Source organism: Somniosus microcephalus, chromosome 1 (genome assembly GCF_052327205.1).
Source record: "Somniosus microcephalus isolate GS21.2 chromosome 1, FLI_Smic_1.0, whole genome shotgun sequence".
Classification (NCBI taxonomy): domain Eukaryota; kingdom Metazoa; phylum Chordata; class Chondrichthyes; order Squaliformes; family Somniosidae; genus Somniosus; species Somniosus microcephalus.
In genome coordinates this window covers 444,504,923-444,759,355 of record NC_140987.1, presented here as the reverse complement: position 1 = coordinate 444,759,355, position 254,433 = coordinate 444,504,923, and the positions used below count along the sequence as shown (strand labels likewise).

At 45.8% G+C, this 254,433-nt stretch overlaps 2 protein-coding genes and 1 long non-coding RNA gene across 5 annotated transcripts; 2 read left to right on the top strand and 1 right to left on the bottom strand.

Annotated features, from left to right (window-relative positions):
* The first annotated feature begins 5,912 nt into the window (after positions 1-5,912).
* Positions 5,913-42,750, top strand: fam199x (family with sequence similarity 199, X-linked). Of its 3 annotated transcripts, none has more exons than XM_086001857.1 (7): positions 5,913-6,017; positions 19,610-19,795; positions 25,244-25,472; positions 32,829-32,981; positions 35,602-35,763; positions 40,487-40,741; positions 42,505-42,750. In XM_086001857.1, exons 2-7 carry the CDS (start codon positions 19,629-19,631, stop codon positions 42,511-42,513), a joined length of 975 nt encoding a protein of 324 aa, XP_085857983.1. In that variant the 5' UTR covers positions 5,913-6,017; positions 19,610-19,628; the 3' UTR covers positions 42,514-42,750. The 3 variants fall into 3 exon arrangements, with proteins under 3 accessions (XP_085857983.1, XP_085857965.1, XP_085857973.1); XM_086001839.1 differs by having other exon boundaries at positions 42,187-42,750; XM_086001847.1 differs by having other exon boundaries at positions 5,915-5,980; positions 42,187-42,750.
* A 24,187-nt stretch (positions 42,751-66,937) lies between these two features.
* On the top strand, positions 66,938-192,157 carry LOC147125350 (uncharacterized). Its single transcript, XR_015080059.1, has 7 exons — positions 66,938-70,153; positions 113,767-113,998; positions 114,415-114,835; positions 174,743-174,959; positions 183,774-183,844; positions 190,201-190,260; positions 191,639-192,157. It is a non-coding gene; the product is annotated as an uncharacterized LOC147125350 (long non-coding RNA).
* A 4,627-nt stretch (positions 192,158-196,784) lies between these two features.
* Positions 196,785-203,123, bottom strand: LOC147125349 (aristaless-related homeobox protein A-like). The gene is made up of 4 exons (XM_086001818.1): positions 202,624-203,123; positions 201,868-201,913; positions 199,539-199,819; positions 196,785-198,249 (listed from the first exon to the last, which is right to left on the bottom strand). The coding sequence occupies exons 1-4, from the start codon at positions 202,836-202,838 to the stop codon at positions 198,024-198,026; spliced, it is 768 nt and encodes a 255-aa protein (XP_085857944.1). The 5' UTR covers positions 202,839-203,123; the 3' UTR covers positions 196,785-198,023.
* Positions 203,124-254,433: the final 51,310 nt, after the last annotated feature.

The window sequence follows — 254,433 nt, the reverse complement described above, 5'->3', positions numbered from 1 at the left end:
GACCTGTGAATTCTCCTTGAACAGTGGGGCTTGAAGGGACTTAAAGAGTGACAGTGCCAGTGCCAACTGTGGTGAAAGAGGAGTTCCAGCCTGAATTGGTTGGGGATGGAAGAAGAATACCAGCTTGAACCAGGCTTGATTAGGAGAGAGTGCCAGGTTGAGTTGAGGGAAGAGGAGTAGAAGACTATCTCTGTGATGAGGGTGAAGAGTTGGAGTGGGTACAGTGTCTTTCTGAACTGGGTTTGCCTCAGTAAACTAGGACAGAGGAGTTGGACATGGGAGAATTAATGTGGAGGCAGCTTTTGGAGAAGGGCCAGTTTGTTGAAACCCAAATGTCACTTTGTTTTTCTTTTTTAGTGTCAGCTGTGGTTCAGTGGGTAGCACACTCACCTCTGGGTCAGAAGGTTGTGGGTTCAAGTCCCACTCCAGGGACTTGAGCACATAAATCTAGGCTGACACTCCAGTGCAGTGCTGAGGGAGTGCTGCACTGTCGGAGGCGCCGTCTTTTGGATGGGATGTTAAACCGAGGCCCTGTTTGCTTTCTCAGGTGGACGTAAAAGATCCCATGGTGTCCTGGCTAATATTTATCCCTCAATAGACATCACTAAAACAGATTAACTGGTCATTATCACATTGCTGTTTGTGGGAGCTTGCTGTGCACAAATTGGCTGCTGTGTTTCCTACAGTACAACAGTGGCTGTGCTTCAATGGCTGCAAAGCACTTTGGGACATCTGGTGGTGATGAAAGGCGCTACAGAAATGCAAGTCTTTCTTTTTAAAAAAGTATTTCCATTGTGAAATGTGAGATTAATATTAAATTAACCAGAATGTACCATTTGTTACAAAACTTGTAAATGTTCGGAAAGAACTTGGCCATGCACGGCTCCAGAACTCATCCATCAGTTGCTGCAGGCATGGGCATGTGGACGAAATTGGGTTTAAATACCCACTTTGCTATTGGACAGACTTTTTTCAAATGAAAAGAAAACTATTATCTCTCCCTGCGGTAGATTATTTGCTGCAAGAGAGAAAGAAGTTAAACATATAAAGATAAGTAATTCATTCCCAAAGAACCAATAGAGAGTAATTATGATTAAAATTCAGCAAATGTCTAATTTTAAGAGAATTTTTTTTGCAATGCTAGTGTTTATTGTAGATTGTGCATTGGGAAAGTTTTACTGCATTAAAGTTGTATCCAAAATAAAGTATCAAACAAACAGCCCAAGTTATAATGTTCACATAACTACTGTCTTCATGTGTCATGAGTTTATAATCATGAGTTGTCAGTTTTCTTGAAGCGGTTGTTGAGCTTTGCTTGTTTTCCAGGTTGACGCGTTAATGTGGTTTGGACACTGCGTGCAATGCAACTCTTGGTCTCAAACCTGACCCACTGGGCCTCCAGTACTTTACCTGCACCAAGATACTGCCTCTGTTTTGGTCCTCGTCAAGGAACTGCAGTTGCTGTTAGAGTTCGCAATTACTCCCCGTATTTTTAACGTGTGCTCACAGCAGCCAGGCAGCTTCTGGAAGTCGAGTACTGGAAATCGATGTGCCATATTGTGTGCAGTTTTGGTATTGTGTGCAGTTTTGGTATTGTGTGCAGTTTTGGTCACCTTATCTGAGGAAGGGTGTTCTTGCCATGGAGGGAGTGCAGCGAAGATTCACCAGACCGATACCTGGGATGGCAGGAATGACGTATGAGGAGAGGTTGGGTCGATTTGGCTTATACTCGCTGGGGTTTAGAAGAATGAGAGGGAATCTGATTGAAACTTATAAAATTCTGACAGGACTAGACAGACTAGATGCAGGAAATCTGTTCCCGATGGCGGGGGAGTCCAGAACCAGGGGTCACAGTCTGAGGATAAGGGGTAAGCCATTTAGGACAGAGATGAGGAGGAATTTCTTCACCCAGAGAGTGGTGAACCTGTGGAATTCTCTACCACAGAAGGCAGTTGAGGCCAATTCATTAAATATATTCAAGAAGGAGTTGGATATATTTCTTAAGGCTAAAGGGATCAAGGGATATGGGTAGAAAGCAGGGACAGGGTACTGAATTTGGATGATCAGCCATGATCTCATTAAATGGCAGAGCAGGCTCGAGGGGCCGAATGGCCTACTCCTGCTCCTATCTTCTATGTTTCTATGTTTCTATAAGTGAGCTAGCATGTCACAGGGTTAACAATTCCCCCTTGCATTATATTACGTGTCAATGCAAGCCCTCTGTGTCAGCCAGTGGCTCAGTGGGTAGCACCTGTGCCTCTGCATCAGAAAGTTGGTGGGTTCAAGCCCCCATTCCACGAGACTTGAGCACAAAAAGCTAGGTTGACACTCCAGGGCAGCGCTGAGGGAGTGCTGCAGTGTCAGAGGTGCAGTCTTTTGGATGAGACGTTAAACCGAGGCCCCGTCTGCTCTCTCAGGTGGATGTAAAAGATCCCAGGGCACTATTTCAAAGAGCAGGGACATTCTCCCCAGTGTCCTGGAAAATATTTCTCCCTCAACCCACACCACTGAAACAAATGATCTGGTCATTATCACGTTGCTGTTTGTGGGAGCTTGCTGTGCGCAAATTGGCTGCGGCATTTCCTACATTACAACAGTGACTACACTTCAAAAAGTACTTCATTTGCTGTAAAGTGCTTTGGGACATCCGGTGGTCGTGAAAGGCGCTATAGAAATGTCTTTTTTTGAGGATCAATTGATTTCTTCTCAATGGTCAGGCAATTAATATGTTAACCAGTTTAAATAGAACTGGAGCCTTCTGGCCATGGAATAGCCATTTGTTTTTAACACCTGACATTTCAAATCAACTTCATCAGATTGCATGAGATGGCGTTAACACAGACATAGCCTTTATCCATTAAAGTATCAGTGAAAGAAAAATAACCTAAATTATATCGAGTCTTTCACACCCTCAGAACTTCCCAAAGCATATCACCGTCAAAGAATTACTTTTTAAGGTTAGTCACTGTTATTATTTGTTGGATCATGCTGTGCGCACATTAGCTGTCTGTTTCCTTTAGAGCAGTGAGCACACTTAAAAAAGTACTTCATTGCTTGTAAAATACTTTGGGACAACCTGAGGCTGTGTAAGGTGCTATATAGAGAGGAAAGTTATTTTCTTCCTGCCACATTTGCTTACATAACAAGAGTGAATACACTTTAAAAGTAATTTATTGGAGGTAAAATGCTTTGGGATGTCCTGAGGGTGTGATAAAGCACTAACTGTATGCAAGTTCTTTAAATCTATATATTTTATGCAGAGATTGTACATTGTACATCGATGGAAACTGGAACAGTACCCATGGATTGGAGGGTAGCTAATGTTACCCCACTATTCAAAAAAGGTGGTAGAGAGAAAACGAGGAATTATAGACTGGTAAGCCTGACATCGGTAGTGGGGAAAATGCTAGAGTCCATTATAAAAGATGTAATAGCAGAGCACTTGGAAAACAGTGACAGGATCGGTCAAAGTCAACATGGATTTACAAAAGGTAAATTGTGCTTGACTAATCTACTGGAATTTTTTGAGGATGTAACTGGTAAAATAGATAAGGGAGAACCAGTGGATGTGGTGTATTTGGACTTTCAGAAGGCTTTCGATAAGGTCTCGCATAAGAGATTAGCATGTAAAGTTAAGGCACATGGGATTGGCGGCAAGGTATTGACTTGGATAGAGAACTGGTTGGCAGACAGAAAGCAAAGAGTTGGAATAAACGGGTCTTTTTCCGAGTGGCAGGCAGTGACTAGTGGGGTACCGCAGGGATCGGTCCTTGGACCCCAGCTATTCACAATATATATAAATGATCTGGACAAGGGAACTAGATCTAATATCTCCAGGTTTGCAGACGACACAAAGCTGGGTGGGTGTGTGTGCTGTGAGGAGGATGCCGAGAAACTCCAGGATGATTTGGACAGGTTGGGTGATTGGGCAGATGCATGGCAGATGCAATATAACGTGGATAAATGTGAGGTTATCCACTTTGGTGGCAAAAACAGGAAGGCAGATTATTATCTGAACGGCAATAGATTGGGAGAAGGGGAAGTGCAACGAGACCTGGGTATCCTTATGCACCAGTCGCTGAAGGTAAGCATGCAGGTGCAGCAGGCGGTTAAGAAGGCAAATGGTATGTTGGCCTTCGTAGCGAGAGGGTTTGCGTACAGGAACAAGGATGTCTTGCTGCAGTTGTACAGGGCCTCGGTGAGACCACATTTTGAGTATTGTGTGCAGTTTTGTTCGCCTTATCGGAGGAAGGATGTTCTTGCCATGGAAGGAGTTCAGCGAAGATTCACCAGGCTGATACCTGGGATGGCAGTAATGACGTATGAGGAGAGATTGGGTCGATTGGGCTTATACTCGCTGGAGTTTAGAAGAATGAGAGGGGATCTCATTGAAACTTATAAAATTCTGACAGGACTAGACAGACTAGATGCAGGAAGGATGTTCCCGATGGTCAGGGAGTCCAGAACCATGGGTCACAGTCTAAGGATAAGGGGTAAGCCATTTAGGACAGAAATAAGGAGGAATTTCTTCACCCAGAGAGTGGTGAACCTGTGGAAATCTCTACCACAGAAGGCCGTTGAGGCCAATTCATTAAATATATTCAAGAAGGAGTTGTATATATTTCACAGAAATCACAGAAATCACAGAAACCTCACAGTGCAGATAGAGGCCATTTCGGCCCATCGAGCCTGCACCGACACATATCCCACCCGATCCCCGTAACCCCTACACCAACACATAACCCAACGTATTTAATCCCCCTAACACTAAGGGTCAATTTATCATAGCCAATCAACCTAACTCGCACATCTTTGGACTGTGGGAGGAAACCGGAGCACCCGGAGGAAACCCACGCAAACACGGGGAGAATGTGCAAACTCCACACAGACAGTCGCCCGAGGCCGGATTCGAACCCGGGTCCCTGGCGCTGTGAGGCAACAGTGCTAACCACTATGCCACCGTGCTGCCCATCAAGGGGTATGGGAAGAAAGCAAGGACAGGGTACTGAATTTGGATGATCAGCCATGATCACATTGAATGGCGGAGCAGGCTCGAGGAGCCGAATGGCCTATTCCTGCTCCTATCTTCTGTGTTTCTATGTTTAATTACCACAACTTGTAGGAGAATTTTGATTGATGTATTGAATTATTGCATTAATTATTATTCTTGCATTAATGATTTTGTATTAATGATTTTGCCTTAATGATTATTCTTGCATTAATGATTTTGTATTAATGATTATTGTTGCATTAATCATTTTGTATTAATGATTTTGTATTAATGTTTATTCTTGCATTAATGATTTTGTATTAATGATTTTTCATTAATGATTATTCTTGCATTAATTAATCTTGCATTAATAATTTTGCATTATTATTCTTGTATTAATGATTTTGTATTAATGATTTTGCATTCATGATTATTCTTGCATTAATGATTTTGTACTAATTATTCTTGCAATACTGATTTTGTATTAATGGTTTTGTATTAATGATTTGCATTAATGATTATTCTTGCATTAATGATTTTGTATGAATTATTCTTGCATTAATGATTGCATTAATGATTTTGCCTTAATGATTATTCTTGCATTAATGATTTTGTATTAATGATTTTGCACACATGATTCTTGCATTAATGATTATTCTTACATTAATTAATCTTGCATTAATGATTTTGTATGAATTATTCTTGCATTAATGATTTTGCATTAATGATTTTGCCTTAATGATTATTCTTGCATTAATGATTTTGTATTAATGATTATTGTTGCATTAATCATGTTGTATTAATGATTTTGTATTAATGATTATTATTGCATTAATGATTTTTGTATTAATGGTTCTTCTTGCAATAATGATTATCCTTCTTAATTATGATGGAGAGGTGTATTTCCCAATTGCAGTGCCCGAGTGCTCTCTGCTGCCCCCAGCGGCTGGCGAGCGAGCGGAAGTGAAGGAGACAGCGGGCGGAAGTGAGGTTAGGAGTGTGTGGGACGGAGGGAGCAGCGGAGCGGGTGAGTGAGAGAGTGGCGCGGCTCGGCGAGAGGCCGAGGCCCCTGCCCCGGGGAGAGAGAGAGAGAGAGAGAGAGAGAGAGAGAGGGAGGGAGGGGGAGAGGCAGAGGCAGAGAGGCCGGGGCTTGTTGGCCGGTGTAGCTCGGGGCCTGGAGAGGCCGGCCGGGGATCCTGCCCGGCTCTGGGGCTCTGTGGGGCGGTGTCTGGGCCTCGGGGCACTGACGCACCTGGGGTGTGAGTGTGGGCCCTCCAGACCCTGGCACTGGGTCCCGGCACCAGCAGCAGCAGCTCGGGGTGAGGGTGAGGGAATCTTTTCCCGAGCTCCAGCCGCCCCCACACACCACAGTGTGGAGCATCTCTCGCTGCTGCTTGCTGGCGGTGGAGCTGATGGTGTGGGTGGCATCAGCTGCCAGCCTCTGCTCAACGGGCACCGCCCTCCCTCCTGCCTCTGAGTCAACAGGTCGTGGGTTTAAACCCCACTCTTGGGGGCTGGGGTGATAGATTTCTGAATATTAATGGATATGGGGAGCAGGCAGGAAAGTGGAGTTGAGGTTGATGGTCATCCATGATGCAGATGCAGTATAATGTGGATAAATGCGAGGTTATCCACTTTGGTGGCAAAAACAGGAAGACAGATTATTATCTGAATGGCAATAGATTGGGAGAAGGGGAAGTGCAACGAGACCTGGGTGTCCTTGTGCACCAGTCGCTGAAGGTAAGCGTGCAGGTGCAGCAGGCGGTTAAGAAGGCAAATGGTATGTTGGCCTTCGTAGTGAGAGGATTTGAGTACAGGAACAAGGATGTCTTGCTGCAATTGTACAGGGCCTTGGTGAGACCACACCTTCAGGATTGTGTGCAGTTTTGGTCGCCTTATCTGAGGAAGGATGTTCTTGCCATGGAGGGAGTGCAGCGAAGATTCACCAGACTGATACCTGGGATGGCAGGAATGACGTATGAGGAGAGATTGGGTCGATTAGGCTTATACTCGCTGGAGTTTAGAAGAATGAGAGGGGATCTCATTGAAACTTATAAAATTCTGACAGGACTGGACAGACTAGATGCAGGAAGGATGTTCCCGATGGTCGGGGAGTCCAGAACCAGGGGTCACAGTCTAAGGATAAGGGGTAAGCCATTTAGGACAAATGAGGAGGAAATCCTTCACCCAGAGAGTGGTGAACCTGTGGAATTCTCTACCACAGAAGGCAGTTGAGGCCAATTCATTAAATATATTCAAGAAGGAGTTAGTATATTTCTTAAGGCTAAAGGGATCAAGGGATATGGGGAGAAAGCAGGGACAGGGTACTGAGTTTGGATGATCAGCCATGATCTCATTGAATGGCGGAGCAGGCTCGAGGGGCCAGATGGCCTATTCTTGCTCCTAATTCTTATGTTTGGGGCTAATTGGATAGCTCTTCCAAAGAGCCGGCACGGGCACGATGGGCTGAATGGCCTCGTTCTCTGCTGTAGCATTCCATGAACGTGGATATGACTTGAGCACAAAAATCTAAGCTGACAGTCCCAGTGAGGGAGCGCTGCACTGTCGGAGGTGCCGTCTTTCGGATGAGGCGTTAAACCGAGGCCCTGTCTGCGCTCTCGGGTGGACGTAAAAGATCCCGTGACACTATTCGAAGAGGAGATGGGGAGTTCTCCCCGGTGTCCTGGCCCATATTTAGCCGTCAAGCAACAGCTCGAAGATACGATCTAATTTATTTCATTTCCATTTGCGCGAGCTTGCTGGACGCAAAATTGTCTGCCGCGTTTCTGACATTACGGCAGCGACTACATACGCAAGTTTCCTGCAGTTGCACTTGTTCAGAGGCTTTCTTCAAATTATCACCAGATTTTCAAATGTAGCAGGAAATTCACTTCTGATATAAAAACAAAATGCTGGAAATACTCAGCAGGTCAGGCAGCATCTGTGGAGAGAGAAACCGAGTTAACGTTTCAGGTCGATGACCCTTTGTCAGAACTGGAAAAAAACAGGAAATGGAACAGATTTTTAAGCAAGTGTGGGAGCTGGGAAAGGGGGGAGGGGATGAAGAACAAGAGAGAAGTCACTTCTGGTGTTGCAATTTTTTGCGTGTTTTTGTTTGTTTGCTTAAACCTCGCTGAGACTTGCTGTGTTTTTTGGCTCCTTTGAATGGGTTTTTATGGCACGAGTATAAGCCTCATTAGAAATGTAAAAGCTTCCCCCACTGCAGGTTCCTATACTTGCTCTGCCTGATGTGCATGACTTACGGTGAAATGAGTTGAAACTTAAATTTCCATATTTAAGAAAGAAAAATATGTAATGAGTTCGGTGCTTTCCCCGATTGTTTACGCTGATTTACGCCCATTTTATGTTTGGGTGTATTCTAATTGAGATTGACAGGAGATTAGAGGGTAACTTGACCAGCAGAACGGGCACACTGTTGGGCCTAATTTGGGTTGCGTCCAAGGTGGAAATTCCAGGCTGTTCAATCTACCTATTACTAGCAAACTTCCTGTGGTGTTCTTTGTGGTGATTCAGAATAGGCTGAAGTGTGACTGGGAGGAAGTGTGTGCTCTTTGCAAGACTTGTAATGTCTACGAGATGGAGGTCGAACGTTGATCAGGTTGCTCATTAACTTTTTACCAAGCGCTGCTGTTATGGGCAGGTGTCTTGTGTTTTTACCTCTCGCAGTTTGATACGGTTTACAGGTGAGAGGAAAGTGAACCTTGAGTCGCTTTTGTGCGATTCACTGGTCTAGAAGGAGTTCACTGACAAGTTCATTGAGAAATGTTTTGATTTAATAGTGATCAAAATTCTTATGAAATATTGATGATGTTTCATCCTTCTCTGGATGTGGATAAGGAATTGCTGAAGGAAGGGAATCCTAGTCTGGACTTGACTATTTGAATACTCTCTTGGCCGGCATCCCATCTTCCATCCTCCATAAATTGAACTCATCCGAAACTCTGCTGCCCGTATCCTAACTCGCACCAAGTCCCGTTCACCCAACACCCCTGTGCTCGCTGACCTACACTGGTTCCTTGTCCGGCAGCGCTTCAATTTTAAAATTCTCATCCTTGTTTTTAAATCTCTCGTGGCCTCACCCCTTCCTATCTCTCTAACCTCGTACAACCCTCCCAAATCTCTGCGCTCCTCCAATTCTGGCCTCTTGCGCATCCCCTGAGTTTAATCGCTCCACCATTGGCGGCCGTGCCTTCAGCTGCCTGAGCCCTAAACTCTGGAATTGCCTCCCGAAACGTCTCTGCCTCGCCTCCTTTCAGACGCTTCTTAAAACCTACCTCTTTAACCAAGCTTTTGCTCATCTGCCCTAATTTCTCCTTATGTGGCTCGGTGTTTGATTACGCTCCCATGAAGCGCCTTGGGATGTTTTACTATGTTAATGGCGCTATATAAATGCAAGTTGTTGTAGGGGGTTGAAGCTCAAATTGGCGATGGGCCACTACTGGCCCTGATCTACACTAATAGCATGGATTTGGAAACAACAACAACTTGCTTATATATTTATATAGCGCCTTTAATGTAATAAAACGTCTCGAGGCGCTTCTAGGGGTGATTATCAGACAAATGTTTGACAACCAGCCGCATAAGGAAATATTAGGGCAGGTGACCAAAAGCTTGTCAAAGAGGTCGGTTTTAAGAGCGTCTTAAAGGAGGAAAGAGAGGTAGAGAGGCGGAGAGGTTTAGGGAGGGAATTAGGACCTAGGCAGCTGAAGGCACAGCCACCAATGTTGGAGCATTTAAAATCGAGGATGCTCAAAAGGCCAGTATAGGCGAAACGCTGAGGTCGAGGGGGATTGTAGGGCTGGAAGAGATTGCAGAGATAGGGAGGGGCGAGGCCACGGAGGGATTTGAAAAGGATGAGAATTTTAAAATCAAGGCGTTGCTGACATACAATTGCTCCCAGTTAAGTAAGCACAGGAGTGATGGGTGAGCGGAATTGGTGTGTGTTAGCACACGGACGGCAGAGTTTTGGATGATCTCAAGTTTATGGAGGGTAGAACTGGGGAGGCCGGCCGGGCGTGCGTTGGAATAGTCCAATTTGCAGATACTCTACTGAGGAGAAGCAACTAAACTGGAAGAAGCAATTGCGGCAAAGGGAGTTAATATCTACAAATGAATGCTTCAGTGGCAAATGAACTTCATGACCAGTACAAGGGATGGCACATTGAAAGGGAAATTGGGTGTCAAGTGTACGATGGTGGTGGTGATGATGGAGCCAAAGGTGAGGTGGAAAGGGATCTGAAGGTGACACAAGATTTGGTTCTTCACACGGCAAATCATTGTAGAACAGCAGTAAACAAAGGTGCTTACTGTTGCTGGATCAATATTTATAAATCAGAAGATGTTATGCTCAAGCTGTACAGTGCCCTGGTTTAAAAACCCACCTTGAGTACTGTTCATTTTTAGTCACCAAGTCATGGGAAACATTCAAGCCCTGGCGGCACAGTGGGTAGCACTCTCGCCTCTGAGCCAGCAGTATGTGGCTTTGAGTCCCACTCCAGAAACTTGAGCACAAGAATCTAGGCTGACACTCCCGGTGCGGTGCTGAGGGAGTGCGGCACTGTCGGAGGTGCTGTCTTTCGGATGAGATGTTAAGCTCGGGCCCCGTTTGCGCCCTCAGGTGGACGTAAAAGATCCCATGGCACTATTCGAAGAAGAGCAGGGGGAGTTCTCCCCAGTCCTGGCCAATATTTATCCCTCAACACCACTACAACAGATGATCTGGTCATTATCACATTGCTGTTTGTGGGACCTTGTGTGCAAATTGGCTGCTGCGTTTCCTACATTACAACAGTTCAAAACTACTTCGATAGCAAAATACTGCAGATGTTGGAAATCCGAAATAACAACAGAAAATGCTGGAAAAACTCAGCAGGTCAGGCAACATCCGTGGAGAGAAATTTGAGTTGACGTTTCGGGTTTGACCCTTCTTCAAAACTGGAGAGAAAAGGAACTAGATCGAAGGCAGGGCTGCGATCGGACAAAAGAATAAAAGAACCAAAAGAAGTAAAAGAGATTAGAAGCTAGACGAGATGGTAATATGCTGGGATTAGGTGTAAAGTGTACTGGCAGGGCAAAAGATAGCTGCCAGGTGTGAGAGAGAAACAAAAGGAAAGGGGGGGGGGGGGGGGGAGGAAAGGAGTGGAAAAATATAAGTAAAAATGAAATAGGGGCCGAGGTTATGATCTGAAATTGTTGAACTCAATATTGAGACCAGAAGGCTGCAGAGTGCCTAATCGGAAGATGAGGTGCTGTTCCTCGAGTTTACGTTGAGCTTCCGTGGAACAGTACAAGAGGCCAAGGACGGTGAGGTCCGAGTGGGAATGGAGCGGTGAATTGAAATGACAGGCGACCGGAAGCTCGGGGTCACCCTTACGGACTGAACGGAGGTGTTCCGCAAAGCGCAGATTGGGTGACCGCTTTGCGGAACACCTCCGTTCAGTCCGTAAGGGTGACCCTGAGCTTCCGGTCGCCTGTCATTTCAATTCACCGCTCCATTCCCACTCGGACCTCACCGTCCTTGGCCTCTTGTACTGTTCCACGGAAGCTCAACGTAAACTCGAGGAACAGCACCTCATCTTCCGATTAGGCACTCTGCAGCCTTCCAGTCTCAATATCGAGTTCAACAATTTCAGATCATAACCTCGGCCCCCATTTCATTTTTACTTATATTTTTCCACTCCTTTCCTCTCTTCTTCCCCCCCCCCCCCCCCCCCCTTTTTGTTTCTCTCTCACACCTGGCAGCTATCTTTTGCCCTGCCAGTACACTTTACACCTAATCCCAGCATATTACCATCTCGTCTAGCTTCTAATCTCTTTTACTTCTTTTGGTTCTTTTATTCTTTTGTCCGATCGCAGCCCTGCCTTCGATCTAATTCCTTTTCTCTCCAGTTTTGAAGAAGGGTCAAACCCGAAACGTCAACTCAAATTTCTCTCCACGGATGTTGCCTGACCTGCTGAGTTTTTCCAGCATTTTCTGTTGTTAGTTCAAAACTACTTAATTGGCTGTAAAGCGCTCTGTGACATCCTGAGGTCATGAAAGGCGCTATAGAAATGTAAGTCTCTAGACTTTCAAGAAACGAATTGACAGAAATATGCATGAATGATAGCGAAAAGTTAAATCTGGAGCACGACCTCGAACTGAGTCAAGGCACGAGGACAAGGGACCATCGGTTAAAAGCTGCTGAAAGGGCAGTTTAGGACAGGCGGCAGGAGGTACTCCTTCACACAGAGTGATCAACGGTTGGACCGGTTTTGCAGGTCGGGTGGTGCAGATGAAATCCTTTCGATTCAGTCAAGATGCAGTTAGATGGAATTGTTTGGGCAGGAGAAATGTATGCTTATTCCAGCTGGATAAGATGGGCTGAATGGCCTCCCTCATCTGGATGGAGCTTGTGAGCAATGGAACCACCCTCCCTCCCCTTAAAATAGTGGGCCACCGGTTGTATCGCACCCGGAGCTCGACACGCCTGACTGGACACCGTCATCTTGTGCATTTCGTCAACTCCACGGTTAAGACCATTTGCTTATTCTTTCCCCTTTACCGCCAGACTTTGCTCTGAACCCCTATCACTTTACAACTGCTCCTGCCAGCCAAGTTCCCTCTTGTAGCTTTGATCCCCAGTCTTCACTCTGCACCCCCACCCCCATCTGTCGAGACTGCTTCCATTGCTCATCCAAAACCCCACCTGTGGTACCTCTGTTCTCTCCCCGATCGCCAGCGTCCCATTTTCCTCATGTCCCCGTGCACCGCCACTGTCCAGCTCTGCCTACCTCTCTCATCACTCCCTCTTCATAAGAACATAAGAATTAGGAGCTGGAGTAGGCCAGACGGCCCCTTGAGTCTGCTCAGCAATTCACTAAGATCATGGCTGATCTTCGACCTCCACTCCACTTTCCCGCCTGATCTCCATATCCCTCGATTCCCCTAGTGTCCAAAAATCTATCGATCTCTGTCTTGAATATACTCAACGACTGAGCCTCCACAGCCCTCTGGGGCAGAGAATTCCAAAGATTCATAACCCTGTGAAGAAATTCCTCCTCATCTCAGTCCTAAAAGGCCGACCCCTTATCCTGAGACTGTGCCCTGGTCCTAGACTCTCCAGCCAGGGGAAACAGCCTGTCAGCATCTACCCCGTCAAGCCCTCTAAGATTTGTATATGTTTCAATGCGATCACCTCTCATTCTTCTAAACTCCAGAGAGTACAGGCCCATTCTACTCAATCTCTCCTCTGAGCATAGCCCTCTCATCCCATGAATCAATCAGATCCCATCTGAAGTACCGTACAGTTTTGGTCTGCTTACTGAGGAACGATATACTTGCCTTGGAGGCAGTGCAACGATGGTTCACTAGATTGATCCCTGGGATGCGAGGGTTGCCCTACGAGGAGAGATTGAGTAGATTGGGTCTATACTTTCTGGAGTTTCGAAGAATGAGGTGATCTCATTGAAACATATAAGATTCTGAGGGGGATTGACAGGGTAGATGCTGAGAGGCTGTTTCCCCTGGCTGGAGAGTCTAGAACTAGGGGGCACAGTCTCAGGATAAGGGGTCAGCCATTGAAGACTGATAGGAATTTCTTTACTCAGGGTTGTGAATCTTTGGAATTCTCTACCTCAGGGCTGTGGGTGCTGAAATGTTGAGTATATTCAAGGCTGAGATCGATAGATTTTTGGACTCTAGGGGAATCAAGGGATATGGGGATTGGGCGGGAAAGTGGAGTTGATGTCGATGATCAGCCATGATCTTATTGAATGGCGGAGCAGGCTCGAGGGGCCGTATGGCCGACTCCTGCTCCTATTTCTTATGTTAATCTAGTTTCCATCCTCCATAGCACCAAGGCCGCTCTGATTAAAGTCACAAATGACATTCTTTGTGTCTGTGACCATGTTACGCTATCGCTCCTTGATATGTGAAACAATTCCATCCGTGTCTACCGTCCGTCCTTTTTGGCATTGCCTTTGTTTGGCTCCACTCCTGCCTGTCTCGATACAGCCAGTACATCTCCTGTCATTCTTTCTCCCCCTGCTCCCAATGTGCCGAAAGCTCCATCTAAACACCCTGTCTTTTCCTCGTCTACATACTGCCCCTTAACGATACAATTCATGGCCGTGTGTCACCCTTCGCGTGTATGCTGATGACACCCAGTTTTACCTCTCTACCACCACCACCTTAAACCCCTCGACCGCCACTGTGCTTTCCGACAGCTGATCTGATACCAAGCCCCCTCTGCCTTGCTCCCTCCCGCCCCCCCCCCCCCCCCCTCCTCAAAACCTGCCTCTTAGATCTTGCCTTCCGTCACCACCCAAATCCTTCCCGCTGGTGTCTGGCTAGTTTCACCTCCTGTAAAGTACTTTTTGATTTATGAAGTATCATACAGAACAGAAGGAGGCCATTTGGCCCATTGTGCCAGTGCCGGCTCTTTGGTAGAGCTATCCAATGAGTCCCACTTTTTTTTCCCCCCAAACCCTGTAAATTTTTCCCTTCAAGTATTTATCCAGTTCCCTTTTGAAAGTTACTGTTGAATCTGTTTCCACTGCCCTTTCAGGCAGCGCGTTCCAGATCACAACTCCATACATTAAAAAAAAGTCTCCTCATGTCTCCTCTAGTTCTTTTGTCAATCATCTTAAATCTGTGTCCTCTGGTTACCGACCCTCCTGCCACTGGTTATTGCTGAGAAAGGTACCCTGTCAGACAGTCGTACCTCCCCCTCTCCCCAAGGAATTGTTTGCCCATTGGCCGGCTTGATGCCCATTTACCTATCCGAAGTTCTGAAGAGCATTGTGTTCTCAATCGGGCCTTGCCTGACAATCCCTACTCCCAAGATGGGAAACTATCCATTAATCTCCCGTGTGTCAGTGTCAGCCGGTGGCTCAGTGGGCAGCACTCTCGCCTCGTGAGTCAGATGGTGGTGGGTTCAAGTCCCACTCCAGAGACTTGAGCACAAAAATCTAGGCTGACACTCCCAGTGCGGTACAGGGGGAGTGCTGCACTGTCTGTGGTTTATATAGCACCTTTCACGACCACCGCATGTCCCAAAGCACTTTACAGCAAATGAAGTACTTTTTGAAGTGTAGTCACTGTTGTAATGTAGGAAACGCGGCAGCCAATTTGCGCACAGCAAGCTCCCACAAACAGCAATGTGACAATAACCAGATAATCTGTTTTGGTGATGTTGATTGAGGGATAAATATTGGCCAGGACACTGGGGAGAACTCCCCTGCTCCTCCAGAATAGTGCCATGGGATCTTTTATGTCCACCTGAGAGAGCAGACGGGGCCTCGGTTTAATGTCTCATCTGAAAGATGGGAACTCCGACAGTGCAGCGCTCCCCCTGTACTGCACTGGAGTGGCAGCCAAGATTTTTGTGCTCAATCCTCTGAAGTGGAACTTGAACCCACAATCTCCTGACTCAGGCGAGGGTGCTACCCACTGAGCCACGTAGAGTGCAAACTCCTAACCACTTCTGTTGCGATATATTAAATGCTTTACGAACTCTTGGTTTCCTGTCCCATCAGCACAGCTTTCTATCCGTCCTGGTACATGAGGCACACATGCTGTGGGTTGCATCTGATTTCCCTAAAGATGTTCCCACTCATGTAAATACCACTTTTTGATCATTACCAGGTTATTTTTGGAGGCAGTGCCAAGAGATCTTCATGAGATTTCTGTAAACGTCATCTCTTTAATAGATGTGCTTTAACTAGAGTGGCCAGATGTGCAATTTAACAACAACAGCATCAGAAACTGCAGTATGTTACAAGTGGTTCCCAGTTTGATTTGAAACAAATGAAACTTTGATGAAGAAGGGGTCTCGTTCAGTGGAGAAGGAGAGAAATGACAGCATTGTAGCCTCTGATTTAGACGCTGAGCTTTGTTAACTGGATTGATATCGGAGAAGATGCGAAACAGCCTCGCGTAGTTTGATGGAGGTTTGAGTTTTTTTGGATTTGTGTGCATTCACCCTCAGTGACTCACTGTGCCATCTGCCCCACAGCAAGGTACAGGGAAAGTTGTCGAATGAGATGTCCAAGGCCACCCAGTAGATGCTGGTCACTGAACGAGTTTGGCACAGATCGAGGACTGGAAACCGGACGCTTGTTCGCTTGCCCATTCGGCCTTGATCTGTTTGGCACGACCAGAAACCATGAAGAACTTGTAAACAAATAACTTTTATAGTGTCAACCAGTGGCTCAGTGGGTAGCGCACTCTCCTCTGAGTCAGAAGGCTGTGGGTTCAAGTCCCACTCCAGAGACTTGAGCACAAAAATCTAGGCTGACACTCCCAGTGCAGTGCTGAGGGAGTGCTGCACTGTCGGAGGTGCCGTCTTTCGGATAAGATATTAAACCGAGACCCCGTCTGCGCTCTCGGATGGATGTAAAAGATCCGATGGCGCTATTTTGAAGAAGAGCAGGGGAATAATCCCCGGTGTCCTGGCCAATATTTATCCCTCAATCAACATCACAAAAAAACATTATCTGGTCATTATCGCATTGCTGTTTGTGGGAGCTTGCTGTGTGCAAATTGGCTGCTGCGTTTCCCACATTACAACAGTGACTACACTTCAAAAAGTACTTCATTTGGTTGTAAAGCGCTTTGGGACGTCCGGTGGTCGTGAAAGGCGCTATAGAAATGCAAGTCTTTTTTCTCTCCAACCGTGTCCAGTATAGCATTTAAATTCGCAGCACAGCTTATAACCTCTCCAGTCCATGTAGATTGTAAACAGTTTGAGTTAAAGGGAAAGTCTGAGAGGGGCAAATACTTAAAATATTTTTTACAACTTTTTAAAAACTTTTTTTTTTTTGAAAAAGTAAATTCCCTCCCTGCCATTGGTGGATCTCCTTTACTTGGGTGCTGACAATATGGGGAGAAGCTCCCTGGCCCTGGAATATTTGTTTATTTTTAGTGGGCTTTGCAACTTTTGGGCCGGCCTGGGAGCTGATCCCAGAACACCCAACCCTGAAAGACGCACTCTTGCCTTTTCTAAGCATGGTGTTGCTTCGCACACAGGATTGTCCTATGTGATTTAATGTGACTGACTTTCCAGTATAGGCAAAAATGCTTTTCAACTTCTAATGTGGAAGCCTGAGGACCAGTGTGATGTGGCTAACTGGGGCCGGATATTCCAATCCCTACGAGTGGGAAAGCTCTTAACAGATCCTCCGGCTGCCCTGGAGAAGGGCCTCTGCGGGGGGGAGAGTTCCGCTTTCTGCAGAACCTCCGCCCGCTGAAAACCCTTAGAAATCTTACGCCTGGTAAAAGCACGCGTAAGGGCTGCTTTTTCCAGGATAAGAGTTTAAAAAAGTTAAAAAAAATTCCATTGATATATCATTTAAAAAAAAAGGTAAGTTTATCTTTAGCCCCGTAAAAAACTTACTTTCTTTTTTAAAAAAAGTTTAAAGTTTTGTTTGAAATAGTTAATTTATTGTACTTTCAAGTCATTTTAAAAAGTGATGTTTTTTAAAATTTATTTAAAGTTTTACTATGTTTTGGGGGTGATCTCCATTCATATATTTGACAGGTCTTCCTGTCCAATGTATGAAGGGAGATTCCCTACTGTGATTGGCTCCCCATGGCCCACATGATCCCAGGGACGCTGCGAATTACCTGCATCTCTGGAATACGTGGGCCCTGCGCACCGGCAGTTTGGAGAGGCCCAGGAGCGGAACTGTGTGCCTCCCGGGAGCCCTCTGGTATGGGTGCAGATTTTCCCAGATCGCAGTCCTCTGCCCGCGGGAGGCCTGCGATCGGAATACCTGGGCCATTATCTAATAGAGGAAACTTTCGATTAACCGGCCCCTAAATAACCGGCAAAATTCAGGAGTCAGTTCAGGTAACTTTTATAACTTTTATTACTTACACAGCAACAAATGGAGGAAGGCAAGGGTGTGGTTGCAGCTGTTGCTAAGCTACAGAGACGCTTGCAACTTGTGGACGTTGTTCTGAAGCACAGGGTTTGTTGCTTTATACGGAGCTCTAAGGTCCGTATCTATTACTATAGCGTTCGGTTATCCGGAATTGTTGATGAACCGGCACCACGTCGGTCCCGTCCGTGCCGGATACCAGAAAGTTTCCTGTACATCCTTTCTAGCCGACATACTTGTATTTATACAGCGCCTTTCACGAGCTCCGGCTGTTGCCAACGAAGTACTTTTTGAAGTGCAGTCACTGTTGTAATGTAGGAAATACGGCAGCCAATTTACGCACGGCAAGATCCCACAAACAGCAGTGTGATAATGACCACTTAATCTGTCTTTTTTTGTTATGTTGGTTGAGGGATAAGCATTGGCCAGGACACTGGGGAGAACTTCCCTGCTCTTACTCGAAATAGTGCCATGGGATCTTTTACATCCACCCGAGCGGCCAGACGGAGACTCGGTGTAACGTCTCATCCAAAAGACGGCACCTCGGACAGTGCAGCACCTCCCTGAGTACTGCACTGTGGTGTCAGCTTGGATTATGCGCTCAAGTCTCTGGACGACTGAACTCACAACCAGGAAAGGTGCCTGTTTGCTCTCTGGGTCCTCCGAGCTTGACCAGTCCCAACACCGTCAAGTTGCCGGTCAGAAGGCTCTTGTGAAATGAGTACATGGCGTATAATCGTAATAGCGGGAAAGAAACGAGCAGGAAAATGATTGTGGATTATCACAGTTTTTTGTGTTGTAAAGTGGCAAATGGTATTGGAGTTAATGGGGTCGATTTTCAGTGCGCCGTGAGGCGGGCTTTTAGGCGTGCGGGGGGCAAAAATCCCGAATTCAGGGGCCCCGACACCATCCCGCCCAAAACCCGCCTCCATGCAAGTTTCAGGGGAGGCGGGTACCCGCCCCGCACTGGGACCCGCCGACCCGAGGCGGGAAGGGATTAGTGCCAATTAACTGCCTGTTAACAGGTAGTTAACAGGCAGTTTTTAGCCTAATCCCTAATTTGAGGGGTGTCATGTGGGATTCCCGACGGCTCCAAACCACGCCAGGTTAGAGCAGGCGGGCCGTCGGGTTGAAGGACTTGGAGGGGTCGGGATGTCAGTGTTCAGGTGAGTGATGGGTGCATGAGTGCAAAGGTAAGTGTGTTTGGTGTGTCTAAAGTGTGTAAAGAAGTTTAAATTACCTGTACTTACCATAACAGCCTTTCTTCCTCTAGGCTTCGGGAGTCCATCATTCAGCTGGCACTGAAAGCAGAATGGCCGCGAGCTGTCAAAAGTAACAGCCTGCAGCTTTCTGTGCCGGTGAGATTTCTAACTGAGTCTGTGTAGAAGGACTCAGGTTAGAAGTCAGACTGTCAGTGTTTGACAGCTTCAAGCAGCTGTGAAACACTGATATTTCATCTGTCAGGACGTCTTGAAAGATGAAATTTCAGTCTGTGACGTCACCTGTTGCCGGGTGGCCCTTAACTGGCCTGATGAGCCCGCTGGGCGGACTCAACATGGTCAATCAAGGGAAACTCGTGTGGATTGGCCGCATCTCGATGGAGGCGGGACTAAAACCCCGAAAGTTGTAGTCCCGCCTCCTTCCCGACTGCTGAATGAAAATCTAGCCCAAACTGTTGACGTTAACAGTTACAGCATCCACACAATGTATTAAATAATCCCTTTCTTATTTTGGCAGGTTTTATACCCGTGTTAAAATGTCAGATGATTTGTATGGCAAGTTCCTGGCACCAGATGAGCCGTTCCCCTTGTTGCCACAGAGGGGGCACATAAGTGACGTCGCCAGTCTCGACGTCAGTGATTTTGGCTGCCAGCTTTCGTCGTGCCACAGAACTGACCCATTGCGCAGACTCCACACCAACAGGTGGGTAATATCAGTCAAACCGTGGTGTATTACCTTCGCCCGTAAGAGGAGTGGTTTAATTGCTGCACTGATTGTCCATAATGTGAGTTACTGCCGTGGTTTGATGCTCATTTAAACCGTTACCTCATTTGTGCAGTGGATTTTGTTTCCGCCCTGCAGAAGGAGCGACTGGTTTCGATATTTAAAATCCACAGGGAAAGCTGGCTTGTCTGAACTTTCATTCGCATTAAAAATGTTTCGCTAAGGCAGAGTTACTGTATATAAAAAAATCGTGTTGTGTAGATTTTTCTGGCTGTCTTTTCACAAGTTTGTTTTCTCACGTCCTGGAAAAATGGCTGTCCCTTGAATAAATATTCGCTGTAAAATATTTTAATTTGGAAAAGTTTTCCCTTGCCTTTTCCCACCCTCTGCGATAAAGTTGCTTTGACATTTATTTCCCTGCGTGCTGATTGGAAAGGTTTTCACCAACAATTTGAAAGGTGGATTGGCGCCAGCGCGCATCACTTCTTTCTCTCGCTCTTTCTGCCTCTGCTTGTGTGTGGGGAAGAGGGGGGTTCAAAAAATGTTTGTGCAGCTTACTTTTTAAAAGTCTTTATTGAAGTTTTGCAATGTGCAGAAACTCACCGATCAGAAAGCAAAGAAACTGCAATGAAAATTGGCAGCAAGCACAAATCATAAAATTTATCGCTTGCCATTGCTGCTCGCTGCCGTGACTCCAGTGCAGTACATTCCCACCCTCCCGTTCAGAAAAGAAAGCCCCTCCAGAGTAGCCATGATCGCATTGAATGGCGGAGCAGGCTCGAGGGGCCGACTCCTGCTCCTATTTCTTATGCTCTTATGTCCAGAGTAACCAGGGGCCCCCACAATGCAACTTACTTTTTTCTATAAAGTAAAATTAAAAGCTTGTATCCAAGTCTATTTGTTTACAGTGACTGAATAAGTCAATTCCATTTCTGTTGCATGGATTCTTGGATTTTTACTGTTGTTTAGAGGATCACATTCCATGGTTCCGTCTATTCATAATTAGGCCCGTTGCTTTATTGGTGCATGAAAAAGCCAAATCCAGGTTTAAAAAAAAATTTGTTCATGGGATGTGGGCATCGTTGGCAAGGCCAGCATTTATTGCCCTTGAGAAGGTGGTGGTGAGCCGCCGCCTTAAACCGCTGCAGTCCGTGTGGTGAAGGTGCTCCCACAGTGCTGTTAGGGAGGGAGTTCCAGGATTTTGACCCAGCGACGATGAAGGAATGGCGATATACTTCTAAGTCAGGATGGTGTGTGACTTGGAGGGGAACTTGGAGGTGGTGGTGTTCCCATGCGCCTGCTGCCCTTGTCCTTCTAGGTGGAAGAGGTCACGGGTTTGGGAGGTGCTGCCAACAAAGCCTTGGCGAGTTGTTGCAGTGCATCTTGTAGATGGTGCACACTCCCACCACCGGTGTACCGTGGCTGCAGTGAATGTTTAAGGTGGTGGATGGAGTGCCAATCAAGCGGGCTGCTTTGTCTTGGATGGTGTCGAGCTTCTTGAGTGTTGTTGGAGCTGCACTCATCCAGGCAAGTGGAGAGTATTCCATCACACTTCTGACTTATGCCATGTAAATGATGGAAAGACTTTGGGGAGTCAGGAGGTGAGACATTTGCCGCAGAATACCCAGCCTCTGACCTCTTGTTGCCGCAGTATTTATGTGGCTGGTGCAGTTAAGTTTATGGTCAATGGTGACCCCCCCAGGATGTTGATGGTGGGGGATTTGGCGATGGTAATGCCGTTGAATGTCAAGGGGCGGTGATTAGACACTCGCTTGTTGGAGATAGTCATTCCCTGACACTTGTGTGGTGCGAATGTTACCTGCCACTTATCAGCCCAAGCCTAAACGTCATCCTGGTCTTGCTGCATGCGGGCATGGACTGCTTCATTATCTGAGGAGTTGCAAATGGCACTAAACACTGTGCAGTCATCAGCAAATATCCCTACTTCTGACCTTATGTTGGAGGGAAGGTCATTGATGAAGCAGCTGAAGATGGTTGGCCCTAGGACACTGCCCTGAGGAACACCTGCAGTGATGTCCTGGGGCTGTGATGATTTTACATGCGTGCGATTACAAGATTCTCTGGGATTTTTATCGAAAGAAAGACTTGCATTTATATAGCGCCTTTCATGACCACCGGACATCCCAAAGCGCTTTACAGCCAATGAAGTACTTTATGAAGTGTAGTCACTGTTGTAATGTAGGAAACGCAGCAGCCAATTTGCGCACAGCAAGATCCCACAAACAGCAATGTGACAATGACCAGATAATGTATTTTAGTGATGTTGATTGAGGGATAAATATTGGCCAGGACACCGGGGAGAACTCCCCTGCGCTCCTTTTGAAATAGTGCCATGGGATCTTTTACGTCCACCTGAGAGAGCAGGCGGGGCCTCGGTTTAACGTCTCATTGATTTGGGGAAGGGTAAGGTTGTCGGTCACATTTTGCAATTCTATCCATTTTCCAAGAAGGTTGCAAAGCGATGGTCTTGCTTATAAGCTCGATGTTGACGAAGGGTTAACACAGAATGTTTCTGCTTACCCACTTTGGTAACTGTTAACCATGAAATATTTTCCGAAATCCATGGTTCGTGTGCATCCAAAACCTACGAAACCCACACAGTAAAAAAAAAAAAAGTCAGCAATTGTGTTGCTTCTGACCCGCTTGCTGGTTTGGAGCCACAACAGGCTGTCCGGCCCACTTATGGAGTATTGTACGAGCTCATTATATTGTGGAACAGATGGCATATTTTGGAGCTTGCTGATTTTCTGCCAACAGATCGGATGGCTTCTGGTGGTCTGTCTACTTTGAGCCTGGGTCCAGTCTGCACTGGCTTGCCCTAAGTTGTTGGTTCAGAGGGTGATGTGGCGTGAAGTTCTTGGACATGGTGTGGTGTTTCCTGAGTTCTGGAGTAAAGACTTCATCTTTGATGATTCAACAAGTTGTCTTTGCTTTCTGGTTCGGAGCTGGTGCCTGCAGCACGAAGAATGGGCATGTTGGTTGAGGCTGTATTTCGAGGAGATGCCACGTTGGAGCGCTGTGCGCCTCGGATGCCTCTGAAAGCTGTTGGTGGGTTTGGGGAGGTGTATTTGTGGGTGGAGAGGTGCTAACGTCCCAGCTTCGCGTGTTGGGACAGAGCATCGTCGTCCATTATAGATTGGTGGTTGTTCTGTCTTCCAGCTGGGCAGTTTGACCATGGGACCCAATGTGTGCCAGGCGGTAGACGTGTTTGTGGTGCTGGGTCCTAGGGTAGCAGTACAGCGTCAGTCCTTTCTGACTACGGGTGGCAGGAAAACATGACCTCCGGATCTCGGCTGCACAGGTGGAAGCTGTTAGAATTTGGTACTTGGTTACATAGGTCCAGGAGGAGGCCATTCAGCCCCTCGAGCCTGTTCTGCATTCAATTAGATCATGTATCTTGGACTCCATCTGCTAACCTTGGTTCTGTAACCCTTAATACCCTTGCCTAAAAAAAATCTATCAATCTCGGTTTTGAAATTTTCAATTGATCCCCAGGCTCAATAGCTTTTTGGGGGGGAGAGTTTCAGATTTCCACTACACCTTTGTGTGAAGAGTGCTCCGTGACATCCCTGAACGGCCTAGCTTTAATTTAAAGGTTATGCCTCCTTGTTCTGGACTCCACCCCGACGTGTCCCCCCCCCCCCCCCCCCCCAAAGAGGAAATAGGGCACATAGAGAGAAACTATCCAATCCTTTAATCATCTTAAATATCTCACTTGGATCACCCCTTAATCTTCTATACTGTAATAGAAGCCTAGTCTGTCCAACCTGGCCTCGTAATTTAACCCTTTTAGCCCCGGTATTATTCTGATGAATCTGCACTGCTTTCCCTCCAAGGCCAACCTATCCTTCCTGAGGGGCGGGGCCCAGAACTGAAACCGTGCTCTAAGCAGAGCTTTGTATAACTGTAACATCATTCCCACCTCTTTGTATTCCAGCCCTCTTGAGCTAAAGGCCAACACTCCATTAGCCTTTTTAATGAATGATTTTTTGTACCTGTCCACGATCATTGTGATTTCTGTACTTTGACCCCTAAATCTCTCTGCTCTTCTTCAGTTCCTAACTCCTCGCCATTTGGAACATGCTCTGATCTACCTGTGATAGCAAAATGCTGCGGATGCTGATCTAGCTATCTTGTGTCCAAAGTGGATGACCTCACACCTTCCCCACAATTAACTCACTTAATCTATCCGTATCCCTTTGCAACTTTCTGCTGCCATCTACACTATTTACTGTGCCGCTTAACTTCTAGGTAGTTCATAAATACAAGTTGTTGTAGTTTATAGGGTGACTGCAGTGTGACCAGCTGATGGTATCTGAGGAAGGACGTTCTTGCCATGGAGGGAGTGCGGCAAAGATTCACCAGACTGATACCTGGGATGGCAGGAATGACGTATGAGGAGAGATTGGGTCGATTGGGCTTATACTCGCTGGAGTTTAGAAGAATGAGAGGGGATCTCATTGAAACTTATAAAATTCTGACAGGACTGGACAGACTAGATGCAGGAAGGATGTTCCCGATGGTCGGGGAGTCCAGAACCAGGGGTCACAGTCTAAGGATAAGGGGTAAGCCATTTGGGACAGAGATGAGGAGGAATTTCTTCACCCAAAGAGTGGTGAACCTGTGGAATTCTCTACCACAGAAGGCAGTAGAGGTCAATTCATTAAATATATTCAAGAAGGAGTTGGATATATTTCTTAAGGCTAAAGGGATCAAGGGATATGGGGAGAAGGCAGGGACAGGGTACTGAATTTGGATGATCAGCCATGATCTTATTGAATGGCGGAGCAGGCTTGAGGGGCCGAATGGCCTACTCCTGCTCCTATCTTCTATGTTTCTATGGTAAGTGAATATATAGTGTAACTGGTGCCATCTTTTTCTGCTGGAGACACCTCCACCTGGCAACTGTGCTGTTGTCTGCATCAGTAAGTCTCGGCAGACCCGTGCTGCACACACATGCAGCTCAATAGTAGCAAGACGCTGATCTGGCGCTCCAGTGCAGTAGGTTGAGAGCAGCAAAGATTCTTGAGCCGCAAGGCACTCGACCCTTGATTTACTTTTGGAGAGCGGTGTCTTAGTCGTGGTCACTTAATTGTTGGGTACAGGGTCTAGCGAGTAGTGGATTAGGTATTTGTTGTGAATGAGGGAAGAACCATTTTCTTTGAGTAACAGCAAAAAGGAATTCTCACTTTTTGGATCTTAGGGTAACTCTGGCTTGTACTTTTATTCTTGTACCCCCTCGCCGAGGAGAATATTGCACAAGAATGGCCAGCAGAGACCCGAGCTCCTGACTTAAGCAGCAGCAAGTACTTGAGGTGCATTTTCTTTTTTTAACTGAATGACACTGACTGTCTTTTCACTAATACTCCAAGAAATGTTAAAAAAAATCTTTCTGTTCAAACGCAGATGGAACTTGACGTCCTGTGGAACAAGTGTGGCGAGCTCTGAGTGCAGTGAGGAACTCTTTTCATCGGTTTCATGCGGAGATCAGGAGGACTGCTATTCCCTGCTGGACGATCAGGAGTTCACTCAGAATGCGTCCTTTGACCTCTTTCCAGAGGGGAGTGTTTGTAGTGACGTGTCTTCATCAATCAGTACCTACTGGGATTGGTCGGACAGTGAGTTTGAATGGCAGGTGAGCTCAAGCGGTTTCTCTTGACTGCTAACGGAGAATCAAAGATTCGTACAGCACAAAAGGAGGCCATTTGGCCCATCGTGCCTGTGCTCTTTCGAAGTGCTGTCCAACTACAGGAAACTTTTTTTTTTTATCCGGGACCGGCGTGGTGCCGGTTGATCAAAAAGTCCGGATTACCGAGAGGTATACTTACCAAGGTACGAGAGCCCCGTCAGTCAGTGTCATTCAGTTAAAAAAAGAAAATGCACCTCAAGTACTTGCTGTACCAGCACGGTGGCATGGTGGTTAGCACTGTTGCCTCACAGCGTCAGGGGGACCCGGGTTCGAATCCGGCCTCGGGTGACTGTCTGTCTGTGTGGAGTTTGCACATTCTCCCCGTGTTTGCGTGGGTTTCCTCCGGGTGCTCCGGTTTCCTCCCACAGTCCAAAGATGTGCAGGTTAGGTTGATTGGCTATGATAAATTGACCCTTAGTGTTAGGGGGATTAAATACGTGGGGTTACGGGGATAGGGTGGGATATGTGTTGGTGTAGGGGTCACGGGGATCGGGTGGGATATGTGTCGGTGCAGGCTCGATGGGCTGAAATGGCCTCTATCTGCACTGTGGGGTTTCTGTGATACATGGCCACAGATCCAGGAGTCCCTGTTGCACGGCCACAGGTGCAGGAACCCCGGTTACACGGCCACAGATCCAGGAACCCCGGTTACACGGCCACTAATATATAGTAAAACTTACCTGAACCTACTCCTGAATTTTGCCGGTTGAGAGGTTTCCGGATATTTAAGTGCCGGTTAAGAGAGTTTCCTGTAGTTCCACTCGTCACCTGTTTCCCTGTAGCCCTGCAGATTTTTCTATTTCAATTATTTATCCAATTCCCTTTTGAAAGTTGCTATTGAATATATTGAATCTGCTTCCACCACCCTTTCAGGCAGTGCGTTCCAGATCATCATAACTCGCTGTGCAAAAATAATCTCCTCATCTCCCTCCTGGTTCTTTTGCCGATGACCTTAAATCTGTGTCCCCTGGCTACCAACCCTCTTGCCAGTGGAAACAGTTTCTCCTTATTTACTCTATATTTAAAAAAAAAAAAGCCCTCATAGGTTTGAACACAACATTGGTCAAATTTGTTGATAGGCTATTCAGAAAGTTGTGACATGCTGAAAGTTAAGTAATGTAGTAGTTTCCTGGGGACACGTGAATATTGTTGGTCATTTCACGAAAGGTCGTCTACCCCAAAATCTTTTTAAAAACACATATTTTAATTTGTTTTCCAAATTGCTTTTTGTTCCATGTTCAGTGCTCTATTGAACTGGTGCGATTACTAGGTCAGTGTCTTTGGTGATCTCGGCCTCTTAACAGGAGCTCTGTTTAAATGAAACCAGAGCTGAGAATTGTAGAGAGGACAGAGCACCAGGAAAGATAAACAGGCCAGATTCAGATAACTGCTGGGTGGGTGGGGGGGGGGGGGGGGGGAGGGGAAAGGGGCAAATGGTGAAAGTACAAACAAATGGAGACAAAGGTGTGTGTGTGTACACTAGCATCAGAATCCTAGAAATTTACAGCACAGAAGGAGGCCATTCGGCCCATCGTGTCTGTGCTGGCCGAGGAAGAGCTATCCAGCCTAATCCCACTTTCCAGCTCTTGGTCCGTAGCCCTGTAGGTTACGGCACTTCAAGTGCATATCCAAGTACTTTTTAAATGTGATGAGGGTTTCTGCCTCTGCCACCCTTTCAGGCAGTGAGTTCCAGACCCCCACCACCCTCTGGGTGAAAAAAGTTCTCCTCAACTCCCCTCTAATCCTCCGACCAATTACTTTAAATCTCTGCCCCCTGGTTATTGGCCTCTCTGCCAAGGGGAAAAGGCACAGCAGTGGGATGCATGCCCATTAATCACTGCAATAAATCCTTCCAATATGGAATAATTTAGGCTTTATTTGCTGTCACAAGCATGAAAATTTCAGATTTTAATTATAACTATATTCTATTTGTGTTTCTATATTACTTCAATGTGGACTAGACACCAAGCTGTAGTGTTAGTTTTTCCCTAAATTACATTGGGAGTGCAAGAAAGAAAAAGCTTGTTAATTCTGTACCTTATGTTCTCGGAACATTGCAAAGCACTTCACATGCAATTAATGATTTTTGGGGTGGAGATAAACGTAGCGAAAGAAAGACTTGCATTTATATAGCGCCTTTCATGACCACCGGACGTCCCAAAGTAACTTTACAGCCAATGAAGTACTTTTTGAAGTGTAGTCACTGTTGTAATGTAGGAAACTCAGCAGCCAATTTGCGCACAGCAAGCTCCCACAAATAACAATGTGATAATGACCAGGTGATCTGTTTTTGTTATGTTGCTTGAAAGATAAATGTTGGCCAGGACATCGGGGATAACTCCCCTGCTCTTCTTCGAAACAGTGCCATGAGATCTTTTACGGCCACCCGAGAGCAGACTGGGGGGCTTAAGATGGCACCTCCGACAGTGCAGCACTCCCTCGGTACTGCACTGGGAGTTTCAACCCTGGAGTGGGACTTGAACCCACAACCTTCTGTAGCAGTCAGTTTATGCCCAGTAAGAATCCGCAGCTAGAGAATGAGACGAATGACCAGTCAATCTGTTTGTGGTGCTTGTTCAGGGAGGAATGTTGGCCAGGACTTTCAGAGAGTTCCCTGCTCCTCTTGGTAGAGCCATGTGAGCTTCCACATCCTCCTGAACAGGTAGACAAGGCCTTGGTTTAACATTGCATCCGACAACGTCGCACTCGGATTTACTGCACCGACGTGTCAGCCTGGGTTCTGTGCTCGAGACCTGGAGTGGGACTCAGGCCCACAACTTTCTCATCAGCTATCATGAGCCAAGCTGAGTGCAGGTAGAAGAGGCTACTTTATATTTTTTTTAAAAAGCAAATGGGGAAACTGGATTTCACATATAGCAGCATTAATTACAAAAGCGCAACGATGCTGTTGAGATTGTACAAGGTGGTGGTTAGGCAATAGTTGGGCTATTGCTTACTGTTGTAGGCACAGCAATATCCGAAGATATTACAGGTAGAGGTAATAGCAAGGACCTATTTCCCTTAGCAGAGAGGTCACTAACCAGAGGGCATAGGTTTAAAGTAATTGGTAGAAGGATTAGATGGGAGTTGAGAACTTTTTTCACCCAGAGGGTGGTGGGGGTCTGGAACTCACTGCCTGAAAGGGTGGTAGAGGCAGAAACCCTCATCACATTTAAAAAGTACTTGGATATGCACTTGAAGAGCCTTAACCCACAGGGCTACGGACCAAAAGCTGGAAAGTGGGATTAGGCTGGAGAGCTCTTTTTCGGCCGGCACAGACATGATGGGCCGAATGGCCTCCTTCTGTGCCGTAAATTTCTGTGATTCTATGGAAAAAGTTTTGCTAGAATGATACCAGGAATGAAAAGTTAGAGCTATGAAGAAAGGCTTGAAAAAATTGACACTTTTTTTCATCAAGGCTTAAGAGAGGTTCTAATAGAAGTTTTTGGTTTTGAGGGAGCAGGTAGTGAAAGAATGGTTCCAATTGTTGGCAAATCTGTAGCTAAGAGATTAACTAAAAATCTGAATGATCTAGGGGGAATCAGTAGAAATGTTTTCACATGGTTATTCGAACATGGAAGGCTTTCAGTGCAGTAACTGAGGGCGTGCTGCACTGTTGGAGCTGCTGTCTTTCAGGTGAGCCGTTCTATAAATGCCCTATCTCCCCTCTCTGGATGCAAAAGATCACATGGCACTATTCGAAGAGAAGCAGGAGCGTTCTCCCGGTGTCCTGGCCAAGCTCCGTCACTCGACCAACACCACCAAAACCACATTGTCTGGTCATTATCTCATTGCTGTTTGAGAAATCTTGCTATGCTCCAGTTGGCTGCTGTGTTTGTGTACATTACAAGCTACCTGTGAAAGATTCTATATAAAAGCAAGCTTGATCATGCTTTGCGGTAGAGTCTATAGCATCCTTTAAAAGGGAATAGGCTGAGTATTTGAAAAGGAAGAATGTAAAATAATAGAGAAAAGTTTTGGAAGTGAGCGTGTTGAAGGGATAATAGCACACACAATGTACTGTGGCCTATTTTTTATATATGGACCATGTACAGCAGGCACCTCAAAGCACTGGAGATGTACTACCAACGCTGCTTCCGCAAGATCCTGCAAATCCATTGCCAGGATAGGCGCACCAACGTCAGTGTTCTTGCTCAGGCCAACATCCCCAGCATCGAAGCTTTGACCACGCTCGATCAGCTCCAATGGACGGACCACATTGTCCGCATGCCCGATACGAGACTCCCAAAACAAGCGCTCTACTCGGAGCTCTGGCACGGCAAGAGAGCCCCAGGTGGGCAAAGGAAACGCTTCAAGGACACCCTCAAAGTCTCCTTGGAAAAAGTGTAACATCCCCACCGACACCTGGGAATCCCTGGCCCAAGACCGCACAAAGTGGAGGAGAAGCATCCGGGAAGGCGCCGAACACCTCGAGTCTCTTCGCCGGGAGCAAGCGGAAGCCAAGCGCAAGGAGCGCACGTCAACCCAAGCACCCCACCCACCCGCCCCTTCAACCACTGTCTGCCCCACCTGTGACAGAGACTGTAGGTCCCGCATTGGACTCATCAGTCACCTGCGAACTCATTTTTAATGTGGAAGCAAGTCATCCTCGGTTCCGAGGGACTGCCTAAGAAGGCCTATTTTTGTACTGTAATTTCTTTCATTCTATAATAACATCAGTATATTTCAATAAGATTATGATGGAGATGTAACTATGGAGGGTTGGTTTAATGTTTTCAAAGTTAAAATTGTGTTCCTGTGGGCTTTAAAAGAGTAAGTTTCTGACTGAGTTAATGCTACATAAAAACAAGGCACGACATTCTAAAGTACTTGTTGCTTATTCTTGTTATATAGAATTCGTTGGGGGTAATATACTAGTATGGAGTGAGAATTGGTTAACAGACAGAAAAAGAGTAGGGATAAACGGGTCTTTTTCAGGATGGCAGGCTGTGACTAGTGTTGTACCGCAAGGATCGGTGCTTGGGCCCCAGCTATTCACAATCTATATCAATGATTTGGATGAGGGGACTAAATGTAACATTTCCAAATTTGCTGATGATACAAAGCTAGGTGGCAGTGTCAGTTGTGAAGAGGATGTGAAGAGGCTTCAAGGGGATCTCGACAGGCTCAGTGAGTGGGTGAGAACATGGCAGATGGAATATAATATGGATAAATGTGAAGTTATCCACTTTGGTAGAAAAAAGAGAAAGGCAGAGTATTTCCTAAATGGTGAAAGATTGGGGAATGCAGATGCTCAAAGGGACCTGGGTGTCCTTGTACATGAGTCACTGAAAGTGAATGTGCAGGTGCAGCAAGCCATTAAGGCAAATGGTATGCTGGCCTTCATTACAAGAGGATTTGAGTACAGGAGTAAAGAAGTCTTACTCCAATTGTATAGGGCCTTGGTGAGACCACACCTGGAGTACTGTGTACAATTTTGGTTTCCTTACCTATGGAAGGATATACTTGCCATAGAGGGAGTGCAGCGAAGGTTCACGAGATTGATTCCTGGGATGGCAGGACTCGTATGAGAAGAGATTGAGTAAACTAGACCTGTATTCTCTTGAATTCAGAAGAATGAGAGGGGATCTCATTGAAGCATACAAAATTATTACAGGGCTTGATAGGGTGGATGCTGGGAGAATGTTTCCCTTGGCTGGGGAGTCTAGAACCAGGGGCCACAGCCTTAGGATAAAGGGTAGGCCATTCAGGACTGAGATGAGAAGACATTTCTTCACACACACGGTGGTGAATCTTTGGAATTCTCTACCCCAGAGGGCTGTGGAGGCTCAGTCATTGGGTATATTCAAAACAGAAGTTGATAGATTTCTGACTAGTAAAGGCATCAAGAGATATGGCGATAGGGCTGGTGAATGGAGCTGAGGCAGAAGATCAGCCATGATCTCATTGAATGACGGAGCAGGCTCGAAGGGCCGAATGGCCAACTCCTGCTCCTATTTCTTATGTTCGTGATGCAGGTTTGACCAAAAAAAAAACTTTCTGTTTGAAGTGCAAAATGTTTTCCCTCCCTCCTAACAAAAAGTCGTGTTTTTAATGCTCACTGTCCAGAATATAGTTCGTCACTATCAATTTTTGCCAAGCAGCATAGTTTAGAAATGTGTGTTGGATGCATTTCTTTTGGTGAAAGAACTAAACAAATGAGAATGTGGTCCATCAAATCTTCAACCAACCTCCCCTGCTTGCTCGGCAAGTTTTATCCAGTGAATAACTGGACCGATGCCGATCAATAAGGTCCCGGATACAATCCTAGTCTGTTCGGAGTTAAGATTATTGCATTGAGAGTGTGTTGGCAGACATCTGGTGCTCTTGCTGTCGAGCTCAATCTCGTACAAGAAGCCAGCCATCATTTTTGTGAGTGTATCAAACTGCCATTTTCTCTCTCCGCTTAAAATGAAGCCTCCTATCGAGTGGGTTCCTGCCTGTGGCAATCGCAGGCCTCCAATGGTCCTGTTTTGGGGGGGAAAAAAAGAATGTGCATTTATATAGCACCTTTCACGACCGCCAGATGTCCCAAAGCGCTTTACAGCCAATGAAGTACTTTTTGAAGTGTAGTCACTGTTGTAATGTATAGAACATCATAATTTTCACAGTACTTGTAGCTGATCTCACTCACTGGCTGCCTGGACACCCCAGGGTTCGTGAGCGAAAATCGGCCAGGTTTCCAGCTACTGGTTGCTGTTCAGGGTCCCTGCTGGAAGGTGTACGTGTGCAGACGTCGAGCGAGGACAAGACCGGGCTCCGCTGCGAAGCTGCCATGGTGGAATAGCCCACTGACTTCCATTGTCGAGGCTTGCACTTGGCAACTGTAATCCATTGAGGAATCAACAGCTTCAAAAGATGGATAGGTGGGGTGGGGAAGGGGGGGAGATTTCAACCATGCCGCCTTTTGCAAAATAAATGCGCGTTACTCTGGATATGGCAAATTGTCAGTGTCCTGTGGTTAGACTTTGGGCATCATTTATTGAACATGTTCCTGTAAATTGCCCCAAGATTTTTTTCACCTTAACCTTGGCCTTCTTGCTGTTCTGAAAAGCTGAAATGCTCCTAGAAAATGCTGTATTGACCCTGTGCACAATCCATCTGATATGAATTATTCAATCATAATTGTGCCATTAATTGACTTCGCAATTGCTCCGAGATGAAGCGCATTAAATGTAAATGCTGGCGCTGTTCTTAATCATAACCATGAGGTTCTGACTCCAGATTTTTGCACGTCAGTGCTTTGTAGCTGTCTCCTCTTATTGATCTGTTCTTAAGGTTTTCTATTTTCTTCTTTCAAAGCTGCCTGGCAGTGATTTTGCAAGTGGAAGTGATGTCTTGTCTGATGTGGTTCCCAGTATTCCAAGTTCTCCTTGCCCTGCTCTAAAGAGAAGAAGCAAACAGCACAGAAGTTTGGACGAGCTTCCGTGGAGTGCAATGTCCAATGATGAGCAGGTATTTGGGGATTGGTTTTAATTGTGAAGTTTACTGTGTAGCGCAGGAATGACTAGGTTATATGCGAGATTGAATGAGCTGTGCATCAATTTACTAAACAGCTTGTACCACTTTATACCCTTTATATATTTTTGAAAGCATACTTCTATATAGTATGACTGTAGAAGATTTTATAATGCTACAGGTAATTTGATTTTCTTTTGGAAATATTTAAGATTTCTCCAAACAGACACTTTTTTCGATTATGCTTTTGTACATTGTTGCACTTCTATTTAAAATTGATTTATGTATGTGAGGGTGTAATGAGACATTGCTGCTGTCAATTCTGTCAACTAAAGAAACGAACCTCTGGGTGCACGTGGGAGCGTTGGGTCTTTTGGGGAACCATTATTTCTAAATTCATGCTTAATTAATTCTTGTGCTTGGCTTCATAACTCAAATCTCACGTGATCACTTTATCGTATTCAAATATTACTACAAATGGTCACTGGCATCAGTTTACCCGTGGATTTGATTGTATTCGTTTATGGGATGTGGGCGTCGCTGGCAAATCTAGCATTTATTGCCCATCCCTAATTGCCCTCGAAGGTGGTGGTGAGCCGCCTTCTTGAACCGCTGCAGTCCGTGCGGTGAAGGTACTCCCACAGTGCTGTTAGGGAGGGAGTTCCAGGATTTTGACCCAGCGACGATGAAGCAACGGCCGATATACTTCCAAGTCAGGAAGATGTGTAACTTGGAGGTGGTGGTGTTCCCATGGGCCTGCTGCCCTTGTCCTTCTAGGTGGAAGAGGTCGCGGGTTTGGGAGGTGCTGCTGAAGAAGCTTTGGCGAGTTGCTGCAGTGCATCTTGTAGATGGTACACACTGCAGACACGGTGCGCCGGTGGTGAAGGGAGTGAATGTTTAAGGTGGTGAATGAGGTGCCAATCAAGTGGGCTGCTTTGTCCTGGATGGTGTCGAGCTTCTTGAGTGTTGTTGGAGCTGCACTCATCTACCTGGTCAATCGCCCTCAGAATCTTTTATGTTTCACTGGGATAACCTTAGACTGCTGACTTGCAGCATTTGGGCTAGCTAGATTCCTCAGTAGCTGAATGTATTTCTAACTGCAGTACCTCGGATTTTATAGAAAAAAATGATCAATTCTCACTATGTCTTGAAGATTACAATTCAACTTGTTTAAATTTGTATACGTAGGATGACTATCCCAACAACTATAATTGTATTTGTAAAGGTTGTTGCTCATGGGGAAACAATGGTGTTCCTGGCAAGAAATAAGCATTATAGTGGAAATTTTGTTACACTCTTTTCATAAGATTCAGATGCGGCTTGAAACCGATGCTGGTACGATTAGCATTTGCAATGGTGAAAATGCCAGTTGCTCTACTGCCTAAAATTAGTATCAATGGAATTTAAAATACTGTACTTAAGCAAATATTGTCCTTTTTTATACAATTACTTGTATGGTTTCCTAGAGTGTAAGGAATTGTGCTTTTTCAGAATCAAAACCCTTAATGAAGTGGGCTTTAGTTGCACTGAAAAAATCCTCAATTATTAAGTCTGAAAGTTGCATGACTTTCAAGAGCAGGAAAGTTCTCCCAGTGTCCCGGCCAACATTTTTTCCCTCAACCAACATCACTTTATAAAAAAAAAAATTTAAAAAAATGATCTGGTGGTCATCACATTGCTGTTTGCAAATTGGCTGCCGCGTTTCCTGCATTACAACAGTGACTACACTTCAAAAGTACTTCATTGGCTGTAAAGTGCTTTGGGATGCTCTGAGGTCATAAAAGGCCCTAGATTAAAAAAAATGTCTGTCTTTATGGGGAAGCCCAGCAGGTGTCCACAGCTCGCCGATCTTGTGTAAATGAGGCCCAAGGCCCAATATTGGGTGTGCCTCTGGCCTACCCGTTACGGAGCAGGTAGCACTCGCAGGCCAGTGCGCACCAATTTCTAGGCCGACACATCCCAATTATTTCATTTCTCTCCCTCCCACACCCCACTGCCGCCCCACCCCTATATAATAGAACAAGCTGTGCATAATGGAATATTGCACTGGTAACACTCTTTTATCATCTTTTTTAAATGTCACTGTTTGTAGAAATTTGTGTTGTATTTTGACCCCTCAATCTGAACCTTTTGATGGGGGAGACTTTAGTTACTGCTCGCTGTAGCTCCAGGTCAAATTTCAACGATATTGTGCTTATAAAATGTGTGAAATTTGCCATTCTAATGACCAGTGCAGCATTCCCTAGCATGTCTTGATCGCTTTTAATTGGAATGTTACACAAGTTATATGTTGCACTAAATCTACCGCTAAACACAGATTTGGGAGATATTTGCTCGTTCGGGACTTCAAGACCTGAATAAAGTCCCCGACCACTTTTAATCTGGGGTACTGTTAATATTATAAAAACTAACTAATGATGTGTTCATCTATTAGCCGCTCTCTGGAACTGAGTTAAAGTTCACGAGCTTGATGAGTACGGAGTAAAGCATAATCAAATTTGTCGCGACATAACTAGATGTACATGGAACATAATAGGGTCACTATATATTCAACTGTTGTATATTAATTGCGACTGGTTGTAAATGTCTACCTGCTTATCATTTCTACTTGTTTCAGGTTGAATATATTGAATACCTGAGCCGTAAAGTCAGTACAGAAATGGGCCTACGCGAGCAGCTGGACATTATTAAAATTATTGATCCGAATGCTCAGATTTCCCCTACGGACAGTGAATTTATAATTGAACTGAACTGTCTGACAGATGAAAAGCTGAAGCAGGTAAATCTCGAGACCAAATTTTATTGTACGTGATGAAAGCCATAAGTTTATCTCCTTGTAAGTGAGAATTGATGTGATTGTATAAATACTTTGTTTTTACTTTAGTATAAAGGTGGAAACTTATTTGCATTTCATGAATGCATAGTTTTTGTTTTCTTCAAGTTTTCTGCAGCAATTTTGTAATAGAAATTTAAGTTTCATGCTGTCATTGTGGTTGATTTTCTACTTGTGTTTGCTATTCAAATGTGAATGCTCTCTTAGCAAGTGAATGCAAATGGTAAATTTCAGTATGCAATTGCAACCAATTATTTTAGCAAACCTAATTTTTAAAAAAAAGCAGTAACACTTTAGGAAGGACCCGACGGCTTTGGAGAGGGTACAGAAGAGATTTACTGGAATGGTTCCAGGGATGAGGGAATACAGTAACGTCGATGGACTAGAGAAGGCTAAGAGGAAATTTGATAGAGGTGTTCAAAACCATGAAGGGTTTAGATCGAGTAAATAATCCGTTTTCAGTGGCTGAAGGGTCGATAACCAGAGGGCACAGATTTAAAGTGATTGGCCAAAAGACCAGATGCCCCATGAGGAAAAACATTGTTTTCCTTAGAGCAGAGAAGACTGAGGGGGGACCTGATTGAGGTGTACAAAATTATGAGGGGCATAGACAGGGCACAGGAAACTCGTTTAAACGGCACCTAAATATCCGGAATTCTCTATTAACCGGCAAAATTCTCACTCCGAAAACAACACCTCAATAACCGGAAATGTTGCCGAGTCCGAGTCTCCCACGGTGGCCGAGTTAGTCAGTGGGGGTAGTTCTCCAAACTGCCACTACTTGGCTTCTTGGCGCTGTCGGAAGTAATTAAAGAGTTATGGATTACCCTCAACTGGCAGTACTGTACTTAATCAAGCATCTTCCACCATCCATTTAACACAACATTCTGTAGGTGAGTACCCAATTACTGTATACTGCACATTTCTTGATTTTTAAAAAATTTTTGTTTGTTAAAAATAGCCTCGGTAGATAACCCTCTCCGTCATCCGGAATTTTTAATCAACCGGCAACACGCTGGTCTCGTCGGTGCTGGATACCAAAGAGTTTCCTGTAGATAGAAAGGAACTTTGCCCCTTAGTAGAGGGGTCAATAACCAGGGGGCATAGTTTCAAGATAAGGGGCAGGAGGTTTAGAGGGGATTTGAGGAAATACTTTTTCACCCAGAGGGTGGTTGGAATCTGGAACTCACTGTCTGAAAGGGTAGTAGAGGCAGGAACCCTCACAACATTCAAGAAGCATTTAGATGAGCACTTGGTCCGTAGCCTTGTATGCTATGGCGTTCCAAGTGCTGGAAAATGGGATTAGAATAGACGGGGCTTGATGGCTGGTGTGGACGTGATGGGCCGAAGGGCCTCTTTCTGTGCTGTACAACTCTGACTCTAACCCTCTCTGTTACCTCATCAAAAAAACTCGATCGTTAGTTAAACACAATTTGTCTTTAACAACTCTGTGCTGGCTTTCCTTAATTAATCCACACTTGTCCAAGTGACTGTCCCGGATTATCGTTTCTAAAAGCTTTCCCACTACCGAGGTTAAACTGACTGGCCTGTAGTTGCTGGGTTTATCCTTGCACCTTTTTTGAACAAGGGTGTAACATTGGCAATTCTCCACGCTTCTGGCACCAGCCCTGTATCCAAGGAGGATTGGAAGATCATGGCCAGTACCCCTGTGATTTCCTCCTTTAACTTCCCTCAGCATCCTAGGATACATCCCACCCAGTCCTGGTGACTTATCTATTTTAAGTACAGCCAGCCTTTCTAGTACCTCCTCTTTCATCCAGTATCTCCACTACCTCCTCTTTCATTGACTTTGGCAGCATCTTCTTCCTTGGTGAAGACAGATGCAAAGTACTCAATTAGTACCTCTGCCTCCATGCGCAGGTCTCCTTTTTGGTCCCTAATCGGCCGCACCCCTCCTCTTACTACCCTTTTACTATTTATATGCCTATAGAAGACTTTTGAATCCCCTTTTATGTTGGCTGCCAATATATTCTCATACTCTCTCTTTGCCCCTCTTATTTTATTTTTCACTTCCCCTCTACTTTCTATATTCAGCCTGATTCTCACTTGTATTCTCAACCTGACCTCTGTCATACGTGCTCTTTTTCTGCTTCATCTTGCTCTCTATATCTCTTTTGTCATCCAGAGAGCTCTGGCTTTTGTTGCCCTACCTTTCCCCCTCGTGGGAATGTACCTTGACTGTACCCGAACCATCTCTGCTTTAAAGGCAGCCCATTGTTCGATTACAGTTTTGCCTGCCAATCTTTGGTTCCAATTTAGCTGGGCCAGATCCGTTCTCAACCCCTTCCTCCAGTTTAAGTATTTTGACTCTCTAGATTGCTCCCTGTCCTTTTCCATAGCTAATCTAAACCTTATGATACTATGATCACTTCCCTAAATGTTCCCCTACTGACACTTGTTCCACGTGACCCACCTCATTCCCCAGATCCAGCAATGCCTCCTTCCTCGTTGGGCTGGAAACGTACTGATCAAGAAAGTTCTCCTGAACACACTTCAGAAATTCTTCCCCTCTCTGCCCTTTACACTATTACTATCCCAGTCTATATTAGGATAATTGAAGTCCCCCATTATCACTACTCTATAGTTCTTGCACCTCTGTAATTTCCCTGCAAATTTGCTCCTTTACATCCTTCCCACTAGTTGGTGGCCTATAGAATACACCTAGTAGTGTAATGGCACCTCTATTGTGTCTTAACTCTAACCAAATAGATTCTGTCTATGACCCCTCCAGGACATCCTCTCTCTCCAGCACTGTAACATTCTCCTTAACCAATACTGCCACCCCACCTCCTTTCCTGAACACCCTATATCCAGGAATATTTAATACCCAATCCTGCCCTTTTTTGAGCCAGGTCTCCGTTATTGCCACGACATCATATTCCCTAGTGGCTATTTGCGCCTGCAGCTCGCCAACCTTATTTACTACGCTTCGTGCGTTCGCACACATGCATTGTAAACCTACCTTAGACCTTTTACATTAATTTTTGAAGGATCATTTGAAATGTTGCGGTTAATCCTATGCTACAGTATTGTCAGCGTACACTGATCTTACTGCACCACCTTTCACCTGAAGTTAAAATAAAGACAATGTTTATGGAACAGTCTTAATAAGATGGTACACAATCTAGAACAGTCATCTAGCCTGGAGTTGCTATAGCCATTGTTACATAGGAACATGGCAACATGGGAATTGCTGGACTAAATAAGACCAAGATCCATCTTGTTCGCCTCTACCATCCTGGTGGTCACATGATGCAATGATAATGGAGTCATTCTGGGGCATCACTTCATTGACCATTTAAACATACTAAAAATTCCTGTTAAACTACAGTTCAGCAGCACATGCACATACAAGCAGATTGGAATGGTGTTGGAAGGACCTCCTTGCATGCTCCTACCCTCGAATTAAGTTATCTGTTCTTGAGTTGCAATCTGCTGCGCACGAGTTGTGTAGCTTTGGCTGTTTAATTGTATGGTGCTTTCAGGAGAGTGCATTGGTGTGTTGGGTTTTTGCTACGGTTGTGCATACACTGGGGTTTGTGCTTGTTTAAGGATTGAAGCAGTTTGTTCGTTCCTTCCCTAGAGGGTTTAGTTGGGATGGGTGGGAGATGACTTACTCTACCCATGTGGCCTGATGGTTTAGAACCCTATCTTTATTGAAGTTGTAAGAGCATGACTTGTATTCCCTCGGTGATGGGTACGGTTGGGGACGCGGGGTGGGTGGGTGGGTGCAGGTTGTGCGGACTTGCATGAAGGGGCCTCAAACTATCTGGTCCTTGGTTCCAAATAGAAGCTGAACATCATCCATTCTAATTGGTAGCTGTCCTAATAGGTGTTGCACCCAAATATTTTTTTGCTGTTTTTTTTTTAAATTTTGAAGAGATTAAAAAAAAAAAAAAAAATAGTACTTCCCCCTTCTGGTACCAAAAAAAATCTACAAATGTGCCGTTGGTGACATGTTTGAAGTGGCGCCTGTACTGTTTTGTCTGTACACACTTTTTAGCGTGTGAAACTAAAAACACAGAATCAATGCCATTCAATTGACTTTTTGCTGGGCTGAGGGGGTTGTCCTATGAGGTTAGTTTGAGTAGATTGGGCCTATATTCTCAAGTTTAGAAGCATGAGAGGTGATCTCATTGAAACGTATAAGGTTCTGAGGGGGATTGACAGGGTGGATGCTGAGAGGTTGTTTCCCCTGGCTGGGGAATCTAGAACTAGGGGGTCACAGTCTCGGGATAAGGAGTCGGCCATTTAAGACCGAGATGAGGAGAAATTTCTTCACTGAGGGTGGTGAATCGTTGGAATTCTCTACCCCAGTGGGCTGTGGATGCTGAATTGTCAAGTATATTTGAGGTTGAGATAGATAGATTTTTTGGATTAAGGGATATGGAGATTGGGCGGGAAAGTGGAGTTGAGGTGAAAGATCAGCCAAGATCTTATTGAATGGCGGAGCCGGCTCGAGGGGCCGTATGGCCTGCTCCTAATTCTTGTGTTCTTCTAGCAGAAAACTGGAAACCCTACTTGTAAAGTGAAGCTATTGACTTTTTAGAAGCCGCAGCAGGTTGTTGGTGGAAAGGTAAATTCTGTGCATCGTTTTGGTGCAGAGTGTTGGTGAGCAGGTCCAATTAACGCATCATATCCCATTTAGGTGAGAAATTACATTAAAGAGCATGGCGCTCGCCAGCGATCTGTGCGGGAAAGCTGGCGGAGAGGCAGTTACACTGGCTGCGGGGTCAGCGGTGTGAGCGGGGCCAGCAGCAGCAGTGCCAGCATGGTGAGCTCGGCCAGCAGTAGTGGATCCAGTGGCTGTAACTCCACATCTGCTTCGAGTGCCAATATGAGCCGGGCGCACAGCGACAGCAACCTGTCCACAAGTGCAGCCGAGAGAATAAGAGACTCGAAGGTAAGAGCTTCGTTAATTGAAAATGATTGATTTGTCTTTGCAAGTTTAGATGTTGCTCGTGAGCATTGCGTGCTTCTGATTTTCACTGGTCCTGGGTGTAACGTACAATTTGCCTTTTTGAAGTCGGGCTGATTAGTGCAGCGTACAGAACGCTGCAGTTTCTGACATTCAAGTCTGACCGAAATTATTTAATGTTTCACTGCCTTCTGCAGTGGGGAAAATTGCTAGGGACCCCGACTCTCTCTCAAACAAGATTTTAGTTGGATTGCAATATCGCTAAATCAGAGACAATTGTTTTAAACACTGGAGGCTTGTCTCGGAGATAAAAGGATGAGCGTGATCCAGCCAGAGGAAGCGGGTACAGTCACCCCATAGGTTCTTCCTCGCTCTGTTTCCACACTTAATGCAATGAAGAAGCATCAGGAAAGATGTGACTGAATTTGATACCTTAGTCTGAATCTGAATCAGCATTTGCTCCTTTTGACATCAAGAAGAAAAAGACTTGCATTTATATAGCGTCTTTCACGACCACCGGACATCCAAAAGCGCTTAACAGCCAATTAAATACTTTCTGAAGTGTAGCCACTGTTTTAGTTTAGGAAACGCAGCAGCCAATTTGCACACAGCAAGCTCCCACAAACAGCAATGTGATGATGATCAGATAATCTGTTTTTGTTAGGTTGATTGAGGGATAAATATTGGCCAGGACACCGGGGATAGCTCCCCTGCTCTTCTTCGAAATAGCGCCATCTCCACCTGAGAACAGACCTTGGTTTAACGTCTCGCCCGAAAGACGGCCCTTCCGACAGTGCAGCGCTCACTCAGTACTGCACTGGAGCGTCAGCCTAGATTTTTGTGCTCAAGTCTCTGGAGTGGGACTTTAACCCACAACCTTCTGACTCAGAGGTGAGAGAGAGTGCTGCCAACTGAGAGGACACTAAATGCAAACAAGTCAACATGCCAGTGCTACGAGGAGCAATATCCCTGCACTCCTAGGTAGCAGTAGCACTTCCTGGTCTTCTTTGGAAGAAGCGAAGCCGACCTGTTTATCAGTTTTTTAAAGAAAATTATCTGAAGGACTGGTGTGTTGTATGGTGCAACATGGAAGTCTTTCAAAACCGCATGTTGCCCCAGCATTGTCCAGCTCATTGGATTGTCCAGTTTACCTGCAGTGCAGAGGCTAACCAAATTTGATCAACGAGAGGTGCTCTGCCTTTTATTATTGCCTTAAATTGATTGTAAAATAAAAGGCACGTGTACAATCTCTAATCCTTGTGCTACAATATACTCAGTCCATTGAGCACCCTTGGGATGACGTATCTCAAACTCTTAAAAATAAAACGGATGGGTATGGCGTGACAACTCCTAACTCTCTCGCTGCCCTTTCTCTCCCACCTGCCCCTCTTTCTTCCCACCCCACCCCACCAAAACCAACTGTTCGACAGAAACGATCCAAACAGCGTAAACTGCAACAGAAAGCCATGCGGAAGCGTCAGTTGAAAGAGCAGCGGCAAGCGCGGAAAGAGAGACTGAGTGGCTTATTTCTGAACGAGGAGGTGCTCTCGGTGAAGGTAGCGGAGGAAGACCACGAAGGGGACGTGGACATTTTAATGTGACCAAATGTAAAATAGCGATGTATATTGAATTTAAAAGAAAATGAGTTATAACACTAACCAGCAGCTTGAAAGCTGAGATAAAAGTTAAAAGGGGACGATTTCCGTTTACAATTTAACATCGTGTACCTTTTATTTTGTGTTTTTAAGACCACTTGATAATTCAATTGAAGCTGCTGAAACACTGATTTGTACAGAAAACGTTAAGTGTCGTCCATAAGGTATCTAAATGACTTGGCAGCAACAATATGCTTTTGAAAACATATATATTCCTATAGCACTAATGTGAGGTGCTCTACTTTAGTAGAAATATATTTCATTTTTTTTGTGCATCACTGTAGTATTTGAAATATTGCCTGTGGAAAAAAAATATATATATATATGTGTATTAAGATATTTCATGTTTTTGATTCTTTACTTGCACAATAGTTATTGTGCAAATCCTTTGAAACATTGATGATTTGGCAACGTTTAACAATTACCATCACCAGTGCAGTACTTATCTGCCATTACTAAATTGCATGATTAGCTTGATCAGCTTTTTCCATGTTTATAGAAATGATGCTGTGTGTTCTGGCCGATTATTTATCCAAATTGCATATATTGAATCCTGTTGTATGCAAGAGGTCAGGACAAACAAATTATTTAAAGGGCTTATGACTTTTCTCAGAACAGACTTAAAGGCGAAGGAAAGTTGCGCAGGAGTATTTTTGTTGTTGAAAGTACCTCTCCCACCTCCTGTTTACATGGAAAATAATAGTCTGAACAGAATTTTGTTTTAAAAAGTCAAGCTTCTTACTGGCGCAGGGGCCCCAAAGCCAAGTTTCCCAGACTATTCATGTCGTCGCCAGTGGGAAGAACCTGAAGTGGCTCCATAGAAAGCAAAGGCCCAGGCCTTCAGAGCTGTGCTATTGACTCTTCCCACCTGGGAAATCTCCATCTCACCCCCACCCCCAACAGCCTGCTTCCTGGGGTTATTGAGGTTTGGCAGTGACACTCTGGACAGTTGGAGGTCATAACTCCAGTGGAGCCACCACAGCATTTGTGGTGATGTCACTAGACCGGCTGAGAACGGCGACCCAGTTGGTGGGTCTGCGTTCCGAGAGAAAACTTCACGCTTACTTAAATAAAAAATGTAAAAGAAGAAACTCTTTGATTTTTCTGCTAAGACTACTCCTCTTCCCTTCCCTTTCTCCCCCCCCATCTCTCCTTTCTCCCCCCCCCCCCCGGTCTCTCCTCTCCTTTCCCCCCCCCCCCGTCTCTCCTTCCCCCCCCCCCCCCCGTCTCTCCTTCCCCCCCCCCCCCCGTCTCTCCTTCCCCCTCCGTCTCTCCTTCCCCCCCCCCCGTCTCTCCTTCCCCCCCCCCCGTCTCTCCTTCCCCCCCCCCATCTCTCCTTTCTCCCCCTCCCCAGCCCCCAGCTTTCCTTTCCTTTTAAGTAGTTCAGTACAATACTGTGTAGGCTGCAGTGCAAAGGGTTGGGGGTAAGGACTAATATCCTCAGTGTGCGCACAATATTTACTGCAAATTTTACAGTAGCTGGGTATATTTCATGCAGTGCTGTACATGAAAGGATTGTAAACTGGGCCGTTGTGTTCTTTCACGGAGTGGAAAAGGATGGCAAGATAAGTGCGCTGCACCCAATATTATATGTAAGGGAATCGAAAAGAGTTTGTTCTTGCGTACCTTCATGTGCGAAGGAAAAGATATGTAGAGGCATTAGTGGACCACGTCAGATTTCTATTTCACAAAATAATTACTGCACTCAGAAGGGCAAAAATTTGTGGCCTTTTCTTCCACCTTTAGTTTACTCCCAACTGCATTGTTAAAATCTTGTGACTTTTGTTGCAAATAACTGATATCTGTTGGATCTAAACAAAATGACTGGCCAATGGGGTGAAAAATTTAAATTAAAAAAAGACTCTACTGTAATTTCTCAAGTAGCTGGATGTATATGAAATTCATACTTACAGTGGAAGTATTTGCGTGTTTGGATTTAAGACTTGTCTAATTCCAGGTTTTCTTCAAGCAATTCTGAAGGTGAAACTTGGGCCAGGGGTTGTATGTGTGGTGTGAGAGAGCGAGAGAGAAACAATCTGAAAATATAGTAGTTTGCGTGCAAGAGTTGTGCAAGTTATTTGTGTGGGTGTATCACAAGATCTGGCAAATAATGTCGATAGGTGCAACACTTAGGGTGACATTAATCCTCGAGATATATTCACGAGCCTGGTATCTTCAAGGGAGCGTTGCATGTGAATGTCCCCCCCCGCCCAACACAAAAGTAAAGATAAGAGTTACTTAAGTGAAAGCGCAGTAACGGGAATGGTGGATATTCTAACTTATTTGGATTGTGTTTAAAAAGCCAAACCAGTACTACTTGAACAGTGCAGAACCACTATTGCAAAAGTCATGTCTTGCGGTATGAAATAGATTGGCATTTAAGTTCCATCTTGCAGGGCTGTACATAAAACCGCCTCTTGATATTTTAACGTAATTTTTGTGGCCCTCTAGGATCTGCGAAAACATGACTGAAAATAGTGACGATGATTTCTGTGGCAATGCTTAGTCTTTCCATCTTACTGTACCTGCTGCTTCTGTCTGTTTGTTCAGATTTGCACAGAGTGATCATATTTAACAACAGCACATCACGGAAGGAATGCAGTTTTTTGGTTTAATTTTTGCATAGCAGAATCTTTTATGAATTCTGCAGGTTACTCTTCTATTGGAGTACATTAAAATGATTTACATGTCAACAAAGGCTGTTGTGTGGCATTTATAATTTCAAGGAACTTTCAGATATTTCACTTTGCAATATTCATAGTCAAGAAAAAAGATGGTCTTAAGCAATTTATTGCTATTTTCTGACTTGAAATTGTCTGGATGGCATCATACTTAAAATCTGAAATTGGTTTAATATGTTACGGCCAATTTGTAAATAAGAATTCAGATCCCTCCATGCCCTCGCCCACACTTATCTCTAACCTCCTCCAGCCCTACAAGCCTTCGAGATCTCTGCGCTCCTCCAATTCTGACATCTTGCGCATCCCCAATTTTAATTACCATTGGTGGCCGTGCTTTCAGCTGCCTAGGCCCTGAGCTCTGGAATTCCCTCCCTAAACCTCTCCGCCTCTACCTTCCTTTTTAAGACGCTCCTTTAAACCTGCCTCTTTGAGCAAGCTTTTTATCACCTATCCTAATATCTCCTTATGTGGCTTGGTGTCAAATTTTGATTGGTAACATTCTTGCGAAGCACCTAGGGACGTTTTGCTGTGTTAAAGGTGCTATAAAAATGCAAGTTGTTGGTGTACTGTTACTTTTAATGGCAATCCAATTTAATTTCCAACTTGGAATATAAACCTGAAAAGCTGCTCCTACATTATCAATAGTCGGGGGTAGAAGCATGAAATGCAGAGGCGTTCTGTATTTTTTTTTTAATAGTTAGCATACTACACACATGGTGCCGTGGATATTTAATATACAGAATCATTTTTATAGTAATTCATTCTGCCAAAAGTTTCAGCTGCGTTAAGCTGCATTTGTTTAATTCTTTACAAATGTAGTTTATTGAAAGTGAATATTCTGTTACAAAAAAATCTAAAATCTTAGTACTTGATCTCTGCGCTAATAATTGATCCAACATTACACACTGATCTCGGCGCTAATAATTGATCCACCATTACACACTGATCTCAGCGCTAATAATTGATCCTACATTACACACTGATCTCAGGGCTAATAATTGATCCACCATTACACACTGATCTCAGTGCTAATAATTGATCCCACATTACACACTGATCTCAGCGCTAATAATTGATCCACCATTACACACTGATCTCGGCGCTAATAATTGATCCACCATTACACACTGATCTCAGCGCTAATAATTGATCCACCATTATGTAACTGAACCGACCAGGGGGCAACCAACCTTGGATCTGGTCCTGTGTAACGAGACAGGATTAATTAAAAATGTCCTAGTAAAGGATCCCCTTGGAATGAGTGACCATAACATGGTTGAATTCCATATTCAATTAGAGGGTGAGAAGGTTGGATCTCAAACAAGCGTGCTAAGCTTGAATAAAGGAGACTATGAAGGTATGAGAGCGGAATCGAGTAGAGTGGATTGTGAAAATAGATTAAAGGGTAAGACGATACATGATCAGTGGTGTACATTTAAGGAGTTATTTTACAACTTCCAAAAAATATATATTCCACTGAGAAGAAAAGGGTGTAAAAGAAAAGACAGCCATCCGTGGCTAAGTAAAGCAATTAAGGATAGTATTCGACTAAAAACAAGGGCATATAAGGTAGCCAAATCTAGTGGGAGGATAGAGGATTGGGAAAACTTTAAAAGACAGCAAAAAATAACAAAGATTGATTAAGAAAGGGAAGATAGATTATGAAAGTAGCAAAAATTATAAAAACTAAGTTTTTATAGTTATATAAAAAGAAAAAGGGTGGCTAAAGTAAATGTTGGTCCATTAGAGGATCAGACTGGGAAATTAATGGTGGGAAATATGGAGATGGCAAAAACACAATGAATATTTTATATCAGTCTTTACAGTAGAAGACACTAAGAATATCCCAACACTGGACAAACAGGGGGCTAAAGGGGGGGAGGAGCTAAACACGATCAAAATCACTAAGGAAGTGGTACTCGGTACAATAATGGGACTCAAGGCGGATAAATCACCTGGACCTGATGGCTTACATCCTAGGGTCTTGAGGGAAGTGGCGGTAGGGATTGTGGATGCATTGGTAATAATTTTCCAAAACTCCCTGGACTCGGCAATGGTCCCGGCAGACTGGAAAACTGCTAATGTAACACCCTTATTTAAAAAGGGCAGTAGACAGAAGGCTGGAAACTATAGACCGGTTAGCCTAACATCTGTGGTAGGTAAAATTTTGGAGTCCATTATTAAGGAGACAGTAACAGGACATTTGGATAATCATAATTTAATAGGACAAAGTCAGCATAGTTTTATGAAGGGGAAGTCATGTTTGACAAATTTGCTGGAGTTCTTTGAGGAAGTAACATATAGGGTGGATAAAGGGGAACCAGTGGACGTAGTGTATTTAGACTTCCAAAAGGCATTTGACAAGGTGCCACACAAGATTATTGCTTAAGATAAAAAAAATCACAGGATTGGGGGTAATATTCTGGCATGGATCGAGGATTGGCTATCTAACAGAAGGCAGAGAGTTGGGATAAATGGTTCATTCTCAGACTGGCAATCAGTAACTAGTGGTGTTCCGCAGGGGTCAGTGCTGGTCCCCAACTCTTTACAATCTATATTAACGATTTGGAGGAGGGGACCGAGTATAACATATCAAAGTTTGCAGATGATACTAAGATGGGGGGGAAAGTAGTGAGTGAGGAGGACATAAAAAACCTTCAAGGGGACATAGACAGGCTAAGTAAGTGGGCAGAGATTTGGCAGATGGAATACAATACTGGAAAGTGAGGTTATGCACTTTGGCAGGAAAAATCGTAGAGCAAGTTATTATCTTAATGGCAAGAAACTGGAAAGTACTGAAGTACAAAGGGATCTGGGGGTCCTGGTGCACGAAACTCAAAAGGTTAGTATGCAGGTGCAGCAAGTGATTAAGAAGGCCAATGGAATGTTGGCTTTCATTGCTAGGGGGATAGAATATAAAAATAGGGAGGTATTGCTTCAGTTGTACAAGGTATTGGTGAGACCGCACCTGGAATACTGCGTACAGTTTTGGTGTCCATACTTAAGAAAGGACATACTTGCTCTCGAGTCAGTACAAAGAAGGTTCACTCGGTTAATCCCGGGGATGAGGGGATGGACATATGAGGAGAGGTTGAGTAGATTGGGGCTCTACTCATTGGAGTTCAGAAGAATGAGAGGCGATCTTATTGAAACATATAAGATTGTGAAGGGGTTGGATCGGGTGGATGCGGGGAAGATGTTCCCGATGATGGGTGAAACTAGAACTAGGGGGCATAGTCTTAGAATAAGGGGCTGCTCTTTCAAAACTGAGATGAGGAGGAACTACTTCACTCAGAGGGTGGTAGGTCCATGGAATATGCTGCCCCAAAAAGCTGTAGAAGCTACATCATTACATAAATTTAAAACAGAAATAGACAATTTCCTAGAAGTAAAGGGAATTAAGGGTTACGGGGAGCGGGCAGGAATTTGGACATGAGTCTAGGTTCGGATCGGTCATGGCCCTGTGGGTAGCGGAGCGGGCCCAGGGGCCGTGTAGCCTGATCCTGCTCCTATTTCGTGTGTCTAATTCTGTTAGATTCAGGAGATGGTTCGGTGATGGTGGATTGGCGGTTAGGATCAGATCAGCCATGATCTTATTGAATGGCGGAGCAGGCTCGAGGGGCCGATTGGCCTACTCCTGCTCCTATTTCTTATGTTCTTATTACACACTGATCTCGGCGCTAATAGTTGATCCACCATTACACACTGATCTCGGCGCTAATAATTGATCCATCATTACACACTGATCTCGGCGCTAACAATTGATCCACCATTACACACTGATCTCAGCGCTAATTGATTTATTGAAAGTGAATGTATTCTGCGTTACAAAACAATCTAAAATCTTAGTACTTGTACGTTCTTTCCCATGTTTCATTTGAGCAGTTGCAAGGAAGATTAGGCTGACCAAAACGCAAACGATTTTCTGAAATTTGTGTATACCATTTACATTTTAAAAATGCAGTAGGTATAAATTTGCAGTATTATTGGTGTCAAATTGTTATGATTAGCAAGTTGTAGTGTGCCTGGAACTCCATACTTATTCATCTCACCTGAAATCTTCATGTAGTATAAATTGTGATCAGTTTTTAGATGAGTTTTAAAATAATCAGTAAACACGCAAGTTAAAAGTTGAAAAATGTATCTACTATGCATGCAGTTACTGTATGTGAGAAACATGATGCATTTAAAGGGAAGCTAGATAAGCACGAGGGAGAAAGGGATGGAAGGTTATGCTAATAGTGTGAGATGAAGAGGGGTGGGAGGAGGCTCGTGTGGAGCACAAACACCGGCACGGACCAGTCGGGCCGAAGGGCCTGTTTCTGTGTTGTACTTTCCATGTAATTCTATGTAAAAACAAGATCATCATAAGATAATTACAGATGAGACAGGCCATCTACTCCACCTCATTTCACCCAATGAGACAGACACTACGGGGGAATTTTAACTTAAAAAAGGGTGGGTTTGGAGTGTGGGTAGTTAAATTGTTAAAAATCTGAATCCCCGCTTCCAACCTGCCCATTTCCAGTTTTAACGGGGACAGGCAGCCAATCCACTGCCAGGAGGCGGGATGTCAATTTAAATATTTTACAATGATGCTGGAAGCCACTTCTTTAACCTACATTTTGTTTTTAAGTGTAGCTGGACGGGTTTCACACGCACCTTGTAAAACCCGGCAGTTAAACCGAGGACTGTTGCATCCAGGAGGCAAGGTCCTTTCCACCTACCTCCTGGATCCAGGGTCCCTGCCTAACCTCCCACCCCCCCGCGATCGGAAAACCCCTCACCAGGCCTCCGATCACCTTCCTGGACTCCCCCAACCGATGAGGCCGACCTCGATCCTCCGGTGGCCCCGATCTTCTCTTCACCACCACCCCCCCCCCCCCCCCCCCCCCATATCCTCCGGAGGTCGGCACCAGCCCCTCACCCAATCCCTCTGTGTGGCCTAGCCACAGGCCGACCCACCCGCAGCTAGTCAGCCTTGAATGCAAATCAAGCTCTTCCGTTAAAGTCAGCAGGGCCTGCGGGAAACCCGGCCTCCCGTGTTTCCTGCTTCCATCGGAGCCCCCTCGCCCCCAAACCTCCTTCCCCATGAAAATCCAGCCCTACAACTCTCCTCTGCATTGTAGCATCTAATGGTTTGTGTTTTCTCCCCTGCAACTCTCCCATTCCTTGTGTTGATCACTCATTGTGTGAATAATTTGATATCGCTCTTAAATTGACTCTCTCGTTTGAACCAATGTCTCCTTACACTCATTTTTAAATTACATTAATAATCCACATTTACCTTTCCCATTCCCTTAACTATCTTGCATACTTGTATAAGGCCAGCTCTCGGACACCTCCCTTTCCCAAGAAGTCCAAGTTTCTGCTGGTTTTTCCTCGTAACTCAAATCTTTTACACTAGAGATCAGCTTCTTGGTACTTCCCTGCACTGTGCTCAAATGTTGTCTTTGTTTCTTGGAGACCAGCACTGACCACAGTATTCAAGGTGCGGTCTGACCAGAGCGCTGCTCCATTTAATTGTCTCCTCCTCTGACACGCGTTCGAGCCCTGTGAGAGTAGAACTTGGCAATCAGTGTTCAATGATTTAAGCTGTTTTTAGTGCTTAATAATTTTGCTAAAGAAAACTTGCATTTATATAGTGCCTTTCACGGCTGAGCTTTTGAAGTGTAGTCAATGTTGCAATGTAGGGAAACATGGCAGCCAATTTGTGCACAGCAATATCTTGTAAACCTGGCGATAAATGAATGACTAGATAATCTGTTTTAATGATGTTGGAGGGATAGATTTTAGCCAGGACACCGGGAGAACGCCCTCTGCTCTTCGAATTGTGCCATGAAATCATTTATGCTAACTGGAGAGGGCAGACGCGGCCAGATACAAATCTGGAACATATTGCATGCAATTACCTCATGACATTTAATGTAGAAAACTGATGCAAGTAAATGAGCCAATTGTTCTGGTGTGGATTTCACTGCGGAGGCCATCTAAATGGTAACCAGTAAGTTCAGGAACGCCCAGGGAATCTGCAGTTCCAAAAGAAAGCATCTTGCGTTAAACCTGTTAGTCAACTGTAGGAAGAAAAAAGATCTAGCCTGATGGGAATTGGAACAGGCCCTATTCAGACTGATCAAGTCCAATCTTAATTCCTTACGTTGGAAGTTGACAATCATTGTCCAGAAGGAAGGCCCGTGGACCTGCCTGCAAAAGTATTTGGGAAATAAAAGTACTTTGCAGTCAGTTCTTTGACCATGCTTGTGCAAGAACGTTGACTAAATGCCACCAGCATCAAAGAGTTTCTGTATCTCCTGTAGATCAAACGGGTTAGGTTACTTCTACAACTTAATCATAGTTGAAGGCTCTCTGAAGCAGAATCCAAACTGGCAGGGTGCGAGTGTCTCTTGTGAGAGTGTCAACTTCAGAAGAGAGAGAAGTAACCTCTAGGGAGCACGTTGCAAGCTCACCATTATCTAGCTTAGACCCAGGAAACTAGGTCGTCTCTGGTGATCCAGAGAAACATTTGAGAGTACTAAATATCTTCATGGGGATGCAAGTACAGTAGACTATCGTGTTGAAAACCAATATCTGAGGCAAATGTTCTGAGGGAAAACTGGGAAGAAACATGGGGAGAAGCCATCGACAGCAGCCTCATCCCTACCAGCACCTAAACAGTCTCGAGAATATGTCTTGTGTAAAGGCTTTGCTACAGACAATGAACTTGTGTTTGCTGGCCGTTAGCTTTAAGGTTGTAGAGTGGGCAAGGATTAAGGCTAAATTCTACTTTGGAGGTGACTGTATTAGAGACACGAAAGCCCAAACTGGAGGGAGCTCAGCATAGTGCTGGGACTAGAGTCCTGGCGGATCATATAACTAGGACTGTAGAGAGGGCTTTAAACTAACTAGCGGGGGGGAGGTTCCTAGAGAGCAAATAATACAAATGACAATAGAGACGGTCATAGACTTAAGTAGCAGTGGGGAAATTAAAAACCAGAGCATGTCAGGAAGGGGCAGAAGGTATGGAGTAAAAGGTAAAGTAATAGAAAGGGCAAAAGCAGGAACTAAGTGTCACAAAACATCTTTGAAAGTTCTCTATCTGAATGCACGTAGCATTCGTAACAAAAAAGATGAGTTAATGGCACAAATAACTACATATGGATATGATCTTGTGGCCATTACAGAAACATGGCTGCAGGGTGACAATGCCTGGGAATTAAACATACCAGGTTATTTAACGATCAGGAAGGACAGGCAGGAAGGAAGGGGAGGTGGGGTGGCTATGTTAATAAAGGAAGGAATCACTGTAATACAGAGAAATGATATTGGGTCAAAAGATCAGGACAATGAAACAGTTTGGGTGGAGGTAAGGAGTAATAAGGGGAAAAAAACACTAGTGGGCGTAGTCTATAGGCCTCCGAACTGTGGCAACTCTGTTGGACGGAGTTTCAATCAGGAAATAGTTGAGGCTTGTAATAAGGGAACATCTATAATTATGGGGGATTTTAACTATCATAATTGGACAAATCAAATTGGGCAGGGCTGCCTTGAGGATGAGTTCATTGAGTGTATTAGGGACGGGTTCCTTGAGCAGTATGTAACTGAACCGACCAGGGGCAAGCAACCTTAGATCTGGTCCTGTGTAACGAGACAGGATTAATTAAAAATGTCCTAGTAAAGGATCCCCTTGGAATGAGTGACCATAACGTGGTTGAATTCCATATTCAATTAGAGGGTGAGAAGGTTGGATCTCAAACAAGCGTGCTAAGCTTGAATAAAGGAGACTATGAAGGTATGAGAGCGGAATTGAGTAGAGTGGATTGGGAAAATAGATTAAAGGGTAAGACGATACATGATCAGTGGTATACATTTAAGGAGTTATTTTACAACTTCCAAAAAATATATATTCCACTGAGAAGAAAAGGGTGTAAAAGAAAAGACAGCTATCCGTGGCTAAGTAAAGCAATTAAGGATAGTATTCGACTAAAAACAAGGGCATATAAGGTAGCCAAATCTAGTGGGAGGATAGAGGATTGGGAAAACTTTAAAAGACAGCAAAAAATAACAAAAAGATTGATTAAGAAAGGGAAGATAGATTATGAAAGTAAATTAGCAAAAAATATAAAAACAGATAGTAAGAGTTTTTATAGTTATATAAAATGAAAAAGGGTGGCTAAAGTAAATGTTGGTCCCTTAGAGGATGAGACCGGGAAATTAATGGTGGGAAATATGGAGATGGCAAAAACACTGAATGAATATTTTATATCAGTCTTTACAGTAGAAGACACTAAGAATATCCCAACACTGGACAAACAGGGGGCTAAAGGGGGGGGAGGAGCTAAACACGATCAAAATCACTAAGGAAGTGGTACTCGGTAAAATAATGGGACTCAAGGCGGATAAATCACCTGGACCTGATGGCTTACATCCTAGGGTCTTGAGGGAAGTGGTGGTAGGGATTGTGGATGCATTGGTAATAATTTTTCAAAACTCCCTGGACTCGGCAAACCTCTGAACCCCTTCTTTCAGGGGAACGGAAGTGCCAGTTTCCCGCGTATGCACAGTGCATGCTGGAAACTGGCACTTCCATTGGGCCTATGGGTGAGTACCCCGTGCGTACTCACCCGTGAAGACCCGAATTTCTGGGCCATGATCTTTCTGAAGCGGGAGACGTGGTGGAGTACGATGAAGTATACCCTAGGGCTGTGAGGCCTCAACAAAGATCAGCAACCTTTGATGATGCATGTAGGAACAGGAGGAGGCCATTCAGCTCCTTGTCCCTGATCCGACATTCAATTAGATCATGGCTGAGCTGTATCTTAACTCCATCTACCCGTCAGTAATCTCACAAAAACCTATCCATCTCGGTTTTTACATTTTCACTTTTGCCTCCAGTCGCAACAGCTTTTTAGGGGGAGAGAGTTCCCGATTTCCACTACCCTTTGTGTGCAGAAATGCTGCCTGACATCACCCTTGAACGGCCTAGCCCCTTGTTCTGGACTTCCTCCCACCAGAGGCAATAGCTTCTCTCTGCCTACCCCCATCAAACCCTTTAATCATCTTAAAACACCTCAATTAGATCGCACCTTACTCTAATATACTCGAGGGAATACAAGCCTAGTCTATGGCAACCTGTCCTCTTAACCCTTTTAGCCCCGGTTTCATGCTGGTGAATCTGTGCTGCTCCCCCAGTCTAAGAATTCCCTCTCATGTCACTAAGGTGCATCGACTTCATATTTCACCAACAAGGTAAATGTTTTGAACAGCCTTCAGATACAGATTGCTGAGAAAATTAATTTTGATAAATAAAAGCTAACTATTTTGCAGCACATTAAGGGTCAAATAAAGTTCCATCCTATAGTTATCCATGTGTTAGTAGTTGTTGAAGCCTAGTGAGAACAAATGTCTGGATATTTAGAATTTTGACAACAACTTGCATTTGTATAACGCCTTTAATACAGTAAAACATCCCAAGGTGCTTCACAGAAGCGTTGTAAACCCAGCCACCTGAGACATTAGGACAGGTGGCCAAAGCGGTAGGTTTTATGGAGTGTCTCAAAGCGCTTTACAGCCAATGAAGTATAGTCACTGTTGTAATGCAGCCAATTTGATAGTGACCAGATAATCTGTTTTTGAGGGATAACTATTGGCCAGGGCACCAGGGATAACTCCCCTGCCCTCCTTCAAAATAGTGCCAGCTATACGTCCAGCTGCGAGAGCAGACAGTGCCTCGGTTTAACGTCTCATTTGAAAGACGACACCTCTGACAGTGCAGCACTCCCTCAGCACTGTACTGTAGTGTCAGCCTAGCTTTTTGTGGTCAAGTCCCTGGCGTGAGACTTGAACCCATGACCTTCGGACTGCCGAGGCGAGTGTGCTACCCACTGAGCCACAGCTGACACGCTGATAAGGTGATAGAGGTGGAGAGGGTTTAGGGAGGGAATTCCAGAGCTTGGGGGCTGGGCAGCTGAAGGCACGGCCGCCAATGGTGGAGCAATTAAAATCAGGATGCACAAGAGGCCAGAATTGGAGGAACGCAGGGATCTCGGAGGATTTTAGGGCTGGTGGAGTTTACAGGGAGAGGGAGGGGTGGGGGCATGGAAGGATTTGAAAACCAGGATGAGAATTTTAAAATCATATTTAACTGAATAACTATTACTCAAATATAGAGTAGACTGAGACTTGCCCTGAATATGGACACAGTTCTGCACACTCAAGTAACCATGGTGCTTTGTAAAGTCTAACAGGATAATGATGATTTGATGAATCACAACATGATAGGGAAAAAAGCAGCGACCACTGATGTGCATAAACTACAGCACTATAGATCTTCAATCTAGTTTGCATGTGTTTAGGATGGTGGAATAATGTGATGTTACCAGTCATCAAATCTATACTGACCTGCTTTGGCACAGCTTTCATCTGCATGAAATACTTAAATTGAGAAGCCAAAGTTCTATTTGCTAAATATGAAAGCAAATTGTGTCCGCTCTGATTTTCAATGAATCCCAATTTTCCTTTAATCATAGAAAATTCTAAAATGCTGCAGCAGCTACTTATGTTAATTTTAAGAAATGATATATGTAAAACCGCGTCTCCCTACCAGACACGGCAAACAAACGCTAAGTGGGAAGTAATTGATCCCAGCCTCCAACTTTCCAACCAAATTAATGTTTGTTTTTTTAAGCTGGAAACCTCTGGCCCTATTATGATTATTTGCGGGAATATATCGCCTCCATTGACGCACTCGCTCATTGCTGAAGGAACTCAGCGTTCGATGCGATTTGTTAATTACTTCTCAGCCTTATCTCAGTTATAACAACACATTAAGCCTACTCTTCTCTGATCTTAATCTGAAATATCGGCTGATAAAGCAGGAATCATTTCAGACGAGATTGCCAAATTGGGCTTTCGTCATCCTCGCAAATGTATTAGTGATGTATTTTTTTTTACCATATCTGCTGATAGGTTCAATATGAAGCATACTTGTCCTTTGAATTGCTGTAATTTGTCTTGAACACATGAATTCATATGTATATTTGCACAGCTCAGTGATAGATGCTAAAAGTGCTTGGATATGGATTGTGATTTTCTTTTGCTTTATTGCACACAGGTTTCCTGTGTACTTTGATGGTTTATGTTTAGATTTGTAGGCTAGAAATGACATTAGCTTGAATAAACCCATTATTCCTTTGAGTCCCGTTAACCTGATTTTTTTGTAATGGAAGCATGGCCTTTATATGTAACTTGGTAACATTGATTCTTGACCAGTCTTTGTGAAATTGGAAGCTGTGACTCACCCACCATTATACAATGACATTTTCTTCCATATTTGTTTAACTTCATTGACCCAATATATTATCTATGTGCATAAGGAGTGCATTATTTCCATTATATATATAAGAAAAAGTAAAAATCTCCCTGATATAGTTAGGGTAATTAATGGGCTGTTTTTAACTTTTTTTTAAATGGTAGATCTTTGCTATAAGAACATAAGAAATAGGAGCAGGAGTAGGCCATTCGGCCCCTCGAGCCCGCTCCGCCATTCAATAAGATCATGGCTGATCTGATTTTGGCCTCAACTCCACTTCCCTGCCCGCTCCCTGTAACCCTTGACTCCCCTGTTTTTCAAAAATCTGTCTATCTCCGCCTTGAATATATTCAATGACTCCGCCTCCACAGCTCTCTGGGGTAGAGAACTCCAAAGATTCACGACCCTCTGAGAGAAGAAATTTCTCCTCATCACCGTTTTAAATGGGTGACCCCTTATTCTGAAACTATGCCCCCTAGTTCTAGATTCCCCCACGAGGGGAAACATCCTCTCTGCATCTACCCTGTCAATCCCCTCAGAATCTTACATGTTTCAATAAGATCACCTCTCATTCTTCTAAACTCCAATGAGTATAGGCCCAACCTGCTCAACCTTTCTTCATAAGACACCCCCTTCATCTCCAGAACCAACCTCGTGAACCTTCTCTGAACTGCCTCCAATGCAAGTATATCCCTCGTTAAGTAAGGAGACCAAAACTGGTACCACCATTTTCTGTGTATACATTTTGGAAGCATCATTATAAAACGCTAAGGAAGGACATGAGCAGACTCCAGATCGCAGCATCACACAACAGAAATATATTTATTTGAGAGGAACAGTATTCCACGAGTAAATGTATTTTTTTCATTACGCGTTTCTGCTTTTTCTTCTATTAAAAACACACTGTGCTTGGCAATTTATACCATATAGGTCATCATACCATTCTTTCCAGGCTGAGAATTTTTGATAAAGGGTATCACTGCAGTACTTACACTTCCAGTACTTTAAGTTCTTGTAAAGCCTGCCCCCACAATGCCATTCTTAGTTAAACGGATGCTCTGTCATAATTGAGGGAAGGGGAGAGGCCAGTTGAATGAAAAGAGTTTATACAGAAATGGTATCATCCATTATATAACATTTCCATAACACTCGCAAGCAAAAGATGTCATGGCAAGTCTGGTGATCAGTAAGTAGCGCCTTTTAGCTGAGATTTTATCGTTTGAAATAGAACTGATACTTACATGGATTAATTAAGGAAAGCCAGTGCGGAATTGTTAAGGGAAAATCATGTTTGACTAACTTGATTGAGTTTTTTGATGAGGTAACAGAGAGGGTGGATGAGGGCGGTGCAGTTGATGTAGTGTATATGGACTTTCAAAAGGCGTTTGATAAGGTGCCACATATTAGGCTTGTTAGCAAAATTGAAGCCTATGGGACAGTAGCGGCATGGATACAACATTGGCTAAGGGATAGAAAACAGAGAGTAGTGGTGAATGGATGTTTTTCGGACTGGAGGGTGGTATACAGTGCTGTTCCCCAAGGTTCAGTACTACGACCACTGCTGTTATTGATAGACATTAATGACTTGGACTTGGGGGTACAGGGCACAGTTTTGAAATTTGCAAATGACACGAAACTTGGAAGTGTAGTAAACAGTGAGGAAGATAGTAATAGACTTCAATAAGACATAGGCTGGTAGAATGGGCGGAAACATGGTAGATGAAATTCAACGCAGAAAAGTGTGAGGTGATACAGTTTGGTAGGAAGAATGAGAAGGGACCATACACACCAAATGATACCATTTTACAGGGGGCGCAAGAACAGAGCGACCTGGGGGTGTTTGTGCACAAATCTCTGAAGGTGGCAGGACAGGTTAATAAAGCACGTGGGATCCTGGGCTTTATAAATAGAGGCATAGAGTACAAAAGCCAGGAAGTTATACTAAACCAGCTGGAGAATTGGGTCCAATTCTGGGCACCACGCTTTTGGAAGGACCTGAAGGCTTTGGAGAGGGTACAGAAGAGATTTACTAGAATGGTTCCAGGGATAAAAACAGGGAAGTCTTGCTGCAGTTATACAGGGTATTGGTGAGGCCACACCGGGAATACTGCGTGCAGTTTTGGTTTCCATATTTAAGAAAAGATATACTTGCTCTCGAGGCGGTTCAGAGAAGGTTCACTCGGTTGATTCCGGAGATGAGGAGGTTGACGTATGAGGAAAGGTTGAGTAGGTTGGGCCTCTACTCATTGGAGTTCAGAAGAATGAGAGGCGATCTTATCGAAACATATAAGATTGTGAGGGGGCTTGATCGGGTGGATGTGGTGAGGATGTTTCCACTGATGGGTGAGACTAGAACTAGGGGGCATAATCTTAGAATAAGGGGCTGCCCTTTCAAAACTGAGATGAGGAGAAACTTCTTCACTCAGAGGGTAGTAAATCTATGGAATTTGCTACCCCAGAGAGCTGTGGAAGCTGCAACATTAAATAAATTTAAAATGGAGATAGACATTTTCCTAGCAGATAAGGGAATTAGGGGTTACGGGGAGAGGGCAGGGAAGTGGACGCGAGTCTAGATTCGGATCAGCCATGATCCTATTGAATGGCGGAGCAGGCCCGAGGGGCCGTATGGCCTACTCCTGCTCCTACTTCTTATGTTCTTATGAGGGAATACAGTTACGTGGATAGAGTGGAGAAGCTGGGGTTGTTCTCCTTAGAGCAGAAAAAGATAAGAGATTTGATAGAGGTGTTTAAAATCATGAAGGGTTTAGATCGAGTAAATAAAGGGAATTGGATAAATACTTGAAGGAAAAAAGATTGCAGGATATGGGGAAAGAGCGGGGGAGTGGGACTAATTGGATTGCTCTTCGAAAGAGCCGGCGCACACTCGATGGGCTGAATGGCCTCCTTCTCTGCTGTACTATTCTATGATTCTATGACGGTTTGCAGCATTGTATGTTGCTTTAATAATTGGGAATGATAATGGTTAAGGGGAGATTTATTAGAGGTGTTCAAAATCATGATAAAGGAGAAAGTATCTCCAGTGGCAGAAGGGTCGGTAACCAGAGGACACAGATTTAAGGTAATTGGCAAAAGAACCAGAGGCGACAGGAGGAGAATTTTTATTCCGCAGTGAGTTGTTATGATCTGGAATGCACTGACTGAAAGGGCGGTGCTGAAGGGGAAACATTTGCAGATCTATGGGGAAAGGGCAGGGGAGTGGGATTAATCGGATCGCTCTTGCAAAGAGCCGGCAGAGGCACGATGGGCTGAATGGCCTCCTTTCTGTGCTGTATCATTCTATGATTCTCTATGTCTCTATGAATGTAGGAGGTATGATCAGTAAGAGTGCAGATGACATGAAAATTGGTGGAGTGGTAAATAGCGAGGAGGGAAGCCTCAGGCTACAGGACAATATAGACGGGTTTGTTAGATGGGCAGAACAGTGGCAAATGGAATTTAACCCTGAAAAGTGTGAGGTGATGCATTTTGGGAGGACTAACGAGGCAAGGGAATACACAATGAATGGTAGGACCCTAGGAAGGACAGAGGATCAGAGGGACCTTGGTGTACATGTACATAGATCCCTGAAGGCAGCAGGACAGGTAGATAAGGTGGTTAAAAAGGCATATGGGATACTTGCCTTCATTAGCCGAGGCATAGAATATAAGAGCAGGAAGGTTATGATGGAGCTGTACAAAATGCTAGTTAGGCCACAGCTGGAGTACTGTGTGCAGTTCTGGTCGCCACACTATAGGAAGGATGTGATTGCATTGGAGAGGGTGCAGAGGAGATTCACCAGGATGTTACCTGGGCTGGAGCGCTTCAGCTATGAAGAGAGACTGGACAGGCTGGGGTTGTTTTCCTTAGAGCAGAGAAGGCTGAGGGGGGACCTGATTGAGGTGTACAAAATTATGAGGGGCATAGATAGGATAGATAGAAAGGAACTTTTCCCCTTAGTAGAGGGGTCAATAACCAGGGGGCATAGTTTCAAGGTAAGGGGCAGGAGGCTTAGAGGAGATTTGAGGAAAAACTTTTTCACCCAGAGGGTGGTTGGAATCTGGAACTCACTGCCTGAAAGGGTGGTAGAGGCAGGAACCCTCCCAACATTCAAGAAGCATTTAGATGAGCACTTGAAACGCCATAGCTTACAAGGCTACGGACCAAGTGCTGGAAAATGGGATTAGAATAGACAGGGCTTGATGGCCGGCGCGGACACGATGGGCCAAAGGGCCTCATTCTATGATGTATAACTCTATGGGGTAGATTTTCCTGAAGCTGTCGGGAAGGAGGCGGGACTACAACTTTTGGGTTTTAGACCCGCCTACATCGACATCCGGCCAATCCGCACAATTTCCCCTTCATTGACTTTGTTGAGCCCGCCCAGCGGACTCGGCAGGCCAATTAAGGGCCACCCAGCAACAGGTGATGTCACAGACTGAAATTTCATCTGTCAAGAGTTCTTGACAGATGAAATATCAGTGTTTCACAGCTGTTTGAAGCTGTCAAACACTGACAGTCTGAGTTCTAACCTGAGTCCTTCTGCACAGACTCAGTTAGAACTCTCAGCAGCACTCAAAGCTGAAGGCTGTCACTTTTGACAGATCGCAGCCATTCAGCTTTAAGTGCCGGCTGAGTGATGGGCTCCCGACGCCTACAGGAAGAAAGGCTGTTAAGGTAAGTACAGGTAATTTAAACTTCTTTACACACTTTAGACACACCAAACACACTTACCTTTGCACTCATGCACCCATCACTCACCTGAACACCGACATCACGACCCCGCCAACTCCTTCAACCCGACGGCCCGCCTGCTCAACATGGCGTGGTTTGGAGCCGTCGGGAATCCCACACGACACCCCTCAAAATAGGGATTAGGGTAAAACTGCCTGTTAACTACCTGTTAACAGGCAGTTAATTGGCACTAATCCCTTCCCGCCTCGGGTTGGCGGGTCCCAGTGCGGGGCGGGTACCCGCCTCCTCTGAAACTTGCATGGAGCGGGGTTTTGGGTGGGATGGTGTCGGGTTCCCCTAATTCGGGATTTCCCCCCCCCCCCACATGCCTGAAACCCCGCCTGATGGCTCCCCGAAAATCTAGCCCTATGACTCTATGGCCTAGAAATTCGGTGGGCTGCGCCACCAGTTAGCTCCTAAAAAGGGCACTCAGTGGCTTTAGCACCACTGGCCGCGCCTCCCGCGATATTTAGCTGGGGCGCTAATGGCGGCGTTAACCTGTTGTGCTGCGCTGCCTCCGATGACATCATCGGTGTGCGCAGCGCCCCGCTACCGCCCTGATCTCGATATTTGGCAGCGACCGCCTCTGTAGCGCCGTTCGCAAATGGCGCCCAGTTCACTGGGCCTTCCTGTGGTGGCAGTGGCACAAATTAAGGTGGAGGTGCGGGGCGGCTGTTTTTTTCGGCGGCCGCCTGCCAGCACCTCCGTCCCCGGCCTCCTGATTGCCGGCTGTTTTCCGAGAGCCCGGCACTTCTCCTCGGTGCCGGGCTCTTTTGCTGGCACGCACGATCTCCGACCGCGCTGGTGCAGGCCCCTCCCCCTTAAGAATGGGAGGAAGGCCTGCAGTACCGCAGCGCGCCGTGCCGCAGCGTGTGGCGCTGCGGCATGTTGCACTGCGATATTCAGTTTCAGTGCCCTAAGAGGGACGCGGAGCGCCTCGAGCCTCGCCCCATGTCCCCCTCGGGGCGCTCAAGCTGAATTTCCGGCGGTCGCTACTGCCCCAAACGCTGCGCTAAATCTGGCGCCCAGGCGAGCTTGGCGCCCCGTTTGCGGCTCCACCCAATTTCTCCCCTGTGACTCTATGTCCATTGCACCATTGCCAAGGTGCTCTCGTGCCATTGCTGAATTGAGCTGGAATAAAATGGTGTTTCACCTACCACGTGAGTGCAGCTCCTTGCTTGCACCCAGATTGCAACAATAAACCTGCTGAAACCCTGTACCCTCTCCTCACTTCTACTGTCCTACATCCTGTGAAGAACCAGCGTTTGGAACTTGTGGGGTTACATATAAGATTGTTGATCTCACAACCCACCCCATTTATTGAGAATCGTTCAGTTCTTCCTGGAGCTGTGATGTTAAAACTTCCAGCGTTTACATCAGTGCTGGTTTCCTTGGCGTTGTTGGTGGGTGTTTTGAACAGTTGTATGCAGGTTATGCCTGGAGTCTTTACAAATAAAGTAATTCCTGACACCCCCAAAATAGTTAAGTCAGACATAGTTTGGCCAAAATAACAGAAAACGCTGGAAAAACTCAGCAGGCCAGGGCAGCACGCGTGGACCCGATGGAAGTGCCGGTTTCTTGCATGCACACCGCATGCGCGGGAAACCGGCATTTCCTCCAAGGGGTTCAGAGGTCCAACACGTGCGCGCAGGACTTCCTTCTTTTTGACTGGTTTGCCCGTGTGTAAGGGCCTCAACTTTTTAGAAATGTGAAAAGGAGATGTAAGGACTTGATTCTTTAAGGTAAGTGGTCTATTATTTAAAATTATAACATTTTTTCCACAGCTTTATTGTTTTTAAGGACTATAGTAAGTGTATTTTTAGACCTGATTTTTAAAAAAATTATTTTTTTCAAAAATTTGATTAATTGTTTAAAATAGTTTTTTAAAGTTATTTATAGTTCATTTAATTAGTGGGATGTTTTTTAAAATTTTATTTAAAGTTTAAGTAGTGTTTTGGGCGCCCGTAGTTTTCATGAGTTTGACAGTTCTTACTATCAAACTCATGAATGAAGTTTTCCCTCCCCTGATTGGCTGCCCAGTGCTCACCTGATCCCAGCCGGCACATCGCACTAACTACGCCGCTGGATCAGGCAAGCACAGCGCGCCGACAGCTGAACCGGGCCAGTGACAGGAATTCCAAGCAGGCCCAGGCTTCAGCTGTCGGCGCGCCGGGTAAGAGCACATCGGGGGCTTGCACGCGCGGCAAGCCCCCGATCCTAATTTCTGGGCCGTTAACTGTTTCTCTCTCCACGGATGTTGCCTGGCCTGCTGAGTTTTTCCAGCGTTTTCTGTTGTTATTTCGGATTTCCAGCATCCGCAGTATTTTGCTCGTAATAGTTTGGCCAAAGTTTGAGATCAATAATGGTTTTCACACTAGCTATAGCACTGTAATGTTATCTTTCATTTCTACACCAGATGCATTTTCCCCTTACTTTCTGATCCAATGATTTGTGTAATAAGGATTTTCCTACATTACAACAGTGACCACACTTCAAAAGCACCTCACTGGCTGTAAAGCACTTCGGCACATCCTGAGGTGGTGAGAGGTGCTCCACCACACAGCCACCTTTTCGAAGTAAGAATTTACTGCATTAGAAAGCATTCCCAGTACCGCCTAAATATTGCAGCAGTGGAAGAAGATAGCGTGGAAATGTTTTAAGGAATAATTGAATAGATATTTGAGGAAGTTGGCAATTGAAATTTTTGGGATGAATCAGATGCACTACAGAGCTATTTTGGTACCTGGACTACCCAATGGGCTGGATTTTGTCAATGGGGAGCTTTAGGAGGCGGGACTCCCACTTGTCGGGTTTTAGTCCCGCCTCCATCGACTTGTGGCCAACCCACGCTATTTTCCCTTGATTGACCTTGTTAAGCCCGCCCAGGGAAAGCCGGTTACAGGTGACGTCAGCGAGTGCCGTTTCATCTGTCAAGAGCTATTGACAGATGAATTGTCATCGTTTGATGGCTCTGTGAAGCTGTCAAACACTGACAATCTGTCTTCTAAGTTGTGTCTTTACTCAAGACTCAATTAGAAAGCCTTCCTGACCAGAAAGCAGAATGCTGCAGCTTTTGACAGTTCAGCGGCCATTCTGCTTTCTGTGCCGGTGAGCTGAGGGACTCCCGAGACCTGAAGGGAAGAAGCCTGCAGGAAGAAGTAAAGGTAAGTAAAACTTATTAAAACACTTTACACACACCTCACACACTTACCTCTGCACACATGCACCCGTTACTCACCTGCACACCGGACATCTCGGCCCCTCCGACCCCCGCAGACCGACGGCCCGCCTTGCTGACCCTGTCGAGGTTCGGAGCCATCGGGAAGCACACACTTCAGGGCTCAAAATAGGGAATAGCCAAAAAACTGCCTGTTAACTACCTGTTAACAGGCAGCTAATTGGCATTAACCCCCTTCCCGCCTCGAGAACGCGGGACCCGGTGCGGGTCAGCTACCCGCCTCCTGGCAAGATGGCATGGGGGCGGGTTGGGCACCCGCCTCCAAATTCTACCCTTTTCCCGGCAGTCCCGCCTCCCCAGGGCTGGAAAAATCCAATCCTATGGGCTGGATTTTCCTTCAGCAGTCGGGAAGGAGGCGGGACTACAACCTTCGGGTTTTAGTCCCGCCTCCATCGACGTCCGGGCAATCCACGCGATCTTCCCTTGATTGACCTTGTTCTCAGCAGGCCAATTAAGGGTCACCCGGCAACAGGTGACGTCACAGACTGAAATTTCATCTGTCAGGACGTCTTGACAGATGAAATATCAGTGTTTCACAGCTGTTTGAAGCTGTCAAACACTGACAGTCTGACTTCTAACCTGAGTCCTTCTACACAGACTCAGTTAGAACTCTCACCGGCACTGAAAGCTGAAGGCTGTCACTTTTGACAGATCGCAGCCATTCTGCTTTCAGTGCCGGCTGAGTGATGGACTCCCGACGCCTACAGGAAGAAAGGCTGTTAAGGTAAGTACAGGTAAGTTAAACTTCTTTACACAATTCAAGCACACCAAACACACTTACCTTTGCACTCATGCACCCATCACTCACCTGAACACCGACATCGCGACCCCTCCAACTCCTTCAACCCGACGGCCCGACTCCTCTAACCTGGCGTGGTTTGGAGCCGTCGGGAATCCCACACGACACCCCTCAAAATAGGGATCAGGCTAAAAACTGCCTGTTAACAGGTAGTTAATTGGCACTAATCCCTTCCCGCCTCGGGTCGGTGGGTCCCAGTGCGGGGCGGGTACCCGCCTCCTTTGAAACTTACGTGGAGGCGGGTTTTGGGCGGGATGGTGTTGGGACCCCCGAATTCGGGATTTTTGCCCCACCGCCCGCCAGAAGCCCGCCTGACGCACACTGAAAATCTAGGCCTATGTGTTTAATTGTCATTTATGAATGATGCTGTTGATTTCTCACTCTTGTAAAGAAAGCATTATGTACAGTTGGCAGGTCTGGACTTCACTGAGTACGGCTGTATTAGTTTGTTTCCACACATTCCCCATCGCTGTGCTACAGTGTTTGTTCAGGGAAAGTGCAGCACGGCAGCCCAAAGACATCTTTATTATTGCTGTCGATGCTGATCCTCGCTCTGCCCACCAGGAGGCATATACGAGCTGAAAAAAAAAATTGGCTACTGTACGTTATTACCCTGCTTCTCACAGACAGTGGCTGACACTGGTAAATCTGGCCTCGAAGGAAATCAGAAGTGCGGATGTCAGAAAAGGCTGGAGTTTGAACTTGGAACCCTACCCCTAGCCTGGTCACTCTTGACCAGTCTCCTCTGGTGTCCTGGCCAATAAAATTTTTTTTTTTTATCCCTCAACCAACATCACTACATAATAAAACCCCAGACTATCTGGTCATTATCACAATTGCTGTTTGTGGGAGCTTGTTGTGCACAAATTGGCTGCTGCGTTTCCTGCATTGCAACAGTGACTACACTTCAAAAGTACTTCATTGGCTGCAAGGCGCTTTGGGACGTCCTGAGGTTGTGAAAAGCGCTATATAAATGCATGTTCTTTCTATCTTTACTCAGGAGTTCAGTCGTAATGTACTTATGAGCTTGTCATTTAGTTATTTGTATAATTGAACATTGCATAGAGTATTAATTGAATATCTGAATACACTAATTAGGGGGAAATATTCGGTTGCTTTGCGCCTCCCGTTAGCGCCCTAAAAGGGCGCAAAGCAACTAGCGCCCGAGCGCGGCGCCGCCAACGCCTCCCGCGAAATTCAATGGGAGGTTAGCGGCGGCAGTAACCCGTAGTGCCCTGCGGCGCTGCGCCGCTGGTGATGACATCATCGGCGTGCACAGCGCCCCGCTCGCGCCCCAGCCGCGATCTCCGGGAGCACCCCCTGACTTACCGCTATACGCTATGTCCGACGGGGTCAGGGGGGCCTACCTGGGGCCGGAGAGGCGCTATTTAATGGCGAGGTGCGGGGTGGCCATTTTTGTTGCTGGCCGCCTGCCAGCACCTGTCTCCGCTCCCGTCCCCGGCCTCCTGAGCACCCCCCCCCCCCCCCCACCCTGCGGAGTGCTGGCTGTGCTCCAAGAACCCGGTACTTCTCTTGAGTGCCAGATTGTTTTGCCGGCACTCCTGATCCCCGGGGACTCAGCTGGGCCCCGGGTTGCGCTGCGCAAGGCCTCTCCCCTTTAAGAAGGGGAGGAAGGCCTGCAGTACAGCGGTGCGACGTGCCACAGCGTGTGGCGCTGTGGCACAAAGCACCGCGATAATCCCTCGCAGCGCCCCAAGAGGGAGGCGGGGCACCTCCAGTAGCGCCCCGCCTCCCTCTTGGGGAGCTACCACTCAATTTCCGTCGCGGGGGCGGTAATTTTTCCGGGGTGCTAAAGAAGTTAGTGCCCCAAAGGCAGCACGACTCAATTTTTAGCCCTAAATGTATAAACACCAAATATACCCAGATGATTATTATCACAGAATATCACAGAAACCCCACAGTGCAGATTCTTTTGCTAAAATTGTTAATGGATTGAATCCATTTCGTTTGGTGGCAAAAACAGGAAGGCAGATTATTATCTGAACGGCAATAGATTGGGAGAAGGGGAAGTGCAACGAGACCTGGGTGTCCTTGTGCACCAGTCGCTGAAGGTAAGCATGCAGGTGCAGCAGGCGGTTAAGAAGGCAAATGGTATGTTGGCCTTCGTAGCGAGAGGGTTCGAGTACAGGAGCAAGGATGTCTTGCTGCAGTTGTGCAGGACCTTGGTGAGACCACACCTTGAGTATTGTGTGCAGTTTTGGTCGCCTTATCTGAAGAAGGATGTTCTTGCCATGGAGGGAGTGCTGCGAAGATTCACCAGGCTGATACCTGGGATGGCAGGAATGACGTATGAGGGGAGATTGGGTCGATTGGGCTTGTACTCGCTGGAGTTTAGAAGAATGAGAGGGGATCTCATTGGAACTTATAAAATTCTAACAGGACTAGACAGACTAGATGCAGGAAGGATGTTCCCGATGGCGGGGGAGTCCAGAACCAGGGGTCACAGTCTAAGGATAAGGGGTAAGCCATTTAGGACAGAGATGAGGAGGAATTTCTTCACCCAGAGAGTGGTGAACCTGTGGAATTCTCTACCACACAAGGCAGTTGAGGCCAATTCATTAAATATATTCAAGAAGGAGTTAGATATATTTCTTAAGGCTAAAGGGATCAAGGGGTATGGGGAGAAGGCAGGGACAGGGTACTGAGTTTGGATGATCAGCCATGATCTCATTGAATGGCGGAGCAGGCTCAAGGGGCCGAATGGCCTACTCCTGCTCCTATCTTCTATGTTTCTATGTTTGCAAAGTTCTGCACAGTTGTGTAATAATGTTACTTAAACACAGGATAAAGGCAACACAAATCTTTGAGGGGGGACCTAATTGAGGTGTATAAAGTTAGGAGGGACCTAGATAGAGTGGATAGGAAGGACCTATTTCCCTTAGCAGAGATGTCAATAACCAGGGGGGCATAGATTTAAAGTAATTAGTCGGAAGTTTAGAGGGAATTCGAGGAGAAATCTTTTCACCCAGAGGGTGGTGGGGGTCTGGAACTCATTGCCTGAAAGGGTGGTAGAGGCAGAAACCCTCATCACATTTAAAAAGTACTTGGACATGCACTTGAAGTGCCGTAACCTACAGGGCTACGGACCAAGAGCTGGAAAGTGGGATTAGGCTGGATAGTTCTTTGTCGGCCGGCACGGACACGATGGGCCGAATGGCCTCCTTCTGTGCTGTAAATGTCTATGATTCTATGAAACCAAAATACAGATCGGCAACTAACAGAAAAAAACAATATTAAGAGTTAACCCTACAACAAACAGCACTTAGCGCTGTTCTGTTCTGAGGCCATCTTCATGACTAGAAGTGGCTGATGAAAGGGTTAACATTGTGCAGGGTAACGAGTGCAGGCAGTACCGAATTAGCTGCAGCTTGTTAATATTCAAGTTTCCACAGGCAGTTTTATATGCATCAGCTGTCAAACTCATAAACAATGATTACATTTACAGTTCAGGTGTGCTGTTATTAAGACCTAACAGCGGGTTTAGAAGAACAAGCCAATGAGATGTGTATGTAATATTGTACGGTGCCTGTACCAGTTACTTGTCAAAACAATGATTTGATTAATTAACCGTATTAGTTTTGTTCACACAAATTTACTGCATACAATTTTCAACATTTCTTATGGTAAGCTAATCATATTTGACTTGATACACACACACCCCATTATAAGGAGCGAGGAAGTAATGCCCATTATTGTAGATGAAGATCGGTTGTAGTTATATAAATGATTTTAACTTGTTCGACTGATCATGACGGCATTTTTTTGACTCATACTCAGGATGTGGGCATCCCTGGCAATCCGGCACTAATTTCCATCCCTAGTTATTCCGAGAAAGCTGAGTGGCTGTCGAGGCCAATTCAAGAATCAACCACTAATACAAAAAGAAAATACTGCAGATGCTGGAAATCTTGAAATAAAAACAGAAAATGCTGGAGATACTCAGCAGGTCAGGCAGCATCTGTGAAGAGAAAAACAGAGTTAACGTTTCAGGTCGATGACTTTTCGTCAGAACTGAAATGTTGGGCTGGATTTTCATTGAGGAGTCAGGCTGGAGGCGGGACTACAACTTTTGGGGATGTAGCCCCGCCTCCATCGAGTTCTAGCCAACCCATGCGATTTTGACTTGATTGACCTTGTTGAGCCCGCCCAGCGGGCTCAGCAGGCCAATTAAGGGCCACCCGGCAACAGGTAATGTCACAGATTGAAATTTCATCTGTCAAGACCTTTTGACAGATGAAATATCAGCGTTTCACAGCTGTCTGAAGCTGTCAAACACTGACAATCTGTACGCCAAGTTAATTCCTTCCTGTCAGGTTGATTTAGAGATCTCCCCGGAACAGAAAGCTGAATGCTGCAATTTTTGACAGCTCGCAGCCATTCTGCTTTCTGTGCCGGTGAGATGAGGGACTCCTGAGACCTGAAGGAAGGAAGGCTGTAAAAGTAAGTAAAGGTAGGTAAAACTTCTTTAAACACTTTACACACACCAAACACACTTACCTCTGCACTCATGCACCCATCACTCACCTGAACACCGGACATCTCGACCCCTCCAAGCCCTTCATCCCGACGGTCCGCCTCCTCTAACTTGGCGTGGTTCAGAGCCATCGGGAATCCCACACTTCAACCTTAAAAATAGGGATTAGGCTAAAAACTGCCTGTTAACAGGCAGTTAATTGGCACTAATCCCCTTCCCGCCTCGGGGAGGCGGGTCCCAGTGCGGGGCGAGTACCCGCCTCCTTTGAAACTGGCATGGAGGCGGGTTGGGGGCGGGATGGTGTCGGGACCCCCAATTTGGTGATTTTATCCCCCCACACGCCTGCAATCCCATGGCCCAATGAAAATCCTGCCCGTTAACTCTGTTTTTCTCTCTTCACAGATGCTGCCTGACCTGCTGAGTAGCTCCAGCATTTTCTGTTTTTATTTCAAGAATCAACCATGTTGGTGTGGGACTGGAGTCAGACCAGGTAAGGACGGCAGGTTTTCTTCCCTAAAGGGACAGGAGTGAACCAGTTGGGTTTTTGCAACAATCCGACAGCTTCATGGTCACTTTTTGCTCACTGACACCAGTTTTTTATTTCCTGATTTTTAAACCGGAATTCAAATTTGCAAACTGGGATTTTAACTCACATTCTCTGAATTACTGGTCCAGTGACATAACCACTCCACCGGTACCCATGTTAAGAGTATACACATAATCTTACATTTGGCAAAGCTATAAATAAAACGTCATTGTAACAAACATTACAACGGTGACTCCACTTCAAAAGTACTTCATTGGCTGTAAAGCGCTTTGAGACGTCCAGTGGTCATGAAAGGCGCTATAGAAATGCAAGTCTTTCTTTCTTTAACAGTATCATGTGTCAGCTGTGGCTCATTGGGTGGCACCCTCGCCTCTGAGTCAGACGGTCTGTGGGTGCAAGTCCCACTCCAGAGACTTGAGCACAGAAATCTAGGCTGACACTCCCAGTGCAGTGCTGAGGGAGGTGCTGCGCTGTCGGAGGGGCCGTCTTTCGGATGAGACGTTAAACGGAGGCTCCGTCTGCTCTCTCAGGTGGACGTAAAAGATCCCACGGCACTATTTTGAAGAAGAGCAGGAGAGTTCTCTCCAATGTCCTGGCCTATATTTATTCCTCAATCAACATCACTAAAACAGATTATCTGGTCATTATCACATTGCTGTTTGTGGGAGCTTGCTGTGCACAAATTGGCTGCCGCGTTTCCTACATTACAGCAGTGACTACACTTCAAAAAAATACTTAATTGGCTGTAAAGTGCTTTGAGACGTCCGGTGGCCGTGAAAGGCGCTATGTAAATAGGAACATAGGAACAGGAGGAGGCCATTCAGCCCCCCCGAGCCTGTTCTGCCATTCAATCAGATCATGGCTGATCTGTGACCTAACTCCATATACCTGCCTTTGGCCCATATCCCTTAATACCTTTGGTTAACAGAAAGCTATCAATCAATTGGTAGAAAAAAGAGAAAGGCAGAGTATTTCTTAAATGGTGAAAGATTGGGGAATGCAGGTGCTCGAAGGGACCTGGGTGTCCTTGTACATGAGTCACTGAAAGTGAATGTGCAGGTGCAGCAAGCCATTAGGAAGGCAAATGGTATGCTGGCCTTCATTACAAGAGGATTTGAGTACAGGAGTAAAGAAGTCTTACTACAATTATATAGGGCATTGGTGAGACCATACCTGGAGCACTATGTACAATTTTGGTCTCCTTACCTGAGGAAGGATATAATTGCCATAGAGGGAGTGCAACGAAGGTTCACGAGATTGATTCCTGGGATGGCGAGACTGTCGTATGAGGAGAGATTGAGTAAACTAGGCCTGTATTCTCTTGAATTCAGAAGAATGAGAGGGGATCTCATTGAAGCATACAAAATTATTACAGGGCTTGATAGGGTGGATGCTGGGAGAATGTTTCCCTTGGCTGGGAAGTCTAGAACCAGGGGCCACAGCCTCAGGATAAAGGGTAGGCCATTCAGGACTGAGATGAGAAGAAATTTCTCCATACAGAGGGTGGTGAATCTTTAGAATTCTCTACCCCAGAGGGCTGTGGAGGCTCAGTCATCTGGTATATTCAAAACAGAAGTTGATAGATTTCTGACTAGTAAGGGCATCAAGGGATATGGCGATAGGGCCGGTGAATGGAGTTGAGGCAGAAGATCAGCCATGATCTCATTGAATGGCGGAGCAGGCTCGAAGGGCCGAATGGCCTACTCCTGCTCCTATTTCTTATGTTCTTAACCTCCGAGTTAACATTTACCACCGATCTCGCATCAATTTCCGTTTGCTGAAGAGAGTTCCAAACTTCTACCACCCTTTGTGTGTAGAAGTGTTTCCTAATTTCACTCCTGAAAGGTCTGGCTCTAATTTTTAGACTACGCCCCCTAGTCCTAGAATCCCCAACCAGCGGAAATAGTTTCTCTCTATCTACCCTATCTGTTCCTCTTAATATCTTGAAAACTTTGATCAGATCACCCCTTAACCTTCTAACTTCTAGGGAATACAAACCCTAAATTGTGTAATCTCTCCTCGTAACTTAACCCTTGAAGTCTGGGTATCATTCTGGTAAACCTACGCTGCACTCCCTCCAAGGCCAATATATCCTTCCTAAGGTGCGGTGCCCAGAACTGCTCACAGTGCTCCAGGTGTGGTCTAACCAGGGTTTTGTACAGCTGCAGCAGAACTTCTACCCCCTTGTATTCTAGTCCTCTAGATATAAAGGCCAGCATCTCGTTAGCCTTTTTGATTATTTTCTGCACCTGTTTGTGACAGTTTAATGATCTATGCACCTGCAAGACTTTCTTTTCAAGTAACATTTGGAAGATAAAAAGTGTCACTTTTTTGGGAGTTATACTAGCAGCTGTGAGTTATTACTTAACCGCGCTGCTTTCAATACGGCGGGTTATTAGTTTGATGGGTTAAGAGCCAAGTATTCCTTGGGGAGAGTTTGTGCTGTAAAGCAGTTAATGAGGTGCTGACTGAAGAAAGAGCTCACAGTGTGGCTGTGATTAACACATAGGCACTCAGGATGTTCGAGTGTTAATCTTCACAAAAATTATGACGACAAGCATCAGACTTCAAACACCAGTGTTGACAAGGCAAGAATCCACTTAGTTAAAGCCTAGCAGAATATAGACACTCCAGCTATGCGAGACTAAATAATTGATTTAAAAACAACTGGTTTCTTGTCAGACTTTTTTATTGTTGCTTTATTTTACGCAATAAAATTATCTAATTATTTCCCTCCTGCATGCTGATGAACCGTGACAAGAAAGTGGGTTGATAGAGCTGGGGGGGTTGAACATAAGCATTGTCGAGATACAGTGTCCTCTGCTCACCAACGCAACATTAAATTGCCCAAAAATTAGTTTGTATTTTTTTATCTACAAAAAAATTGATTTGTCTTCCCAAGTTATGATGTTGTCCCTTTTCTGGAATTGGGTGTCTCTGGATTTTTTTTTTACCATCTGAAGGGAGGTTTGCGCGACCTGTTTCAAGGCCTGGATCAATAGCTCTTTGAAACCCATCATGAGGATCTGCCCAAGAGTTGTTCAAAGATCCTTGATCTGTGAAGAAGCATCTGACATCCTCTAAGTGCCTCCTCCTCCTCCTCCTCCTCCGACCAGTGATTTGGCCAAGATCAGGAACTCAGTGGTTTGGGCAATTGCTGTTGTGAATTGAAGGGGAAAACATTGCAGGGATATGAGGAAAGAGCGAGGGGAGCGAGACTAACTGGATTGCTCTTCGAAAGAGCCGGCGCAGACTCGATGGGCCGAATGGCCTCCTTCGGTGCTGTACCATTCCATGATTTTATGATTCTAGGGCCTCACTACTCCATGGCGCTCAGCAACAGGGTTTTCTAACTTTCTTTCCTCTGAATTTTTTCTAACTACAGTACTCACTTTCCAGCATAAAATGATTCAGCTGATGCCATTTAAAAAAAAACAGAATTTCCTGTCGTGTTAGCTGCGGCAAAAAAAACATCTTTCCTTCAACAATTTGCCTGCTCCAAAATTAATGTCGATTCATATCTCTTGCGACAATATCTACGGCACTGTAATCACAATAGTGTATTTCTCGTAATTTTAAAGGTTATTTTTGTAATTTTCTGTCTCTCAAGCCAATGAATCCCCGGAATCGTACCCAGTCAGAATGGTGAAGTACTACAGCCTTTGGCTAAGCCAACAGTCAATGCTACTTCATGATCAAGGCCGCGATTTCACGGTGATACAATTCAGCTACTTAAATGGCTTGTTAAGTGCTAAATTAGGAGTATTTTGAGGCTTACTTCTAATTTTACCTTCTCCCCCATTGGTTACCCGCTGTTCGGGGAACATGCCAGCTCACCCTGGCGTGCTGTGAGTCTGCTTTGATGTTTGTGAAAAGCTGACAGCTGCAGAAGTGGTGTCAAGGATGCCATGTTGCAGATGGTCAATTTCAGAGCGCAGAAACTGTTGGTTACTGCATTTTTAATACATATGGAGATTTCTTCAGTTTACAAGTTTTTAGATCCAACTGTATGTCCAGTGCCACCTCATTGGGAGAACCTCTCTCACCAGTGACAGATCGCTTCTGTCATCTCACCTGCAGCTGCCATCTATTGCAGCAACATCAGAGCCAATGAAACAATCAGACCTTAGTCCGCTGAATCCTTCCACAATCATCCCCAACACCAACATCACCAACCTCATCACCAACCTTCTTCACCATCACCTGATGCTGCAGTGGACACAAGGCATCAGCCCATAACAAAATTCCTGGCTGGGAGGTCAGCGATGGGATCACCATGGCCAGATTTTCTTCACTTGATGCTGTAAACCCTGGCTGCCACATTGGGGGGGGGTGGGGTGGGGGTGGGGTGGGGTGTGTGGGGTGGGGGGGGTAGATAGAGTTATGAGTGAATAACCACTGGAACTCAGTAAGACACTTATCAAGGTGCGCTCAGATCTGCCCAATAAGGGGCACTTTTTGAAAAAGAGATTTCACTGTATGACAACACATTACCAGAAACTTCACATGGACATTGGCTAAACCTCTCAAGTGCCTACCCTTGTGTGTTGTTGGTTGGTATGCTTGCAGTAGGATGAGGGTGATTGTGAGGAATGGCTAGTGAGACGGGGAAGTGATAAAGTAGATAGAGAGGGTTGGGTGGAGGTACAAGGTAAGTTGGTGTCCTGGGGAGATCTGTTCCGCCCTTGGAAGGGAAGAGAACCTCCCTGCATGCTGTGACTCCCTCCATAAGCATATGGAGGGAGTCATTGGGGAGCCTGGGTGCAAGCGTTCACCTTTGTGCAGTGCTTGTCAGTGTTTGTAGCATCTCAATGCTGTAGAACACTGACAGAACAACTGTCAAATGCCATGTGGACGTGGTCCCTTTAAGGAAACTGGCTGATGACGCAGCATCAAATGACATCATCAGACCCACTTCCTGTTAATTAGCTGGTAGGCCAATCAAGGTAAAATCACGTCTGCAGAGTGGATGCAGCTGGGAGCGGACCCGGAACCCAGGTGTCCCGCCCCCATCCTACCTCCTCAATTAAAATTATGGCCTGGATCTCCATTTTGATCTAGAATTTGATACAGATCTATAAAAGGTCCAGAAAAGAGGTAAAGGAAACTTCAGATGTACTAATTGTGTTACGGCAGTGTTGTACAGTGAAGTAATTTCCCAATGGGCAGGATTTTCATTGGGCCGTGGAGGCAGGATTGGAGGCGTGTGGGGGGTTAAAATCCCAAAATCGGGGGGCACAAATCCATCCCGCCCCCAACTCGCCTCCATGCCCGTTTCCCAGGAGGCGGATACCCGCCCCGCACTGGGACCCGCCTCCCCAAGGCGGGAAGGGAATTAGTGCCAATTAGCTGCCTGTTAACAGGTGGTTAACAGGCAGTTTTTACCCTAATCCCTATTTTCATTGGTGAAATGTGGGATTCCCGACGGCTCCAAACCACGCCAAGTTAGCAAGGCGGGCCGTCGGGATGAAGGGCTTGGAGGGGTCGAGATGTCCGGTGTTCAGGTGAGTGATGGGTGCATGAGTGCAGAGGTTGGTGTGTGTAAAGTGTTTAAAGAAGTTTTACTTACATGTACAGGTAGACTATCCTTTATCCGCACTTCCGAAAACCTCTAAAAACCGAAAGTTTTTTCGTGGAGCGTAAGTCGTGTGCACAACATGACCCAAGTGGCGCCAAACATGACAGGAGTGGTCCGGGAGCTCTGCCTTTCCCTGTGAGCAGGGCAGAAGGTCACAGAGTCCCCTCCTGGGTAGGAGATTGCAGGCTGAGCCGGACAGTGTGAAGGAGGTACCGGGAGAGTGAACCCAACAATACAGTGGCCCGTCCGATAGTCTTTTCTTCCCCACAGCTGGCGGCGGCAGTTGAGCCCCAGACCCCCGCTAAGTCAAGGAATTCAGATACGGAGCAGGGGGAGCCGGAAACCTCGATCTAACGGCAGAAATCAGCAGCCGTTTTGTTAGGTTTTTTTTCTTCCCCTAGCATTTTTTTAAACAGCCAGGCTGTGGAAAGAGTCTCTGTAGCTTAGCAACAGCTTCAGAGATGCTTCCAAGGCAGGGCCTGAGTGTTTACAAGCTGTTGCTAAGCAACAGTGTTTGTTGTCAGATACGGAGATGAAAACCTTCTGAAATCCGAAAAATTCCGAAAACCAAAACACAGCTGGTCCCAAGGTTTTCGGATAAAGGATAGTCTACCTGTAGTTACCTTTACAGCCTTCCTTCCTTTAGGTCTCGGGAGTCCCTCATCTCACCGGCACAGAAAGCAGAATGGCCGCGATCTGTCAAAAGTTGCAGCATTCAGCTTTCTGTTCCGGGGAGATCTCTAAATCATCCTGAGACGAAGGAATTAACTTAGAGTACAGATTGTCAGTGTTTGACAGCTTCAAACAGCTGTCAAACGTTGATATTTCATCTGTCAAAATGTCAATCTGTGATGTCACCTGTTGCCGGGTGGCCCTTAATTGGCCTGCTGAGTCCGCTAGAACTCGATGGAGGCGGGACTACAACCCCGAAAGTTGTAGTCCCGCCTCCTACCCGCCTTCTCAATGAAAATCCAGCCCAATGTTTCTGTGTCTAGTTCTGAATGGTTCCTGTATCTCTGCTTGTACAAGAGCTGACAGTACTCCATCTGCTACACTACGATGAATTGAATAAACAAAAGGTGGACAGCATAGCACAATTAACCCTTTAAAATATTAGAATTTTACTGATTAGTCACTAAATGCTATGAATGAAAAAGAAAGGTGTGTATTTACATAACACCTTTCACCACCCCAGGATGCCCTAAAGCACTTTACAGCCAATGAAGTACTTTTGAAGTGTAATCGCTGTTGTAATGTAGGAATGGGTTGAGGTTCCACGAGCATGTCTTCCATTTTACTTCACAATGTTCAGTATCTTTCAAGATATTGTATCATGTATTGCGCTGCCTGAAAGGGGAATTGGATATATATTTGAAAAGGGAAAAAAAAATAGCAGGGCTACGGGGAAAGAGCAGGGGAGAGTATGACTAATTGGAGAGCTCTTTCAAAGAGCCGGCACAGGCACAATGGGCCGAATGGCCTCCTTCTGTGCTGTATGATTTTATGTAATAAAGTCTATCCTTCAGAAGTTGCAAAGTTCTTGAGTATTCAAGGGTTAAAGAATCTCTCTGGTGACTAAGGCCAGAAGTATGGATGCTTGATCTCCAAGATGAATTATGAGGTTTTGTTGCCGATTCTCCTAATTGTAGGAGGTTGCTATTCTGATTGTTAGTATCATTTTTACATTCTTTTCAGACAAAGCAAATACAGATTGTTTGTTCATTTGTCCAGCAGCCTTTGACTTCAGCTATTTCTGAAATTGATGATACGGTGAAAGAAATAAGTATTTATCTAGCTGTAATTCAGGTCACCATGGTGTTCTACAAATTGCTGCAATTATGTTCACCACATAAGTTGCCGCTGGCAACAGCAAAAACTAATAATATTGGTTTGAACTGAGGGTCAACACATTGAATAGCGATAGTCTCTATTAACCAGAAGATGTGCTGGATGAAATGTTTTTCTGTCATTTGGTGAAAGGCCTGAATTTATATAGAGCACCGCATTTAGTGATTGCTAATGTAGAAAAGGGTTGCAATAATGTCTTATTGCAATGAATCCACTCTATATATTTATAGTTCCTATGTTCTTATATATATAGTTCCTATTTTCTTATAAATATCTATATATATATATAGTGCCTATGTTCCTATTATATATAATACGGAACTTAAGTAAGAAAGATAATAGTTACGACTATTTCAACTTTCATTGTTTATGCCTGTGTATTTTTCATGTGTTTCTTTGTATATCTTAAACATTTAATTTTGTGTTTACAAAGTTGCCTGGACCAATGAGTTACTTGTTAGTTTAAGCGACAAATAAACAACTTCATTTATTTATTACAAGACTATAAACGGATTTCTGAAACACGTTCAAAAACATTATCCGTCATCCAAGATTTGCAATGCCTTGTGCTTTAGTTTTTATTCCTAAGAACACAAACGTGACTTTTTCATCCCCCTTTTCTATTTTTACCCCATTATCAGCCTCACTCTATTCATGGGCGGTTCCCAGAGTGGCATTGGCCCATCTCTTGACCACATCAATGGATGCCCTCAATGCCATTGCTGTCTCAGCAGCTGGCATGCTGAAGCACTCCATAAAGACATCTTTCGCCCGGCAGTTTTTCCCCACCTTCCCAAAGATCAGCAGGAAAAAAAACACATCTTCAGGAATCATGGGGAGGTTTGAGTGCAAAGACATAGTCAAGTTGGAGATTTACGATTTGGTCTGTTTGGTGCTCTATAATTGTAATGGCCGGGAGATTAGCTTTACCATTCATTTTATGGATTAATTTGTTCAGAATGTTATTGTACAGGGCTCAGACTGTTGGAACATCTGCTCTCTAAAAGCAAAGAGACCCTTTAGTCTCTAAAAGGTTGAGAGGATTCTTCTAATTACTCTAAACATTATGGTATAAAATAGACTGTAAGGAGTTAAAACTTGATTCACAGCTCAGACAGGATCAATATGCCAGGGCAAAAAAAAAGTCCAATAAAGTGGAAAACAATGGGATTCAGTCGCACCGAGTTCTTGGGAAAAGTTATTAGGAGAATATTGCATTGCTTGTCTGCTACTGATTGTCTGAACATTGCTAACAGAAAGGTCTGAAGAGACTACAAGAGACTTGAACAAACTCTGGCAACTTTGGGCCTTGTGCATTCTCCATCGCCTAGCAACAAAAGCAAATAATTTCTTATTTACTGAGCTTTTCAACACTTTCTTCACTTATTAAAGTTCTTTCTGAAAGAATTGACCTTTGAAACCAACCCTGAGATCTTTTCCGTAACTCAGTCCCTGTGAACCGAGCGCAAGAACTGTTCAACTTCAGAAACAACCCTGGTCTAAATTTAATAACAATTTGATTTAACTGTCAGCACAGAGTGCTACTTTTACTGGACAAAGCACGGTAAAACCTAAAAGAATGATTTCACTGATGATAAGTAACAGTTTAATAGTTGGCAGCAGTGTGTAGCGCTCCCAAATTAATTTAGACATAGCTAATGTTCTAGCCAGAAGAGTATGCCAATGGAATAAAGATACATCTCGTTAGTCAGAGTGATGTTCCTCCCACTTGTAAAGGAAATGGTGCAATTCTCCATCAGCAGTGAGGTATCCACTATAATAGTCAATTTCACTAAAAACAGGGAAAGTATTACAGAGTCACGATGTAGTCCTTTCTTTAAAGAAGTAATACTCTTCACAAACATCTTAACAAGTAAGGGTAAAACATTTTAGATAAAAAATCACATTTTGAAAAGAGGAGTGTTACAGATTAATTTTTATTTATTGAAATAGATTTTTTTTAAATAAAGCTAATTAGGATATATGCTTTTACAGGAAGATTTAGTGGGGAAAAAAGACTATAAATTGAAGAGACAATTCATATCAATGGCCCGGAATTTGCGGTCCAGATGATGGTGAACATGGCAGCATTCAGTGTAATTCTGCCTTCGAGACTGACCGCAACTTCGGGATTTAGCGCACATGCAGCCTAACGTGGAAATCCTGAAGTTGCTATCTGTCATTCACTGCACCGACACAGGCTGCGCTGTGCCCGCCCCCGCCCGCACCCCCACAGAGCTGGCAATCAGTGAATTCTCTCAAGTCAGGGAAACTGACGAAAACTGACCGCACATTCCGGGGCCAATGTTTCACTGATGTCGAACAGCAGCGTAATGACTGCCTGAGAAAGTCAACGACTTAGTAGGCCAATCGCCTACCATCATGGATTGCTTGTAAAATAGGTTTGACTCTGTCATTTTCTCATTGTGAGGTTTTGATCTCAGATGGCTGTATGAGAAACATAGAAACATAGAAGATAGGAGCAGGAGTAGGCCATTCAGCCCCTCGAGCCTGCTCCGCCATTCAATGCGACCATGGCTGATCATCCAAATTCAGTACCCTGTCCCTGCTTTCTCCCCATATCCCTTGATCCCCTTAGCCTTAAGAAATATATCTAACTCCTTCTTCAATATATTTAATGAATTGGCCTCAACTGCCTTCTGTGGTAGAGAATTCCACAGGTTCACCACTCACTGGGTGAAGAAATTCCTCATCTCTGTCCTAAATGGCTTACCCCTTATCCATAGACTGTGACCCCTGGTTCTGGACTCCCCCGCCATCGGGAACATCCTTCCTGCATCTAGTCTGTCTAGTCCTGCTAGAATTTTATAAGTTTCAATGAGATCCCCTCTCATTCTTCTAAACTCCAGCGAATATAAGCCTAATCGACCCAATCTCTATTCATACGTCATTCTTACCATCCCAGGTATCAGTCTGGTGAATCTTCGTTGCACTCCCTCCATGGCAAGAACATCCTTCCTCAGATAAGGTGACCAATACTATACACAATACTCAAGGTGTGGTCTCACCAAGGCCCTGTACAACTGCAGCAAGACATCCTTGCTCCTGTACTCGAATCCTCTCGCTATGAAGGCCAACATACCATTTGCCTTCTTAACCGCCTGCTGCACCTGCATGCTTACCTTCAGCGACTGGTGCACAAGGACACCCAGGTCTCGTACTTCCCCTTTTCCCAATCTATTGCCGTTCAGAGAGAGTGAAAGGGTGCAGGGAAAATGGGTGGGTAAGTCAATCTATCAGTCTTACACATCTCAAGAGTGGTCATTTGAAGAGGGGGCATTGGTAGAAACTTAGGAGCAGGCCGTTTGTCTGGTACTGTGGTGGAGGAATGGCATTTCACATAAGAAAAGGCCAGCATAAATAACTTAGAAAAGTGAAATGATTATAAAGGGAATATTTAAGATAATTGGCAAAAGGACCAGAGGCGACATGAGGATTTATTTTTTTCACGCAACGAGTTGTTGTGATCTGGAATGCGCTGTCTGAAAGGGCGGTGGAAGCAAATTCAATAGTAACTTTCAAAAGAGAATTGGATAAATACTTGAAGGGAAAAAAATGACAGGGCTATGGGGAAAGAGCAGGTGGAGTGGGACTAATTGGATAGTTCTTTCAAAGAGTCGGCGCAGGCACGATAGGCTGAATGGCCTCCTTCTGTGCTGTATCATTCTATGATTCTATAATAGTTTGTTGGGAATTTAGAACTGCTTCGTGTTTCCATTAATCAGTATTTTTGAGAATGAGCAGCGATTATACTGGAGAAGATTATGGCCCAGAATTCGCGGTTGTAATTATGGTGAAACTGTCAGCACTCACTGTCATTACTGTATGAAACTGACAGCAACTCCTGGCGTCCCCACATGCGCAGTTAAACACGGAAACCCGGAAGTTGCTGTTAGTGATACCCTGTTCCTCCACAAGGTGCGACGTTGCAGTCTTCACAGAATCAGTGATTTGACGTGAACTTTAACTTTTTACGCACTATTCTTGCTGTAAAATCCATTGAAAAAGTTAAGCCTTGTTGAAACTGAGTTTTTAACAGAGTATGAAGTCATAATTACTGCTGAACAACCTCTCTGGCCCTGAAAAACTAATTTTATAAGCGTGGAGGGTCATTCCCTCCATTCCATGATAAAAAATTCCGTAGATTTTTAAAATAATAAAAATTGATTTTTTTTTTTAACGTTTGTTTATGATATTTCAGCATCTACCTTAGTCCTATGTGTGTGTCCCAATCTTTATTTTGCTTTCTGTAGAATGATTAAAAAGTGAATGATAGTCAGTGCTTTTTTCTTCCTGGTTTGCTGCCTGTGAGAATTCTTCAATCGGATTGGCTGCTCAGCCTGCTTGATGACTTAATTGTTGCTGGATGCCACAGATCCCCTATAGATGGCGCCAGATTGAAAGTCACGTTCAAATATGGGAAATCGACGCCAGGAGGTCGCGAGCGCCATCCCTTCGCCGCTGGCCGCAAATTCAGGGCCAATAAGTGAAAGGAATTGAGATAAAAGAACGATTGATCAAATAAAGTAGAAAAGGAAAATACATTTACGGAAAGCAGTTAAGTGTCACAAGTGCTCTACAGAACCTAGAATTAGTACAAATAAGTTGTTAATCCTTAATAATAAATTAGAGAAGGTACAAAACAATCTAAAGTACATCAATGAGGTGAATTTTGCCACAGCTTTGAATAACCCAGGAATGGTAACATAGTGGTTATGTTACTGGGCTAATAATCCAAGAAACTAATGAGCTAGAGATATGAGTTCAAATCCTGCCATGAATTTAAATTTAGTTAATTAAATAAATCTGGAATAAAAAAGCTAGTACCAGTAATGGTGGTAATAGAAACTACTGAATTGTCATAAAAACCCATCTGGTTTACTAATGTCCCTTTAGTGAAAGGAAATCTGCCGTCCTTGTTGAGTCCCACAGCAATGTGGTTGACTCTTAACTGCCCTCTGAAGTGGCCTCAGCTACAAAAAACAGTGGTTCACCACCACCTTCTTCAAAGGGAATTAGGGCTGGGTGATAATTGCTGGTTATGCCCACATCCAATGAATAAATTGATTGCTGTTTGGAATCTGAAGAGCAGGGCATTTGATTAAAGATTACTGCTTTTATTTTGATTTTAGTTTCCTGTTTAAAAAGATGAAGTTGTCGCATGTTCTTCTTTTGGGCAGTTGACCTGCTGAACTACTGAAAGGTACGGGCATGTTTCAGTCGCATTACTTTACCAGAAACCATGCTTTGTATAAATTGGATGGTGGACGTGGCACTTTATAATGGACCGAGTCATATCCAAATACTAAGTCCACCTTTATATCTAACCTTACTTTTCGTTGTGGCCAAAGTGAACAAGCCTACTTCTCATGGATTATTAAGTTAAGTTCAGCATCCACATAGATCAGAAATACATTGCCATAATCCATCATACAAAGTAATGCTTCATTGGCAGCCTTCTGCTACTGTCCCTGTTGCTTGATTATGGTAAACGTGTATAGAACCTTGGTTCGACCGCACTAGGAGCTCTGTGAACAGTTCTGGTCTCCATATTGTAAAAGGATATAGAGGCACTGGAGAAGGTGCAAAAAAGATTTACGAGAATGATACCAGAACTGAGAGGTTATACCCATCAGGAAAGATTGAACAGGCTGAGTTTTTTCTCTCTAAAAAAGTGAAGACTGAGGGGTGACCTGATAGTGGTCTTCAAGATTATGAAAAGGTTCCATAGGGCAGATATAGAGAAGATGTTTCCACTTGTGGTTGAGACCAGAACTAGGGGCCATAATTATAAGACAGTCAGAAAAAAATTCCAAAAGGGAATTCAGGAGAAACTTCTTCGCCCAGAGGGTGGTTAGAATGTGGAAATCGCTACCACAGGGAGTGGTGGAAGCGAATAGCATCGATGTTTTCAAGGGGAAGCTAGATGACAGAGAAAGGAAGAGAAGGATATGTTGATAGGGTGAGATGAAGAGGGGTGGGAGGAGGCTCGTGTGGAGCATAAACACCGGCATTGACCAGTTGGGCTGAATGACCTGTTTCTGCGCTGTAATTACTTTGTAATACCCTTCCATTTGAATTTTCTCCCCCTTTGAATGAGAAGATTTCACTGACAGTCCTGAGAACAATTCCGAAGCACCATGGACAGTGCAAGAGACTTGTAAAATATATCTGTCTGGTTTATGTGGGTAAGGAGCAGTAACCTTTGCGTTTAGTAGACTCAGGCATTAAATAATGTACAGATTCATGAAAATGGGCTCCGATTTCTCCAAAATCTTTAAAATCCCGCCGATTTTATTGGAAGAGTAAGCTTATGATATATGCATTAATAATATTGTTTTGTGTCTCACATGTCCATTATGCTTCAGGGTGCCAAAAATATTTAGAAAAAAGAAAGTAATTTTATACTAATTTCTTCTGCTGTGGAGCCAGAATTTTAAAAGCGCGATCAATCTGCAAATATTCCTCACTAACAATTTACCTCTAATTGACCCCAGGATTTACAGTAATTAAACTTAAAGGAACAAGATAGCTTAAACAGCTTAAAGGTTCGCTAGATTGATCCCTGGGATGAAAGGGCTGTCCTATGGGGAGAGATTGTGTCGAATGGGCCTATACTCTCTGGAGTTTAGAAGAATGAGAGGTGATCTCATTGAAACATTTAAGATTTTGTGAGGGCTTGACAGGGTAGATGCTGAGAGGTTGTTTCCCCCTGGCTGGAGAGTCTAGAACTAGGGGGCATAGTCTCAGGATAAGGGGTCGGCCATTTAAGACTGAAATGAGGAGGAAATTCTTCACTCAGAGGGTTGTGAATCTTTGGAATTCTCTGCCCCAGAGGGCTGTGGATAATGAGTCATTGGGCAGGATTTTCATTGGGCCGTGGAGGCGGGACTGGAGGTGTGCGGGTGGTTAAAATTGCAAAAACTGGCGGGCAGGCCCGACCCCGCCTCCATCCCGCCACCACGCAATTTTCAAAAATTTGTGTCTGATGGTCCCGTCTCCAACAGGCGGGATAGGACGTTAAGGCTCTTAACAAGCACTAAATTGCCTCTATAATGCCATTTTGAATGGCCATTGCAATTTTAACCCTTTTCCCACATGAAACACGCCTGTTCTGAAACACGATGGTGAAACCTGGCGGGAGCACAATTGGATTGCTGACTATCAGCTGCAGGTCAACCATTAAACAGGAGATTTGATCAGCCATCATTTGCAGGTGGCAGGACTTTGTAGTCTCGGGTCTGGGGGAACTTTTAGAAGGCATAACCGCTGTGGAAGTTTGGAACCTGACACCCATTTCCAGTGTGACCTGGGAAATCCCTCTCGCCACTTTCACTGAGCGCTTCCTCAACTGAGGTATCTACCAGAAGCATGGGAGCCATTTATTTCCTTCCCTTCTGGATTTTAGATGAGGCCGAACAACAGCAGCAACAACAACAGTAGCCCCAACAGCAGCAGCAACAACAACAGCAGCCCCAATAGCAGCAGCAACAACAATAGCAGCCCCAACAGCAGCAGCAACAACAGGAGCGCCAAGCTGCTGCTCACCCACCTGAGGCAGCACAGGCCAGAAGGGGCCAGCGCATGGAAGCCCGTCGGCGTAGGAGATACCCCCCAAACAGGGTCTACAGGCACAGGGTCAGCTACCTCAACATGTCTGAGCAGCAGTGCCAAAGGCGGCTCCGACTTTCGGGAGAGGTAGTGAGTGACATCTACGCAGTGCTGCAACAAGACCTGCAGGCCAGAGGACCAGGTGGACAACCCTTACCAGTGGCCGTCAAAGTCACCACTGCACTCAACTTTTTTGCCTCAGGCTCATTCCAGGGATCAGCAGCAGACATCAGCGGCATCTCCCAGGCGGCCGCACACACTTGCATCACGCAGGTAACCGATGCCCTCTTTGTCCTCGCGCACAATCACATCCATTTCATCAAGGATCGAGCAAGTGTCACAGCGCGTGTGGTTGGATTAGCTCATCTGGCAGGCTTTCCAAGTGTGCAGGGCGTCGTTGACTGCACACGTGGCTCTTAAGGCACCCCATCACAATCCAGGTATTTTTGTCAATCGCAAGGGCTTCCACTCCCTTAACGTTCAGCTGGTGTGTGAAACATAGAAAATAGGAGCAGGAGTAGGCCATTCTGCCCCTCGAGCCTACTCCGCCATTCAATGAGATCATGGCTGATCATCCAAATTCAGTACCCTGTCCCTGCCTTCTCCCCATATCCCTTGATCCCTTTAGCCTTAAGAAATATATCTAACTCCTTCTTGAATATATTTAATGAATTGGCCTCAACTGCCTTCTGTGGTGGAGAATTCCACAGGTTCACCACTCTCTGGTTGAAGAAATTCCTCCTCATCTCAGTCCTAAATGGCTTACCCCTTATCCTTAGACTGTGAACCCTGGTTCTGGACTCCCCTGCCATCGGGAACATCCTTTCTGCATCTAGTCTGTCTAGTCTTGTTAGAATTTTATAAGTTTCAATGAGATCCCCTCTCATTCTCCTAAACTCCAGCGAGTATAAGCCCAATCGACCCAATCTCTCCTCATACGTCATTCCTGCCGTCCCAGGTATCAGTCTGGTGAATCTTCGCTGCACTCCCTTCCATGGCAAGAACATCCTTCCTCAGATAAGGCGACCAAAACTGCACACAATACTCAAGGTGTGGTCTCACCAAGGCCCTGTACAACTGCAGCAAGACATCCTTGTTCCTGTACTCAAATCCTCTCGCTATGAAGGCCAACATACCATTTGCCTTCTTATCCGCCTGCTGCACCTGCATGCTTACCTTCAGACCACAAGAAGGACATTTTGCATGTTTGTGACAAGTACCCTGGCAGCTGCCATGACTCCTTCATACTGCCCAGTCTAGTGTGCCTCCGCTATTCAGTCCGCCAGACCAACTTAACGGATGGCTACTTGGAGACAAGGGCTATCCCCTGAGGATATGGCTAATGACACCATTGAGGAGACCATCCAACGAAACTGAGGAGAGCTACAACTCCAGCCACATGTCCACCAGAGCCATAATCGAACAAACCATCGGTTTGCTGAAGATGTGCTTCAGATGCCTGGATAGATCAGGTGGAGCCCTGCTGTACTCAGCAGCCAGGGTCTCCGGAATCGTCGTGGTTTGCTGTGCACTTCACAACATGGCACAGCGTCGTGGCTTGCAGATTCCTGAGGACCAAGTGGCTCCTCACATATCCTCCTCAGATGCGGAGGAGGAGGAGAGCGAAAACGAACATCCTGCAGAGGCCCATCAACCAGCGGCAGCAGTATGTGAGAACATAGCTGCCCGGGATGCAAGGAATGCATTCATCTTGGCCAGATTTGCTTAGCCTAGGCACTCAAGCACTTTTGCCTCGCATCTTCTTACCTGAGCATCGACAATGGCCACAAACCAGCGGATTCCTAGCAATTTGTCCACCATACTGACAATTGCAAGTAATCCTAAGCCCTCAATGTGGAAGTCCCATTCGCGAAATGACACACGCCACAATACAGCAGTAGCCATCAGCTGTTTTATGTACATGATTCATATGATGGCTTTTACACATAAAACATCAAATTTCACCCAAGTGACTACTCTTGTGACTATTTGTGCAGTATCTTTCTCTTACGTGTGCTCCTACGTGGTGCTTCCCCTGTGGCTTCAGCAGATGTGGAGGCCCCTTGCTCAGTTTCTTACTGCTCCTGTCTCGACACCTTTGGCGGGCGTCCTCTGGGGTGGCGAACCTGTGAGGGCTCGTCAACAGTCTGCTGCTCCTGCGACTGTGCAGGGGTTGAGTCGCCAATCTCAGTTTGGTGTGGACTCTGGTGGGGCTCTGACCGAGGCCTCTGCAGTGGCATGGAAGTGTGAGCGCTTGGAGAGGAGCCCCCACTTCCTTGATGTCTGCCACCAACTTCCCTCTCATGGGTCAGGTCCCCCTCAGTGCTTGCAAGTGGCTTGAGAGCACCTTGCTGCACATCAGGGGGGCCATGGGGACCAGTATCTGCAATGGCAGTCCTACTCAGAGGGACTGCTATGAAGGTTTGGTTTCTCTGTTCAATAGCTGACTATTGCTCCTCCAGAGATGTCAGTCTATTCTGAACACTCACCATGTTTTCAACACACTGGCGACTTAGCTCCTCCATGGCCGTAGCCAACCTCTCGTCTACTGTAGCCATCCTTTCCACGGAGGTTGCCATCCTTTCCGTGGTGATGCGTTCATGTGCCAATGACTCCACAAAGGCTCTGCTCATGTTAGCGATGGACTCCTCCATTCACTCCACACTCGCAGCGACCCTGGAGACAACACCTGCCAGAGACTCCTGCATCTTTTCCTGTAGTGCCATCACCGCTGATACTGTGGATGGACCCAAAGGTAGAGGGTCGACATGCAGCTGAGCCGAGCTGGCTGAGTCCTGTGCCCTCCGACTAGGACTCTCCACTGCTGTCCCTGTCTCCACAATCTGCTGATGCTCACTTGTGAGCTGTGATACACCAGGTGACAACACTAATCTATGTCCCGAAGGTCCCACCGAGGTGTGAGTGTCTGTGCTGGTGCTGGGTGCGCTTAATTCTGCTGACGCTGCGCCCTCAGAGGTTGCAGCTTCCTCTGAGGAGTCTGGAGGCTCAGCCTGTTCCTCCTGGCGAGTGGGGATGGGTGCTTGCGATGGTCCTGTGGGGGAGTAAAGGAAAGAGTCAGAGATGTGATGCCAAGGTTACATGCACATTGCATATTGCAGATGATCATTAGTCCATCTGTTAGAGCTTCCGAAACATTATCAGCGACTCATGCAATGTCGATGAGAGAGATGGAAAACTGTTCTGTCACCAGCTTGGTGTGATGCAACCATCTGTCCGTCCCCCACTTGCGCATCGTCCTCCACTCCTGCGACCTCCAGGGCCGACTCCTCCCAGGGGGTGAGCTGGGCTACTGAGGGTGGCCCTCCTCCTGTCCTCGCTCTTTCTCGCTTATTGTGAGCTCTCTTTTCCTGCAATGAGGGAGACAAGTGGAGGTTGAGTGAGAATGAAGGATTGAGTGTAGAGAATCCATAGCATAGATGCTTAGAAGGAGACAAAGATGGAGTGAGGTGGCAAGACCAAGGGCCCTCCCTGTGTGTTGTCAGTTGTTTTCATAGCATCAGAGTGATAGGGAGTGTGAGGGCTGCATAGTCGAATAGTTAGGTGAATGTGACCATAGAGAGAGAGGGAATGGGTAAGGGTGCATGGATGTCAGTGTCAAGTGGGATGTGGAGGAAGAGATTGCTAAAGCTGAGTGCTGGTGAGGAAAGGCAATGGGATCAGATTGAGAGTGATGGGAAATTCATACTCACTTTTCCAGTGCGCTGAAGGTCATGAAATCTCTTCCTGCACTGTATCCAGGTTCTGCGGGTAGCCGATAAGGAGTTGACCTCCTCTGCCAGTTGCAGCCATGCAGCCTTTGTCTGCTGGGGAGGCTTCTTCCTCCTTGATGAAGGGAAGAGCGCCTCCTTGTGAGCTCTTGCTCCCTCCACTAAAGCCTGCAGGGCAACGTCGTCGAAACGGGGTGCGGACCTCGGTCTTTATCTGGCCATTCTGCTTCCAGCAAAGTGTATCAGCAAATGCCAAAAGGTTGGCAGTCTGCAGAAGAAGCAATGCTTCTTGCAGGCCTTAAATGCAGCAGCAATGATGGCGTCATCGGAGGCGACTTTCAGACTGGAGAAACTCATTTGCCATGGGTTCCCACACGCTGGAACTCAATGGGGCAATTTAGTTAAAATAGCATCAACCTCCCACATCGAATTAGATTCATGTGGATAACACGAAATGCGGATTACACGACACCAACCCGCACCTGAATGAATATCCATCCCATTGAGTGTGTTCAAGGCAGAGATATGGGCCGCGATTTTGCCGATGCTCAGAGGGTGGATTTGGAGGCGGGTCCACTGTCAAAATCGAAATGATTGACGGCGCGTTGGGAACCTGCCTCCATGTAAGTTTCCAAAGTGTCGGGTCTGCGATTTCAGAACAGACCCGACAACAAGCGGCGGGGGAGGCATTTAAGATACTTAACTGATTGTTAAATGCTTGTTTACTACTATTTTGCCAGCCTTTTTCTATTGTCCACGTTTTTTTACGGGGTTCACGTCATTCGGAGATCACGTCAGGTAAGTAGGTCGGGTTCTCTATGTCTCCCCATTGCTGTGAATAGGTGACAGCTGCAAAAGTGGTATGAAAGCTACCATTTCACAGCCGGTCACTTTCCAATGTCAGAAGCTTGAGCCTTCAGGACTTGGAAGACACTTTTGAGCTTTATGTAGTTTGGAAGTTTTTGGAGTAAACTCTCTATCCACTTTCTCCTCCTTGGAGCAAGCTCTCTCAACATTGACAGATCGCTTCTATCATCTCAACTTCAGCTGCCATCTATTCCAGCAATATCGGTGCCCTTGAAATAATCTCACCTTGGTCCTCTGAATCCCTCCACGATCAGCCCCAGCACCAACATCACCAGGCACACCAACATCACCAACAACAAGAACAACCTTCTCCACAATCACCTGATGCTGCACAGGGCATCAGCACCCGACTACATTAGGGGAACGGTAGCATAGTGGTAATGTCACTGGGCGTCGCTGACAAGGCCAGCATTTATTGCCCATCCCTAATTGCCCTTGAGTAGGTGGTGGTGAGCCGCCTTCTTGAACCGCTGCAGTCCGTGTGGTGAAGGTTCTTCCCACAGTGCTGTTAGGGAGGGAGTTCCAGGATTTTGACCCAGCGACGATGAAGGAATGGCGATATATTTCCAAGTCAGGATGGTGTGTGACTTGGAGGGAAACTTGGAGGTGGTGGTGTTCCCATGTGCCTGCTGCCCTTGTCCTTCTAGGTGGTAGAGGTCGCGGGTTTGGGAAGCACTGCCGAAGAAGCCTTGGCGAGTTGCTGCAGTGCATCTTGTAGATGGTACACACTGCAGCCATGGTACGCCGGTGGTGGAGGAAGTGAATGTTTAAGGTGGTAGATGGGGTGCCAGTCAAGCAGGCCGCTTTGTCCTAGATGGTGTCGAGCTTCTTCACTGTTGTTTGAGCTGCAGTCATCCAGGCAAGTGGAGAGTATTCCATCACACTCCTTATTTGTGCCTTGTGGATGGTAGAAAGGCTTTGAGGAGTCAGGAGGTGAGACACTCGCCGCAGAACACCTAGCCTCTGACCTGCTCTTGTTGCCACAGTACCTATGTGGCTGGTCCAGTTAAGTTTCTGGTCAATGGTGACCCCCAGGATGTTGATGGCGGGGGATTCGGCAATGGTAATGTCATTGAATGTCAAGCAGCAGTGGTTAAACTCTCGCTTGTTGGAGATAGTCATTGCCTGGCACTTGTGTGGCGTGAATGTTACTTGCCACTTTTTAGCCCAAGCCTGAACGTCGTCCAGGTCTTGTTGTATGCCATTGGATAGCTCTTTCAAAGAGGCGGAACAGGCACAATGGGTCGAATGGCCTCCATCTGTGCTGTATCATATCTTCAGACATACTAAAACATTTTCATAGGAGATCCAGAAATACAGATCTATAATATGGATCTATAGAGATAATTTCTCATGTTGATTTTTTACAAATTGTCATATTACCATACAGGGTACGGTAGCATAGTGGTTATGTTACTGGGCTAGTAATCCAGAGGCCTGAACTAATGATCCAGAGACGTGAGTTCAAATCCCACCACGGCAGCTGGGGAATTTAAATTCAGTTAATTAAATAAATCTGGAATAAAAAGCTATCAGTAATGATGACCATGAAACTATTGGATTGTCGTAAAAACCCATCCGGTTCACTAATGTCCTTTAGGGAGAGAAATCTGCCGTCCTCACCTGATCTGGCCTATATGTGACTCCAGACCCACAGCAATGTGGTTGACTCTAAACTGCCCTCTGAAATGGCCGAGCGAGACACACAGTTGTACGGAAAGCAGCGGTTCAAGAACAAGGGTAATTAGGGATGGGCAATAAATGCTTGTCTTGCCCAGCGACAGCCACATCCCAGGAACGAATGTTAAAAAAAACCTTAGGACAGCTGCACTTAAGTTACACGCAACCATGCAGTCACTGTGAAAAGCTGATTGTGGAAGGAAAACTTCTATTTACGAAAAGTGGAAGACTGCATGTTAATTTGTTGCAAAGATAACAAGCAATATTACTTTGCAACAAGAGAATCCGGGCGTAATTAAGAGCCTTTCAGATGGAAACTAGTACATTCATGTTAGCATTAAGCCAGCCCATTTATTCACTAATTGGTCTTTAAACTGTTCACTTTTGGAATAAAACTCTTTTCATAATCTCGCTCAAGTGCATTTCACAAAATCACAGCTCTCTGAGCAAAGATAATTAAAATCAAGCCCTTTTCAAAGACAAGTGACATTGTAGTGCATGTAATTGAAATTAATGTAATAGTGCGGATGAATGTCGTCATGCAGCCGGCACTTGTCATTTTCGCTGGTCGGGAAGGACCTGCACAATAAAAAAAACCAATTGTGACATCAAGCAACTACTTAAGCTGTGACCATTACAGTTGTTTGCAGATAAAGATTTTTGAGTATTCTGGCTTTTGTAATACTGTCACGAACTGTTCAAACACACTAATGTAACCACCTCTCCCCCACCACATCACTGCGAACAGGTGTTTAGCCTATTGCAGTGGGTGAGAGAGCCAACAGAGGCAGTTCTAGCCCGCTTTCCACGATGAGGAAAGATCAGAAGTGCTTTCAAAACAAAATGCAAACGGAGAAGGCACTTTTGTTGGACCCGGTGTTGATCTCTTGTTACGTCTTTGCTGCTTTTGGATATAAATTTTTACAAAACAGCACCGAAATCTGCTCGAGTACCAGAACATTGAAGTGTATATTTTTTTTCTGTTTAGATTCAAGAGTTAGAGATACAGTCCCGCAGCAGACTTTCTGTACAAAGGCATAAACGATTGTGTCTGGGAGACACGCACTACGTTGAACCGTACGGAACAGAAGGAGGCCATTCGGCCCATTGTGCCTATGCTAGCTCTTTTTGAAAGAGCCACGATCGCCGTTGAGGTTTGCAAAGCAGGACAGATCACTGCAATATTTAGATTTCTGTTTCCCATTTAAAAGATGAAGTTGTCGCATGTTCTCCTTTTGGAGACCCGACAAGCTGACCTTTGGAGCTGAGGAGTTTTTGAAGCATTTGTCTCAAAATTGCAATGCTGTATGGGGGATGATTTTCAGCAGGCAATTTCATTACTATTTTATAATGTTAAGGTCACTGTGCAATATGCATCGAGTAATGGCTTATGACTCTTGTGCGTAAATTATGTAAACTGCCCCGGAGACTTAAATATATATTAGAAGAAAGGTGATTTATTTTTTATGCTGTTTATTTTTTTTTCTAACCTGGCACTAGGAATTTACGGTTACCTTTCAATCTATAAATTTCTTTCACCAACAACAACTAAACTCGGGCTATGTTCACCTATGGGCAATGAGACTTTGTGGTTTTTCAGGAACAGGACAACGTAAACACAGCTCGGCCTTAGCAGCAGAATAATGCAACGTGCGTTACACTGCATAACGCTGCCGTCATGGTAGAGCAACATAGGTTGTCAGCCGTGGCTCAGTGGGCAGCACTCTCGCCTCTGGGCCAGAAGGTTGGAGGTTCCAAGTCCCACTCCAGAGACTCGAGCATGTAATCCAGGCTGACACTCCCAGTGCAGTACCGAGGGAGTGCTGCACTGTCGGAGGTGCCTTCTTTCGGATGAGATGTTAAACCGAGGCCCCGTCTGCCCTCTCAGTTTGAGAGAAGTCAATAGAATGCTTGGGAGGAACAGGTGACTTTGGCCCTATGGTTCCCAAAGCTCTCCACCACTGAGGGGGTTGCTTCACGCCTGGATCTGGGTCTCATTGATAGAGATTGATTGCTAAGACTCCATTATCGTTGTATGCATGCAGGTGCAGCAGGTGGTTAAGAAGGCAAATGGTATGTTGGCCTTCATAGCGAGAGGATTCAAGTACAGGAGCAAGGATGTCTTGCTGCAGTTGTACAGGGCCTCGGTGAGACCACACCTTGAGTATTGTGTGCAGTTTTGGTCGCCTTACCTGAGGAAGGATGTTCTTGCCATGGAGAGAGTGCAGCGAAGATTCACCAGACTGATACCTGGGATGGCAGGAATGACGTATGAGGAGAGATTGGGTCGATTAGGCTTATATTCGCCAAAGTTTAGAAGAATGAGAGGGGATCTCATTGAAACTTATAAAATTCTAACAGGACTAGACAGACTAGATGCAGGAAGGATCTTCCCAATGGTGGGGGAGTCCAGAAGCCGGGGTCACAGTCTAAGGATAAGGGGTAAGCCATTTAGGACTGAGATGAGGAGGAATTTCTTCACCCAGGGAGTGGTGAACCTGTGGAATTCTCTGCCACAGAAGGCAGTTGAGGCCAAATCATTAAATATATTCAAGAAGGAGTTGGATATATTTCTTGAGGCTAAAGGGATCAAGGGATATGGGGAGAAAGCAGGGACAGGGTACTGAATTTGGATGATCAGCCATGATCTCATTAAATGGCAGGGCCGGCTGGAGGGGTCGAATGGCCTACTCCTGCTCCTATCTTCTATGTTTCTATGTTTCATGTGATTACCAGGATGGTAGAAGGCAAACTAGATGGACCTTGGTCTTCTTCCCTCTAGCTGTTCCTATATTACTTCAATTGCATGTATATATCAAGTCTTCAGCTCCGGGTGAGAATTTGATTAAAATAGTGGTCTGCACAGGAGCAACTGCACATGCTCTTGGCTGACATGAGAGTCTAGTTTGGCAATTGCTCAACCACTTACATTTATGTAGGGCTCATTACATATAGCGAGATGTCTCAGAACACTTTACAGGGCAGAGGATAACGTGAGGACTGGAATGTATGTGGCAATTATTCCGTGCTGATATAGTAAGAAGTTGTTATGGAGAACGTGATTTCACTTAGAAACCACAAACAAAAGACTATCACAACCAGCTGGCACCTAAACAAATGCTGAAAATCATTTGAGCGTAACTTTCCTTAAGAGCTTTTACATTATTTTGTTGCACACTATTTCCAATCATTTTCGATAAATCTGTAACATTGGCTATTATAAAGCAACAACTTCTTCATGAAATGAAACAAATCTAACTTTTTTTGTTAGTAAGAGGGGATGGGGTGACAATAGAACACTATAGTGCTCAAAAGGCAAAATATAATGTAAATAGAAGGTAGCAGAGTGGCAGAGTAAATTGGAGTACCACCACAGGGTGACATGGAGAACTAGGATTGTGGTTAACACTTGTGTCAGCTGTGGCTCAGTGAATAGCACACTTGCCTCTGAGTCAGGAGGTGTGCAAGTCCCTGGGGTGGGACTTGAACCCAAAAATCTAGGCTGACACTCCAGTGCAACACTGAGGGAGTGCTGCACTGTCGGAGGTGCCGTCTTTCAGAAGAGACGTTAAACTGAGGCCCCAAGGTAGACGTAAAGGATCCCATGGCACTATTTTGAAGAAGAGCAGGGGATTCCTGGTGTCCTGGCCAATATTTATCCCTCAATCAGCATCTGGTCATCATCATATTGCTGTTTTTGGGAGCTTGCTGTGTGTAAATTGGCTGCGGCATTTCCTACATTACATAAGAACATAAGAACATAAGAAATAGGAGCAGGAGTAGGCCAATCGGCCCCTCGAGCCTGCTCCACCATTCAATAAGATCATGGCTGATCTGATCCTAACCTCAAACCTTCTATCACTCTCCATCCACCCGAGCCCATGTGACCTCCCGGGAGAGGCGAAAAACCAGATAAAAGACCCAATGGCCAATTTGGGAGAAAAAAATCTGGGAAATTCCTCTCCGACCCATCTAGGCGATCGAAACTCGTCCAGGAGATCACTCTGTCCCTATATTTTCTACAGTACTTACCTTCTGTAAAGGCGATCTCCACCCCAGCCAGGAACAGGAATAAAACCATCTCCTGAAATCTAACACAGAATTAGAACACAGTAGGAGCAGAGCCAGGCTACACGGCCCCTGGGCCCACTCCACTACCCACAGGGCTATGACCATTCCAAACCTAGACTCATGTCCAGTTTCCTGCCCGCTCCCCGTAACCCTTAATTCCCTTTACTTCTAGGAAACTATCTATTTCTGTTTTAAATTTATTTAATGATGTAGCTTCCACAGCTTTCTGGGGCAGCAAATTCCACAAACCTACCACCCTCTGACTTGTTAAGTCCGTGAATGATTGAGACACGGACTAGCAGGAGAGAAACAAAGAAACAAAGAGATCTTTACTGGTGAAAGGCATAAACGAATCTAACACAACAGAGGCTCTCTAGCGCCTTTTATACAGGGGTGGTCACTGCCGGTACTGCAGTCTGAGACCAGTTATTCTCTTAAAGGTACATACACAACAATTCCTCCCCTTTTAGATAAACAGTACATAACATTCATTTAACAACTAATGATAACGAATTACAATCACAATTACTGTTGCTAGATACATTGGTTAAGTTTAAGCAATTATAAGTTCAGTCTTTGAGGAGGCTTCCTGATTCCGTCTGGATAACGCCTCTTTGGGGTATCAGGTTCTTCTGGCAATGTTGAGTCGGAATCAATGTCGTTGTTTGGTTCATCTGCTTCCAATATTACCGGGTCTGCGGTAGCTGCAATTGGAACGTCGATTTCATTACCAGGTGTATCAGATCGTGGTGTGGAGTTGACGTTTTCCAGTGACTCTAGAATCTGGTCAGCATGTCGTCTTACAATGCTCTCCCCAACGTCCACGGTATACATGAGAGGTCCTTGTCGTGTACAAATCGTTCCTGGCTGCCATTTCTCAGTGCGGTAGTCCCGGGCCAAAACTGGTTGACCTATCTTAAAACTCCTGGTCGGCCTTTCATTCATATTCTGAAACTGCCTGTTCTCCACATCTCTTTGGACGTTTGGCTTAACCAAATCCAAGCGGCATCGTAGTCTTCGATTGAAGAACATCATGGCTGGAGTTTGGTTGGTAACCGCATGTGTCGCATTCTGGTAGGCAAACAAGAAGTTGTCCACCTTGTGTTGTAGGGGTATATCTTCATTACACATTGCCTTGATAGCCTTCTTGAATGTTTGGACAAACCTCTCGGCCAATCCATTAGTGGCTGGATGATATGGGGCAGATGTGTAATGCTTAACACCATTGTTCTTTAAGAACCTCCGGAACTCTTCAGACACAAACTGTGGTCCATTGTCAGAGCAAATCTGTTCAGGCAGCCCATTCCTGGTGAATATGGTTCGTAAAACTGTGATAGTTTTTTCTGTGGTGGTTGAGGACATTTTTATTACCTCTGGCCACTTTGAATGTGCATCCACCGCAATTAAAAACATCAAGTCCATGAAGGGACCAGCAAAATCAATGTGCACCCTTTGCCATGGAGATGAGGGCCACTCCCATGGATGCAGAGGAGCTTGTGGTGGGGCATTTTGGACCTTCTGGCATCCTGCACAGCTCTTGGTCATCTCTTCGATTTCTCTATCGATTCCCGGCCACCACACAAACGCTCCGGCTAAGCTCTTCATTTTTACCCCACCCAGATGACCCTCATGAAACTCATTGAGCACTCTATCCGTCAACTTAGGTGGAATTACTACTCTGGATCCACACATCAAGGTTCCTCTGCACACTGACAGCTGTTCTCTTCTCGGCGAGAATGCTGGCAGCAGTGGTTCGCCATGTGCTGGCCATCCCTTCACCGTTAAATCATAGACCCGTGATAGTGTCGGGTCATTCCGTGTTTCCTTTTCTATGTTTGCATTCGTCACAGGGAGACATTCGACTATGGTCGAGTGGAATAACTCCATTGGATCCACTGCAAGGTCTTCTTCTTCCACCGTCGGCAACGGTAGACGTGACAATCCATCAGCATTTCCATGCTGTTTAGTTCCTTTGTACTCGATGTCATATTGGTGTGCCCCTAGGAAAAGGGACCATCTCTGCAGCCGTTGTGCTGTCATTATCGGTACGCCCTTCTGAGGGTTGAAAATGGAGACAAGAGGTTGATGATCGGTTAGTAGAGTAAATTTTTGCCCGTGCAGATAGTGATTGAACTTCTTCACCCCCCACACTAGGCTGAGGGCCTCTCTGTCAATCTGGGCGTAGTTACGCTCGGCAGAAGTTAACGAGCGTGACGCAAAAGCTATCAGCCTCTCCGAACCATCAAGGAATTTATGTGACAGTACCGCCTCAATGCCGTAGGGAGACGCATCACACACCAGCCTGATTGGCAGTGCTGGGTTGTAGTGAGCCAATACTTCCTTTGAAGTGATTAAGTCCTTACTCTGCTGAAAAGCACGCTTACAATCATCGCTCCATTTCCATGCTACCCCCGTTCGTAGCAGGGCGTTCAGTGGGTGCAGAATTGTCGACAAATTCGGCAAAAACTTGTGATAGCAATTCACCAACCCGAGGAATGACCTCAGCTGCGACACATTTTCAGGCGCTGGGGCCTTAACAACTGCTTCAATTTTGTCAGGGGACTTATGTAACCCCTCTTCATCAATCACGTGGCCACAATACGATATCTGTTTCTTAAAAAATTCGCACTTGGGGCGGTTGGCTCGCAGCCCATGTTCCCGTAGTCTAGTGAGCACCTGTTCTAGGTTGTTAAGGTGTTCACTGTCATCTTCACCTGTTACAAGGATGTCGTCCAAGTAACACTGAGTCCCCGGAATCCCTTGCAGGACTTGTTCCATCGCTCTTTGCCATATCGCCGGAGCCGATGCTACTCCGAATACCAATCGATGATACTGGTAAAGACCTTTGTGAGTGTTTATCGTGAGATATTTCCTAGAGGACTCTTCAACCTCCATCTGTAAATATGCTTGTGCTAGGTCAATTTTTGTAAAACGCTTCCCTCCAGACAGCGAGGCGAAGATGTCTTCTATCCTTGGTAGAGGATATTGTACTGTGCGAAGGACAGGGTTCACCATCACCTTGAAATCCCCACAGATGCGAATCTTCCGTGGCTCTCCGGACTTATTGGTTAACGTTTTCTTCATGACAGGAACGATGGGTGTCGCCCACTCGCTCCAGTTGACCTTAGACAACACGCCCGCCTTCTCCAGATTCTCCAGCTCTGCCTCGACGGCTGGGCGAATTGCATATGGTACCGGTCTCGCTTTGAAAAACTTGGGAACTGCATTCTCTTCTATTTTTATCGAGGCGGTTACGCCTTTAAGCGTGCCCAGTTCTTGTTGAAATACCTCTTTGGCGTTAGCTAAGATTGTTGACAATCGTCCAGGAGTGACGTCTTCATCTTTTTTACCGTCCACCGTCATTGCATGAATGGAATGCCAATCTAAGTTTATCTTCCTGATCCATTCCCGTCCCAATAACGGTGGTCCACCATTTGGCAGTATGTAGAGATACAATTTCCGTATTTTCTTGCCATTGTATTCAACAGACACCCTTATTTTTCCTCTGGGGTATACTTTTTGCCCTGTATACGTCGTCAAGACGATGGATGTCTCTCTCAAGGGTATGTGTGAAAATAGCCGCTCGTAGTCTCGTCGATTCATGACGGTTAGCGCTGATCCTGTATCCAATTCCATTTTAACTTGGGACCCTGCTATCGTGAGAGTGACCCAAATGGTTCGGTGATCCTCTTTTGCGATTACATTGTGAAGTTTGAGACAGCTTAGTCTTCTGTTTCCGGATTCACTATCGCTCATCTGGTCTTCGGAACTACTGTCCGTCATCTTTTGTACTTTCTTGTACGGTTCCTTAGTAGCCTTTTTGTTGTCGCTGGTCTTCTTCCCAGACCTACAAACTCGTGCAATGTGTCCAATCTTCCTGCATTGTCTGCATATTTTGTCTTTGGACCAGCAGTCCTTCTGGTCATGGTTAGTTCTGCCGCAGCGATAACATTTTGCAAATCCCCGTGTCATTTCGTGGGTGCCGTATTCCTGTGGTTTTTGTTGAATTTCTGCAGCTCCCCTGGCTGCTGCTTCATACGATACTGCCACGCTGAAAGCCTTATCTAGTGTCAGCTCTTTTTCTGCTAGTAACTTCTTCTGTATTCCTTCACTCAGGAGTCCACAGACAAATTTGTCCCGTAGGGTATCTGCCAGTCCTGCTCCGAACTGGCAGTGCTTTGATAGCTTGCGTAGTTCCGTAAGATACTCAGCATTGCTCTCATCTTTGTGCTGAGTTCTCCTGTGGAATTTAAATCTTTCTGCTATCAACAGCGGCGCAGGGTTTAAGTGCTCCTGTAGAACAGCAACAATTTCGTTAAAACTCTTCGCCTTCGGTTTGGCTGGAGTAATCAGATCCCACAATAGGCCGTACGTTCTAGCGCCCATTAAGTTTAGCAATATTGATGCCTTTTTCCCCTCCGCTATTTCATTTACCTCGAAATATACCTCGACTCTTTCCACATACGTGGTCCAGTCCTCTAATGTATTATCAAAAGCAGTGATACAGCCAGTCTTCGGCATCTTGCAAATCTAAAATGGCACCTCCCGCGCTTTGCCTTCTTCCCCGATTTAACAAAATGGCACCTCCCGCGCTTTGTCTTCTTCCCCGCTGTTGTTAGCGCTGCTTTCCACGGTTTCCTGCGCGTTAAATATTAATTCGTTTCTTTTATTATCTTCCCGTCGTGGAGCGGACCCTCTGGGACACTTCCCTCCCTCTTCTGAGGTCCGAACGCTGTCCAGCTTCAAAACACCGGCCGCGCCCTGTATGCTCCACCCTCTCTCTCTCTCCTTGCTTCCCGACTCGCTGCCCGGCCCCGTTGCAGCCCAGGAAGGATCAGAGCACTACCTGCCACCGGCCCGATTAGCTGGGAAACCACGGACCGAGGAACCCAGCCTGGCTCTGGACAGTCTCTCCTGCAAGTGTTGAAATCGATGATTGACGGTCGCCGCCCGTTTCTCGAGTTTCAATGGCCGATTTTTTCTTTTTTTTTTCTTCTTTCTTCTGGCTCCGACCTTCAACACGTCATCGGAGCTGCTGCTGAGTTGCAGGTAAGTTCGTTTCTAACTCGTCGCCAGTGTTAAGTCTGTGAATGATTGAGACACGGACTAGCAGGAGAGAAACAAAGAGATCTTTACTGGTGAAAGGCATAAACGAATCTAACACAACAGAGGCTCTCTAGCGCCTTTTATACAGCGGTGGTCACTGCCGGTACTGCAGTCTGAGACCAGTTATTCTCTTAAAGGTGCATACACAACATGAGTGAAGAAGTTTCTCCTCATCTCGGTTTTGAAAGAGCAGCCCCTTATTCTAAAATTATGCCCCCTAGTTCTAGTTTCACCCATCATTGGGAACATCCTCACCGCATCCACCCGATCAAGCCCCTTCACAATCTTATATGTTTCAATAAGATCGCCTCTCATTCTTCTGAACTCCAATGAGTAGAGTCCCAATCTACTCAACCTCTCCTCATATGACCACCCCCTCATCCCCGGGATTAACCGAGTGAACCTTCTTTGTACTGACTCGAGAGCAAGTATGTCTTTTCTTAAGTATTGTAGTGGCGTTTCTTAGTTTCCAAACAGGCAGCCACTGAGCTGTGGGGCTTTTAACAACGAGTAGACGCGTGTCGAAATAAAACGTTCCCAAACGTAGCTTTGTCTTTTAAACTGTTTACTATAACACTTAACAAACGGAATTACAAAGCAAACACGTATAAACGAACACGGTCAAAAACTGTATTGCTCCAAACCTCACAACTTCTGCCTCCTTCAGCCACGTGCAGTTTAAACTGTAAAATGGCTGCATACCATGTGTGGCTTAGGGACTGTACCATTGTGGCAAGAATGAAGGGGGTGTCTCGGACTATACTACTGGAGCAAGAAAATAGGGGGTTTCTTAATACAATAAGTCGGTCAGGTAAATTAACTGTATTATGCCATTTAACCACTATTTTAAAGTATTTTCTTAAGCTTTCATGGCTCTTACATTCCGGCCCCTAATTGACTAGGCACATGAAGCATATCAATTACTCAAACATTAAGAGCCATAAACTAATGAGTTCAACATATTTACAATATAAGTGTCCACTTTTTTCGTTCAGGAACCTTTCACGCTGCTTCTTGTAGCAGGCAGAGCTTTGTGATCGGTCTTTCCAGGGTACTGGTCTTGGTTTGCAAACGAACGCGACGAACGACGCCTCTGGAGTCTGGCATGGTCTTAATTATTTTTCCCATCAACCAAGAATTTCTAGGGGCTGAATCGTCCACGATTAAGACAATGTCTCCGACAATGAAGTTCCTCTTTATTTTGGACCATTTTTGACGCTCCTGTAGCAGAGGTAAGTATTCTCTTGTCCATCTGGTCCAGAAAAGGTCTGACATATACTGAACTTGCCTCCACTTCCGACGGGCATACAGATCTTCCTTTTTGAAGACTCCCGGGGGCATGGCTGGCTGTGTTTTCAACAACAACAGGTGGTTCGGAGTCAGGGCTTCGAGGTCATTGGGATCATCTGATGTCTTAGTTATCGGTCGGTCATTAATGATGGCTTCGACCTCGCACAGAACGGTTTGGAGTCCCTCGTCGTCAAGCGCTTGCTGCTTCAGTACAGAACTGAGTAGTTTTCTTACGGTGCGTATCTGTCTTTCCCAGACACCTCCGTGGTGGGATGCAGCCGGAGGATTGAAGATCCACTTAATTCCTGTTTGCATCATGGCTTCCTGTATTTTAAGCTGATTCCAACCTTCAATAGCTTCCCGTAGTTCTCTCTCCGCTCCGACGAAATTAGTGCCATTATCAGAACGCATAATGGACACCTGTCCTCTTCTACAGACAAAGCGCCGCAAGGCGTTAATACAGGAATCAGTGTCAAGCATGTGTGCCACCTCAATATGAACTGCTCTGATGGTCAAACAAGTGAAAAGCACACCATATCTCTTGACAAGGCTCCGTCCTCGCTTTACCTCGAAAGGCCCGAAATAGTCCACCCCTACGTTTGTAAATGGGGGCTTGTCTGGTAACAAACGGTCTTCAGGCAGGTCTGCCATTTTCTGCTCCCCAGCTCTAGCGTGTAACCGTCTGCAAACAATGCATTCAGAGAGTATTTTTCTTATTACGGAATTAGCTCCTGGAACCCAGTATCTTTGTCTTAGCTTCGCAAGCACGTGATTCCTCCCACTGTGTCCAATACTCTGGTGTATATGCTGAAGAATGAGAGTAGCAACCCGGAGGTCCTTAGAAAGGATAGCAGGATGCTTGGCCTCCTCTGGCATAGCAGATTTGTTTAGTCTCCCTCCCACCCTCAGTACTCCATCTTGCAGTGTAGGGTCCAGCTTGTAGATATGACTACCTTTCTTGATTGGAGTATTTCGCTGTAGAGCTTCGATTTCTTCTGGGTATCTTTGTCTTTGACTGAAGTGAACTATCTCCTTCTCAGCCTTGGCCAAATCCTCCACGGTCAATGAATTCTTGCCCAATGTGGTCTTGTGCTGATGCATATACTGCTGTAGGAGCATTCTCTGCTTATCAGGGTTACTTTCAGACTGACTGATAGTGGCTCGGTACTCTTTTCTCTTACCGCTCAGGTGTAGCAGCAACTCTTTCAACCTTAGAAACCATGCAACTGCTTTCCTCAACTGGTGCCATCCTGAGAAATGGTTAACAAGCTTGTTCACTGTGTCAAAGTTCTCTTTCGTATTTATGAGATTTACTGTGACTGATCTCTTGACTTCGACGTCGTCTTCAGCAATCTGACTTGGCATATCTGGTCTTTCTGGCCATGATCTCTCTGTTTCCAGCAGATAACTTGGGCCTTGTATCCAAGTTTCACTCCTCATGAAGTTTTCAGCCTTCAATCCCCGTGAGGCTTGATCTGCTGGGTTTAATGAGGTGTTTACATACCTCCATTGAGATGGTTGTGTAGCTTCTCTAATGGATGAGATTCTGTTTGCTACGAAGGTCTTGAAGCATATCTTCTCATTCTCTATATACTTCAGCACCGTCGTGCTATCCGTCCAGAAGACAGATTCTTCTAATGGGAGCTGCAACTCTTTCCGCATCACCTGGTCAACTTTAACTGCAACAACCGCTGCCGTCAATTCCAGTCTCGGGATGGTGACCTGCTTCAGCGGAGCCACCCTGGATTTCCCCATGAGGAAGGCACAATGTTTCTGGCCCTGTTGATTTGTCAGCAAGAGGTAAGTAGCCGTGCCATAGCCGTCCTCACTGGCGTCCGAGAAATGATGTAGTTGAGCCGTCTTTGTAACTCCAAAACTCGCGGGCTTGATGCATCTACTGACGTTGGAGCTAGAAAGTTGTTGCAAATCTGTCAGCCATCTGTGCCATCTCTGAGCTTGACCTTCTGGGATATCTTCATCCCATCCTCTCTTGTCTCTACACAGCTCTCGTAGCATCAGCTTCACTGGCAGAATGAGTGGTGCCAGGAATCCGAGAGGGTCGTAGATGGAACTGACCACGGAGAGAATCCCTCGTCTTGTGGATGGTCTTTCGTTCACCATTATCCTGAAGTTGAACGTGTCTGACTCAATGCACCATTGTTCACCAAGAGCTCTCTCGATAGGAAGGACATCGTGGCTCAGGTCCAGATCTTTGACTTCAGTGGCTCTTTCCTTTTCTGGGATAGAAGCTAGAACTGCTCTGCTGTTGCTTATCCACTTAGTCAGATGGAATCCTCCATTCGAACACAGAGTTCTAAGGTCTCTTGACAGTGCGATGGCATCGTCTTCTGTTGACACGGACTTCAGACAGTCATCGACATAAAAGTTTCTGAAGATTGTCTCCACAGCCTCTGATGGTGCATTGCCTTTGCCATCTTCTGCAGTTTTTCTGAGAGCGTAGCTTGCACAGCTGGGAGATGATGTGGCTCCAAACAAGTGTACGGCCATTCTACATTCTACCATCGCTTGACTAACGTCGCCATCTGGCCACCAAAGGAAACGCAGAAGATCAGCATCTTCATCAGGGATTCTGACTTGGTAGAACATTGATTCTATGTCTGCCATCATGGCAACGAGCTCTTGTCTAAACCTAGTCAAGACGCCAATGAGGGTATTAGTAAGATCAGGACCTTGAAGCAGCTGGTCATTCAGTGAAGTTCCTCTGAATGAGGCGGCGCAGTCAAACACTACCCGGATCTTTTTCTTCTTTGGGTGATACACACCGTGATGAGGAATGTACCAGACCCTTCCATCGTCTCTGTTCAACTGTTCCTCGGGCACTTTTACAGCATAGCCTTTCGCTATGATGTTTCTCATGAAGCCTTTGTAGTCTTCGTGAAAGTCGGGGTTCTTGTTCAGCTTTCTCTTTAGACTGATGGCGCGTTGTTCTGCTATGCAGCGATTGTTCGGCATCTTCGCGGTCTGTCTTCTCAGTGGCAAACCAATGTGATAGTGGCCATCAATGAACTGTGTAGACCTTGTCATCAAATCCATGAACTGATGGTCTTCTTGTGACATCTCTGTCCTTTCCTCACAGCTGCGTTCTGAGAAGTCTGCGTTGAACTGCTGTATCAACAGCTCTTCAATGCTTGCGATAGAGATGCGATTAACTGTGACGTTTTGTCGTTCCTCCTTGTTCGACTTGTTGCCATCATCTCTCCTTACCGGTCCATTGACTACCCATCCAAGGGCTGTCCTGATGGCGTAGGGTCCGTCATCCTTGCTGTTTATCACCTGCCATGGCTCCATAGTTTTGTAGGCATTGGTTCCAATTAATAGGCCAATTTCTGCTTCAATGTATGGGAGATGCACCTTTTCTAGGTAAGGCCATCTATCCACATCCTTCTGCAGGGCTAAGTTCCCTATTCTAACAGGAATCTCCCTCTGTGTGAAAACATTAGGCAGGTCTATGAAGTCCTTCTCTTCAAGTCCACACACTTCTAAGTCTGACAGGATATAACTTTGCATTGACTTCTCATGACCCATGGTGCGTAATAGGATTTCTGTTCTTCTGCCTCTAACGTTTAGCTGTCGCATGAGTGATTCTGTGCAGAACGTTGCTGAGCTACCTGGATCCATGAAGGCGTAAGTCTCCACAAGCTTCTCGCTCCTCTTAGACTTGAACTTTACTGGTACGATGGCAAGAATACAGTCACTGTCACCGGCCCCAGTGAGTCCACAAGTCTCTGGTTCTAGCGACACCAGAGCACTTGAGCACCTTCTCGTCGGTATTGTTTTCTTCACTCTTCTTAGAGACTTGTTCTTCTTTATGGATATGCAGCAGACTGGGATGTTTCCGAGTGCACTCTCTGCATGTTGTTCTTTGCTTACAGTTTCTACTCAGGTGCCCCTGAGAGAGACATCCAAAACATAGGCCGTTGTACTTCAGGAATTCGATTCTGTCCTTATGTGGCTGTGCTTTGATGTCGCTGCAGAAATCCAATGTATGATTCTTCTCGCAGAATAAGCATGGCTTCTGAAAGGCATTAGCAGACGTCACTGTGCTGCTCTTTTTGGGAGATGAGTTCTGGGGCCTTTCTTCCTCGGCCTGGGTGACGATAGTTGCAAAGCTGCTTCCCCTGGAACCACCTTTCCTGAGAGTCTTTGATTCAACAGGCTTGGCTTTCACTCTTCCATCGGTGGTCGGGCTGACATCCTGGATGTTTCCAAACAATGGGTCCCTAGCAATTTTAGCCTGTTTGTCTATGAAATTCACTAAGTCTGCAAACCTGGCTCTACTTTTCCGTCTCTCCATTATCTCAAAGGCTGTTCTTCTCCATTGTTCTCTCATCCTGTAAGGAAGCTTAGAGATGATGATTCTCATAGTCGTAGGATTGTCCATCTCTTCCATGAATTCAACATCCTCCATGGTGTTGCGACATCCTATGAGGAAAAGAACATATGCGTTCAATGCCTCTCCGTCCTCCGATCTGATCTGTGGCCACTTGGTAGCCTTTTCAATATATGCAGTGGCTATCTTCAGCTCGTTACCATAGTGCTCCTGCAGCAACTTCCTGGCTTCTATGTATCCCCGGTCCGGTCTCATGTGTTCACAGCTTCTGACCAGGTCTTGTGGTTTACCACTGGTGTACTGTCCCAGGTAGTACAACTTATCACTGCTGCTCTCTGTTTTGGAGTCAATGGCTTGTTCAAAGGATCTGATGAAGGGCTTATACTTGAGTGGGTCACCTTGGAACACTGGTATGTCTCTTTGAGGGAGTCGAAACAGATTCTGTTGTTTTACAAGCATCTCTGTAATTTCGTTCTGACGTTGCATCACTCGGTATAGGCTTCTCCCTGTGTCTTCAGGCCTCTGGTGGTCATCAGCAGGGTCTAGTCTAGACCGTCTGATGTCTGGGGTAGCATCACATGCTCCTGTTAGTGGAGAGGCCACTTTTCCATGCTGTAATGCCAGGGGATTGCCTTCGGGCTCTCTTGTAACTCTTGAAGGTGCCCTGGATCCAACTCTATGTGACAACATTGACTGGCAGTATTCGCTCCCGCCGTCCCGCGAGCCTTCATAATCTTTGTACGCACTCAACCTGGCGTCTGAGACCACTATAGCTGTTTTTATCTCCAGCTGTTCTTTCTTTGCCTGCACCTGGGCCTGCACTTGGGCCTGCACTTGGGCCTGCAGTTGGGCCTGTTGGGCCTGTTGGGCCTGCAGTTGGGCCTGTTGGGCCTGCAGTTGGGCCTCTTGGACCTGCAGTTGGGCCTCTTCCCGTTCAAGAGCTTGCTTCTCCGCTAAAGATGCTGCGCGCGCCATCAACGCCGCCCGTTCAACCTCCGCTCTCATGCGTCGCGACGAGCTTGTGGTAGAAGCGACTGACCTGCGTCCAGAAACAGAGCTACCTTCTTTTCGATTTTTGCTCAGTCTGGCGGAAGTCTCTGAAATGCTATCGTCTGGTCCGACTTCATCGTCAACTTTATCTTTCTCTGCTGTATCAGCATCTTGACGAATCTTTAACATCCACTGTTCTGTGACCTTGATATAGTCCTTAATGCTGGTTGATTTAAGATCAAACCAGTTGTGCTGATCAGCGTTTCCCTCTTCTTCAGACAGAAGTGCTAATACATCTTCATTGAGTACATTAAATTCTTCATGCAGCTTGGAGAAATCGTAATACATTATGTCTTCAGCTTTCTTAATATTAGCATTATCTTCCATGAGACGATCAATTATCTTCATTTTTCCAGTTATCTGAGCTAATTTAGCCTTCCTTGCACCTATGCTTCTATGTAACTTCTCTTCCATTGCCTTTGGGGTGAGCTTTATTTCCCTCTTTTGGCCAGCAATCCTTCTGGCTGATGGAAGCTCCTGGCTCCGTAAGGCCTCGGCCATTTTACCCGCAGCTCTTATTTAGCTTCTCAATAGAATGAACAAAGCAAGTAACAGTCACTGTACCTTCGCTTTCTTATATTGTCGTCTGGCTCCGTGACCATTCATGTATACGTTCGCCGACGATTCCGTCCTTTCCTTCTTAGGGAGCAAGTTTTTGACTAATGTAGTGGCGCTTCTTAGTTTCCAAACAGGCAGCCACTGAGCTGTGGGGCTTTTAACAATGAGTAGACGCGTGTCGAAATAAAATGTTCCCAAACGTAGCTTTGTCTTTTAAACTGTTTACTATAACACTTAACAAACGGAATTACAAAGCAAACACGTATAAACGAACACGGTCAAAAACTGTATTGCTCCAAACCTCACAACTTCTGCCTCCTTCAGCCACGTGCAGTTTAAACTGTAAAATGGCTGCATACCATGTGTGGCTTAGGGACTGTACCATTGTGGCAAGAATGAAGGGGGTGTCTCGGACTATACTACTGGAGCAAGAAAATAGGGGGTTTCTTAATACAATAAGTCGGTCAGGTAAATTAACTGTATTATGCCATTTAACCACTATTTTAAAGTATTTTCTTAAGCTTTCATGGCTCTTACAAGTATGGACACCAAAACTGTATGCAGTATTCCAGGTGCGGTCTCACCAATACCTTGTACAACTGCAGCAATACCTCCCTGTTTTTATATTCTATCCCCCTAGCAATCAAAGCCAACATTCCATTGGCCTTCTTGATCACTTGCTGCATCTGCATACTAACTTTTTGAGTTTCGTGCACCAGGACCCCCAGATCCCTTTGTACTTCAGTACTTTCCAGTTTCTTGCCATTAAGATAATAACTTGCTCTATGATTTTTCCTGCCAAAGTGCATAACCTCACACTTTCCAGTATTGTATTCCATCTGCCAAATCTCTGTCCACTTACTTAGCCTGTCTATGTCCCTTTGCAGGTTTTTTATGTCCTCCTCACTCACTACTTTCCGTCCCATCTTTGTATCATCTGCAAACTTTGATATGTTACACTTGGTCCCCTCCTCGAAATCGTTAATATAGATTGTAAAGAGTTGGGGACCCAGCACTGACCCCTGCGGAACACCACTAGTTACTGATTGCCAGTCTGAGAATGAACCATTTATCCCAACTCTCTGCCTTCTGTTAGAGAGCCAATCCTCCACCCATGCCAGAATATTACCCCCAATCCTGTGATTTTTTATCTTGAGCAATAATCTTTTGTGTGGCACCTTGTCAAATGCCTTGTGGAAGTCTAAATACACTACGTCCACTGGTTCCCCTTTATCCACCCTGTATGTTACTTCCTCAAAAAACTCAAGCAAATTTGTCAAACATGACTTCCCCTTCATGAAGCCATGCTGAGTTTGTCCTATTAAATTATGTTTATCCAAATGTCCTGTTACTGTCTCCTTAATAATGGACTCTAACATTTTACCAACCACAGATGTTAGGCTAACAGGTCTATAGTTTCCAGCCTTCTGCCTACTACCCTTTTTAAATAAGGGTGTTACATTAGCAGTTTTCCAACCTGCCGGGACCTTTGCTGAGTCCAGGGAGTTTTGGAAAATTATTACCAATGTATCCACAATCCCTACCGCCACTTCCCTCAAGACCCTAGGATGCAAGCCATCAGGTCCAGGGGATTTATCCGCCTTGAGTCCCATTATTTTACCAAGTACCACTTCCTTAGTGATTTTAATTGTATTTAGCTCCTCCCCCCCTAGAGCCCCCTGTTTGTCCAGTGTTGGGATATTCTTAGTGTCCTCTACCGTAAAGACTGATACAAAATAATTGTTCAGCGTTTTTGCCATCTCCAACAGTGACTACCCTTAAAAAAATGTACTTCATTGGCTGTAAAGTGCATTGGGACCTCTGGTGGTTGTGAAAGGCGCTATAGAAATGCAAGTCTTTCTTTCTTTGTGTTTCCAAAATGGCAAGTCCCTGTTTCAGGGTGGGGTAGGGGGAGAACAGAGAGGGAGAGTTATATATGTGTGAGAGAAATGATCAAATTCAGAGGCTCACTCCATGTTAGCAATAGGGCACCATTAATAGAAATTTAGGGCAAGATTATTGGCTTATCCATTTGGTTGTAGTATGCCATGTGGTGCGGAGAGAGCTGGAGAATTTGGAGTGTTTTGAATAAAGTAGTATATTTAGAGTCATGGCATGAATTATTCAAACACATTTCCTTTTAAATTGTTTCTCCATTAAAGCAACAGCATTTAGGTACTTGCCAGGCCATGAGAAAGAGCCACCGATGTCCATTTAAGCCGAGAATAGTAGACACCTGGGAATGGTAAAAAGGCAACTCTGCATGTTAGCTTAACTGGGCTGAATTCTGTCCTATTCATTGACTCTTTCCAGATTGTGCAACAACTTATAGTCTGTGTGGTATGTTTTGTTTTAACAAAATGGGGAACAGATTGCTGTCTGTACTGTGATGTTCTTTTGTCTCATTGTGTCAGCCATGGCTCAGTGGGCAGCACCCTTGCCTCTGAGTCAGAAGGTTGTGGGTTCAAGTTCCACTCCAGAGACTTGAGCACCAAATCTAGGCTGACACTCCAGTGTGGTATTGAGGGAGTGCTGCACTGTCGGAGGTGCTGTCTTTCAGAAGAGACATTAAACCGAGGCCCTGTCTGCTCTCTCAGGTGGATGTAAAAGATCCCACAGCACTATTTGAAGAGCACGGGAGTCCTGGTGTCCTGGCTAATATTTATCCCTCAATCAACATCACTAAAACAGATGATCTGATCATTATCTCATTGCTGTTTGTGGGAGCTTGCTGTGCGCAAATTGTGGCTGCCACGTTTCCTGCATTACAACAGTGACTACACTTCAAAAGTACTTCATTGGCTGTAAAGCGCTTTGGGACGTCCTGAGGTTGTGAAATGCTGCTATAGAAATGCAAGTCTTTCTTTATCTTGTGTTAAGCATGGGCTGACTCTACTGTTACAGCAGAACATACTGCTTATAAATAGAATTTTTTTTACATGGAGTTTACAGCACAGAAACAGGCCATTCGGCCCAACAGGTCTATGCCGGCATTTATGTTCCACACGAGCCTCCTCCCACCCCTCTTCATCTCACATTATCGACATATCTTTCTATCCCTTTCTCACTCATGTGCTTATCTAGCTTCCCCGTAAATGTATCTATGCTCTTCACCTCAACTAGGAGTTCTACATTCTCACCACTCTCTGGGTAAAGAAGTTTCTCCTGAATTCTTTATACTCGGGAGGAACAGGTGACTTTGGACCTATAGTTCCCAAAGCTCTCCACCACTGGGGTTTTCTTCGCCTTGTGTCTGGGTCTGTTGTAGACTCAGGGATTGATTGCTATAATTCGTCAACAACTCCATTATCATTGTATCATGCGACTCACTTGCAGGGTTCTCAAAATTCCCATATTCCCCAAAGTTATGGATAAAGGGACCCTGCATGGACAAGTTATGAAAAGACAGGGTACCCAAAATGGCTTCTGCAACCTCGTGACCAAAGGACAGGATTTTAAAAGCAAGGCTCTGCAAACAGGCAGGCACCTTTTTTTCAAGCCTGGAATGAAACTTAAAATGCATAGACCTGTGAATAGACTCTGTGAGGCCAGACAGTGCAAACACAGAATATGCATTCCATTCGCCTTGAAACAGATCAGGTTAGAATGGGCCGCAATCAAGGCCATCAGGTTTCTGCATATTTAATTGGTAACAGCTCACAGAAGCCATCGAGTCAGGAAACCCAATTAAGTTTCATACATAACCAACAGCCAGGACATCGAAACCATTAAAACACAGAGACAACCATTTCAGGAGTCGTTAAAGTAAATGGCTGTAATCAGTTTAAACAAGCCCGCCAAAAGTTAGACAAAGGACTGACCTGATTTGGCGCGCAGATAAGGAATGAAGAATCGGGTATAATTGTAGGCCCATCGGTAGTGATCGGTCTCTTAGCTCTCTTGCTCTTGCCTCTTATCATTTGGCTTTTGGCCTGCTGCCTCTCGTTCTCATGCCCTGGCCTTGTGGCGGGCTCTCTTCTCGCTCCCCGCGCCACTCAACACCAAGGACGCCCATTACTACACCGAGGGCCCAACGGGGGAGGAGAACGAGACCCGAGTTCGAAACCACACAGGCCACAAACGGGCAGACGAGACGAGACGAGACGAAGAATACGGTAAACCGATAAGAGCAGAGAAGGGCAGCGAAAGACGCCTTGGGGAACAAACGCCTAGTTATAAGCTGGCGTTTTGTGAATAAGTTGGCGTTACATGCATGGACAATAAAACCCCAATTTGAGAATATGCTGGTGTTCGAAGAATGGGTAGCAAAATCTAAACAAACGGCCTAGTTATAAGCTGGCGTTTGTCACATGGACAGTAATAGCCCAGTTGAAAAATAAGCTGATGTTCGAAGCATGGATAGCAAAATCATTAGACGGTAAAGACCGCCAACCGACCCCCGACCACAGCAATACCGTTGGCGACCGCCCGAAGGAGAAGAAGGCCCATCGCGACGAAGTACTCGACGAAGGCATTAACGGAGAAAAAGGGAGGGTGCCTTTGCACAAACAACTTCAGTGCCGCGCCCTGTGACCACGTGGCGATGGGATACCCCAAAGGACAGGAAGAGCGGACCTCAAACCCCACCATCTAAAGCGACAGGTTTTGAATTGGTGAGCATGAATTCCTGGCCCCTCATAGCTTAATCTAGTTAGGTATAGGGGTGGGATAAGGATAAGGGGATTTTTAATGTATTTGTTTCCCTCGATGTGCCATGTATTCCCCATTCCCATGTAAGTGTCTTAACTGTTTTATGCCTGTAACTATACCAATAATTCTCAGTAGTATTGTGTTTTATTCAGCCTTTTAATAAAATTTGGTTTTCTTGCACCAAACCACTTGTCTACTCGATTTTCTGTATCGTCGCCTATACCTAAGTCCGGTGTCTAGAACCCAGGGGGTGTGGAGCGATTCGAACCGCTCAGACAGTCAGGGGCATAACTGACTGGGCACACACGCCAAAAACCCCATACACGCTGGATGGTAGAAGGCGAACTCGATGGACCTTAGTCTTCTTTCGTCCAGCTATTCCTATGTTCTTAGTTGCAGCTTCCAAGGCAAACTTCCAATGACGTGGAGCACTTAACCCCTTGCATGGGCAATAAATGGTGGCCAGAACAAAGGGAGCACAATCTTAAAATTAGAGCTAGACCATTTAGGAGTGCAGTTTGAGAATGTGTGAAATATATGTTCTTTCAAGCACATCTATATTTCTTACTACAAATCTCCGTTGAAAAAATGTTTCACTGCGGACTAGTTTCCCTGCGAAGGAGTTTCATGGGTGGAGTAATTTCATAGTTGGCAGCACCTCCACCAAGTGGCATCATTGTGCCAGTCAATGAGTTGGAAGCATGGCAGGACTTGTGGTTTTAATTTACGGGAGTCTCCGAACTCACAACCGAAACTACAGTGAACAGAGTCTCCCGAGTACAGCAGGGTTATTTCTCCAGCAAAACGCACTGAGTGGCGGATAATCGCATAATAACAATTATGAGCGTAAAATCAATCCCAGTCACTTTACAGCAGTGTGGTCTCCAGGCGTGATTGACGGGGGAATTACCCAATCATCTCCGTTCTGGCTGGGGCTTAAGGTTAAAGGGATCAAGGGATATGGGGAGCAAGCAGGGACAGGGTACTGAATGTGGATGATCAGCCATGATCTCATTAAATGGCGGAACAGGCTTGAGGGGCCGAATGGCCTACTCCTGCTCCCATCTTCTATGTTTCTATGTCTTGTTGTGTCGCTACATGCAGCCTTTAGTTTTTTCCCTGAAGTTTCTCCCTTTCTTTTCTGCAGGTGCTGATTCTCGCTGAGGGACAGTCCCATGGATGGTGGCAGCCTCTCCGGTATCCTACCCGGTAGGCAGGCTCTTGTGGCAGCCTTGTAGGGGGTTTTGCACAGGCGTGTTCGGGTCAGTCAGCTTTGCCTCTGACTACCTTCCTTGAGCGGTTCGAATCGCTCGGCCCCCTGGGTTCTGGACACCGGACTTAGATACAGGCAGCGATACAGAGAAGACTCGAGTAGACAGGTGGGTGGATGCAAACAAAACCAAGATTTTATTGAAGAGGAAAAACTTGATACAATCTTATGGAAAATTACTAGTGTACACTTCTACAGGCAAAAATTACAAGAGAATCATAATAACACTATACTTATACAGGGAATGGGGAACACACGGCACATCGAGGGAAAACAACTATCTTAACAATCCCCTTATCCTTATCCCACCCCCTATACCTAACTAGGTTAATCTATGAGGGGTCAGAATTCATGCTCACCAATAAAAAGGGTTTGTTAGACTCAAAACAGCGGTTGGGTTCGGGGTTCGCTCTTGGTGCTCTCTGGAGCCTGCCGTCGTCACGTGGGCTCCGGGTGCTGCAAGGGCGTTGTCCAGGTTCAAGTACCCCAAAGTTACAGTCTCTGTTTGGGTACTTTGTCTTGCAGGGATGATTCTTCGCCGACAGCTTGAGTTTGCATGAAGATACTCGCAGGTCGGCTGAGGCTGAAGGCCTGATGATTCGAAGCCTCCCCTCAGTTGGCCTTCCCCAGGTGGTCTTCCCTCCTCCTCCCCTCGTCGCGTCCCGCTTTGCCTGGCTTGAATTGCCCATGTTCGCCCGACCCGGTGTCGGGGCGAGTCCAGGTGGAGTTGGAGAGGACACGGGCAAAGGCCAGGGGGTAAGCGTGGGACGGGGGAAGAGCGGCAGCCACGAGGGCGAGGGGCCGAAGAACCGGGGAGCGGTAATACCGACAGCAGCAGAACAGCAGTTCCTTCTTCTTCTTCTATCAACACCAACCAACACCTATTGCTACCTGGGGGCCTTCAATTATACCTTCGTCGAAAACCCTTATCTGCCCGCCAAATCAGGTTAGTTCTTTGTTTTAATTTTGGCGGGCTAGTTAAAATAATGGTAGCAATCTATACTGACGGGTTGTTAGATGGCCGGTAATTGCATCTACCAGCCCGATAATTGACTCGTATTGTCCTGAAAGTTCTTGATGGGCTTGTCCAGCCTCGATGGATGTGTTTAATCTGTTTCCGATTATGTATGCAGACTGTTTGATGGCTTTAACTGTAGGCCCCATTGAATTCAGATCTGCCTCCGATTCGGCCTAATACATAATTCACAGCTTGTCTGGGTCTCAAATCACAAAGTTCTTTTCACAGGAAACCTGCAGCCTTAGTTTCGATTTACCTCAAACAGCCTGGGCTGCAGAATCCATTTTGGAGACCCGCAGGCTTTCTGCCACGAGGCACGGATGCCATCTTGGGTACCCTTTTTAATTTCAAAAGAAATGTCCACGCAGGGTCCCTTTTATCGATAATAACCTTCGGGGAAATGCACAAATTTTGCGAATCTTACAGCCTAGACATCGAGTGTTGGTAAGTCTTCGACCACAGAGGAGATACTAGCCTGGCCTCGTCCAGTTCTCACCCAATGTCCACACACATATACCATTTGCAGCAGGAGCTTGGAATAGTAATCAGGAGTGGGAATACCTGGTGGATTTTGCACTCATCCTTCCAGCCCAGATTGAAGATAATTGTAGATCTTCAACAGTTGACCCAGCAAAGATCAGGTAATTCAGCACAGATTGGAAATCAAACCGGGAACATTCTGGTCTCTGTGACTTAATGCTACACCAGGTTATCCACTAAAATGGAAAGAAGAAAGAACATGCATTTGCATTTCACGTCCTCAGACCATCCTAAAGCACTTTACAACTAATGAACTACTTTTGAAGTGCAGTCACTGTCGTTATGTTGGTAAACGCAATGGCCAAATTGTACTCGGCAAGGTCCCACACAAGGCGAATGGAATAAATGGCCAGTTAGTTTGGTGTTGGTTGAAGGAGGAATGCTGGCCAGGGACATTGGGAAAACTCCTTGCCTCTTCTTCAAATAGCGTCATGGGGTTTCTAACACCTGGAATGTAGCCCAGCCTAGGCCTCTGTTTGCCATCTCATCCCAGAGGCTTCACCGACGACAACTCAGCACTCCCTGAGTACCACACTCAAGTGTTGTCCAGATAATATGCTCAAATAATGGAGTGGGGCTCGACAAACAGGGGGCTGAAGGGGGGGAGGAGCTAAACACGATCAAAATCACTAAGGAAGTGGTACTTGGTAAAATAATGGGACTCAAGACGGATAAATCACCTGGACCTGATGGCTTACATCCTAGGGTCTTGAGGGAAGTGGCGGTAGGGATTGTGGATGCATTGGTAATAATCTTCCAAAACTCCTTGGACTTGGCAAAGGTCCCGGCAGACTGGAAAACTGCTAATGTAACACCCTTATTTAAAAAGGGCAGTAGACAGAAGGCTTGAAACTATAGACCGGTTAGCCTAACATCTGTGGTAGGTAAAATTTTGGAGTCCATTATTAAGGAGACAGTAACAGGACATTTGGATAATCATAATTTAATAGGACAAAGTCAGCATGGTTTTATGAAGGGGAAGTCATGTTTGACAAATTTGCTGGAGTTCTTTGAGGAATGGGCAGCACGGTGGCATAGTGGTTAGCACTGTTGCCTCACAGCGCCAGGGACCCGGGTTCGAATCCGGCCTCGGGTGACTGTGTGGAGTTTGCACATTCTCCCCGTGTTTGCGTGGGTTTTCTCCGGGTGCTCCGGTTTCCTCCCACAGTCCAAAGATGTGCGGGTTAGGTTGATTGGCTATGATAAATTGACCCTTAGTGTTAGTGGGGTTACGGGGATAGGGTGGGATATGTGTTGGTGTAGGGGTTACGGTGATCGGGTGGGATATGTGTCGGTGCAGGCTCGATGGGCCGAAATGGCCTCTATCTGCACTGTGGGGTTTCTGTGATTCTGTGAAGTAACATATAGGGCGGATAAAGGGGAACCAGTGGACGTAGTGTATTTAGACTTCCACAAGGCATTTGACAAGGTGCCACACAAAATAAAAAATAACGGGATTGGGGGTAATATTCTGGCATGGAGGGAGGATTGGCTATCTAACAGAAGGCAGAGAGTTGGGATAAATGGTTCATTCTCAGACTGGCAATCAGTAACTAGTAGTGTTCCGCAGGGGTCAGTGCTGGGCCCCCAACTCTTTACAATCTATATTAACGATTTGGAGGAGGGGACCGAGTGTAACATATCAAAGTTTGCAGATGATACTAAGGTGGGAGGGAAAGTAGTGAGTGAGGAGGACATAAAAAACCTGCAAGGGGACATAGACAGGCTAAGTAAGTGGGCAGAGATTTGGCAGATGGAATACAATACTGGAAAGTGTGAGGTTATGCACTTTGGCAGGAAAAATCGTAGAGCAAGTTATTATCTTAATGGCAAGAAACTGGAAAGTACTGAAGTACAAAGGGATCTGGGGGTCCTGGTGCATGAAACTCAAAAGGTTAGTATGCAGGTGCAGCAAGTGATTAAGAAGGCCAATGGAATGTTGGCTTTCATTGCTAGGGGGATAGAATATAAAAATAGGGAGGTATTGCTTCAGTTGTACAAGGTATTGGTGAGACCGCACCTGGAATACTGCATACAGTTTTGATGTCCATACTTAAGAAAGGACATACTTGCTCTCGAGTCAGTACAAAGAAGGTTCACTCGGTTAATCCCGGGGATGAGGGGATGGACATATGAGGAGAGGTTGAGTAGATTGGGACTCTACTCATTGGCGTTCAGAAGAATGAGAGGCGATCTTATTGAAACATATAAGATTGTGAAGGGGTTGGATCGGGTGGATGCGGGGAGGATGTTCCCGATGATGGGTGAAACTAGAACTAGGGGGCATAGTCTTAGAATAAGGGGCTGCTCTTTCAAAACTGAGATGAGGAAGAACTACTTCACTCAGAGGGTGGTAGGTCCATGGAATATGCTGCCCCAAAAAGCTGTAGAAGCTACATCATTACATAAATTTAAAACAGAAATAGACAGTTTCCTAGAAGTAAAGGGAATTAAGGGTTACGGGGAGCGGGCAGGAATTTGGACATGAGTCTAGGTTCGGATCGGTCATGGCCCTGTGGGTAGCGGAGCGGGCCCAGGGGCCGTGTAGCCTGATCCTGCTCCTATTTCGTGTGTCTAATTCTGTTAGATTCAGGAGATGGTTCTGTGATAGTGGATTGGCGGTTAGGATCAGATCAGCCATGATTTTATTGAATGGCGGAGCAGGCTCGAGGGGCCGATTGGCCTACTCCTGCTCCTATTTCTTATGTTCTTATGACTCAGGGGAGAGAGAGCTGCTAACTCAAGTAAGCTGACAATAGCCTATTGGAAGAGTCTAGTGACCAGTAAAAAAAAAGGGTTGGATGTGGGGGTGGGTGGGCGGGTGGCCTCAAGGTCAAGGAGAGGACGCTGATGTTGAGAAACAGAATACTTTCCATTTCAAGCAGCAAGTAGATGCAGAGCTCTCCTCTGCCCCAACAATGTTCTTCAGCCCTAACGTCAGAAGAGGCTCCTCCTACCCTACCATTGTGTGCAGTTTTTCCCATCTCCCACACCAACAGCCCTTAGGTTTGTGTGCATGACCTTGTCAATAGGTGCTGAATTAGGGGTATGTTTGTGCTGGCAGCCCACATCAGGAGGTGGATTGAGATTGGCCAAACCCAATTCATGTAGTATTCTGGCAGCCAGTAGAGAGCGGAGGCTTCCATTTCATTGGTCTGAGCTGGGTTTGAACCCAGGTGCCAGAGGTGAAAGGCCAGTGTCTACTGCCCCATATCCTGGCCATTCTTTATGGACAAACCTGAACGGTGGGTGAGTCACTGTTGACGATTTGGTCAACCAAGGCTGATCTTGCCCTTACCCAATGTCCAAGACAGGTGCATCTCCAACAATGGGCGACAAGAACACATCACAAGTAGGAGGGTCACAAAAACATTTAAGAATAAAAGAACTGACATGAATCGGTCATTCATGAAAGAAAAACTTGTGAAGTGATGCTGAGCGGCCTGCAGGTGGCACTGTCCAGGGAGAGTATAAGTACTCGGGCATGGGCCCAGCTTGCGCAGGACATTCTTAACAGGAACTAGTGAAGGACGCAACTAGACCTCCATGTTGTAAAACAGTTGATTAAAGCTTTGTTTAACGCTTAGACCAAGTGCCTAGTAGCTTTCTTACGTCAAGAACCATTTGGCTTACTGAGCCCATTCCTTTTGCAAGACAGTCCGCTTTTATTATTTACCTTACCCAACCCCCATTAATCTCCTCAGGGAAGGTTCAGCAAAGTTTCTTTCTGCTCTGAATGTTAATCAAGCAAAGCGACCCAGTGTCACAGGTCCAGCTTCTGCTTAAAACTCAGAATAATCGACCTCACAACCTGGTATCATTCAGCATTGATGTAGCAGAAGAATCATCTGGATCCACACAGCATTTTAAAATCTTGCACTTAGCCTGACAACCTGTCATTGTGACTGGAGATACTGCCAGGCTGGTCTCCCCCAGCGTCCAACCCCCCCACCCCCAACTTTCTTCAAACCTGGGGGGCATGATGGCCAATTGCTGCACCCCACTACCACGCCAGCTGAGGACAGCATAGACCCCCATTGAATGGCACATTTACCCCATTATATCAAATGTACATTAAATACGTCCACCTGTGAGTAGTTTTAGATCCTGAAGTGAAAAAGTTTTTTTTTAAATCATGCTGGCGCTCTGGTACTGACATTACTTTTTGCTGAAGGACCGTATAAAAAAAAATACCATGTTAAAGAGCAAGTATCTATTGTTGGAAGTAATTAAAAGTTTGAGGTAATTGCTGTTATTGGCTGTTTACCGCCACTATAAAAAGGCAGAGAATGCCAGCGTTAATTACAAATTTGGAGAGAATCTGGGTGCTGTAGATTTTTTTTAATTGCTCCTCGCTCTCTTTCTTAAGTGCTGTTCATCCATGATAATCATTGGGTTGTTGTGACTGCTCGTCAATTACACGGCGAAGCAGGGTTTCCAGTATTGAATTCACAAGCATCACTACCCCTGCTCCTGCCAACATGATGTTTCAATGGCTGTTGTGACCTCTGACAGGGTGGGGGGGCGGAGGCTTAATGCCATCAGTAAAGCACCTGCAAAATCTTGCTTCTTTTCGCTTTGCACTCTTTCTTTCAGTTAAAAAAAAAACTAGCGCCCATGCACAGTCCTGCTTCGAGACGGCGTAATGAAACCCAAAAGCTTTTCAGTCTAGCTGCACGCGTTTGCTTCCTTCTTGTTGCACTTGCCTTTATTCCGGTGGAAATTAAAACCTTCACACCACTGCTTTGATGCTCAGTCTTATCATATTGGCCTCCCTATATGCCCTAGCTCTTAGTATTAAAACCAGCCAAAAAAACAATCATACCTGTAAAGCTTATGGTGTCATTTGTAACTATTTCTCTGAATCCAGTGCAATTATTATTCTGTCTACTGAACAGCGATGTGATATAATATTGGTGCTGAAGGAGATCCCTAATAATTTATATATTGTGTTGAAATATAATTAGCTTTACTATTTCAAAGTTTATGTGGACATCTATGATACTTTGTATGCAAATGTCCACACACAAGATGGTACTTACTGACATTCAGGTGGAACCATGGCTTTCATTTTCTTAAAAGTGCTATCTTTTTTCTGACTTGGATTCAGCCAGGTTAAAAGCGATTCAAAATTCTACATCAAGCCTTTAACTGCAGACACTGGGCAGGAGGTGACTTATTCATGAAGCTCTTACATGACGGATCCTGAACTCGATTATAGTGGCAGGTCATGACCCAATATTATTTTACATTTTACTCAGTCACTTAAATTCCTCGGGTCCTTTGTCATGTGAGTGGCGCTCGCCTTGTTTGGAAGACGTGTATGTATAAACTGCAGCTTTTTGATGCTTTGCAGCCTCGGTGATTTTTCTGTCAGGAATGCTGTTTCTAAATATCATTCGGGGAGTGACATTCATTTGTTAGAAGGCCAAATGGACTCTCTAGCACACAGTGAGTCAACAGACAAGATGATTGAAATAAATACACACAGCAAATAGTGTCTGAACAAGACCATAGGCGGATTGTCACCATTTCGTCCTTTATCTGTATGTTGTGTTGTTTTTCATGAAAATTGTGTTATGAGCAATTTATTTCAGTTTATTTAGTTACGTTCAAAGAACACAACTATTTTAACCCTTGGAATATCATTAGGTCCAAATAGATGACTAACTATGATTGATCAATCAATCTGTCTGTCTGTCAGACTATCTATCCATACCTCAGTCTATCTATCTATGTCTATCTATCCATACCTCAGTCTATCTATCCATACCTCAGTCTATCTATCTATGTTTATCTATGCATACCTCAGTCTGTCTATCTATATTTATCTATGCATACCTCAGTGTATCTATCCATACCTCAGTCTGTCTATCTATACCTCAGTCTATCTATCCATACCTCAGTCTGTCTATCTATACCTCAGGCTATCTATCCATACCTCAGTCTGTCTATCTATACCTCAGTCTATCTATCCATACCTCAGTCTGTCTATCTGTCTGTCTGTCTCTATCTTTAACTCTGTCTCTCTCTCTCTCTCTCTATCCATACATCAGTCTATGTGTCTCTATCTCAATCTATCAATTCCAACCTCTTTATTCTTCTTCATGACCATCAAGGCACCAGGTTCTACAAGGAAATAGGTTTTCAGTGGCTGAATGTGACTATATTAATCTGTGACATGTCAAAATGCTTCATTACAGGAAATGGTGAGACCGCACCTGGAATACTGCATACAGTTTTGGTGTCCATACTTAAGAAAAGACATACTTGCTCTCGAGTCAGTACAAAGAAGGTTCACTCGGTTAATCCCGGGGATGAGGGGATGGACATATGAGGAAAGGTTGAGTAGATTGGGACTCTACTCATTGGAGTTCAGAAGAATGAGAGGCGATCTTATTGAATCATATAAGATTGTGAAGGGGTTGGATCGGGTGGATGCGGGGAGGATGTTCCCGATGATGGGTGAAACTAGAACTAGGGGGCATAGTCTTAGAATAAGGGCTGCTCTTTCAAAACTGAGATGAGGAGGAACTACTTCACTCAGAGGGTGGTAGGTCCATGGAATATGCTGCCCCAAAAAGCTGTAGAAGCTACATCATTACATAAATTTAAAACAGAAATAGACAGTTTCCTAGAAGTAAAGGGAATTAAGGGTTACGGGGAGCGGGCAGGAATTTGGACATGAGTCTAGGTTCGGATCGGTCATGGCCCTGTGGGTAGCGGAGCGGGCCCAGGGGCCGTGTAGCCTGATCCTGCTCCTATTTCATGTGTCTAATTCTGTTAGAGTCAGGAGATAGTTCTGTGATAGTAGATTGGCGGTTAGGATCAGATCAGCCATGATCTTATTGAATGGCGGAGCAGGCTCGAGGGGCTGATTGGCCTACTCCTGCTCCTATTTCTTATGTTCTTATGTAACATGTGCCTCCCTCAGGGTTCGACCGTGCCCAAATGAGTATAGGTGCCTATGTTGCTGATTGAGTTAAAACATTTTTGCCGCCATTGGAAATTTGTACATATTAATATTTTTTTTATACATAGAGAGATAATTACTAGCTTATCTTCTGTGGAGTTGCACATGGGGAGTCAAGACTAAGTATACATAAGAACATAAGAATTAGGAGCAGGAGCAAGCCATATGGCCCCTCGAGCCTGCTCCACCATTCAATAAGGTCATAGCTGACCTTCAACCTCAACTCCACTTTCCTGCATATCCCCATATCCCTTGATTCCCTTAGTATCCAAAAATCTATGATCTCCGTCTTGAATATACTCAACGACTGAGCCTCCACAGCCCTCTGCGGTAGAGAATTCTGAAGATTCACCACCCTCTGAGTGAAGAAATTTCTCATCGTCTCAGTCCTAAACGGCCGACCCCTTATCTTGAGACTATGACCCCTAGTTCTAGACTCTCCAGCCAGGGGAAACAGGCTCTCAGCATCTACCCCGCCAAACCGCCTAAGAATTTTATACGTTTCAATGAGATCATCTCTCATTCTTCTAAACTCCAAAGATTATAGGCCCAATCTACTCAATCTCTCCTCATAGGCGAATCCTCTCATCCCAGGGATCAATCCAGTGAACATTTGTTGCTCTGCCTCTAAGGCAAGTATATCCTTCCTTAGGTAAGGAAATGAAAACTGTACACTACTCCAAGAAGGTGTGGTCTCACCAAAGCCCTATATAATTACAGCAAGACGTTCTTACTGTTAAACTCCAACTCCCTTGCAATAAAGGCTAACATACCATTTTCCTTCCTTATTGCTTGATATACCTTCATGCTAGCTTTCTGTAATTTGTGTACAAGGACACCCAAATCACTCTATATACCAACATAAGAACATAAGAAATAGGAGCAGGAGTCGGCCATTCGGCCCTTCGAGCCTGCTCTGCCATTCAATAAGATCATGGCTGATCTTCTGCCTCAACTCCATTCACCGGCCCTATCGCCATATCCCTTGATGCCCTTACAAGTCAGAAATCTATCGGCTTCTGTTTTGAATATACCCAATGACTCAGCCTCCACACTCCTCTGGGGTAGAGAATTCCAAAGATTCACCACTCTCTGTGTGAAGAAATTTCTTCTCATCTCAGCCCTGAATGGCCTACCTTTTATCCTGAGGCTGGTCCTAGACTCCCCAGCCAAGGGAAACATTCTCCCAGCATCCACCCTATCAAGCCCTGTAATAATTTTGTATGCTTCAATGAGATCCCCTCTCATTCTTCTGAATTCAAGAGAATACAGGCCTAGTTTACTCAATCTCTTCTCATACGACAGTCCCGCCAACCCAGGAATCTCATGAACCTTCACTGCGCTCCCTCTATGGCAAATATATCCTTCCTTAGGTAAGGAGACCAAAATTGTACACAATACTCCAGGTGTAATCTCACCAAGGCCCTATATAATTGGAGTAAGACTTCTTTACTCCTGTACTCAAATCCTCTTGTAATAAAGGGCAGCATACCATTTGCCTTCCTAATGCTTGCTGCACCAGCACATTCACTTTCAGTGACTCATGTACAAGGACACCCAGGTCCCTTTGAGCATCTGCATTCCCCAATCTTTCACCATTTAGGAAATACTCTGATTTCATGTTTTTTCTACCAAAATGGATAACCTCACATTTATCCACATTATATTCCATCTGCCATGTTCTCACCCACTCACTGAGCCTGTCGAGATCCCCTTGAAGCCTCTTCACATCCTCTTCACAACTGACACTGCCACCTAGCTTTGTATCATCAGCAAATTTGGAAATGTGATATTTAGTCCCCTCCATCCAAATCCTTGCTATAGATTGTGAATAGCTGGGGCCCAAGCACCGATCCTTGCGGTATCTCACTAGTCACAGCCTGCCATCCTGAAAAAGACCCGTTTATCCCTACTCTTTGTTTTGTGTCTGTTAACCAATTCTCAATCCATGCTAGTATATTACCCCCAATTCCATGTGCCCTAACTTTGTTCACCGACCTCTTGTGTGGGACCTTATCGAAGGCCTTCTGAAAATCCAAATACACCACATCTACCGGTTCCCCTTTGTCTACTCTACTAGTTACATCCTCAAAGAACTCCAATAGGTTTGTCAAACAGGATTTCCCTTTCATAAATCCATGTTGACTCTGCCCAATCTTACTATTAGTTTCTAAGTGCCCAGTTATTGCATCCTTTATAATAGATTCCAGCATTTTCCCAACTACTGATGTGAGGCTAACAGGTCTGTAGTTCCCTGTTTTCTCTCTCCCTCCTTTCTTAAATAGCGGGGTTACATTTGCTATCCTCCAATCTGCAGGAACGTTCCAGAATCTATAGAATTTTGGAAGATGACAACCAATGCGTCCACTATCCCAATGGCCACCTCTTTCAAAAGCCTAGGATGTATGTCATCCGGTCCATGGGATTTATCGACTTTTAGTGCCATTAATTTTGCTAGCACTGTTTTTTTAACCTATTAAAAATTTCTTTAAGTTCCTCATTCTTGCCACACCCTTGGTTTTCTTGTATTTTCTCCGTGAAGACAGAAACAAAGTATTTATTTAATTTCTCTGCCATTTCCTCATTCCCCATTATACATTCTCCCATCTCTGGCTGTAAAGGACCTACATTTACCTTCACCAGTCTTTTCCTTTTCACATACCTATAGAAGCTTTTACAATCCGTTTTTATATTTTCGCTAGTTTGAGCTCATATTCCATTTTCCCCTTTATCAATTTCTTGGTCCGCCTTTGCTGATTTCTAAAAAGATCCTAATCCTCAGGCTGACCGCCTTTTCTGGCAACTTTATAAGCTTCCTCCTTTGACTTAATATTAGCTTTAATTTTTTTTGTTAGCCATGGTTGGATCACTTTTCCTTTTGGGTTTCTATGCCCTAGAGGAATATATATTTGTTGCAAATTATGCATTATTTCCTTCAATACAAAAAGAAAATACTGCAGATGCTGGAAATCTGAAATAAAAACAGAAAATGCTGGAGATACTCAGCAGGTCAGGCAGCATCTGTGAAGAGAGAAACAGAGTTAACGTTTCAGGACTGACAAAAGGTCATCGACCTGAAACGTTAACTCTGTTTCTCTCTTCACAGATGCTGCCTGACCTGCTGAGTGTCTCCAGCATTTTCTGTTTTTATGCATTATTTCCCTGAATGTTAGCCATTGTATGTCCACCTTCATACCTTTTAGTGTAGTCTCCCAATCTACCATGGCCAACTTATCCCTCATACCCTTGTAGTTTCCTCTGTTTAGATTGAAGACCTTAGTTTCAGATTGGACAACATCGCTCTCAAGCATAATGTAAAATTCAATCATATTATGGTCACTTGTCCCTAAAGGCCCCTTTACCACAAGATTATTGATTAGCCCTTTCTCATTACAGTTACTAGTCTCTCATCTTTTAAAATATATTCTGCTTTTCTATTCTGCCTACCAAAGTGGATAATTTCACACTTCCCCACATTTTACTCCACCTGCCACCTTCGTGCCCACTCATTTAGTAATCTTTAGCTGAAGCAGGGTAGGCGATAATTGGACCAGGATGTCCAGACATAATTCAGTCCCAATTTGTATGTCATGCATTCGGTCCTTATTTTTATATAATACAGGAAACTTTGGTTTATCCGGAGGTTGTATGTCTGGAATACTCGATCTAACGGCAAAAATCAGGAGCCGTTTTCTATAAGTTTTTTTAGTTCTCGTTCTTTTTATTTCCCAGTCAGGCACTGCAAGGTCTGTAGCTATAGCAACAGCTTCAGCTAGAGACGCTTGCAGCTGCAGCCGACTCTTTAGAAGCTGTTGCTAAGCAACAGTGTTTGTTATCAGATACGGAGATGAAAACCTCCGTATGCTTCAACATTAACTTTGTATGTCCGGCAGTTTTGATAGATCGGCAACACGCCGGTCCTGTCGGTGCCGGATATCACAAAGCTTCCTGTATTTTATTGTGATATATTTACGGTTCAATTCCAAAATTTATAGGACCTTAGAAAGCACATAATCTATGCTGGCATGTCTGTGAAGTGTTGAGGGAGTGCTGCACTGTCAGAAATGCCCTCTTTCAGATGAGACATTAAATCAAAGCCTCCGTCTGTCCTCTCAGGTGGACATAAAAAAATCCCATGACCCTATTTGAAGAAGAGCAGGGGAGTTCTCCCCGGTGTCCTGGTCAATATTTATCCCTCAACCAACACCTAAACCAGATGAACTGGTCATTATTTAATTTGTTTGTGGGAGCTTGCTGTGCACAATTTGGCTGCAGCTTTTCCTACATTACAACAGTGACTCCACTTCAAAAAAGTACTTCATTGGCTGCAAAGCACTTTGGGACATCCTAAGATTGTGAAGGGCGCTATATAAATGCAAGTCTTACTTTTTCTTTCTTTCAAAGTAGTGGACCTGATCGGAATACAGGATGTGAGATGTACATTTATGACCCCTAGTTTTGGATTCCCTCAAAAGTGGAAATATCTTCCCTACGTCTACCCTATCAAACCCCGTCATAAGTGAGTGAGGACTTTAAAATTATGACACGGTTTGATAGGGTAGACGTAGAGAAGATATTTCCACTTCTGAGGGGATCCAAAACTAGTGGTCACAAATGTAAGAGAGTCACTAATAAATCCAAGAGGGAATTCAGGAGAAATTTCTCTACCCAGAGAGTGGTGAGAATGTGGAACTCCCTACCACAGGGAGTAGCTGAGGCGAACGGCATAGATACATTTAAGGGGAAGCTAGATAAGAACATAAGAAGTAGGAGCAGGAGTAGGCCATACGGCCCCTCGGGCCTGCTCTGCCATTCAATAGGATCATGGCTGATCCGAACCTAGACTCATGTCCACTTCCCTGCCCGCTCCCCATAAGTACATGAGGGAGAAAGGAATAGAAGGATATGCTGATAGGGTGAGATGATGTAGGGTGGGAGGAGGCTCGTGTGGAGCTTAAAGCTGGCATAGGCCAGTTGGACCAAATGGCCTGTTTCTGTGCTGTAAATTCTATGTAATTCAAAGCATTATAAGCGATTTACATATATTGGCTCAGAACTTCAGGTCTCCACGGGTGAGTATGCACGGGGTACTCACCCGTAGGCCCAATGGAAGTGCCAGTTTCCTGCATGTACTGCGCATGCGCAGGAAACCGGCACTTCCGTTCCCCTGAAAGAAGGGGTTCAGAGTTCGAACGCGTGCGCAGGAGAGGCTGCGCGTGCGCATTGAACTTACTTTTTTCTGCAGGTTTTCTCGGGAGGGTAAGTCTCCAGGAGTTACACATTTAAAAAGCAGTCGTAAGGCCTGCTTTTTACAAGGTAAGTGGTGAATTAATTAAAATTAAAACATTTTTTTCACTGGTTTATTATTTTTAAATACTTTAAATAAAGGTAAGTTTATTTTTAGCCCCGTTAGAAAATAAAATTATTTGTTTCAAAAATTTAAATTATTGTTTAAAATAGTTATTTAATGTAATTTATAGCTTATTTAAAAAATGTGGTTTTAAAAAAATTTATTTGAAGATTTAGTGATGTTTTGGGGCCCGTAGTATTTATAAGTTTTGACAGCTCTTCCTGTCGAACTTATGAATGAAGCATTCCCTGCTCCGATTGGCTCCCCATGGCCCACGTGATCCCAGGGGACGCATCGAACTAACTGCGCCCCTGGAATATGCAAGCACTGCACGCCGGCAGTTGGAGCAGGCCCAGGATCGGAATTCCACGGGGGCCCAAAGCTCAACGGCCGGCGCGCAAGGTAAGTGCAGGTCGGGGGCTTACACCCGCGGGAAGCCCCCGACCCGAATTTCTGGGCCATTATTTAATCCCAGAACCAGCTATGCAAGTGGGGCATTCTTCTTGTGCATGCCTATATCAACAGCAGAATGACAGTGAGCATTGCGCACATACAATGAAATGTATGGTTTCAAGGTACTGTTGGGGATGACTGCATTATACTTACAATGGTTATGAATCCTTGGCTCCGGTCTCTAGCACACAGAATACCACACAGCTGATAAACCTGATTGATTGATCAAAAGTAAAGGGAGCAGTGCAAACATAAATCTAGGTTATTGATATTCTGAGGGCATATGGTACAAAACTAAACATATTAGAAAGAAACATTTTCCCCGCCAATTATTTTCCTACTTCCCCTCCTCATGGGCCCTTAACTGCGTGGCTATCCTTTTAACTGAAATACCATCCAACTGAAGCACAAGCCAACATGTGAGTTTAACACCAGCGCTGTTCTATTCAATATATGGTGCACTGGCTGTGAGAGGACATTGATAATGTCAATATTCCTTCACTCAAAATACTATCTACAGGATGCACTGCAGCAACTCGCCAAGGCTTCTTCGACAGCACCTCGCAAACCCGTGACTTCTTCCACCTAGAAGGACAAGGGCAGCAGGCGCACGGGATCACCACCACCTCCAAGTCGCACAACATCTCAACTATACAACTCACAATATATCGGCCGATCCTTCGTCGTCGCTGGGTCAAAATCCTGGAACTCCCTCCCTAACAGCATTGTGGGAGTACCTTCACCGCACGGACTGCAGCGGTTCAAGAAGGTGGCTCTCCACCACCTTGTCGAGGGCAATTAGGGATGGGCAATAAATGCTGGGCCTTGCCAGCGACGCTCACATCCCAGGAATGAATTCAAAAAAATAATTTGATTCTGCTTTTGTGAGGCACTTCACATGACATGCAATTGTGAACTGAGAACATTTATTGATTATGTGACTAGTGTAGTGTCATGCTATAATTAATGAGTGACATTAATGACTGTACAACTGGGTCAGCAATATCTTTAATTAAAAAGGAACTCCTAAAAAATAATAGAAATGTTTTAAAATGTTAAAAGGATTTAATAGAGTAGATATAGAGACTAAGATGGTGATTTTGCCAATGGGGATATTTTGGAGGCGGGACTCCAACTTGTCGGGTTTCAGTCCCGCCTCCATCAACATCTTCCCTTGATTGACCTTGTTAAGCCCCACCCAGCGGGCTCACCCGGCCAATTAAGGGAAAATCGATTGCAGAGCACGTCAATGTATGACGTTCCCCAACAAGCTGGCCACCAAACTCCAAACTCTTGGCCTGAACACTTCCCTCTGCAACTGGACCCTGGACTTCCTAACAAACAGACCCCAGTCTGTCAAATTAGGTAACCACACCTCCCCCCCCCCCCCTGACCCTGAACACGGGGGCTCCACAAGGATGTGTGCTGAGCCCCCTCCTCTACTCCCTCTTCACCCACGACTGTGTGGCTGTTCATGGTTCCAACACCATCATCAAGTTTGCGGATGATACCACGGTAGTAGGCCAGATCACCAACAACGATGACTCAGCCTACAGGGAGGAGGTCCAGCATCTCGTGAAGTGGTGCGCCGATAACAACCTGGCCCTTAACATCAAGAAAACCAAAGAAATCATTGTGGACTTCAGGAAGTCTAAAGGCGGAAGTCACACCCCCATCCACATCAATGGGGCTGTGGTGGAAAGGGTGGACAGCTTTAGGTTCCTCGGAGTCCACATCACGGAAGACCTCTCCTGGTCCCTCAATACCTCCTCTCTGGTGAAGAAGGCCCAGCAGCGCCTATATTTCCTAAGGAGGCTGAAGGGATGTAACCTGTCACCCCTGATCCTCTCTAACTTTTACCGCTGCACAATAGAGAGCATCCTGACGAACTGTATCACAGTATGGTATGGCAGCTGTAGCTACTATGACCGGAAAGCCCTGCAGCGGGTAGTCAAAACTGCCCAACGCATTACCGGCACCCGGCTACTGACCATAGAGCACATATACCAGAAACGCTGTTTACGGAGGTCACGGTCCATCATCAAAGACCCTACCCACCCCAGCCACAGTCTGTTCACCCTCCTGCCATCTGGGAGACACTACAGATGCATTCGCACCCGTACGACCAGATTTAGGAACAGCTTCTTTCCCAGGGCTGTCATCCTACTGAACTCCACAAATAAACTCTAAAGCCTGCACATCTGCCAATGCACTTTATTATGGTTATGTTTATGTTAATGTATTACAAGCCAAATGTATGTTGAATGTTTAAATGTCTTAATCTAAATGTACACTCTCGGGAGCCGCAAGCCTACATTTCGTTGTATTGCACTTGTGCACTAACAATGACAATTAAAGTTGATTTGATTTGATTTGATCTGTCAAAAATTCTCTGTAGTTTGATGAGGTCTTGAATTCAAGACCTCTTCAAACCTCTTTCTTTTGCAGAAATTAGATGGTTGCTGCATTGGAGAATGCAATGGCCATCTGTCATCTCTGCCGCGGAGGTGCGAGACTCTCCGCATACCCACCGCCTGAAGCCTGCAGGAAGAAACAAAGGTAAGTACACTTTTACTAACACTTTCCACTTACCTCAGATACTCACCTCTCCACACTTGCTCCCATCACTCACATTCACTGCGCACTTTTGGACCCCTCCGACCCCTGCAGACCCACTACTCGCCTCGCTGACCTGGCGGGTTTCGGAGCCTTCGGGAAGCCCGCATTTGTGAGGGCAAAAAGGGGATAATCCTATTTTCTGCTTAACAGGCAGTTAATTGGCTTTAATCCCTTCCCGCCTCCAAGGAGATGGGACCCGGCGCGAGACGGCTACCCGCCTCCTGGCAAGATGGCACGGAGGCGGGTTGGGCACCCGCCCCCAAATTCTGCCATTTTCCCGGCAGTCCCACCTCCATACCCATCTCCCCTGGGCTGGCAAAATCGCCCCCATTATTTCCTCTTGTGGTGGAACCAATAACAAGGGGACATAACCTTAAAATTAGAGCCAGGCCATTCAGGAACAAAATCAAGAAGCATTTTCTCACACAAAGGGTAGTGGAAATCTGGAATTCTCTTCCCCAAAAAGCGATGGATGCTGGGGGACAATTGGATCTTTTAAGACTGAGAGCGATAGATTTTTGTTAGGTCAGGGCATCAAGGGATATGGGCCAAAGGCGGGTCAATGGAGCTGAGGTACAGATCAGCCATGATCTAATTGAATGGCGGAGCAGGCCCGAGGGGCTGAATGGCCTCCTCCTGCTCCTAATGTTCCGAATCGTGTGAATTTCTTTTTATTCGTATTTTATTCTCTTTGTGACAATAGATTTTGTTTTTTCATTTTAAAAGAGATCGCAATAACTTCAGTGTATATTTTACACATTAGCAGAATTTTTTTGCAGTGGGTGCGGGGAGGGTGGATTCTCCCCACCATCTTTTAGTCAGAACATCTCTGGTGATAATATGCCTATTATCAAAATTAGTGTTCAACCAACTGGGAAAAGACGAGCCATTAAAGATGTTATGACTGAGCAAATCGACATCAACTACATCTTAACACACAATGCATTAGCAAAAGAACACCAATGAATGAGGCATTTTCTGATGGCCCTGTCAATTTGTCACCTATGTGCAGTCAGGAATGTGTCCAAGTCCTGAATGCAGGACTAAACAAATAAATAAATTGCAATTTTATCTTTGTTGATTGCCCATATTGTAAATGCCGAGGATGTTGTTAGTATTCAGTAAGTGGTGTAAGGGGCAATTTGCTGATAGCTAATTCTTTTTGGTCACTGAATCACCTGTCTCAGAGTCATCTCCCACAGCGCAGACAAATAGAACTATCAGAAAAGAAATGAAGCATGATAATAGAGCAGGGTGGACGAGACTAGCAAAGTGGGCCTAAATAGGGCATTTGTTACAAAAATATGGCAACTGGGATGCTAAATATTTGATTTTGTAGTTATTTTTATGGTTTGTGTAACTTAATCATATTTAATTTACTTTTCCAGGCAATTACTGTTTTGCTTAACATTTCTTTTTAGGTTAATGAAGTTCAAAATGTTTGCAGTGAGAACAGCTGGGGGGGATATTCGTTTGCTTTGCGCTTCCGCTAATGGGCCACAAAGCAACTAGCGCCCGGGCGTGGCGATGTTTGCACCGCTCGCGAAATTGACCAGACATTTTGCGGCACCGCTAAACACTACCGCCACGATCTCCTGCGCCGGCAGATCGTGATGTCAGTCGAGCGCGCAACGCCCCGGTAGCGCCCCGGACCGGATATTGAGTGGCGCCCCCTGCCATACCGCCTGCCGCTAGCAACAACAGGTTGAGGGGAGCGTTTTGCAGTCGGGAAGGGACTGGGGGAGCGCTATTTAAAGGTGACCACTTCCTGCCTTTTTTTTGTCGGCGACATTTTTGTACCACGCATTCTGAGAGAGAGAGAGAGACTTCTGGAGAGATTCAATGCTGTGTGAAGGAGTTTTGGGTACTGAGCAGCACTTTGCAGGTTCATTTTGATTTGACCTTCCTTGCATCGATTTAGAAGAGACTGTGGGGGCTGCACTCCGAGCTCTTTCCCTGGGCCTCTCCATTGTTCTTTCCTGCAGATTTGATGTACAGGTCTCTCCAGGCCGAGATTCAAGGCAGCAATGAGCAGGATGTGGATGGAGAGCAAGATCGACCCTCCCCTTTAAGAACTGGCCGGCGCCAGTGTGTCTTGTGTCCCATTGCTGACTGACATCACATGAGCTTCGCCAGCGCTCTCTGAGGTAGCGCCTCGCTCCTCGGCGTTAGCACCTTAAGAGAGGTGTGTAGCACCTGATTTAGCGCTCCAAGCACCTCCAGGGGCGATAAAAGCCAAGTTTGCTGTCGGAGGCGATAATTAGCGCCAGGCGCTAAACTTTGCGCCCGGCTGATAATTGCGCCCCAAACGGGGTGATACCGAATTTCTCCCCCCTGGAGCCCTTTTAGTGACATTTGAAGGTGCAATGGTGACTTGCGTGTTTTAAGAGTAGGGCTATTTTAACCTCAATGGCAGTTGTGTCATTGCGCGTGCAACAGACATTAAATACCGAAAGTGGCCGAAACTAAAACAGTAACTTGGTCTCATTCAGATGAAGCATTCCGAGCCTTGATGTCCGAATGTCACCTTTGCTGCTCAGCGTGCTGTCGCTCAGAAGCTCTCGGCTGCTTTTTTTCCCCCCATAAAAATTCTGCTTCAGTCCGCACCCCCAACCTGTGCAGGCTGTCTGAATACCAACGCAATGTTCACTTGTGTACAGTGAGACAGCTTTACTGTGGCATCATCTTCTTTAGTAAAAATATTGACTTGACAAAGATGCTTGAAAGTATTACTTTCCCTGGATTATGGAAATGAAGCGCAATAGTGCATTCCTTCCAGAAAAATTATACCGTCGGTCTCCCAATTTAATCATGACCCACAATCAAGAGAATCACGAGCAGTTTACCTGATCAGGGTTTCTTGGCTGTATGGCCACCTCCTAAGTGAATGAGCTCTGTATCATTTGAAGACTGCTGTCTATATAGTTCATATTTTTTAAAATAGGGATGCAGAAATTCCTATCATGTTTCTCACTTAATCTGTTAAATATTGTCCTGATTTAGTTTGAAGTAAAAATCATTTACAACATGCGCTCTACTGATTTTACGAGACCCAAAATTGCTTGGCGCATGTTCAGTTATCTTTGTAGCTCAGAGTAATGGGTTACGGTTACCATCGCACATGCTTCCTCAGATCTGGCTTCGGTATTTTTGCAACAGGTTCTGCTAGCCTGCATTTTCCAATTGACCTTGTTTTATCGTTGCCGACAACTCATTACCACTGCCTTCAAAGTAGCCCCAAATCAGAAAATCCAAGCTACTGATTTCTTTCCTTTTCCACCTTCCTCCCCATCCCTCTTGCTGGCACGTATTCCGTGGTTACCAGGCGTCTCCTGACATCGTGGCCGTGTAGGTGAGCTGAGACAAAGGGGGGATTTTTTTCTGGGGAGGTCAGCAGGCGCGTTTGGTGGCAGGTCGGGTGGGAATTTTTTTTTGACAGGGGCTAGGGACCCACTGTCAACCCGCCACAATGCTAGTTTCCCAGATGTTGGGTCTGTCATCACTGAACAGGCCCGACACCAAGCAGCGGGAGAGGCCATTTAGATTATCAAGAGCTTGTTAACAGGCACTTAAAAAATTAACGTGACAGGCGACCGGAAGCTCGGGGTCCCCCTTACGGACTGAATGGCGGTGTTCCGCAAAGTGGTCACCCAATCTGCGTTTGGTCTCGCCAATGTAGAGGAGACTACATCGTGAACAGCGAATACAGTATAGTAAATTGCAAGAAGTACAAGTAAATCGCTGTTTCACCTGGAAGGGGTGTTTGGGGCCCTGGACAGTGGGAAGGCGGGAGGTATAAGGGCATTTGTTGCATTTCCTGCGCTTGCACGGTAAGGTGCCAGGCGAAGGGGAAGGGGTGCTGCGGGTGGTAGAGGAGTGGACCTGAAACGTTAACTCTGTTTCTCTCTCCACGGATGCTGCCTGGCCTGCTGAGTTTTTCCAGCGTTTTCTGTTGTTATTTCCTATTTCATATCTGTTAACTTTCCAAGGTTAGAAGCTGTTGCTTACGGCATTTGGAAGACAGATTGTGCTTCATGCAGCTTGCAAGTGTTTCGAGCAAACTCTCTATCCAGTGTCACCTCATTGGAACAACCTCTCGCGCCATTGACAGATCACTTCTGTCATCTCAAGTTCACTTGCAATCTATTCCATCAGCATCGGTGCCCTTGAAACTATCTCACCTTGGTCCTCAGAATTCAACCACGATCGGCCCCAACACCAGCAGCACCAGGCACACCAGCAGCTCCAACAACAACACCAACCTTCTCTGCAATCAACTGATGCTGCACAGGACACAGGGCATCAGCACCCGACCACATTGCTGCCCAGGACGCCAGGGATGGCCTCATCATGGCCAGATTTACTTCACTTGGTGTTGCACACCCTGGCTGCCACATGATGTGCCAGGTTGGCACCACCCCAGACCAACACCATAATTCATCCCTACAATGCCCAAGCCATTCCTTTCACATTCATCACCATTGTGCGGAGTACCGTTATGTCTCACCATTCACTGCAACTCACTAAGCCACTTCCAAAGGTGCACACAAATCTGTCCAAGAACACAACGTGTTGAAAATAAAGGTTTCAATGTTTGACAGCACATTAACAGAAACTTCACATGAACATTGGCTATCCAGCCTAATCCCACCTTCCAGCTCTTGGTCTGTAGCCCTGTAGGTTACGGCTCTTCAAGTGCATATCCAAGTACTTTTTAAATGTGATGAGAGTTTCTGCCTCTATCACCCTTTCAGGCACTGAGTTCCAGACTCCCACCATCCTCTGGGTGAAATGATTTATCCTCATCTCCCCTCTAATCCTTCTACTAATTATTTTATATCTATGCTCCCTGGTTCTTGACCCCTCTGCTAAGGGAAATAGGACCTTCTTAGCCACTTTATCTGGGCCTCTCATAATTTTATACATCTCAGTTTAAATCTGCCCTCAGCCTCCTCTGTTCCAAGGAAAACAACCCCAGCCTGTCCAGTCCTTCCTCATAGCTAAAGTTTTCCAGTCCTGGCAACATCCTCATAAATCTCCTCTGCACCCTCTCCATTGCAACCACATCCTTCCTGTAATGTGGTGACCAGAACTGCACGCAGTACTCAAGCTGTGGCCTAACCAGTGTTGTATACAGTTCTAGCATAAACTCTCTGCTCTTATATTCTATGCCTCAGCTAATGAAGGAAAGCATTCCATATGCCTTTTTAACTACTTTATCGAACTGTCCTGCTACCTTTAATGATCTGTGGACGTACACTCCAAGGTCTCTCTGTTCCTCCACATCTCTCAGTATCCTCCCTTTAATTGTGTATTCCCTTGCCTTGTTGCCCCTCCCCAAATGCATTACCTCACACTTTTCCGGATTGAATTCCATTTGCCTCTTTTCTGCCCAACTGACCAGTTCATCGATATCTTCCTGCAGTCTGAAGCTTTCCTCCTCACTGTCAACCACACAGCCAATTTTTGTATCATCTGCAAATTTCTTTATCATGCCCCCTACATTTAAGTCTAAATCATTAATATATACTACAAAAAGTAAGGGACTGAGTACTGAACCCTGTGGAACCCCACCGGAAACAGCCTGCCAGTCGCAAAAATTCCCCTCAACCATTACCCTTTGCTTCCTGCCACTGAGCCAATTTTGGATCCAATTTGCCACTCTCCCGTGGATCCCATGGGCTTTTACTTTTTTGACCAGCCTGCCATGTGGGACCTTGTCAAAAGCCTTGCTAAAATCCATGTAGACTACATCAAATGCACTGTCCTCATCGACCCTCCTTGTTACCTCCTCAAAGAATTCAATCAAGTTATTCAGACACGACCTTCCATTAACAAAGCCATGCTGACCGTCATTCATTAATCTGTGTCTTTCTAAATGAAGGTTTATACTGTCCCTCAGAATTGATTCCAGTAATTTGCCCACCGATGAGATAAAACTAACTGGTCTGTAATTGCTCAGTTTATCCCTTCCTCCCTTTTTAAACAATGGTACAATGTTAGTAGTTCTCCAATCCTCTGGCACCACTCCTGTAGCCAGGGAGGATTGGAAAATGATGGTCAGAGCCTCCCAATTTCCTCCCTTGCTTCTTTTAATAGCGTCGGATATATTTCATCCGGCCCTGGTGATTTATCCACTTTCAAGGATGTGAAACTCGTTAATACTTCCTCTCTTACTATGTTTATCCCATCCAATATTTCACTATCTTCCTCCTTAACTTCACTGTCAGCATCATCCCCCTCCTTTGTGAATACAGCTGCAGAGTATTCATTAAGTACCTCACCCACATCCTCCCCCTCCACACATAGATCACCATTTTGGTCCCTGATAGGCCCTAGAAACATAGAAACATAGAGGATAGGAGCAGGAGTAGGCCATTCGGCCCCTCGAGCCTGCTCCGCCATTCAATGAGATCATGGCTGATCATCCAAATTCAGTACCCTGTCCCTGCCTTCTCTCCATATCCCTTGATCCCTTTAGCCTTAAGAAATATATCTAACTCTTTCTTGAATATATTTAATGAATTGGCCTCCACTGCCTTCTGTGGTAGAGAATTACACAGGTTCACCACTCTCTGGGTGAAGAAATTCCTCCTCATTTCTGTCCTAAATGGCTTACCCCTTATCCTTAGACTGTAACCCCTGGTTCTGGACTCCCCAACCATCAGGAACATCCTTCCTGCATCTAGTCTGTCCAGTCCTGTCAGAATTTTATAAGTTTCGATGAGATCCCCTCTCATTCTTCTAAACTCCAGCGAGTATAAGCCCAATCAACCCAATCTCTCCTCATACGTCATTCCTGCCATCCCAGGTATCAGCCTGGTGAATCTTCGCTGCACTCCCTCCATGGCAAGAACATCCTTCCTCAGATAAGGCGACCAAAACTGCAAACAATACTCAAGGTGTGGTCTCACCAAGGCCCTGTACAACTGCAGCAAGGCCCTACTCTTTCCTTAGTTATCCTCTTGCTCTTTAAGTAATTATAAAAGATCTTTGGGTTTTCTTTGATTCTACTTGCCAGTATTTTTTCATGCCCTCTTTTTTGCTTTCTTAATTTCCTTCTTAATTTCACCCCTACAATTTCTATACTCTTCTAGGCTTTCTGCAGTATTGAGCTTACAATATCTGATATAGGCTTCCCTTTTTTGCCTTATCTTACCCTGTATGCATCTTGTCATCCAGGGGTCTCTAAATTTGGCAGTTCAACCCTTTTTCTTTGTGGGAACATGTTTACCCTGAACTCCATGTATCTCCCTCTTGAATGCCTCCCACTGCTCTGACACTGATTTACATTCAAGTAACTGTTTCCAGTCCACTTTTGCTAAATCACTTCTCAACCTAGTAAAATTGGCCTTCCCCCAATGTAGAACCCCTACTCCTGTTGGGTTTGGCATCCATTCTTCAGTTCTGTTCATTGTGACAGTGTAGGTTTGGGAGCGCATGGACCTCCGTCAGGAATATTTAGCACCAGGCGCTGTGTCTTTCCAAGAGTCTGTGCGAACAATTAACTATTTAAAACAGTCATCCCATTGTATATGCATTATAAATTACCACTTGCACTCTTTGCTTATTTTGCCCATGTTTCTGCTCCTGTGACTCATTTAATTGTCAATCAATCTGAGCAATAGTTTAGCCTATGCAAAATAGTCTAGCATTGTGATATTTTCCACTGTTTTGGATTAACAGTAGATGTAGTGGGTATCCTGCATAAACTCTAGGAAGCAACAACAGCGGCCGTGCTTAATGGTTAGACCAGGGCTATCTTAACTCAAAGCAAGGGTAAAAGACGCAGATTTCAATTTGTGAGCTCCTGAGGGTCTATCCCTTTGTTACTTTAAAAGACAATAATTCATGTATTTGAAATGGGTTAATGCCTCTGTTACAGTAGTGGTGGAAAAACATCATTACTTGCCCATGTGTTATCATTGGCAATAGTCATTTCTAACCTTTTACTTTTATCATAATCCAGGTCTTCCTGCAACTATCTTTGGGAGGACGGATTTTGTGTTCTACAAAGGCATTTTAGAGTCTGATGAATTATTTGGCCAAAATATGCAGCTAAAACATGAATATTTTTATGCTTTTGCCCTGCACTCTATATTCTGCCCTTGCGTGCCAGCAGGATATGACATCACATTCATTTGCATAGGTCAAGTTCCGCATTCAGATCTTGTTGAGGCGGTAGATTTTAATTTACACTAAAAGGTATGAAGGTGGACATACAATGGCTAACATTCAAGGAAATAATGCATAATTTGCAACAAACATTTATTCCTCTAGGGCATAAAAACCCAAAAGGAAAAGTGATCCAACCATGGCTAACAAAATTAAAGCTAGTATTAAGTCAAAGGAGGAAGCTTATAAAGTTGCCAGAAAAAGCGGTCAGCCTGAGGATTGGAATCTTTTTAGAAATCAGCAAAGGAGATCCAAGAAATTGATAAAGAAAGGGAAAATGGAATATGAGCACAAACTAGCGAAAAATATAAAAACGGATTGTAAAAGCTTCTATAGGTATGTGAAAAGGAAAAGACTGGTGAAAGTAAATGTAGGTCCTTTACAGTCAGCGATGGGAGAATTTATAATGGGGAATGAGGAAATGGCAGAGAAATTAAATAAATACTTTGTTTCTGTCTTCACGGAGGAAGACACAAAAAACCTCCCAGAAATACGAGAAAACCAAGACTGTGGCGAGAATGAGGAACTTAAATAAATTATTATTAGTAAAAAAACAGTACGAGCAAAATTAATGGGACTAAAAGTCGATAAATCTCAAGGACTGGATGACCTACATCCTAGGGTTTTGAAAGAGGTGGCCATTGGGATAGTGGATGCATTGGTTGTCATCTTCCAAAATTCTATAGATTCTGGAACGATTCCTGCAGATTGGAGGATAGCAAATGTAACTCCGCTATTTAAGAAAGGAGGGAGAGAGAAAACGGGAAACTACAGACCTGTTAGCCTCACATCAGTAGTTGGGAAAATGCTGGAATCTAATATAAACGATGCAATAACTGGGCACTTAGAAATTAATAGTAAGATTGGGCAGAGTCAACATGGATTTATGAAAGGGAAGTCCTGTTTGACAAACCTATTGGAGTTCTTTGAGGATGTAACTAGTGGAGTAGACAAAGGGGAACCAGTAGATGTGGTGTATTTGGATTTTCAGAAGGCCTTCGATGAGGTCCCACACAAGACGTTGGTGAACAAAATTAGGGGACATGGAATTGGGGGTAATATCCTAGCATGGAGTGAGAATTGGTTAACAGACAGGAAACAAAGAGTAGGGATAAACGGGTCTTTTTCAGGATGGCAGGCTGTGACTAGTGGGGTACCGCAAGGATCGGTGCTTGGGCCCCAGCTATTCACAATCTATATCAATGATTTTGATGAGGGGACTAAATGTAACATTTCCAAATTTGCTGATGATACGAAGCTAGGTGACAGTGTCAGCTGAGAAGAGGATGTGAAGAGGCTTCAGGGGGATCTTGACAGGCTCAGTGAGTGGGCGAGAACATGGCAGATGGATTATAATGTGGATAAATGGGAAGTTATCCACTTTGGTAGAAAAAACAGAAAGGCAGAGTATTTCCTAAATGGTGAAAGATTAGGGAATGCAGATGCTCAAAGGGACCTGGGTGTCCTTGTACATGAGTCACTGAAAGTGAATGTGCAGGTGCAGCAAGCCATTAGGAAGGCAAATGGTATGTTGGCCTTCATTACAAGAGGATTTGAGTACAGGAGTAAAGACGTCTTACTCCTATTATATAGGGCCTTGGTGAGACCACACCTGGAGTACTGTGTACAATTTTGGTCTCCTTACCTAAGGAAGGATATACTTGCCTAGAGGGAGTGCAACGAAGGTTCACGAGATTGATTCCTGGGATGGCGGAACTGTTGTATGAGAAGAGATTGAGTAAACTAGGCCTGTATTCTCTTGAATTCAGAAGAATGAGAGGGGATCTCATTGAAGCATACAAAATTATTACAGGGCTTGATAGGGTGGATGCTGGGAGAATGTTTCCCTTGGCTGGGGAGTCTAGAACCAGGGCCACAGCCTCAGGATAAAGGGTAGGTCATTCAGGACTGAGATGAGAAGACATTTCTTCACACAGAGGGTGGTGAATCTTTGGAATTCTCTACCCCAGAGGGCTGTGGAGGCTCAGTCATTGGGTATATTCAAAACAGAAGTCGATAGATTTCTGACTCGTAAGGGCATCAAGGGATATGGCGATAGGGCCGGTGAATGGAGTTGAGGCAGAAGATCAGCCATGATCTCATTGAATGGCAGAGCAGGCTCGAAGGGCCGAATGGCCTACTCCTGCTCCTATTTCTTATGTTCTTATGTAATCATTTCAGTGTACATCTGATTAGTTATGTTAATTTACCATCTGTTGGTAAAATTCTATGGGGCCAAGGTTCCTGGACTGGGAGAGGGCACAAGTCAGGCAGATCAGCCTGGTGATGGTGGGGTCAGGGGCGGGGGTGGGGGCAAGAATTTGGGGCGAAACCCGGATCTGCCGAGTTTCCATCCTGTTTACGTTGAAACCCAAATTCCAATCAGCGAAACAAGGTGAGTCTTTTTACGTGTGTATCTTTGACATATTATTAATCATGTTAGTGCAAAATTACTCGTCCCCCTTTTAAAGTATTTATTTTAATTCCTCTGATTCATTTTCTCAGAATATTCTCCATCGCCCAGCCAAGAGGACAGGTAGGTAATTTATCCCCAAGCTTCTGCTATATATATAACGATTAGGAGATGAACAAGAGTGACTCATGACAACTTATATTTTCCCTGGTTTCCTATGACATGCTCAGCTTCCTCTTGGCACCTCTGCCTGATTGTAGGGCGAAATCAACAACTCCATAAGTTCTGCTCCATCTCCCCGCCCCACCCATTGTCACTAAACTATCTCATTCATGAAGCCCATCACCTGCTCCTTCACCCCATCTGTCCCAACTTTTTCTAGCCAAATCGCTCTCCTTTATCCTAAGCTTGTTATATCATCAACCTGTCCCTATACTCTGTCTTAGTCTCTATGTCTTTCAAAAAACCTGGTCTCAAACTCTCAAAGTACCATCCCATCTCCAACCGTCCATTTCCCTGCAAAGTCCAGAAACACCATTGCCCCACAACTATGCTCCCACCACTTACTGCTCAAAACACTCCAATCAGGCTCTTGCCCTCCATACAGCATCAAGACTACATTGGTCAAACTCATCAATGGCATCCCATGTGATTGTAACCGTGGCTCACTGTCTCTTCTCAACCTCTCTGTTGCCTTTGACACTGGTGAATACTCTTTTGAACCTTTCTTTTTCATGATCCACTTCTGTGGCACTGCTCTCTCATAATTCCACTCCTATCTGTCAATGTTGTAGACACGACATCACCTCTGATGGCTTATCTTTCCACATGGTCACCTCTGGTGTACCCCAGGGTTCCATTCTTGGCCCCCTTCTCTTCATCATTTGCATCCTATTCCTTGGCAATATTATCCAGAACCACGGGATTAGAGTTCACGTGTATGCTGACAATACTCAGTTCCACCTCTCCAGTGCCTTATCCTCTGACTCCATTTACTAAAACAACAACAACTTGCAATTATATAGCACCTTTCATGTAAAAACAAGGTTCAAGACACTTCATAGAGGCATAATCAGACACTAATTAATGCCGAGCCAAAGAAGCAAGAGCTACTAGGATGAGTGAGTATAACTTTGGTCAAAGAGGTGAGTTTTAAAGAGGATCTTAAAGGCGGAGGGTGGAGGCAGAGAGGCGGAGGGCTTTAGGGAGGGAATTCCAGAGTGTGGGGTCTAGATAGCTGAAGATCCGGCTGCCAATGGTGGAGTGAAGGGATGGAGATGCCCAAGAGGCCACAGTCAGAGGAAGGGGGAGTTCTGGTGGGGGGGTTGTAGGTCTGGAGAAGGTTATAGAGATAGGGAGGGAAGCTGTGATGAAGGGATATAAACACGAGAATAAGAATTTCAAATTGGAGATATTGAGGATCATTCCCCGTGTAGGCCAACAGGGGCAGGGGTGATGGATGAATGGGGCTTGGTACAGCAGAGTTTTGGAAGAGTTGAAGTTTACAGTGGGTAGAGGATGGGAGGCTGGTCGGGAGAGCATTGAAATGGTCGTGTCTGGAGGTTACAAAGGTATAGGTGAGGGTTGCTGCAGGAGATGGGCTGAGGCGGAGCAGAGGCAGGTGAGGTTATGGAATGGAAGTCGGCCTGGATATGGAGATGGAAGCTCAACTTGGGGTTGAATAGGTCGTTGAGGTTGCAAACATTCTGGTTCAACCTGAAACCATGGCGGGAAGGGGGTGGAATCAGTGTCAGGGTACAGAGGTCATGACAGGAGCTGAAGACAATGGGGTCGGGATTGGAGGCGTGCGGGGGGGTTAAAGTCCCGAATTCGGGGGTCCCGACACCATCCCGCCCCCAACCCGCCTCCATGTAAGTTTCAAAGGAGGCGGGTACCCGCCCCACACTGGGACCCACCAACCTGAGGCAGGAAGGGATTAGTGCCAATTAACTGCCTGTTAACAGGTAGTTAACAGGCAGTTTTTAGCCTAATCCCTATTTTAAAGCTTGAAGTGTGAGATTCCCGACGGCTCCAAACCATGCCAAGTTGGAGGAGGCGGGCCGTCGGGTTGAAGATCTTGGAGGGGTCGAGATGTCGGTGTTCAGGTGAGTGACGGGTGCATGAGCGCAAAGGTAAGTGTGTTTGGTCAAAAGTGACAGCCTGCAGCTTTCTGTGCTGGTTTCTAACTGAGTCTGTGTAGAAGGACTCAGGTTAGAAGTAAGACTGTCAGTGTTTGACAGCTTCAAACAGCTGTGAAACACTGATATTTCATCTGTCAAAACGTCTTGACAGATGAAATTTCAGACTGTGACGTCACCTGTTGCCGGGTTGCCCTTAATTGGCCTGCTGAGCCCGCTGGGCAGGCTCAACAAGGTCAATCAAGTTAAAATCGCGTGGATTGGCCGCATCTCGATGGAGGCGGGACTACAACTCCGAAAGTTGTAGTCCCGCCTCCTTCCCGACTTCTGAATGAAAATCACTCCCAATGGCTTCGGTCTTCCCAAATCTAACTCAAGGGAATAGCAGGTCATCCAAGGCTGGATGTCATACAAGCAGTCTGGCAACACAAAGGCAGCTGAGGGGTTGAAAGAGACGGTGGAGAGCTGGAGCTGGGTGTCATCAACGTACATGTGAATGCTGACCTCATGTCTTCAAATGATGTCACCAAGGGGCAGCTGAGATCACAACCCCGGACTGTAGGAATCGATATTTACAAAACTAGACCTTGATCACTCCATAATCCAACATGTTAGCACAGTGCCATGCTAGGTCACAGATACTCAACATCTCTAATATAAAAACATAAATTGCTGGAAATACTCAGCAGGTCAGGCAGCATCTGTGGAGAGAGAAACAGAGTTAACGTTTCAGGTCGATGGCCTTTCGTCAGAACTCTACTACCTTTTAATAACTTCAGACTTACATATTCTGCTGCAACAAAAGCAAAATACTGCGGATGCTGGAAATCTGAAATAAACACTTTACAGCCTTCTGGACTCAACATTGAGTTCAACAATTTCAGACCATAACCTCCGCCCCTACTTTTTTCACATGGCAGCTGTCGATGATTCTGCCATTCCCATTTACACCTCATCTAGACTCATCTTTTGTTTCTTAACTTGTCCCATTACCATCTCCTTTTGCCTTGCACCATCATCCCTTTTGTCTTTTAATCTCTCCTCCCTTCTGCCCTATCACAGACTGTCCCTTTTGTTCTTTCCTCCCCTCCCCACTTTCCCTGCCCCTGCACTTGCTTAAAAACCTGTTACATCTCCAAATTTTTCCAGTTCTGACGAAGGGTCATCGACCTGAACCGTTGACTCTGTTTCCCTCTCCACGGATGCTGCCTGACCCGCTGAGTATTTCCAGCACGTTCTGTTTTTTTGCTGGTTGCCTTAACACAGACTGATGAAGAAAAACAAAATATTACTGACACAGCTCATATCTGGACTACTCACATCCCACACCTCACCTCATTGTCCAATTTTTAGAAATGAAGAAGCATTTGTACAAACTGAGAAATAGGGAAATATCGCCGGATTCTCAGCAGCTCTGTCAAGCCTTTCGGTACTGCATTCTTAATATGACCCTTTTTCTCCCCCTTTTTATAGTTGATTGGATCACAAAGCCCAGCATAAAAGCTCCCCGGCTAACATTAGTATTCAATATATACTTACACCTCTTGGAAAATGCAGCGCTGCGACGTCAATAGAATTACTCAGAGAATTAAATCCAGGGGGAAAAAAAAAATCCGATTGTGAGACAAGTGTAATTTATATTAATAAGGGAGGAAGTTCTAGGCTGTAATCAAGGGAAACTTGCAATCTGATTTGCAGTGATTTAATGATTTTCTTGATGCTATCGTTCCGTGGGCAATTTGTCTCCATTCATGTATCTGAATGTGTTTGGCTGCTGTTGCTCTATGTTCAATCCCGGAATTAAAAATGCCTTGTACCGCCTTAGCAGGTGCAGATAAATTTGGCTTTGGTCCAGCGTATAAAAAAAAAAAGCACAATAAGAGTTCTTTTTATGGCGACCTGCATTCAAATTTATAGCCTATTTCCAATAACTGTTGCTTTTGTTTAACAAGTTGCCAAAAGAAAAGAGGTTTGATCGCTAATCTGCTCTGAAAAGAGCCAGGATCCCAAACTACATACTTCTAAAAAATTTAATTCTGCTTGAAAACATCTCAGTGACGACAGATTTTCTCGTTTTAGGGTTTCTTGCTGTGTCTCAAGCCCTCGTGGACACCTGGCTTCATTCTCTTCTGTTTAAATTTTCTATCCTATTTTTATATATATATATGACCAATGATGTGATTTTTTTTTACGTGGTATTTCACAGCCATGTACTTTGGGGAAAAAGCTAATTTAGTTCAAACACATGAAATGTCCTGAATAACATTTAATGAAATTCTGGGTAAACTCTTTAGTGGGACTCATCCACCCTTCAGCAATTCAGTGCTGTCGCAGCATTGCTTTAAAACAATGTTGAGTTGGAGTTGATAGGCTATTAATCCATACTCTTAATTTTAAAGAGTTACTACCGGATCACCTATGGCATATCCCACAGATAGTCTAGGATCTAGTGTGTATGTGTGTTTTTTTTTAAATGTTTACCACAGTTGCAGTCTAAACTGTTTCAGCCTTGGCTCCAGTGGCTAGCTCTCTTGCCTTTGAGTCAGAAGGTCATGGGATCATAGCCCCACTCCAGACTTGAGCACATAATCCAGGCTGACACTTCATTGTAGTGTACTGAAGGAGTGCTGCACAGTCGGAGGTGCCGTCTTTCGGATGAGATGTTAAACCGAGGCCCCGTCTGCTCTCTCAAGTGGACGTGGAAGATCCCACGACACTATTCAAAGAAGAGCAGGGGGGTTCTGCCTGGTGTCCTGGCCAATATTTATCCTTCAACTGACATCACTAAAACAAATGATCTGGTCATTAACTCACTGCTGTTTGTAGTGCACAAATTGGCTGCCGCTTTTCCTACCTTACAACAGTGACTACACTTCAAAAGTACTTCATTGGCTGTAAAGCGCTTTGAGACATCCTGAGGTCATGAAAGACGCTATATAAATGCAAGTTCCTTTCTTTCCTCAGTCTAACAAGCCTTTCTATGTCTGACCTCCTTCCAATTTACACATTCCACAGCCGGATCAATGCACTGAGCGTTATTTATACCATTAATGTGCCTATTGAGGGAAATAAACAGGTGAATTAGCATCATTATTGCAGATCTTTTTCTGGCTGGTTGCTCAGTCGAGCATTAGTTGTAGGCAAATCTGGTGTGAAATGTGGGGACGCTGCATAAAGATGATGGTTGAGCTTGAGCTGGGACCTTACTTGGGTCAGAAGGTTTGAGGGGGTGCTGGGAGCAACCCTAATGAGGAGCAGCACAGAAGGAAAGTCAGCTTTTGACTTCCCGAAACAGCACAGGAACATTAGGAACAGGAGGAGGTCATTCAACCCCTCGAGCCTGCTCCGCCATTCAGTTAGATAATGGCTGATCTTCTCCTCAACTCCATTTACATAGAAACATAGAAGATAGGAGCAGAAGTAGGCCATTCGGCCCCTCGAGCCGGCTCCACCATTCAATGCGATCATGGCTGATCATCCAAATTCAGTACCCTGTCCCTGCTTTCTCCCCATATCCCTTGATCCCTTTAGCCTTAAGAAATATATCCAACTCCTTCTTGAATATATTTAATGAATTGGCCTCTACTGCCTTCTGTGGTAGAGAATTCCACAGGTTCACCACTCTCTGGGTGAAGAAATTCCTCCTCATCTCTGTCCTAAATGGCTTACCCCTTATCCTTAGACTGTGGCCTTTTACCCACCTTTGCTTCATATCCCTTGATGACCTTACCTAATAAAAATCAATCAATCTCAGTCTTGATAGCTCTAATTTCCCCCCAGGATCCACAGCCTATTGGGGGAGAGAGTTCCAAATCTCTTTGTGCGGGGCTTGGGACTCTGTGGCTGCTGCTCTCCCAAGAACAGGTGACCAGAACATCTCCGGTCTTCAGGCTGTGCCCCTGTTTCTTCCCTTGGTTCCCAGGGCAAGACCCTGCCCGGGGACAGGCCTGCACCTGAGGTGTTGGGAGGAGGGTCGTGGTGGGGGCGGTGCGGGCGGCGGGGTGGTGTGGGGAAGGTGTGCCTGGGCCATGCGAATGGGCCAGGGCACAGAAAGGCACAACGCACCTCGAGCAGACTGCGCCTATCTAGCACCCGCCATGGGGGGAGGGGGAGATGACAATCAGCCCCAATATGTTTTCAAGAGGTGCAAGTAATTGCTGCTTTAGGTTCGCTAGGAATCAATGCGACATAAACTGAAACGTAATCAGTTGTGCTATGCTGTGTTGTGTTGTTATTGAGTTTCAAAACTGAAGTGTTTTACTTCAGAGCTCTGTCGAGTCGAAGCCATTGTTGAAGGTGTAACAAGAACTTAACAACTCTACTCTCAGTTGTATCAATAGTTATTATCTCTCCAATAAATGATTATTTTTAAAGGTGAAATTGCTGGGAACAGGAGAACAGAACTTATCTCTTCTTGACAGCTGTTCTGAAAGATGAAGCGGGTTGTCCAATCTTTACCAGCCCCTCCTCCTCCCCAAGAAACAACCGCTTTAGCCTCAAATCTGTAAATTGTGTTCGGGAATTGGCTGCAGTATTCTGAAAGAAATGACTTAAAGGTGGATTTTCTTGTTCACTTTTTTGGGGAACTGAACAGTTGTTGCTGACGGGGACGGAAATCTATCTCCATTCAGGAATGCTACTCACAGAATTTTGGGAGGAATATACATAGTGAAACAAAGGGAGAATTGCTGTGAAAACAGAGAAAGACTTGCATTTATATAACGCCTTTCACGACCACTGGACGTCCCAAAGCGCTTTACAGCCAATGAAGTACTTTTTGATGTGTAGTCGCTGTTGTAATGTAGGAAATTGAGCAGCTGATTTGCACACAGCAAGCTCCCACAAACAGCAATGTGATAATGACCAGAGAATCTGATTTTTAGTGATGTTGATTGAGAGATAAATATTGGCCAGGACACCAGGGATAACTCCTCTGCTCTTCTTTGAAATAGTGCTGTAGGATCTTTTACATCCACCTGAGAGAGCAGACGATGCCTCGGTTTAACGTCTCATCCAAAAGACGGCACCTCCGACAGTGCAGCACTCCCTCAGCACTGCACTGGAGTGTCAGCCTCCATTTCTGTGCTCAAGTCTCTGGAGTGGGACTTGAATCCACAACCATTCTGACTCAGAGGCAAGGGTGCTACCCCCCGAGCCACAGCTGGCACCCCATTGGCTGTAACACGCTTTGGGACGTCCGGTGGTCGTGAAAGGTGCTATAGAAATGCAAGTCTATCTTTTTACAGTAATTCCCCCTTTATTTCATTATGTATATTCCTCCCAAAATTCTCGGGGCAAATGTGCACCAAGTATTGGTTATAGTGGAGTCGTTTTTTTCGCTGCGACTAGAGTGCTTGTTTTTGAGTCTTTATGCCAGATATTTCCTTGGGTTCAATGTCACCGGTCACTCCTGCAAGCAGACTTCTTGTCGCTTATGATCCACGTCCCTTTACCTGCTCAATATCTAGGTAAATGTAGTGAGATCCAGAGATCAAGCAGAGAACCCTAGCCGCTGTACTCCAGTTTACTGAAATATATCTCATGCCACCACATAAGAACATAAGACGTAGGAGCAAGAGTAGACCATTTGGCCCCTCGAGCCTGCTCCGCCATTCAATAAGATCATGGCTGATCTGATCTTGGCCTCAACTCCACTTCCCTGCCCGCTCCCCATAACCATTGACTCCCTTATCGTTCAAAAACCTGTCTATCTCCACCTTAAATATATTCAATGACCCAGGCTCCACAGCTCTCTGGGGAAGAGAATTCCAAAGGTTCACGACCCTCTGAGAGAAGAACTTCCTCCTCATCTCTGATTTAAAAGGGTGCCCCCTTATTCTGAAATTATGCCCCCTAGTTCTAGATTCCCTCTGAATCTACCTTGTCGAGCCCCTTCAGAATCTTATATGTTTCAATAAGATCCCGTCTCATTCTTCTAAACTCCAATGAGTATAGGCCCAACCGGCTCAACCTTTCTTCATAAGACAACCCCTTCATCTCCGGAATCAACCTCGTGAACCTTCTCTGAACTGCCTCCAATGCAAGTATATCCTTCCTTAAATAAGGAGACCAAAACTGTACGCAGTACTCCAGGTGTGGTCTCACCAACGCCCTGTACAGTTGTAACAGGACTTCCCTACTTTTATACTCCATTCCCTTTGCAATAAAGTCCAACACTCCATTTGCCTTCCTAATTACTTGCTGTACCTGCATGCTAACTTTTTGTGATTCATGTACAAGGACCCCCAGATCCCTCTCTACCTCAGCATTTTGTAATCTCTCCACATGTAAATAATAATTTGCTTTTTTATTTTTCCTACCAAAGTGGATAACCTCACATTTTCCCACATTAAACTCCATCTGCCAGATTTTTGCCCACTCACTTAGCCTATCTATATCCCTTTGGAGATTATTTGCGTCCTCCACACAATTTGCTTTCCCACCTATCTTTGTATCATCAGCAAATTTGGCTACATTACACTCGGTCCCTTCACCCAAGTCATTAATATAGATTGTAAATAGTTGAGGCCCCAGCACTGATCCCTGCGGCACCCCACTAGTTACAGTTTGCCAACCTGAAAATGACCCATTTATCCCGACTCTCTGTTTTTCTGTTAGTTAACCAATCCTCTATTCATGCTAATATATTACCCCCTAACCCCCTGTGCTCTTACCTTGTGTAGTAACCTTTTATGTGGCACCTCATCGAATGCCTCTGGAAATCCAAATACACTACATCTACTGGTTCCCCTTTATCCACCTTACTCGTTACATCCTCAAAGACCTCCAGCGAATTTGTCAAACATGATTTCTATTTCATAAAACCATACTGACTCTGCTTGATTATATTATGATTTTCTACATGTCCTGCTACCACTTCTTTAATGATGGACTCCAGCATTTTCCCAATGACAGATGTTAGGCTAACTGGTCTATAGTTGCTTGCTTTCTGTCTCCCTCCTTTCTTAAATAGGGCCGTTACATTTGCAGTTTTCCAGTCCACTGGGACCTCTCCAGAATCCAGAGAATTTTGGTAGATTACAACCAATGCATCCACTATCTCTGCAGCCACCTCTTTTAAAACTCTAGGATGCAGGCCATCAGGTCCAGGGGACTTGTCCACCTTTAGTCCCATTAGTTTGCCTAGTACTTTCTCTCTAGTGATAGTGATTGTTTTAAGTTCCCCCCTCTCTGTAGCCGCTTGATTATCCATTATTGGGATGCTTTTAGTGTCTTCTACCGTGAAGACCGATACAAAATATTTGTTCAAGATCTCCGCTATTTCCCTGTTTCCCATTATTAATTCCCCAGAATCATCCGCTAGGGGACCAATGTTTACTTTAGCTACTCTCTTCCTTTTTATATATCTGTAGAAGCTCTTACTGTCTCTTTTTATATTTATTGCTAGCTTACTCTCATAAGCTATCTTCTCTCTATCATTTTTTTAGTCGTCCTTTGCTGGTTTAAAAAAATTTCCCAATCCTCTGGCCTTTCACTATTCTTCGCAACATTGTATGCTTTTGTTTTCAATTTGATATCATCCTTTACTTCCTTAGTTAGCCACGGATGGTTCATCCTTCTCTTAGAGTCTTTCTTTCTCACTGGAATATAACTTTGCTGAGAGTTATGAAATATCTCCTTAAATGTTTGCCGCTGCTTTTCTACAGTCTTACCCTGTAATATATTTTCCCAGTCCACTTTAACCAAGTCTGCCTTCATACCTTTGTAATTACCTTTGTTTAAGTTCAGGACACTAGTTTGAGACCTAGCTTTCTCACCCTCAAACTGAATTTGAAATACTACCATGCTATGATCACTCTTCCCAAGAGGATCCTTCACTTCAAGATCATTAATTAATTCAGCCTCGTTACACATTACCAGATGTAAAATAGTCTTCTCCCTGGTTGGTTCCACAATGTATTGTTCCAAGAAACCATCCCGCATACACTCTAAGAACTCTTCCTCAAGTCTACCTTTGCCAATTTACTTTGTCCAATCAATATGAAGATTAAAATCTCCCATGATTATAGTCATACCTTTCTTACAAGCCTCTATTATTTCTTGATATATTCTCTGTCCTACAGTGTGGCTGCTGTTTGGGGGCCTGTAGACCACTCCCACCAGTGACTTTTTACCCTTATTATTTCTTATCTCCACCCAAACTGATTCTATGTCTTGATCTTCTGAGCCAAGATCATTTTTCATTACTGCACTGATCTCATCCCTTATTAACAGAGCCACACCACCTCCTTTTTCTTTCTGCCTATCCTTACAAAATGGCAAATACCCCTGAATATTCAGTTCCCAGCCTTGGTCACCTTGCAACCACGTCTCTGTAATGGCTATCAGATCATACCCATTTATTTCTATTTGTGCTGTCAACTCATCTATCTTGTTACGAATGCTGCGTGCGTTCAGATATAGAGCTTTTAATTTAGTCTTTTTACCATTTTTCCCTACTCTGACCCCTCTTTCTGATGCACTCTTATGTGTATACATTCTGTCCCTTCCTGTCACGCTCTGGTTATTATTACCTCTATCGCTAACCTGCACTTTTGCCTTCTCATTTTTCTTTGACTTTTTACATTTCCGCTCAGCGTATCCCGCCCCACACTATTTAGTTTAAAGCCCTATCTACAGCCCTAGTTATTTGATTCGCCAGGACACTGGTCCCAGCCTGGTTCAAATGAAGCCCATCTCGACGGAACAGCTCCCTCTTATCCCAGTACTGGTGCCAGTGCCCCATGAATCGAAACCCATTTCTCCCACAGCAATCTTTAAGCCACTCGTTCATCTCTGATCTTATTTACCCTCTGCCAATTTGCATGTGGCTCAGATAGTAACCCAGAGATTATTACCATTGTGGTTCTGCTTTTTAATTTAACCCCTGGCTGCTCATACTCCCTCAGCAGAACCTCTTTCTTTGTCCTACCTATGTCGTTAGTACCTACATGGACCATGAAACTGGATCTTCCCCCTCCCACTCCAAGTTTCTCTCCAGCCCAGAGGAGATGTCCTTTACCCTGGCACCGGGCAGGCAACACAGCCTTCGGGACTCACGCTCTCGGCTGCAGAGAACAGTATCTGTCCCCCTAACTATACTGTCCCCTACCATACCACATGATCTCTTCCGCTTCAGCAGGTGGAAGAATATTCCGTTTATCAGGTCGTAGCTTAGTCTATGAACCACTTGACAGATTTATTGAACAGGTAAATGAACACTACTTAGTACAAACAGTGGCCCAGAAATTCGGATCTCCACGGGTGAGTACGCACGGGGTACTCACCCGTGGGCCCGATGGAAGTGCCGGTTTCCTGCATGCACTGCACATGCGTGGGAAACCGGCACTTCCGTACCTCTGAACGAAGGGGTTCAGAGGTCGAACGCGTGCGTGGGAGAGGCTGCGCGTGGGCATCGAACTTACTTTTTTTTTTACAGGTTTTCCCAGGAGGGTAAGCCTGCAGAAGTTAGAAATGTAAAAAGCAGACGTAGAGGCCTGTTTTTTACAAGGTAAGTGGTGAATTAATTAAAATGAAAACATTTTTTCCACAGGTGTATCATTTTTAAATACTTTAAAGCAAGGTAAGTTTATTTTTAGCCCCGTTAGAAAATAAAATTATTTTTTTCATAAATTTAAATAATTGTTTAAAATAGTTATTTCATGTAATTTATAGTTTATTTAAAAAATGTGATTTTTTTTTCAATTTATTTGAAGATTTAGTGCTATTTTGGGGCCGTAGTATTTATAAGTCTTGACAGCACTTCCTGTCAGACTTATGAATGGCGCATTCCCTGCTCCGATTGGCTCCCCATGGCCCATGTGATCCCAGGGGACGCATCGAACTAACTGCGCCCCTGGGATACGCAAGCACTGTGCGCCGGCAGTTGGAGCAGGCCCAGGATTGGAATTCCATGGGGGCCCACAACTCAACGGCCGGCGCGCAAGGTAAGTGCAGATCGGGGGCTTGCACCCGCGGAAGCCCCCAACCCGAATTTCTGGGCCAGTATATTTACAGTAATTACAAACTTTACTAATCTTTTTGTGGCGTGGAAGGGCTTTGCGAGGGAATGGTAGCATAGTGGTTATGTTACTGGACTAGTAATCCTAGAGACTTGGAGTAATGATCCGAAGATATGAGTTCAAATCCCACCACGGCAGCTGGGGAATTTAAAATTCAGCTGATTAAATAAATCTGGAATAAAATGCTAGTATCAGTAATGGTGACCAGGAAACTATCGGATTGTCGTAAAAACCCATCTAATTCACTAATGTCCTTTAGGGAAGGAAATCTGGCCTATATGTGACTCCAGACCCACAGAAATGTGGCTGACTCTTAACTGCCCTCTGAAATGGCCTTGCAAGGCACTCAGTTAAGGGCACTCAGTGATGGGCAATAAATGCTGGCCTTGCCAGCGATGCCCACATCCCGTGAATGAATTTAAAAACCAAACTACAGCGCTTCTCCTAGCAGCATTGGAAGAGGATGGGCCATTCAGCCCCTCGAGCCTGTTCCGCCATTTAATTAGATCATGGCTGATTTGTACGTAACCCTCAAAATGAAACTGACCCTTGAGACACAGTTGCTTGCTTATGTAGCTATCAGCTACCATGGTATCGCTAAACCTGGCACTTTTCTCTGTTGGCCTCAGACTGACTGCTGTCTGGTGGGAATACAATCAAGCTACAGCTCAACATTTCTTTGAAGATATCCTTGAATAGAAAGAATTCAACACTGTATTAAAGGGGCTGATTTTCAGTTGCTGTCACAATCTTCAGCCAGAATTGCTGGCTGTACCCCCAAGTGGCTGGCCACCACCTTATGTCCCTGACCGCCCACTTGTGGTTGCCTCAGCTGTGCCGATACTGGCATGACCCTGGCAAACCTGCGGGGTCAGGCACTTCACTCTTGAGTGCTTTGGAAGTTCTGCTTTGCCATTGTTATGGTGGCTGAGACGGATCGTGGGATTTTAGTGGGCCATGGACTTAACGATATAGGGAAAAAATATAATACAATTTGGGCGGAACTGGAACTGATTATACTAAACTGATGGATACTGACCAACTTTTGATTTGATGACTGGCTTAGTGTCAGCCGTGGCTCAGTGGGTAGCACCCTCGCCTCTGAGTCAGAAGGTTGTGGGTTCAATCCCCACTCCATAGGACTTGAAGACCAAAATCTGGGCTGAGACTCCAGTGCAGTGTTGAGGGAGCGCTGCACTGTCGGAGGTGCCGTCTTTCGGAAGAGACGTTAAACCGAGACCCTGTCTGTCCTCTCAGGTGGACGTAAAATATCCCATGGCACTCTGTTGAAGAAGAGCAGGGGAGTTCTCCCCAGTGTCCTGGCCAATATTTGTCCCTCAACCAACATCACAAAAAAAACTCCAGATGATCTGGTCATTACCACATTGCTGTTTGTGGGAGCTTGCTGTGCGCAAATTGGCTGCTGCATTTCCTACATTACAACAGTGACTACACTTCAAAAATACCTCATTGGCTGTAAAGCGCTTTGGGACGTCTGGTGGTCGTGAAAGGCGCTATATAAATGCAAGTCTTTCTTTCTTTAAACACTTTTTAATGTTATTGATGGCTGGAATTTTCCTTACCTGGATGGGTCCGGTGCGGCCGGTGTCTGTGACGGGTCGCGACCCCGCTGCTGGCACCATCCCGCTGCAGAAAATGAACTTACCTTAATGGGGCCTAGTAAGCCCCGCCCAGCGCGTTACCCAGCCCAATGAAATGGAGCGTGTCTGGTGACGTCATTCATGGCACGTTTTCAGCCAGGATCCTTAAAGGGACCCTGGCCACCTTAAACTTAAGTTTAATCTAACAAAGTGGGTGTTGAATCTTTACTGTACAATAATATAATAAAAGTTATATATGAGTGACAAAGAAATATTTAAAAATATTATCATTAAGTAAGATAATGCCATCTACAAATACGATCAAGAACATAATTTTTAAAAGTACATTAATTGTGAAGTGATTGGTGCTTTAGTTACAAATCTATAGACTTTTGTATCAGCAACAGGTACAAATAAAAGATGTGTGTGTATAGGTAATATATAAAATTAAGCAGATTTTAAATATAATTGTAAAGGGGTGGATTTACAATCTTATATAAGTTTAGCAGAAGAGCTGTGGAATCCCTGACAAACAGTGTAAGTGGTGCTTACAATGTGCTTCTGGGATTTCTGCAGCTCTTCCGGTGAAGTTAACAATGGACAAGTGAGAGAACCTCCACAGAAATTCACCCTGAAGTCTCAGACTGAAAAATTAAATTAGTCATATTCAGGGATTGAATGCAAATTGAACCAGTGGAATGAGTCATAGGGGGAAAAATTCAGTTGTTTGTGCCTCCCGTTAGCACCTTAAGAGGGCGCTAATGGGGGGCAAAGCAACTAACGCCCGGGCACGGCGATGTTTGCGCCGCTCGCGAAATTAACTAGACATTTTGCGGCGACGCTAAACACTACCGCCAAGATCACCTGCGCCAGCAGATCGTGTCGTCAGTCGAGTGCGCAACGTCCCGGTAGCGCCCCGGACCGGATATTGAGTGGCGGCCCCTGCCTTACCGCCTGCCGCTAGCAACGACAGGTTGAGGGGAGCGTTTTGCAGTCAGGAAGGGACTGGGGGAGCGCTATTTAAAAGCAACCACTTCCTGCCTTTTTTTGTTGGTGACATTTTTGCACCACGCATTCTGAGAGAGAGAGAGAGACTTCTGGAGAGATTCAACACTGTGTGAAGGAGTTTTGCATACTGAGCAGCACTTTGCAGGTTTATTTTGATTTTCCCTTCCTTGTATCTATTTAGAAGAGACTGCGGGGGCTGCACTCTGACCTCTTTCCCTGGGTCTCTCCATTGTTCTTTCCAGCAGGTTTGATGTACAGGTCTCTCCAGGCCGAGATTCAAGGCTGCAATGAGCAGGATGTGGATGGAGAGCAAGATCGACCCTCCCCTTTAAGAGAAAATGCTGGAGAAACTCAGCAGGTCAAGCAGCATCTGTGAAGAGAGAAACAGAGTTAATGTTTCAGGTCGATGACCTTTCGTCAGAGCTCCGCTTTAAGAACTGGCCGGCGCCAGTGTGTCTGTGTTCCATTGCTGACTGGCATCACAAGAGCTTCACCAGCGCTCTGAGGTAGAGCCTCGCTCCTTAGCCTTTGTGCCTTAAGACAGGTGTGAAGCGCCTGATTTAGCGCTCCAATCACCTCCAGGGTCGATAAAAGCCAAGTTTGCCGTTGGAGGCGATAATTAGCGCCAGGCGCTAAACTTTGCACACAGCCGATAATGGCGCCCCAAACGGGGCGATACAGAATTTTTCCCCCATAGAGTCATAATAGCACAGAAGGAGGCCATTGGGCCCAACGAGTCCGTGCCGGCTCTCTGTAGAGCAATCCAGTCAGTCCCATTCCCCCGCTCTATCCCCGTAGCCCTGCAAGTTTATTTCCCTCAAGTGCCTATCCAGTCTCCCCTTGAAAACATTGAGTGTCTCCGCTTCCACCACTTCTGTCGGCAGCGAATTCCAGGTCATCACCACTCGCTGTGTAAAAAAGTTTTTCCTCACATCCCCCATGTATCTCTTGCCCAAAACCTTAAATCTGTGTCCCCTAGTCCTTGTACCATCAACTAGTGGGAACAGCCTTTCCCCGTCTAGCCTATCCAAACCTGTCATAATCTTGTACACCTCTATCAAATCACCCCTCAACCGCTTTTGCTCTAATGAAAACAAATCCAGCTTCTCCAACCTGTCCTTGTAGCTAAGATCCCACATCCCTGGAACCATTCTGGTAAATCTCCTCTGCACCCTCTCAAGGGCCTTCACATCCTTCCTAAAGTGTGGTGACCAGAACTGGATATAATACTCTAGTTGTGGCCTAACCAGCACTTTATAAAGGTTCAGCATAACTTCGCTACTTTTGTACTCAATACCTCTATTTATGAAGCCCAAGATCCCGTATGCTTTGCTAACCACTCTCTCAATATGTCCCGCCACCTTCAGGGACCTATGCACATTAACTCCCAGGTCCCTCTGTCCCTGCACACTCTTTAAAACTGTGCCATTAAGTATATATTGCTTCTCCCTGTTCCTTCTGCCAAAATGCATCATGTCACATTTCTCTGTATTAAATTCCATCTGCCACTTGTCTGCCCATTCTGCTAGCCTTTCTATGTCCTGTTCTAGTCGATTGGTATCATCATCACTGTTTGCCACACCCCCAAGTTTGGTGTAATCGGCAAATTGAGAAATTCTACTCTGTATTCCAATATCCAGGTCATTTATATATATATCAAAAAAAGCAGTGGCCCCAGCACTGACCCTTGGGGAACACCATTATCTACCATCCTCCAGTCTGAAAAACAGCCATTTGCCACAATTCGCTATTTTCTGTCCTTAAGCCAATTCCTTGTCCAAGCTGCCACTGACTCACCTATTCCATGAGCCTCAATTTTGTTAACCAGCCTTCTATGTGGTACTTTGTCAATCGCCTTCCGAAAATCCATGTAGACAACATCCATTGCATTCCCTTCATCAATCCTCTCTGTTACTTCTTCAAATAATTCAATTAGATTAGTCAAACACAATCTACCTTTTACAAATCCGTGTTGGCTCTCCTTAATTAGCTTAAACCTCTCCAAGTGCCCGTTAATTTTTTCCTTGATTATTGTTTCTAAAACTTTACCCCCCATTGATGTTAAACTGACCAGCCTGCAGTTACTAGGATTGTCCTTACACCCTTTCTTGAACAATGGTGTCACATTTGCCACTTTCCAATCCTCAGGAACCTCCCCCGCATCTAGGGAAGATTGGAAAATTATGGCAAGCCCTTCCGTTATCTCCTCCCTCAATTCCCTTAGCAACCTGGGATGTAAGCCATCTGGACCAGGCGACTTATCCACTCTAAGTCTTTCTAGTACATCCTGTTTATCAATTTTCACCCATTCCATTGCTTCTACCTTTTCCACTTCTACCGATATTTTGTCAGCATCCACCTCCTTAGTAAACACTGCTACAAAGTACTCGTTGAGTATTCTAGCCTTGCCCTGGGCCTCTGAGCATATATCACCTTCTTTGTCTCTAATAGGCCCCACCCCACCTCTTACTACCCGCTTACTGTTTATATGCTGGTAAAAGATTTTTGGGTTCCCTTTTATGTTAACCGCCATTCTACTCTCATATTCTCTCTTTGCCAATCTTATTTTCATCTTCACATCTCCTCTCAACTTATTGTATTTGGTCTGGTTCTCCCTTGAAGAATTCACCTGACATGCATCTTACACCCTCGTTTTTTGTTTCATCATCTTCTCTGTCTCCCTCGTCATTCAAGGAGCCTTTGCTTTGGTTACCTTACCCTTCCTTCTTGTTGGAATGTACCTAGCCTGTACTTGGAACATCTCCTCCTTAAAGATCACCCATTGTTCAGTTACAGTTTTTCCTGTCAGTCATTGGTTCCATTTTACCCTGGCTAGATCCTTTCGCATCCCACTGAAGTTAGCCCTATTCCAGTTTAGAAGTTCCACCCTAGATTGTTCTTTGCTCCTCTCCATTGCTAATCTAAATCTTATGATACGATGATCACTCGTACCCAAGTGTTCTCCCACAGACACTTGGTCGACCTGGCCCACCACATTCCCCAGCACCAGATCCAGCAATGCCTCCTTCCTAGTTGGGCCAAGAACATATTGATCAAGGAAATTCTCCTGAACATATTTCAGAAATTCCTCCCCCTCCTTTCCCTTTACCCCAGCATTATCCCAATCAATATTTGGGTAATTAAAGTCCCCCACTATCACCACACTATAGCTCTTGCATATCTCTGCGATTTCCCTGCAGATTTGCTCCTCTACCTCCCTCACACTATTTGGAGGCCTATAGAATACCCCCAATAGTGTGATCATACCCTTTACGCTCCTCATCTCTAACCAAATGGATTCTGTCCTTGTTCCCTCAAGAACATCCTCTCTTTCCAACACTACAATGTCTTCCTTAATCAGCGCTGCCACTCCACCTTCCTTTTTTCCTTCCCTATCTTTTCTGAACACCTTGGCCTAGAAATTCAGTGGCGTTTGCTCCCACATAGCGCCTGAGGAGGTGTTTTGCGGCGGAAGTGTTGTTGCGCCTGAAATTCAGTTCTGGGCGAAATTCGGCGTTAGCCGGTAGCGCTGCGCCGGCACCGATGACGTCATCGGTGTGCGCAGCGCCCCGGTTCCAACGTGATGCTGGCCCGACGCCCAAATTCAGTTGCGGCCGCCTCTCCCGTAGCGGCCGCAAAGAGCGTTTGTAAAACGGGGCCTTGCAGCTCCGAGAGGCTGGGGCGTAAAGGTGGAGGTGCGGCCGGCCGCTTTCCCGGCGGCCGCCTGGCCGCACCTTCCTCCCCGGACTCCCACACCACCCCCCCTGCGGCATTGGTCTCTGACCCCCGCGAGCCCAGCACTTCTCCGTGGTGCCGGGCTCATTTGCCGGGGGAATCCAGCGGCGATCTCACGGCTGCAGGCAGCTCCTCCTTAAGAGAAGGAGGAGGCCTGCAGTACCCCAGCCTGCCGCACCGCATCGGGTGGCGCTGCGGCAGCTGGACGCCTGAAATTGACTTTCAGCGCCCCAAGCGGAGGCGGCCAAACCCTGCAATAGCGCCCGCCTCCGTCTTGGGGTGCTGCAACTGAATTTCAGGCGGGCGCTACGGGAATCCGGGCGCAGCGCAAACTTTCGGGCGCTAAACACCAGGCGCGGCGATAGGGAATTTCTAGGCCACTGTACCCTTGAATATTAAGTGCCCAGTCCTCACTGTTTTTAAGCCACGTTTCCGTTATTGCCACGAAATCATATTGCCACATGGCTAATTGTGCTTGTAGCTCACCAACATTATTCACCAACTTTGTGTGTTTACGTACATGCATTCTAAAACCATTTATGAATTTTTCGGAGTCTTTCTTAGTCTGCTCCTATCAATATGGTTCTACTACCGCCTCTAGTACTATCTTCTCTAGTACTATCCAACACACTCACTCTTTTAAGCACCTTATTCCTCTTTTCTACTCCTATATGCTGGTGCCATCCCCTTGCCAAGTTAGTTTAAACCCTCCCCAATTGCACTAACAAACCTCCCCGCGAGAATATTGGTCCCGGCTCTGTTGAGGTGTAACCCGTCCGGCTTGTATAGATCCCACCTTCCCCAGAAACGGTCCCAATGCCTCAGGAATCTAAAGCCCTCCCTCCTGCACCATCTTTCCAGCCACGCATTCGTCTGTTCTATCATGCTATTCCTGTACTCACCAGCACGTGGCACCGGGAGTAATCCAGAGATTACAGGAAACTTTCGATTAACCGGCCCCTAAATAACCGGAAATGTCGATTAACCGGCAAAATTCAGGAGTAGGTTCAGGTAGCTGTTATTACTTGCCTTGCTCCATGTGTTGTTGTGCAAGGGTGCGGCTGCAGCTGTTGCTAAGCTACAGAGACGCTTGCAACTTGTGGCCATTGTTTTGAACCTGGTTTGTTGCTTTATACGGAGCTCTCAGCTCCGTATCTTTTACTATAGCATTCGGTTATCCGGAATTTTTGATGAACCGGCACCACGTCGGTCCCATCCGTGCCGGATAAAAGAAAGTTTCCTGTACTACCTTTGAGGTCCTGCTTTTTAATCTCTTTCCTAACTCCCTATAGTCTGCCTGCAGGACCTCATCCCTCTTTCTGCCTATGTCGTTGGTACCGATATGGACAACGACCTCTGGCTGTTCACCCTCCCCCCTCAGAGTGTCTTGCAGCTGCTCAGTGATCTCCTTGACCCTAGCACCAGGGAGGCAACATAACATCCTGGAGTCACGTCTACGGCCGCAGAAACGCCTGACTGCCCCCCTAACTATCGAATCCCCTACCACTATTGCTCTTCCACTCTTTTTTCGCCCCCCCTGTGCAGCTGAGCCACCTGTGCTGCCGTGGACTTGACTCTGGCTGCACTCCCCAGAGGAATCACCACCCTCACCAGTACTCAGAACAGAATACAGAATATAAAACAGAGTGATGAGAATGAAATTGTTATGGTTGATGACTTGATTTAACGTGTAATTGGACAATCACAGTGTACTGTGAGAAAAACCTGACCAAAAACAACACAAACATTTATTGAAATGGTAGTTGTCATTTTTTATAGTGCAGATCAATTCACTACAATTACTGTTCAGTTGGAAGGCCCGAGAAAGGCCAGTGAAAAATATATTTCCCGCACCATTTACATCCGTTCACGAATTTCTGAATTAACATTTACCAGTAGTTTTTCAAGTAGGACAGAATCTCCATCAATCTGTTAGCTGATGTAATCAACATGTTTTTATTTGGGTTTGTTTTCCATGTTGTCAAGTAATCAGCAGGAGCAATGGCCACGGAACTCATGCCTCAGGTTGACAGACGTGGTTCCCGAGCTGTGTGAATCCTGTGGCTATGCAGGGAAATTTAAAAAGTGGGGGGGAAAAAGGCTCTTAAGTACCCGTAAACTGCCTGATAATCATCTCAATTGGGTCCCCCGCCGCTGCCGGTCGGGTCAGCGCCACGATGACAGACGTGCCTGTGGGAAAGGCGTGTGGGAGTGAGATGACATTGGGTTCCCGACCTGCTGTCAAAAAAAACAACATTCCCACCCGACCTGCCACTGATCGTGTCTGCTACCATCCCGGAAAATTCAGCCCAGTGTTTTGATTCTCAAACAATAATAAACCACATATTAGAGCCGTGTATATGAAGTGTTTAAATAGTGTCAGGGGAATTTGTGTAATACACAATGTAATGTTGAGACAGTAATGTTGCCTCTCTATACATGGTAAAAGTCAATTCATTCACAGTGTTCATTGGCTCCAAATACTGTACATCTTTTATCTGCATTGATGCATAGAAACATAGAACATAGAAAAATAGGAGCAGGAGTAGGTCATTCAGCCCTTCGAGCCTGCTCTGTCATTCAATATGATCATGGCTGATCCTCTATCGTAATACCATATTCCCGCTCTCTCCCCATACCCCTTGATGCGTTTTGTGTCTAGAAATCTATCGATCTCCTTCTTAAATATATTCAGTGACTTGGCCTCCACAGCCTTCTGTGGTAGAGAATTCCACAGGTTCACCATCCCCTGAGCAAAGAAATTTCTCCTCCTCTCAATCCTAAATGTCCTAACCTGTATCTTGAGACTGTGACCCCTCGTTCTAGACCCCCCCCAGCCAGGAGAATCATCCTCTCTGCATCCAGTCTGTCTAGACCTGTCAGAATTTTATACGTTTCAATGAGATCCCCTCTCATTCTTCTAAACTCTAGTGAATACAAGCCTAGTCGACCCAATCTCTCCTCATACGACAGTCCTGCCATCCCAGGGATCAGTCTGGTGAACCTTCGCTGCACTCCCACTATGGCAAGGACATCCTTTCTTAGGTAAGGAGATCAAAACTGCACACAGTACTCCAAAATAACAACAGAAAATGCTGGAAAAACTCAGCAGGTCAGGCAACATCCGTGGAGAGAAATTTGAGTTGACGTTTTGGGTCAAACCCTTCTTCAAAACTGGAAAGAAAAGAAAATAGATCGAAGGCAGGGCTGCGATCGGACAAAAGAAGTGAAAGAAACAAAAGAAGTAAAAGAGACAATAAAAGGTATTTGAAGCTAGAGGAGATGGTAATAGGCTGAGATTAGGTGTGAAGTGTACTGGCAGGGCAAGAGATAGCTGCCAGGTGTGAGAGAGGAACAAAAGGAAAGGGGGGGGGGGAAAAGAGTGGAAAAATTACAAGAAAAAATGTAATAGGGGCCGAGGTTATGATCTGAAATTGTTGAACTCGATATTGAGTCCGGAAGGCTGCAGAGTGCCTAATCGGAAGATGAGGTGCTGTTCCTCGAGTTTACGTTGAGCTTCCGTGGAACAATACAAGAGGCCAAGGACGGTGAGGTCCGAGTGGGAATGGAGCGGTGAATTAAAATGACAGGCGACCGGAAGCTCGGGGTCACCCTTACGGACTGAACGGAGGCGTTCCGCAAAGCGGTCACCCAATCTGCGTTTGGTCTCCCCAATGTAGAGGAGACCGCATCGTGAGCAGCGAATACAGTATACTAGATTGCGAGAAGTACAAGTAAATCGCTGTTTCACCTGGAAGGGGTGTTTGAGGCCCTGGACAGTGGGAAGGGGGGAGGTATAGGGGCAGGTGTTACATCTCCTCCGCTTGCACGGGAAGGTGCCAGGCAAAGGGGAAGGGCTGTTTGTGGTGATAGAGGAGTGGACTAGGGTGTCTCGGAGGGAGCGGTCCCTACGGAATGCTGAAAGGGGAGGGGAGTGGAAGATACGTTTGGTGGTGGGATCACTTTGGATGTAGCGGAAATGTTGGAGGATGATCCGTTGAATGTGGACGCTGGTGGGGTGAAAGGTGAGGACAAGGGGAACCCTATCGTGGTTCCAGGAGGGAGGGGCAGGGGTGAGGGCAGAAGTGCGGGAGATAGAACTGACACGGTCGAGGGCAGTGTCAACCACGGTAGAGGGGAATCCTCGGTTGCAGAAAAAGGAAGACATGCCTGAAGCACTGGTGTGGAAGATGGCATCGTCGGAGCAGATACGACGGAGACGGAGAAACTGGGAGAATGGAATAGAGTCCTTACAGCAGGCGGGGTGGGAGGAAGTGTAGTCCAGGTAGCTGTGGGAGTCAGTGGGCTTGTAGTGAATATTGGTCGATAACCGATCCCCAGAGATGGAGACGGAGAAGTCGAGGACGGGAAGGGAAGAGTCAGAGATGGACCATGTGAAGGTGAGGGAAGGATGGAAATTGGAGGCAAAGTGAATGAAATTGTCAAGTTCGGGGCGAGAGCAGGAAACGGCACTGATACAGTCATCAATGTGTCGGAAAAAGAGGTGAGGAGGGGACCCGAGTAGGACTTGAACAAAGATTGTTCCACATAGCCCACGAAAAGGCAGGCATAGCTAGGACCCATGCGGGTACCCATGGCAACACCTTTGATTTGGAGGAAATGAGTGGAGTTAAAGGAGAAGTTGTTCAATGTGAGAACAAGTTCAGCCAGGCGGAGGAGGGTGGTGGTGGATGGGGACTGGTCGGGCCTCTGTTCAAGGAAGAAGTGGAGCGTCCTCAGGCCACCCTGGTGGGGTATGGAGGTGTAGAGGGATTGTACGTCCATGGTGAAAAGGAAGCGGTTGGGGCCAGGAAACTTGAAACTGTTAAAGTGGCGGAGGGCGTCCGAAGAGTCGCGGATGTAGGTGGGAAGAGACTGGACAAGGGGAGAAAAGATAGAGTCAAGATAGGAAGAGATAAGTTCCGTGGGGCAAGAACAGGCTGAAACGATGGGTCTACCAGGGCAGTCCTGTTTGTGGATCTTGGGAAGGAGGTAGAAACGGGCTGTGCGGGGTTGGGGAACTTGAGGTTGGTGGCAGCGGGGGGGAAGATCTCCAGAGGAGATGAGGTCAGTGACAGTCTTGGAAATGGTGGTTTGATGTTCGGTAGTGGGGTCACGGTCCAGGTGGAGGTAGGAGGAGCTGTCGGAGAGTTGGCGTTCCGCACCAAGGGTCTGTATAACTGTAATAAGACATCCTTATGCCTGTAATCAAATCCTCTTGCAATGAAGACCAACATACCATTTGCCTTCCTAGCTGCACCTGCATGTTTGCTTTCAGTGACTGGTGTACAAGGACACCCAGGTCCCTTTGTACATCAGCATTTCCCAATCTAGCACCATTTAAATAATACTCTATCTTTCTGTTTTCCTACCGAAGTGGATAACTTCACATTTATCCACGTTATACTGCATCTGCCATGTATTTGTCCACTCACTCAACTTGTCTAATCACCTTGAAGCCTCTTTGCATCCTCCTCACAACTCACAATTCCACTTAGTTTCGTGTCGTCAGCAAACTTGGAAATATTACATTTGGTTCCCTGATCCAAATCATTGATATATATTGTGAATAGCTGGGGCCCAAGCACTGATCCCTGCGGTACCCCACTAGTCACCGCCTGCCACCCCGAAAAAGACCCATTTATTCCTACTCTCTATTTCCTGTCTGTTAACCAATTTTCAATCCATGCCAGTATATTACCCCCAATCCCATGTCCTTTAATTTTGCACACTAAGCTCTTATGTGGGACTTTATCAAAGGCCTTCTGAAAATCCAAATACACCACATCCACTGGTTCTCCCTTATCTATTCTACCAGTTATAGCCTCAAAAAACTCTAGTAGGTTTGTCAAACACGATTTCCCTTTCATAAATCCATGTTGACTTTGTCTAATCCTGTTGATATTTTCTAAGTGTCCAGTTCCAGTTATTACATCCTTTATAAAAGACTAGCATTTTCCCTACTACAGGTGTTAGGCTAACTGGCCTGTAGTTCCCTGTTTTCTTTCTCCCTCCTTTTTTAAATAGTGGGGTTACATTTGCCACCCTCCAATCTGCCAGAACTGTTCCATAATCTATAGAATTTTGGAAGATGACAACCAATGCATCCACTATTTCCATGGCTACCTCTTAGTACTCTGGGATGCAGATTATCAGGCCCTGGGGATTTATCAGCTTTCAGTCCCATTAATTTCTCCAGCACTATTTTTTTACTAATACTATTTCCTTTAATTCCTCCTTCTCACTAGACCCTTGGTTCCCTAGCATTTCTGTGAAGTTATTTGTGTCCTCTTCCATAAAAAGACAGAACCAAAGTATTTGTTTAATTGCTTAGCCATTTCCTTGTTCCCCATTATAAATTCTCCCGTTTCAGACTGTAAGGAACCTACATTTGTCTTCACTAATCTTTTTCTTTTTACATACTAGAAGCTTTTACAGTCCGCTTTTATGTTCCTTGCAAGTTTACTCCTATATTCTATTTTTCCCCTCTTAATCAATCTCTTCGTCCTTTTTTTGCTGAACTCTAAACTGCTCCCAATCCTCAGGCTTGCTACTTTTTCTGGCAACTCTATATGACTCCTCTTTGGATCTAATACTATCCTTAATTTCTTTTGTTAGCCATGGTTGGGCCGCTTTTCCTTTTGTGTTTTTGTGCCAGAAAGGAATGCATAACTGTTGCAATTCATGCATTCGTTCCTTAAATGTTAGCCATTGCCTATCCACCGTCGTGCCTTTTAATGAAGCTCCCCAATCTATCATAGCCAACTCACTCCTCATACCTTCGTAGTTTCCTTTGTTTAGATTTATTAACTCCTGCTCATTACTGTCAGGGTTGGGGAGCCACGGGGCCGTATAAATACGAGGCCGTGCTCTCCGGGCGAGGTAGGATCTGGACCCAAGTGCAGAAACCAGACAAGAGACAAATATACAGTACTTTGTTTGAACTTTACTAGATTTACACATAACCAGATTAACACAAGGGACACAGCAATATACATAAGAACTAGAGACAAGTTACAAGACGGCTAGTCAAGATAGGAACTCAGGACAGCTTCCATGAGGAAGCCCACTTGTCTATACTGAGCTTGCGACAAGCTACCACAAGGAGCAACCGGCTTGCCGAGGCACAACTCCAGACAAGCTACCCCAAGGGTAATCAGCTTACCAATGCAAAGCTCAAGACAAGATCCCGACGGCTCCCACATAGCAACACACTAGTCCAAACAGCACCTTACCAAGACAAGCAGCTCAACAGAACAAGACTTAAATACATCTTAAATCCAGAGACCAGAACACAGACTTAGATACATAGCTCGAGAGAACTAGAACACAGATTTAGGTACATAGCTCGAGAGAACTATGGCACAGACTTAGATACATAACTCGAGAGAACTAGAACACAGACTTAGATACATAGCTCAAGAGAACTATGGCAGCCAGCTTGTGAAGGCAAGCTGCCATAGAGGAAAGGCTAGTCACACAGAGAACCTAGTCAAGACAAGGAACATTGTCAAGACTAACTCCCTGGTTCACCCTAGTGAGGACTGAGCACTGAGTGAAACAACAACAGAACTTATATACCAAGAAAACCAGGTGCCACCCATAAACAGCTAACAGGCTGATTAAAAACTAACACAGGGTTAGGAACAATTAACACCAGAGAACGAGAAACAATTAACAAAGGAACAGTGAAGGTGCCATCTAGAGGTTACAAAAAGGAACTGACTGGCACCCTCACAATTACACAATACCCAATCTAGGATAGCCTGTTCCTTAGTTGGCTCCTCAACATACTGGTCTAAAAAACCATCTCATACACACTCCAGGAATTCATCCTCCATGGTATTATTGTTAATTTGGTTTGGCCAGTCAATATGTAGATTAAAGTCACCCATGATTACTGTAGTACCCTTGTTACATGCATCTCTAATTCCCTGTTTGATGCCATCCCCTACATTACCACTACTGTTTGGAGGCCTATAGACAACTCCCACTAATGTTTTCTGCCCCTTGGTGCTTCTTAGCTCCACCCAGACTGATTCTACATCTTGATTTTCTGAGCTAATATCCTTTCTCACTATTGCTCTGATTTCATCCTTTACTAACAATTTAAGGGGGAGCTAGATAAGGACATGATGGAGAAAAAAAAATAGGATCTGTAGATAGGGTAAGATGAAGTAAGGTGGCAGGAGGTTCGTGTGGAGCATCGACCAGAAACTCTGGCCACGATTTTATGAATCTTGGTGGGTCCATGACGGGCGACGTTTCAGAGGCCGGCTGCTCGCTCCACACCGGCCTCTGAAATGAATTTCCCCTGATTGGCCTTGTTAAGCCTGCCCAGCGCATTTCCCAGCCAATTAGAGGAAGTGGGTCTGGTGATGTCATTTGATGACGCATCATCAGCCGGTTTCCTCAAAGGAACCATGGCCAACTTTCTTTTGACATTTGTGCTGTCGGTGTTCTACAGCATTGAGGCGCTGCAAACACTGACAAGCACTGCACAGAGGTGTAGGGCTGCACCCAGGTTCTCCCATGACTCCCTCCATATGCTTATGGAGGGAGTCACAGCACACAGGGAGGACCTCTTCCCTTCCCATGAGCAGAAGAGACCTCCCTAGCAGATCAAAACAACCTCGTTGCACATTGCACAGGGAGAGTATAATGTGGGAAAATGTGAGGTTATCCACTTTGGTAGGAAGAATAGAAAAGCAAAATATTATTTAAATGGAGAGAGACTACAGAATGCTGCGGTACAGAGGGATCTGGGTGACCTCGTACATGAAACACAAAAAGTTAGCATGCAGGTATAGCAAGTAATTAGGAAGGCAAATGGAATGTCTTGCTACAACTGTACAGGGCGTTGGTGAGACCACATCTGGAGTACTGCGTACAGTTTCGGTCTCCTTATTTAAGAAGGGATATACTTGCCTTGGAGGCAGTTCAGAGAAGGTTCACGAGGTTGATTCCTGGGATGAAGGGGTTGTCTTATGAGGAAAGGTTGAGCAGGTTGGGCCTATACTCATTGGAGTTTAGAAGAATGAGCGGTGATCTTATTGAAACATATAAGATTCTGAGGGGGATTGACAGGGTAGCTGCAGGGAGGATGTTTCCCCTCGTGGGGGAATCTAGAACTAGGGGGCATAGTTTCAGAATAAGGGGTGGCCTATTTAAGACGGTGATGAGGAGGAATTTCTTCTCTCAGAGGGTCGAGAATCTTTGGAATTCTCTACCCCAGAGAGCTGTGGAGGCGGAGTCATTGAATATATTCAAGGCGGAGATTGACAGATTTTTGAACTACAGGGGAGTCGCGGGGTTATGGGGAGCGGGCGGGAAAGTGGAGTTGAGGCCAAGATCAGATCAGCCATGATCTTATTGAATGGTGGAGCGGGATCGAGGGGCCGAATGGCCGACTCCTGCACCTATTTTTTATGATCTTATGTTCTTATGTAGGGCACAACCAGGGATGTGGTCAGGAGGACCAGGCTGCAGTGGCACAAACCTTTCAGTGATCTCAGTAGATCACAAAATGTTAGTACAAAGCCACACTCAACCTCATCCTGCTGTGCCTCTCATCACATCCCCATCACTCTGCCTTCCCTACCCTACTCCTGCACATCCTTACTCACACCAACTTACCTTGCACCTCCACCCATCCCTCTCCATCTACATTATCACATCCCCATCGCAATAGCCACCCCTCACACTCACCCTCATCCTAGTCCAATAATACCAACTAACAACAAGGATAGGCACTTGGGTGTTTTCTGCAATGTTCATGTAAAGTTTCTGTTAATGTGGTGTCAAACATTGAAACCTTTATTTTCACCACTTTGTGGTCTTGGACAGATTTTTGTGCACCTTTGGAAGTGGCTTAGTGAGTTGCAGTGAATGGTGAGACATAACAGTACCACCCCGCAATGGCGATGAGTGTGGTAGGAATGGCTTGGACATTGTAGGGATGTTTTATGATGCTAGTGTGGGGTGGTGCCAACCTGGCACATCATGTGGCAGCCAGGGTGTACAGCATCAAGTGAAGTAAGTCTGGCCATGGTGAGACCATCTCTGGCCTCTTGAGCAGCAATGTGGTTGGGTGCTGATGCCCTCTGTCCTGTGCAGCATCAGTTGATTGTGGAAAAAGTTGGTGTTGTTGTTGATGCTGCTGGTGTTGCTGGCGTTGGGGCTGATCGTGGTGGGATTCTGAGGACCAAGGTGAGAAAGTATAGAGGGCACCCATGCTGATGGAATAGATGGCAGGTGAAGTAGAGATGACAGAAGTGATCTGTCAATGGTGGGAGAGGTAATGAGGTCAGACTGGATGGAGACTTGAGTAAAGACTTGCAGAATCCTGAATCTGTAGTGGAAATACAGTTTAGAGAAGCCAGTGGTTAAAGGAATATATCTCAATCTGCTGGGAGCTATGGCTTGATATTTGAAGCTGTCAACTCATCAGCTGATTCAATGGCCACTGACCTCCCACCTCAGCTTCACAGATGAGGTCTCGGCACAGCGGGAAACTAGTGGGTGACCTGTCAAATCCAAAAAGCTGGGAAAAAACTATTGAAGAGTGGCTGTAAACAAGACACTAATGATTTTAATTGCCTCCCCCGCCGCTGCCTGTCAGGTCTGCTCAGCACTGACAGACCCGACATTTGGTAAAGGCGCGTGGTGGTGGGTTCACAGCGGGGTCCTGACCTGTCGGGGGAAAAACACTTTCCCTCCCGACCCGCCACCGATCGCGCCCGCTGACCCCTCACAAAATCCAGCTCGTTAACTCTGTTTCTCTCTCCACAGATGCTGCCTGTCCTGCTGAGTATTTCCAGCATTTTTGTTTTTATTTCAGATTTCCAGCATCTGCAGTATTTTGCTTTTGTACTGGAATAGATCTGTTGGGCTGAATGGCCTGTTTCTGTGTTGTAAACTTTATGTACCTGGAATAAGTTGTGTATCGTACAGACCTGCTGGTGCAGAAAGAGGGGATTGAATTTATTTACATTGAGTAACATACTCGCCTAAAATGAACAAAAGTGGAATCTTTATAGTTGTGGAATGTTAAAAATGTAACTTGATAAATCTAAATAAATGTTGGTACCGTGAGATTGCTTAACGGCTTTACAAAGTTCCAAACATTTACAGTATTTCAAAGAATTAACTCCTATCAGCAGGAAGGCCAGAACTGTCAGTTTCTCCAGGGCAACTGTCAGTCTTATTGGATCGTTAGTGATCTGCAAGTTTTAATGCACAATTAGACACAAACCATAATCGCACCCCTTCCTTGCCCATAACACAAAAATCTAGGCTGACACTCCCAATGCAGTGCTGAGGGAGTGCTGCACTGTCGGAGGTGCCGTCTTTTGGATGAGACATTGGGCCAGAAATTCGTGACCAAATGCGTGAGTACGGTCGGGGTACTCGCGCATCTGGCCGTTGGAAATGCCGGCGTTCAGCATGCACAGCGCATGCGGGGAACGCCGGCATTTCCAGTCCTCGGAACAAAGGGGTTCATAGGCACAGCGCGTGCGACTGCACAGGCAGCGCTTGCGCAGTGAACTTCGTAGATTTCATTCAGGGATTCAGTGAGGGTAAGTCCTTACAAGTTACACTTGAAAAAAGCAGGTGTAAAGTTGTTCCAAGGCTGCGGAGGAAGATATATTTTATCGTGGAGCTTCTGAAGGGCAATATTTTTGTTTGGGAAAGGGAGGGAAGTTATTTTAAGTAAGTTTTAAAGTTTTAATTTTTTTTTTTAAACGGGTTTTCAGAACGGTAGGTAGAAGGAGCAATTGTGGCTGTGTGAATGGAATGTGAAAATGAGTGTTCTAAAATGAGTAATGTAACATTTCCAGCACTTTTAAGAAAGAAACTTTTCATCATTAATAAGTAATTATGTATGTATGTCCGCATATATTCCTTTACGTATATGTATGTATGTTTTATATTCCTTTACTTATGTGTATGAATGTATGTTTTTAATTATGATTTTCCAATAAGTTACTTTCTCTGAAAGTCATAATTAAATAATACATTCATACACATAAGTTAAGGAATATATACATAACACGCAAAGGAATATATACAGACATACATACTTTCAGAAGCTCCACGATAAGAAATATCTTCCTCCGCAGCCTCTGGAGCAACTGTACCCATGCTTTTTTCATGTGTAAGTTGTAAGGACTTGACCTCACTGAAAGCATGAATGAAAGCGGTGAATTTTACTGCGCACGCGTTCTGCCTCTGAACCCCTTCGTTCAGAGGACAGGAAATGCCGGTTTTCCCCGCATGCGCTGTGCATGCTGAAAACTGGCATTTCCTCCGGCCAGACGCGTAAGTACCCCGACCGTACTCGCGCATTTGGAAGGGAATTACTGGGCCAACATTTTACATGTCAATAAAATGAAAATTTTAACAATTGCACGATTTGCCCCCTCGCATCTGCGACTGAGGGTCCAAGGAGGTGCATTGCACAAGAGGTCATCGTCGTACATATCCTCACACTGTTCCCTTTCGGGAACTGTATGAAGTGGTGGAAGGATTTATGGCCGTGATTAATGCTCATTCTGTGACCGTAACCATCTTTGAACCAGCCATTAGGGTGGTTAGTCCTATGGCGTGAGGGTTTTACGGGCTCCCACAACCCATCTGAGGGGGGGGCCACCCACACCCACGGACGCAAGTATCCCGCTGGATGTCCACCCAGAATTTATAGTTGGAGCTCCGACTCCACTTGCCGGGACTGTCTGGAGTGGGGTTCGAAACCCTACTCCTTCTGGCCCAGCGGCGGGGATGCTTACTGCTACGCAAAAGGCCCACTCCGCACAAAAGGTGACACCCATACGTTTCCTGCGCCTTTTCCCTCCCCGTGACTGGAGCCCTATGCGGCCACTTGAAAGACCAAGCTATCATCTGCCCTTTTTGCGGCGCCTTTGACTTCTCATTACCAATGATGAGCAGGCGCTGCGCCTCCACCTCGTTGAGGAGATTGCTGAGGTCATCATCAGTTCAATTGTGAGTTCTTTTAATGCCGTGAATTGTGCTCATTCCAGCCATTTCACGTTGCTAATCGGATTGGGCCTTTGGCATAGCGGTAGGATCCCCGCCGCTGGGCCAGATCAGGGTAGGGTTTTGAACCCCGCTCCAGACAGTCCCGGCAAGTGGAGTCGGAGCTCCGGCTCTAAATTCTGGGTTGACATCCAGTGGGATATTTGCGTCCGTGGGTGTGGGTGGCCCCCCTCCTTGTATAGCTTGTGGGAGCCCGTAAAACCCTCCCGCCATAGGACTAACCGCCCTAATGGCTGGTTCAAAGATGGTTACGGTCACGGAATGAGCGTTAATCATGGCCATAAATCCTTCCACCACTTCATACAGTTCCCCAAAGGGAACAGTGTGAAGACACGTATGACGATGACATTGCTAAATAAATAAATAGAATTAAAAAAATTCTTTTAGAGCTTTTAAAAGTCTTTAAATTGCTTTAATTCTGTTTAAAACTACTTCAGATTCTTCAAAATACTGTAAACATTTAAAAAAGTTTATAAAAGTTACCAAAATCTTCAAAAAACTTCCAAAAACCTATTTAAACTGCTGCTTTGCATGTAAAAATGCTTAGCAGCTTGGCAGAAACATTGGGGGCGTGTCCTGTGAAACTGAGACCTCAAGGGGCGTGTCTCAGTTGCACAGCGCGCTACAGGCTTCGCGCTGGCTGCACTCCTGGGCGGCGTGATGTCATACGCTGCCCGGGATTCTTCTTTTTGAAACACGAATTCCAGGCGTCCCTGGAGGTGATCGGCAGGCGCGTCGGGTAAGTGCAAATCGGGACCTTGCACGCGCGGCAAGCCCCGTTCATGAATTTCTGGCCCAATAAACCGATGCCCTGTCTGCTCTCTCAGATGGACGTATAAGATCCCAAGTCACTATTTCGAAGAAGAGCAAGGGAGTTATCCCCGGTGTTCTGGCCAATATTTATCCTTCAATCAACATCACTAAAATAGATGATCTGGTCATTATCACATTGCTGTTTGTGGGAGCTTGTTTCACGCAAGTTGGCTGCCGCGTTTCCTACATTACAACAGCGACTACACTTCAAAAAGTATTTCAATGGTTGTAAAGCGTTTTGGGACGTCCGGTAGTCATGAAAGGCGCCATATAAATGCAAGCCTTTCTTTTTTTGAAATGATCCACTTCTTTATGGGGTACTCGGCCCATCAAACTATATGAGAGCTGATCAGAGGCGTCTCACTCAGGCTATGGATCTTGAGTGGAAGCCAGTCTTGGTCTTTGCTTCTTCAGGACATGAAGCAAGTCTTATAACTTCTGCATCTTTTGCAACTTTATTAACTAACTTGCTATTAAGTTCCTCGAAGGTGAGGAACTTACTGGGTTACGGACTCAAGGCGGGGATGTGGGACTAAGAGCCAGCAGAGACACAACGGGCTGAATGGCCTCCTTCTGTGCTGTAAATTTCAATGATTCTATGAAGAGTCAGGGCTCTTTTTTTTCCCTCTGTTCATTAATTTTCTTGAAAAAGTAGACATGTGTTAAAAGGAGTGTTATGTCGGTGGGAAGCGCTAATTGCCTATTTATCGTGTTTAGTGCTGCTCTACAGATTTCTTCTGCTTCAAAATGGCTTGGTAAATATTAGTTGAAGGTGTAAAAAAAAAGCCAATGTTTGTTTGTTAAGGCCTTGTGAATAGTGAATATTTAACTCCAGGCCATACTTAGTATTCGAGAACTTAATGAATGAAAATATTTCTAAGTGTTGCACAGCGATGTTACAAGTGAATAGTACACTGGAGATCCTTTTTACTCTCATAGATGAAGCTCCCATCGCCTGGTATATTAGAGGAGAAGGCAGTCTGTGGGCAGATGTGAAGAAAGGCACAAGGCTCACGGCAGTTTCCCCGCCACCTCCCCTGGCAGTAGGTCTACCATAACAGAGTCTTGATGGTGCATCAAGGCGATGAGAAGACTCAGCGTGGACGACAGAGACCTACAGGAACAGTCCGCGATGTGAAATGCATTAATAGTAACAGTGAGTATGACTGCTGCCTGACATGAATCTTGTCATTCATGTGAAAATGACTTATGTAATGATACTGGACGGCCTGCTGGTGGCGCTGTCCAGGGAGAGTATAAATACTCGGGCATGGGCCCAGCTTGTGCAGGACATTCTTTAACAGGAACTAGTGAAGGACAGTTGATTAAAGCTTTGTTTAACACTCATACCAAGTGCCTAGTAGTTTTCTTACATCACAGCCCTCAACGTTTATGCCAGAGGACCCTACCAGATACTCACAGGTGACGTCTCAGCAGTCAGCCATTTTGTTTGGTTGCCTTTTGGCCAATTAATGCTTTCTCTTCTGAACAACAAAAGTACCACAAGATATAATGAAAATTAATTCATCTATTTCAGTTGCGTTGTGGTGTATGTGTTTACCTAGTGTGTTGGTCTCTTGTCCTTACTAAACTTATCTGTGCTAGTTTTGCATGAGCTGTCGTCTTCTTCTCCTTCTTAGGCAGGCCCTCAGAGCTGAGGATGACTTGCTTCCACATTAAAAATGAGTTCGCAGGTGACTGATGAGTCCAATGCCAGACCTACAGTCTCTGTCACAGGTGGGGCAGACGGTGGTTGAAGGGGCGGGTGGGTGGGGTGCTTGGGTTGACGTGAACTCCTTGCGCTGCCTGCGCTTGGCTTCCGCTTGCTCCCGGCGAAGAGACTCGAGGTGTTCGGCGCCTTCCCGGATGCTTCTCCTCCACTTTGTGCGGTCTTGGGCTAGGGATTCCCAGGTGTCGGTGGGGATGTTACACTTTTTCAAAGAGGCTTTGTGGGTGTCCTTGAAGCGTTTCCTCTGCCCACCTGGGGCTCTCTTGCTGTGCCAGAGCTCCGAGTAGAGCGCTTGTTTTGGGAGTCTCGTATCGGGCATGTAGACAATGTGACCCGTCCGTCGGAGCTGATCGAGCGTGGTCAAAGCTTCGATGCTGGGGATGTTGGCCTGAGCAAGAACACTGACGTTGGTGCGCCTATCTTGCCAATGGATTTGCTCTCTCTGCTCTCCTAGTTGATGGAGTAGCACTGGTAGCTGGCTGCATAACCAACGAACAATGTGCAAGGGTTCAGAAGGTCTGCTACCTATATCTGTCACTAACTCCCTACTACACTTGTATCAGTGCAAGGAGTGTCTTTTGCTGTAGTTCCTAGCTCCATCGGAATTCCATCCTGTATTTTGCTGGCAGTCATTTTCCAGAAGGGTAGCTGTGGTCAGATCTTTCCTCTGTCCCCTCCTATGATAAGGGGGCATGTCGGGGGGTGGGGGGGAAGTTCCTTGAAATGACACCCTGCACACCCTTAAACGACCTCAGCAGAGGCCCAAACGCTTATCCTCAAGGCAGAATGGCTTCTCATGGAGCCAAAGACTCTTCAACTTCCATTCTATGTTCAGCTGGATCAGCCGTGGTCTGCTTCGCCGTGCATGGCTGGATTGAGGCGAGGGCAGATGAAGTGCTCTTGCCTGGTGAAATGAGCCGCCTGACCCCGACCATGCAAAATTACTCCATTCACCCGATCTGGGGTGGGAGTTTCTGGCCTGGCATGAAGTCAGGTGTAGATTCTACTCCACTACTCTTCCGCCAGTTGAGTTGGTCCCCACGGAATTTTGGGGTTGTCCTCCTATTTCATAGATTTCATAAATTATTTCCCCAAAACAACTTTATACGATTCTTTCTTCATACGCTGTGAGTACTTTCACGTTGCGTGGACCAGTTCGAGTTCCTCTTTGCACCTTTGATTGCACTCCCTCGCTAAGTGCCAATTTAGCCTTTAAACGTAAGAGCAGTGGCGATTGGGAGAGGGTTGTAAGTTGCATCGAAATTAATTCCTGTGTATGCTATTTTGGCAGTTGGAACCTCATTTGCTTGCTGCATCCTTGCTAATGCCTCTGTCTGAGCAGTGTTTCTGCATATACCTTTCATGACCTGCTACTTTCCTTTGCGCCAATACACATCATGTGCTCCTACTTTACAGCAACATTCATGTTTTACCGTTGTACTCCCTTCTTAAATCGTGCATCTTCTTCAGGATCTTGCGCCAGGTCCTGTCAGAGTTGAGACAAATGTCGCCCCTTTCTGTAGCAGATCTCCATACTAGTTGGCTCCTTCACGTATTTGGGAGGGTGTCCCTCTCCCAGTAAAAAAGTAGACATGCACATTTCTCCGTTGCTGTGTTGACCAGTGCCTCAAGGCCCCAATATAAAAATCGGCCTTTTTGAACTGTTGACCCATTCCACACAAATGCCAACCGAAGATTTTGATGTTTAGCTGCTTCGCTAACTGCTTCAGAAGTGTTAAACTATCATTATTATAGATGTGTTTATAAATTAACTGACATTTTCACGACTGCCAACAATATTGCATTCTTGCATTCAAAACCACACGCTCCCACCATTTAATTAATGTGTTGTAAATTCCTGATTTTGTTGTTCAAACAGAATAAAATAAAGTCCCAAGGAACTAGATGTAATATCTCCAAGTTTGCAGACGACACAAAGCTGGGTGGGCGTGTGTGCTGTGAGGAGGATGTAGAGAAACTCCAGGATGATTTGGACAGGTTGGGTGATTGGGCAGAAGCATGGCAGATGCAGTATAACGTGGATAACTGCGAGGTTATCCACTTTGGTGTCAAAAACAGGAAGGCAGATTATTATCTGAATGGCAATAGATTGGGAGAAGGGGAAGTGCAACGAGACCTGGGTGCCCTTGTGCACCAGTTGCTGAAGGTAAGCATGCAGGTGCAGCAGGCGGCTAAGAAGGCAAATGGTATGTTGGCCTTTACGTAGCGAGAGGGTTCGAGTACAGGAACAAGGATGTCTTGCTGCAGTTGTACAGGGCCTTGGTGAGACCACATCTTGAGTATTGTGTGCAGTTTTGGTGCCTTATCTGAGGAAGGATGTTCTTGCCATGGAAGGAGTTCAGCGAAGATTCACCAGGCTGATACCTGGGATGGCAGGAATGACGTATGAGGAGAGATTGGGTTGATTGGGCTTGTACTCGCTGGAGTTTAGAAGAATGAAAGGGGATCTCATTGAAACTTATAAAATTCTAACAGGACTGGACAGACTAGATGCAGGAAGGATGTTTCCGATGGTCAGGGAGTCCAGAACCAGGAGTCACAGTCTAAGGATAAGGGGTAAGCCATTTAGGACAGAAATGAGGAGGAATTTCTTCACCCAGAGAATGGTGAACCTGTGGAATTCTCTACCACAGAAGGCAGTATAGGCCAATTCATTAAATATATTCAAGAAGGAGTTGGATATATTTCTTAAGGCTAAAGGGATCAAGGGATATGGGGAGAAAGCAGGAACAGGGTACTGAGTTTGGATGATCAGCCATGATCTCATTGAATGGCGGAGCAGGCTCAAGGGGCCAAATGGCCTACTCCTGCCCCTATCTTCTATGTTTCTATGTAGGAGATAATACCCCTTGTGCGATTAGATTATTCCGAGTTCCATTCTCTCTCTGTTTATATCGTAAGGCTCGTGTGGAGCAGAAACACCGGCGTGGACCTGTTGGGCCCAATGGCCTGTTCCTGTGCTGTAAATACTTTGTAATACTTTGTACTATCATCTCAATAGTGTCTCTACAACTACTTTCTAACTGTTTGCCCATGTGTTTGCAGTATAGTATTCTCAGCAAACATCACTCCAGTAATGTACTGTGTGTCATGCTTCTCAGTTGCTGCAATTTTTAGCACCTATACACCTACTATTGCCCTAACACCATTTGTCACACACTTTGTGTACAGTTCTATTATACACAGTTAAAGCCAGAAAACCAATAACAAATTAATTGTCAAAATTAAACAATTAAGTGAAGGCTTGATTAATATCACCAGACATCAGTTAAAAAATTCAACAAAATTAATTATAGTTCATTTCTTGTACATTTGTCCTAAAATTGTTTCCTTTTTTGTTCTTAATTAACACGAATAGATCTCCCATGCCATTGCTCATAGCTACTTCATGATACGGGCTAGAGCAGTCCGGTGGGAAATGGGACGTAGAGCGGAGCAGTTTGGTGAATTTGGAGCAGGACATGAGATCCAACTTGAAGCAGGGCTGGAGTCTTGTTATTTGGCAAAATCTAGTGCCAGTGGCAGGGAGCACAGGCTTTCCTAGGGCTGAGGCTGAGGGCATTGGTTACATTGGGACAGGAGGAGGCCATTCAGCCCCTCGTGCCTGTTCCTCCATTCAGTTAGATCATGGCTGATCTGTATCTCAGCTCCATTTGCCCGCCTTTGTTCCATATCCCTTCATAACCTTACCCAACAAATATCTATGGATCTCAGACTTGAACATTTCAACTGAACCCCGGCATCCACAGCCTTTTGGGGGACCGAGTTCCAGATTCCCACTACCCTTTGCTTGAAAAGATGCTTCCTGATTTCAGTCCAGAATGGCCTTGGGTAGCCATCAGACCTGTCTTTTCTCTTTACAGATACTGATACATCCGTGTATTTCCAGAATGTTCTGTTTACATTGGGTACGGTAGCATAGTAGTTATGCTACTGGACTAGTAATCCCGTAGGCCTGGACTAATGATCTGCGAGACATGAGTTCAAATCCTCCCTTTCCCTGCCCCCTGCACCAGCTTAAAATCTGTTGCACCTCTAACTTTTTCCAGTTCTAACGAAGGGTCATCGACCTGAAACATTAACTCTGTTTCTCTCTCCACAGACGCTGCCTGACCTGCTGAGTATTTCCAGCATTTTCTGTTATTTATTTCAGATTTCCAGCCTCCGCAGTATTTTGCTTTTGCATCTGTTTTCGATGTTGATTGAGGGATAAATGTTGGCCAGGACACTCCTGGGTTTGCTTTCAATAGTGCCTTGGGATCTTTCACATTCACCCGAGTAGGGGGTCTTTGGTTTAACGTCTACATCTGAAAGACGGCACCTCCGACAGTGCAGCGCTCCCTCAGTACTGCACTGGGAATATCAGCTTAGATTTTGTGCTCAAGATTCTGGAGTGGGAATTGAACCCCCAACCTTCTGGCTCAGAGGCAAGAGTGCTACCCACTGAGGCACGGCTGACACCCAGTAAAATAAGACTCAGTAAAATAAAAGAATGGGTCAAAGTATTTCAACAGAAATACTTTAACAACAACCCAAGAACAGAAATGATTCTTATATATATATAAATATATAAAAAAAACTTATTTACTTTACCCTTTTGTTCCTTGGATGCAAGTTCAAAATGACTGTGAGATGGACAGTGCCCATCAGAAGCAAGGTGAAAGGATTTTTATTTGACTGGCATGATGCTGGGATGGGAAAAAAAAATAGCCTTTTTGTGCTCTGTCGGAAGTCAAGCCCCCGACTTACCACCAGGATCTAAGCTAACGCCAAGGAGAGGAAAATCAAAGCCATTATCTGTAATTGTGTAATCAATTGAAAAAAAGAAATAAAAATTGTAATTTACATCTTCATAAATAAAACCTTGATGCATTGCACAATGAATTGATTAAAAATGCTTTTTGCTGTAAAATAATCTCCTATGCAATATTCATGAACACAATCTAAATTGCCGCTACGATCATTGCCTTCTCCCAATTCCATGTCTATTTATGTATTTACAACATGTTAGTTTGCCCTGCAGCTGGATTAGGGGGACCCCAAAGGAATCAGAGCTGTTATCATGGGATAAAGCGTTTATAGGGAAGATAATTATTTTAAATGCTCCACCTGCAGAGCTAGCAGTTATGATTTGAATTGGGTAAATGAAGCATTGGAATAATGCAGACCCACACACATGAGGTGCCAGGCAGAAATGTGTGAAAATAATAGCATTAAAATTAGCTTTCACAGAACTGTACAACTCCAATATTCAACTCACTCACTTGCATTTTACTTTCTGTCGCCTTATGAACTCATATTACCTGATCATCCAGTACCTATTCATCATCAACATTTCTTATATCGCTACCTGCACCCCTCCATCGAGCTTATAATTAGTCCTGTTCAATTTAAACTTTTTGTGGGAGATTGAATCCCTTCCAGATAAAGGATTTTCAGTGTTGTACCAAGAATCATCAATGCTTTCTGTTTTTAGTTGGCTTTCCTTTACCCCATTTTTGTCTGGCCGTTTATATTGTTTCTGCTTTGCTAAAGACTTGCATGCTTCTGTGTACGTCATAGAAAGAGTTTGGTGCCGAGGCATTTAGTCGAAAATATCAGGCAAAATCATCCGAAGATCTTAATCTCAGCCGTTACCGCAAAATAAAGTAATGTTGTAAGAATGTGTGCAACGAAACGTAAGGTAAGGTGAAAATCTCCTTCATTAAATACATTTCCAAACACTCATTATAGAATCGTACAGATCAGAAGGAGGCCATTCGGCCCATCGTGCCTGTGCCAGCTCTTTAAAAGAGCTCTCCAATTAGTCCCACACCTCCTGCTCTTTCTCCATAGCCCTGCAAATGTTTCCTTTTTAAGTATTTATCCAGTTCCCTTTTGAAAGTTACTATTGAATCTGCTTCCCCCGCCCTTTCAGGCAGCGCATTCCAGATCACAATGACTCGCTGAATAAAAGAAATTCTCCTCATCTCTCCCTGGCTTTTTTACCAATTATTTTAAATCTGTGTCCTTTGGTTACTGACCCTCGTCCCAGCGGAAACAGTTTCTCCCGATCTACTCTATCAAAACCCCTCATAATATTGAACAACTGTATTAAATCTCGTCTTAACCTTCTCTGCTGTAAGGAGGACTAATCCCAGCTTCTCCAGTCTCTCCACACAACTGAAGTCCCTCATCCCTGGTACCATTCTAGTAAATCTCCTCTGCACCCTCTCCAAGGCCTTGACATACTTCCTAAAGTGTGGTGCCCAGAATTGGACACAATATTTTAGCTGAGGTTTAACTCGTGATTTATACAGGTTTAGCATAACCACTTTACTTTTGTACTCTGTGCCTCTATTTAAAAAGCCAAGGATCCGTATATTTTTAGTCTTGATTTTTTTTCTGGGGTAGGTGTTGTATTTAATACTTTCATATTAATAACTTTAGGTGTCCTTGTACAAGAAACACAGAGAGTTAGCATGCAGGTCCAGCAAGAATCCAAATGGCATGTTGGCCTTTATTGCAAGGGAGTTTGGGTAAAGAAAGAAAGACTTGCATTTCTATAGCGCCTTTCATGAACAGCGGACATCTCAAAGCGCTTTGCAGCCAATGAAGTACTTTTGAAGTGTAGTCACTGTTGTAACGTGGGAATCGTGGCCACCAATTTGTGCACAGCAAGCTCCCACAAACAGCAATGTGATAATGACCAGATAATCTGCTTTTGTTATGTTGATTGAGGGATAAATATTGGTCAAGACACCAGGGATACCTCCCCTGCTCTTCTTTGAAATAGTGTTCTAGGATCTTTCACATCCACCTGAGAGAGCAGACAGGGCCTCATTTTAATGTCTCATCTGAAAGATGACACCTCTGACAGTGCAGCACTCCCTCAGCATGACACTGGAGCGTCAACCTAGATTTATTGTGCTCAAGTTTCTGGAGTGGGACTTGAACCCACAACCTTCTGACTCAGAGGCAAGGGTGCTACCCACTGAGCCACAGCTGACCCTTACAAGTGTAGCATAAGAGTAAGTGGGGTAAGAATAAGGAAGTCTTGCTACAATTGTACAGGACTTTGGTAAGACCACACCTGGAGTACAGTGTACAGTTGGTCTCCTTATCTACGGAAGGATATACTTGCCTTAGAGACGGTGCAATGAAAGTTCACTAGATTGATTCCTAGGATGAGAGGGTTGCCCTATGAGAAGAGATTGAGTAGATTGGGCCTATACTCTCTAAAGTTTGGAAGAATGAGAGCTGATCTCATTGAAACATATAAGGTTCTGAGGGGATTGACAGGGTAGATGCTGAGAAGTTGTTTCCCCTCATGGGGGTATCTAGAACTAGGGGGCATAGTTTCAGGGTAAGGGGTCGGCCTTTTAAGACTGAGATGAGGAGGAATTTCTTCACTCAGAGGGTTGTGAATCTTTGGAATTCTCTGCCCCAAAGTGCTGTGGATGTTGAATCGTTGAGTATATTCAAGGCTGAGATAGATAGATTTTTAGATTCTAGGGGAATCAAGGGATATGGGGATCTGGCGGGAAAGTGGAGTTGAGGTCGAAGATCAGCCATGATCTTATTGAATGGTGGAACAGGCTCGAAGGGTAGTATGGCCTGCTCCTGCTACTATTTCTTATGTTCTTATGTTCTAACTCGTTTGCCCAATTTGGTTAAATGGCTAAAGCATTTCCACCTTCCTAGTTGTCCTATTTGAGTGACAGATCTTTTATGTTGTTATGATGTCATTTGGTTTTTCCTCCCATTTAATTTGCAAAAGCCAACTTTGATGAAATGCATTGAGATTATTCTGACAATACAAAACATCGCTAGTAAACTAAATTCAAACACTGACTGTGGTTGAGTGTTGTAGCGGTAGATCATTGGCCTTAAGGGTTACAGGAGTATCAGAGACTTCTTTGTAATGTCCAAATCCTGAGGATGCAACAAGAGGAGCAATAGAAATATCTTGCACTTACAGAGGGTCCAAATCTGGCCTAACATGCCTCACAATCAATGGATCATGTGTGAATTATTGGCCTAGAAATTCGGGTCCCAATGCGTGAGTACGCACAGGGTACTCACGCATAGGCCCAACGAAAGTTCCAGTTTCGTGCGTGCACTGCGCATGCGTGGGAAACCGGAACTTCCGTTCTCCTGAAAGAAGGGGTTAAGAGGTGGAACGCGTGCGCCGGAGAGGCAACGCGTGTGCATTGAACGTACGTTTTTTTTTTTCTCCAGGTTTTCCCGGGAGGGTAAGTCTCCAAGAGTTACACATGTAAAAAGCAGGCGTAAGGCCTGCTTTTAATAAGGTAAGTGGTGAATTAATTAAAATTAAAACATTTTTTCCACAGGTTTATTATTTTTAAATACTTTAAAGAAAGGTAAGTTTATTTTTAGCCCCGTTAGAAAATGTAATTCACTTTTTCAAAAATTTAAATTATTGTTTAAAATAGTTATTTCATGTAATTTATAGTTATTTAAAAAATGTGATTAAAAAAAAAAATTATTTGAAGTTTTAGTGATGTTTTGGGGCTTATAGTATTTATAAGTTTTGACAGCTCTTCCTGTCAAACTTATGAATGAAGCATTCCCTGCTACCATTGGCTCTCCATGGCCCACGTGATCCCAGGGGACGCTTCGAACTAACTGCGCCCCTGGGATACGCAAGCACTGCGCGCCGGCAGTTGGAGAAGGCCCAGGATCAGAATTCCACAGGGGCCCACAGCTCAACGGCCGGCGCGCTGGGTAAGTGCAGGTCGGGGGTTTGCACCCGCGGGAAGCCCCGACCCGAATTTCTGGGCCACATGTCTCTGTTGCTATGTAGACAAATACAGCGCATATGAGGGTCCCACAAACATCAAATAACAAATGACCAGTTGATTCCTTTTCTCTTGGTTTTGGTTGCGGGAGAATGTGGGCCGGGACACTGGGAGAATTCCTGCTTTTCTTTGAATAGTGCCGTGGGGTCTTTTACATTCACCCGAGCAGGCAGCAACAGTTTAATGTCTCATTTGAAGGATAGCACTTCCGCCAAGGCAGCACCCCTTCAATTACTGCATGGAAGTGTCAGTCTGAATTATTGTGGACAAGTCTGTATTGGGGTGTAAACCTACAATCTGTCTCTCAGAAGCAAGACTGCTACTAACTGAACTAAGGCGATACTTAATAATCCATATATTTATAATTCATAATTCACAGTGTGTACGGTAGCATAGTGGTTATGTTACTGGACTAGTAATCTGGAGGCATAAGGTTATAATTACACCACGGCAGCTGAGGAATTTAAATTCAGTTAATTAAATAAAAATCTGGAATAAAAAGCTACCAGATTAACGTAAAAACCCGTCAAGTTCACCAATGTGCCGTCCTTATAAGTGACTCCAAACCCACAGCAATGTGGTTGACTCTTAACTGACCTCTGAAATGGCCTAGCAAGCCATTCATTTGTACTAAACCACTACAAACTATCACTGTGGGAGTACCTTCACTGCAGCGGTTCAAGAAGGTGGCTCACCACCACCTTCTCAAGGGCAACTCAGGATGGGCAATAAATGCTGGCTTTGCCAGCGACGCCTACATCCCGAGAATGAATTTTTAAAAATATTGTAATGTCCAAATCCTGAGGCTGCAACAAGAGGAGCAATAGAACCCAGATTTGTGATCAATATATTACAATAGTATTATTTGCTAAATTGGCTTATTAACGATAACGATGAATGAAGCAAAATTGACAGGTAAGTGAATCACAGAATTTGCAGTTGAACTGATTGGTTGTTGGTTTGAGATAAGGTTTCACAAACCTGAAAGAGGAAAGTTAAATGATATTCTTTCTTTAATATATTCCCAGGACAGCATCAGTACATTTAATTAAACATAATGACACAAACACTGGACCCATCACCTGCACTCCTTTTTAAGCTGGTTCATAATATTACTAAATAACAATTATACCTTTAAGGAAATTTATTTTGCGGAAGTGTCCTCAGTATAATATGTCCTTTATAGCTAAACATGTTGGGGGAAAAATTCAGTTGGTTGTGCCTCCCGTTAGCGCCTTAAGAGGGCGCTAACGGGGCACAACGCAACTAGCGCCCGGGTGCGGCACTGCCCATGCCTCCCGCAAAATTCAGCGGGGGGTTAGTGGTGGCGCTAACCGGTAGCGCCCTGCGGCGCTGCGCTGCTGGCGATGACGTCATTGGTGTGCGCAGCGCCACTCTGACGCCCCCACCACGAACTTCGGGAGCGCCCCCTGACTTACCGCCGGATGCTATGTCCGACGGGGTCAGGGGGGCGTACCTGCGGCCGGGGAGGCGCAATTAAAAGGCGAGGTGCGGGGCGGCCATTTTTGTTGCTGGCCGCCTGCCAGCACCTGCCTGCGCTCCCATCCCAGACCTCCTGAAACACCCCCCCCGCCCCCCGCGGAGTGCTGGCTGCGCTCCAAGAGCCCGGCACTTCTCTTGAGTGCCGGGCTCTTTTGCCTGCACTCCCGATCCCCAGGGGCCCAGCTGGGCCCCAGGTCGCGCTGCACAAGGCCCCCCCCTTTAAGAAGGGGAGGAAGGCCTGCAATACCGCGGTGCGATGTGCCGCAGCGTGTGGCGATGTGGCACATAACGCTGCAATATTGACTCACAGCGCCCCAAGAGGGCTGCGGGGCACTTCCAGTAGCGCCCCACTTCCCTTTTGGGGTGCAACCACTCAATTTCCGGCGCGGGGACGCTAATTTTTCCGGGGCGCTACTTTTAGCGCCCCGGCGAAGTTACCGCCCCAATTGGGGCGCTACTCAATTTTTAGCCCAATGACACAAACACTGGACCCATCACCTGCTCTCCTTTTTAAGCTGGTTCATAATATTACTAAATAACAATTCTACCTTTAAGGAAATTTGTTTTGAGGAAGTGTCCTCAGTATAATATGCCCTTTATAGCTAAACATGTTATATCTAGATGCACAGTATCATGAATATTCCATAACTCAACGTAAAATGTAACGTGGTAATTCAGGAAACATCCTCTGTCCATATCCTCTCCATCACAAACTCTGCCTACTTCCACCTCTGTAACATCGCCTGTCTGCATCCCTGCCTCAGCTCATCTGCTGCTGAAACCCTCATCCATGCTTTTGTTACCTCCAGACTTGACTATTCCAGCCTCCCATCTTCCACCCTCCATAATAACTTGACAAATACCATTATAACTTGAACTCAACCAAAAATCTGCTGCCCATATTCTAACTCGCACCAAGTCCATTTTTCCCATCTTCCCTGTGCTTGTTCTTGGAACAATATGTTCTGGAACCAACCAGGGAGAAGACTATTTTAGATGTGGTAATGTGTAACAAGGCTGGATCAATTAATGATCTCGAAGTGAAGGATCCTCTTGGGAAGAGTGATCATAGCATGGTAGAATTTCAAATTCAGTTTGAGGGTGAGAAAGCTAGGTCTCAAACTAATGTCCTGAATTTAAACAAAGGTAATTACAAAGGTATGAAGGCAGACTTGGTTAAAGTGGACTGGGAAAATATATTACAGGGTAAGACTGTAGAAAAGCAGTGGCAAACATTTAAGGAGATATTTCATAACTCTCAGCAAAGATATATTCCAGTAAGAAAGAAAGACTGGAAGAGAAGGATGAACCATCTGTGGCTAACTAAGGAAGTAAAGGATGGTATCAAATTGAAAACAAATGCATACAATGTTGCGAAGAATAGTGAAAGGCCAGAGGATTGAGAAATTTTTAAAAACCAGCAAAGGACGACTAAAAAATGACAGAGAGAGAAGATAGCTTATGAGAGTAAGCTAGCAAGAAATATAAAAACAGACAGTAAGAGCTTCTACAGATATATAAAAGGGAAGAGAGTAGCTAAAGTAAACGTTGGTCCCCTAGAGGATGTCTGGGGAACTAATAATGGGAAACAGGGAAATAGCGGAGACTTTGAACAAATATTTTATATTGGTCTTCAGGGTTGAAGAATCTAAAAGCATCCCAATAATGGATAATCAAGGGGCTCCTGGGGTGGGGGGGGGGGGAAACTTAAAACAATCACTATCACTAGAGAGAAAGTACTAGGCAAATTAATGGAATTAAAGGTGGACAAGTCCCCATGACCCGATGGTCTGCATCTTAGAGTCTTAAAAGAGGTGGCTGCAGAGATAGTGGATGCATTGGTTGTAATCTACCAAAATTCCCTGGATTCTAGAGAGGTCCCAGTGGACTGGAAAACCGCAAATGTAACGGCCCTATTTAAGAAAGGAGGGAGACAGAAAGCAGGCAACTATAGACCAGTTAGCCTAACATCTGTCATTGGGAAAATGCTGGAGTCCTTCATTAAGGAAGTGGTAGCAGGACATTTAGAAAATCATAATATAATCAAGCAGAGTCAGCATGGTTTTATGAAAGGGAAATCATGTTTGACAAATTTGCTGGAGTTCTTTGAGGATGTAACGAGCAGGGTGGATAAAGGGGAACCAGTAGATGTCAATAAGGTGCCACATAAAAGGTTACTACACAAGATAAGAGCTCATGGGGTTGGGGGTAATATGGATAGAGGATTGGCTAACTAACAGAAAACAGAGTGTCAGGAAAAATGGGTCATTTTCAGGTTGGCAATCTGTAACTAGTGGGGTGCCGCAGGGATCAGTGCTGGGGCCTCAACTATTTACAATCTATATTAATGACTTGGATGAAGAGACTGAGTGTAATGTAGCCAAATTTGCTGATGATACAAAGATAGGTGGGAAAACAAATTGTGTGGAGGACGCAAAGAATCTCCAAAGGGATATAGATAGGCTAAGTGAGTGGGCAAAAATCTGACAGATGAAATTTAATGTGGGAAAATGTGAGGTTATCCACTTTAGTAGGAAATATAAAAAAGCAAATTATTATTTAAATGGGGAGAGATTACAAAATGTTGAGGTAGAGAGGGATCTGGGATCCTTGTACATGAATCACTACAAGTTAGCATTTAGGTTCAGCAAGCAATTAGGAAGGCAAATGGAATGTAGACTTTATTGCAAAGGGAATGGAGTATAAAAGTAGGGAAGTCCTGTTACAACTGTATAGGGTGTTGGTGAGACCACACCTGGAGTACTGCGTACAGTTTTGGTCTCCTTATTTAAGGAAGGATATAATTGTATTGGAGGCAGTTCAGAGAAGGTTCACGAGGTTGATTCCGGAGATGAAGGGGTTGTCTTATGAAGGAAGGTTGATCAGGTTGGGCCTATACTCATTGGAGTTTAGAAGAATGAGACGGGATCTTATTGAAACATATAAGATTCTGAAGGGGCTTGATAGAGTAGATGCAGAGAGGATGTTTCCCCTTGTGGGGGAATCTAGAACTAGGGGGCATAAATTCAGAATAAGGGGGCATCCTTTTAAATTGGAAATGAGGAGGAATTTCTTCTCTCAGAGGATCGTGAATCTTTGGCATTCTCTTCCCCAGAGAGCTGTGGAGGCTGGATCATTGAATATATTTAAGGTGGAGATAGACAGATTTTTGAAAGGTAAGGAAGTCCAGGGTTATGGGGAGCGGGCAGGGAAGTGGAGTTGAGGCCAAGATCAGATCAGCCATGATCTTATTGAATGGCGGAGCAGGCTCGAGGGGCCGAATGACCTATTCCTGCTCCTAAGTCTTATGTTCTTATGTTGACCTACTTTGGCTCCAGGTCTACCAAGACCTCAATTTTAAAATTCTCTTCCTCATGTTCAAATCGATCCATGGCTTCGCCCCTTCCTATCCCTGTAACCTCCTCCAGCTCTACAACTCTCTGAGAATTCTGCGTTATTCCAACTCTGGCCTCTTGAGCCAACTTCCTTTGCGCCACCATTGGCGGCCGTGCCTTCAGCTGCCTCGGCCCTAAGCTCTGGAACTCCTTCCCTAAACCTCTCCGTCTCTCTACCTCTCGCTCCTCCTTTAAGATGCTCCTTAAAACCTACCTCTTTGGCCAAGCTTTCCGTCACCCATTCTAATATCTTCTTCTTTAGCTCAGTGTCAATTATTGTCTGATAATGCTTCTGTGAAGTGCCTTGGGACATTTCCTTATATAAATGCAGGTTATTTTTAACCATATCTTAGCAATACCATTATAACTGAGAGCCCTAAAGACTGGATTTGTGAAGAGAGGTATGCCAACAGAAATAACAGACTGCCTATTTCATACAGATTAATATTTTCCTATATATATATATATGCAGATAATTGATTTTAGCAGCCCAGCACCTTCTATTTCCAGTTGATGTGATACTATGTACATTTTGTAATTTCTGTTTCAATTCCTGTTCCTGGAAATTGAAAGGTAGATTATAAACTGAGTTCACCTGAGTGACCAATTGATTTTGTTTAGAATGGCTGCATTTTAAACCACAACTACTGATCTTTTCACATGTGATGTTGTTCTGGCAGGCACAGAGTAGACTTCCTGACTGTACAATTGTTCTTTCTTTATAAGCTTATCATTGGTATTTGGTATCTTTCAAGGTGTCTACCTTACTATTCATGAAAAAAAAATCACACATTTCAATTTTTTTGAAAGCGCTCTCCATAAAACGACGGCCTGTGTCTCGTTCTGAAGCCATGAGGTCAATCTTCACAGAATCACTTTAGTATTTATATTTTCCCCTTCTTTTTCTCTCTTTTTGACATCTTTCTTTCTCTCTTTGGACCTAACTAGTGACACAAGCTGTTTGCTGGCCGGAGCTCCAGGTAGATGACCTAATGTCAGGTGTCACAGGTAAGCCGCTAGAAAGTGACTCATAGGCGACTAACTTGCCCTCCAGTAGGCTAAGCTCCTCCTGTAGGGAGACTGCCCTGATTTTGTAACTGAGGGTTGGAGTTTGTCGTGTGGGGAATCACTGAAGCAAACCTACCAATTCTACCAATGGCTTCAGTTGCTCATTTAAAGTGATAGGAGCACTGTTACATAACAGCACTCCCCCAGCACTGCACTGAAGTATCAGCCTAGATTTTTGTGCTCAAGTCTCTGGACTGGGGCTTCAACCCACAACCTTCTGACTCAGAGGCGAGGGTGCTAACAACCGAGCCATGGCTAGTTTAGTTGCCAAAAGCCAGCAACAGCGCCCCAGCAACCAATTCCAGAAACCATCAGCCTTTAAAAAGGTATTGTATCAGACTTTCTGGAAGGCTAGTTGTTCTATATGATACAGCCTTTCAATGTCTGCTTGTGATGTCGCAGTGACAAAAATGAAGCCTCTTTGTCCAAGATTGAGCACAATATTGGCTTCCTTAATTCTGTCAAAAAGAAAGACCTGCATTTATCAACCACCAGACATCTCAAAGCGCTTTAAGGCCAATGAAGTGGAGTCACTGTTGTAATGTTGGAAACGCAGCAGCCACTTTGCAGACAGCAAGGTCCCACAAACAGCAATGTGATAAATGACCAGATAATCTGTATTTTTGGTTGAGGGATAAATATTGACCAAGACACTGGGGATAACTCCCCTGCTCTTCTTCGAAATAGTGCCGTGGGATCTTTTATGTCCATCCTCAGAGAGCAGATGGGGCCTCGGTTTAATGTCTCATCTGAAAGACGGCACCTCCGACAGTGCAGCACTCCCTCAGCACTGCGCTGGAGTGTCAGCCTAGAACTTTATGCGCTCAAGTTCCCTGGCGTGGGTATTTTAACCCACAACCTTCTGATGTAGATGTGAGTGTACTACCAACTGAGCTACAGCTGACTACTAGCTACAGAAGGAGTTAAAAACAAATTATGGCCCAGCGTTATTTGATACTATTTTCACAGATTTTAGTCAATTTGCCTGTGCCAAGTGTACAAGGAAGGAGGCCAATCCAGTCAACTCAAACAAAAGTATCTTGTGGGATTAGTTCCAAATTCCTGGAATTCTCTACTTAATACCATCGTAGGAGATGCATCACTACAGGGAGAAGGCCCACCACCTCCTTCTCGGAGAAAATAGGCATGGGCAATAAAAATATGGCCTTGCCAGCATTGTCTACAATCATCCTTGGAACAGATATTTAAAAAAAAAAATTGTTTGATTAGCAGCTTTTCTTTCAAATTTAACAGTTAATTAATTCTGCGTAGCTCCAGTCACTTTTTTTGAAAGCATTTATTAACCTGTCTTATTCAGATTGGAGAGTCTGTCAGGAGCCTTTGAAGAGAGACAGTCAGGTCAGATAGCTTCCGTCGATGGCAAGAAGAAGGAACCATGACATAAGGGTATCATTTATATCACAGTTTGTTGCGGTAGTTTTAGATATTTTTACTATTTGAATAGCTAAGCTGAATAGCTGCTGTAAAAATATATTTAACGTCACTTGTTCTACTACTGCTCAATACATTTGTTTGGCAGTTAAAGCTTAAGTTGGGGTCCAGTGTAATGATACGCAGCCACTTTCCCTAGACGCACAGGATGTTGTGAGGGTGTGAGCCGAGGTAACATCAAAAGCTGAACTAATCTGAAGAAAGTGCGCCATTCAATCCCTGGGCCCGGTATCAATTTTCCTAGATATCTGGGCAAATGGAAATGCTCCCTCTGGGAGCTAGGAACTGAGGACTCACCTATGAGAATAGCCTGAGACATGGAAGACAAAAAAACAAAAATCTAGAGTGAAATAATGACCCGTAATTTGCGGAACGAAGTGAAGGCGCTCGCCACTGGCCCCGAAGTAAGCTTCGCACAAAGATCTCACAATCTCTTTGTCGAGGAGTTCGGGTTTTCTGAGGCGTAATTTGAATCAACGGAGTTTAGTGGGGATCCCTTAGTGTGAGCTGCTGTGACGTCAACAAGCTGTCTGAGCAGCCAATCAAAACACGGAATTCTCACAGACAGCGAACAAGGAAGTGGGTAAGCTCTTCAAATTCTAACTTTTCCAAAATGTTAGAGAGAGCAAAGCAAAGATTGGGGAAAAGGAAAACCTGAAATAAAGGTGAACAAACCTTTTTTTTTAAAATATTTTTTTAAAATTTTCATTAAAATTTTAATTTTTATTCAAATGGATAAATTTCACACTGCACAAAATTAAAATGAGTTTTTCCGGGCCATAACCTTTGTTTAGCAGTCAATATGCTGTTAAAACCCCAGTTACACCTGATCCCTTTGGGTCTAACTTTTAGTGGGGAATTTAACAGCATGATTACTGCGGAAGAGCTGAAGTTTTCGTCGGTTTCCCTGATTAGGAGGATTTCATTGATTCCTGGCTCTGATGGTTATGCACTTTGGCAGGAAAAATCATAGAGCAAGTTATTATCTTAATGGCAAGAAACTGGAAAGTACTGTAGTACAAAGGGATCTGGGGGTCCTGGTGCACGAAACTCAAAAAGTTAGTATGCAGGTGCAGCAAGTGATTAAGAAGGCCAATGGAATGTTGGCTTTTATTGCTAGGGGGTTGGAATATAAAAACAGGGAGGTATTGCTGCAGTTGTACAAGGTATTGGTGAGGCCGCACCTGGAATACTGCATACAGTTTTGGTGTCCATACTTAAGAAAAGACATACTTGCTCTCGAGTCAGTACAAAGAAGGTTCACTCGGTTAATCCCGGGGATGAGGGGGTGGTCATATGAGGAGAGGTTGAGTAGATTGGGACTCTACTCATTGGAGTTCAGAAGAATGAGAGGCGATCTTATTGAAACATATAAGATTGTGAAGGGGCTTGATCGGGTGGATGCGGTGAGGATGTTCCCAATGATGGGTGAAACTAGAACTAGGGGGCATAATCTTAAAATAAGGGGCTGCTCATTCAAAACTGAGATGAGGAGAAACTTCTTCACTCAGAGGGTGGTAGGTTTGTGGAATTTGCTGCCCCAGAAAGCTGTGGAAGCTACATCATTAAATAAATTTAAAACAGAAATAGATAGTTTCCTAGAAGTAAAGGGAATAAAGGGTTACGGGGAGCGGGCAGGAAATTGGACATGAGTCTGGGTTCGGAATGGTCATGGCCCTGTGGGTAGTGGAGCGGGCCCAGGGGCCGTGTAGCCTTGTTCTGCTCCTACTGTGTTCTAATTCTGTTAGATTTCAGGAGATGGTTTTATTCCTGTTCCTGGCTGGGGTGGAGATCGTCTTTACAGAAGGTAAGTACTGTAGAAAATATAGGGACAGAGTGATCTCCTGGAAGAATTTCGATCGCCTAGATGGGTCGGAGAGGAATTTCCCAGATTTTTTTCTCCCAAATTGGCCATTGGGTCTTTATCTGGTTTTTCGCCTCTCCCGGGAGATCACATGGGTTCGGGTGGATGCAGAGTGATAGAAGATTTGAGGTTAGGATCAGATCAGCCATGATCTTATTGAATGGTGGAGCAGGCTCGAGGGGCCGATTGGCCTACTCTTGCTCCTATTTCTTATGTTCTTATGTTCTTATGGTGGTGGTGGGGGGGTTAGGGGCCACAGTGCAGCCAGTGTCGGAGCAGTGAATGACAGACCGCAACTTCGGGATTTCCACGTTAGGCTACGTGTGCGCTAAATCCCGAAGTTGCGGTCAGTTTCAAAGGAAGAATGATGACAAACACTGCCAGTTCACTGTCATCTGGGCCGCAAATTCCAGGCCGATAAAGAAACACCAAGAATGGAGCTGCCGCTCCCTCAAGAAAATCGGGGAGGTTGGTCAAGTAGGATCTGCCCCTTCTGGAACCAAGCTGACTGCCATTGACTAGGTTATTTTCATTCAAGTATTTCTCAGCTATGTTCTTATTGATCAATTCCATTATTCTACCAGCTACTGATATAAGACTAATGGGTCTATGGTTACTTAGATTTGTTCTTATTACCTTTCTTAAAAATAGGGACCACATTGGCTTCTTTTTCATACAGTAGGAACTCTCCTGTGTGTATTACCTCTCTCATGATGACAGTCAGGTTTTGCCCCTATTCTCTCTTGGTACCCTTGGGTATGTACCATCCATTCCTGGGGTTTATTGGTTTTGAGCCACTTGAACCTGCCTAGAAACTTAAAAAGGCCGGTTAGGAGAATTTTTTCACTAAGGAATTGTTGGAATATTGAATGCATCAACACAAGTGACTATTGAAGCACAGACAACCACAACGATTAAGAGGGAAATTTTATTCATTCTCGGAATATGGGTCTCATTAGCAAGGCCAGCATTTATTGCCCATCCCTAGTTGTCCTTGAGAAGGTGGTGGTGAGCCGCCTTCTTGAACCGCTGCAGTCCGTGTGGTGAGGGTACAGTGCTGTTAGGGAGTTCCAGGATTTTGACCCAGCGATGATGAAGGAACAGTCGATATATTTCCAAGTCAGGATGGTGTGTGACTTGGGGGGAGAACTTGGAGGTAGTGGTGTTCCCATGCGCCTGCTGCCCTTGCCCCTTCTAGGTGGTGGAGGTCGCGGGTTTGGGAGGTGCTAGCCAAGAAGCCTTGGCAAGTTGCTGCAATGCATCTTGTAGATATTGCAGGATTAAGTAAACACTTGAAAAGGGTGAAATATTAAAGAGTAGGGGAAAGAGAGGTGATGGGATTGGAGCAAACAGCTGGGATGTACTACGAGCATGTGCAGTGACACAATGGATGAATTTCCTGCGCTGAAATTTCTGTTACTGGGTTATATTGATTGTTATTTTGACCAAGCTTCTTTTAAGGAAATACTGTTTTGCGATAAATGGCACATTCTAGAGTAGTTACACCTACCCAAACTATTCAATCACAGTCTCTAAAACTGGCTGGGTGATTTTGTGATTAATCGAACCTATTAAACTTCAGCCAAAGTAAGAACAAAAAATGATTTGCATATATATTTTTTTAAATTACTATTATTAAGCAAGCACGTAAATTATACAACAGCTGTTCTTGCCAATCTTACCACTGTGGAATTTGCGATAAGGGAAGAGAATTTCATTAATGGTACCACTATTGTAAAATATTCAACAGGCACCATCGGATGAGTAATCGCCTCTTTCAGCCACCTCAACAGATGTGATCCCATTGAGTTTCCTCGAGGGTCTAGGTCAGAGCTGACTGTTGTTCCTCAGGTTTCAAAGAAAGAACGAACTTGCATTTATATAGCGCTTTTCACAACCTCGGGACGCCTCAAAGTGCTTTACAGCCATTTTGGCAGCGTAGTCACTGTTGTAATGTAGGAAACATAAGTCAATTTGTGCAATAGCTTCCACAAACAGCATTGTGATAATGAGCAGTTAATCAGTTTTAATGATGCTGGTTGAGGGATAAATATTGGTCAGAACACCCAGAAAAATTCTTCTTCGAAATAGTGCCATGGGGTCTTTAAGTGCAGATGGGATGTCGGTTTAGTACCTCATTGGAAAGACTGCGCCTTGGGCAGTGCAGCACTCGAATGTCAGTGCTCAAGTTTTGTGCTCAAGTCTTTGGAGCGCAAGTTTGAACCCACGACCTTCATAAGTCAGAGGCAAGTGTGCTACCCACTGAGCCAAGACTGATAGCGACTGTCGCAGCATCATACAGGGAGGGCTTTCGTTCACAACGTGTTTAAAACTTTTCGGGGGGAATGGGGTGGGGGGAAACTCATAAAACCCCAGCAATCACACATCAATGCTTCTTTCACATTGGACCATTGGCATGCGGCCAATACAGGAGCACAATCAGCTTTATACTCTATAAAAAAGCAATTCCGTGTGTGCTCCAGACCAGGCTGTGGAAGGTATTCAGTGTGAGTTCCAGGCGTGAGGTCTGGAATGAATATATTGTAATTAATAATATTTTATCAGCTGCTGAATAAATCCTCTCTGGCCCACCACCTTGCCGACTGATATTTTTCTTCATATATATATATAATATATATATATATATATGGCTGGATTTAGTTGTAATTTTAAATAGAATGAAACCCACTCACCGAGGAATAGGGCAACTCAAATTCGGGATTAAATAACTAGTTGGTCCTACATCCACATATTACAGAATTCACAGGATATCAATCAACCAGTTTGATAAATTATTCCATTCAAATATTCCTTTGCTTCTTTATTTCTGCTAAAGCCTCTAATTATTAAGTTGACAATGTGTTTTTTTTCTGATGGACGGGATGGGAACTAGTAAAGCTCTCTTGAATTCGGCGCTCAGTACAGTCGGTGCGGTGCAGTGGTCCTACTGAGGGTTAAATGTCCTTTTATTGAAGGGGTGGACACTAATATTAAAGCAATCATTTTTTTTTAATGATTTGCCAAATTCAAGTCAAGTATAATATTCATCACCAGTGACTTCCAAATAATGAGCAGGAAAGCTGGGCATCAGAATAGATATTTAAGCAAAAGGTTTCAAATGAACTTGATTTTTTCCTGTTAGGTTTGTTACAGTGTTGTAGGTACTTCTAAACGATGTCAAACTTGACTGAAGATAATCTCTATTAATTACTTCAAGAAATTATTGAACTAAAATGCATTCTATACAACAGCGTGCCAGCCATCCAGATACATTTTTGAAAGAAAGACTTGCATTTATATAGCGCTTTTCACAACCTCAGGATGTCCCAAAGTGCTTTACAGCTAATTTTTGAAGTGTAGTCACTGTTGTAAAGTAGGAAACACTGCAGCCGATTTGTGCACAGCAAGCTCCCGCAAACAACAATGTGATAATGACCAGATAATCTAGTGATCTAGTGGTGCTGGTTGAAGGATAAATATTGGCCAGGGCATGGGGAGAACTCCCCTGTTCTTTGAAATAATGCCATGGGACCTTTTACGTTCACCTGAGAGGGCAGACGAGGCCTCGGTTTAACATCGCATCCAAAAACTTTAATATAAATGTTAATGAGCCTGTTTCACCCCATCACTAGGACGCAGTCAACCCAGTATGTGGTGGAACAGTCTGTAAAGGAATTCCTGTGAGGGTTAACCCCACAGTCCGCTGATGGACTGAACCACTGCCTTCTCCGGTTACTTCAGCTTAAACCTTCTGATTGTAACCGCCTCATCTGCTGCAGAATGTAAAGAACAAACTCTTAAAGCTGAGCGTACCTTGACAGCATCATTAAATCCACTTTTATTTGTATAAATCTCATTGAATAAGACGGGAGATCACACGAGACACAGCACTTACCGTTAAAATACTAGAATTCTGTTGAATCTGATACCATTTTATAAATTAAATAGATCCTTATAAGTGACGACCTAAGTACACGACAGCTCCTATCTACACGGTCACAGGTCCCTAAGTATGGGCGTCTTCCTGTAGGTGCTATTAACTGGAATTATAGCCTTGTAGCAGTCGGGTGCAGTTATGGAGGGGGCGGGAGCTGGTCACAATGCACAGGACACCTCTTTTTGTAATGACTTTGGTTTGTTTAAAATGTTTACAACACAAGGCAGTTTTGCTACAAAGCGGTGGGTGACTTTCAATTGATTCTTTCTCCCCGCCCACCGCGGTTTCAATTCATTCCATCAAACAAAGTACCAGTTCCGCAAACAACAAATTCTCCCCAGAAGGTCCGAAGCGTCTCTTAAGTTGCTGTCTCTTCAGGTACCTCTGGATCTGCTGCCCGGCTGTGTGTTCGATGGCAGACAGTCCCTTTAACAACGGGCTGGGCGCCCTTCAGCAGACCTCTTTGCCCGCACTTGCTAGGTTTGGGAGCAGAGCGACGGGCGGGCTCTGTGCTGTGTGTTCTTTAGCTTTTAGTCTCAGGCTGGCGATGCTGGAGGATTTCCTGTCCATGGCAGTCGACTGCGGGTGGGGGCTAAAGGCAGCAGGGTCCAGGGCAGGGGCTGAGGGCTTCACGAGCAGCGAGGCTGCCATTAATGGGTTCATCGCTGTGAAGAATCTGTAAACCAAAATAAAAATAATGAGCCGCATGCCGATGGAGAATTGAAGCATTACAGATTTTAATTATACCCTCCCCATAGATTCAACTCCGACTTCAGTTTGGTAAAAACAAAAGCCAAATACTGCGGATGCTGGAAATCTGAAATAGAAACACTCGGCAGGTCAGGCAGCAAAGAGTTAAAATTTCAGGTCTATGGCTGATGTTCTGACGAAGGATCATCAACCTGAAACGTTAACTGTTTCTCTCTCCACGATGCTGCCTGACCTGCTGAGTATTTCCGGCATTTTCTGTTTTTATTTCAGATTTCCAGCCCTCGCATTATTTTGCTATTGGACCAGAGAACATAATTGAAATCGGTGAAAGCTAAATTAAAAAAAAAAATCAGGAAATCTTGCTCAAAGTGTGCTAGAATATTTGGAACGGTGAGCCAGACAGTGGTCGATGAGGCAAAGCATTGGGGTGGTTTAAAAAACCAGGTCAGGTTGTGGTGGAAGGATGAAACAATGAAGACTTGAGCTTCCAAAGGCCCAATGCCCTATTCTCATCCTTGACTTTTCTTTTTCTCAAAGCAAGAGGATATAAAGAAGTTTCCAGCAGTATTTTAACCATCTTCTTTTGCCATTTCTATATCGCCAATATCTATATTCGGCTAGGAATGGGAAAGAGAAGCCATTGTTTAAATTATTGTAAAATTTCAATCATTGCATTATGTTAAAGAGGTTTTACTTAATTAAATTGCACTACTTAGTTAAAATGCAATGTTACTTTTTTCATGTCCCTTTAGAATAAAGTATTGCAGGCGCAATATCTGTAATTCGATCTGAAATTGAGCTATTTGTTGGTTTTGAACCGCAGTTATAAATATTAAATGTCAGGCATTTGTGCAACTTTGACTGAGACTTTACATTGCAATTCCTCTCCACCACCGTCACACACTCATTGTAACTTGGATATCAGGATAACATTGATAATAAGCAGATAGGAGTAACATTTTCAACTTTATTTACGATTAGAATTTTTAAATTCTATTCAGTGAAGATACTGGCATCATCTGTGTAGTTAAAATGGGCAAATGATATACACTCAGGGACACTAGCAAAGCCTGTCAAAACTAAGATAGCTGTAAAAATGGATATATAACTTAATAGATGTGACTTTTGATTGAAAAAGTATCAAGATATTAAGTTGGCCTCCTTAGAGGCAACGATAAAGGGGTCTAACTCCAAGTATGGAAGGCAAATACTGTTGAAAATATGAAGACACATCTGGAGGTAATTGCAACTAACCTTCCGAAGTGTGGATTGAGCAGTGGGTGTCTGAAGAAAGTAGTCCCGATGAAGGCGCTGAAGCCCAGTTGGGATGCAGAGCTGTAGGCGTTGGCACCTGTTGCTGCAGGAAGTGCCGGGATAGAGGCTGACCTCCAGCTGGGCTCCACGCTGGAGGACTGGCCCAGCGGCATGTCCAGATAAAGCCCCAGCGGGCTGGCTAAGGACAACCCGTGGGGATGACTCAGGCTTCCGGCCTTTTCCCGTTTTCTCCACTTGGCACGACGGTTTTGAAACCAAACCTTGAAAGGGTCAACACAAGAGTTTAAGAGCTTGCCACCCAACACACAGCCAGCTGATAGATCATGGCCTCTGCCCAAGGCCACACTTAATCAAACTCACCTACAGCGGGTCATGGACTACTGTTCAGTTATGGTCGAGTTATTGTCACGAATATAGTAAATGATCGCAATTAATAGGCTCATATATGCCAGTAAAGAGTGGGGAAAGTATTTGAATGAAATGGTTGGAGCACCAGAGTCATGTGTTTAGGTTCTGCATGCAGTTTAGAAGAAAAAAATTCTCAGGTGGCATTCAAAAAATTAGCCTCGAGTAGGAAAACGACTTAACAACAGAAAATGCTGGAAAAGCTCAGCAAGCCAGGCAACATCCGTGGAGAGAGAAACAGAGTCAACGTTTCAGGTTGAAACCCTTCTACAGAAAAGTTGACTCTATTTCTCTCTCCACGGATGTTGCCTGGCCTGCTGAGTTTTTCCAGCATTTTCTGTTGTTATTTCGGATTTCCAGCATCTGCAGTATTTTGCTATCGTATTAGAAAAACGACTTGTATGGTACAGTGAATCGAACAAATATTAACATGTGGAGCTTTGCAGATTAATTTCAACTGCCTTAGCGACTCCGATACTGGGCGCATTTTAGAGAGTGGGACATCCCATTGCCCAAGTGCATGATAATCTGAAGTTAGTTCAGTTGGGACCATGTCAAACTCCAAATAGCCGAGGACATCCCAATACTAGTTACAGGCTCGTATGATCTGCAACGTGCAAGTGAAAGATTTTTTTACAACCCGATAGTAAAGTGAACGGCAAGATTCTCGTTAACCGGCCTGGCAAACATCTCACATCTCCAGTAAATGACTTTAACTCTCACTCGGATATGCTAAAGTTGTCCCATTTCTGAAGTCGACTGACAAATCTCGGTGGAGCAACAAAAAAAACAAACCAGCTCACCGTCAAACATTTAAAGCTGTCTACCTTTGGCACACGTGTCGAAAATGGGACAGGAACGTTGCTAAAACTCCACATGGAGGACGGGATCATTAGGTCGGGATATGAAAGAACTGCGGTCCTCCCGGGTGACGGGAAAGCCACACTGAATGAAGTCCGCTGTTTAGCCGAATCATCTCTCAGCCCATCCACACGATGCCAGGCTTTTTAAAAAAAAACAGCTCCAGTCTCAGCACTGAATCTTATTATATTAATAATGAAGTGTCGAAAATGAACCGCCTCGTGGATGCAAGATTAATATTTCATCAGCAGGCGTAAAATTTCGATAATACAACAACGAACACGATGTCAATCGATACTTTCATCCTTGCAGGAGGGGACGCGCCCTCTTTCAGATTCGATATTCGATTAAATACGATCGGGTTCGAGCGCTAAACTCGGGAGCTGGATATTGGGAACTGATGTGGGGGAGAAAAAAAACCTTAAGACACAGTGTGAACTGTTGCCCTAGAGCGGGTCCTTGTGATCACTCGGTTAATGGTTTAGTGATTTAATGGGCAAAGTGTTTGAAAATGTCATATGTTAAGGATGGAGCTAGGTGTGTGTTTTTTTTAATAAACCCAACCAGGCCACCAGCACCGCCCGTCTTGTGCAGCATATGGTTCCTGTTCATTGACACTCCCCAAGGCCCTTTGTAATTTCACCAGTCCCCAGAGAATGGAAACTTTTGAGTGCAAAATACACTGAATCCAGACAATTTTACTTTGATCTGCACCAGCCAATGATCGGAGGAATGTTTAATCTATCACTTTGGCAACGAATAAGCAAATGGCTAAATCTAAATTCTAGTCATCCAATCTAAAATCGTTCCCCCCCCCCCCTCTCTAACTCTTTCATGTGGGTTTTCTTTGATTCAGAAGTTCAGAGCGGCAGTCTACAATCTGATGGCTATTAGCGCTCATTAAATCTCTTCTGCATGCGATAGCTCGCCATCGCTGCCAGTGAACGCAATCCAGTTTCTGATCATTTGACCAGTTCAGTGTATCGCGGGTTTCACCCTTTCCCCAGTCCCAGTCCCAGCTACCGAGGCAAGCAGCACCTACCTGTACCCTTGCTTCGGTTAAATCAAGTCGCATTGCCAGATCCTCTCTGTGAAGAAACACAAAATCATTATTGTCTAAAACAAAACTAGATTTGACTGGACTATTCTTTTTTTTTTGGACTCGTAAAGAATTAGAAATTTCTGTGTTTTCGACAATATTTCGTTGCTGAAAATGTATTTATTTATGTATTTACCAGTAGAAGGGACGCAGCGAATATATAACCGCTGCATTTAGTGGAAAGACTTCAATTCTCAGTAAATTACAATTTTGCAGCATCTGTAAGGCGATCAAACGCTCCACAAAGGGGCAAGGGGACTTCGGGCAGTGATCGGGAGGGTCTGCAAGGTGACTGCATTTAACGGCAGGGGGGAATTTAGATTTTAACATGTGTGCGAAGTTTCTACGAAGCGTTTTAGATTGGTGCTTTATTTATCCCTAAATTGATCTGCTGTGTGTTTTCCGAAAGAATCAGAAGTTGCATCTTAACTCGGGCCATCCCATTATTGCTGTGCGTGTTTTATTTTGATGGGGCGATTTATAAAGCCTGGGTTATTGTGGGATCCTTTATATTGACAGCCGATCATCTTAGATTACCCTCCTTTACATTTTTAAGTCTTTTTATTGATGGCAATTTATCTGCTTACAAAGCCCGAATTTAATCAGTGCCTGTTCGTTTCAGGAGTCGCTGAGTTTTTCGCATCGCCGAGTTAAAGTGAGTGTCGCCCACAGGTTATTTTTTGGAGCTGTGCTCTGTACCTTGTGAAGACGTCGGGGTAGTGTGTTTTCCGGAAAGCTCGCTCCAGTTCCTCCAGCTGAAAGTTGGTAAAAGTGGTTCGGTAGCGACGCTGTTTGCGTTTGAACGATCCGTCCTCCTGCTGAGCCACACAGGAGAAATACTGAGCGTCCCTGGCACTCTCGGTCGGATCTGCGTCCTCCCTTGTTCTCTCCTCCCCTCCTCTCACTCCCAGCATGTGCTTGTCGGCTAATGAATCTCCCCCCGCACAATTCTTTGCCCCACGTTCCGCCTGCCCCGGCGAGGCTGCGTTTTCCACTCTGCCTTTCGGCGAAGGTTTCGATTCGCCGCGTCCCGGCCGCCCTTGGACGGAGCTGGAATGGGCATTCTCTTCGCTGCAAGGAGGTTCCTCGAACCAGTTCGCGCACTCGCCTCTGCCTGGCTGCCCCCGCCTCGAGTGACTTGATCGCGCAGAGTGTCTGTGCCAGGCCGGCCCGGGAGAGGTTGCTGCTCTTGACTGACCTTCAAAAGATAACAGGACAAAAAACACACACACACACACACACACACATAACTCGCACAGTTAAACTGCGAAGCAAAACATCAAATCAAATCAATCAATGTTTATACAACTTTAACCCGACAAGATTGCCAAAAGCAGCCGTTTTTCAAACTTTATGACATTATCCCCATCGTTTAACAATTATGTGGCGTGTGTATGGGTTTCTCTGAATATTTATTAAATAGCAATATGTGTTTTGATTTCTTAATATTTATTAAATAGCAATATGTGTTTTGATTTCTTAATATTTATTAAATAGCAATATGTGTTTTGATTTATTAAATAGCAGTATATATGTTTCGATTTCTTAACATTTATTAAATAGCAATATGTGTTTTGATTTATTAAATAGCAGTATATGTGTATGGGTTTCTCTGAATATTTATTAAATAGCAGTATATGTGTATGGGTTTCTCTGAATATTTATTAAATAGCAATATGTGTTTTGATTTATTAAATAGCAGTATATGTGTTTTGATTTCTGAATATTTATTAAATAGCAATATGTGTTTTGATTTATTAAATAGCAGTATATGTGTATGGGTTTCTCTGAATATTTATTAAATAGCAGTATATAAACAATAAAACAAAGTATAAATATGGAAGATCATTTTAGGTAAGTTGTCATGACTTTTTAAACGCATAAACGTTTACTCAACAAAATGTTTTATTTTATAAGGGTAAATAATATCAAAGTTTGTTCAATTTCAAACCTCTTCCAACTTACCCTCATCTTCGATCGGTATTTCCTCCCCGTGCAGTGATTTGCTTTCAATCTCCAGTCGACCTGATGCCATTTCATCCTCGAGCTTATTCCCAATTCTCGCACTGGGCGAAGGGACATCTTCGCGTTGAATGGGCGGGCTGCTGCGTCCCAGGATGCTGTCTATGAGATAGGAGGAGAGCAGAGGGAAAGGCTGGGGTTTCTTGCTGCAGTTGGAATCCAGGCTCCCGGGACAAGGCGGCGAGCTGGTGCCCTGAGTTTTCATGGCACACACACACTGGATTCTCTGAAACTTGTTAGCGGCTCAACTTTCCAGCCGAGGGCATCAACATGTCTAACGAGCACATTAACGGCGCTTGTAATGGACAGTAATTTGTGTGCTCACCACTTTAAATAAACACTCTCTGCCTGACTCCCCATTGGTACATAGTGTACAGCGCCATAATATCACGGTGCTCCGGTACAATGTAAAATGTGGAGTGGATTTCTTCCTTGCAAAGACTATATCATAAATCAACTGTTGGAACATGAATACTATCAACAGAACAGGTGAACATGACACTGGATGATGAGATTAGTAATGAGATAAGTGCATTTAAAATTTTAAAAAGGGTATGTACTAAATAAATTAATCAAACTCAAAGAGGATAAAACGCTTGGTCCGGATGGATTGCATCCACGCATTTTAAACAAACCTAGGGAAGAGATAGCAGAGGCATTACTATGCATATTTAATAATTCATTAGAAAAAGGTGTAGTGCCAGAGGACTGGCGGATAGCTAACGTAATACCTATATTTAAGAAGGGGGGTAGAACATGTTCAGGGAATTATAGACTAGTCAGCTTAACATCCCTGGTAGGAAAACTAATGGAATCCCTACTAAAGGAGAAAATAGAAGAACATCTAGGAGCCAAAAATATAATAATGAATAGTCAACATGGATTTCAAAAGGGAAAGTCTTGCTTAACCAACCTTATTGAATTTTTTGAAGAGGTAACAGAGAGAGTAGACAAGGGTAATGCAGTAGATGTAATTTATCTAGATTTTCAAAAGCCTTTGATAAGGTACCCCTGTGGTAAACCACGTTCACTATCGTATCACTGTTAGTAGTTAGCACTGTTCACCACTGTTCGTTATAACTGTATCACTGACCACTATTGTATCACGGTACGAGGTCGCCTCTTGCCACACTGCTATACCTGGGATGACCACTGCCGACTCCGCCTTGGCTCCACCCACCAGGCCAGGTATAAAGGTGAGCGACTGGCTGGTATTCCTCCTGCTTGGATCGGATCACCCACGAGAGTGGGCTCTGTTATTTAGTCAATAAAAACCTTTAGTCACCTTCGTAACTCTTCGCCTTTTATTGGAGGAATTGATAGGTATATCAATTTTATTGACTAAATTTAATGATGTCCGACAACGAGTCACAACCGGCGGAGGAGCCACCAGCGCAGCTCCCAGGAGCACAGCCACACCAGCCAGCTTGGCTGCGAGCCCTCAGACCGCCGTACCTGGACCTGAACCCACGAGCAGCAAACTCAGCCGCAGACTTTAAACACTGGCTGGTCTGCTTCGAATCATACCTGAGAGAATCCAGCGTCCCTCAGGCATCCAAACTAAGTGTCCTGCAGGCACAACTGAGCCCGAGAGTATACACTCTCATCGAGGACATGACTACCTACGAGACCGCCATCAACCTGCTGAAACAGAAGTACCGGACCCCGGTAAACTACATATACGCTAGGCACCTCCTAAGATCACGGCTGCAACAGCCAGGAGAATCAGTAGCCGAATTCTCACAGGCGCTATATGCACTCGCCAGGAACTGTGACTTTAAATCGGTGTCGGCAGCCGAAAATACTGAAGATAATATCCGCGACGCATTCCTGAAAGGCCTACGGTCCGAGTACTCACGGCAAAGACTGCTGGAAGCTAAAGACCTCAGCATGGAAAAAGCTGAAGCCCTCGCTATCTCCCTGGAAGTGGCCCACCAAGATCAGGAAGCATTCACCAGGTACTGCTCGCGACCCTGGGACTCGGGCCCGACCCCTACCACAGCACCCTTCCCAGCGCCGCCCCCGGGACCTACCTCTGCGTCGGCGTCCCGGACCCGACCGGCCCCGCCACCCCCGGCACCGGCCCCGACATCGGGCATCCGCGATCGGGCCGCCGGCTGTTTTTTTTGTGGCCAGGAGAAGCACCCGAGGTCGCGCTGCCCAGCCAAGAACTCCATATGTAAAACCTGCCTGAAGAAAGGCCACTTCTCCAAGGCCTGCAGGAGCGGATCCTCAGAGGCCAGCAGTGCCGCATGCGAACTATGGGGGCGGCCATCTTCGTTTAGGGCAACTGAGGCCAGCATCCCCACACATGAGTCATGGGGGCGGCCATCTTTGTTTAGGGCAACTGAGGCCAGCATCCCCACACATGAGTCATGGGGGCGGCCATCTTTGATTAAGGCAACCGACCCCAATAGTGCCTCATGGGGCCCTACCTCGTGGGAGACGCCATTTTACTCACCACGCCCGACCGCCTCGCCCGCAGATGACAACGACTCGCTCAGCTACACACTAGCTTCCGTCACCCTGGACCAAGCCCGCCCGCACCATCTGTCCAAGTCAATGATGGACATCAAAGTGAACGGCCACGCCACGACCTGCCTGTTTGACAGCGGAAGCACGGAGAGCTTCATCCACCCAGACACGGTGAGCCACTACTCCCTCTCTGTCCTACCAACGCGCAGCCGAATCTCGATGGCATCGAGGTCCCACGCCACGGACATCAGCGGCTACTGTGTCGTGACCCTGTCGGTTAAGGGCACGGAGTATAAAAACTTTAAACTCCTCGTCCTCCCCCATCTCTGCGCTGCCGTCCTACTAGGGCTGGACTTCCAATCCCACCTCCAAAGCGTAACCCTAGCATACGGTGGACCCCTCCCCCCACTCACAGTCAACAACCAGCAAACGTTAAACCGCCCACCGCGTAACACCTGCAGCCTCTCCACCCTCAAGGTCCCGCCACCCTCTCTGTTTGCTAACCTTACCCCTGACTGCAAACCCGTCGCTACCAAAAGCAGGCGGTATAGCGCCGGGGACAGAGCCTTCATTAGCTCTGAGGTGCGGCGCCTCCTGAAAGAGGGCATTATCGAGGGGAGCAGCAGCCCCTGGCGTGCCCAGGTCGTAGTCGTAAAGACCGGCGATAAAAACCGCCTGGTCATCGACTACAGCCAGACCATAAACAGATATACCCAGCTGGACGCATACCCCCTCCCCCGCATATCTGACATGGTCAATCAGATTGCACAGTATAAAGTATTCTCGACCATCGACCTGAAGTCGGCCTACCACCAACTCCCTATCCACCCTGAGGACCGCCAGTATACCGCCTTCGAGGCGAATGGGCGCCTATACCACTTCCTTAGGGTCCCCTTCGGTGTCACTAATGGGGTCTCGGTCTTCCAAAGGGAGATGGACCAGATGGTTGACCAGAACGAACTGCAGGCTACATTCCCCTACCTAGATAACGTCACTATCTGCGGCCGCGACCGGCAGGAACATGACGCGAATCTGGAGAAATTCCTCCGTACGGCCCAACGGCTGAACCTCACCTACAATAAGGAGAAATGCGTGTTTAACACCACGCGCCTTGCCATCCTCGGCTGCGTAGTGGAGAACGGAATCATCGGCCCCGACCCAGAAAGAATGTGCCCCCTCATGGAGCTACCCCTCCCCCACTGCCCTAAAGCACTTAGGAGAACCCTGGGGCTTTTCGCCTACTATGCCCAATGGGTACCCAATTACGCGGACAAAGCCAGACCCCTCCTGAAAGCCACTTCCTTCCCCCTCACGGAGGAGGCGTGCGCGGCCTTCTCCCTCATTAAGGGAGACATAGCCAAGGCCACGATGCACGCAGTGGACGAGTCCATCCCCTTTCAGGTGGAGAGCGACGCATCCGACTTCGCCTTAGCCGCCACCCTAAACCAGGAGGGGAGGCCAGTGGCCTTCTTCTCAAGGACCCTACAGGGCCCCGAGATCCGACATTCGTCGGTCGAGAAAGAGGCCCAGGCGATCGTGGAGGCAGTACGGCGCTGGAGGCACTACCTGGCAGGCAAACGATTTACCCTCCTCACCGACCAGCGTTCGGTGGCTTTCATGTTTAATAACAAGCTGAAGGGCAAAATCAAGAATGACAAGATTTTGAGATGGAGAATCGAGCTCTCCACCTACGATTATGAGATCTTGTACCGGCCAGGCAAGCTGAACGAATCCCCTGATGCCCTTTCACGAATGACATGCGCCAGCGCGCATATCGATAGGCTTCAGACCCTCCACGACCAGCTCTGCCACCCCGGAGTCACCAGACTCTACCATTTCATTAAGGCCCGCAACCTGACCTACTCCATCGAGGAGGTCAGGACCATGACCAGGAACTGCCAGACCTGTGCGGAGTGCAAACCGCACTTCTATAGGCCGGACCGAGCAAGCCTGATCAAGGCCACCCGCCCCTTCGAGCGCCTGAGCATCGACTTTAAGGGGCCCCTCCCGTCCTCTGACCGTAATGTGTACTTCCTCAACATCGTTGATGAGTACTCCCGTTTCCCCTTTGCCTTCCCCTGCCCCGACATGACCAGTAGCACGGTCATTAAGTGCCTGAATGCCCTCTTCGCCTTGTTCGGGTTCCCGAACTATATACACAGCGACCGGGGCTCCTCCTTCATGAGCGAGGAACTCCGGCAATTCCTCCTAGAGAGAGGTATTGCAGCAAGCAGGACCACCAGCTACAACCCCAGAGGTAACGGTCAGGTGGAAAGAGAGAACGCGACGGTATGGAAGGCCGTCCTCTTAGCCTTAAAGTCTAAGGGCCTCCCAACCTCCCGCTGGCAAGAAGTCCTCCCGACAGCGCTGCACTCCATCCGGTCATTACTTTGCACGGCCACTAACACCACCCCCCATGAACGAATGTTCGTTTTCCCCAGGAAGTCGACTACGGGAACCACTCTACCAACCTGGCTGACCGCCCCGGAGCCGGTCTGGCTGCGGAAACACGTGAGGACCCATAAAACGGACCCCCTGGTCGAGAGGGTGAACCTCCTGCACGCCAACCCCCAGTACGCCTACGTGGCGTACCCAGACGGGCGGGAGGACACTGTCTCCCTACGAGACCTCGCACCCTCAGCCGATCCGGAAACACCGCCACCACCCCCCCCAACCTCAGTCCAGGTAGACGGCATGCCGGAACCCCACGATCCCTCGCCGACCACGCAAACACCAGCATCAACACCGGATAAGGCACCAGCACCGGATAAGGCAACACCACCGCTGCGGCGATCGGAGAGGCTTACGAAGCCTCCGGACAGACTGACCTACCAGAATTGGTAGTACACTTCACCCCGCCGGACTTAATTCTAAACAAGGGGTGAATGTGGTAAACCACGTTCACTATCGTATCACTGTTAGTAGTTAGCACTGTTCACCACTGTTCGTTATAACTGTATCACTGACCACTATTGTATCACGGTACGAGGTCGCCTCTTGCCACACTGCTATACCTGGGATGACCACTGCCGACTCCGCCTTGGCTCCACCCACCAGGCCAGGTATAAAGGTGAGCGACTGGCTGGTATTCCTCCTGCTTGGATTGGATCACCCACGAGAGTGGGCTCTGTTATTTAGTCAATAAAAACCTTTAGTCACCTTCGTAACTCTTCGCCTTTTATTGGAGGAATTGATAGGTATATCAACCCCATAATAGACTGATGAACAAGGTCAGAGAATGCGGAGTCAGGGGACAAGTAGCAGAATGGATTGCTGGCTGGCTTCAGGACAGAAAGCAGAGAGTAGGAGTAAAGGGTAGCTATTCACAGTGGCAGAAGGTGGGTAGTGGTGTTCCACAAGGATCAGTGCTGGGACCACTGCTGTTCACAATTTACATTAACAATTTAGACTTTGGAATCAAAAACACAATTTCTAAATTTGCAGATGACACCAAATTGGGGGGGGGGGGGAATAGTCAATACTGAGGAGGACTGCAACCAAAAATTACAGGAGGACATTAATAAACTTGCAGAATGGACATATAATTGGCAAATGAAGTTCAACACAGATAAATGTGAGGTATTACATTTTGATAGGAAGAATGGGGAGGTCACTTATTACTTGGAGGGTGTGAGTCTGGGTGGGGTAGAGGAACAAAGGGAGCTGGGAGTACAAATACACAAATCACTAAAAGTTGCGACACAGGTTAGCAAGGCCATAAAAAAGCAAACCAAGCACTAGGGTTTATTTCTAGAGGGATAGAATTGAAAAGTAGGGAAGTTATGCTAAACCTATATCGAACCTTGGTTAGACCACACTTAGAGTACTGCGTGCAGTTCTGGTCACCATATTATAAAAAGGATATAGAGGCACTGGAGAGGGTGCAGAGAAGATTTACAAGGATGATACCAGAATTGCGAGGGTATACATATCAGGAAAGGATGAACAGGCTGGGTCTCTTTTCTCTTAAAAAAGAAGGCTGAGGGGTGACCTAATAGAGGTCTTTAAAATTATGAAAAATTTTGATAGAGTGGATACAGAGAGAATGTTTCCACTTGTGGGGAAGAGCATAACTAGAGGCCATCAATAGAAGATCGTCACCAAGAAATCCAATAGGGATTTCAGAAGAAACTTCTTTACCCAGAGAGTGGTGAGAATGTGGAACTCGCTACCACAGGGAGTGGTTGAAGCAAATAGTATAGATGCATTTAAGGGAGGCTAGACAAGCATATGAGGGAGAAGGGAATAGAGGGTTATGCTGATAGATTTAGATGAGGAAAGACGGGAGGAGGCTCGAGTGGAGCATAAACGCCGGCATGGACTGGTTGGGCCGAATGGCCTGTTTCTGTGCCGTATATCCCATGTAATCCTATGTAATAGTTTCATCCCTTAACCTCTGTATTGATACTTAAATACGTTTCATGCTTGGTAAAATGTGCTTTTATTGCATTAATTTCAAAAGATGATTCTAAAATATGCCACAGCACTTTATCCGTTCTCAAAACACTAATGAATTCAGCTCTTGATTTAAACAATATAGGCTGGGGTTGTTTTCTTTGGAACAGAGGAGGCTGAGGGGAGACCTAATTGAGGAGTATAAAATTATGAGGGGCCAAGTGGATAGGAAGGACTTGGTTCCCCTAGCAGAGAGGTCAATAACCAGGGGGCAGAGATTTAAAGTAATTGGTAGAAGGATTAGAGGGGAGTAAAGGAGAACTTCTTTCACCCAGAGGGTGGTGGGGGTCTGGAACTCGGTGCCTGAAAGGGTGGTAGAGGCAGAAACCCTCATCACATTTAAAAAGTACTTGGATATGCACTTGAAACGCCGTAACCTGCAGGGCTACGGACCGAGAGCTGGAAAGTGGGATTAGGCCGGAGAGCTCTTTTTCAACCAGCGCAGACACGATGGGCCGAATGGCCTCCTTCTGTGCCATAAATTTCTAAGATTCTATAAATATTTTCTACAGATGCAAGTGGATGGCAAATAGGTTAAATGGTCAAGCCATAATGTAACAGTACCATTTGAAAAGGGATAATACTAGTTATCAGTGTCGAAAGAGAAATTGTAAATCAGTCACACAGTGACTAGGCTGTGACCACAATTGGTGCGGTCACTGGGGGAAAAACTGCATCAATCATAAAGTAATTGAAGTTACATTTTAAGAAGAACGACCGCCGTTGTTACTTCGCAACTTGTTTCTTTATGATCAGTAAAAAATTATTTTCACAGTAAAAACCAGCCAATCATATCTAGGCTAGACTGAGGAACAATCACACCTGGGCTCTGGGCTCAGTACTGCGCCTTGTCCTGACTGTAGTCTGGCCATTGAACAAGGTACAACAGTCTATCTCGATATGAAGACAAGTTAAAGAATGCGTGTATTTGGTTGAATGCACGACTGTGTGATTGTGTTCTGGTGAATAAGACGCTGCCAAGTTTTTCATCCTTCAAGACGCTCCTTAAAAACCTAACCAAGCTTTTGGTCATCTGTCCTAATATCTCTTTATATGTTTTGGTGTCAAGTTTTATTTGATAATGCTCCTGTGAAGTGCCTTGGGACGTTTTACTACTATAAATGAAAGTTGTTGTTGATGTCGTACTTAATCCTTTCCTTCTCTAATTTGCAATTATTATTTCTTGATTTAAACGAAGTTTGACCCCTCCCCCCTCCCCCTCCCCCTCCAGATGTGCAACTGAAAGAACAGGTCATCCAAAATGATTCAAAACATTGTGGCCTAGAAATTCATTGTAGCCACTTTTGGGGCGGTAAAGTCGGGCGGCCGCTAAAGTTTGCGCCCGGCGCAAAATCGAGGCCACTTCTCCGATATTCATTAGCTTCGCCCTAAGAGTTTGCTCGAGCGCTAAAACTGGCGCTGCACGCCTCTCTTTAAGCGCTAAGCCGGAGGTGCTGAGCGAGAGCGCCGAGGCCGGGCGCAGCGCAGGTGCGGCCATCTCGTGATTGACAGCAGACACCCTGGCGCCGGCCAGCTCTTAAGGGGGAAGGGTCGACTTGGTCTGCTGCCACGCCCTGGATAGTGGAGCCCTCCAGCTAGGCCTGAACACTGCTGCTGGACCCAAATAGCGCCTGAAGCCATGCAGAAGGCCCGTGAATGAGCGCAGCGCTTCTCAGAGCTTGATCTGAGTGTGCTGGTTGGTGCTGTGGAGAAGAGGCGCCATATTTTGTACCCGGACAATGGCAGGAAGGCGCCGGGCCGCGTCTACCGGAGAGCCTGGAGGCATGTTGCCAGCAAGGTGTCAGCCAACAGCGAGGTCCCCAGGAGCGGTGTCCAATGCCGCAAAAAGTTTAATCACCTCACTCGGATTGTCAGGGTGAGTACCCTTTCCAGTGTCCTCCTCATCCTTGCATGTGCACCTCACATTATGGGCAAAGGGACCTGAAAGCCCTAATGGCCAGCCCTCATGCAGCAGCTATGGGACAGGCATGAACATCAATTGCACATTCTGCACTTAACACACTGGCCAAGCTATTCCACCATGGGAGGCAGTGCACACAAGATCAGGGCGACACACTGGCCAGGCTATTCCGCTATGGGAGGCAGTGCACACAAGATCAGGGCGACACACTGGCCAGGCTATTCCACCATGGGAGGCAGTGCACACAAGATCAGGGCGACACACTGGCCAGGCTATTCCACCATGGGAGGCAGTGCACACAAGATCAGGGCTACACACTGTACTTAGAGGCCGTCCTTTCTCTTGCAGGCCAAGCTGGCCAATAAGAAGAAGAGCCGGACTGTGACCGGGGGAGGCCGACCCCAGATCCAGCCGCTCACCGAGCTGCAACATCGCATGGAGCGCATCATGGGTGGCCGGGTGATTGGCCCCGTTGCATGTGGAGAAACCGACCCTGTTCTGGGCACCAATGGTAAGGACATCACCTTTTGGACCTCTCTCGTCCCACTTGCGCATCAGATCTACATCCTTTGCCACTGTCCGACCAATGCGCTGAATGCCACCACTCATGCATCCCTCGCTGACGCCCTCTCCTCACTCTAAAGCTACTCTTGTGCCTTCCTGCTTTCAGATGGTGAGGAGGAGGTCCCTGAACTTGCCAGTGACAGCCCCTCAGAAGAGGAGGAGGAGGAGGAGCAAGAGGAAGGCGGCCCATCAGGGGAACCCTCAGCCGCAGCAACCCATGCGAATGTAGGGGACACGTCTTCCCTGGAGGGGAGCATGGCGGAAGTGTCGGAGGGGAGGGGAGCTCATGGGACCTGTGGCCTGCAGAAACGCGGGAGGGGGGTGGAAGCTCAGCGGCCTTCTCCCCAGAGGGGGGAAGGGTCGGAGGGGAGTCCAATTGCTGGGCCCAGCGGCGTCCAGCAACGCAGGAAGGGTCGGCCAGCTCGGCGGCCTTCTCCCCAGAGGGGGGAAGGGTCAGAGGGGAGTCCAATTGCTGGGCCCAGCAGCGTCCAGCAACGCAGGAAGGGTCGGCCAGCTCGGCGGCCTTCTCCCCAGAGGGAGAGTCCGGCCTCCAGTCCGGAGATGGTCTTCGCCGAGGAGATGGGACGCCTCGAGGACTTGTCCGCGGACTCGGAGCGCCGGCACACGGAGCTCATGGGGGTAGTGGCATGGTTGCCTGAGGCCATCGAGTCCCTCTCTCGGAGTGTGACCGACGTCGGGGCCTCACAGGCCATCAGTTTGGCGGAATTCGGGGCAGAGCAGGCAACGAGTCGGGCGGCATTCGGGGCAGATCAGGCAGCGAGTCGGGCGGCATTCGGGGCAGCTCAGGCAGCGAGTGGGCAGCTGATCAGTGGTGCCGTGCAGTCACTGGGTGCTCTGATGAGGTCACTGAACAGGGCAACACGGGCACTCACTGCTGCCACACTCGCTGTGTCAGCCAGGCATCGCCAGGGCACCAGCGCGCTGCAGCAGCACAGCGGTCTGTCCCTCGGCAGATTGGTGCGCATGCTGCAGTGCTGGCCCGGGCGAGTGCCAGTGTCTCAGGCGACCAGCGAGCGCCTGCCATCCGCCAGCTTGCCCCCATTCCTCCAGCCGCCACTGCCACTCCCCCAGTGGAGCTGCCAGGAGCTGCTGCAGCGACTGATGCTGGCCAGCCACAGCTGCAGCATTCAACAGCCGCCCGCTCGACGGCCAGACCTCAACTAGGCCGACCCCCAAGGGCATCTGCTGTCACGACATGTGCCCCTCAGGAGCCTGCCCCCAGCCTTGCAGCAGCCAATGGCCTTACTTTGAGGAGGAGCAGCAGGGCGGGCAGGGGCCACACAAAGATGGCCAAGGCATCGCCCTAGCGGGCCAAAAAGTCGAATGTGTGGCCAGTTGTGTTTGTTTTTTGAGGCCGAGAATTGGATGTTTGTTTTTTGAAGGCCGAGAATTGGATGTTTGTTTTTTACGAAGGCCGAGGATGACGGCCATTTTAGTTGCACTGTTTTGTTAATCCTCTCCAGATTGTGGGAGCGAGTAATGTGTTTGAGTGTTTTTTGGGGGTTTCGTCTGTTTTTGGTTTTCATGTGGGAAGGGCCCTGAGTTTGTACAATAAAGCATTTTATTTATTAACATTGTCCATGTTTGATCTTTGAAGTGTTTGTTGCCTTAACCGGCTGAGGGCTTGCGGAGTGGCTGCAATCATGTTCTTTCATTGGCACAAGCCATTCCCTGACAGGGGGCCTAGAAGTGACGTTCAATAAGCCGCCGACGGGCGGCCCTTGGACCTTCTGCCTCCCTCCTGGGCTGGTACTCCTCGTCCTCCTCCTCCTCATGCTCCTCCTGCTCCTCCTCCTGAGGTGGTGGTCCAACGTGAGGTGGCAGTGCCTGAGTCCTGCGGATAGCCAGGTTGTGCAGCATGCAGCAAACGACGACGAATTGGGAGACTCGCTCCTGCGAATACTGGAGGGCTCCCCCGGAGCGATCGAGACAGCGGAACCGTTGCTTGAGGACGCCGATTGTTTGTTCTATGATGTTCCTAGTCGCTTGATGGCTCTCGTTGTATGCCTCTTCAGCAGGGGTCGTGGGCGCGCGGAGCGGGGCCATGAGCCAGGTACACAAAGGATAGCCTTTGTCTCCGATAAGCCATCCTCTTGGGTGAGGCTGTGCCTGGAACATGTCAGCCACAGTTGTCTGTCGCAGGATAAAGGCATCGTGGCTGCTGCCTGGAAAGCGGGCATTGACAGCTAGGATGCGCTGCCTGTGGTCACACACCAGCTGTACGTTGAGGGAATGGTAGCCCTTCCGGTTGTGGTAATCCTCGGCATGTTCCAGAGGTGCCCGCAAAGCCACATGCGTGCAGTCAATGGCGCCCTGCACCATGGGGAAGCCCGCTATTCTTGCAAATCCCACTGCACGCTGCTGCTGCTTGTCCAGGGTCATGGGGAAGGAGATGAATTGATGTCTCCTTCTGAAAAGGGCATCGGTCACCTGGCGGATGCAGCAATGCACGGCGAACTGGGAGATGTTAGCGATGTCCCCAGCAGCGGATTGGAAGGAGCCGGTGGCATAGAAGTTGAGAGCCACCGTCACCTTCACTGCCACCGACAGAGACATCCTGCGCATCAGCTGTGGCTCCAGATCTCTGTGAAGCAGCTGGCAGATGTCTGCAACCACCTCCCTTCTGAATCGCAGCCTCCTAACACACTTCGCGGCAGACATGGTCAGATAGGAGGACTGCTGGCGGTATACCCTGGGTGGGTAAGGCCTCAGTTGGCGACGCCTGTTGCCCCCTCTGTGTCTAGCCAGGGCTGCCACTCTCTCACGGCGTCTGTAAGCCCTTCTGGCATAAGGCTGAAAGTCAGCGTTGGCACCCAATGCAGCCCCCATTATATGCTGGCAAACACTGAGCTCTCAATGAAGGCAAAGATAATTGCTAAGCTCTGGCCTGAGCCAAAAATACCTGTCCTAGTGTTGGTCCAAACCAGTAAGCTCTCCTCCTTGGTCTCTCTCCAAAAAACCATTGCACAAGAGTGAATGCTGCAAAATGGCTGGCCTTTATAGTGCAGGGTAAGTGCCCTTTAATTAGCACTCCCCGCGGCCCGCCTCGGCTGTGTACCGTTCCACTTCACAGTCGCTAGGGCCGCCCGGCGCACAATGGGTCGGCATGAGTGAAGTTCCGGTTCGGGGCGCACAAAGGGCGTTGCACTAGGAAATGACGTCATGATCTGCGCGCGCAGCAGGGCGCGCGCTAAGACTTTGCGCCAGTGCTAAATGAGTACTGAAGTTGGGGCGAGGCGCAGATCGCGCTGTGCCCGGACGCTAAGCACCCAGCGCTCGAGATCTACTCCTCCTAAGGCGCTAACGGCTGGCGCGCCCAACTGAATTTCTAGGCCTGTGTGTTTTATATTGAAAAATAGTTGTTGTAGCTTAGGGGTGACGTAAGAAAACTACTAGGCACTTGGTCTAAGCGTTAAACAAAGCTTTAATCAACTGTTTTACAACATGGAGGTCTAGTTGTGTCCTTCACTGGTTCCTGTTAAGAGTATCTTGCGCAAGCTGGGCCCATGCCCGAGTATTTATACTCTCCCTCGACAGCACCACCCGCAGGCCGCTCAGTATTATTTCATAATTCTTTCTTTCATCAAATCAAATCAAATCAAATCAACTTTTATTGTCATTGTTAGTGCACAAGTGCAGTACAACGAAATGTAGGCTTGCGGCTCCCGAGAGTGTACATTTAGATTAAGACATTTAAACATTCAACATACATTTGGCTTGTAATACATTAACATAAACATAACCATAATAAAGTGCATTGGCAGATGTGCAGGCTTTAGAGTTTATTTGTGGAGTTCAGTAGGATGACAGCCCTGGGAAAGAAGCTGTTCCTAAATCTGGTCGTACGGGTGCAAATGCATCTGTAGCGTCTCCCAGATGGCAGGAGGGCGAACAGACTGTGGCTGGGGTGGGTAGGGTCTTTGATGATGGACCGTGACCTCCGTAAACAGCGTTTCTGGTATATGTGCTCTATGGTCGGTAGCCGGGTGCCGGTAATGCGTTGGGCAGTTTTGACTACCCGCTGCAGGGCTTTCCGGTCATAGTAGCTACAGCTGCCATACCATACTGTGATACAGTTCGTCAGGATGCTCTCTATTGTGCAGCGGTAAAAGGTAGAGAGGATCAGGGGTGACAGGTTACATCCCTTCAGCCTCCTTAGGAAATATAGGCGCTGCTGGGCCTTCTTCACCAGAGAGGAGGTATTGAGGGACCAGGAGAGGTCTTCCGTGATGTGGACTCCGAGGAACTTAAAGCTGTCCACCCTTTCCACCACAGCCCCATTGATGTGGATGGGGGTGTGACTTCCGCCTTTGGACTTCCTGAAGTCCACAATTATTTCTTTGGTTTTCTTGATGTTAAGGGCCAGGTTGTTATCGGCGCACCACTTCATGAGATGCTGGACCTCCTCCCTGTAGGTTGACTCATCGTTGTTGGTGATCTGGCCTACTACCGTGGTATCATCCGCAAACTTGATGATGGTGTTGGATCCATGAACAGCCACACAGTCGTGAGTGAAGAGGGAGTAGAGGAGGGGGCTCAGCACACATCCTTGTGGGGCCCCCGTGTTCAGGGTCGGGGGGGGAGGTGTGGTTACTTAATTTGACAGACTGGGGTCTGTTTGTTAGGAAGTCCAAGGTCCAGTTGCAGAGGGAAGTGTTCAGGCCAAGAGTTTGGAGTTTGGTGGCCAGTTTGTTGGGGACGATAGTGTTGAATGCTGAGCTGTAGTCTATGAACAGCATTCTGATGTAGGTCTCCTTACCATCTAAGTGATTCAGTGCCGAGTGTAGAGCAGTTGTGATTGCATCCTCCGTTGATCTGTTTGCACGATAGGCAAACTGGTGTTGGTCAAGAGAGGCGGGAACACTGGCTTTGATGTGAGCCAGGACCAGTCTCTCGAAACATTTCATTATGATGGGTGTGAGTGCGACAGGTCGATAGTCATTCAGGCACGTCACAGCCGTTTGTTTTGGCACAGGAATAATGGTAGCGGTCTTGAAGCATGTAGGGACTACTGCCTGGGCCAATGACAGATTGAAGATGGCGGTGAAGACATCAGCCAGCTGATCAGCACATTCCTTGAGTACCCGTCCAGGGATGCTATCCGGTCCAACAGCCTTTCGTGTGTTCACTCCGCGTAGAACACCCCTTACGTCGGAGGTCGACAGAGTGAGCACCTGGTCTTCCGGGGGTGGCAAGGCTTTGGTAGCCGGCTCCCTGTTGTCCCTGTCGAAGCGAGCATAGAAGTTGTTAAGCTCCTCCGGAAGGGAGGCATCGCTAACTGGGGTGCTGGTGTTTTTGCCCTTGTAGTCAGTGATGGACTGGATGCCTTGCCACATAGAAACATAGAAACATAGAAGATAGGAGCAGGAGTAGGCCATTCGGCCCTTCGAGCCTGCTCCGCCATTCAACGAGATCATGGCTGATCATCCAAACCCTAGCACCCGGTCCCTACACCGACAGCCATCCCACCCAAGCCCTATCCCCGTAACCCCGTAACCCCACATATTTAATCCCCCCTAACACTAAGGGCCAATTTTTTATCATGGCCAATCAACCTAACCCACACATCTTTGGACTGTGGGAGGAAACCGGAGCACCCGGAGGAAACCCACACAAACACGGGGAGAATGTGCAAGCGCCGGGGGTCCGAGTTGTTGTGGAAATGATCCTCTATCCGCAGTGTCTGTTTCCTTTTGGCAGTCCTGATCCCCTTTTTTAGGTTGATTCATGTCAAGGTGTTTTAAATAATTCTATGGGTGTTCAAAATTTGTTTACAATGACAAACATTACAGCTACACAATAGTTGTTTATTGGATTGCATGGCTTTGGCCTCCTGACAGAGTTTTTCAAAATATTTTTAGCTATGAGGAAAGATTGGATAGGCTGGGGTTGTTTTCTTTGGAACAGGGGAGGCTGAAGGGAGACTTAATTGAGGTGTATAAAATTATGAGGGGCCTAGATAGAGTGGATAGGAAGGACCTATTTCACCTAGCAGAGAGGTCAATAACCAGGGGGCACAGATTTAAAGTAATTGGTAGAAGAATTAGAGGGGAGTTGAGGAGAGCTTTTTTCACCCAGAGGGTGGTGGGGGTCTGGAACTCACTGCCTGAAAGGGGGGTAGAGGCAGAAACCCTCATCGGCACAGATACAATGGGCCGAATGGCCTCCTTCTGTGCCATAAATTTCTATAATTCTGTGAACCGTCTCAAATTGTACAGACCTCATGAACTACTCTCCAGTCTGTGGACATTTACTGGTTTGATGCTGCAATTGGTCAGTGATTACTATTACAGAGCATTTTTACATAGAAATTACAACATGGAAACTGTCCCATTAGTGCAAACAGTCTATGTTGTTTATCCCACACACAGCTTTAGTCACGTTCCCCTATCCCTTCATCCCCTTTCCTTCAACTACCTATCACATCTGTTCTTCAATGTTTGACATGGTTTCTGCTTCAATCACTAACTCAGTTGGTGCATTCCACAACCTCACAACATTCTGCATTAAAAACCTTCTCCTGCTCTCTAAATCTCTTATGTTTAATCTTACGTATATATTGCCTTGTTGATTAAATACATTATTTATGACCTATATAAATATTCCTGATCATGTACAATTCCAAATACGATCACAAGAAATTCAGAAACAACACTGGAAACAGGTTTGTTTTTATCTACTTTGTCCCAGCCCTTCAAATTATAAACATTTTTATCAAATTACCCCTTAAATTCCTCTGTTCTAACAAAAAACCCACAATTTTTCAAGTTTTTCTTTTTATTTCTAGGCGGACAGTCCAGTGCAGTGCTGAGGGAGCGCTGCACTATCAGAGGAGTCATCTTTCGGATGAGATGTTAAACCGAGGCCCTGTCTGCCATTCTCCTGCATGGTACCTTGTCAAAGGCTTTCTGGGAGTCGATGTACATCACATCCACTGCATTCGCCCCATCCACCATATGTGTCACCTCCACAAAACACTCTATCTGTCAAGCACAATCTTCCTTTCTGAAAGCTATGCTGGCTGCTAATTATTTTTTCCTCAACTAGATATTTAGTCATGTCAGGGTAGAGTTTCTTCTTTGGGTGTAATCAGGAAAATGCGCCCAAAATATGCTCGAAATTGCGCTGAAACTCAAGTTTCTGCTAAAATTCATTTGCATGGTCACTAATGTAAAATCTTCCATAAACCAACACAATCGGGCATCATAGGAACATAGGAACAGGAGTAGGCCATTCAGCCCCTCGAGCCTATTCCACCATTCAATGAGATCATGGCTGCTGATCTGCGAACATATACCCGCCTTTGCCCCATATCCCTTAATACCTTTGGTTAACAGAAAGCTACCAATCTCAGATTTAAAATTAACAATTGATCGAGCATCAATTGCCATTTGCGCCATTTGCGGAAGAGAGTTCCAAACCTCTACCATCCTATGTATATAGAAGTGTTTCCTAATTTCACTCCTGAAAGGTCTGCCCCCTAGTCCTAGAATCCCCAACCAGCAGAAATAGTTTCTCTCTATCTACCCTATCTGCTCCCCTTAATATCTTGAAAACTTTGATCACCCCTTAACCTTCTAAATTCTAGGGAATACAACACTAATTTGTGTAATCTCTCCTCGTAACTTAACCCTTGAATTCCGGGTATCATTCTGGTAAATCTACGCTGCACTCCCTCCAAGGCCAATATATCCTTCCTAAGGTGTGGTGCCCAGAACTGCTCACAGTGCTCCAGGTGTGGTCTAACCAGGGCTTTGTACAGCTGCAGCATAACTTCTACCCCCTTGTACTCTAGTCCTCTCGATATAAAGGCCAGCATTCCATTAGCCTTTTTGATTATTTTCTGTACCTGTTCATGACATTTTAATGATCTTTGTACCTGGACCCCGAGTCTCTTTGTACCGCCACTGTTTTTAGCTTTTCACCATTTAGAAAGTACCCTGTTCGATCCTTTTTAGGTCCAAAGTGGATGACCTCACATTTGCCTACATTGAAATCCATTTGCCACAGTTTTGCCCATTCACTTAATCTGCCAATATCCCTTTGTAATTTTATGTTTCCTCTACACTGCCTACAATGCCGCCTATCTTTGTGTCATTGGCAAATTTGGATACATGACTTTCTATGCCATCATCTAAGTCGTTAATAAATACGGTGAATAGTTGAGGTCCCAACACAGATCCCTGCCGGACACCACTAGTCACATCCTGCCTATTTGAGTACCTACTCATTATCCCTGCTGCCTATCTCTGGCCACTCAGCCAATTTCCTAACCAGGTCAATAATTTGCCCTCAATTCCGTGGGCTTCTACCTTAGATAACAGTCTCTTATGTGGGACTTTATCAAATGCCAATTGGAAGTCCATGTAAATAATATCCATAGACATTCCCCTGTCAACTACTTTAGTCACTTCCTCAAAAAATTCAATCAGGTTTGTCAGGCATGACCTACCTTTCACAAATCCATGCTGGTTCTCTCTGATTGAAACATAGAAACATAGAAACATAGAAGATAGGAGCATGAGTAGGCCATTCGGCCCCTCGAGCCTGCTCCGCCATTTAATGAGATCATGGCTGATCATCCAAATTCAGTACCCTGTCCCTGCTTTCTCCCCATATCCCTTGATCCCTTTAGCCTTAAGAAATATATCCAACTCCTTCTTGAATATATTTAATGAATTGGCCTCAACTGCCCTTTGTGGTAGAGAATTCCACAGGTTCACCACTCTCTGGATGAAGAAATTCCTCCTCATCTCTGTCCTAACTGGCTTACCCCTTATCTTTAGACTGTGACCCCTGGCTCTGGACCCCCCTGCCATCGGGAACATCCTTCCTGCATCTAGTCTGTCTAGTCCTGTTAGAATTTTATGAGATCCCCTCTCATTCTTCTAAACTCCAGCGAATATAAGCCTAATCGACCCAATCTCTCCTCATACGTCATTCCTGCCATCCCAGGTATCAGTCTGGTGAATCTTCGCTGCACTCCCTCAATGGCAAGAACATCCTTCCTCAGATAAGGCGACCAAAACTGCACACAATACTCAAGGTGTGGTCTCACCAAGGCCCTGTACAACTGCAGCAAGACATCCTTGTTCCTGTACTCGAATCTTCTCGCTATGAAGGCCAACATACCATTTGCCTTCTTAACCGCCTGCTGCACCTGCATGCTTACCTTCAGTGACTGGTGCACAAGGACACCCAGGTCTCGTTGCACTTCCCCTTCTCCCAATCTATTGCCGTTCAGCTAATAATCTGCCTTCCTGTTTTTGCCACCAAAGTGGATAACCTCGCATTTATCCACATTATACTGCATCTGCCATGCATCTGCCCAATCACCCAACCTGTCCAAATCATACTGGAGTTTCTCAGCATCCTCCTCACAGCACACACACCCATCCAGCTTTGTGTTGTCTGCAAACTTGGAGATATTACATCTAGTTCCCTAGATCATTAATATATATTGGCCCAGTAATTCGAGTCCAAATGCGTGAGTACGGTCTGGGTACTCACGCATCTGGCCGGATGAAATGCTGGCGTTCAGGAAACACCGTGCATGCGGGGAACGCCGGCATTTCCAGTCCTCTGAACGAAGGGGTTCAGAGGCACAGCGCGTGCGACTGCACAGGCAGCGCGTGCGCAGTGAACTTCGTCGATTTCATTCATGGATTCAGTGAGGGTAAGTCCTTACAAGTTACACTTGAAAAAAGCATGTGTAAAGTTGCTCCAAGGCTGCGGAGGAAGATATATTTTATCGTGGAGCTTCTGAAAGGCAATATTTTTGTTTGGGAAAGGGAGGAAAGTTATTTTAAGAAATGCTGAGGTTAGTTTTAAAGTTTAATTTTTTTTTTTTAAACGGGTTTTCAGTACGGTAGGTAGAAGGAGCAATTGTGGCTGTGTGAATTGAATGTGAGAATGAGTGTTCTAAAATGAGTAATGTAACATTTCCAACACTTTTAAGAAAGAAACTTTTCATCAGTAATAAGTAATTATGTATGTATGTCCGCATATATTCCTTTACGTATATGTATGTATGTTTTATATTCCTTTACTTATGTGTATGAATGTATGTTTTTAATTATGATTTTCCAATAAGTTACTTTCTCTGAAAGTCATAATTAAATACATACATTCATACACATAAGTAAAGGATTATATACATACACGCAAAGGAATATATACAGACATACATACATAATTACTTAAAAGAATATATTACTGATGAAAAGTTTCTTTCTTAAAAATGTTGGAGTCATTTTCACATTTAATAAACACAGCAAATTCAATTCACATAGCCACAATTGATCCTTCTACCTACAGTACTGAAAACCCGTTTTAAAAAACAAAAATAAACTTTAAAACTTACCTCAGCATTTCTTAAAATAACTTTCCTCCCTTTCCCAAACAACTGCAGCCTCTGGAGCAACTGTACTCATGCTTTTTTCATGTGTAAGTTGTAAGGACTTGACCTCACTGAAAGCATGAATGAAAGCGGCGAATTTTACTGCGCACGCACTGCCTGTACAGTCGCACGCGTTCTGCCTCTGAACCCCTTCGTTCAGAGGACAGGAAATGCCGGTTTTCCCCGCATGCACTGTGCATGCTGAAAACCGGCATTTCATCCGGACAGACGCGTAAGTAGCCCGACCGTACTCGCTCGTTTGGAAGGGAATTACTGGGCCAACATTTTACATGTCAATAAAATGAAAAATTTTACAATTGCACGATTTGCCCCCTCGCATCTGCGACTGAGGGTCCAAGGAGGTGCATTGCGCAACAGGTCATCGTCGTTCGTATCCTCACACTGTTCCCTTTCGGGAACTGTATGAAGCAGTGGAAGGATTTCTGGCCACGTTAACACTCCTTCCGTGACCATAACCATCTTCATACCAGCCATTAGGGTGGTTAGTCCTATGGCGTGAGGGTTTTACGGGCTCCCACAACCCATCTGAGGGGGGGGGCCACCCACACCCGCGGACGCAAGTATCCCGCTGGATGTCCACCCAGAATTTATAGTTGGAGCTCCGACTCCACTTGCCGGGACTGTCTGGAGCGGGGTTCGAAACCCTACTCCTTCTGGCCCAGCGGCGGGGATGCTTACCGCTACACAAAAGGCCCACTCCGCGCAAAAGGTGACACCCATACGTTTCCTGCGCCTTTTCCCTCCCCGTGACTGGAGCCCTATGCTGCCACTTGAAAGTCCAAGCTATCATCTGTCCTTTTTGCGGCGCCTTTGACTTCTCATTACCAATGATGAGCAGGCGCTGCGCCTCCACCTCGTTGAGGAGATTGCTGAGGTCATCATCAGTTCAATTGTGAGTTCTTTTAATGCCGTGAATTGTGCTCATTCCAGCCATTTCACGTTGCTAATCGGATTGGGCCTTTGGCGTAGCGGTAGGATCCCCGCCGCTGGGGCAGACGGGGTAGGGTTTCGAACCCCGCTCCAGACAGTCCCGGCAAGTGGAGTCGGAGCTCCGGCTCTAAATTCTGGGTTGACATCCAGTGGGATATTTGCGTCCATGGGTGTGGGTGGCCCCCCCTCCTTGTATAGCTTTTGGGAGCCCCTAAAACCCTCCCGCCATAGGACTAACCACCCTAATGGCTGGTTCAAAGATGGTTACGGTCACGGAATGAGTGTTAATCACGGCCATAAATCCTTCCACCACTTCATACAGTTCCCCAAAGGGAACAGTGTGAAGACGCGTATGACGACGACATTGCTAAATAAATAAATGGAATAAAAAAAATTATTTTAGGGCTTTTAAAAGTCTTTAAATTGCTTTAATTCTGTTTAAAACTACTTCAGATTCTTCAAAATAATGTAAACGTTTTTAAAAGTTTATAAAAGTTACAAAAAGCTTCATAAAAATACCAAAAACCTATTTAAAATGCTGCTTTGCATGTAAAAATGCTTAGCAGCTTGTGAGAAACATTGGGGGCGTGTCCTATTAAACTGAGACCTCAAGGGGCATGTCTCACTTTGCACAGCGCACTCCAGGCTTCGCGCTGGCTGCACTCCTGGGCGGCGTGACGTCAAACGCTGCCCGGGATTCTTCTGTTTCAAAATGGAATTCCAGGCGTCCCTGGAGGTGAAATGTCAGCGCGTCGGGTAAGTGCATATCAGGGGCTTGCACGCGCGGCAAGCCACCGACCCGAATTACTGCCCCAATGTGAATAACTGGGGTCCTAGCACCGATCCCTGCAGTACCCCACTAGTCACTGCCTGCCACTCGGAAAAAGACCCGTTTATTCAAACTCTTTGCTTCCTGTCTGCCAACCAGTTCTCTATCCAAGTCATTACCTTACCCTCAATCCCATGTGCTTTAACTTTGCACGCTAACCTCTTATGCGGGACCTTATCGAAAGCCTTCTGAAAGTCCAAATACACCACATCCACTGGTTCTCCCTTATCTATTCTACCAGTTACATCCTCAAAAAATTCCAGATTAGTCAAGCACGATTTACCTTTTGTAAATCCATGTTGACTTTGTCCGATCCTGTCACTGTTTTCCAAGTGCTCTGCTATTACATCTTTTATAATGGACTCTAGCATTTTCCCCACTACCGATGTCAGGCTTACCGATCTATAATTCCTCGTTTTCTCTCTACCACCTTTTTTAAATAGTGGGGTTACATTAGCTACCCTCCAATCCATGGGTACTGTGCCAGAGTCTATAGAATTTTGGAAGATGACTAGCACTTTCTTGGGCCACTTCCTTAAGTACCCTATGATGTAGATTACCAGGCCCTGGGGATTTATCGGCCTTCAATCCCGTCAATTTCCCTAACACCATTTCCCTACAAATACTGATTTCATTCAGTTCCTCCCTCTCATTAGACCCTATGTTCCCTGACATCTCTGCAAGGCTGATCAACTGAAAATTTTCAAGGTGTTCTGTCACCCTATCCTTAATTATAGACTCTAGCAATTTCGTGACAACAGATGTTAGTTTGTCAGACACGACCTTCCCTTAACAAATCCGTGCTGACTATCCTTGATTAATCCGTGTCTTTCTAAATGAAGATTCATCCTGTCCTTCAGAATTCTTTGCAATAATTTTCCCCCCACCAAGGCTGACTGGCCTGTAATTACTCAGTCTATCTTTTTTTCCCTTTTTAAACAAGGGTACTGCATTAACTGTCCTCCAGTCCTCCGGCACCACATCTGAAGCCAGAGAGGATTGAAAAATGATGGTCAGGGCCTCTGCTATTTCCTCTTTTGCTTCGCTTAACAGCTTGGGATACATTTCATCTGGGCCTGGAGATTTATCCACTTTTAAAGCTGCTAAACTCCTTAATACTTCCTCTCTCACTATGTTTATTTCATCTAATATTTCACATTCCTCCCCCCCCAATAGCAATGTCTGCTTCGCCCCTCTCCTTTGTGAAAACAGACGCAAAGTATTCATTAAGAACCCTACCGACATCTCCCTCCTCCACACACAGATTACCCTCATGATCTCTAATAGGCCTTACCCTTTCTTTAGTTATCCTCTTACTCTTAATATATTTATAAAACATCTTTGGGTTTTCCTTGATTTTACTTGGCAAGAATTTTTGCTTTCCTAATATAATTTTTAATTGCACCCCTGCACTTTCTGTACTCCTCTAAAGATTTAACCCTCGGTATCTGTCATACGCCTCCCTTTTTTTTCTTTATCTAGACATCCAGGGGGCTCTAGATTTGTTAGTCCCACCTTTTTCTTTAAGGGCACATGTTTGGTCTGAATGCTCCGGATCTCCTCCTTGAATGCCTCCCACTGCTCTGACACTGATTTACCTTCAAGTAGCTGTTTCCAGTCCACTATGGCTAAATCCCCTCTGAGCTTAGCAAAATTTGCTTTTCTCCAAATTAGAATTTTTATTCCTGGTCTATCCTTGTCCTTTTCCATAACTACCTTAAATCTAACAGAATTATGGTCACTAGCACCAAAATGCTCCCCCACTGATGCGTCTTCTACCTGCCTAGCTTCATTCCCTAAAACTAAGTCCAGAAGCACCCCCTCCCTTGTTGGGCTTGCTACATACTGGCTAAAAAAGTTCTCCTGGATGCATTTTAGGAATTCCACAGCTTCTATACACTTCACACTAACTTTATCCCAGTTAATATTGGGATAGTTGAAATCCCCTACCATTACTGCCCTATAGTTTTTGCACTTCTCAGAAATTTGTCTAAATATTTGTTCTTCTATCTCCCTCTCACAGTTTGGGGGTCTGTAGTACACTCCCAGCAGTGTGATCGCCCCTTTTTTGTTTTTCAATTCGACCCATATGGCCTCGTTTGATGATCTCTCCAACATATCATCCCTCCTCACAGCTGTAATAGTTTCTTTAATCAATACCGCGACTCCCCCTCCCTTTTTACCTCCCTCTCTATCCCGTCTGAAAATCCTGTAACCAGGGATGTTGAGCTGTCATACCTGCCCCTCTTTCAGGCACATCTCTGTAATAGCTATAATATCCCTTGATTGAATTTTTGAGGAGGTAACAAGGAGGGTAGATGAGGATAGTGCATTTGATGTAGTGTATATGGACTTTAGCAAGGCTTTTGATAAGGTTCCACATGGCAGACTGGTCACAAAGTTAAAAGCCCATGGGATCCAGGGCAAAGTGTCAAGTTGGATTCAAAACTGGCTCGGAGACAGAAAGCAGAGAGTAATGGTTGATGGGTGTTTTTGTGACTGGAAGGCTGTTTCCAGTGGGGTGCCGCAGGGCTCAGTACTAGGTCCCTTGCTTTTTGTGGTGTAGAATCATAGAATCATAGAAACCCCACAGTGCAGATAGAGGCCATTTCGGCCCATCGAGCCTGCACCGACACATATCCCACCCGATCCCCGTAACCCCTACACATATCCCACCCTATCCCCGTAACCCCACGTATTTAATCCCCCTAACACTAAGGGTCAATTTATCATAGCCAATCAACCTAACCCGCACATCTTTGGACTGTGGGAGGAAACCGGAGCACCCGGAGGAAACCCACGCAAACACGGGGAGAATGTGCAAACTCCAACACAGACAGTCACCCGAGGCTGGATTCGAACCCGGGTCCCTGGCGCTGTGAGGCAACAGTGCTAACCACTATGCCACCGTGCTGCCCTATGTCAATGATCTAGACTTGTATATAGGGGGTATGATTAAAAAGTTTGCAGATGATACTAAAATCGGCTGTGTGGTTGATACTGAAGAAGGAAGCTGTAGACTGCAGGAAGATATCAATAAATTGGACAGGTGGGCAGAACAGTGGAAAATGGAATTAAATCCGGAGACGTGTGAGGTAATGCATTTGGGGAGGGCTAACAAGGAAAGGGAATACACATTAAATGGTAGGACACTGAGTAGTGTAGAGGAACAAAGGGACCTTGGAGTGCATGTCCACAGATCCCTGAAGGTAGCAGGGCAAGTAGATAAGGTGGTTAAGAAGGCATACGGAATGCTTGCCTTTATTAGCCGTGGCATAAAATACAAGAGCAGGGGGGATTATGCTTCAATTGTATAAAACACTAGTTAGGCCTCAGCTAGAGTACTGCGTGCAGTTCTGGTCACCACATTACAGGAAAGATGTGATTGAACTAGAGAGGGTACAGAGGAGATTTACAAGGATGTTGCCGGGAGTAGAGAATCTTAGCTATGAGGAAAGACTGGATAGGCTGGGTCAGTTTTCCTTGGAACAGAGGAGGCTGAGGGGAGACCTTATTGAGGTGTATAAAATTATGAGGGGCCTAGATAAAGTGGATAGAAAGGACCTATTTTCCTTAGCAGAGGGGTCAAAAACCAGGGGGCACAGATTTAAAGTACTTGGGGGAAGGTTTAGACGGGATTTGAGGGGACATTTCTTCACCCAGAGGGTTGTGGGGGTCTGGAACTCAATGCCTGAAAGGGTGGTAGAGGCAGGAACCCCAACCACATTTAAAAAGTACTTGGATGTGCACTTGGGATGCTGTAACCTGCAGGGCTATGGACCAAGAGCTGGGAAGTGGGATTAGGCTGGATAGCTCTTTGTTGGCCGGCGTGGACACAATGGGCCGAAATGGCCTCCTTCCGTGCTGTAACCTTCTATGATTCTATGATTCTATGAGATGTTAGGCTACCTGGTCTATAATTCCCTGGTTTCCCTCACTCACCATTTTTTAAATAGCGGTGTGACATGTGCAATTTTCCAATCTAAAGGAACGGTTCGTGAATCGAGAGAACTTTGGAAGATTATAGTTCGGGCATCTGCAATGTGCTCACTTACTTCCTTAAAAACCCTGGAATGGAAACCATCTGGTCCTGGGGATTTGTCACTCTTTAGTGCCATTATTTTCTTCATTACTGTTACTTTACTAATGTAACCCCTTCACGGTTCTCTAGATATATGTGAGATGTGGTCTCTGTTGTAGACAGTATTCTATAGTCCAGTAAGGAGATCACTACTACAATGGCTTAATTCTAATTATCTTACTTTATAGTTTTAACGTCAGACAGTATAAGAAGATTACGGGTCAATGACCTAAATTAGACATTTGCATACATTGGAATGAATCTAGACATAATAAACATACATTCTCCATTTATATGGATTCAAAGGAGAATTTGTCCCTGTGTCCAAATTCGAGTGCACTCTTTCGTTGGCGCGCTTAAGTTGGAGCTCATGGTATGTATAATGTCTGCAAGACTTACGACTCCGAACCCCTTCGTTGAATTCTCTTCACGATCACTGAATCCCACTTTGAGTTCTGGATGCAGAGCTACTAATACGAAGGGCGGCGGCCGAGTTTGGAAGCCCGGGACGGGATGCGGCAGCCATTTGCCTCCTGAGCCCTCTTTTCAGAGCTCCTGCCCTCTTCTCTTCCAGTCGCCCGCGTTTCCCGCTCGAAAACCCCGACTCCACCCCTTCCTCCTGGGGTTTCTGCCTGGAGACTGAGCAGCCTCACTGTCTGCAACAGTTGATACTGGTGCAGAATTATGGAAAGTCTGCTCTTAGTCATATTGTGTCCTTAAAAGTTCTTGCCGTACCTTCACATGGGCAACTTTAACCCAGGGACTTATAACAATGATAATACAGTGTCTAAGTTAAAGATTGATAACCATACTTAGCGTACATAACATTTCCAGTGGGTATTACACTTCCCCCCTACCAAATATAGGCATGTCCCCATGACTAATGAACTTTACACATAAGGGGTTGCATGCTTCCCAACCATGTATAAAGGGAGGTAACATATCGAACCGTAGGGGCTATCATTACACTTGGCACGCCTAGTGTACTGTATGTCAATCTTTCAGGAACCTTCTTAACTCGCTGTGAGCTCCTTATTTCGGATACCCGGTCTTCAGTTCCTTCAACTACGTTGGAGGCGTTGGTTCCTTTGTTATCATGCCTTTCAGTCTCTTTTATCTCCTTCTCGGAAGCATCTGGTTCTTCCCAGACCATGTCCAAGTCTGAGCTAAATGGTTCAGACAATTCATCCAGATTCTGTCTTATGCGTCTTTCTGGGAGGTCGTACCATAGATCCCATTCTTCATCTTCCGACTCATCAGGTTCCTCATGATCCACATACTGTGTCATGGGTTTTCTGTCTTCTGGAACAAAGTTTTCCTGGTTTCTCATTTTTTTCCTTCTTCTTCTCTGCAGGGTTCTCCTACTAGATGTCGGCTCATTACCCGCTGGCGGATCCAGACGTACTTGCTGTCCCAATGGCAGGATATGATTCCGGTGCAGTATTTTTATGGGCCCATTCCCACCTGCAGGTTTTAGCCGAAACACAGGTAGTTGTGACATTTGACTTTCAACAATGTAAGGTGTAGAAGCCCAGCGGTCTGCTAACTTATGTTTCCCTTGAAGTCCTAGGTTCCGTATGAGAACTCGGTCACCAGGCATGAGTTGGGAAAAACGGATCTTTTGGTCATACCTCTGCTTATTTCCTTTATTCTGTTTGGCAGAAACAGACTCAGCAAGTTCATAAGCAGCTTGCAATTCCTTTCTCATGTCAGATACATACTTGAGGTAAGTTCTCTGTGATGTGCCATCACTGGATACTCCGAAACACAAATCCACCGGCATCCTCGCTTCACATCCAAACATGAGGTAGTACGGTGAAAAACCAGTAGCGTCATTTCGGGTACAATTATAAGAATGAACAAGATGTCCAATGTGCCGACTCCACTTGTTCTTTCGCTTTGAATCCAGCGTCCCAAGCATGTCTAACAAAGTACGGTTAAACCGCTCAGGTTGAGGATCTCCCTGAGGATGGTATGGAGTTGTTCTTGACTTCTCAATCCCGAGCATGGACAACAACTCATGTATAAGTCTACTTTCAAAGTCTCTACCTTGATCACTGTGTATTCGCTTTGGCAGTCCATAGTGGATGAAGCAACGGTGGATGCTTTCTGATCCTTTGTGGGAAAAGCTTGGGCATAGCGAGTATAATGATCTGTAATGACCAAGACATTTGCGGTATTGCTGGAATCAGGTTCGATAGACAGAAAATCCATACAGACAAGGTCTAGAGGTCCATCACTTTGCATGTGAAACAGAGGAGCAACTCTTTTAGGTAAAGTCTTTCTCTGGACACAACGTGCACAGGACTTGCAGAACTCCTCAACCGCAGACTTCATACGCGGCCAATAGAATCTGTCCTTGACCAACCCATAGGTCTTATCTACTCCCAGATGACCTGCGTCATCATGCAAAGACTTCATCACTATTTCCCTGTACTTTTCAGGCAGGACCAACTGTGAATGACATGGTTTAGTGGGTGGGTGAGTGATTCTACACAACACTCCCTCTTTAATTTCCAAGTGGTCCCATTCTCTTAGGAGCAGACAACAGTCAGGATGTTTTGATTTGTTGATCTGTGTAATATCACCCAGACGGAGAGCTGAAAACACCTCATGAATACAGGGATCCTCCTGTTGTGCTTTGGATATTTCAGATGAACACAACATGGGTAAGTTTTGTACATCCAAACTGGAAAGGTTGCAAAATGCCTGGGGAACAGCATGCATTGACGCTCCCAAGTGGTCAATCTCTCGGGCATGAAATGAATTCTTTGGTCCAGATACCACGGACATCTGACACATTACTTTCACATCTGCTGAAGCAACATCTTTCCACTCTGGTTTCTGGTAGTGTGGGCGACGAGACAGAGCATCTGCGTCAATGTTCTGGTTCCCAGGTCTGTACCTGAGACTAAAGTCGTAAGCAGATAGTGCAGCAAGCCAGCGGTGGCCGGTGGCATCAAGTTTTGCCGAAGTCAACACATAGGTTAATGGATTATTGTCTGTCCTCACTTCAAACTTCGCTCCATACAGATAATCCTGCAGCTTATCCACCACCCCCCACTTCAACGCCAAGAATTCTAGCTTATGAGCTGGGTAGTTACGCTCTGATGGCGTAAGACTGCGACTGATGAACGCTACAGGTCTCAGCCCTGCTCCTTGGTCCTGATACAACACACCACCCAACCCTTCTTGACTGGCATCCACGTGTAGCACATATGGCAGCTGTGGGTTTGCAAAAGCCAACACGGGGGCTTGAGTAAGACTTTGCTTTAAGGTGTGGAAGGCCTCTTCGCATTTCTCATCCCATCTAACAGCAAAAGGCTCAGAGGGTTTGAAGTAGTCCTTGTTCTCTTTACCTTTAGCCTTTTTCTTCCTCTCGGCTGGTGGGAGGTAACCAGCCAGCAGCTGATTCAGAGGATGGGCCACTTTGGAGTAATCCTGCACAAAGCGCCTGTAATATCCGCAGAACCCAAGAAATGACCGCAAGGCAGTCACCGTGTTCGGTTTGGGCCATGTGGTAACAGCTTCGATCTTGGATGGATCTGTGGCTACTCCATCCTGTGATACAATATGCCCCACATAGGACACGGATGTTTGGCAAAACTGACACTTGTCCAATGATAGCTTGAGACTTTCATCCTCCAGGCGACCAAGCACTTTCAGCAACCGAGCTTCGTGTTCTTCAAGGGTTGCCCCAAACACAATGATATCATCCAAGTACACCAATACTTCGAGCAAGTTCATGTCCCCAACTGTTTGTTCCATTATTCTTTGAAAAGTTGCTGGAGCGCCTGAAACTCCCTGTGGCATCCTTTCAAATTGGTAGAACCCAACTGGACATATAAAGGCTGTCTTTTCTTTGTCCGATTCACTCATTGGTATTTGGTAGTATCCACTTCTGAGATCCAACACACTGAACCACTTGCTTCCATTAAGACAAGCCAGTGCATCCTCAATTCTTGGAACGGTGTATTGGTCGGGAATAGTACGTCTGTTAAGCGTCCTAAAGTCCACACACATCCGAATCTTTCCGTTCTTTTTCCTCACCACCACTATAGGAGATGCATAAGGACTCCTGGACTCGGTAATGATCTCAGCTTCTTTTAACTGCGACAGGTGCTGTCTCACTGCTTCGATGTCAGCTGGTGCCAGCCGTCGAGACCTCTCCCGAAAGGGTTTATCCTCGGTAATTCTGATAGAATGGCGAGTACTCTTACTACAACCAACATCAAACTCATGAGTAGAGAAAACTCCTCTCTGCTCCATCATCTTCCTGACTAATCGGTCCTTCCATTCTTTAGGAATGAATGAATCTCCAAAGTTGAAGGAGGAGGGTGTCAGATCTCCGGTTGAGTTAACTTTGGACTCTTCCTTCACATGTGACGACAGTACATTCACAGGAAACAGATGCGCAATCGGCATTCCTTTCCTCAATGTGATTCCTTTGCCTGACATATTCCTCACGGTCACTGTAACTCTCCTTGACATCACAGCTGTCGGGGTCTGCAACTCTGGTCTCACCAGAAGCTCATTTGGAAACCGTGACTCTTCTGCAGGATCATCAGGTGACTCTATCAGAATGGCTTCAGTACCTGGCGTTCCAGGGAATTTTGGTATCCCAGGGATTCTAGCCACTCCTCCAGGACGCAGGGTGATAGGTTTGGCTCGAACGTACCACACAGTTCCTCTTTTGCTATCATCTACGTCGGAAAAAAGTTCAGGCAGTTTCTCAAAAGCCTTTTTGAAAACAGGGTGAATGTGTCTGGTGCTCAAGAAGTTTTCACCTCCCTGCTCTTTGCAGCTTGTCAGGAGTTGTTTCACTATGGGTGTACTACTGCCAACCAGTATGGAAACCTCACCTTTCACCATGGGGTCAGGGCAAACCAACACAAGTGCATCAATGGTCTCAGTGGTCCCTACATCAGCTTCCAAGAACTCCAACCTCAGCGACAAATAGCCATCATATGGGTAATCAGCAGGACTAAGGCCCCAGATCTGCAGAAGACTGATTGGGGTTAACGGCAAATGCGTCAGGTATCGGTCATAGAAGGATCTGTACAGTATGGTAACCTGAGAACCCGTGTCGAGGATAGCTTTAGTATAAATGCCTTCAATCTGTATTGATACAGCAGGACTCGGCCCTACTAAACCTTCAGGTATGATGTCTTTCATATCCCCTCGTCCATTATTGCACTTAGCGGAACGTGTCTTAACTACAGGGACAGCAGGCCGTTCCGTTACTGTGCCCCTTTGTAGTTTCCCGACTTGTTGGTAAGTTTTATGAGACGGTCATTTACTTTTTTTAGATTTTCCTCACCTCTACATCCTCGCTTGAAATGTCCATCCTTTCCACAGTTATAACAAAAGACTCCAGGTCTATCTCCTTCATGGGGATATCCTTTAGAGGAATCATTCATTTTGCTGTTAGACTTTGCAGGGTGTTCAACCTTTTGCACCCGTGCGTCATTCCTTTCTGTGTTGGGCTTAGACCGAAAATATGCCATCTCGGCTCTCATGACATTTATTTCCTTCTTCAGCTGTTCCATCTCAGGGTTGACATCACCCTTAGGAGTAGGAACTGTAACAGGAGTCACAAGCTTGGACATCACAGCACTCTTTGCTACATTCCGGGCCTGAAGCATATCCTCCTCCTCTCTGACTTCCCTTAGCAGCTCAGTGAAGGTAGGTGGATCTCGCAACTTATGGGTCATGCGTATGCGAAGAGCAGTCACGTCTTCGAGCAATGCACCTCGCACAACCTGGTCAATGCGGAACCATTCATTTCAGGCAACTCAATCCCTCTTTTCCATAACATACAATGCAGCAGTTTGTCTATTCTCAGCAGATAACTGGACAGCTTCTCTCCCTCACACTGGAATGTGCTTCTGAATCTGACCATCAAATCTGAAATGGTTTCAGTAGTTCCAAAGGCAGTTTCTAGAGCCTGCATGTAGTCAAAGGAAGTAGCAGAGGTGTTCTGCACCTTTAAGAATCTTACAATGTCAGCAGCAGGACCCTTAAGGCTTTCTACTATTCTCTGCCTCTTCACATTGTCACTGCACTGCCATTCCTCTAGCAGAGGCAGGGTCCGCTCAGCCCAGGCGTCGTACTCCTCTTCCCCACTGGGAGTTGGTCTCACTCCTGAGAACATACGGAGCTTACGGTATCCCTGAGCCTCGAAGGGCAGATTGGTGCATTTATCCACCAGAGAACTAATGGCACTGACCAACTGAGTGTTCATATCCAGGGCCGAAGGACCTATCAGACCTTTGACATCAGCAACAGTCTTTCCTTCTTGTCTCAAGAATGACAACAACTTGGTCTGAAACCTTTCTTCTTCCTTAGTAGTAATAGGGACAAACTGAACTGGCCAGGGACCAGCCTCTTCAGAAAGCCCAACTGCCTCAGGTAAACCATGACCTCTCAGGTTCTCTGATGTCTGGATCAACACAAACTGCTTCTTGGTAGCTGTATCCAAGCAGCACTCAACTATCCTAACCTTTCCAAAGGCTTTGACACAATTCAGAGCCCTTAGCAAGACATCATCAGGGTCATCGTTAGCAACACCATTCAGCACAATGGCATGGGTAGTAGCTATCTGCTTCCGTTTGCACCAAGCTTCAACCTCAATAACATCCATCTTTTATGCTCAAACAGCCCAGTAGAAACCACAAACCACTCTCTTAGCAATGAGCATTCAATACTGTTAGTTTACTGACATAAATAGACCACAATCCCGGACGAGCCCCCAAAATGTAACCCCTTCACGGTTCTCTAGATATATGTGAGATGTGGTCTCTGTTGTAGACAGTATTCTATAGTCCAGTAAGGAGATCACTACTACAATGGCTTAATTCTAATTTCTTACTTTATAGTTTTAACGTCAGACAGTATAAGAAGATTACGGGTCAATTACCTAAATTAGACATTTGCATACATTGGAATGAATCTAGACATAATAAACATACATTCTCCATTTATATGGATTCAAAGGAGAATCTGTCCCTGTGTCCAAATTCGAGTGCACTCTTTCGTTGGTGCGCTTAAGTTGGAGCTCATGGTATGTATAATGTCTGCAAGACTTACGACTCCGAACCCCTTCGTTGAATTCTCTTCACGATCACTGAATCCCACTTTGAGTTCTGGATGGAGAGCTACTAATACGAAGGGCGGTGGCCGAGTTTGGAAGCCCGGGACGGGATGCGGCAGCCATTTGCCTTCTGAGCCTTCTTTTCAGAGCTCCTGCCCTCTTCTCTTCCAGTCGCCCGCGTTTCCCGCTCGAAAACCCCGACTCCACCCCTTCCTCCTGGGGTTTCTGCCTGGAGACTGCGCAGCCTCACTGTCTGCAACAGTTGATACTGGTGCAGAATTATGGAAAGTCTGCTCTTAATCACATTGTGTCCTTAAAAGTTCTTGCCGTACCTTCACATGGGCAACTTTAACCCAGGGACTTATAACAATGATAATACAGTGTCTAAGTTAAAGATTGATAACCATACTTAGCGTACATAACATTTCCAGTGGGTATTACACTTACATTAATTTTATTGAGTCCCTGTCCCCGATTCAATATTCGTTTCCTTGGGATGTCTGGCATGCTATCCTCTTCCTCTACTATAAATAATGACGCAAAGTAATTATTCAACATGTCCGCCATTTCCTTATTATCATTGACAATATCACCACTTTCAGTTTTTAAGGGGCCAACATTGCTCCTGACTACCCTCTTTTTCTTATTATAATTGTAAAAAATGTTAGTGTTGATTTTGATATCCCATGCAAGTTTCTTTTCAGACTCCCTTTTAGTAGCTCTTACTGTCTGTTTTGTGTAAAAATAACGTAATTGTTTTTTTTCTCTCTATCCGTTATAAAGTATTCTCTGATGTATTTAACACCTGATGACTTATTAATACAACTGAAAATGGGTATATCACCAAAAATAAGCATTTTTAATAAGGGTCATCCACCAGTGAGTTACCTGATTTAAAATCGCTAAAAATAACTTTAAAAAAATGATTCATTTTTTACCTAATCACGGGATGTGGGCATCACTGGCCAGGCCAGCATTTATTGCCCACCCCCAATTGCCCTTGAGCAGGTGGTGGTGAGCCGCCTTCTTGAACCACTGCAGTCCGTGTGGTGAAGGTACTCCCACAGTGCTGTTAGGGAGGGAGTTCCAGGATTTTGACCCAGCGACAATGAAGGACTGGCAATATGGAGGGTAATTTGGAGGTGGTGGTGTTCCCACACGTCTGCTGCCCTTGTCCTTCCAGGTGGTAGAGGTTGCGGGTTTGGGAGGTGCTGCCGAAGAAGCCTTGGCGAGTTGCTGTAGTGCATCTTGTAGATGGTACACACTGCAGCCTCGGTGCACCAGTGGTGGAGGGAGTGAATGTTTAAGGTGGTGGATGGGTTTCCAATTAAGCGAGCTGCTTTGTCTTGGATGGTGTTGAGCTTCTTGAGTGTTGTTGGAGCTGCACTCATCCAGGCAAGTGGAGAGTATTCCATCACACTCCTGACTTGTGCCTTGTAGATGGTGGTAAGGCTTTGGGGAGTCAGGAGGTGAGACACTCACCACAGAATACCCAGCCTCTGACCTGCTCTTGTTGCCACAGTATTTATGGCTGGGATTTTCCTTACCTTGGCGGGTCCGGTGCAGGCGATGTCAGAGGCGGGTCGCGGCCCTGCAGCTGGCTCCATCCAGCTGTCTAAAATGAATTTATGTTGATAGGGCTTCTTAAGCCCACCCAGTGCGTTTCCTGGGCCAATTAGAGGAGGCAGATCTGGTGATGTCATTCATGACGCATCATCAGCCGGTTTCCTTAAAGGGGCCATGGTCAAACTTTCTTTTGACATTTATGCTGTCAGCATTGAGGTGTTGCAAACACTGACAAGCACTGCACAGAGGTGCAGTACTGCACCCAGGACTCCCTCCATATGCTAATGGAGGGAGTCACAGCACGCAGGGAGGTCCTCTTCCATCCGATGGGCAGAAGAGACATCCCCAGGAGACCAATGCAGTCTGGTTGCACATTGCACAGGAGGGCACAAGCAGGGATGTGGTCAGGAGGACCTGGGTGCAGTGGCGCAAACCTTTCAATGATCTCATTAGATCATGAAACGTTAGTACAAAGCCACACTCAACCTCATCCTGCTGTGCCACTCATCACATCCTCATCACTCACCCTTCCCTACCCTACTCCTGCACATCCTTACTCACACCAACTTACCTTGCACCTCCACCCATCCCTCTCTATCTACATTATCACTTCCCCATCTCACTAGCCACCCCTCACACTCACCCTCATCCTAGTCCAATCATACCAACTAACAACACACAAGGGTGGGCACTTGGGTGTTTTATCCAATGTTCATGTAAAGTTTGTATTAATCTGCTGTCAAAATTGAAATCTTTGTTTTCAACACATTCTGATCTTGGACAGATTTGTGTGCAACTTTAGAAGTGGATTAGTGAGTTGCAGTGAATGGTGAGACATAACGGTAACCCCCGCAATGGTGTGAAAGGAATGGCTTGGCCATTGTGGGGATGCTTTATCATGCTAGTGTGGGGTGGTGCCAACCTGGCGCATCATGTGGCAGCCAGGGTGTACAGCATAAAGTGAAGTAGATCTGGCCATGGTGAGGCCATCCCTGGCCTCCCAGACAGCAATGTGCTCGGGTGCTGATGCCCTGTGTCCTGTGCAGCATCAGTTGTTTGCAGAGAAGGTTGATGTTGTTGTTGGTGCTGCTGGTGTGCCTGGTGCTGCTGGTGTTGGGGCTGATTGTGGTGGGTTTCTGAGGACCAAGGTGAGAGAGTATAAAGGGCACCCATGCTGATGGGATAGATGGCAGGTGAAGTAGAGATGACAGAAGCGATCTGTTAATGGTAAGGGAGGTAATGAGGTCAGACTGGATGGAGACTTATGGAAAGACTTGCAGCCTGCTGAATCTGTGCTGGAAATGGGCTGAGGAACAGCTTGTGGCTGAGGAAAGTGATGATCTGTCAGGTGGGGGCTTTTACTGTACATTTCAAGCTGTCAAATAATCAGCTGGAGCAAAGGCCACTGAACTCCTGCCTCAGGTTGACGGACGTCGTCCCTGAACAGTGTGGTTCCCATGGCAATGAAGTTAAAGTTAAAAAGTAAGTTAAAAAAGCATGTTAAGGGTCTGTTAAGTGGATTATAATGAGTTTAATTTGGTCACCCACCGCTGCCTGTCAGGTCTGCTCAGCGCTGACTGACAAGATACTGGGAAAGGCACGTTGCGGCGGGTTGACAGCGGGTTCCCGAACTGCTGTAAAAAAAAACACTTTTCCACCTGACCCGCCACCAGTCCCACCTGCTGACACCCCAAAAAATTCTGACCTATTTGGCTAGTTCAGTTAAATTTTCTGGTCAATAGTGACCGCTAGGATATTGTTGGTGGGGGATTCGGTGATGGTAATGCCATTGAATATCAAGGGGAGGTGGTTAGACTGTCTCCTGTTGGAGATGGTCATTGCCTGGTACTTGTGTGGCGCGAATGTTACTTGCCACTTATCAGCCAAAGCCTGAATGTTGTCTAGATCTTGCTGCATGCGGGCACGGACTGCTTCATTTTCTGAGGAGTAGTGAATGGAACTGAACCATTTAATAGTTTGATTAGTGTACACTAATCAGTTTCTTAGTAAATTAATGTTTTTTGAAATGGAAAAAATGTTTAAAACATGTCTGTGTGCCTAAGAAAATGAGCGCAATTTGAAGAGCCTTCACAAACCAGTGCAATTGACGAAATGTCGCAATTTTGACCTGGGGGCATGGCCACTTTGTGGGCGAGGCTTGATCCGGCTGAATTGGATCTTAAACCAGTGTAAAAGGTCGCAGAAAACACAAACGTATGTGGTTTAGGGCATAACGCACTTCTGATTAAAATTCCAGTCTTTTACCCTGGTTCAGCTGAATCCGCCCAGATTACGCTGCTATCGCTAAAATGAGCAATGTTAACAGAAACTCTCCCTCTTAATTTTTAAAATTAAAGATTCCAACATTTTCCCTACCCCACCACACATATTAAACAGACAGCCTGTAGTTATGTGGTTAGTTTTGTCACCCTTTATCAAAATGGGTAATACATTGGCCACTCACCAGGCCTCTGACACACATCCACTCTCAATAGACCCCTGAAATAACGGCCCAGAAATTCGGGTCGGGGGCTTCCCGCGGGTGTAAGCCCCCGACCTGCACTTACCTTGCACGCCGGCCCTTGAGCTGTGGGCCCCCGTGGAATTCCGATCCGGGGCCTGGTCCAGCTGCCGGCGCACAGTGCTTGCGTATCCCAGGGGCGCAGTTAGTTCGATGCGTCCCCTGCGATCACGTGGGCTATGGGGAGCCAATCGGAGCAGGGAATGCTCCATTCATAAGATTGACAGGAAGAGCTGTCAAAATTATAAATACTACGGCCCCAAAACAGCACTAAATCTTCAAATAAATTTTAAAAAACCATCACATTTTTTAAAGAACTATAAATTACATGAAATAACTATTTTAAACAATAATTTAAATTTTTGAAAAAGATTATTTTATTTTCTAACTGGGCTAAAAATAAACTTACCTTGCTTTAAAGTATTTAAAAATAATAAACCTGTGGAAAAAATGTTTTAATTTTAATTAATTCACCACATACCTTGTAAAAAGCAAGCCTTATGTCTAACTCCTGGAGACTTAGCCTCCCGGGAAAGCCTGTAAAAAAAACCTAAGTGTATTGATTTGTATGTGGGTTCAATGACGACACATTCATGAAAGAGAATGACTTTTTATCTAAAGTATGTTCAACTCAGTTAACAGCATTACAGGAGACACCATCTTAGGGATCCATCTAAAACGAAACTAAAACTAAACTGCTTGTCTCTCACATGCCCTCTGCTGGTCAGGCATAAATAATCAATCAGGCAAATATGCTGGTAAGGCATAAATAATCAAACAGGCAAATACCATCACTATTTGCTGATATCATTACACTAAGTTTGATGCGCACGCGCAGCCTCTCCCGTGCACGCGTTCGAACTCTGAACCCCTTCTTTCAGGGGAACGGAAGTGCCAGTTTCCAGCGCATGTGCAGTGCATGCAGGAAGCCGGCACTTCCATCGGGCCTACGGCTGAGTACCCCGTGCATACTCACCCGTGGAGACCCGAATTTCTGGGCCATCATTTTTGGAGCCCCTGCTAGTTCTTCCTCCAAATCCCTTGGGATCTTTGGATGTATTCTGCCAGGTCCTGCCACTTCTTTCTCCTTTAGCTTAAATATCTTCTCTAATACTTTCCTTTTATTTATCATATATCTCTCATCTCACTTTTAACCAATCAGGAATTATCTCCCTTCCAATATCCTTTTTTGTAAACATTGAGATTAAGCACTTGTTCAATATCTCCATCAATCCCCATGCATTCTCTAGCAACTCACTATCCTTTTCTCTCCAGGGTCCCACCTCAATTTTAACAATTCTCTTTTTTACTGATATTTTTGTAGAATACTTTATTGTTCTTCTGTTTTTTTTATATATATATTCATTCACGGGATGTGGGCGTTGCTGGCAAGGCCAGCCTTTATTGCCCGTCCCTAGTTGCCCTTGAGAAGGTGGTGGAGAGCCACCTTCTTGAACTGCTGCAGTCTGTGTGGTGAAGGTGCTCCCACAGTGCTGTTAGGGAGGGAGTTCCAGGGTTTTGACCCAGCGACGATGAAGGGTCGGCGATATTTGTCCAAGTCAGGATGGTGTGTGACTTGGAGGGGAACTTGGAGGTGGTGGTGTTCCCATGCGCCTGCTGTCCTTGTCCTTCTAGGTCATAGAGGTTGTGGGTTTGGGAAGTGCTGTTGAAGAAGCCTTGGCGAGTTGCTGCAACACCTCTTGTAGATGGTACACACTGCAGCCATGATGCGCCGGTGGTTGAGAGAGTGAATGTTTAAGGTAGTTGGTGGGGTGCCAATCAAGTGGGTTGCTTTGTCCTGGATGGTGTCAAGCTTCTTGTGTGTTGTAAGAGCTGCACTCATCCAGTCAAATACCTTTTGAGATCCTTTCCTTATACACCCTCCTTGTTTTCCTTATCACTCTTTTAACCAAGGGTCTGTAGGGAAAAAGTGGGTGGGTGGGACTAATTGGACAGCTTTTTCCACGAGCCAGTACAGGTACAGTGGGCCGAGTGACTTCCTTCTGGGTTGTAAGATTCTATGGGGGAGAAATTCAGTATTGCCCCATTTGGGGCGCAATTATCGGCCGGGCGCAAAGATTAGCGCCTGGCACGAATTATCGCCTCTGACTGCAAATTTGGCTTCTATCGCCCCTGGAGGTGATTGGAGCACTAAATCAGGCGCTACACACCTCTCTTAAGGCGCAAAGGCCAAGGAGCGAGGCGCTACCTCAGAGCGCTGGCGAAGCTCAGGTGATGTCAGTCAACAATGGAACACAGACACACTGGCGCCATCCAGTTCTTAAAGGGGAGGGTCGATCTTGCTCTCCATCCACACCCTACTCATTGCAGCCTTGAATCTCGGCCTGGAGAGACCTGTACATCAATCCTGCTGGAAAGAACAATGGAGAGACCCAGGGAAAGAGCTCAGAGTGCAGCCCCCATATTCTCTTTTAAATCGATACAAGGAAGATCAAATCAGAAAGAACCTGCAAAGTGCTGCTCAGTACCCAAAACTCCTCAACACAGCTTTGAATATCTCCTGCAGTCTCTCTCTCTCCCTCTCTCAGAATGTGTGGTGCAAAAATTTCATCGACAAAAAAAGGCAGGAAGCAGTCACCTTTAAATAGCGCTCCCCCAGTCCCTTCCCGACTGCAAAACGCTCCCCTCAACCTGTCGTTGCTAGAGGCAGGCGGTAAGGCAGGGGGCGCCACTCAATATCCAGTCCGGGGCGCTACTGGGGTGTTGCACACTCGACTGACGTCACGATCTGCCGGTGCAGGAGATCGTAACAGTAGTGTTTAGTGCCGCTGCAAAATGTCTAGTTAATTTCGTGAGCGGCGCAAACATCGCCGCACACAGGCGCTAGTTGCTTTGCGCCCCATTAGCGCCCTCTTAAGACGCTAATGGGAGGCGCAAACCAACTGAATTTTCCCCCCTGTGATTCTAGGAATTTCTTGCCTTATCTTCTCATATTCTCTTATTTTCATTATATCGAAAGGTCTTGTATGCACTAGTCTTCAATTTTAGTTTATTTCTAGTCTTTTTATTTACCGACAACATTCTGAAACTTTAAATAGTCTCCTGATTAATAGTACATATTTATCTGTAACTTTGCCATCTCTTTTTTAAAATGTTCCTATTGTTCTGTGTTCCGATTTCTCCTTCCACCTCAGCTCAGCAAGCTCACTTCTCATCTCTCTGAGATTTCCCCAATTCCAATCTTGTGCCCTTGTTTTCGTGCTAACTCTTTTTCTTTCTACTTGGACCTTAGATTATATCATAGTATGGTCACTACTCCCGAGGTGCTCAGCCACATTCAACTCATCTATTGTGTCAGCCGTGGCTCAGTGGGCAGCACTCTCCCCTCTAGAGTCGGAAGGTTGTGGGTTCAAGTCCCACTCCAGAGACTTGAGCACAAAATCTAGGCTGACACTGCCAGCGCAGTGCTGAGGGAGTGCTGCACTGTCTGAGGTGCCGTCTTTTGGATGAGACGTTAAACCGAGGCCCCGTCTTTTCTCTAAAGATCCCATGGCACTATTTTGAAGAAGAGCAGGGGAGTTAACCCCCAGTGTCCTGGCCAATATTTATCCCTCAATCAACATCACTAAAAACAGATTGTCTGGTCATTATCACATTGCTGTTTGTGGGAGCTTGCTGTGCGCAAATTGGCTGCTGTGTTTCCTACATTACAACAGTGACTACACTTCAAAAGTACTTCATTGGCTGTAAAGTGCTTTAGGACGTTCGGTGGTCATGAAAGGCGCTATATAAATGTAAGTCTTTCTTTGTTTCTTTCCTGCTCCTCTTAACCCACAGGTAAACTAAACCAAAAATTAGGAACCTTACCGGGCCCTGGTTGCTGTTCCCTGCAGGTTTGGCTTCATGTTAAAATAGCAAAATTGGCCCCGATTACATCTGCATATTTAAAGAGGACCCCGTCAGCTTGGGACGGGTGTCCATGCTGCCTGCGATTTAAAATTGCAGTCGGCCAGATCAGGGAGGGAAATGAGTGGTTAAGTCCCCCACTCCATCTTAACTACCCCCCCCACCCCCCGGGCCTGGTTTGTACCAGGCAGAGGGAGTTATAATCAACCCCTATGAATCATATTTATTTACAGATTGAATAATACAGAGAAAGTGATGAGACACAGGAAGAGTGCAAAACCTAAAGAACGATAAAAATAGTCCACAGGCGGTTAAATCGTTTAAAATTTTTTATTCACATACCCATTTTAGAATATATAAATAGCAGGACGTTTGGATGATAATCTTTTGTGGAGCTTCATGAAATGATGTTGCATGTGGATAATGTGAATTTTCCAATTCATCCCATGGAATTCAGATTCCCAGCCAGATCTAAGGCTTATTATCCCTTATTAACGACACAATGGTAAGAGATTTTACATATCGTACAAATGAGCAGGTGTTCACACATTGTCCTATGATGCGAGATTGTGTAAATTGGGCCTACACTCTCTGGAGTTTAGAAGAATGAGAGGTGATCTCATTGAAACATATAAGATTCTGAGGGGGATTGACAGGGTAGATGCTGAGAGATTGGCCCAGTACTTCGGGTCCCAACGCGTGAGTACGGACGGGGTACTCACGCGTGGGTCCGTTGGAAGTGCCGGATTTCAGCATGCACAGCGCATGCGCGGGAAACCGGCATTTCCTCCAAGGGGTTCTGAGGTCCAACGCGTGCGCACAGGACTCTGCGCGCACGCGTTGAACTTCCTTCTATTTTACAGGTTTGCCCGTGTGTAAGGGCCTCAACTTTTTAGAAATGTAAAAAGGAGGCGTAAGGACTTGATTCTTTAAGGTAAGTGGTCTATTATTTAAAATTATAACATTTTTTCCACAGCTTTATTGTTTTTAAGGACTTTACAGTAAGGTAAGTGTATTTTTAGACATGATTTAAATTTTTTTTTTTTTTTTTTAATTTGAATAATTGTTTAAAATAGTTTTGTTAAAGTTATTTATAGTTCATTTAATTAGTGGGATGTTTTTTAAAATTTTATTTAAAGTTTAAGTAGTGTTTTGGGTGCCCGTAGTTTTCATGAGTTTGACAGTTCTTACTATCAAACTCATGAATGAAGTTTTCCCTCCCCTGATTGGCTGCCCAGTGCTCACCTGATCCCAGCCTGCACATCGAACTAACTACGCCGCTGGATCAGGCAAGCACAGCGCGCCGACATCTGAACTGGGCCAGTGACAGGAATTCCAAGCAGGCCCGGGCCTCAGCTGTCGGCGCGCCGGGTGAGTGCACATCGGGGGCTTGCACGCGCGGCAAGCTCCCGAACCTAATTTCTGGGCCAATGTCTCCCCTGGCTGGAGTGTCTAGAACTAGGGGGCATAGTCTCAGGATAAGCGGTCGGACATTCAAGACTGAGATGAGGAGAAATTTCTTCACTCAGAGGGTTGTGAGTTTTTGGAATTCTCTACCCCAAAGGGCTGTGTATGCTGAATTGTTGAATGTATTCAAGGCTGAGATCAATAGACTTTTGGACTTTTGGAAATCAAGGGATATGGGGATTGGGCAGGAAAGTGGAGTTGAGGTTGGAGATCAGGCGTGATCTTATTAAATGGTGGAGCAGGCTCGAGGGGCCATACGGCCTACTCCTGCTCCTAATTCTCATGTTCTTATTTCTAGGTTTATCTTGAATCCCCAATGCAGTAACCTTAAGTAGTAACCTTTCATGTGGAACTTTGGCAAATGCTTGTTGTAAGTCAAGGTAGACCATGTTGTAGGGCTTTCCACAAGTTAATGGAACATCCTGTTATACTTGACTCTTTTGCCCTTATTGTGATTTTCACATTGAATAGATGTCATCACTGAATAAAGCTGTCAAATTTCACCACAAATTTAGAAGCAATGCCTCCTTCAGACTCACATAAAATATTGGTTTGGTGACTGAGGAATATTGATTTGGTCCCAGGTTAACATTCGAAGCTGATACCGTATTGTACTATCCAATATTTATAACGATGTCTCAATATCATTATGCTCATCAAAGTACCTTCCTCCTGACATGAGTCTAACAACAACAACTTGCATTTATATAGCGCCTTTAACGTAGTAAAACGCCCCAAGGAGCGTTATCAAACAAATCTGACACCGAACCACATAAGGAGATAGTAGGACAAACTTGGTCAAAGAGTTAGGTTTTAAGGAGTGTCTTAAAGGCAGAGAGAGGGATAGAGGGGCGGAGAGGTTTCGGGAGGGAATTCCACAGCTTATTTCAGTAGATAGGTATAAAATGGGGTTAGATTTGGCTATCGTCATGTAGTGATATAGTACTGGACTGGTAACTCAGAAGCCATGGCAAGATATTAAATTGAATTCAATAAAGCTGCTGGATTGTCTTGAAACCCCAATAGATTCACTAATAACCTTCAGGGAAGTGAAGCTGCCACCTGTATCTGTTTTTGGCTATTCCTGCATGATGTGGTTGACCCTTAATACCCTCAGGTCAAGCAGGGATGGCCTGTCCCACTTGTGACTCCAGTCCCACACAATGCGTTTGACTCTTAGGCTTGGAAATTCGGTAGGCTTAGCGCCGCATTTGAGGCGCTAGAGGGCCTAGCGCCGGAGTTATGGCCAGTTGAGAAATTCCCTGGGGCCCTAAATCGGCGTTGCACTGGTAGCGCTGCGCCGGCACTGATGACGTCATCGGTGTGCGCAGCGTCCCGGTTGCCGTGGTAACCCGGCCCCAAGCCGAAATTCAGTTGCGCCCGCCTCGCCCGTGGCAGGCGCAACTAAGACTCTGGCAACAGAGTCTTCCCCCAGTGTGCGCCGGTGCATAAAGGTGGAGCGGCGGCCGGCCGCGTTCCCGGCGGCCGCCTGCCCGCACCTCCCTTCCCGGACTCCTGCATTCCCCCCCGCGGCCCTGATCAGTGTCTGATGCGAGCCCGGCACTTCCCCGAGGTGCCGGGCTCAGATGTTGGGTCAATCCGCTGGACAGTTGTCGGCTGCAGGCAGCTCCTCCTTAACAGGAGGAGGAGGCCTGCAGTTCCCCCGCCTGCCGCACCGCATCGGGTGCCGCAGCGGGGGATTAGCGCCGGGAAACCCAAGTTCACGCCCGTTTTGAGGCGCTAAAGGAGGGTTTTAGCGCCCGCCGCCGTCTGGGCCCGGCGCACCCGAATTTTCGTCGCGCGCTGCCGCATTACCGCTGGCGCAAACTTTCTGGCGCTACAGCCCTGGCAAGACCAAAACCCAATTTCTAGGCCTTAATGCCCTCGGAAGTGGCCTAGCAAGTCCTTCAGTTGTAAAACCAATCACTTAAGATGCCCACCATTACCATCTCAGGGCAAGTAGGGATGACAATAAATGCGGCCTTGCCAGTGCTGCCAACCTCCCCGAACAAACAAAAAAAGTTTATGCTAGGCGTGGATTTTGCGCGATCTGAAACTTGAACCAACTACGGTGTGTGACATATAAACCAAGTATTATTTGTGAACTGGTACTTGCCACCTATTCTGGATGGTAGAGCTCCTGTTGAATCTCAGGGCACCACTGCTATGACTACAGTGGATGCTCGCACATTTGGGTAATGCATGACACGATGATGATGTTGGGTGGACACAGGAGTATCCAGAAAGTATGATCCATCAGCACAGGTGCGGTGCACCTAAGGTGATATTACTGGCACCAGAAGGTAAGTACAATGGTAGCACAATTCACTCCTTGTATTATATTTCAAGGGCTAATACTGTGCAACCCTATCAATAAATGGGCAAGTGCATAGTTCTTCTGCAACCCCTAATCTACACATCTGCGACAATTCGCTCAATTACAATTGTAGGCCTGGTCCAAACTAATTGGTGAAGAAATTTCAAAGGTAAGTGTTGGGTGCGCTACACACGGGAGCAGCTGTTCTTTCAGTTTGGTAGTGCAGGCTGTGTTCTTTTGATGTAACTGCAAGAAAAGAGGCCAATTTCTTTTCAAAGAGAGAGGCCGCGAAATTCGGCTCCCTTGCGCCTGCCATTAGCGCCTCCGGGAGGCAGTAACGGGGCGCTAATGGGTTTGCGCCAGGTTGTGCCGCTATTAGCGCCCCGCGCTGAATTGGGACGGGCTTTTAGCACTGGTGCTAACAGTTAGCACCCCGCTCCTGGAGGTACCGCCCCGTTCGGCCGTGCCTGGCGATGATGACGTCATCGCCATGCGCAACGCCCCGTTAGCGCCCCATTTGCTAAATTCGGCCACGGCCCCTCACTTACCGCCTGGTGCTAACAACGCCAGCATCAGCTATCGAGTTCCAGTCAGGAGTCAACTGCGCGAGCGCTAATTAAAGGCGCCATCTTGGAAAACGTTTTCTTGGAGCCAGAACTGTGCTAAGAGATTGTGAGGCAAAGTGCTGAAGATATCTCTGCGATTTTCGCTCTAAGAGCTGGCGTAAGTCTTAGGCCCTGCTCTTTTTCATTCAGTGTTTATTTGGTTAAACCAATTCTACATTTTAATGGGGGCTGTGTTGGGAGTGGAGAACCTGCTCCATCGGCACCGTCGCTTAGGAGGCGGGCACTGCAAGGAGAAAGGCCTGCAGAAAGGCAGCAACATGTGGCCAGAGGGAGAAGATGCAACAGGGCTGGCGACAGGAGATGTCACCCCCCGAGGGTATTCAGTCAGCACTTTTCCTACCTCCACTTTACTGAGGAGCAGTCTGCGAAGACTGTGCTTCAGCAAGGAGGCAGTAACAGAGCTCTGCCACCTCCTCCAGCCAGACCTGGAGCCTGAGAGCAGGGTGAGGATGCCTCTCTCAGTGGCAGTGAAGGTGACTATCGCTTTAAACTTCTATGCCAGCGTGTTCTTTCAATGTGCTACAGGAGACAGCTCCAGCATCTCTCAGTTCACCTTTCATTGCGTAATCCGAGATGTGACGGATGCATTATACCGGAGAAGGAGGGAGTACATCTAATTTCCTAGGACCCCAGAGAAGCAGCACCAGCGTGCATGTGTCTTTGTGAGGATTGCGGGCTTCCTCACAACAATCTGAGGGTGCAAGACGCCATTGGTTGCACCCACGTTGCGTTGCGGGCTCCTCACAACAATCCTGTAATCTTCCGCTGCAGGTATTCGGGTTCACCAATTGTAGGTGTTGGACGAATGCCTATCAAATAATCGAGATCGACTCCAGGAGAACAATCAAATAGTTCTTTAATGCAAGAATAATCGAATTCCAACAGCTGGCTGAGATCGGTACAGGAGAGCCATTAAGTAGGTCTTAACCAGACGGAGACACCACGAGGACTGATCAGTCAGTCCCAGGGATTGCATCATGACGTCATCGCGTTTTCTCGTGCTTGGGGCGGTCACGTGATGTGCGGCGTGACGTCATCGCGTTTGCCCATGTCATCGTGTTTACCCACGTCATCGCGTTCGCCTGCACTCCCAAAGGGGGAACGCCCCGAACCAGCAAACTGTATATATACATCATTAAAGGGAATTATGCCCGGTAAGTAAGGGACACTCGGTGGTACCACTACATGCGACCCCCAGAATTCGCTTTAACGGTCGATGTCAAACAATGAGACGGTCTGACGAGCCTGTCCGAACGACTCCTGTAGCCTCGAGACGGAGACTGTTGGGTGGCTGGCGGTCTGGCGGGCGGTCGTACTTGGGTTGGCTTAACGACGATGGGTGAGTCCTCGTGGGTTGCGAGGAGCGAATCCTCGTGGATTGCGAGGGGCAAGTCCTCATGGGTTGCAAGGGGTGAGGCCTCGTGGGTTGCGAGGGGTGGTTTGCGAGGACTGAGTCCTCATGGCCTCTCCGCCGGGGCGCGCTCCGATCCTGTGAGCCCGAAAACGTGCTGCACCTGTGCTGTGAGGGTGTTATACTTGTTGTTCTGCCGTGGGGTTGTCGAAGAAGCTGACGTTCCGAAATTCAGTAGAACTGTTGAAAACGGAGACCGTATCTAGGTACGTGGTCTGCGCCGTATCAATGTTGCACAAGGCGAACTGGGCTTCTACCAGAATAAAGCATGAGGGCGATTGTTGCTCCCAGTGTTGCGGTAGCTGAGTGAAATGGTTGTAGTTTCCATGCGTGCTTCTTTCGTGAAAAACGTTCACGAAAAATCGGGGTCCGGCTGCGTTGCTTTCGTGAAAAACGTTCATGAAAAACGGGGTCACCAATGTAGGTATTGATGAGCTCCCGTCATCATGTCGTTGGTCACCAATTGTAGGTATTCGGGTTCACCAATTGTAGGTGTTGGACGAATGCCTATCAAATAATCGAGGTCGACTCCAGGAGAACAATCAAATAGTTCTTTAATGCAAGAATAATCGAATTCCAACAGCTGGCTGAGATCGGTACAGGAGAGCCATTAAGTCAGGCTTAACCAGACGGAGACGCCACGAGGACTGATCAGGCAGTCCCGGGGATTGCGTCATGACGCCATCGCGTTTTCCCGCGCTTGGGGCGGTCACGTGATGTGCAGCGTGACGTCATCGCGTTTGCCCGTGTCATCGCGTTTACCCGCGTCATCGTGTTCGCCCGCGCTCCCAAAGGGGGAACTCCCCGAACCGGCAAACTGAATATATACATCGTTAAAGGGAATTATGTCCGGTAAGTAAGGGACACTCGGTGGTACCGCTACACTGCAACAGAAAAGGCTACCACTCGCTCAATGTTCAGCTGGTGTGTGACCACACACAAAGATTCCTAACTGTGAATGCCCGATATCCTGGGAGTAGCCACGATGCATTCATTCTACGCCAGACCGGTGTGCCAGATCTTTTCCAGCCACCAAATCAACCTTGCGGGTGGCTACTCGGTGACAAGGGATATCCGCTCTCCACCTGGCTGATGACTCCCTGACGCAACACACAGACTCCTGCCCAGCAGTCCTACAATAACAGTCATGCCACCACCAGCTGCGTGATCGAACAGGCCATAGGAGTGCTAAAACAACGGTTCCGCAGCCTTGACCGCTCGGGAGGAGTCCTCCAGTACTCTCCTCATCGGGGCTCCCTCTTTGTTGTCGTCTGCTGCCTGCTGCACAACCTCGCCATTATGAGGGCACAGCCATTGCCACCAGCCATTGACACACCACCTCAGGAGGAGGATGAGGAGGAAGAGGAGGAGCAGCAAGAGCAAGAGGAGGACGAGGACGAGGAGGAGCAGCAACAGCAGCGACGCAGGAGGCAGCAAGTGAATAGGGATTCTGCAAGGGAGGTCCGCGGCCATCTCATAGAAGCTCGGTTCAATTGAATGCCATCCCAATACCATCTTCCTCTGGACTTCCTCATGAACACATAAATATGGCCTTCCATAAGCAAGCAACATAAGTTCGATGAAAGACAAGAGTCGACATTTTGCTTTCCAATTTACATTTATGCTATTACATTTCATTATAAAAAAAATTGTTCTTTATTATACAATCACCCTTGTGCATTTCCATCTATTCCCTCTTTGGCTAATCTATTCTACTGCTCCTCTGCCATGTCTCCCCTGTGGCTGCAGCACGGCGGGTGGAAGGCTGCTGAGTGTGAGGGTTAGAGACTACAGATGGCCTTACAGGACACCCTCGACCAGCTCTGGGCCTGAAAGGCACAGCTGTAGACGGCACCACCTCAGGGTGGGCGGCGCCAGTCTGGGCTGGCTGGGAGACAGGCAGCGACAAGGGCAATGGCGGAGTGGCAGTGGTGGGATCAGGAATGCTGTCATCCTGAGAGAGGACAGCAGCTTCCTGCTCCACTGACCCACTGCCAATCCCTCGGGGCGGCACCTCAGCATCCCTACCAATCTGCTGCAGTACAGATTGCTGGGCTACTGGGACACCGTGACATCCCCGGTGGACTGTGGTGGACCCAACGGTGATGGCAGCAGTCACAGCACACGTGGCATTCAGCTGAGATTGCATGACAGCACTAAGACGTTGCGTTGCTTCCTTCAGCTTGTGCTGCAATGGAAGCTGTCACATTGCCCATGACACGCGTCATGAGGTCTGGATCCCCACGGTCTCTCTGGGACACCACCATCGTCTGCACACTGGCAATGATGGACTCCATAGTGTGCGCAGAGCTCTGTGCAATGCTGGAGGTGGACTCCTCCACACTCCTTACCACTGCTGAGAGGCTATCGGCCACCCTTGCCATTGCACCTACCAACTCAGAGTGCATGGCCATCACCGTTCTTCTAAAGGGCTCACCATCGAGGTCCTCATCTGAGTCCTGTGCAGCAGAACTCGTGCGCAAACTCACCCTCCAGGGAGCTGGCTCCCAAGGAAGCCTTTCCCCTTAACCTTGCTGCAGCTCGCTAGGCCCTGGCGTATCGCTCATCGCAGACCCCTCTCCTAATATAAGGTCTAAGGATGGCGTACTGCCCGTTTCAGAGCTGGCGCCTGCGGGTCACAAATGCAGTGATGCCGTGCTTGGCTGCTCCTCCTTCTCCTCCTCGTCCTCCTCTTCCTCTCCCTCCTGACTGTGTTGGCGGGGTGGGCTCAGGCAGAGGCTCCACATCTGCAGGCAGATTATCTGAAAGCATCAATGTTACAAGACGTGCGTTAAGGTTAGGGCAGGGGGGCAGGAATGGAGCAAGGACGGCACAGGGTATCAGGAGGTGGAAGGTGGCAAATGCTTGTGCATTGACGGGGAAGTGGGATGAGAAAAAGAGAGGGGATAAAGATACCGTTGTTGTCCCCAGCTGGGTCGACGTCTCCTCCTGCCATGGGGCCCAGCACCTGCGGGCCAATGAGCCCCAGCACTCGCTCCTCAAGGTCACAAAGGTGTTGAAGTTGAGATCCCCCCCTCCAGTACGCTGTTGGTCCCTCCTATTATGTGCCATCTTGGCCTGGAAAAGAAAGGAACTTGTGTGAGCCGACAGTCGACACATGCCTGTGGCAGATCTGCCTCCCGTGGCTGAATTGCCTCGAGATGAGCATCTGCATTTCAGTAGCTGCCGATGCATGATGCTTGAGTGCTGTGGAAGTGGTGGTTTGCACAGACAAGTGTTCAGAGGCTGGAGGTCTGCAAGCATGTAGTGGCCTTCACCACCCGACTGAGGTGGTTGAATTTCTTCCGGCACTGTGTGAGTGTCCCGGTGGACTACAGTGACGGGCGACACCTCCCCGGCCCTGAATATTTGTATCGGTGGCCTCCTGCCAGACGCAGGGACCAGCGAGTCCCTCCTTCTCTCCACTGCCCGCACCAATGTATCCAATGCCACATCATTGACAGTACTTGCCCTCAATCTGTCCCTTGCAGCAGTCATTGGCACAAAGCTGTGCCAGTAGCTCAGAGCTGGGACTCAAGTGCGGCAAAGCTGAAAACGAGAACCTGCAGCTTCAAATGACCTCCCCTTCAAGGGCTGCAGTGAGCCAGAGTCAAGGAATAAAGGCTGAGAACTCAGCTGAAATTGGGTAGCGCTCTGGCAATAGCGCCCCCTGCAGCGCTCCACTGAGACCATTAGTGTCCCGCTGTACTCCTGGGGTGAAAACTGCCCAATTTAGCAAAATTTTTCGAACCTTTCCGCCGGGCGCTAACTTTTCCAAAACCTCAAACTTTAGACGGGGCGCTAACGAATTTTGCGGCCAGAGTCTTGAAGTATTCTAATATATTTATTTCATTGAAACGTCTAAAAATCTTAAGGGTAAATGTTGAGAGGCTGTTTCCCCTGGCTGGGGATTCTAGAACTGG

Coding starts and splice junctions, on each gene's coding strand:
- fam199x (XM_086001839.1), top strand. CDS start 19,629: ATGTCAGATGATTTGTATGGCAAGTTCCTGGCACCAGATGAGCCGTTC. Junction 19,796..25,243: donor CGCAGACTCCACACCAACAG/GTGGGTAATATC, acceptor GTTCAAACGCAG/ATGGAACTTGACGTCCTGTG. Junction 32,982..35,601: donor CAATGTCCAATGATGAGCAG/GTATTTGGGGAT, acceptor TACTTGTTTCAG/GTTGAATATATTGAATACCT.
- LOC147125349 (XM_086001818.1), bottom strand. CDS start 202,838: ATGCTGGGAGTGAGAGGAGGGGAGGAGAGAACAAGGGAGGACGCAGAT. Junction 201,914..202,623: donor TACCCCGACGTCTTCACAAG/GTACAGAGCACA, acceptor GTTTCTTCACAG/AGAGGATCTGGCAATGCGAC. Junction 199,820..201,867: donor TAACCGAAGCAAGGGTACAG/GTAGGTGCTGCT, acceptor GACCCTTTCAAG/GTTTGGTTTCAAAACCGTCG.